The sequence below is a fragment of the Chlorocebus sabaeus genome, chromosome 20 (assembly GCF_047675955.1).
Source record: "Chlorocebus sabaeus isolate Y175 chromosome 20, mChlSab1.0.hap1, whole genome shotgun sequence".
NCBI classification, from domain to species: domain Eukaryota; kingdom Metazoa; phylum Chordata; class Mammalia; order Primates; family Cercopithecidae; genus Chlorocebus; species Chlorocebus sabaeus.
In genome coordinates this window covers 121,709,851-121,971,330 of record NC_132923.1, presented here as the reverse complement: position 1 = coordinate 121,971,330, position 261,480 = coordinate 121,709,851, and the positions used below count along the sequence as shown (strand labels likewise).

At 49.0% G+C, this 261,480-nt stretch overlaps 4 protein-coding genes and 1 long non-coding RNA gene across 14 annotated transcripts; 4 read left to right on the top strand and 1 right to left on the bottom strand.

The window, feature by feature from the left end:
* Positions 1-27,935: 27,935 nt before the first annotated feature.
* On the top strand, positions 27,936-187,486 carry FHAD1 (forkhead associated phosphopeptide binding domain 1). Of its 10 annotated transcripts, none has more exons than XR_005235734.2 (36): positions 27,936-28,069; positions 32,488-32,594; positions 53,309-53,515; positions 77,555-77,822; positions 85,688-85,797; positions 90,198-90,434; positions 96,359-96,482; positions 100,734-100,864; positions 106,422-106,511; positions 107,938-108,042; positions 113,969-114,076; positions 116,601-116,684; positions 117,807-117,959; positions 118,866-119,061; positions 128,746-128,816; positions 131,008-131,160; positions 134,360-134,467; positions 134,703-134,810; positions 138,656-138,763; positions 142,487-142,594; positions 147,734-147,907; positions 150,027-150,252; positions 152,155-152,239; positions 155,239-155,345; positions 156,866-157,025; positions 158,776-158,908; positions 163,903-164,032; positions 164,983-165,110; positions 169,054-169,149; positions 169,583-169,803; positions 170,372-170,537; positions 172,154-172,208; positions 176,753-176,833; positions 179,949-180,002; positions 184,487-184,639; positions 187,297-187,486. XR_005235734.2 is itself a non-coding variant. In XM_037985009.2 (35 exons), exons 2-34 carry the CDS (start codon positions 32,502-32,504, stop codon positions 184,601-184,603), a joined length of 4,440 nt encoding a protein of 1,479 aa, XP_037840937.2. In that variant the 5' UTR covers positions 27,936-28,069; positions 32,488-32,501; the 3' UTR covers positions 184,604-184,639; positions 187,297-187,486. The 10 variants fall into 10 exon arrangements, 4 of the variants coding, with proteins under 4 accessions (XP_037840937.2, XP_037840938.2, XP_007978636.3 ...); XR_005235735.2 differs by having other exon boundaries at positions 187,292-187,486; XR_012089780.1 differs by lacking the exon at positions 90,198-90,434.
* Positions 187,487-190,774: 3,288 nt separating this feature from the next.
* On the bottom strand, positions 190,775-197,134 carry LOC140709294 (uncharacterized). Its single transcript, XR_012089777.1, has 4 exons — positions 196,937-197,134; positions 195,151-195,297; positions 192,955-193,143; positions 190,775-191,443 (listed from the first exon to the last, which is right to left on the bottom strand). It is a non-coding gene; the product is annotated as an uncharacterized lncRNA (long non-coding RNA).
* Positions 197,135-197,238: 104 nt separating this feature from the next.
* On the top strand, positions 197,239-216,884 carry EFHD2 (EF-hand domain family member D2). The gene is made up of 4 exons (XM_073007822.1): positions 197,239-197,631; positions 212,491-212,638; positions 213,743-213,877; positions 215,181-216,884. Exons 1-4 carry the CDS (start codon positions 197,324-197,326, stop codon positions 215,310-215,312), a joined length of 723 nt encoding a protein of 240 aa, XP_072863923.1. The 5' UTR covers positions 197,239-197,323; the 3' UTR covers positions 215,313-216,884.
* Positions 216,885-223,407: 6,523 nt separating this feature from the next.
* Positions 223,408-238,824, top strand: LOC103225977 (uncharacterized). The gene is made up of 10 exons (XM_073008029.1): positions 223,408-223,447; positions 225,258-225,349; positions 225,451-225,548; positions 227,409-227,534; positions 228,376-228,512; positions 229,550-229,695; positions 230,540-230,867; positions 234,004-234,224; positions 236,089-236,406; positions 238,693-238,824. Exons 1-10 carry the CDS (start codon positions 223,408-223,410, stop codon positions 238,822-238,824), a joined length of 1,638 nt encoding a protein of 545 aa, XP_072864130.1.
* A 9,316-nt stretch (positions 238,825-248,140) lies between these two features.
* Positions 248,141-256,193, top strand: LOC103247266 (chymotrypsin-C). The gene is made up of 8 exons (XM_073008028.1): positions 248,141-248,180; positions 249,982-250,073; positions 250,175-250,272; positions 252,099-252,224; positions 253,065-253,201; positions 254,234-254,379; positions 255,230-255,415; positions 256,179-256,193. The coding sequence occupies exons 1-8, from the start codon at positions 248,141-248,143 to the stop codon at positions 256,191-256,193; spliced, it is 840 nt and encodes a 279-aa protein (XP_072864129.1).
* The last annotated feature ends 5,287 nt before the right edge of the window (positions 256,194-261,480 follow it).

Sequence of the window (261,480 nt, the reverse complement as noted above, 5' to 3'; positions counted from 1 at the left end):
ACACCCCCATACAGCTCAGTGTAAAGAGCTTTTCCAGACTTTGAATGAAGACTTGCACTTCTCAAGTTCAGAGGTTGGCCCTGTCAACCCATGTGTCCATAATAAAGTTCTGGTTGTTTGAACAGCAGCTTTCTACCTGTCTAGGCATCCTTCCTATCTCCCTCTCCTGAGAACTGGCCCAGGAGGGAGCTCAGTGCAGCTTGTCCTCTGCCCACAGAACTGACAGGCTATGTAAGTGTTGGGGGTGGGTGAGCATGTCCCCCTGGAGGAGGAAAGTGAGTCTGTGCAGCCCAGAAAAACAGTGCAATGAATAAGAAATGCCCAGGGGATCGCACACTGTTGAAGATGGGACATAGGAGGGGAATGGAGACCTCTGGGTCAGGGTCTTGACCGTGGAGTGAGTGTCTGGGAAAACAGACCCAAGTCCAAAGGAAGCCTTCCTGCTATTGGTGGGCATGGAGCCAGCCTGCTGAGGAGTCTGTGTGTCAAACCTGGTTGGAAGAGTAATTCCCAGGCCCAGATGTTTTCCTAACAAGCTCCGGTGGACAGGGAAGGGATGACAGGCACCAAGTCACCTTCTTATGTCAAGATTGGCAGCAGTGAGTAAAGTTTGACACTTTCACTTTCCTTATGCAATGCATTATTAAAAGGTGAGATGTTGGGATTGGCTTTGTGGCATGGGACACCCAGAGGCCTGGTCCATTCCCCGGCTCAGTCCTGAGCCGACCCGTGGCTCTTTGCGTCTCATGTCTCTGGGCTGGGCTTGCTTTCCTGTTACTTTCTGTGCTTCTTCCCAACCAGAGGATAAATGGGAGGAAAATAGAAGAGAAGAGTAAGGACCCAGATGAGTTGAAAAATGACTTTCTGGAAGAGCTCTCAATCTGGCTTCTGGTAGACACTTTTTGGGGTGTCTCCCGAGTCTAGACCCTCCATGGGGGAGAAGGAGTTGTGAGGCTTGGGTGGGCTGATTGGGGGTTCCTAAAGGTATCAGACCCTAATCCCTGGAACCAGTGAATATTACCTTGTAAGGTAAAGTTTTTGCAGGTGTGATTAAATTAATTACAGGATTGAAGATGATGGGATTGTCCTGGGTTTGCCAGGTGGGCCCTTAATGCCAACCACAAATGTCCTCACAAGCAAAAGAGGGGGAGAGTATATACACAGAAGAGGGGAGGCAATGTGATCCCAAAGGCAGAGATGGGAGTGATGAATCTACAAGTCCAGGAAGGCCAGCAGACACCAGAATCAGGAAGAAGCAAGATGCATTCTCCCCTAGAGCCCCTGAAGGATGCAGCCCCCTGCTGACACCTTGATTTCAGGCCAGTTAATATGATTTTGGGCTTCTGGCCTCCAGAACTGTGAGAGAACAAGTCTCTGTTGTTATTGGACACCAAGTTTGTAATAATTTATTAGAGAGTTCATAGGAAACCAAGACAGAGCTCAATCTTCAACTCACTAGAGATCAGCCTCCCTTTGGCCTCAACACTTCATGACTCTTCCCACAGAGAGGAGCGCAATGGAAATAGCATTTAGGACTCCTGCTTGTATGTGTGGAAATGATCAAGCAGAAAATTATTCATATTATTCAGAGGATTATAATGGACTGTGGTATACACAATATAAAGCATAGACTCACCTCTTTCTAAAATGAAGGCAGAAAGAATGTTAGCTAGAAACCTTAACCACAGGTTTGGAGTCCTAAATAGTGCCTCGAGGCAAGGAAGTTCTGTGCAGTATTGAGTTAAAACCACCTGTCAAAACAGGAGGGCACCTTCAGTCAAAATTCCCCAAAGCACATTTGTCCTGTTTGTTTATTGATTCAGAGCTATCATTATCATCCTCAAGACTCTCTCTTTCTCCTTGGACTAGAAAAGAAAAGAAGAAAGGAAAAAAAGGAAGAAGGATAGAAGGAAGATAAATAGAAGGGGGAAGGAAGGAAGGGAGGGAAGGAAAGCAGGGAGGGAAGGAGGGAGGGAAAGAGGGAGGGAGAGTGGAAGGAAGGAAGGGAGCGGGGGAGGGAAAGGGAAGGGATGGGAAAGGGAAGGGAAAAGGAAGGGAAAGAGAAGGGAAGGAAGGAGAGGAAAAAAAAGAGAAGCTAAGAACCAGAAGACTCTAGTTCTTTTCTTTCCTTCCAATCATTTTTTTGTCCCTAAATTAAATATAAGAGCACAAAGATGGGGGAAATGCAAGCCACATGGCCCCAGGGCTATGAAACAGCAGCAAGAAGAAATCTGAATGAATTCTAGTTTTTTAAAGTCCCACTCACCACTCCCACCCTACTCAAGAGGACAGATCTCAGCACCTTGCTGGGATCATGTGACCTCCATACTCTCAGGTCACAGCTGATTGGATCTGAGGTATGTATCCACCCAGGGAGAACCAATCAGAAACTGAGTTTGGCTAGGCAAGTCTTTCCCAGGAGCCCAGCTTGGGATCGAGAGGTCAGTTCTGAGTGACGTGGTCTCAGAGGTTAGATGACTGTCTGGGGGCTGGCAGGGTGGGTCACAGACAAGTGAAGCAGGAGAAGTCACTCTGCAGAGAGAGAATGGAGCTAACTGTTCAAATACACAGCCATGAAAAATGAGCCTCAGAGACTGCTGCCTCCTGGTGACTTTCTGGTCCTTGGTCCTTGGGAAGCCCAACTGTACTGAGATGGTGTCCCCCAGTCAATTTCCTTCTTTAGCTTTGATCTTTTTTTTTTTTTTTTTTTGAGACGGCGTTTCACTCTTTTTTTTTTTTTTTTTTTTGAGACGGAGTCTCGCTCTGTGGCCCAGGCTGGAGTGCAGTGGCCGGATCTCAGCTCACCGCAAGCTCCGCCTCCCGGGTTCACACCATTCTCCTGCCTCAGCCTCCCGAGTAGCTGGGACTACAGGCGCCCGCCACCTCGCCCGGCTAGTTTTTTGTATTTTTTTTAGTGGAGACAGGGTTTCACCATGTTAGCCAGGATAGTCTCGATCTCCTGACCTCGTGATCCGCCTGTCTCGGCCTCCCAAAGTGCTGAGATTACAGGCTTGAGCCACCGCGCCCGGCCCCGAGACGGCGTTTCACTCTTGTTGCCCAGGCTGGAGTGCAATGGTGCAATATTGGCTCACTGCAACCTCTGCCTCCTGGGTTCAAGTGATTCTCCTGCCTCAGCCTCCCAAGTAGCTGGGATTACAGGCATGTGTTACCACACCCAGCTAATTTTGTATTCTTAGTAGAGACGGCATCTCACCATGTTGGTCAGGCTGGTCTCAAACTCCTGACCTCAAGTGATCCACCCGACTTGGCCTCCCAAAGTGCTGGGATTACAGGCGTGAGCCACTGCGCCCGGCCAGCTTTGATCTTGAATTTAACTGAAATCCTTGAGGACAGAACTGCCTTTCCATTGTCCACAGTGCTGGGCCCACAGTTGGTACTCCAGCTAACTTCGATTTTGATTTTTCCTTTCCTCTGACTGGTTGCAGTTCTGGTGAAGGGGAGCCACAGGCAGGTGATTAAGGCACAAGACTGGAGCATGACTGTGACTGCAGTGTAGACCACTGCCTGGGGAGTGCAGCTGAACCAGCTGGACCCATCCATTTCCACAAATGCTTACTGAGCGCCTGTTAGATGCCAGGTACTGCTCTAGGCTCCAGGATACAGCAGTGAAGCTAAAGCCTACTCTTCATGGGAAAGATTCACGCTTGGGCACTGCTTCCCAAAGCACATCCTGTGGCCTTGGGTGACAGTCACCTTTGGGTGATCATTTTGGACTGACTAGTTGAACTGGGTGCAATACATTTGAAAGCTGCAGGGTAGCCACATATACAGAGAAAGCCAGTCCTGCAGGAAGAGATGGAGGAAGCAGAAGGGCACGGAGGAAACAGCCCTCCACAGAAAGACAGATTTGCTGCTTTGCAGTTCCTGGTTGGGGAGCCTGGCCACACACTGTGACATTTGGGTATACACAATGCAGCAGTCTGCTTTCAATAATACCTATCTTTCTTAAGCAAGTTGGAGTGGGCTCCTGTCATCCGAAGCCACATGTCCTGAAACGACTCACTTCTGCATGGACAAGCATGAGATGGCAAAGCCGAAATCAATCCACAAACATCCTGAGATACTGAAAATGGGATGTGGCTGTATCGCTGGAAATGTGTGGATCAACTGAACCATAGGCTCTAAAAGGCAGTACACGAAAAGCCCTTCTGAGGATTAATGGACTTATTTCTTGTTCTAAAGGCCCTGACAAGGACCATTTAGCTCCTAGGACAAACCGTGCGGCATATTCCCGTGTGGAGTTACAAAAGGACAGCCGCTGTTATGTCTGCAAGCACGGAGGGTGGGAGAAAGGCTTCCCATCTGAGCCTCGATCTCTTCACCAGCAAAATGGAAGTTCCTCATTTTGTGATGAGTACCTGAGACCAACACAGGTAAAGTGCCGCCGCTGCACCTGGCACAGAGAAAGCGAGGGGGCCGGGCATGGCGGCTCATGCCTTTAATCCCAGCAGTTTGGAAGGCCAAGGTGGGCGGATCACTTGAGGTCAGGAGTACAAGACCAGCCTGGCCAACATGGCGAAACCCCGTGTCTACTAAAAATGCAAAATTTAGCCAGGTGTGGCGGCATGTGCCTGTAATCCCAGCTACTCGGGAGGCTGAGGCACGAGAATCACTTGAATCAGGGAGGCGGAGGTTACAGTGAGCCGAGATTGCGTCACTCCAGTCCAGCCTAGAAGGCAGAGTGAAACTGTGTCTCAAAAAAAGGGAGGGAGGGAAGGAAGGAGGGAGGGAAGGAGGGAAGGGAGGGAGGGAGGGAAGGAGGGAAGGGAGGGAGGGAGGGAAGGAGGGAAGGGAGGGAGGGAGGGTGGGAGGGAAGGAGGGAAGGGAGGGAGGGAGGGTGGGAGGGAAGGAGGGAAGGGAGGGAGAGAGGGAAGGAGGGAAGGGAGGGAAGGGAGGGAGGGAAGGAGGGAAGGGAGGGAGGGAAGGAGGAAGGGAAGGAAGGGAAGGAGGGAAGGGAGGGAGGGAAGGAGGGAAGGGAGGGAGGGAAGGAGGAAGGGAAGGAAGGGAAGGAGGGAAGGGAGGGAGGGAGGGAAGGAGGGAAGGGAGGGAGGGAGGGAAGGAGGGAAGGGAGGGAGGGAGGGAAGGAGGGAAGGGAGGGAGGGAGGGAGGGAAGGAGGGAAGGGAGGGAGGGAGGGAAGGAGGAAAGGAAGGAAGGGAAGGAGGGGAGGGAGGGAAGGAGGGAGGGAGGGAAGGAGGGAGGGAGGGAGGGAAGGAGGGAGGGAGGGAGGGAGGAAGGGAGGGAGGGAGGGATGGAGGGAGGGAGGGAGGGAGGAAGGGAGGGAGGGAGGGATGGAGGGAAGGTAGGAAGGGAGGGAAGGAGGGAAGGGAGGGAAGGAAGGGAGGGAGGAAGGGCAGTGCAGCTGTGACAAAGCCACAGTCGGAGAGAAAACTGACCTGAGATCTAAGTGCTTCTCCCGGCATAAGCCTCACACTCACTTCTACAAGTGTGTTCAGAGAAAATTCACCAAACGCCAGAAGTCTGTGCGGCATCTTCACAGAAAGCCGGCTTCGGGGAAACAGCAGCCGGGCCGCGTAACGAAGGCCAACTGAGGCAGCCCCCGGGGTCAGCCCGGCCCAGGGCTTGGGTCCCCCGTCATGGACAGCGGTCAAGTCAGTCCATTTGGTTTGGTTTTCAGTCTGACGCCATGTTGTCAGCACATTCAGAAGGGAGCAGCTCGTCTTAGACAATGAATCTCAGGAGGCCACAGCTGTCAGGACTTCTGATTTCCTGGCGATTCCTCAAGTGCGTTCCGCTGGATTTTAACGCGTGGGTGTGGAAAAGGTCCCTAATCAGATCCATCTGGAAATCCCTGAGTTAAACAAAGTCTATACATTCAACACATTTTTGCTGTGCACCTACCAGCCAGCAGGAGAAAGCTGTGTGCTTGTCTCTTTGCAGCAATGCAGCTGGCCCCGGAAATGATGTACAAGAATGGCTGAAGCTGAGATGGAAAGTGACAGCACCTATTATGTACCAGGTGCTCTGCATAACGCTGCAAGAAAAAAAAAATGGACCAAGTTCTTGCTGACACAGAGGTGACATTCTGGATGGAGCCAGAACAGAGGATGAAAAATATGTATACAGTATAATGTCAGAAAATGAGAAGAAAAATAAAGCAAGGTGAAGAACAGGAGGTGAGAGGGGCTCACCTTCAGGGTGATCAGGAAGAGCCTCTGGGGGGTAACACTGGAGAAAAGTAGGCAGTAAGCCCCATGGGCGTCTGGGTGCAGCGAATTCTGGAAAACCTCTGATATACTCATGCGCATTATAAATCTGAAAGGAGGTACTGCAGGACGTAACAGCTGCCCAACCAATGTAACACAGGCCCTTTTTCCCCACAAACCTTTTTCCATGGCCAGCATTCCCAGAACACACAACAGGGAATGATGATTGAGCCAGACACAGTCCTTCTACAGCAGAAAGAAATGGGTCCAGGGAAGACAAGATACTTGTCCAGAGTCCGCAGTGGCTCACGCCTGTAATCCCAGCACTTTGGGAGGCCGAGGCGGGTGGATCACAAGGTCAGGAGATAGAGACCATCCTGGCAAACATGGTGAAACCCTGTCTCTATTAAAAATACAAAAAATTAGCCGGGCGTGGTGGCAGGCGCCTGTAGTCCCAGCTACTCAGGAGGCTGAGGCAGGACAATGGCGTGAACCCTGGAGGCGGAGCTTGCAGTGAGCTGAGATCGCACCACTGCACTCTAACCTGGGCGACAGAGCAAGACTCCATCTCAAAAAAAAAAGTATCTGTTAGCCTTCTCACTGTGTGGCGTTCAGATCACAGATAACCAGCTAAGGCAAGCCACTAAGATCACCCCATCACCTGACAATTTGCAGGAGGTGGTCAAGACCATAGATCCAGGATAAGCCAGACACAGGTGCCTGGGGCCTCCCAGCTCTCAGACCCACTGCAGATCTTCCTGGGTCCACCGCCCCCGCCCCAATCATTGGGAAGTACCTATGAAAGGAGGCTTGCACCCCTCGTGACAGTCCCCACCATGAAGAGGAGTGGATGCTTCCCCGAGCTTTTGCCATCTGTGTGGATGACAGTTTGCCCTCTGGGGTGGTTTTCGAGTCACCTCCAGCTCATTGAGAAGTACCTTCACAGCAGGCTAACGGGAGAAAGCTGTGTCCCTGTCTCTTGGTAGCAATGCATCTAGGAAATGATGTCTGGGAATGCCTGAAGCTGAGATGTGACAGTGAGCTGCAACACATCAATCTCAGATTCTCCAATAATGGATGGAGAAGTCAGATACTAGTTGTCTTCAGATACTGTGGAGAGGCTGGCCAGGAGAGGGAGGAAAAGACCCCGAGAGACAGACGAAAAAACAATATGTGGATGCAACCGTAGAGAAAAGCCACTGCAGAGAACACACATCCCTACACAAGAGGCCTTGAAAACAAAGGTTTCCTCAGGGCCAACCAGGCTGCCTGCTACGTGTGTTTCCTCCACACCAGTGCCCCAGGGGACACGCAGCCCCTGGAACTCTGCACATTCCAGGAAGGCAATCAGATGGAACACACATCCATACAAACCAACCAACCCCCAGATGCAACATGTGCAATGAAACATTCTCCGCTCCCAGGAAGGCTGTTAAACAGTTGCACCAACACCAGAACTCTCTGTTTCACCTTAGGTCAGGGACTCTCCACCAGGACTGATTTTGCTTCTGGGCAGCATTTGGCAATGTGGCAGTGGTCGGGGAGAGGCTACTGGCATCTAGTAGGCCAGGGATCCTGCTAACCCTCCTACAACGCCTGGGACAGTCCCCACAGCAGAGAATTATCCTGCCCCAAATGTCACTAGTGTGGAGGTTGAGAAGCCCTCTCCTAGATGCTCTTGGACACGGGGACTGCAATCATACAGCCTGGCCACTCAGTGTGGACCTCGTCAAAAAAAAGCAAGAAACAGTCATCCTTGCATTGCTTATCATTTTTCTTTTAAAAACCTGTCAAGACTGTTTTTCTGCCCTTCCCCCATCCCAGAACTATAAATCTAATTCTCCATGTTATGGTATACATGCATTTCTCTTCCTTTCTCCTTTTCTCCATCCATTCTCAGCCCAACATCTGTTCATTAAAAACCTGATACGTAGCAACTGTAATATAAAGGGTGTGGGAAAGATAATGGTATCATACTTACGAACTCAAATAGACTCTGAGAAATTTTGGACTATTGAAAAAGCATACTTAAAACCAATGAAAGGTACGTAACAAAATAAAACAACTGGAATACAGTTTCAGAAGCAAAAATTATAGCGTGACTTTTTCTGGGTTATAAATCTTATCAGAAAAACAGTATCAGCTACTACAGCATGATTCTGAGAGATAAGCTAGGCTTAGTACTTTGTTTTCTGGAGTTTTTTTCTTTTTCTTTTCTTTTCTTCTTTTTTTGTTTTTGTTTGTGTTTTTGAGATGGAGAGTCTTGCTCTGTCGCCCAGGCTGGAGGGCAGTGATGCAATCTCAGCTCACCGCAACCTCCACCTCCCGGGCTTGAGCGATTCTCATGCTTCAGCCTCCTGAGTAGTTGGGATTACAGGCTCCTGCTTCTACACCTGGCTACTTTTTCTATTTTTAGTAGAGATGGAGTTTCGCCATGTTGGCCAGGGTGGTCTTGAACTCCTAGCCTCAAGTGATCCGCCCGCCTCAGCCTCCCAAAGTGCTGGGATTATAGGCATAAGTCATCACACCCGTGGGCTTAATACTTTGTAAAATTTAGGAGTTGTGCAGGAACTTTAAGAAGAAGAAAATATTCTTAGTATTTATTCTCAAGATGTCTTATTTCAGAATGTATCCTTGTGATTCTATCTAGTCGAGAAAAATCATTGGCATCTATTTTAACAAAGCATAAAAGAGAGATAAAGAGTGGAATAACATGATAGCAAGACTTTTATTTTACTTTTTAGAGAAAGTATGACAAGTCAAGTATGTGTGTTCATAACAGAAATTGTATAAATACTCGACATAAGCCAGTGAATACGTGCCCCACCTCACGTTATTGCTGCAGCTTTCACAATTAAACCAAAAGAGAGAGAGAAAGCTGCATTTTTGGTTTCTGACAAATTAGTTACCTTTTAAAAATCAGATTCAGGCTGGGCGTGGTGGCTCATGCCTGTAATCCCAGCACTTTGGGAGGCTGAGTCAGGTAGATCACGAGGTCAGGAGTTCCAGACCAGCCTGGCCAGCATGGTGAAACCCCGTCTCTACTAAAAATACAAAAATTACCCAGGTGTGGTGGCCCGTGCCTGTAATCCCAGCTACTCAGGAGGCTGAGGCAGGAGAATGACATGAACCCGGGAGACAGAGCTTGCAGTGAGCCAAGACAGCACCACTGCACTCCAGCCTGGGTGACAGAGTGAGAGACTCCGTCTCAAAAGAAAAAAAAAAAAAATCAGATTCAAAGTACTAATTCACCAATTGACTTTTTGAACAGGAAGGGGCATGCCATCCTAGAAGTTACAAACGGTACATTCATTTAGCACCAACTGGGTTTTTTGTTTTCGTTTTTGTTTTTGTTTTAATCAGCACAAATGCAGTAGAGAAAAGGAAATAGGAATACACATTTTATAGAAGTTGGGGCATATGAGGGCAATAATTTTATTGACTTTAATAGGTAATCCTAAGTTTATTTAAAACATCCATTGAATCAATGAAAATGGCAAGGAGGAGTTGGGCGTGGTGGCTCACGCCTGTAATCCCAGAACTTTGGAAGGCTGAGGTGAGCAGATCACTTGAGGTCAGGAGTTTGAGACCAGTCTGGCCAACATGATGAAACCCCATCTCTACTAAAAATACAAAAATGAGCTGGGTGTGGTGGTGTGTGCCTGTAATCCCAACTACTTGGGAGGCTGAGGCAGGAGAATTACTTGAACCCAGGAGTTGGAGGTTTCAGTGAACCGAGACTGTGCCACTGCACTCCAGCCTTGGTGGCAGAGTGAGACCGGGTCTCAAAAAAAAAAAAAAAAAAAAAATTGGCAAGGAGAAATCAGGATAAACATTCTAGCTGCTATTTGGAATAAACCTTGATTTTGATGTTTATTTTTCCAGTTAAAAAAGTTTTAATGCCTAAAATTTTTCCAATGGCTGAAAGTAGTAAAAATCATCCACTAATCTTTCCTTAGGCCAGTAATAGAAAGGTCTCACGGGGCAAAGTAGGAACCAGGAATAAGACCAGAGCGGGAGGGGGAGGAGAAGAACACCACTGACTAAGTCCTAAGCGTACGTTGAAGGCAGACTATCCCATGCTCCTACTTCCTGTGTGGTCAGTTTCATAGATGTGTACATTATCATACACCCCTCCATTGAATAAACACTGAATTAAATGGAATATGATTTTATCTCTGTGTATTACTTCAACTCTGGGTTTCTGAACCTTGGCACTGTTGGCATTTTGGGCTGGGTAACATTGACATTGGGCAAGTCATGGGGAGGTGGAAGGCTGCTCTGTTCCTTATAGGAAGTTTACAGCATCCCTAGCCTCTACCACTAGATGCCAGAAGCACTGCCCAGGTGTGGCAATCGAAAATGTCCCGAAGCATTGTCAAAAGTCTTCTGGGGGCCTGGGTCAGGGGGCAAAATACCCAGGGTTAAAAACTGTACAAACTGTAGCTTTAGGTCTACTGGCTGCGGGGGGTCGGGGGAAGAATGTAGTATGGAGAAGTAGGAAAAAAGACTGTCATCTGAGTAGCAACTTCCATGTTTGAAAAACGAAATGTTGATTATTGCATTGGGCCACAAGACCGGGAGAATCAAGTGAGTTAAATTATATGCTACAAAAGGCTACCAAAAGTAGAATTTTAAGGAGAGATGGTTCTAGAGTTCATCTCGCTCAGCTTCCTTGGACAGGAAAGAAAAACCGAGTAAAAAGATGTTTGCCTAAAGACCACACTAATGCTTCACAAACACAGATGATTATAACGAAATATTGAGTTTTTTCCACCTAGAAAAGCAAACAACACAGGAGCCAACCCAAATGTACCCCCCGAGGTGGCACCATGTGAGCATCAAACCAAATGGTGACTTCAGTGGATGGAAACACAACCACATAATTCCAAATCAAACATTCCTGACGATACTTTTAAAAACTCATTGGTCACTTTGGAAAGTTGCTTGTTACTATGAATATTGATACATACAAGGAAAGAATCCATCATTTATTCTGCCTTTCCTGAACAAACTGTATTTTATGGTAAACATAACATTGGCCTGGCGTAGTGGCTCATGCCTGTAATCTCAGCACTTTGAGAGGCCTAGGCTGGAGGATGCTTGAGCTAAGGAGTTTGAAATCAGTCTGAGCAACATAGAGAAACCCCATCTCTACAACAAGTTTAAAAGTTAGCTGAGGGTGGTGGTGTGTCCCTGTGGTCCCAGCTACTTGGGAGGCTGAGACGGAGGGATCGCTTGAGCTCAGGAGGTTGAGGCTGCCGTGAGCCACGATAGCACCACTGCACTCCAGCCTGGGCAACAGAGTGAGACCTTGTCTCAAAAATAATAATAGTTGATGAAGAAAATTCATTAATGATTGATGAAGAAGAATCTAGCAATAATTAACAAAGGAATATCAGAAAGATCACTATTCTGCAACCTCAAAGGAAAGAATGGAGCTAGGGAATGATCCTCAAAGAATGATAAAACTATCAGGTAAAAAGTTGATGAGGCTGGGCACAGTGGCTCACACCAGTAATCCAACACTTTGGGAGGACGAGGCAGGAGGATCACTTGAGGTCAGGGGTTCGAGACCAGCCTTGCCAACAAATGATCCTTAAAGCGTGCTAAAACTATTAGGTAAAAAGTTGATGAGACTGGGCGCAGTGGCTCACACTGGTAATCCCAACACTTTGGGAGGCTGAGGCAGGAGGATCACTTGAGGTCAGGGGTTCAAGACCAGCCTTGCCAACATTGTGAACCCCATCTCTAGTAAAAATACAAAAAGGAGCCGGGCATAGTGGCACTTGCCTGTAGTCCCAGTTACTCGGGAGACTGAGGCAGGAGAACTGCCTGAACCTGGGAGGTGGAGGTTGCAGTGAGCCGAGATCTTGCTACTGCACTCCAGCCTGGGTGACAAAGGGAGATTCAATTCAAAAAAAAAAAAAAAAAAAAAAAAAAAACCAAAAAAAGTTGATAAGCCCAAGGATCCATTGATGAATGAATGGACAAACAAAATATGGTCTACACATACGATGAAACATCATTCAGCCTTAAAACAGATGGAAATTCTGGCACATGCTACAACATGATGAACCTTGAGGACACTATGCAGAGTGAAATGAGCTAGTCACAAACACACATACTGTGTGATGCCACTTATATGAAGTATCTCGAATAGCCAAACTCATAGAAACAGAAAGTACAATATTTCTCAGGGCCTGGGAGGAAGGGGAATTACAGAACTAGTGTTGGTGGGTACAGAGTTTCAGTTTTGCAAGACGGAAAAGTTCTGGAGGTTGGTTGCACAATGATGTAAACGTACTTAACACTACTGGACTGTACGCTAAAAATGGTTCACATGGTAAATTGTACGTTATGTGTATTTTACCGCAATTAAAAATAAAAACTGGCTGGACCTGGTGGCTCATGCCTGTAATCCCAGCAATTTGGGAGGCCAAGGCAGGAGGATCACTTGAGGTCAGGAGTTTGAGACCAGCCTGGCCAACACGGTGAAACCCTGTCTCTACTAAAAGTTAAGAAGTTAGCCAGGCGTGGTGGTGTGCACCTGTAGTCCCAGCTACTTGGGAGGCTGAGGTGTGAGGATCGCTTGAACCCAGGAGGTGGAGGTTGCAGTGAGGCGAGATCTTGCCACTGCACTCCAGCCTGGACATTGGAGCAAAACTCTGTCTCAAAAAAAAATTAAAAATAAAAATTAAAAGTCACTGGAGAAAAATTTGATGGGAACTTTATGATGGACAGATCATCCTATCAGCACTGATCCTACTGAGCCATCTTGGCATCATTAAAAATGGGCCAACCAAGATGTTATACGTTCACGATGTGTCAGAGGAGGAACACACAGCCTGCCTGTGGGGTGTTCTTGACAACAGCAAGACCGAATCTCATCGGGCCTCAAGATTTAACTCTTAGTTTGCAGGAAACATGGGGAAGAGAGGAATAAGCTAACTGAAACTATGAAGAAGCAATCAGTCAAATCTAGGGTATGAATATTCTATAGGACAAAACACCCAGTTTCTCCAACAGATCCGTGGTATTAAGACGGTAGGGGATGCTGTCATGGAATAAAAATATTTCAAAGACATAACAACCAAACACAATGTGTGGATGGTGTCTAGATCCCGATGTCAACAAATTATCAATATAACGACATCTCTTAGGGAATCAAGAAAATGTGAGCATGGATGGATGTTCGATGATATTCAGGAACTGTCCTAGTATTGTTAGTGTGATCATGTCATGGGGGAAAATAATATCTTAAAGCGGGGGAAGCTCCTTTTAGTTAGGAAGTATTTATGTATGAAATGACACAGTGCATTTTAAGTTGATCCAAAAGGAAGTTAATCAAAAAGGAAGAAAAAAGCGATAAAACAAGATTGGATAAGTATTGAAGCTGGATTATGGGTACATGGGGTTAACTATACTCTTTTCCCTACTTTTGTGCTGTATGTTTCAAAAAAACTCCATTATAAACTCCAATTTTTTTCCATAGAGAAGGAATTAGTTTATATTAAAAACTATAACTCTCTTCTATAAGACATTTCTAATGCAGACATGAAGATTAATTTGATTTCTAGCTACTTCTAGCCCCCAAACTACTAGCATTTTTTTTAGTTTCAACTTTTATTTTAGACACAGTGGGCACGTGTGCAGATTTGTACATGGGAACATTGCATGACGTCGAGGTTTGGCGTATGGCTCCTGCCACACACTGTTAGTGAGTATACTACCTGCTGAGTACTTTTTTCTTTTTTCTTTCTTTGAGATGGCGTGTCGCTCTATCACCCAGGCTGGAGTACAGTGGCATGATCTCGGTTCACTGCAACCTCTGCCTACTGGGTTCAAGCAATTCTCCTGCCTCAGCCTCCCGAGTAGCTGGGACTACAGGTGCATGCCACCCAGCTACTTTTTTTTATATTTTTAGTGGAGACGGGGTTTCACTGTGTTAGCCAGGATGGTCTCGATCTCCTGACCTCGTGATCTGCCCACCTCAGCCTCCCAAAGTGCTGGGATTACAGGTATGAGCCACCATCCGGCCCTGATGGGTAGTTTTTTAACCCACTTGCTCCCGCAATCTCTAGGAGTCCACAGGGTCTATTGTCCCTGTATATTTATGTCTATGTGTGCTTAATGCTTAGCTCCCACTTCTAAGTGAGAACATGCAGTATTTAGTTTTATGTTCCTGAGTTAATTTGCTTAGGATTATGGCCTCCAGCTCCATCCATGTTGCTGCAGAGGACACAATCTCATTCTTTTTTGTGGCTGCATAGTATTCCATAATGTATATATACCACATTTTCCTTATCCAATCTACCGACCACTGATGGGCACCTGGGCTGATTCCATGTCTTTGCTATAGTGAACAGCACAGTAATGAACTCACAAATGCATGTGTCTTTTTGGTAGAATGATTTATTTTCTTTTGAGTATATACCCAGTAATGAGATTGCTGGAAGACACCCAATTTTTTTAAGTAAGTAGTCCCAAAGGAACATACACACACCATAGGCAGAGCTAGCTATAACCAAAGTATAAGCAAATGAGGAAGCCAGGAACTCCTGAGGATAAACACCTCCATCGGTGTGGAGAGTTAACAGGTGCAGGAAATGAGAAGTCAGACCTCGGGCCTTTGCAAGCTGAGCTAGCAAAATCTACAACGCCCATATTAAGCCAGAACCTTGAAAGGTGCTCTACATCCTAAGAAAGGGAGGGCTTTAAGGGTATTTTTCTGGACTGCCAGAAAAGGGATCCCATGGGCTCTGCAGGGGTTCTGGAGGGGAAAATTAACAATGGCCACCATAATAATGACGATTGTTAACCCTGAGGATTTGTAACCACATGGGTCTAGGAATTAGTTTAACACTCTGTGCATTCAAGGGGGAAACTCCAAGCTGAGGAAGCAAATGTAAGGGATCACAGGTTGATAGCAGCCCTGGCATCCAAACGAAACAAACACAAATCCTTCCTGGAGGAACTCAGCCAGGAATCAGACCCCTCAGGACTCCCGCAGATCAATTTCAATCAAAACTGAGATCACATTCAAATAATTAACCATCCGAGAAACAAGTCAGTATGAGCAAGAGTGAGCAGAAAGAACAAATAGTAGATGGAGACACTTCCTCCTGCCCAAGGACATCAGGTGTTGGAACTCCCAGATACTGATTCTACTTTGTATTAAACAGTTTTTAAAAGAAGGATTTAAAAATGAGCAAGGAATGAGATGATCAAAAATGGCCAGGCTCATCATCTGTAATTATGAGAGAAATGCAAATCAAAACCACAGCGAGATACCATCTCACAACAGTCAGTATGGCTATTATTAAGAAGTCAAAAAAAACAAAACAAAAACCAAAAACAAAAAAACTAGAAGCTAGCAAGGCTGTTGAGAAAAGGGAATGCTTACACACGGTTGATGGGAATGTAAGTTAGTTCCACCACTGTGGAAAGCAGTTTGGAGATTTCTCAAAGAACTTAAAACAGAGCTACCATTCAACCCAGCAATCCCATTGCCAGGTATATACCCGAAAAGAAAAAGATCATTTTACCAAAAAGACATATACGCTCCTATGTTCATCGCAGCGCTATTCATAATAGCAAAGACATGGAATCAACTTAGGTGCCCATCAATGGTGGATTGGATAAGGGAAATGTGGCACATACACACTATGGAATACTACGTAACCATAAGAAAGAAGGAGATCATGTCCTTTACAGCAACATGGTTGCAACTGGAGGCCATTATCCTAAGCAAATTAACAAAGGAATGAAAAATCAAATACCACATGTTCTCACTTAGAAGTGGGAGCTAAACACTGAGCCCATATGAGCATAAACATGGGAACAGTCAACACTGCAGACTACTTGAGGGGGGAGGATGTGGGGGGATGGGTTGAAAAAGTAACTATTTGATACTATGCTCACTATCTGGGTGCAATGTGCCCATGTAAAAACCTATACATTTACCCTCTGTATCTAAGTTGATTTTTTTTTTTTTGGGACAGAATCTCACTCTGTTGCCCAGGCTAGCATGCAGTGGTGAAATCTCAGCTCCCTGGAACCTCTGCCTCCCGGGTTCAAGCGATTCTCATGCCTCGGCCTCCAGAGTAGCTGGGATTACAGGCACCCGCCACCATGCCCGACTAATTTCTGTATTTTTAGTAGAGACATTTTCACCATGTTGGCCAGGCTGGTCTTGAACTCCTGACCTCAAGTGATCCACCCGCCTCGGCCTCCCAAAGTGCTGGGATTACAGGTATGAGCCACTGTGCTCAGCTAAAAGTTGAATTTTTTTTTTTTTTTTTTTTTTGAGACGGAGTCTCGCTCTGTCACCCAGGCTGGAGTGCAGTGGCCCGCTCTCTGCTCACTGCAAGCTCCGCCTCCCGGGTTCACGCAATTCTCCTGCCTCAGCCTCCCAAGCAGCTGGGACTACAGGCGCCCGCCACCTCGCCCGGCTTATTTTTTTGTATTTTTAGTAGAGACGGGGTTTCACCATGTTAGCCAGGATGGTCTCGATCTCCTGACCTCGTGATCCGCCCGTCTCGGCCTCCCAAAGTGCTGGGATTACAGGCTTGAGCCACCGCGCCCGGCCGAATTTTTTTTTTAATGGCCAGGCATTTGATCTCAGAACTTTGTGGGAACCCAGGGAGAACTACTTGACCCCTGTACTCTTGGCACTTCCATTCTGGTAGGATAAACAGATCCACATAATCAAAATTCGTCAGGGGTAAACACTCAAGCAGTTATACAACAGGGAAGGAATAGGAATAAGTGTGGCGGACAAGGAGGACACAGGCTGTACCTGGAGGTGGCAACCTCTCCACACGCCTCACAGATTGTTGCTCTGTGTGCAAGAACAGAGCCCAAGTATTGCCTGATGTTCCAATTTCCCCAGAAAAGACATAAATCCAAACTGTAAAGTAAGTCAATGTGATTTGTACGTGTTAGCCACTCTACAGGAGACACCTGAAGCTTCTGCCACCCAATATCGATTCACCTTTCTTCTAAAATATTACTGTGTTATGTATGATTCCCCTTTGGGGACCACCCCCTTTCCTATTCTCAGCCCAGTCTCAGTCTCTTCCTGGTTGAGTTGACTCCATCTCTGGCCGCAGGGATGGGCATGTGACTCAAGCTTGACCAATCAGAGCACAGCAGTCCCCTGGACCACACTAATTGGCTTAGAAATGGGCCTGTGATTCAATCAGAGAAAATGAGAAGCCATGAGGCCTTTGGGAGCATCTTAGGAAAAAAATTCTCTCTCATCCCCTTGGGATTCAAAGCTGAGAAGATGTAAGGGCTGGAGCTGTGCCAGTCTTTCTCTGACCATTCTACAGAGATTCTGTCTGAGGCTGGATCCACATGGTCAAAAGTCATGGCTGAGGAGCCAGAGAGAGACTGAGGCCTGATGCTATCACTTGGGCCCTGCAGACTTTTTATTTATGGTAACCAGATAATTTGCTTTCATGCTGAAGCTAGTTTGAACCGGACTGTGATATGATTTGGCAATGTCCCCAACCAAATCTTATCTTGAATTGTAGTTCCCATAATCCACACATGTCATGGAAGGGACCCAGTGGGAGGTAACTGAATCATGAGGGTGGTTACCCTTATGCTGTTCTCTTGGTAGTGAGTGAGTTCTTGGAGATGTGATGGTTTTATAAGGGGCTTTCCCCTTTTGCTTGGCACTGCTCCTTGCTGCTGCCATGTTAAGAGGGACGCGTTTGCTTCCCCTTCCACTATGATCATAAGTTTCCTGAGGCCTCCCTTGCCCTGCAGAACTGTGAGTCAATTAAACCTCTGTCCTTCATAAATTACCCAGTCTCGGGCAGTTCTTTATAGCAGTATAAGAATGGACTAATACAGGCTCTTTGTCACTCCACAGAAAGAGGCTCTGTCCTCCATCAACTAGTTAAAAGTATTTTAACACACTGTGAAAGTCAAAGAAACATGAAGGCTGACTGTGGCCTTCAGTTTGCAGTCTCAGCACCTGGCCCTGCCTCCCTCTGTCCCATGGCTGAGTAGCCTCCCTCATTCCTCATTCCCCATCTTCCAGCTCTTGTTCCCACTGCTCCTTCCTCCTGCAATGCCTTTCTCTTCCTTCTCTCCCTCCCGAAATCCTACCCATCCTTCAAGACTCAGGTCAAGTGATTCCTTTTTCTTAAAGCCCTTCCTGACCCCACAAGCTCCAACCCCTGTGGAAGCAAGTCCCTCCCTCTCCAACCCCAGCCCCTCAGCTCCTGGTGAGCACTCAGCCCTTTGACTGAGCATCCTAGTGACCCAGGAACATTATGTCCCCCTTGTTTCTTGACAATGATTCAAATTCAGAGCCAGATTAGAAGGGACAATCTTTGAGACTTAAGTTTCAAAAAACAATCAGTTCTTAGGAGAGGTCACAAAACATGGTGAAAGCTGAGGATGTGGGTAAAGCATCAGAAAGAAACAAACAGTTGTTCTGGAGAAAAGAGAGTCTATGTTGAGTGCAGTAAGGAAGGAGGAAAAACTGGACATATTCAGACCAAATGAAATGATTCACAGGAAACCTGAGAAGAAATGTCCAGAGTGAGGGGGCTGATCAGCTCAGAAAGGAAGACAAGCAGCGAGTGATGGGGATAACCTGAAACAACAGCCAAAATGCCTAAGATAGGAGCACTGTTGGCCAGGCGCGGTGGCTCACGCTTGTAATCCCAGCACTTTGGGAGGCCAAGGTGGGTGGATCACGAGGTCAGGAGTTCAAGATCAGCCTGACCAACATAGTGAAACCCCGTCTCTACTGAAAATACAAAAATTAGCCCAGTGTGGTGCTGGGCATCTGTAGTCCCAGCTACTCGGGAGGCTGAGGCAGGAGAATCGCTTGAACCCGGGAAGCGGAGGTTGCAGTGAGCTGAGATCGCACCACTGCACTCCAGCCTGGATGACAAAGTGAGACTCTGTCTCAAAAAAAAAAAAAATAGGAGCACTGTTGAAATGAGAAGAGAACGCAGATGGCAGTGAGATGCTACAAAACCTCCAGAAACCCAGAGAGGTGACAAGGGCTGAGGTCATCTCAAACTAGACCAACAGGAAGGCCTGCTGTTGATTGGGAGCAGCTTTCTGAAAAGGTAGGGATCATGTTGACTTGTTGTTGATGGAAACTCAGGGCCACCAAGGCCTTCTGGAATTTGCTACTCAATAAACAGGGGAGGGCACAGGAGGCCAGGCAGTAGCTAGATGTGCCAAAAGAGCCACCATACATCAAAGGACAAAGTGAGCAGAGGTGTCAGCTTATAAGCCACCCGAGGGCAGAGACTGTCTCTCTTCTCACTTCCTGAACCCTGCCAAGCACCATAGAGCCTTGTACACAGCCCCGGTGCCTCCTTCCCCAGGCCCAACTGTTTCTTTATAGGATAAACCAACTACCCCAGACCACCTCCAATCACAGAGGCTCTTAACCTTTGTTGGGGAGAAGTCTGGTTAAGGCTCTGGGCCCTCTTTCCAGAAAAATACACATAGCCTCAGACATATCAAAGCTTCCTCCCAATTTCAGTGGTTCACACCTTCCCTGAGGCCACCAGTAGGTCTCCTTGGACAATAGTCCTAAATTCATCCATTCATTTATTTTATCTTAAGAGACAGGGGTCTCACTAAGTCACCCAGGCAGGAGTGCAGTGGCGTGATCATAGCTCACTGCAGCCTTGAACCCCTGGGCTGACGCAATCCTCCTGCCTCAGCCTCCAGAGTAGCTGAGACTACAAGTGCGTGCCACCACATCCAGCTAACTTTTTTATTTTTTGTAAATGCATGGTCTCTCTATGTTGCCTATGCTGGTTTCAAACTCCTGGGCTGACATGATCCTCTCACCTCAGCCTCCCAAAGTGCTGGGATTACAGGCATGAGCCACCATGCTCAGCCCCTAAACTCATTCATTTATTTTTTAAAAATCCTTATTGAATGTTGGCTGCATGTCAGGTACTGCTCTGAGCACCAGGGATGCTTGGGTGAACAAGAAAAGAATGGCCAGATGCAGTGGCTCACGCCTGTAATCCCAGCACTTTGGGAGGCCAAGGCAGGTGGATCACCTGAGGTCCGGAGTTCAAGAGCAGCCTGGCCAACATGGTGAAACCCCGTCCCTACTAAAAATACAAAAAATTAGCCAGATGTGGTGGTGCGTGCCTGTGGTCCCAGCTACTTGGGAGGCTGAGGCAGGGGAATCGCTTGAACCTGGGAGGCAGAGGTCACAGTGAGCCGAGATCGTGCCACTGCACTTCAGCCTGAGTGACAAAGCGAGACTCTGTCTCAAAAGAAAAGCAAAAAGAAAAGCAAAGAACCTTTACCACACGGAGTGTAGCTTCCAGGTTATATCCCAGCCATCCAACAATCAGAAAGTCTGGAGGTGCAGCCCAGGAACTTAGTGATTCTGCCAAGGGGCCAGGTTTAGGACCTCCTGTTCCAAGGAACTCCTGGTCAAACTCCTTCTGTAAGAAGAGAGGGGAGAATAATATTTGAAGGCATGTGCTCTGACTCAAGTATTCATGCACTGCTGGGGGGTGTAGATTGGTACCAGCACTTTGGAAAAATGTTTGGCAGAATCTTTTAAAGCTGAACATCTGCTGAATCTGCAACTCAGCAACTCCACTCTTGGGTCTATATCTAATAGACATGTGCGCTTATGCATACCAATGGACATACACAGTGGTGCCCAATTATCCCTTGTGTTCATACCTCTGTGGAATCCTCTCCCTCGAGTTGGGTCAGGACCTGTAACTTATTTTAAGCTGTAGAATACAACAAAGGTGATGGGATGTAATTTCTGTGGTTATGTTACATAAGATTATAACTTCCATCTCTCTGTTGAGAGTCTATTGAGGGTCCAGAGTCACAGAGTCTGTCTACTGACTCTTACTTACTTTGATGAAGCAAGCCACCTTCCAGAGAGGCCCACATGGCAAGAAACTGAGGGTGAGCTCAGCTAATACCCAGCAAGGAGCTGAGGCTCTCCTTCTGATACCCTCAAAAAACTGAATCTTACCAATAACAATGTCAGCTTGAAAGTGGATCCAGCCAGGTGCAGTAGCTCACCCCTATAATCTCAGCATTTTGGGAGGCTGAGGTAGGAGGATCACTTGAGCCTGGGAAATCAAGGCTGCAGTGAGTTATGATCACACCACGGCACTCCAGCCTGGACAACAGGAGAGACCTTGTCTCAAAAAAAAAAAGAAAAAGAAAAAATGAAAGCAGATGGGGCTGGGCGTGGTGGCTCACACCCGAAATCTCGGCACTTTGTGAGGCCAAGGGGGGGGTGTGGATCACAAGGTCAGGAGTTCGAGACCAGCCTGGCCAATATGGTGAAGCCCCATCTCTACTAAAAATACAAAACTTAGCCAGGCATGGTGGCCTCGTCTGTAGTCCCACCTACTTGGGAGGTTGAGGCAGAAGAATCACTTAAACCTGGGAGGCAGAAGTTGCAGTGAGCCAGGATTGTGCCACTGCACTCCAGCCAGAGTGACAGAGTGAGACTCTGTCTCAAAAGAAAAAGAAAAGAAAAGAAAAGAAAAGAAAAGAAAAGCAGATGCCGATTTATCCCGGTTGAGCCTCAGATGAGAACCCAGCCCTGGCCAACTCCCTGATTGCAGCCTGTGAGACCCTGAAGCACAGGACCCTGCTGAGCCCTGCCCAATTCCTGACCCATAGAAACTGTGAGATGATAAATGTGGGTTGTTTTGAGCTGCTAAGTTTGTGGTAGTTTGTTAAGCAGCAGTTGATAACCAATACAATGGAATACAACAGAGCAATGAGAATGAATGAACCACAGCTACTTGAAAAGACATGCTTGAATCTCCCAAATATAATGTTGAGCAAAAGAAACCAGAGAGAAGATGGAATTTGTAGGATCTCATTCACATAAAGTTCAAGAACAAACAGAACTGGCCAGGTGCAGTGGCTCATGCCTATAATCCCAGCACTGTGGGAGGTGAGGCAGGTGGATAACCTGAGGTCAGAAGTTCAACCTCCTGACCAACATGGCGAAACCCCACTTCTACTAAATATACAAAAATGAGCTGGGTGTGGTAGCAGGTGCCTGTAATCCCAGCTACTTGGGAGGCGGAGGCAGGAGAATTACTTGAACCCAGGAGGCAGAGGTTGCAGTGAGCCAAGATCATGCCATGGCACTCTAATCTGGGTGACAAGAGCAAACTTCTGTCTAAAAACAAAAACAAAAACCCAGAACTAATCTATGACATTGGAAGATTGGAAGTCAGGATAGCAGCTACCCCAGGGGGTGGGTAATGACTGGAAGGGGTCACAGGGAGATTTCTAGGGGTGCTGGTGATGTTTTGCTTCTTGATCTGGATTCTGGGTAGGTGGGTGAGTACACTTAGTAAAAATTCAAATAGTGTCTCAGCCCATTTGTAATGCTATAAAGTGCAATTATGACCTGAGACAAAATGTATATTTTCAATATGTATATTATCTTCGATAAAAAGTTTACAAAAAGGCTGGGCACGGTGGCTCATGCCTCTAATCCCAGCACTTTGGGAGGCTGAGGTGGGTGGATCACTCGGTCAGGAGATTGAGACCAGCCTGGCCAACATGGTGAAACCCCATCTCTACTAAAAACACAAAAGTAGCCAGGTGTGGTGGCGTGTGCCTGTAGTCCCAGCTACTCAGGAGGCTGAGGCAGGAGAATCACTTGAACCTGGGAGGTGGAGGTTGCAGTGAGCCGAGATCGTGCCCCTGCACTCCAGCCTGAGGACACAGTGAGAGTGAGACTCCATCTAAACCAAAAAAAAGATAGGGAAAAGAAAGTTTACAAAAAGTACAGCACTTTGCACTTTGTAGTCTGGCAGCCAGAGTTTGAATTCCAGAACCACTGTGTGCAAGATTCGTAACTGGTTAAGTTACTTGACTTTTCTGTGCCTCAATTTCTCCTTCTGTATAATGAGTTGGGCTAAGAATTAAATAAAACTGTGCATGACATGGTGGTTGGTACCTTGTTAGCCTTAATAAATATGAGCTGAATTTGTTAACCACATTCATAAAGGTTCACTGTCACTCACAAAAATACAGTGGAGGTTTGCCCACATGCCTGGAAGTAGAATTTATGGAGTTGTTCAGCAGGTGCCACCCCATAGAGACTACTGGGCTCCCAAGAATCACCTCTAGTTGTGACTAGAGGAAGGAGCACATCCTATCTCTTATATCCATACCCACATCTAAAAAGGTCTCAGAGCAGCCAGCCAGATAATATGAGACTAGTCATCCAGAGATCGGGTTTGTTCTGGAGTGGGACTGAGTCTTGATGCAAATCAAAGTTTCTCCAGAGTGTTTGTGACCTGGGTTGAGATTAGGGCTCTCTTCCCACAACATCAGAGAAAAAGAAAACAGGCAATAATTGCAAACACTCATAGAGCCATTCAGTTGTACCAGCCACTAATCCACTGTTTCATACATCTTAATCCATTTAATCCTTTCAGTCAGTGCTGTTGTTATACCCATTTTACAGGTGAGGGAAGTGAGGCACAAACAAAATACAACAAAAACCAGGCCCAGGACAGGTGGGGCCAGCACACTTTGCAGTTTTTGAACAGATGGTACAGACAGACCCCCCACAGCAAAGCGCAAGGACCCAAAGGGAACTGACTTTGAACACCGATTTGCAAGATAACTAAATGTTCCAAACCAGCATGAAAGAGTCAATATGAGATGAAGCTGCATGTTTTCTCATTTTCTGCCAGGGGGAAACGGCAAAGATGGCTGCAGAAAGTCTCAGTTACCAGTTATTCTCTCCATGGTTTGAAATTATTTTTATGAGTCTGTGTGTGTAGGTTTGTATATAAAAATCTGTACTTTCTAAGCTTATATGGTCAGGTTACTAATGGGCCTTGGAGTCTCTAGTGGGCCCTCTGCTCTCTGTCATCCGTCACCCTGTTCAACAGCTTGGCTATTTCCTGCACTCTGTACTCTCTCGTTCTTGCTCTTTCTCTGGCTCTCTTTCATGCCATAGAGGCTGAGGAAGCCTCCGCACCTCTCCTGGCAAGGGCTGGGGCCTGAAGCCAGCATTCAATTCATGTTGGAATGCAAGGGCAGCAGGAGAAACATCACACAGGTCTCTGAGTATGGAGCACAGGGCTGGGCTCTCCCCAGGCAAGAACAGCCCAGGGAAGGTGGCTGGGAAGGAATGAGATTTTCTAGGGGCAGAAGTTCTGCAGGAAGGAAGCCCAGCACCCAGTGTCAGCAGGTAATGTAGGTGGCAGGCCTGAGCTGCCTCCTCTTGGCTTATGCCCCCTTCCCTCCCTGCCCTGGGCACTGCCTGAACCTTTGGACAGACAAGAGTGCAGGCTGCTCAGAAGTGAGAGAAAGCAGGTGTGAGTAAGTGACATCTTGTGATTGTGACAGGTGTCACCTGTAGTTCTCCAGGGGAAATACCTTCCTCGTCACATTCATCTAGATTCAAATCCTGCCAGATTTTCTAGCTGTGTGACCTTGGGCACATTTCTCCCTGTCTCTGAGCCTTATTTCCTACAATATGGGCTTGGTAGTCACTGAGAGTTCAATAAAAGGTTAACTGAAGGCACTGCCAAGAAGCACAAATAATCTAGAAACATCAATTTCTTTTTTTCAGGGACCATCTTTTTAATGTCGCATCACTGTTTAATTGCAAGGTACAACTCTCTTACTCAGTCCAGGAAATTATATCATAAAACCATTACTGGGTATTTGATTTTCTGTTTTTAAGATGAAAATGGATGATACGGAATTGAGTTTCAAGGATTTTGCACACCTTTGAGATAAGAGTGGCATCCTGAGGGAGAGAGGATCCAGTTGAGATTTGGCAACTTCAGCTCCACTGATTCTGAGTGTCAGCTTTGCTCTCAGTTTAGGAATTTTTGTTTTTCATTGAGATATCAGCTAACAGCAACAGATGATCTCTCAAAGCCTGGTGAGGGGCATGGGCTGTTCCAGTTCATGGCCAGCCTGGGTTTCACTAGGGTCTGTCTGATAGTGAGCAAGTTTGTGTCCTAGGTTCATGTTAATGACAAGAGTTTGACTAAAGACAAGCACGGAGGGGTAGTGGTTAAGGGTGGAGGTGGTGTTCAGGCCTGGGTAAGGGACTAGAGAAGCTGACATCCTGGGGTGAGGACAGGTCAGCCCAGCAGTCCTCAGAGGACAGGAGGCCAGGCTTCAGAAGGGTGGCAGGGGCTTCCCCCTGCGTATATATTCATTCACACATTGTTCTAGGGACTGGTGGCACAGCAGCGAACAAAACAGGAAAAAAAAAAAATCCCTGCCTTCATGGAGTTTAGATTCTACCAGGGGTCAGGGAGGGAGACACGATAAATCACATAAATAAATAAAAGAAATAGTATGTGAACTGATGATAAGTGATGTCTTAGTCCATTTGTGTTGCTATCAAGTAATATCTGAGGCTGGGTAATTTATCCGGAAAAGAGGTTTATTTGGCTCACAGTTCTGCAGATTGTACAAGAAGCATGGCGCCAGCATCTGCCTCTGGTGAGGGTCTCAGGCTGCTTCCACTCCTGGCAGAAAGTAGAGCCTGCATGTGCAGAGATCACATGACGAGAGAGGAAGTGACCATGAGCAAGGGGGAGGTGCCAGGCTCTTTCTAACAGTCAGGTCTTTAGGGAACTGATAGAGTGAGAACTCATGCACCCTACAAGAACAGCACTAAGCCATCCATGAGGGATTCACCCCCATAACCCAAGCACCTCCCACCAGGCCCCACCTCCAACAGTGAGGAGCAAATTTCAACATGAGATTTGGAGGGGTCAAATATTCCAACTATAGCAAATGGCAAAAAGAAGGGAAAAGGGAGAGAGTGTTGAGGTTTTTATTTTGTTTGGATGTGCTTTTGTTGTCCTTATTTTCATTTGCTTTTGTTGTTCTTGTTGTTTTTATTTGCTTTGTTATTAGATTTCGTGGTGGTTGTTTTATTTTTTCAAAAAAACAATTTTAGAAAAGATGGTATGTGAGTAAAAAGCTAAAGTAAAGAAAGCAAACGAGACTTCCGGGGGGAAGTGCATTCTAGGCAGAGGAACGGGCAAAACCAAAGGCTCTGAGGCAGAAACGTGTGGGGAGCTGGGCCTGACCCTCTCTGTTCCTGTGAAGCTATCACTCGGGTCCCAGCCCTTGTGGTCACTCCTAGCATTTTATGCCTAGACTCTTTCTGGTTGTAGGAAACTGATCCAGGCAGAACCTTCCAGACTGAGGGCCTGGAAGAGATTTGTAGGGACAGGCTCCAGGAGAGGTCTCTGCAGTTCAACTGTGTAAATCAGGGTTTTGTCAAGCTTGTTGCAAATGCACATTCCTGGATTATGTCCCAGGCCTGCTAAATCAGAATCTCTGGGGTCTGTGCCCAGAAGTCCACATTTCTAAAAGCCTCCAGGCACGTTTGAGCATCTTCACCATATATTCCACCCCAAGTCGATGTCCATGATTTCTCTCATATCCTCTTCCTTTTGACTAGGTGTATTAGTCTGTTCTCACACTGCTATAAAGTAATTCCCTGAGAGTGAATAATTTACAAAGGAAAGAGGTTTAATTGACTCACAGTTCTGCACTGCTAGGGAGGCCTCAGGAAACTTACAGTTATGGCGGAAGGCCAAGGGGAAGCAAGGAAGCTAGCATGTTGCAACACGGTGTAGCAGGAAAGAGAGAAAGAGAGAGAAAAAACGGGGAAGTGCCACACTTTTAAACCATCAGATCTCGTGAGAACTCACTCGCTATCATGAGAAAAGCAAGCAGGAAGTCTGCCCCCATGATTCAATCACTTCCCACCAGGCCCCTCTTTCAACACGTGGGGATTTTAATTCGAGACGAGATCTGGATAGGGACACAGAGCCAAACCGAATCACCAGGGTAGAGTGTGCCATAGTTCATCTCTCTTAGAAAAATGTTTAGAGTTTTTCTTGAGGTACCTGGTCAGCCATTTCCTGCCACTGAAAGGAATCACTCTCTAGGTAAAGTCAGCAAGGCTGTTCTGCCCCCAAGCAGAAGTGGGAGGTGGTGGGAGATAGGATTTGCACATCTCAACACACTCCATCCCCCGAGTCCTATGCCGACTGACAAGGGGCTTCTTAAGGACAGTAACTATTCCACGTGTATTCTGGGACCAGTGTGTGACACTCATAGACCTCAGAAGATGTTTGCAGAGATAGAGAAAGGGCAAAAGAATGAATAAATGTCACTCTTAACAGGGAGAAGCAGGAGCAGCAGGATTGTGAGTTTGGAAATTCTTTTCCCCAGCACATGGAAGAAATCCTTGTTCTTTCAAAATTGTTCACTCCACCCCATCCCTTTCCCAATCCCCACCCCACTCCCAGAGGTCCCCTCTTCTTACTCTTTCTATTTTCTGGTCTGTAAAGGAAAGGACTAGAGATGTGGGTAGGGCAGGGGCATACTAACCTCCAAGGGTCTCATGAGTTCAGCTCCATCAATCTCCTACCTCTCCCTATCGCCCCCCACCCTCCCTCAACGCATCCAGCTTAGAGCGAGGGGTAATGGAAAGGATTCTTGAATCAAATCTCCTTCGTGCTCCTTCCTCTCTGTAAAACCTTGGGCCACTTATGTGACCTATGAGCCTCCGCTTTCCCATCTGTGAAATGGGACAGGCTCGTGGGGCCTGGAGCACTCCGCAGGCGGTAACCCGGTGGGCGTTCCCTGCGCAGGCCACGCCCCCACCTGTTAGGCCGGGCCCCGCGGCGCCCGGCGGCGTTGCCATAGCAACGCGCGTACACAGGCCGGGCGGGCGCGCGGTGCGCCGGGTGTCGACTGGAGACTCCGCGGGAGCGCGGCCCGGAGGCCTCGCCCGGGAGCGGGCCCGACGCCTCCCGAGCTGGCAGCGCTCTGGGCGGAGGTCGGTGCGTGGGCTTCCTCCTCCCGCCAGGTAAGTGCGGTGCGGGAAGGGGCGGCGGGCCGAGACCGGGGACCGGAAGGGGCGGCCCCGCGAGGACTAGCGCTGGGAGGAGGAGGGGTGGCTCCCCGTCGCCATCCTCCCGGATCCAGGCTCCGGTCCCCAGGAGCACCCCAGTAGGTGCCCCAACACCAACCCCTCCTTTCCAGGTGCAGCCCCAACCCCGCCCGCGGAGAAAGCCCCCAGGGGCTTTAGACCCCTCCTTGGCACCAGCCATGCCACTCTGGGAAGTCCTGGCGGGTACAGCTGGGATTAGGAGGGGCATCCCCGCTGCCCCTGACTTACGAATGACACCCACCCAGCGGTCAGAGAGACTCCCCCCTTGCCTAACCTCTCCCTTCCCAAATACAACACTGAGGAATTTCTAGGGCTCCCAGGCCACTTAAGATCTGGTAACCCCTCAATAGAAATTTTGCTTCTCTATCTCACTTTTGACCCCTAAGCAGGGAGTGCAGATGAATGAAGCTCTTTTGCTCTTTTCCATGGTCGGTGCCCTGTGTCATAGAACTAATTTACAGAGTTTAACGCATCTAGTCACTTTCTACAGTGTTTTCAGGTAGTAAAGTGACTGCACAGGGCAAGATCAAAGTGTGGAAATATGGCCAAACCCATTCAGTTAAAGAAATAGACTTTTTTTTTTTTTTTTCAAAATGTCATCTAGGATAAATACTGAAGGGGAAAATGAAAGGTAGTTACTGTCAGAGGTTCTTAGGCTACCCTGACTTACTTTTAAGCATTATTTTGTATTTTCATTCATTCATGATTTACTGAGTACCAACCACTATGTGTCAGGCCTGGCAGCTCTGGGGGCCAGAGTTGGAGTAATGAACAGAACTGTGAGGAACCGCAAAGGGTCTCAGATTTTTACACTACCTGCAAGCTAAGTTAGCCTGCCACTGCTTAATGATGCTAGAAGACCAGAGACTCCAGCACCAGAGACAAAGGATGTTATTACTCACAGCACAGCAGGCATTGTGAGCTTCATGTTTGCATTGGTTCCCCTTGCCCTGCAAGTTCCCCGGGGTGATACAGGACAGCCCAGGTGGATGCTGTACACACTGCGAGTGTGTGTCCCAGCTAAGGAACCCCAAGCTCAGGAAACTCCAGTCTTTTAAAAGAGACTGCTAGCCAGTGCCCAACCTTTGCCCTGGAAGGAGATGACATTTTTTTTTTTTTAATTGAGACGGAGTCTTGCTCTGTCGCCCAAGCTAGAGTGCAGTGGTACAGTCTCAGCTTACTGCAACCTCTGCTGCCTGGGTTCAAGTGATTCTCCTGCCACAGACTTCCAAGTAGCTGGGACTACAAGTGCATGCCACCATGCCTGGCTAATTTTTTTGCGTTTTTAGTAGAGACAGGGTTTCACCATGTTGGCCAGGCTGGTCTCAAACTCCTGACCTCAGGTGATCCGTCCGCCTGGGCCTCCCAAAGTGCCGTGATTACAGTTGTGAACCACCGTGCCTGGCCGGAGATGACATTTTTATCATAAAAAAGTCTGCACTCTGCCCTGGATGGGGACACTATCCCTATCCCTCAGGATATTTGCCCTGCAGATGTCCTTGGAAAGATTGTCGGGAACAAAATCTGTCAGTGTCTTTGCTCTGAAGATGGGTACAAACACAGGAAACCCATGGGTAATTGAGTTTAAAACAACACAGTTTAGGCTCTCTTGGGACATATCTCAGTGAAAGGGAAACAGTAAACATGTAGCTAAGAATAAGAAAATGATAGAGAATGATAAGCTCAAGGAAGGAGCCACAGCGTGACACGTGCTAGCTAGACAACGAAGTGACTAATGATGCCTTTAGCTGGGGTGGTCAGGTAGCTACCACAAGGCACCAACTGTGGAAACATCTGGGGGAAAAGCTAAAAAAAAAAAAAATCCAGTCATTCAGATTTGGGGTTTTACTCTGGAGGCATTTCCTGTGGCTTTCCCACAAAAGAGACATTTCTCGAAAGTTGACTTTAGATTAGTTTTACTTTAGTTTTGAATGTGGTGCTTGATAATGTAGTCCTCTATGATTGAAGATTAATAACTCAGGCAATTTGAGGGCAACAGGGCAGGATTCTTTTGGAAAAAGAAATGTCTTTTTATCCCTATTAAAGATAGCAGACTTAAAAATAAAATTCTCATTATATGAAAGTATTAATATTTCTGAGGATTTCTCATAGGCTTCAGAATTTACAAACTCTCTGGTTTGTTTTATTTCTCTTACTCCCAAGGGTCTTTTCTTTTTTGCAGAGGATAGAATTCTGGTGTTAAGGGCTATCTGTTATTTCATGTCCCAAGTGTCAACAAAACAGTGACAACCTCAGTGTCCCAAGTGACACCTCTCCCTCCCCCTACTCAGTCACTCTCTCTGCTCCCCCATTCCATCCCCTCCCCACCCAGCAGCGATGGAGGTGTGAAAAGTTGAGCTGCCTGAGGATTATATAGTGGTGACATGCAATGGCTGTCTCCCTGCCCGAATGCTAGGGGACCTTAACCTCTCTGCATCTCAGTCTCCTTGTCTGTAAAGTAGGGACAATAATGACACCTACCTTGCAGGATTTCTCTGAGGATGAAAAGAGTATATTCAAGGAAAAGTGCCTGGCACTTATTAAGGACTCCATAAATGATGACAGAGATGAAGATGAAAAGCAGAGCCAGCCCTGAGAGTCCGTACCACCACAACTAGTTGAGTTTTGTTTTTATCCATAGTCCAATAATTTGGCATTTCACTAACTTTTCATTGAAAGGAAAAGAGAGAGACTGTTGTTCTTTGACAAGGCATTGAGGTGGAGGATATCACCCTGCATCTTTTTTTTTTCTTTCCACCCTGCATCTTTAGACATAATCTCAAATCAGATTCAAGGATCGAGATGAATTACTGTCAACATTTTAGAACTTTCTGAAGTCACTGAAGTGTTTGTATTAAAAGATGTGTATAGAACTTATTTCAAAACGCACCACAATATAAAATGGATGGACACACGGGTAGATGGAAAGATATGTGATAAAGCACATATGGCAAAATGCCGACGGTAGAATCTAGTGGTGGGTACATAGGAGCTCACTATCTGCTTTTTTCAGCCTCTCTGTATGGTTGACACTTTTATAGTAAAATGCTGGGGGGAATACTGTGCAGGGTCCTGATTACATGGCTGAGCTATAATCTTGATATTTTGCCTTTAGAAGTAATCTTTTTTCCCCTAAGTAAATAATGAAGAAATGCAGCGATTTAAAAAGGAAAACATCATCTAATGCCTGCCTCTCCGATGATAACTCTTTAAGAAACTCTAAAAGCAGACATGGTGGCGTGCCTGTATTCCTAGCTACTCTGGAGGCTGAGGCAGGAGGATCATTTGAGCCCGAGAGTTCAAGGCTGCAGTGAGCTGTGATTGTGCCACTGCACTCAGCCTGGCCAAAGAGCAGGACTTCATCTCTAAATATGAATGAACGAATCAAATAAGCTCTATAGAAGTTTAGCGTTCCTTGGACCAGAGTTTGAGGAGCCCAGGTTGACAACACTAATAAGAGTAGTACAAATGAGTGTTCAGTGTGTGCCAGGCACCATTCTAGATACTGCACGTGTATTAGCGCATTTAATCCTCACAAAACCCATTTTAGGATGGGTGTGGTGGCTCACGTCTGTAATCCCAACACTTTGGGAGGCCAAGGTGGGAAGATTGCTTGAGCTTAAGAGTTTGAGACTAGCCTGGGCAACATGGCAATACCCCGACTCTACAAAAAATTTGCCAGGTGTGGTGGTGCGCACCTGTAATCCCAGCTACTCGAGAGGCTGAGGCAGGAGGATTGCTTGAGCCCAGGAGATCGAGACTTTGGTTAGCCAAGATTGCTCACTGCCCCGCAGCCGGGATGACAAAGTGAGCCCCTGTCTCAGAAAAACAAAAACAAAAACAAACAAACAAAACCCCACCCATTTTACAGATGAGGAAACTGAGTCACAGAGAGAATAAGTAATTCACCCAAGGTCACAGAGCTAGTAAGGGTTGGATTAGGAACACAGAACCTGAATACTTGGTATGTCAGATCACTAACCTCATACTAAGCTTGATGGGAGGTAGAGAGCAATCATCAGTGGAACTCAGGTTTGTTGTCAGGTTGTCTTAGCTTTTGTTGGCTTGTGTCCTGAGTTACTTAAGAAATGCCCTCTGTTTGATTATTAGAACCAGGCTTTTCTATGCTAGATATCGTGGTTAGAAGAGATCGTCTTTAAAAGCTGCAGAATTGTCCTTGTCATCATTGTTGACTCATCTATCTAATCCCCCCTCTTCTGATTTCTCGCTTTGGACATGACTCTATGGTTATTTCATTCATTCTAAGTATGATGTTGTTGAATAATTAGAGGACTGCATTTTCTAACAAAATTCTTTCTGAAAACCTTATGTAGGGAAAACAGAGAGGATGAAAGCCTATCTAAAGAGCGCAGAAGGCTTTTTTGTCCTAAATAAAAGTACCACAATTGGAAGGCATGAAGATTCAGACCTTGTTTTACAGGTAAGAAGTCTTCCCACCTGTTCCCGTCCCCTCCCTGACCCCTTCCTTCCCCCTTCAACAGTCCTTAGTGTTATGTGGCCTCCAGTCTCTTGTCCACCACAACCTTGGGCAAGCAGCCATACCTTTCCTTGGTGTGCTACCAATAGCCAGTTGCCACGGGTACCCCATTTCGCTGGCATAAGGAGTGAAGCTGAGTGCTGTGCAGAGCGGGGTGTGTCCCATCCTTTGCTGAACACATCTGTCGCTGTCCCACCCGATGCAGAGCAGATGAGCCCCAAAGTAGGGCTTATCCCGAGAGGATTCTTGGCTTTGTACAGGAAAGAATTCAAGGGCAAGCCAGGAGTAGAAGGAAACAGACTTATCGAAGCAGCAGTGTTACAGCTGTGTGGCTGCTCCTACAGAGCCAGGCTACCCTGTGGACAGAGAGCAGCAGCTCAGGGCAGTTTTGCAGTCATATTTATACTCACTTTTAACTGCATGCAGATTAAGAGCTGGTTTATTCAGGGAAGGGATAATAACTTTGGGATCATTGGATGCCATGGAAAGGGGAGATAACGCTTGGGTGTTGCCATGGCAACAGTACATTGACATGGCACTTTGGTGGGCAGGTCTGATTGAAAGTTGCTTTCACCTTGGCCGTGTTTTAGTTAGTCCTCAATCTGGTCCAGTGTCTGAGCCCCACTTCTGGAGTCCAGTGCCACCTCCTACCTCACACCTGTGGTCATCTCCCCAGCAGCCTGATGTGTGTTTCAGAAGGTGGGCACAGAGCTGGTGCTTTGGCCTTTGCCTGCTCTGGGCTAGGCCTCTCTACCTTTCAAGACCCCGTGTGGGACTGCTGTAGGCCTCTCAGAGGCCAGGAAGGCCATGGAGCTCCAAGCCCCAGGCTTAGCCTGGGCATTCTTTCATTTCATTCTCTGAAATAGCTGTGGTTTGGTCCAAAGCCTCAGCTCACTGACAACCAAGGAAGTTGAAAGAAGGAGAATAATAAAAACAGTGGCTTTGAGCCTGTTTAAATATGGAAGGGGGTTAAAGTATTGAAGTGGAAAGAGATATGCCGTGGAATTTCTTTGTAACTGTGAGAAGCAGATGTCTTTCAGACCTCACTATTTTTTAACCCTTCATTTTGAAATTAGAGATTCACAAGAAGTTCCAAAAATAGTAGGTAGAGATCACACCTACCTTTCACCCAGTTTCCTCCAATGGTTACATACTATGTGTGACTATAACAATATCAAAACCAGGAAATTGACATAAATGCTCTGTGTGTGTGTGTGTGTATGTGTGTGTATGTGTGTTGGAGAGAGAGAGAGAAGGACAATGTGTGTAGTTTTGTAGCATTTTATAGATCACATGTGTATTAATAGATTTGTGTGTAGCAATCAAAAAATTGTCTTACCTCTTCTGCTTCCTTTTCCTTTCCATATAAATTTTAGAATAAATCTGTCTGTATCTATGAAATGTCCTGCTGAGCTTTTGATAGAAATAGTGTTTAAATCTATACATCGATGTGGGAAGAATTTATATATTTACTATGTGGTTTTTCAATCCATGAACATGGTATGTTTCTGCATTGATTTAGGTCTTCTTTGATTTCTTTCATGAATACTTTGTAGCTTTCAGCATACAAATCCTGTACATGTTTTGCTGGATTTATACTTAAGCACTTAATTTCTCCTCTTTTGTTTGTGATGTTAAATGGTATTATACTTTAAATTTCAGCGGCCACCTATTCATTGCCAGTGTATAGAAACATAATTGATTTTTGTATGCTTATGTGGTATCTTGCAACCTTAACTGAACTTTCTAGAAGTTTTTTTGTTGCCTGCTTAGGGTGTTACCATGTCATCTGCAAATTAAAACAGTTTTATTTTTACCTTTTTTATCTGTACACTTTTAATTTTATTTTCTTGAGATATTGCATTGGCTGGGACTTCCAGTACTCTGTTGCATAAGAGTGGTGAGAGCAGTATAAATCTTTATATTTGCCTTGTTCCTGATTTTAAGGGAAAAGTATTCAGTCTTTCATCATTAAATATTATATTAGCTGTAGGGTGTTTTTTAATAGGTGTTCTTTATCAAAGGGAGAGCATTCCCCCTGCATTTCTAGTTTTCTAAGAGTTATAAACGCAATCGATTTTAAAATAACTCAACATACCTTCCCTTGAGATTCTCATCTGTGACATGGTCTCTCTACAAGGACACAGAAAACCGTTCAGTGTACAAAGTGGAAAAATCAAATAAAAAGAACTGTAGTTTCTTCTGTATTGTAACAAGGGATAAATTTAAGGTAGTTTTACTTTCTGGGTGGCCGTGGTAGAGACAGTGATCCCTGTTTTGAACTGGACTATGATATTAGAAAACTGTAATAATTTTTAAAAGCACAGGCTTTGGAGGTAGACCTGGATTTGAATCTCTTACACTGTTTTCTGGCTGCGTGACTTCAAGCAAACTACTTAATCATGCTGAGCTCATTTTCTCCATCTATAAACCACTTATTTCACAGGGCTGTAGGGATTAAATGGGAAAATGCATATAAAGTACCTGGCATATGGTACGAAGTAGATGACACCACAATCATTATTATGGTCGCATAAAGTGGAGACAGAAAATTTTTGTTCACAGGGTTAAGGCGGGTATCCACTGATACTAACAAGCTATTTGGAAACGGGAACTAATGAGGACAATTATTATATATATAGACAGAAATTGAGTAGCATTGATTGTATAAAAATAATTGACTGCTTACTGCTCCTTGGCCTTAGTTTAAAAAGTAAGTCACCACCGTCAGCAACAGTTCCATTGATTTATGAAGGAATCAATTGCATATCCAGAAGCATGAGCTTGCACTGACTCCCGAGAGAACAGATGATACATGAGTTGCCAAATGCTTTGTGAATAGACTTTTAATGGGCTTTTATATCTTCTCTTAGACAAATCCTCTTCCCAAAGCTTAAATGATTTGGGAGAGGAGATTTGCTTTAAGAAGGGATGTGGGGGACACAGGTCTGTTTTGAAGAACTGAAACCTACAGGTGTGTCCATATTTTCCAGAAAATATTTTATAAGACAAGGTGAAAATTGCCCCTCTTCTGCCTTCACTGGGCCTTTCTGATTAACCCGAGAATCATGCTTGATTAGCTATAAGCCACCCTGAGTAATAATTCAACAGTCAATTTATCATTTGTCTTATTTGTGCTGTTAGAAGCCATTCCACTAAATAAAGTTCAGGAATCTTAAAAAAAAAAACATCAGCTGTGAAATTACCCAGCATTTACACCTAACAAAGAGAGAAGATTGTTTTATTTACTTGGATAAATCCTAAAGAATAGGGAGCTATGCTTCTAAAGATTTATTAATGTATTCATTTGCAAAGCTGACTTTTTTTTTGCTTATTGATATTATAATCTGACATCGTTCACGTATCCTGATAATGGAAGGTAATTATGTACCTATTGTTTTTTAAAAAGTTGGGAGAAAGTAAACTGTAAAGAAGTAAATAAAAATCACTTGTAATCATATGACTCAGGGACAATCAATATTGGTATTTGTAGAGTTTTGCCCTCCAGACATTTTTTTTCTGTATCATGAAAGGAGTTTGGTTTCCTAATGGCAATAGGAAGCCTGTTTTAGCCAGCCTGGTTTTTGCCGTTATCATCACTCATTCATTCCACAGACGTTTGCCTGGAGCCCCAGCACAGAGGTAAGCCTGGGGACACTCACATGGTCCTGCAATCAGGAAGCTGCTAGGAGAGACACACAGGTCAGAGGATCTGCAGAGCCTGGATGGTTTCAAGCTTATGTCAGGGCTCTAAAGGAAAGGAATATGGAGCATGAGAAGGACTTAACTAGACAAAGGGAGAGGGAACAGTGTGTGCAAAGGCCCTGGGGTGGTAGAGCATATGGCGAGCCTGATGAACTGAAAGAAAACCAGTGTGTGGAGGTCAGAGTGGGAAGGGGGAGAGCTAAAGGCAGGCAAGACTCCTTCCTGCCACCGTAAGAATGTTGGTCTTTATCTGAAAAACAATGGGAAGATGCCACTGACGGCTGTTCATCAAGTGGAAGACCTGCCTATTGAAATGGGCTCCCTGGCTGCCTTGTGCAGAAATCAGGAGCTCCTTTCAGAATCTACCCCCACCCCTGCCTGCAATGGACAGGGCTGGAATACCTCGGCCACCAGCCTCGCTCATTTCAGAGCTAAACCTTCTGGTTATAATCTGTATAATTTGATGTGGTTTTTGAACTGTAATGTTTATAGTTGGATGTGGCTGTTACTTGAACACTGATAAGAAAGGGACTTAATTCTTCCAGAATGCAGCAATGTCACAAGCCAATGGTTGCTGGGTTTTTCATGTGCATGAGTGTGATTGTTAAACATGAATCCCAAGGCTTTCTGACGCAGTGGGGTTAGGCGAGGTCGGGAATCTGTCCATTTCTCTGCTCTGCAGGTTCTGGTGAGGGTCCCCACGGAGATGCTTCCAGGACCGAACCTTGAGGGCCCTGCCTTAATGCTCCCCTCCGTCTCACTTCTCCATCTCCAGGGACTCCAGCTTCTCCTCTTCTGATGCCAGGGGAGCTCCTGTTCACTCTTTTTGTTTGTTTGTGTGTGTGTGTGTGTGTGTGCGCGCGCGCGTGTGTGTGTACTATTTCAATATACTTTGTTTTGAGGAAAAGAGAAGCAAAGGTTAAAGAATAGAAAGCTGGCTAGGCACGGTGGCTCAGGCCTGTAATTCCAGCACTTCGGGAGGCTGAGGCGGGCAGATCACTTGAGGTCAGGAGTTCGAGACCAGCCTGGCCATCATGGTGAAACCCCACCTCTACTAAAAATACAAAAATTAGCCGGGTATGGTGGTGTGTGCCTGTAATCCCAGCTACTTGGGAGTCTGAGGCAGGAGAATTGCTTGAACCTGGGAGATTGCAGTGAGCTGAGATTGTGCCACTGCACTTCAGCCTGGGCGACAGAGCGAGACTGTGTCTCAAAAAAAAAAAAAAAAAGAAGAAGAAGAGTGGAGAGCTGATCTTCTCCTTAGTTCCTCGCCCTGCCCTGCCCTGCCCTGCCCTGCACCGAGGACATTTCAGGATTCCCTTTACAATTGACTTGCAGGGCAGCCTGAGTCAATGCAGTGCCGTGGCTAGGAGGATGAAGATCATGGAGAAAAGTAAAGGACAGAAACTGCAGGGGGATGCAGGTGAAATGCTTGTGCCTGCTCCTCTGCCGTTTGTGGATAGCATCTTGCTAATTGAATCCTTTCTCTCTAGGGGAAATGTTCTCTATGGCACGTCAGCCCCTTCTCATATGGGATCAGAGGGTCGGGGCACAGGAGTGATCTAACAAACACAACAGAACCATCCAACCCAACGAGTCATATCCCTTTGCACCTGCCATTTCTGGGCTGCCTGTAAGAACTATAAGAGCCTGCATCAAAGTCTTTTTTATTATTATTAAACAATGCTGCACTGAATACCTTTTACCCATCATTTCACGGACACGTGAGCCCATGTGCCATGTCAAAGGGCATGTATGGCTGCAGCTCTGATGGCATCGCCCCACTGCCCTCCAGTGAAGGCTCACAGGGTCAGTTCCCCACCAGCAGTGGGGGCACCCCCTCCTCTCCCCAGTGGAGCATGTGACCTACCTGATAAATTTCTGCTTATCTAAGAGGCAAAACATGGTATCCGTGGCATTTTAATTCACATTTCCCATGTGAATTAAAAGGTGACAGGTGGACATGGACCTGGATAAAGATGCTCACCCCTCCCCGGTCCTGTGATGAAATCCACCAAAAGAAGCAGGCCTGGGGGATGTCCAGCTGCCCACCGTCTCATCAGGATGCGCCCATTCACTGTCCCGCCTCAGCTGTGCTCACACACTCAGCCCTGGCTCCCCACCAGGCGTTCTGTGCTCTGTGATGTGCCTCATCTGATCTCGCCAGTCCACAGGGAACTTTTCTCTCCCCTGACATCACTGGTCAGTTCCCAACACAGCAATGCATGGGCCTGTTTCCCTTCAGCACATGGAGGCCTTGCAAGAGGAAGAAGTTCCAAGAAAAGGACTAGATCATCATCTCTCTTTTTATTAAATACACATAACGTAAAATGTACATCTTCGCCATTTTAAGTGTACAGTTCGGTGGCATTAATTGCATTCACATTTTTTTTTGGTGGGGCGGTGGGTGGGGAGACAGAGTCTCGCTCGTTCCGTCACCCAGGTTGGAGTGCTGTGGCACAGTCTTGGCTCACTGTGGCCTCTGTCTCCCAGATTTAAGTGATTCTCATGCCTCAGCCTCCTGAGTAGCTGGGATTACAGGCACGCGCCACCACGCCTGGCTAATTTGTGTATTTCTAGTACAGACGGGGTTTTGCCACATTGGCCAGGCTGGTCTCGAACTCCCTACCTCAGGTGATCCACCTGCCTCAGTCTCCCAAAGTGCTGGGATTACAGGTGCAGGCCACCGCACCCGGCCTCACATTGTTGCTCTGCCACCACCATCCATCCGCAGGAGCTCTCTTCATCTTGCAAAACTGAAACTCTGTTCCTACTGAGGAAGCATTCTCCTTCCCTCCCAGCCCCCCAGGCCCTGGCAGCCACCATCTCTCTGACAGAAAGTGCTGTCTGTCTCTGAATCTGCCTGTTGCAGGTTACTCGTAGACGTTGAATCATATGGTGCGTGTCTTTTGCGACTGGCTTATTTCACTTGGCATAATGTTCTTAAGGTTCCTCTGTCGCAGCATGTGTCACAGTTCCTTTTTAAGGCTGCCTAGTGGCTGCTGCACGTCTGGACTGTATTTTGTTGATCCATTCATCTGTCAATGGACCCTTGGGTTGCCTCCAGCTTTTGGCTGATGTGAATAATGCTGCTATAAACATGACTGTAGAGATCTCTCTCTCTCTCTCTCTCTCTCTCTCTCTCTCTCTCTCTCTCTCTCTCTTTTTAATGGAGTCAGAGTCTCACTCTGTTGCCCAGGATGGAGTGCAGTGGCACAATCTCAGCTCAGTGCCAACCTTTGCCACCCGGGTTCAAGTGATTGTCCTACCTCAGCCTCCTGAGCAGCCGGGACTACAGGCATGCACCACCATGCCCAGCTAATTTTTTTGTATTTTTAGTAGAGACAGGGTTTCACCATGCTGGCCAGGCTATTCTCGAACTCCTGACCTCAGGTGATCCGCCCTCCTCAGCCTCCCAAAGTGCTAGGATTATAGGTGTGAGCCATCACCAGGTATCTCTTCAAGCCCCTGGTTTCAATTCTTTCAGGGCCGTACCCAGAAGAGAAGCAGAACCGCCGGATCAGATGACAGTTCTATTTTTAATGTTTTGAGGAACTGCCATACTGCTTTCCACAGTGGCTGCGCAATTTTGCTTTCCCAGCAACACTGCATAAGGGCTCCCGTCTCTCCACATCCTCGCCAGCACTTGGTATTTTCTGGGGTTTGTTGTTTTTACGGTAGCCATCCTAATGAGTGTGAGGTAGAAGATCATAATCTTTTGAGACACATTGCTGTCTCAGCTCAAGGTTCTTTTGACTAGCACAGATAATACAAACAGCCACACCCCCATGTATAGGCTACTTATGAGGCATCTCGTGTGGTTTTACATGTGTTGTATGTATGTGCTGTGTATGTGTTACAGAGCTGCATCCTCAAACAGCCCTGTCAGGCAAGAACTACTACTATCATTATTACCCTCATGTAAAGATGTGGAAATGGGGCTCCGAAGGGTGAAATAACTTGCCCCAAATCACACATCTAGTCGGGGACGGTGAGGCTGAGTTTCAGACCTGGGGCTGTCTAATGCAATGCTTCTAGACAAAGAGGCTTCATTGTTTGGTTGTAAATGTGGCTTTAGGGAACATCTAAAAATCTAAATATCTGAAATTCCTTGTGAGTCAATTAAGATAATCAGTAGTGGGAAATTCCACAGTTTGAACTCCTAGGTGAAAATTATAAGCGGAACAGCGAAAATCACTTTTCTTGCGATCCTCATTGATGCAACAAACTGAGGTGGCGCCCTCTAGTGTGGGATTGGGGTAAAGAGGAAAGGTCGACCCAGGCTGCAGGTGGTTGGTTTCCTGGGAAGATGTGCGCTGGGGCCTGCATAGAGGACCCTGTCTCGGTGTTGGGGACAGCTCCTCAGAGCTGACCAAGCGGGAACTGCCTCTTACAAGAGAAAGCCTGGTTTTGCCAGGTATGGCAGGCGAGAAAGGGCCCCCCTCTCCCTGCCAGGTATAAGAAACAGTGCACGCAAAGATCTGGAGGTGTCGCGTGAAGCACTTGGCGTGGCATGATGAGGGCTGGATGGCCCTGCCACTCACATGCAAAAAGGCCACCTAAGCTAGGCTAAGTGTTTCATGTTTAACTTGCTGTGAAAGTGGAACCCCCTCCTCAAAAGGCTTTGAGCCGGAGAGAAATTAATTGTTCTTTTGAAGGGAACACTGACAAGCGTAGGGAGAATGGGTGGAGAAAGAACAGCAGAGCGGCTCCAGAACAGGGTGGTCAAGAGCATGAACTCAGTGCTAGGCCTCCTGGCTCTGCCCTCTGAGTTGCAGGGTTCCAGGCAAGTCACCCAGCCATTCTCTGCTGCAACTTCTGTGTGTGTATGGCGGGGAACTGCATTACAAGACTGAATTACCATGAAGTGCTCAGGACAGTGTCTGGCAGGTGGTCCATACTGCAGTACCTTTTGGTTATTGTATTCATTTTTATGTTTATAACAATGAATATTTATGATCTCACAGTTCCGGAGGTCAGAAGTCTGCGTGGACTCAGCTGGTTCCTCTGCCCCAGGTCACTCAAGGCCGAAATCAAAGTGTTGGCTGCCTGGGCTCTTGGTTGGAGGCTCCAGGGGATTGTCTGCTTCTAGCCCCACTCACTTTGTTGGAAGAATTTAGCTCGATGCTGCTATGTAACCAAGGCCTCCGTGTCCTCACTGGCCGTCGGTTGGAGGCCAGCCTCAGCTTCAGAGGCCTCCCAATTCCACATGGCTCATGGCCTCTTTATCTTCAAAACCAGCAACAATGGGCCCAGTGTTTCTCATGCTTCAGATTTCTCTGACCTCCCCATCTGACTCATCTCTCCAACTCCAGCCAGAGAAAGTTCTTTGTTTTTAAGGGCTCACGTGGTTGGATTAGCCCCCTCTGAATAATCCAGGTTAACCTCTCTGTTTCAAGATTAGTCATCGCTATCATATCTGCACCATCCCTCTGCCACGTAAGGTAGCAGCACACTCACAGGTTCCAGGGATCAGGACATGGACACCTTTGAGGGACCATTCTGCCAACCACAGTTATTACCATCTCTTGCCTGGACTCTGGCCATGGAGAGGGAAGTGATACTGTGGGATGTTGAGAGCTTCTCGGAGGAATCAGTAGGGTCACTGCCAGGGACAGTGGAGAAAGATGGTGGATGAGCTAAGAGGATGATGCTATCATTCGCATTACTGTGGGTTTACTTTGTGCCAGGCACTGTTCTTTGCACTTTTGTGTGTATTAACTCGTTTAATCCTTTCAGCAACCCTGCAAGGTAGGGATATCCCTTTCCCCATTTTACAGATGAGGCAGTTGTAGCACAGACAGACTAAGGAACCTGCCCAAGGTCGCGTATGAAGGGCACAGAGGGCTGGGATTGGTGGTCAGGCTGTCTGGGACCGTGCAGGGACAAGGAGCTTCAGGAAAAGAGGACTTCCGGAACGGGGTTGTGAACCCAAGAATGACTAATCACTGCTCTGTCATGAGTGCCTAGCAAGTGGGCATGCACTGCTGTCTCAGCTCAAGGTTCTTTCGAGCCCTCGGTGCACTGCGGGGAAATGTCACAGACTCCATTACTCAGGGCTCTCAGAACTCTCCCCTCCCTCTCTCAGGGTTGCACTGATTCTGAGGAGCTCTCAGAGATACCCGCTTGAACCAGCATCTTCTCGGGGACTTGCCCATTCCTCAGGACTCCCAGAGAAGCTGGGCAAGGCTCCTACTGACAGGAGGGAAGCCGACAAACTTCCTCTTTCCCTCCGCTCCCAGACTCACAGTCTTACCAGAGCCCTGGCCATTTCCTCACATCTTTCTTCCTTTGAAAACCCCAGCTTGTTCTGTTTCTGCATTACATCCCTTTCCTGAGGCAGTGACAGGGGTCACAGTGGGGGCACGGGATGGCCAAGGGCCAAAAGGTAGAAAGAAATATGATTCGATACACACATGTGCTTGTCGTCCCAGACACTGGGGTGGCTGAGGCAGGAAGATCACTAGAGTCCAGGGGTTCAAGGCTGCATTATGCTTTGATGGTGCCTGGAAATAACTACTGCACTCCAGCCTGGGCAACATAGCAGGTCCCTGTGTTTTTAGCACACACGCACATACACACCAGTTAATTTCAAAAATGTTATCCTACCACACTGAAAATTTTGCCAAATAGTATCTTTTGTCAGTCCTTTGAGGTAGAGCTTAACACACTCATTTTTGCAGCATAGGAAGCAGCCTCAGAGAGGCAAAGAAACTTGTCCCAGGTTGCACAGCAGAAACACAGCAGAGGTGGGACTTGAACTCAGGGCTTTCTAAGTGCAGAGCCCATCCTTCTATGCATAATAACAAGCATTTTAACACCTGCTACTGAGCTAAAATATTCTTCTAAGTGTTTTTTATATACACTGTTTCATTTAATCTTCACCATAAACCCATAAGGGCCATTCTGTTATTATCCCTGTTTACAGATGAGGAAACTGAGGTCCTAAGGGAATAGATCACTTGCCCAAAGTCACCCCATTAGGAAGTAGGAGAGCTGGAAATGAGGTCTCACTATGTTTCCAGACTGGCCTCTTAACGCCTGGGCTCAAGTAATCCTCCTACCTCAGCCTCACAAAGTGCTGGGATTACAGGTGTAAGCCACCCTGCCCAGCCACAATATGTATTTTGTGATTGCTTTATTTCACTAGCATATGTTCTCGTGGTTCATCCATGTTGTGGCATTTTCTTTTAAAAGCTAAATAACATCCATTGTTTGGACGGACCACATTTTGTTTATCCTTTTATCTGTCCATGGACACCTGGGTTGCTTTCACCTTTTGGCTACTGTGAATAATGCTGCCAGGAACATGACTGTACAAAGGTCTCTTTGAGACCCTACTTTCAATTCTTTTGAATATATACCCGGAAGTGGCATTGCCAGATCATATGGTAGTTCTATTATTAAATTTTTGAGGAACCACAATATTGTTTCCACAGTGACTGCACTATTTTACATTCCCAGCCACAGTGCACGAGGGTTTAATAGCTCCAAACCCTCGCCAACATTTATTTTCTGTGTTTTTATAGTAGCCATCCCAATGGGTGCAAAGTGGTATCTCCTGGTGGTTTTGGTTTGCATTTCTTAATGATTTGTGATCTTGAGCATTCTTTTCATATGCTTGTTGGCCATTTGTGTATCTTCTTTGGAGAAAGTCCGTTTGCACATTTTTAATAGGGTTATTTTGGTTTTGTTACTGTTGAGTTGTGGGGTTCTTTATATATCATGGATATTAACCCCTTTTCAGAGATATGATTTGTAAATATTTTCTTCCATTCTGTAGGTTGCCTTTTCACTGTGTTGACTGTATCCTTTGATACACAGAAGTTTTCATGTTAATGTCGTCCAGTTTATCTATGTTTACTTTTGTTGCCTGTGTTCTTGGTGTCATTGCCAAGAAATAATTGTCAAATCTATTGTCCTGAAGCTTTTCTTCTATGTTTTCTTTTAAGGGTTTTATAGTGTTAGCTCTTATATTTAGATCGTTGATCCATTTTGAACTAATTTTTGTTTATGGTGTAAGTTAAGGATCCAGCTTTATTCTTTTTTTTTTTTTTTCTAAGACAGAGTCTTGCTCTGTCGTCCAGGCTGGAGTCCAGTGGCGCTCTCTCCGCTCACTGCAAGCTCCGCCTCCCGGGTTCACACCATTCTCTTGCCTCAGCTCCGGAGTAGCTGGGACTACAGGCACTCGCCACCACGCCCGGCTAATTTTTTGTATTTTTAGTAGAGACGGGGTTTCACTGTGTTAGCCAGGATGGTCTCGATCTCCTGACCTTGTGATCTGCCCGCCTCGGCCTCCCAAAGTGCTGGGATTACAGGCGTGAGCCACTGTGCCCGGCCTAGTTTCATTCTTTTACTAGTACATGTGGATATCCAATTTTCCCAGCATCATTTGTTCAAAAGACTGTCCTTTCCACCACTGAATGGTATTGACACCCTTGTCGAAAATCATTTGACCATATACGCAAAGGTTTATTTGGGGACTTTCTAATCTGTTTCCCTGTGTGTGTGTCTGGCATAAATACTAGGCCCACACTGTTTGGATTACTCTCTCTTTTTAATAACTTTTGAAACCAGGAAGTATGACACTTCCAACTGTTGTTCTTTTTCAAGATTGTTTTGGCTCTTCAAGGTTCCTTCGAGAATCCATATAAAGTTTAGAATAAAATTCTCTATTTCTGGGAAAAAAAGAGCACCATTGGGATTTTGATAAAGATTGCATTCAATCTGTAGGTTACTTGGGTAGTATGGATGTTCTAAACAATATTAGGTCTTCCAATTCATGAACAGGGGTTGTCTTTCCATTTATTTGTGTCTTCTTTAATTTCTTTCAGCAACATTGTGTAGTCGCCAATGAACAAGTCTGTTGCCTCCTTGGTTAAGTTTATTTCTAGCATTTTATTCTTTTTGATGCTATTGTAAATGGAATTTTCTTATGTTACTTTTTGGCTTGTTCATTATTGAAGGGGTGGCCTGCCCCTCCACACCTGTGGGCATTTCTCGTTAGGGGGAACGAGAGACTTGAGAAAAGAAATGAGACACAGAGACAAAGTATAGAGAAAGAAAAAGTGGGCCCAGGGGACCGGTGCTCAGCATACAGAGGACCTGGGCCGGCACGGGTCTCTGAGTTCCCTCAGTATTTATTGATCATTATCTTTACCATCTCGGAAAAGGGGAAGTGGCAGGATAATAGGATCATAGTAGGGAGAAGGTCAGCAGTAAGACATATGAGTAAAGATCTCTGTGACATGAATACGTTTAAGGAAAAGTGCTGTGCCTTGATATGCATATGCAAACATCTCCATAAACCTTTTTAGTGCATAAAGAGCAGCATTGCTAGCAAGTCCCACTTTCAGCCCTAAGGAGGTTTTCTCCCATCTCAATAAATAGAGCATACAATCGGGTTTTACACAGAGATGTTCCATTGCCCAGGGACGGGCAGGAGACAGATGCTTTTCTCTATCTCAACTTCCAAGAGGCCTTCTTTCCTTTTATACTAGTCCTCCTCAGCACAGACCCTTCACGGGTGTCAGGCTGGGGGACGATCAGGTCTTTCCCTTCCCACGAGGCCATATTTCAGACTATCTCATGAGGAGAAACCTTGGACAGTACCTAGCTTTCCTAGGCAGAGGTCCCTGCGACCTTTGACCTTTGACAGTGTATATGTCCCTGGGTACTTGAGATTAAGAGAATGGTGATGACTTTTCACAAGCATGCTGCCTTCAGGCACTTGTTTAACAAAGCACACCCTGCACAGCCCCAAATCCATTAAACCTTGAGTCACCACAGCACATGTCTCTTGCAAGGACAGGGTTGGGGGTAGGGTCACAGATTAACAGCATCTCAAATACAGAACAAAATGGGGTCTCTTATGTCTACTTCTTTCTATATAGACACAATAACAGTCTGATCTCTTTCTTTTCCCCACATATTATTAGTGTATAGAAATACCAGTGATTTTTGTGTGCTGATTTTGTATCCTGCAACTTCACTGAATTCACTTATGAATTATTTATTATGAAATATTCATAAATAATTATGAATATTTATGAATTCAGTGTTGTATTTATATGTGTGTGTGTTTGTGTGTGTGTAATTTTAGGTCTTTCTACATATAAAAATCACGTTGTCCAACAATAGAGGTAATTTTACTTCTGGAATGTATTGAATGCCTTTCACTTCTTTTTCTTTTCTAACTGCTCTGGCTAGGATGTCCAGTACTATTTCAAATAGAAGTGGTGAGGGTGGGCATCTTTATCTTGTTCCTGGTCTTAAGAGGAAAAGTCTTAGTCTTTCACCATGGAGAATTATGTTAGCTGTGGGCTTTTCATATATGGCCTTTATTATGTTGATGTAGTTTTCTTCTATTCCTAGTTTTTTTTTTTTTTTTTTAGTTTTTTTGTCATGGAAAGAGTGTTAAATTTTGCCAAGTGCTTTTTCTCCATCAGTCAAGATAGTCATCTGGTTTTTCCTTTTCATTCTGTTAATGTGTTATATTACACAGATTGATTTTCATGTTGAACCATCCCTGCATTCCAGGAATAAATCCCACTTGGTCATGGTGTATAATCCTTTTAATAAGCTGTTGAATTCTGTTTGCTAATAGTTTGTTGAAGATTTTTGCATCAGTATTCATTAGGGATATTGGTCTATAGTTTTCTTCTAATGTCTTTGGTTTTAGTGACAGGATAATGCTGGTCTCTCACTTCGCCTTTTGAGTCTCAGCTTCTCCAGCTGTAATATGGAGATGATAGTAGAACTCCCTGCAAAGGGCTGTTTTGCAGATTAAATGAGGGAATGAATACAAAGTGCTTTGGTAAGGCCCAGTTCACAGGAAATTCTCAAAATATGTTACCTGCTAATAATAATAAAAACAGAACAGCAGTTAATCTCATAATGAGACAGCTCAGCAGAATGGAGCTTATACATTCAGCCTATGTTAGCAGCAGAGCTTTCTACCAACATCGGTTTTTTTGTAGTTATCTAAATACAGGAGGGAGTGATATTATCAGGCAGTCCTCAGAAACTCTCCCTTGGCCTAACATGAGGCAGAGGCTTGTCCCATTTTGTGGTATCATCCAAAACTTCCTGCTGGCTTTGATTTCTTAATCACAGCTTGACAGCTTTTGAGGAGCTGAAAGTAATGGGATTTGGGAAGAGAACAACAAAATGCAACATATAGAATTTATCTCTTTGATGAGTTATTGAGAGTTCATAGGCTGGGTGCAGTGGCTCACACCTGTAATCCCAGCACTTTTGGAGGCTGAGGCGGGCGGATCACCTGAGGTCTGGAGTTTGAGACCAGCCTGGCTAACATAGTGAAACCCTGTCTCTACTAAAAATACAAAATTAGCTGGGTGTGGTGGCACGCCCCTGTATTCCCAGCTACTCAGGAGGCTGAGGCAGGAGAATCGCTTGAACCTGGGAAGCAGAGGTTGCAGTGAGGCAGGATCGTGCCACTGCACTCTAGCCTGGGTGACAGAGCAAGACTCCATCTCCAAAAAAAGAAAGAGAGAGAGAGAGAGAGTTCTTAGAACACAAAGAAATGTGGTCAATAGGAATGGAGATGAAGATGATGTGGGTAGTATTTCCCAAAGAGCTAATATGTTTTCACGTTTATTTAATAAACTTTATTGTTTTGTTTGTTTGTTTTGAGACCGGGTCTCGCTCTGTTGCCCAGGCTGGAGTGTGGTGCTGCCATCGAGACTCACTGCAGCCTCCACTTCCTATGCTAAAGCAATCCTCCCACCTCAGCCTCCCAAGTAGTTAAGACCACAGGTGTGCACCACCACAGCTGGCTATTTTTTTTTATTTTTGTAGAGATAGGGTCTCCCTATGTTGCCCAGGCTGATCTTGAACTCCTGGGTTCAAGCCTCCTGTCTCGGCCCCGCAAAGTGCTGGCATTTCAGGCATGAGCCAACATGCCTGGCCTAGACTTTTTCTTTTTTTTTTTTTTAGCAGTTACAGGTTCATAGAAAGTTGAGCAGATAGTACAGATAGTTCCCATACATAACAACCCCTCCCCCACCACACTTACACATACACACACAATTTCCCCTATGATTAACATCTTCCTTACCATGATACATTTGTTGCAATTGATGAATCAATATTCATATGTTATTAACTCAAGCCCAGAGTTTACATTAGGATTCATTATTCACATTACAACATTCTATGGGTTTTGACATAGGCATAATGTCAGGTATTCACCAATACAGAATCATACAGAATAGTTGCACTGCCCTCAAGTTCCCCTGTACCCTACCTGCTCAACGCAGCCCCCCACCTTCCCATGAACCCTGGCGACCACAAATCTTTCTATAGTTTTATCTCTTTAAAAGTTTCATGTAGTTGAAATCATACAATATGTAGCCCTTTTAGATTAGCTTTGTTCACTGAGCAATATGCATTTAAAGTTCCTCTATCTTTTTGTGGCTTGAGAGCTCATTTCTTTTTATCATTGACTAATGTTTCATTGTATGTATGTACCAGTTTGTTTATCCATTTACCTTCTGAAGAACATTTTGGTTGCTTCCAGTTTTTGGCAATTATGAATAAAGATGCTATAAACATGTATCCAAAATAATGAGTCTTAAAACCCGACAATAAGAAAACAGCCCAAATTAAAGATGGACAAAAGATCTGAACAGCTACTTTGCCAAAGAAGATATACAGATGGCAAATAAGCATATGAAAAGATTTTAAACATCATATTTCACTTGGTAATTACAAATAAAAGAATATAGCTCCCCGTTTATTTTTTTCTTTAGCCTCTTGATGCAATGGATTGCATTAATTGATTTTCAAACGCCAAATCAGTTCTCAGATACCTGGAATAAATCCCACTTGGTTGTGGTGTATAATTATTTTTATACAGTATTGGATTATATTCGCTAATATTTTGTTGAAGACTTTGCGTCTATGTATATGAGAGATACTGGCTTGTAGTTTTTCTTCCTTGTAATGTCTTTATCTCGATTGGGTATTCGGGTGATATTGACCTCCCGAAATAAGTTAGGAAGTATTCCCCCTGCTTCTATTTTCTAGAAGAGATTGTAGGGAGCTGGTATCATTTCTTCCTTAAATGTTTGATAGAATTCACCAGGGCCTCATGCTTTCTGTTTTAGAAGGTTATTAACTATTGATTCAAATTCTTTAATAGATAGGGGCCCAGATCATCTATTCCTCTTTGTATAAGTTTGGGTAGGTTGTGTCTTTCAAGAAATTGGTTCATTTCATCTAAGTTATCAAATTTGTGGACAGAGAGCTATTTATAATATTCCTTTATATATCATTATGAATATATAAAACAATTAATATATAAATTATAAATATAAATTTTATATAATATATATTTGTAAAATAGATATTTTATATATTATAAATATATAAAATATAAAAATATAAATATATAACATATATTAATAAAATAAATATTTTATATATTATAAATATATAAATATTGATATGATATAAAATATGTTGTATAAATATTTATATAACATGTTTTATAGCATATAAATATGAACATAAAATATGTTTTCATAAATATTCTATTATATATATCCATGGGATCAGCTGCGATGGCCTCTCTTTCATGTCTGATATCCATAATTTGTGTCTTCTCTCTTTTTTTTCTTGGTTACCTACTAGAGGTTTGTCAGTTCTATTGATCTTTCCAAAGAACCAATTTTTGTTTTCTTTGATTCTCTCTATTGTCTTCAATTTCATTCATTTCTGATCTAATTTTTCTTTCAGTTCTTCTGTCTGTGTTAGGCTTTTATTGCTCTTCTTCCTCTAGTCTCCTAAGGTAGAAACATTGATTATTGATTTCAGATCTTTCTTCTTTTCTTATGTATGCGTTCAAGGCTATACATTTCCCTGTAAGCACTACTTTCACTGCTTCCCACAAATTTTAAGTTGTATTTTCATTTTCATTTAGTTAAGATAATTTTTAATTTCTCCTGAGAGTTCTTCCTTCACTGTGTGTTATTTAGAAGTATGTTGTTTGATCTCCAAATGTTTTGGGATTTTCCACCTATCTTTCTGTTACTGATTTCAAGTTCACTTCCACTGTGGTCTGAGAGCATACTCTACATGATTTCTATTCTTTTAAATTCCTTGAGGTGTGTTTTATGGCTCAGAATGTGGTATACTTAGTGAGTGTTCCATGTCAGCCCAAGAAGAACGTGCACCTTGTTGTTGTTGGGTTAAGTGTTCCGTAAATACCAATGAGATCTTGTCAATTGATGGTGTTGTTCAGTTTAACTATGTCTTTACTAATTTTCTGCCTGCTGGCTCTGCTAATTACTGACAGAGGATTGTGGAAGTTTCAGCTATCATACTGGGCTTATCTATTTTTCTTTGCAATTCTATCCATTTTTGCCTTGTGTATTTTGGCACTCTGTTGTTAGGTGCATACACATCAAGAATTGTTATGTCTTTTTGGAGAATTGCCCCTTTACCATTATTTATGGTTCTCTTGTTTTTTTTGTTTGTTTGTTTGTTTGTGTTTGTTTTTGTTTTTGAGGTTTGCTCATGTCACCCAGGCTGGAGTGTAACAGCTTTGTCTTGGCTCACTGCAACCTCCACCTACTGGTTCAAGCGATTCTCCTTCCGCAGCCTCCTAAGTAGCTGGGATTACAAGTATGTGCCACCACGCCCCGCTAATTTTTGTATTTTTAGTAGAGATGGGGTTTCACCATGTTGGCCAGGCTGGTCTCACACTCCTGACCTCAGGGGATCTGCCCGTCTGGGCCTCCCAAAGTGCTGGGATTACAGGCATGAGCCACCGCACCTGGCCTAATGCTTCTCTTTATCCCCAGTTTTTCTTGTTCTGAAATCTGCCTTGGCCGCAGTTAGTATGGCTACTTCAGCTTTCTTTTGTGTTTTCATATTTTGGGTGGTAAAGTGTTTGGCAAAAATCTGGAAAGTGGGTAACAGCACAGACATTTGAATCAGGCAAACCTGAGTACAAGCCAGGTGACTTGTCAATCTGGGTGACTTTGGGTAAATTCATTCTGTGCCTCAGTTTTCGTATCTACCAAATGGGAAACTATCTCTAGATTGTTGTGAAGATGAAATAGGACAATGTAATAAAACACTAAGCAATTTCCTGGCTTGTAATGTGTAAGTAATATGTTTTATTGTTACTCTAGTATACATATTAATATATTCTATTATTAATATAAGCTCTTGATTGTTATATGATGGAACTTTAGATGTCTAAGTGCAAGTACTTTTATATAAACACTGGACAGGGCACCCTGAGAAGATAAACTTAGAAAGTAATTGCGAAGTCTCAAGTGGCATGGATGTCTGGTTGACAGTGCCCTTAAAAGATGAAGACTTTGGCAAGGCATGGTGGCTCACACCTGTAATCCCAGCACTTTGCGAGGCCAAGGAGTGCGGATCACGAGGTCAGGAGTTTGAGACCAGCCTAGCCAATATGGTGAAACCCCGTCTCTACTACAAGTACAAAAATTAGCTGGGTGTGGTGGCACACGCCTGTAGTCCCAGCTACTTGGGAGGCTGAGGCGGAAGAATTCCTTGAACCCAGGAGGCGGAGGTTGCAGTGAGCTGAGATCGTGCCACTGCACTCCAGCCTGGGTGACAAAGTGAGACTCTGTCTCAAAAAAAAAAAAAAAGAAAGAAAGACGAAGACTTCAGTGTGCCCTGCAACTCACAGCCGGATCATTTCCCTTCATCCCTCCAGGGTCCTGGGGCCAGGGGAACATGCAGTCACCTGCTTTGTGCTGAGCTTTGCTCAGCCCCTTATGAAAGTAAAATTACAGAGGAGCTTCTGTCCCCTGCCGTCAGTTTGCTACACTAGCTGGGGCCCCTTTCCTTTGGGGAAACATGGTCTCACCAAGCCCCCCCCTTTTTTTTTGAGGTGGAGTCTTGCTCTGTCGCCCAGGCTGGAGTGCAGTGGTGTGATCTCGGCTCACTGCAAGCTCTGGTTCCTGGGTTCACGCCATTCTCCTGCCTCAGCCTCCCAAGTAGCTGGAACTACAGGCGCCCGCCACCAAGCCTGGCTAATTTTTTGTATTTTTTAGTAGAGACGGGATTTCACCATGTTGGCCAGGCTAGTCTCAAACTCCTGACCTCAAGTGATCCACTCACCTCGGCCTCCCAAAGTGCTGGGATTACAGGCGTGAGCCACCGCGCCCGACCCGAAGCCCCCTTTTGAAAAGCAGGTCATCTGTGGTTAGGCAAATCCTGAGTAGCTTTTAAGAAGCAATGGAAATAACTAATCACATGGGAAATGTTTATTGTACGTCAAGGTTTTTAAAAAAGGTAATTAAAAAACTATGTATGTAGGTGTGATTAATTTTGTTTTTTAAAAAATTAAAAGAACGTAAGTATAGAAAAAAACGTGGAAGGATGTGAACCTCAATGTTAACCATGACTGCTGCTGGTTGGGGTGGGAGTATAAGTAACGGTAATGGCTTCTTTAGTGCTTTTCTTTATTTCTTGTTTGGGCCATTTCTGCCTCCTGTCCTGGTACTGAGTGCCACCATAAGTACCCACGTGGAGTTAGGGAAATAAAAAATGGCCAATTCCTTGACCATTTCACTTTTAGTAAAATTTTAAAAATAATAATAAAAACAAACAAAAAGAAAAGAAAATGGTCAATTCCCTGGTCCCATGTTTGCCCAATAAGACTCTCCCAAGATCCCTTTGCCTTTGTGTTGCCTGATTTCCCCACCCAACAACTTAGGTACCTGTCCCCAGGTCTAGTGTCAGAGCACATATCCCAGCTCCTTCATGCACTAGCTGTGTGGCCTTGTGCAAGTCGCTTAACCTCTCTGATCCTCAGCATCCTCCTTTTAAAATGAGGATTGTCATGATGATCTGGCGGCAGCAACACAGGTAAAGCACTCAGCTCGAAACATTAGGGGTCGTGCCATTTTTGTTTTCACTTCTACGACTGTCCTTCTCCGTTGCAGTCTCCTGACATCGACAACCACCATGCACTCATCGAATATAACGAGGCGGAGTGCAGCTTTGTTCTCCAGGACTTCAATTCCCGCAACGGCACGTTTGTCAACGAGTGCCACATTCAGAACGTGGCTGTGAAGCTCATCCCTGGAGACATCCTGAGATTTGGGTCTGCAGGGCTGACCTATGAACTGGTCGTTGAAAACCCACCTCCGGTGAGTCTGGGCCACTGGGGGATAGAGGGGCCGTGTCACCTTCGTGCAGCCCGGCACTCAGATGCAGCCGCAGGGTGGCGCTCATCCGCAGCGGTGCCACTGTGATCCCAGGCTGCACACAGGCGGTAGCGACAGAGTCGACCCTGTGGAGTTCTGAGTCATTCTGGCGGGTCCCAGGAAGGAGAGAATCTTAGCACCCTCTTCTGGGCATTTCTTGGAGTTGCATCTTGGCTCACATAGAACCAGAGTTTTCCAAAAATGTGCAACTTCCTGAGAGGAGGCAGAAAGCAAGGTGCGTTTTTGAAAATGCAGAGATGGATTTCATTTTTAGGCAGATCAGCGCTCTGCTCCTTCCTAGCTCTGTGACCTGGGCCAGACTTCTTCATATGCCCAGGTCTCTGCCTTCGTAATGGCACATGGGATCGAGAGAATGTCTGTAGAGCCTGAAACTCAGTGTCCAAGTAGACGCTCAACCCGTGAGCACCTGAAAAGCCAAGTCTGTGAAGTCCGAGCCAGTGTTACCCTAAACATGTCTGATTATAAGAATTTGAGGGCCAGATGCGGTGGCTCACGCCTGTAATCCCAGCACTTTGGGAGGCCGAGGCAGGCGGATCACGAGGTCAGGAGATCGAGACCATCCTGGTGAACACGGTGAAACCCCGTCTCTACTAAAAATACAAAAAAATTAGCCGGGCGTGGTGGCGGCGCCTGTAGTCCCAGCTTCTCGGGAGGCTGAGGCAGGAGAATGGCGTGAACCCGGAAGGCGACAGAGCTTACAGTGAGCGGAGATTGCGTCACTGCACTCCAGTCTGGGAGACAGAGTGAGACTCCGTCTCAAAAAAAAAAAGGAATTTGAGGGGGACTGTTCAGTAAAATTACAGGTTCCCGGGGCCCCTCCATGGGAAATTCTAATTTTGTGACTTGCCAGTGGGGGAGGAGGAGGACGCACAATATCTGTATTTCTTTTTTTTCATACAGAGATATTTATTGAAGTATTATTTGTAGTGGCATAACATTTTAAACCTAAATGCCCATCAAAAGGGGCATTGTTTAATAAAATATAAGGGATTCATTCTTATGTGGATAACTATGCTGCTTTTTTTTTTTAAATGCAGCTTTATTGAGGTATAGTTGACATACAATAAAACTGTGCATGTCCAAAGCACATCATTTGCTAGGTTTGGGCACGTGGATATACCTGTGAAGCCATCACCACAACCAAGGCAGTGAGTGCGCTCCTCACACTACAGGGTTCCTCATGAACTTAGCATTTGTTTGATTCTTTGTTTTCAACAGCTTTATAGAAGTATAATTTATGCAGCATAAACCCCACCCATTTTAAGCATACAGTTCAACACATTTTAGTGTATTTACAGAGGGGTGCAGCCATCACCACAAGCCACTTTCAGAACATTGCCATCACCACGTCCTAGAAAGAAACCTGTGAGATACTTGACGTTTTGTGTTGGTTTGTGCAATTTTAAAAAATTTATTATTATACTTTAAGTTCTAGGGTACATGTACACAACGTGCAGGTTTGTTACATATGGATACATGTGCCATGTTGGTTTGCTGCACCCGTTAACTCATCATTTACATTAGGTATATCTCCTAATGCTGTCCTTACCCCTACCCCTACCCCACAACAGGCCCTGGTGTCCAAGTCCACCCTGTGTCCAAGTGTTCTCATTGTTCAATTTCCACCGATGAGTGAGAACATGTGGTGTGTGGTTTTCTGTCCTTGTGATAGTTTGCTCAGAATGATGGTTTCCAGCTTCATTCATGTCCCTACAAAGGACATGAACTCATCCTTTTTTATGGCTGCATAGTATTTCATGGTGTATATGTGCCACATTTTCTTAATCCAGTCTATCATTGATGGACATTTGGCTTGGTTCCAAGTCTTTGCTATTGTGAATAGTGCCACAATAAACATACATGTGCATGTGTCTTTATAGTGGCATGATTTATAATCCTTTGGGTATATACCCAGTAATGGGATGGCTGGGTCAAATGGTATTTCTAGTTCTAGATCCTTGAGGAATCACCACACTGTCTTCCACAATGGTCGAACTAGTTTACAGTCCCGCCAACAGTGTAAAAGCATTCCTATTTCTCCACATCCTCTCCAGCACCTGTTGTCTCCTGACTTTTTAATGATCACCATTCTAACTGGTGTGAGATGGTATCTCATTGTGGTTTTGATTTGCATTTCTCTGATGGCCAGTGATGATGAGCATTTTTTCATGTGTCTGTTGGTTGCATAAATGTCTTCTTTTGAGAAGTGTCTGTTCATATCCTTTGCCCACTTTTTGATGGGGTTGTTTGATTTTTTCTTGTAAATTTGTTTAAGTTCTTTGTAGATTCTGGATATTAGCCCTTTGTCAGATGGGTAGATGGTAAAAATTTTCTCCCATTCTGTAGGTTGCCTATTCACTCTGATGGTAGTTTCTTTTGCTGTGCAGAAGCTCTTTAGTTTAATTAGATCTCATTTGTCAATTTTGGCGTTTGTTGCCATTGCTTTTGGTGTTTCAGTCATGAAGACCTTGGCCATGCCTATGGCCTGAATGGTATTGTCTAGGTTTTCTTCTAGGGTTTTTATGGTTTTAGGTCTAACATTTAAGTCTTTCATCCATCTTGAATTACTTTTTGTATAAGGTGTAAGGAAGGGATCCAGTTTCAGCTTTCTACATATGGCTAGCCAGTTTTCCCAGCACCATTTATTAAACAGGGAATCCTTTCCCCATTTCTTGTCTTTATCAGGCTTGTCAAAGATCAGATGGTTGTAGATGTGTGGTATTATTTCCGGGGGCTCTATTTTGTTCCATTGGTCTATATCTCTGTTTTGGTACCAGTACCATGCTGTTTTTGTTACTGTAGCCTTGTAGTGTAGTTTGAAGTCAGGTAGTGTGATGCCTCCAGCTTTGTTCTTTTGGCTTACGATTGTCTTGGCAATGCGGGCTCTTTTTTGATATCATGTGAACTTTAGTTTTTTCCAATTCTGTGAAGAAAGTCATTGGTAGCCTGATGGGGATGGCATTGAATCTATAAATTACCTTGGGCAGTACGGACATTTTCACAATATTGATTCTTCCTATCCATGAACATGGAATGTTCTTCCATTTGTTTGTGTCCTCTTTTATTTTGTTGAGCAGTGGTTTGTAGTTCTCCTTGAAGAGGTCCTTCACATCCCTTGTAAGTTGGATTCTTGGGTATTTTATTCTCTCTGAAGCAATTGTGAATGGGAGTTCACTCATGATTTGGCTCTCTGTTTGTCTGTTATTGGTGTATAGGAATGCTTGTGATTTTTGCACATTGATTTTGTATCCTGAGACTTTGCTGAAGTTGTTTATCAGCTTAAGGAGATTTTGGGCTAAGACGATGGGGTTTTCTAAATATACAATCATATCATCTGCAAACAGGGACAATTTGACTTCCTCTTTTCGTAACTGAATACCCTTTATTTCTTTCTCTTGCCTGATTGCCCTGGCCCGAACTTCCAACACTATGTTGAATAGGAGTGGTGAGAGAGGGCATCCCTGTCTTGTGCCAGTTTTCAAAGGGAATGCTTCCAGTTTTTGCCCATTCAGTATGATATTGGCTGTGGGTTTGTCATAAATAGCTCTTATTATTTTGAGATACATCCCATCAATACCTAGTTTATTGAGAGTTTTTAGCATGAAGGGCTGTTGAATTTTTTTGAAGGCCTTTTCTGCATCTATTGAGATCATCATGTGGTTTTTGTCTTTGGTTCTGTTTATATGATGGATTATGTTTATTGATTTGCATATGTTGAACCAGCCTTGCATCCCAGGGATGAAGCCAACTTGATCGTGGTGGATAAGCTTTTTGATGTGCTGCTGGATTCAGTTTGCCAGTATTTTATTGAGGATTTTTGCATCGATGTTCACCAGGGATATTGGTCTAAAATTCTCTTTTTTTGTTGTGTCTCTGCCAGGCTTTGGTATCAGCATGATGTTGGCCTCATAAAATGAATTAGGGAGGATTCCTTCCTTTTCTATTGATTGGAATAGTTTCAGAAGGAATGGTACCAGCTCCTCTTTGTGCCTCTGGTAGAATTCGGCTATGAATCCGTCTGGTCCTGGACTTTTTTTGATTGGTAGGCTATTAATTATTGCCTCAATTTCAGAGCCTGTTATTGGTCTATTCAGGGATTCAACTTCTTCCTGGTTTAGTCTTGGGAGGGTGTATGTGTCCAGGAATTTATCAGTTTCTTCTCGATTTTCTAGTTTATTTGCGTAGAGGTGTTTATAGTATTCTCTGATGTCAGTTTGTATTTCTGTGGGATCAGTGGTGATATCCCTTTTGTCATATTTTATTGCATCTATTTGATTCTTCTCTCTTTTCTTCTTTATTAGTCTTGCTAGCGGTCTATTAATTTTGTTGATCTTTTCAAAAAAAAACCAGCTCCTGGACTCATTGATTTTTGAAGGGTTTTTTGTGTCTCTGTCTCCTTCAATTCTGCTCTGATATTAGTTATTTCTTGCCTTTTGCTAGCTTTTGAATGTGTTTGCTCTTGCTTCTCTAGTTCTTTTAATTGTGATGTTAGGGTGTCAATTTTAGATCTTTCCTGCTTTCTCTTGTGGGCATTTAGTGCTATAAATTTCCCTCTACACACTGCTTTAAGTGTGTCCCAGAGATTCTGGTATGTTGGGTCTTTGTTCTCATTGGTTTCAAAGAACATCTTTATTTCTGCCGTCATTTTATTATGTACCCAGTAGTCATTCAGGAGCAGGTTGTTCAGTTTCCATGTAGCTGAGCGGTTTTGAGTGAGTTTCTTAATCCTGAGTTCTAGTTTGATTGCGCTGTGGTCTGAGAGACAGTTTGTTATAATTTCTGTTCTTTTACATTTGCTAAGGAGTGCTTTACTTCCAACTATGTGGTTAATAAGTGTGATGTGGTGCTGAGAAGAATGTATATTCTGTTGATTTGGGGTGGAGAGTTCTATAGATGTCTATTAGGTCTGCTTGGTCCAGAGCTGGGTTCAATTCCTGGATATCCTTATAAACTTTCTGTCTTGTTGATCTGTCTAATGTTGACAGTGGGGTGTTAAAGTCTCTATTATTGTGTGGGAGTCTAAGTCTCTTCATAGGTCTCTCAGGACTTTCTTTATGAATCTGGGTACTCCTGTATTGGGTGCATATATATTTAGGATAGTTAACTCTTCTTGTTGAATTAATCCCTTTACCATTACGTAATGGCCTTCTTTGTCTCTTTTGATCTTTGTTGGTTTAAAGTCTGTTTCATCAGAGACTAGGATTGCAACCCTTGCTTTTTTTTGTTTTCCATTTGCTTAGTAGATCTTCCTCCATCCCTTTATTTTGAGCCCGTGTGTGTCTCTGCATGTGAAATGGGTCTCCTGAATACAGCACGCTGATGGGTCTTGACTCTTTATTCAATTTGCCAGTCTGTGTCTTTTAATTGGGGCATTTAGCCCATTTACATTTAAGGTTAATATTGTTATGAGTGAATTTGATCCTGTCATTATGATGTTAGCTTGTTATTTTGCTCGTTAGTTGATGCAGTTTCTTCATAGCATTGATGGTCTTTACAATTTGGCATGTTTTTGCAGTGGCTGGTACTGGTTGTTCCTTTCCATGTTTAGTGCTTCCTTCAGGAGCTCTTGTAAGGCAGGCCTGGTGGTGACAAAATCTCTCAGCATTTGTTCATCTGTAAAGGATTTTATTTCTCCTTCATTTATGAAGTTTAGTTTGGCTGGATATGACATTCTGGGTTGAAAATTCTTTTCTTAAAGAATGTTGAATATTGGCCTCCACTCTATTCTAGCTTGTAGAGTTTCTGCGGAGAGATCTGCTGTTAGTCTGATGGCCTTGCCTTTGTGGGTAACCCGACCTTTCTCTCTGGTTGCCCTTAACATTTTTTTCCTTCATTTCAACTTTGGTGAATCTGACAATTATGTGTCTTGGAGTTGCTCTTCTCGAGGAGTATCTTTGTGGCGTTCTCTGTATTTCCTGAATGTGAATGTTGGCCTGCCTCGCTAGGCTGGGGAAGTTCTACTGGATAATATCCTGAAGAGTGTTTTCCAACTTGGTTTCATTCTCCCCTTCACTTTCAGGTACACCAATCAGATGTAGATTTGTTCTTTTCACATAGTCCCATATTTCTTGGAGGCTTTGTTTGTTTCTTTTTATTCTTTTTTCTCTAAACTTCTCTTCTCACTTCATTTCATTCATTTGATCTTCAATCACTGATTCCCTTTCTTCCACTTGATCAAATTGGCTACTGAAGCTTGTGCATGCGTCACGTAGTTCTTGTGCCATGGTTTTCAGCTCCATCAGGTAATTTAAGGACTTCTCTGCACTGTTTATGTTTATTCTAGTTAGTCATTCGTCTAATCTTTTTTCAAGGTTTTTAGCTTCTTTGCAATGGTTTCGAACATCCTCCTTTAGCTCGGAGAAGTTTGTTATTACCGATGATCCTCTGATGGTCTGAAGCCTTCTTCTCTCAACTTGTCAAAGTCATTCTCCATCCAGCTTTGTTCCATTGCTGGCGAGGAGCTGTGTTCCTTTGAAGGAGAAGAGGTGCTCTGATTTTTAGAATTTTCAGCTTTTCTGCTGTGGTTTTTCCCTATCTTTGTGGTTTTATCTACCTTTGGTCTTTGATGATGGTGACATACAGATGGGTTATTGGTGTGGATGTCGTTTCTGTGTGTTAGTTTTCCTTCTAACAGTTGGGACCCTCAGCTGCAGATCTGTTGGAGTTTGCTGGAGGTCCACTCCAGACCCTGTTTGCCTGGGTATCACCAGCGGAGGCTGCAGAACAGCAAATATTGCATAACAGCAAATGTTGCTGCCTGATCCTTCCTCTGGAAGCTTTGTCTCAGAGGGACACCCAGCTGTATGAAGTATCAGTCGGCCCTTACTGGGAGGTGTCTCCCAGTTAGGCTACTCGGGGGTCAGGGACCCACTTGAGGAGGCAGTCTGTCTATTTTCAGATCTCAAACTCCATGCTGGGAGAAGCACTACTCTCTTCAAAGCTGTCAGACAGGGACGTTTTATGTCTGCAAAAGTTTCTGCTGTCTTTTGTTCAGCTATGCCCTGCCCCCAGAGGTAGAGTCTACAGAGGCAGGCAGGCCTCCTTGAGCTGTGGTGGGCTCCATCCAGTTTGAGCTTCCCAGCCACTTTGTTTACCTACCCAAGCCTCAGCAATGGCAGACGCCCCTCCCCCAGCCTTGCTGCCACCTTGCAGTTCGATCTCAGACTGCTGTGCTAGCAGTGAGCGAGGCTCCATGGGCGTGGGACCCTCTGAGCCAGGCACGGGATATAATCTCCTGGTGTGCCATTTGCTAAGGCTGTTGGAAAAGCATAGTATTAGGGTGGAAGTGTCCCAATTTTCCAGGTACTGTCTGTCACGGCTTCCCTTTGCTAGGAAAGGGAATTCCCTGACCCCTTGCACTTCCCGGGTGAGGCGTTGCCCCGCCCTGCTCCGTGGGCTGCACCCACTGTCTGACAAGCCCCAGTAAGATGAACCCAGTACCTCAGTTGGAAATGCAGAAATCACCCGTCTTCTGCATCGCTCACGCTGGGAGCTGCAGACTGGAGCTGTTCCTATTTGGCCATCTTGGAACCTCCCCACAATTTTCAAAGGCATGCTAATTCAGTGCAACTTTTTATATTTGAAATTGTGGTAAAATACACATAACATGAAATTCACCATATTCACCGTTTCTAAGGTACAGTTCAGTGTTGAGTGCATTGACATTGTGGTACTCCTGCCACACCCTCAATCCACAGAACTCTTTTCATTTTGCAAAACTGAAACTCTGTCCCTATGAAACAACAGCACCCTGTCTCCCTGTTGCCCCCTCATCCCAGTCTCTAACGACCATCATTCTACTTCCTGTCTCTGTGCATCTGACTATTCTGGGTACCTTGTATAAGTGAAATAATACAATATTTGTCCTTTCATGTCTGGCTTGGTTTCACTTAGCACCAAGTCCTCAAGGTTCATCCACATTGTAGCATGCATCATACTGTCCTTCCTTTTGAAAGCTGAAGAACGCTCCCTTGTATGACAGACCACATTTTGCTTGTCCGTTCTTCCATGGGTAGACACGTGGGCTCCTTCCACCGTTTGCCTATTGCAAATGATGCAGCTGTGAGCCTAAGTGTACAAATGTGGGGAGGGGTATTTTGTTTTAATCATATAAGTGTATCACCCAGTGGTAAAGATGTCCAACCCTGACTATTGAAGGAGCAAGAGAATGTATTATAAAAGATTCTGTTTTGGCTAGGCGCAGCGGCTCCCACCTGTAATCCCAGCACTTTGGGAGGCGGAGCTGGGCAGATTGCCTGAGCTCAGGAGTTTGTGACCAGCCTGGGCACCACGGTGAAATCCCGTCTCTGCTAAAATACAAAAAAAAAATTAGCCGGGCATGGCGGCATGCGCCTGTATAGTCCCAGCTACTCTGGAGGCTGAGGCAGGAGAATTGCTTAAACCTGGGAGGTAGAGGTTGCTCTGAGCTGAGATCACGCCACTGCACTCCAGCCTGGGTGACAGAGCGAGACTCCGCCTCAAAAAAAAAAAATTCTGTTTTTTATAATAGTTTCTATTTTGTTAATGAATGAGATCGGTAGAGTTATTATAATGGAATGATGAGGAGGAGCAGGAGGGACACTGTGCTAAGGCAGTTACCTGCTTTCCCTAATTTAATGCAACAGCCTATGGATTGGGCTCTCTCATGATCCCCATTTTATAAAGGAACCTGAAACTCAGAGAGGTTAAGTAATTTGCCCAGGATCACACAGCTAGTTGCTGTGAATTAAACTGTTACCACTTGCAGGTACAATTGGGAGAAAACCATTGAGTCAGCTGCTAGCTACAGCAGTGTCATCAACTGGTTTTCAAAGACAACAAAGCACACTTTTACAGTCACTTGGCTGTACATGAATTTTTTAAATTCTTATTTCTACATGCAGTTGCCTCTTGCTTTATTAGCTAAGGGACTGTTGGCAGCCGGACAGATGCCCCCTGGCCCATGCCCACGGCACCTCACAGCAGCCTGAGCCTTCCAGGGGACAGCCCGAGCCTCTGTCCCTGCCAGGTTTTCCTCAGAAGAACCCTCCCACCTCCACCCCTATCCTCACAAAACTGCTCTCAGCTCCCTTTCAGAGCATTCTTAGATCGAGAGACATTCATGCAGGCTTCCTCTGAGCTCTTAGTGACAAAGGGTCCTTTGCAGGCCTGAGTGACGGCAGCCATGTGGACTGAGTTACTCCTTCGGATGGCTTCCCTTTCCATTTGCCCGATGACCTCGACCTGTGAGCTATAAAAAAGAAAAAAGGAGATAGTGAAGAGCATCTGTCATCAAATCTCATCTCATTTTGGGGTCCAGTTTTTCTAAGAAGTGTGTAGCTGTCTTGATTCCAGCATGCTCTTGTCTCTTATTGATTCTCTGAGTCCCTGGAGTGGGCGCTATGTCTTCCCCGCGGTAGAGTTTTCAAGGACTGTTTCCTTTGGAAGAGGATTGTCCTAATATTGTAAGGCTTAGCTGTTCTTTTCCCAAGAAAGAGTTCCCAAACAGAAAAATTTATTTCTGGCTTTGTGGTGACCATAACCAATAGAGAGGGATGTGACAGCCATTTCAATAGGGAATGGGAGGTGGAGGCAGAAGTTAGAGACCCAAATGTGTTTGTAGACATCACAGTGGCTAGCGTGGGTGCCCTGAAGTTCGGGTGAGTCTGCCCCGCACAGTTCTGCCCTGCTCTTGACCAGCTGTGGGATCATGCACAAGTTGCTTCACCTCTCAGAGCCTCAGTTCCGATTTCTGTAAAATTGGAATCCTAATAGTTCCTCCTATGTGAGGTTACTGTAGTATTAAACAGGTCGTTGTTTGTAAATTGCTTAGCCCAACATCTGGTGCCTGTGATAGCAGGAAGATAAGAGGAGCACGCTAGCAACCACCTGCCTCCACTGTGAGCCTTCCCATGGACAGAAAACCTCCCAAGACCTCCCAACTACCAGGTGGATGCCTTTGCAAATAACTTACCCATGGGTGACATACAAGGTAGAAAAACAAAGAAACTCTTGGTTGACAAAGTACATTGGCACCCACGATATGCTCAAGAGTACACATTATATATCATAGCTCTTTTGCCAAAGTATAGCCTAGGGGCCAGGCAGGGTAGCTCATGCCTGTAATCCCAGCACTTTGGGAGGCCAAGGCAGAAGTATCACTTGAGGCCAGGAGTTCGAGACCAGCCTGGCCAACATAGTGAAACCCCATGTCTACCAAAAACACAAAAAATTAGCCAGGTGTGGTGGCGCATACCTATAGTCCCAGCTACTTAGGAGGTTGAGGGACAAGAATTGCTTGAACCTGGGAGGCAGAGGTTGCAATGAGCGAAGATCATGCCACTGCCCTCCAGTCTGGGCAACAGAGTGAAACTCTGTCTCAAAAAATATATATATAGCCTAGGGCCACCACGTTGCACAGCTCCAGTCACCATTCACAGTAGAGTCCATGAAGATGGCACCCCCTGGAGTTGTGTGAGGTATAACCTACAGGGCCATTGGTGATGCCCTGAAGCAACTGTTGAGTTAGTAACACGGAGTCTCTGCCTAAGTGTCAGGCGTGTGACATCCAAGTCACAAAGTCAGATGTGCTTGCCACATTGTGCCTGCCATTATGATGTTTGCTTGTTGGTTTCTCAGGCGTGTGACATCCAAGTCACAAAGTCAGATGTGCTTGCCACGTTGTGCCTGCCATTATGATGTTTTCTGTTGGTTTCTTTAGTGCTTTATAATTTCCAAAAAAAGGAGCTGTGAGTGAAGGTTGTCCTATGAACAGTGGTGCCGTTCTTATAAAGCAGCTTGGTAAGGAAACCTACATTGGCCTGTTCTGCCCTGTTCCCATTTGCAGCCAGAGCTTCCCACGTGACTTCTGGATGCAGTCCTTTGTCCCTCTTGCAACCTCATGACATCCTGGCCAACCTAAAGATTGCCCATATGCCTGGCTACTCACTGCCTGAAAGGGGAAGCACTTTGGGAGTGCAGTGAAGAACACAAAGGCTTTGCAGTACGATAGACTGAAGTTCAAACTCCAATGGCAATATAGCCTTTCTGAGCCTCAGTTTCCAACTTTTGCCAGTCAGGAACACATTAACCACAGGCTCCCTTTCCCCCTTCAGAATTTGCATACTGGTCTTTGGGACCATCCCATCATTGTATAAACTGAAGCCCAAAGAGGTTCTGCAGTGTTTCCAAGATTGCATAATCTGTTATGGCCAGAACCAGGATTAAGTCTCCTGAGGCCTGGTCTGGGAGTCCTTCCCAACAGCTCAGAGGACCTCGGTAACCTGAGAGCTCAGGCAAGTTCCTCACTGCAATCCTGCCAGCCTGCCACTTCACATGCTCATGGGGGACAATATATCATGTAGGTAGAAATGAAAGCCACCGATGATAGAAGAAAATGCAGTTTCAGATAGGGCCTTCCTCATTCACCTCCACCATCTTTTCACTAGGGATGTTGCTGAAGTTCCTGGACAAACTCCATTCCCCCCTTTCAGTTTCTTTTTTGATGGTGATGATAATGTCTGGTGGCTAATGTTTAATGAGCATTTTATATATACCAGGAAGTGTTCTAAGTACTTAATATATATGATCTCATTCAGTTCTCACAAAGTAAGAAGTATCTGTTGTCATCTCCATTTTACAGGTGAGGCACAAAAAGTGACACATTTTTCGGGGTTACAGATGGTAGGAGGCAGAGGAGGTAGCTGAACCAATTCTGCTTAATTCTAAATCCCATGTGGGCAGACTACATCCCATGGGCCAAATTGAGACCATCTCCTGTTTTTATAAATAAAGTTTTATTGTAACACCTCCATGCCCATTCATTTTGGTGTTGCCAGTGTTTGCTTTTCTGTTCCAATGGCAGAGTTGAGTAGACAGAGATCATATGGCACACAAAGCCAAAAATATTTACTGTCTGGCTCTCTAAGCAAAAGTTTACCAACCTCTGCTCATAACACTATGCTATACTGCCTCTTTCATTTACCCAGTGTCTGAAAGAAAGGCTAAAAAGGAAGATAAGACATTCTGGGGATAGGAGAAAGAACGAATGCCCCCACTCTCTGCTAGGAACTGCGCTGGTTAATAGTTTACTTAGTTAACTGAGGAACAGGAAAAAGGGAAAATAGGCTTTAAACAGTCTTCATTACTACTTTTTTTTTTTTTTTTTTGAGACAGAGTCTTACTCTGTTGCTTAGGCTGGAATGCAGTAGCACAGTCTCGGTTCACAGCAACCTCTGCCTCCAGGGTTCAAACAATTCTTGTGCCTCAGCCTCTCAAGTAGCTGGGATTACAGGCACCCACTACGATGCCTGGTTAATTTTTGTATTTTTAGTAGAGAAGGAGTTTCTCTATGTTGGCCAGTCTGGTCTTGAACTCCTGACCTCAGGTGATCTGCCCACCTCGGCTTCCCAAAGTACTGGGATTACTGGCCTTCATTACCTCTTTAAAACAGAACTTGGAGATATGTGGTTCTAAATATACACATACATGTATATGCATTTCCATATATAGTAATAATATATTGACACATCTGATAAATATGCTTAACATTAATATATAATATACACAACAGATGAATGTTTATAACTTTTACATATTTCTTCAACTAGAAGTTATCTTTTAAAACTTCGGAATGTTTTCCCTGGTATAACTTTTGAAACAGAAATTTGAGGTTTATAGTCCAGAAGCTGCTGTAGCTAGAGAACTGTTTATTTGTTCCAAATTTCTCCACCTAATGTTTCACTACCTGTGGTTGGTTCCTTGGTCTTGAACCACTTCTTCTCTGGGGCCACTGCTTTACTCTTACAAGTTTAAAGGTAAATTTGGTGCATGATTATAGCCTGGTGGGTTTTACTCAAACAAGTCAGAACCCGCATTAACACCTTTCATTCTGAGTACACAGTGATATTTGTGCTCGAGTGTCAGTAAGCATATTGTCCAGAAAATTGTACTGTTTGCAAGTGTCAGAAACCCAACTCAGACTAGCCTAAGCAAAAGAAGAAGTAGTTGAAGTTATTTTGCTTGTAACTGAAAAGGCCAGAAGCCCCAGCTTCAGGCCTGGCTAGATCCAGATGCTCAAGGGATGCTCAGGAATCTGTCTCTTGGGGTTACCTTTCTTGGCTTTGGAGCCCCCCTCCCTCTGTCTCTATAACGGGGAGTTTCTTCCTTCTGTCTTTTTCCTTCTTTCTTGCCTGTTAAACTCTCCGATCCTTAAAACTAAAAAAAAAAAAAAAAAAAAAGGAATCTGTCTGTTTCATCTTTGTGAGCTTCACAGTCTCAAGCAGATTGGTGCCCCACCTGTAATGACGTGGCCGCTGGCAACCCCAGCACCTTCCAAACTCAGCAGCTCTAGGAAAAGAGCAAGCTTCTTCATTGGCTTGGCTTGGATCACATGACTACCCCAAACCAATCACTGAGGCGAGAGACATGGACTGCTCTGACTGGTCAGGCCTGGGACATACTCCCTCCCCTGGAGTGCAGGGGATGAGCCCCGCCAGAATTAATAGACTGAGAATTGTGTGAGGGAGGGGTGTCTCCCCTACACCCATGCAGGAGATGAATGCAATGTAGGGAGGAAAAAAAAAAAAAGCCCATGGCAGGAAAGCATTCCTCCTGCCTAAGCTGAGCCTCCTTAATGAGATTCCAGGCTAGGAGCTTGGGGAAAGAAAATGATGAATAATCCATTCTCTATCAGGAAAGTTCCAGGCCGGTCTCCAAGGAAGTAGGGTGGCTTGTTTTTCTCCTCTGTGTGTGATGGGAAGGACACAGAGTTGGGGGTTTAGTCATTAATCCCAGGGAAGGTGGCAGTTCCCATCTTCATGGGACCTTTAAGTACTCCCCGTTCTTGAGAAGGTTGTGGCTTTGCCTGTAACAGGCCAAGTAACTGCGGATTGAACAAAGAACCAGAGAGCATGGCACACTTCAGAAGAAACGTCTCGCTAGCCAAGCTTTGTCATCTCCCAGCCCGATCCTGTAGTATTTTCCTCTACACCATGCTGTTACAGCTCCTTGGAGGGACCTGCTGATGTGATGAAAAATCCTGAGACTAGGTTTTTTATATCAAAGGACATTTTCCAAAGCCCGTGAAGTGGAGGGCACGGGGCAGCAGACAGCCTCGGGCACAATGTCCTCGGCAAAAACACAGACAGGATCCTAAAGTTTGCTTCGTCCTCAGATGTCTACAGAGTGTGCAGACAGCATAGGGGACTGCAGGGAAGAGCGCAGGCGGAAGCCTTAGCATCCTGGTGAAACAGAACACGGACCAGCCCAAAGCCCCAGGGATCAACCGTGGCTGCTTCCTGCAGGTCACACTCTTCCCAAACCGCAGCCACATCGCCGCTTTTCCTAAGTTAGTTGATCATGCATTGGTTCATTCAGTCACTCAATCTGGCAAGACTGAGCTTCAGCAGGTCGAGTCTAGGGGTAGAAAAGGCAGTTTGCAAAAATCTAAGTTTTTTCTCCTTAGATTCTCTTTTCCATTTTATGGACTGACCAGGAAATGAATTCGAACTTGAAGGAAAAGGAAAACTTTAAGCTAGAAGGTCTACAAAAGTGGGAAGTAAGATGGGCCAGAATGCACTGAGGTGTCCCCTAACCCACCTGGCCAAAATCCAGATGAATGGCCTTTTTGAATAGCTCAAAGGGACCTACTTCTTTAAGCTTTAAAATGTGTAAGTAGTATGTAACTTGGCTGTTCTGTGTTCTAACATGTATAATCCCGATTTCTGGAATGGAAAATCCTGGACATAATTGATCCTTTTCTTGGGGACTTAGAATTATTGCCCCATTTTGAATCCTGGCACCACCCCCCCCAGGGGCTGTTGAGATGGAGAGGGCTGTCTTCCCAGGCCCCACATAGCACCCTCTGCTGCCTTGGGGCTCTTATGTCTGCGTTTTAGGGTCTGGCAGTCAATTCCTGCTCTCTGCTGGGATCAGTGCACCTCCTTCCCTGCTTCCTTCTTGCCCCTTCCTGTCCTTGTAATTGTATAGTTATTAGCGTAAAATTGAGTAAGGTCAGCGGAAGTAGAGGCTGAAAGTAGACCTAGAGGACACCCTGTATGAATAAGAGACATTAGTAGTTCCATGTGGATTTTGTACTTTTTTTTTCTGGTAACTCAAAGGTCTCTTAAAAGCGTTTTTGTGTGTGTGTTTGCTTGTTTTTGTTTTGTTTTGTTTTTAATTTAAATAACCTGGCCAGGCATGGTGGCTCACACTTGTAATTCCAGCACTTTCGGAGGCCAAGGTCGGTGGATCACTTGAGGCCAGGAGTTCGACACCAGACTGACCAACATGGCAAAACCCCGTCTCTACTAAAAATACAAAAAAATTAGCCAGTCGTGGTGGCGCATGCGTGTAATCCCAGCTCCTCGGGAGGCTGAGTCATAAGAATCGCTTGAACTCGGGAGACGGAGGTTGCAGTGAGCTAAAATCGCGCCACTGCACTCCAGCCTGGGTGGCAGAGCAAGACACTGTTCAAAAATAAATAAATAAATAAACAACCTTTTTATTTTGGAATAATGTTAGATTCACAGAAGAGCTGTGACGATCGTACAGAGAGTTCCTGTCTGCCGCCTCCCAGTTTCCCGCATGGTTAACATCTGACATGACCATAGTACCCTTTTCAAAACCAAAAAAAGAAAAATCAACATCAGCACATTATTATTAATATCAGCTAAACTTCAGGATCCGTGATGCATTCCAGGGCACCATGTTCTTTTGATGATCATATCTCCTGGTCTGTGACAATTTCTCAGTCTTTCCTTGATTTCCATGGCCTTGACCATCCTGAGAATACTGGCCAGGTATCCCAGAGAATGTGCCCCGGTTTGGATTCATCTGATGTTTTCCTCTGGTTAGAGTGGGGTCCCAGCTTTCGGAAAGCTTGCCATGAAGGTAAAGTGTCCCTATCGTCTCATCATTTCAGGGGCACTGATAGCTACCTGGCTTCCCTGTGATGTTCATTTCACAGGGTTGAAGGGATGTTGGCCAGGTTTCTCCACAGTCAACTTACTGCTTCCTTGTCCACAAATCTGTTATTTGGTAGCAAGTCACTAAGCGTAGCCCACCCTCAAAGGAGAGGGGAAGCCGAGTGCAGTGGCTCACACCTGTAATCCCAGCATTTTGGGAGGACGAGGTGGGCAGATCACAAGGTCAAGAGATGGAGACCATCCTGACCAACATGGTGAAACCCCGTCTCTACTAAAAATACAAAAATTAGCTGGGTGTGGTGGCACACACCCGTAGTCCCAGCTACTCAGGACGCTGAGGCAGGAGAATTGCTTGAACCTGGGAGGTGGAGGTTGCAGATCACGGAACTGCACTCCAGCCTGGTGACAGAGCCAGATTCCATCTCAAAAAAAAAGGAGGGGAGGAAGCAGGCATTGATTAAGACTCAGCTTGGCTGGGCGTGGTGGCTCATGCCTGTAATCCTGGCACTTTGGGAGGCCAAGGCGGGCGGATCCCAAGGTCAGGAGATCGAGACCATCCTGGCTAACATGGTGAAACCTCGCCTCTACTAAAAATACAAAAAATTAGCCGGGCGTGGTGGAGGGCGCCTGTAGTCCTAGCTACTCGGGAGGCTGAGGCAGGAGAATGGTGTGAACCTGGGAGGCGAAGCTTGCAGTGAGTGGAGATCGCGCCACTGCACTCCAGCGAGACTCTGTCTCAAAAAAAAAAAAAAAAAAAACAAAGACTCAGCTCCACCTCCTGAATGGGGATTACCTATGTGTGTTACATTCTTCTATAAGGAAGTGTCTCTTGTCTGCCATTGAATTATTTACTCATGCATGTATTTGTATCAGTATGGACTGCTGTGTATTTATTTGATTCTCTGTGCTATAATCCACCATGATGTTACTGATTTTGCAGCTCATATTGTTCTAGCCTTGGCCACTGGATCTCTTTTGCGTTGGTTGCCCAGCCCTCTAACAGGGCCTGCACTTTCTGTTTTTGAGCACTTACTCACTTTCTGCTGTTAAAGATGCCCTGGGCTCATAGTGCATTTTCCCTGCCCCAGCCCCAGAATCAGCTGAAGGTTTTTTTAACTTTGGCTCTGTTCACCAGTTGTTCAATTCAGTTCGGTCAGCAGGCACCTACAGTGTGTGCTGGGCCCTTCACTGGGCACTGGGCCCAGCCAGTGCTATGCTGGTGAGTGTCTGAAAAAGTAAAGTATGCAGGTATAGTATAAAGCTTACTGACACAAAGAACGTGTAGTATATTCTTTATAAATAATAACAAAATATGCAAGACTCTTTATTGCAAATTTATCATAAATTCCATAGAGCCATTGATTCTCACAGAGGGCTTTATTGATGTTTGCCAAAGTCTTGTATCCCTTGCCAACTTATGGTAGCAATTGATGAATGAGTAAGTTTCCAGCTGGAATACTGGTGGATATATTAGTTTACCTTCATGAGTAAGATGAAAGTGAAATAAGAAAGATTTGTGTTGGAACCTCGCATGTTCATTAATGACATGAGCATCTTCTTCGCTATCAGATAATAGTTTCTGAATACCAGAAGAAAGTACTGGATAATAGTTTTTGAATATCAGAAGAAAATTTCCTCCGTATTTTTTGTGCTACTCATAGTGTGATGGCTACAGATACAGAACACTTTTAAATCTCATCTGTATTATTAATATTTTATCCAACACTTTCCTAAGAATAGACAAGCAACAAAACAAAAAAAAATCAATCCCTGATTTATAGCATTTCCTGATTTCTGTGACATAAACACTCCCATTAATGCAGAATATGCAAGCCCCAAAATTGGGGCTTAGCCAGGGAGGGTTCTTGGCTTTGCCTAGGAAAGAATTCAAGGGCAAAACAGCGGTGTTAGACAGCACCTTTTATGGAAGCAGCAGTGCACAGCAGCAGGAGGGGACTGCTTCTTGCTCAGCAGGGCTATCCCATGGGCAGTGCACCCAGAGTAGCAGCTCAAAGACAATGCTGCAGTCATACTCCTACCCACATTTCATTACACAGAAACTAAGGGTTGATTTATGCAGAAATTTCCAGGAAAAGGGTATTACCTTTCAGGTAGTTGGGTCATTGCCATGAAAAGGGGTGGTACCTTTTGGGTGTTGCCGTGGCAATGCTAAACTGACATGGCACACTGGTGGGCGTGTCTTATGGAAAGCTGCTTCCACTGCAGCCCTGTTTTAGCTGGTCCTCAATTTGGTCTGGTGTCCGAGCCAAACCTCCAGAGTTGAGTCCACCTCCTATCTCACCATCCTGGCCAATTTCAAGCTTCACTGACACAGAGCCACAGAGAGCTGTGTAGCAGCACATCACTCTACAACACTGCCAATGCACAGACGCAGTAAGAAGAATAACCGTAAGAGCACAGATGATGATAAAATATAGTAAAATAATTAGGAGGCTAAGTTTTAAGTATTTATTACTGTTGTTTCTCGTGTCATTTAATTGTAAGTATATATAATTTATTTTTTAATGGTTGTGTTTATCAGCCAGCTCACAGAATTCTGAACATTTACTCATCGGCTCTCATGAGCCAGCACCAACACGCCCCAGCTCTCCTCTAGCATAGCAGTGAGCCAGCCACAGCCCTGCCTGGGTGGAGGCTGCGGTTCTCTGAATGGCATCCAGGGCGTTGCACATACCCTGTGAGTCAAACTTGCACGAGGGAGCTGACAGCGTTCCTGGAAAATCCTGTCCACACACAGCCCATGCACCATCTTGGGGATTTTCACACCATCTATTTCTCATTTTCATTTTTTAACTCAGAAAATCTATTCTTCATTAGCCGATCATCTAAGATCCTTTTGCAAGTGTAAATCATGACTTCAAATGACCTGGAAGCTCCAGGGGCACAGAGTTTGGAGTCGAACATCATCACCACTTCCAGGCTTCGGGACCTTCGTCAAGTCTCTGAACCTCACTGAGCCTCTGCTCTTTAATCCACAAGATGTGGGTAAAAATGCCTCCCCAACCCCAGAGTTATTCTCAGGATTAGATGAGGCCACATATATGAAGGGCACAGTACAGCGTAGCACCTGGAGACTTCTCTCCTTGGTGGTTCAAAGCCAAGTGATAAGAATTGCAGACAGGAAAGAACATGACAGACGTTCCAAGGGCAAGGTCTACTTCCCCGCCTTGTCCACAGCGTCCAGGGCTTTCTGGAAGAATGCTTGGGTCCTGTGGGACTCTGGACAAACTCTCTTGGTGTTTTAGGGCGTCCTTCTCACCCTGAAGCCTTGGCAGGGTCAGAAGCAGATGTTAGTGTGATAACACAAGAAACAAGGAGATCATCCAGAAACAATGGATTTGGAGTTCTCAAGTACGTTATTGGCTGGGTGTTTGTTCAAGCTGATAGGAATTCAGCCATGGGTGTGGTCCAGGTGGTTTGCAACCTGCTATTTTAGACAGCGTGGGAGAGATCAGGAAGAGCACACGCTGCCTCAAAAATAAACAGAAAAAACCACCATGCCATATACCATATGGTCAGAGGGAAAGAAAGAAGAGGAAAGAAAGAAAGAGAATGAAAGAAAGAAGGCACTAGCAAGTATGTTTAAACTAATATTTCTAAACCAGACTTGTTGATCACTGACCTTGACCCCAAGCTTCATGTACATTCCAATGCAAGCTCGGCCAGGAGCCAGTTTTTCAGGAGTCTTTTTGTTTGGTTTGTTTATCCCCTCACTGTTTCCTTGTAGTTACCAGCAGCAATTTCTGAGAAAACCTTGACCTTGCTTATAATAGAGTAGGCCTGTTAAGTAGAGAAGACCGACATTAACCTTCCAACTAAAGCCACCTTAAATCAACATGCTTTCAAAAAACAAATAAACAAGGCCGGGTGCGGTGGCTCATGCCTGCAATCCCAGCACTTTGGGAGGCCAATGTGGGTGGATCATCTGAGGTCAGGAGTTGAAGACCAGCCTGGCCAACATGGTGAAAGCCTGTATCTACTAAAAATACAAAAAAATTAGCCGGGCGTGGTGGCGCACGCCTATAATGCCAGCTACTTGGGAGGCTGAGGCAGGAGAATCGCTGGAACCCAGGAGGCAGAGGTTGCAGTGAGCCAAGATCACACCACTGCACTCCAGCCTGGGTGACAAGAGCGAAACTCCATCTCAATAAACAAACAAACAAACAAACAAACTTTTTTTTTTTTTACCTGAAAGAGCTGATTGCAGTCTTTGCTACATTTACACATCATGCACTGGCCCCTTTAGTGACCGTCTCATTAGCACCGTGGGGGCTTCAAGTGACAAAACCAGCTCAAACTAGCCGCACAGTACGGAGCAGTTAGTGCAGAGTGCAACACAAGCCAGGGCTCAAAACCTGCTTCTCTAGTTGTTCATTATGCACAGTAGCCAAGAGGTGGATGCAGCCCAAGTGTCCATGGACAGATGAATGGATAAATAAAATGTGATGTCATGCAGTGGAATATTATTCAGCCATGAAAAGAAAGGACATTCTGCACATGCTACAACATGGATGAATCCTTAGGACATTGTGCTAAGTGAGATGAACCAGTCACAAAAGGACAAATGTTGTATGAGTCCACTTATATGAGGGACAGAGAGTATTTAAATTCGTAGAGATAGAAGGGGAATGGTGGGTACCAGGGGCTCTGAAGAGAGGGGAAGGGAGAGTTATTTAATGAGGATGTATTTTCACTTTTGCAAGATGAAAAAGTTCTGGAAATCTGTTTCACAGCAGTTAGACTATGCTTAAAAGTACTGAACTGTACACCTAAAATGGTTAAGATGGAGAATTTTGTTATGTATTTTTTTACAGTTAAACAAAAACAGACCAGGTGTTGGGGCTCATGCCTGTAATCCCAGCACTTTGGGAGGCTGAGGCAGGAGGATCACTTCAGCCCAGGAGTTTGTGACTAGCCTGAAAAACATGGTGAAACGCCGTGTCTACAAAAAATACAAAATTTAGCTGGGCCTCGTGGCCTGCGTCTGTAGTCCAAGATACTTGAGAGGCTGAGGCAGGAGGATCACCTGAGCCCGGAAGGTTAGGCTGTAGTGAGCTGTGATTGTGCCACTGCACTCCAGCCTGAATGACAGAGTGAGACCCTATTTCAAAAAAAAATGGAGAAAAGAAAACCAGCTTCCCTCTCTCCATGTCTGGGCTGCATCTCTTGGTGCTGTCTACATTCTCAAGTCCCCAGGTCTCTGTGGCTAGAAATTCTGGCGTCAAGCCTCGTCTCCTTGGCTCTGATTGGATCGCATGCCTCACCCCTGGCCAATCACTATGGCCAGTGAATGTGATTTGTTGTTTAGCCCCACCCACAACAATGGGCCAAGAGAGGGAGGGAGATTTACCCACAATCTCCAAAAGATGCTGAGTGGGTTTTGGCCTGGCCACTGCAGAATCGTTGCCCTTGAGGCAGGAGACACGCTTACTTCCATTAGCACCTGTGCAGCTAGTTGGCATGAGGCACCCTTACCTTAGAACCCCACCCAGCGAATGTCCTAGCTTGAAGGTGGATTCCTCCACCACAACCAATAATGTCTACATTTGTGTTCCAGAAGGCTGGAGTAAAACGCATTGCAGTTTGCCCGCTCTCACCTTCAGCCCATTCATTCAATGAGTACTTATTAAACCCATAGGAAAAGGTCATGGGAATGAGTGAGGCAAGACAGCCCTGAGGATGGGGAGGGACATGATGGATGGAGAAGTCAGCCCAGGGCCAGGGCACAGTGACTCAGCTTCTGAAACCAAAGAACAGAAGAGAGGGTAGGTGGAGAGGCTGAGATGTTGACAGTGGAGAGAAATGGGAAACTACACGTGAGGTAACAGAGTTCTGGAACTCTGCCCAGACCCATTCCTGAAAACAGATTTTAAGTGGGCCAGTGTCATTATGAATGCCTGGCCAGGTGTCCCAAGATGTATTAGTCCGTTCTCACACTGTTATAAGGACATACCAGAGACTGTAATTTATAAAGGAAAGAGGTTTAATTGACTCACAGTTCCCCAGGGCTGGGGAGGCCTCAGGAAACTTACAATCATGGCAGAAGGGGACGCAAACATGTCCTTCCTCACATGGCAGCAGCAAGGAGAAGTGCAGAGCAAGGGGGTGGGGAAAGCCCATTATAAAACCATCAGATCTCACAAGAAGTCACTCACTATCATGAAGGCAGCATGGAGGAAACTTTCCTCATGATTCCATTACCTCCCACCAGGTCCCTCCCAGTCCCTCCTAAGGGGATTCTGGGAACTGCAGTTCAAGATGAGATTTGGGTGGAGCACAACCAAACCATACATCACCAGGTGATCGGAGTTTGGTGCCAGATTTCCCAAAACACTCCTCACTGACTCCAAGAAAGAGCCTTGCGGGGAATGCGTAGGATCCCTGAGCAGCTGTAGACAGACTGCAGCTTGGAGATTAGGATCCTGAGTGAGTGGAGAGCCCTCCTCTTGAATAAAACTCAGCTGAAGTTCTAGGAAGTGCTGTCTGCTGGAGCGCTGATTTTGGAAGCATTCTGTCCTTTTCCTCGTGTGTGTTTGAGCTCATCTTCTCTCTGGGGTACAGAAGGAGAACCCTGAGCCCTGGGAAAATAGGGATGAGTTCCTGCCTAGGAAGCAAACCTTTGAATTTAGCTTTTACCTGGAAAGCGTTATTTCTGCCAAGAGAATTGGGAGACAGAGGGGAGGGGAGGGGAGAGGGGAGGAAAGGGGAGGGAGGAGGAGAGGAGAGGAGAGAGACAGGCCATCAGATCTTGATCCCATTTCTCTGTCCACCACCGCCTGTGCTGGGTAAATCCCTTAACCTCTGCAAGCCTCACTTCTAACATAAGAGTAAGGAGAACCCTCACACAAAGGGTCATGGTGAGGAATCAGTAAGCTCAGTGCAATAAGTGATAGTGTTCATCATTGCCACCATTCAACCCCTAGGCACCAGGGAGAAACCACCACTAAAGCATTAGTCCACGGCAAAAGCCAGGTGTCAGTACCACTCCACATTTGCTCATCCATGGTTAGATGGATTTTGACATGTTCTCTGCTGAAAGTAGCTGTAACATCTTCCCTGGGGCCTCTGCCAGAATCAGGTGTGCTGGTGTGGAAAAGCAAAGGCTAATCAGACAGCCAGCATCCCTGCAATCCCACAGTTCTGAACTTTGAGGGATAGAGGGACCCACAGTGTGGACAGAAAGAGAAAAGGCTGTGGAGTCCCAGGGAGCTGGGCTGGAATCTCAGTGATTGGCTTGTTCTGTTATTTTGCCCAACATTTGAGGACTTACTAAGTATGTGCCAAGCATTTATTTTAGGGACTGAGAATATAGTGGTAAGAAAAGTAGATGAAAAGTCCCTAATCCCTTAGAGGGGACATTCTCCTGGCTCAGCAGCTCAATACCACATCTATGGTGTTGGGAGTCCCTTGGTCTTGCCCGGCCTGTGTCCTCCGAGTGTTGACATCGCAGAGTGTTGAGTTTATTAAATGAGTTAATGCAGGTGAGTCTTTCGGCAGAGCACCTGGGTAAAGGACGCACCCACTCAGTGGTGGTGTGATCGTGTGCCATGTGGCCCAGGCAAGGACCCCCATCCCAAACTTGAGGAGAGTCCAGGAAGGCTTCCTGGGGGAAGTGACTCATTGTGTGTTTGTTTATTTTTGAGACAGAGTCTCATTCCATTGCCCACCATGGAGTGCAGTGGTGCTATCACAGCTCACTGCAGTCTCTATTTCCCGGGCTCAGGTGATCCTCCCACTTCAGCCTCTCAAGTAGCTGGGACTACAGGCGTAAGCCACAAGGCCCAGCTAAGTTTAGTATTTTTTGCTGAAGCAGGGTTTTGCCATGTTGCCCAGGCTGATCTTGAACTCCTGAACTCAAGCACTAGCCTCCCACTTTGGCCTCCCAAAGTGTTGGGATTACAGTTGTGTGCCACCATGCGTGACCGGAAGTGACTCATAAACCAAGACCTTGGGCAGCAATGCTGTGGCTGGGACAAAGAAATGGAGACCATCCCTGCCGGTCATAACCTCCCCTGACCCTTGTGTGCCCCTGCAGGTCTCCTACCCATGGATGAGGGGCCCAGCACCATGGCCAGGGCCACAGCCACCTCGTGCCACACAGCAGCCGAACCAGGCCCCCCCGCCGCCACATATCCCCTTCCACCAAGGCATCCAGCCGGCACCGGTGCAAAGGAGCTGGTCCCAGGGCTTCCCCAGACCCACTGTGGTCCTGCCGGCCTCCCACCAGCGGCCTGTGAGCACCAGCAAGGAGATGTTCTCATTCATGGTGGATGACGCCCGCAAGCCCCCCGTCATCAAGCAAGGTATGCGTCAGGGCTGCCCTCGGTGGCTTGGGGGTGGTTCACAGCCATGTGGATGGGTCTGGGTTTTGGTTTACTTTCTGATTCTAAAAGTAGAACATGTTCCATTGTAAAAAATAAAAATAAATTCAGGATAAGCAGAAAGTAAGAAAACAGTTAAAAATCAGCCATAATCCTTATCCCCAGGGTCTCCCTGTTGACTCTCTGCTGCGTATCCCTCCAGCCTCTGTGCTGTGTCTGTATACACACACCAGGGCACCTGCAGTGGGTGTGGCCTCTGTGCGTGTGTACATGTGAGTGTGTCACAGGATCTGCGTCAACACACTGACTCAGATGTGCAAAAATATTAGTCATTACAATCCCCTTTGCCCCCAACAGCCCTAGGAGGTTTTAAAATATTTTACCACCATTTTACAGGTCAGAGGAGACTGACGCTTATCAAGGAAAATGACTTCTCCTGAGGAGATATATTCAGTCCCATCTAGTCTAACATTTTTCAGTCCCATTTAAGGCTGGGGAGCTCGGTGACAGCCCACTCACAGCCCGGTCACTCTGGGACACACACAACCTCCAGGGTGCCCTTCTTTCCCCACTACCCCCTTGAAAGCCTCATGGCACTTGGGGAGGAAATTTCCCACCTGTCACTGTCCTCTTGGCCTCAGCAGCCTCACCGGCGGAAGAGCTGGTCAGTTTAGTCCCCAGGCATGGTTCCCGGAGTTCCTCCCTAGCCTCTGGCATCAAGGTCCCACTCTCTGTCCTCTTTGTCCCAGCCCCAGGCCCTTCTGAGTCCCCAGGTATCTCCCAGTGGCTTCCATATCTTTCCCCCGTCTTGCTCAAGACCATTCATGTAGTCACCTTCCTCAGTCACTAAAATAATAATTATTATTGTGACACATGCAAGCTGAAGAGAAAAGGCAATGTGTGTCCACGGTTTACGTCATCATCATCATCAAATGCACCGCCACATACCTGCCACCCACATCGAAAAATGAGTCAGCCATTTTCCCCCAACGTTTTTTTTTTTTTTTTTTGGAGACGGAGTCTCGCTCTGTCGCCCAGGCTGGAGTGCAGTGGCGCGATCTCGGCTCACTGCAAGCTCCGCCCCCCGGGTTCACGCCATTCTCCTGCCTCAGCCTCCCGAGTAGCTGGGACTACAGGCGCCGCCACCTCGCCCGGCTAGTTTTTTGTATTTTTTTAGTAGAGACGGGGTTTCACCGTGTTAGTTAGCCAGGATGGTCTCGATCTCCTGACCTCGTGATCCGCCCGTCTCGGCCTCCCAAAGTGCTGGGATTACAGGCTTGCGCCACCGCGCCCGGCCTCCCCCAACGTTTTAATACGACCTTTTTTTTTTTTTTTTTTTTTTTTTTGAGATGGAGTCTCGCTCTGTTGCCCAGGCTGGAGTGCAGTGGCCTGATCTCGGCTCACTGCAAGCTCCACCTCCCGGGTTCACGCCATTCTCCTGCCTCAGCCTCCCAAGTGGCTGGGACTACAGCACCATGCTTGGCTAATTTTTTTTTTTTTTGTATTTTTTTGTATTTTTAGTAGAGACGGGGTTTCACTGTGTTAGCCAGGATGGTCTCAATTTCCCGACCTTGTGATCCGCGTGCCTTGGCCTCCCAAAGTGCTGGGATTACACACGTGAGCCACCACGCCTGGCCGTAATATGAACATTTTTTAAACATACAGCAAAGTAAAGAGAAGTTTACAGTGACCCCCCTCCCCACCTAAATCTCCCATTAACATTTTACTGTACTCTTTTTTTTTTTTTTTTTTTTAAAGACAGAGTCTTGCTGTGTCACCCAGGCTGGAGTGCAGTGTCGCGATCTCCACCTCCTGGGTTCAAGTGATTCTCCTGCCTCAGCCTCCCAAGTAGCTGGAATTACAGGTGCCCACCACCATGCTTGGCTAATTTTTATTTTTATTTTTATTTTTATTTTTTAAATAGAGATGGGGTTTCACCGTGTTAGCCAGGATGGTCTCGATCTCCCAACCTTGTGATCCACCCGCCTCGGCCTCCCAAAGTGCTGGGATTACAGACGTGAGCCACTGCACCCGACCTTAATACGAACATTTTTTAAACATAGAGCAAAGTAAAAAGAATTTTACAGTGACCTCCCTCTCCACCTATATCTACCATTAACATTTTACTATACTCTTTTTTTTTTTTTTTTTTTTTTTTTGAGACAGAGTCTTGCTCTGTCTCCCAGGCTGGAGTGCAATGGCATGATCTCCGCCTCCTGGGTTCAAGTGATTTTCCTGCCTGAGCCTCCCTAGTAGCTGGGATTACAGGCACGAACCACCATGCCCAGCCAATTTTTGTATTTTTAATAGAGAGGAGGTTTTGCCACATGTTGGCCAGGCTGGTCTCAACTCCTGACCTTAAGTGATCCACCCACCTCGGTCTCCCAAAGTGCTGGGATTACAGGCGTGAGTCAACCACGCCTGGCCCATTTTGCTATACTTTTATTATATATCTATCTGTCTATCAGTCATTCTGTTAATTCATTAATCGATCTTAATTTTGGATGCATTTAAAAATAAGTTTCCTACAGCTGTAGACTTCGCCCTAAACATTTAGCATGTGTACCATTAACTAGAGTTCAACAGTTTTTGTCTTTTTGTGTAAAATTAACATACAGTGTGTATTAGTTACCAATTTATAACCAATTACCTTAACACATAGCGCCCTAAAACAAACCAAAACCCTATGCATTATCTTATACAGTTTCTGTGGGTCAGGCATTTGGGAGTAGCTTCACAGGATGGTGTGGTTCAGGGACTCTCAGGAGGTTGCATGAAGCTTTTGCAAGAGCTGCGGTCCTCTGAAGGCCTGCCTGGGGCTGGAGGACACATCTCCTGGGTAGTTCACTCACATCCGTGTGGGAAGAGGCCTCCGTTCCTCACTAGCTGACAGCAGGAAGCCTCAGTTCTTCACCACTGCCACCTTTCCTAGGCTGCTTGAGTCTCCTCATGAAATGGCTGCCAGCTTCCCTCAAAAGAGTGGTCCTAGAGAGAAAAGCAGCAGCCACGTGTGTCTTAAGATCCAGCCTTAGGAGTCAAACTCCATCATTTCTCCAGTAGCCTTGGTTACTTGGATAAGCTCTGTTATGGCTGAATTGTGTTCTCTCAGAATTCATATGTTGAAGCCCTAATCCCCAGTACCATAGAACCTGTGTTTAAAGAGTACCTTTCTTTCTTCCTTTCTTCTTGTCTTTTCTTTTTTCTTTCTTTTTGAAACTGAGTCTCACTCAGTCACCCAGGCTGGAGTACGGTGGCATGATCTCGACTCACTGAAACCTCTGCCTCCCAGGTTCAAGTGATTCTCCTGCCTCAGCCTCCTGAGTAGCTGGGATTACAGGCACCCACCACCACACATAGCTAATTTTTGTGTTTTTAGTAGAGATGGGGTTTCACCGTGTTGGCCAGGCTGGTCTCGAACTCCTGACCTCAAGTGATCCATCCACCTTTAAAGAGGTAATTAAGTTAAAATGAGGTCGTTAGGGTGGGCCCTAATCCAATCTGACTGCTGTCCTTGTGAGAGGAGGCGATTAGGACACCAGCGACACCAGAGGAAAGACCATGTGAGGACATAATGAGAAGGTGGCCATCTGCAAGCCAAGGAGAGAGGCCTCGGGAGAAACCACCCAGCCAACACCTGGATCTTGCAACCTCTAAAACTTGAGAAAATAAATTTCGGCCAGGTGCAGTGGCTCACCCTTGTAATCCCAGCAGTTTGGGAGGCCGAGTAAGGAGAATCCCTTGAGGCTAGGAGTTCAAGGCCAGCTGGGAAAACATAGCAAGAGCCTAACTCTATTTTTAAAAGAAAGAATTAAAAGTTTAATAAGCCGGGCGCGGTGGCTCACGCCTGTAATCCCAGCACTTTGGGAGGCCGAGGCGGGCGGATCACAAGGTCAGGAGATCGAGACCACGGTGAAACCCCGTCTCTACTAAAAATACAAAAAATTAGCCGGGCGCGGGGCGCGGCGGCAGGTGCCTGTAGTCCCAGCTACTCAGGAGGCTGAGGCAGGAGAATGGCACCAACCCGGGAGGCGGAGCTTACAGTGAGCCGAGATCGCGCCACTGCACTCCAGCCTGGGCGACAGGAGCGAGACTCTGTCTCAAAAAAAAAAAAAAAAAAAAAAAGTTTAATAAAGGAAAGTTAATTCCTGTTATCGAGCCCCTTAGCCTGTGGTATTGTGTCATGGCAACCTGAGCATATTAATACAAGCTTCATCCAGCATTGGAGATGACTGTATAGGGGCATGAATACAGGGACAAGAATCACCAGAGCCATCTTGGAGACCGGCTGCCACTCAATGAAATGCACAGATCTTGAGTGAACACTTACTACGTTTTGACAATTGTATACACCTGTGTAACCGAAACCCCTGACAAGAACATCACCATCACCCCAGGAAGCTCCCTCAGGTCCCTTCCAAGTCACTTCCCAACCCCTTCCCCCAGAGGTAACCACTCTTCCAATTCTTTTTCCACCATGGATTAGAGATTCCTGTTCGAGATTCTCAAATACATGGAATCACGTAGTGTATGTTTTCCCGTGAGGCTTTTTTCACTCTGCATATTTCTGAGATTCATCCATTTTGCTGTATGTCTTACAAGTTGTTCCTTGTGGCCGGGCACGGTGGCTCACACCTGTAATCCCAGCACTTTGGGAGGCCAAGGAGGGCAGATCACGAGGTCAGGAGTTTGAGACCAGCCTGACCAACATGGTGAAACCCCATCTCTACTAAAAATACAAAAATTAGCTGGGCGTGGTGGTGGACACCTGTAATCCCAGCTACTCGGGAGGCTGAGGCAGGAGAATCGCTTGAACTCAGGAGGCAGAGGTTGCAGTGAGCTAAGATTGTGCCACTGCCCTCCAGCCTGGGCGACAGAGCGAGACTCTATCTCAAAAAAAAAAAAAAGTTCCTTGTTATCATTGAGTCACATTCCATGAACGTATCACAGATTTCTCTTTATCCATTCTTCATTGGTGGACACAGGTGCTGTTTCTTTCTTTTTACACTCAGTTGTTGATGAGTAGATTTCTCCACCTGTTTCTCCAGTGCTATGTTGAACTTGGGAAGTGAATGAGCCATGAGCGGTCCTAAGGCTTTGAGGCCCTCATCTACCTGGGTTTCTCCTCTACAGCCTCCCACTGGGGTGTCATCTGGGTTGGCAAGACATCGTGATGTCCGGTCCCAAACTTCTACCGCATTCCCCTGATGTGGAGAGGGCCTTTCGTCTTCCTGTAGAGAGGAGATCCCTTGTGTCAGACCCGGGCCCCTCTACTCCACGCTTAGGAGAACACTGCCAACGCCAGGACTCCAGGTTGGCTTTTCATGGAAAGCACCCATTTTTGAGGAATCTGAGGAAGCTCTTTCCTCTCTTAACAAAGCTGGACTCTTCAAACAAAATTGTTTTGCTTTTAGACCATTGCCTTGCTTTAGATTTGAAAAATTCTGTTTGGAAACACAAAGCCAAGGACGTATTTGTTCTCGGTCAGGGTTTCTCAGTCTTGGCACTGCTGACATTTGGGGCCAGATAATTGTTTGTCATAGGGCGTTGTTTTGAGGCAAAGCCTTGCTCTGTAACCCAGGCTGGAGTGCAGTGGTACAATCTTGGCTCGCTGCAACCTCTACCTCCAGATTCAAGCGATTCTCCTGCCTCAGCCTCCCGAGTAGCTAGGATTCAGGCGCCCACCACCACGCCTGGCTAATTTTTGTATTTTTAGTGGAAATGGAGTTTCGCCATGTTGGCCAGGCTGGTCTCGAACTCCTGTCCTCAAGTGATCTGCCTGCCTCAGCCTCCCATTGTGCTGTGATTACAGGCGTGAGCCACCAGGCCTGGTCCAGCCTGTGCATTGTTGAGTGTTTAGCAGCATCCCTGGCTTCTACCCACTTGATGCTCTCAGCAGATCTCCCCCACTCAAGCTGTGATGCTCAAAATTGTCCCCAGATGTTACCAGATGTTACCAGATATCACCTGAGGGGCAGAATCGCCCTGGTCAAGGCCCCCTGTCTTGGTGGTGCTCACCCTTCTCCTCCAACAGGCAGTAAGGCCGCAGCTCCAAGGCCGAATCTTAATGGAAAAGCTCATACAGGTGAGGGAGGAAGAATTAGAATGGAGAATGGAAAGGCATGGGGTGATATTTAAAGATACCATCCTGATTTGTATGTACTGTAAGTAATGGAATAATAATAATGGGATTGTTTGACCCTAACACTGGTATCCTACTTTTTGAAATGTAACACTATATCATGAAGGTCAATACATTTACAGCATAATGGTTATGAATACAGGCTCTGGATCAGACAAACCTGGGTTCAGATCTTGACTCTTTATCACTCACCAGCTGTGGGACCTTCAGCAAGTACTTGGCATCCCTGTGCTTCAGTTCCCTCACTTACAAAATATGATATGAATGCCATATCGCTAGTTGTTATGCTGTATTTTTATTGTTGTATTGTTATTTTTTATTGGGTTTTTAAGAAGTATTTTTGGCCAGGCATAGTGGCTCCCATCTGTAATCCCAGCACTTTGGGAGGCTGAGACAGGAGGATCACTTAAGCTTAGAGGTTTGAGACCAGCCTGGATAACATAGCAAGTTCCTGTCTCTACAAAAAAATTAAAAATTAGCCAAGCACAGTAGCATGCATGCCCCTGTAGTCCCGACTACTTGGGAGCCTGAGGTGGGAAGATCAATTGAGCCCAGGAGGTCAAGGCTGCAGTGACCCGTGATCGTGCTACTGTACTCTAGACTGGGTGACAGAGCAAGACCCTGTCTGTTTGTCTGTCTCTCTCTCTCTCTCTCTATATATATATACACACACACACACACACACACACACACACACACGTATTTTCAATCCACAGTTGGTTGACTCCACAAATGTGGAACCCGCACATACGGAGGGCCAGCTGTATCTACTTCTTGTTATAAGTCCCAGTATCACAGAACCAGATATAAATAAGGCTTTGAGGGCCATACAGTCTGTGTTGCAACTACTCAACTCTGTATTTGTGGCACAAAAGCAGCCATAGATGGTACATACGTGAGTAACTGTGGCCACATTCCAATAAAACTGTGCTTTCAGTCATAGGCAGTGGCTGGATTCAGCCCCAGGGCTGTAGCTGGCCAATCCCTGCTCTACCTAATGCTTCATTTACTCCTCACAGTAGCCCTTTATGATACAGACTATTCATGCCCCTCAATGATACGTGTGGAAACTAAGGCTAAAAGGTATTAAATGACCTGCCCAGGAGATTAAATGATCTGCCCAAGATCATCCGCTGTTCTGTGGCATAGGAAAAAGGTCTGGAAAAAGACACATCATGTTAGGTAACAGCACAGTTAGCACAGGAAGAAGGAAGGAGGTGGCCCTATCTCTCTCTGGTACTTCCGTGATGCTTTCACTGCTTTTCAGTGAACACACACACCACTTTGTGATTTTTTTTTTTTTTTTTTGAGACAGTCTTGCTCTGTCGCCCAGGCTGGCGTGCAGTGGCACGATCTCGACTCACTGCAAGCTCCACCTCCTGGGTTCACGCCATTCTCCTGCCTCAGCCTCCTGAGTAGCTGGGACTATAGGTGCCCACCACCACGCCTGGCTAATTTTTTCTATTTTTAGTAGTCACTGTATTAGCCAGGATGGTCTCGATCTCCTGACCACGTGATCCGCCCGCCTTGGCCTCCCAAAGTGCCGGGATTACAGGTGTGAGCCACCATGCCTGGCCTGTAATTTTTAAATTACATAAAATGTCTATGTCTGGGGGGAAACAAACAGGAAGGCTAATGTGAACATCTTCTTCAGGCCTCAGGGAAACTCATGATGTCTTTTGTGCTCTCTGCTGATCTCATGCCTTAGTGTGGACCAATGCCATGAAACTGTCGGAAAAACCACTGGCCGAGGGGATTCCTGGGGCAGTTCCCCCCGCGGAGATTTATGTGGAGGAGGACTTGGCCCAGCAGGACAAGGTGAGGGAAGGGTCTGGGGAAGGGTGGAGCTACAGCAGCAGTCACACTGCAGAGGGACTCGCTGATGCCTGTTCTTCTCTGTGGCCCAGAAGTGCCCTTATCCTGCTTCCAAGAAACCACCTCTTATTCCCTAAGACATTCAACCAGATGTTTTATTCTAATTATGACCTCCGCAACCACTGTTTATTAAGCATCTACTGTGAGCTGGACTGCATCCCATGCACTTAACATTCATTCGCTCGTTTAATCTTTGCTGTCTTCAAAATAGGTTTTTGATCACCCTCACTTAACAAGGAGGAAACTGGAGCTCAGAGAGGTTAAGTAACTTACCCAAGGTTACACAGTACAAGGGGCAGAATTGGAATTCACACCCAGGTCTGGTTAACTTCCCTAGTAGGAGGAAGTGAGAGCTGAGGTCAGAGATGACTGAGCAAATGAGAAAGACTTGTTAAAGAACCAGAGAGGTTTAGAGAGTGAGAGAGGAAAAAAGGTCAGAACAGATGAATGTAAGCATACCTGGGAAGGATGGATCCAGGCTGATTTCGCCTCACTTAGCCACAACCTGAAAATTATATTATAATCGACTACTTTTGCACCAACCTAATACTAAAAGCGGTAGTCCAACAATGCCATGCTTCCCCTGAAGATCAGGGCCTGAGCCTGCAGCAATTCTCAGAGTCTGTAAGGAGCAGAACCACCTGGAGCTCTTGTCACACATGGGAGTGACATTTCCAGGAATCTGCAGCAAGGGTGAGTAAGGTGGGAAGTCAGGTTTGGATGCTCTGTCAGTTACCCATTGATGTAAACAAGTGAGCCCAAAACTCAGTGGCTTGAAACTGCAATTTTTTTCCCACAATTCTATGGGTCGCCTTAGAAGGTTCTCCTGCTGGTGTCTTCTGCCTCACTCATGCAACTGCAGTCAGCCAGTGGCGTGGCAGGGACTGATGGTCTCAGAAGGCCTCATTCCCGTGTCTGGGACCTCAGTTGGGACACCTGGAATTAGTTTTTTTGTTTGTCTGTTATTGTTTTTTTTTAGTTTCTTCCCACAGACAGATTTTTTTTTTGAAGTTTTTATAGAGTTTTTATTAGTTTTCTTTTTAAAATTTTTCCTTAAGTTATCGGGGTACAGGTGGTATTTGGTTACGTGAGTAAACTAGTACAGCCACTGTGGAAAACAGCATGGAGATGCCTTAAAGAACTAAAAGCAGAACCACCATTTGACCTGGAAATCCCACTACTAGGTATCTACTCAGAGGAAAAGCAGTCATTATTTGAAAAAGATACTTGCACACACATGCTTATGGCAGCACAATTCACAATTGCAAAATCACGGAACCAATCCAAATGCCTATCCATCAACAAGTGGGTAAAGAGACTGTGGTATATATATTCAATGGAATACTACGCAGCCATCAAAAGGAATGAATTAACAGCATTTGCAGTGACCTGGATGAGATTGGAAACTATTATTCTAAGTGAAGTAACTCAGGAATGGAAAACCAAACATCGTATGTTCTCACTGATATGTGGGCACTAAGCTATGAGGACACAAAGGCAGAAGGATGATACAGTGGACTTTGGGGATTTGGGGGGAAGAGTGGGAGGAGGGTGGGGGATCAAAGTCTACAAATATGATGCAGCGTATACCGCTCGGGTGATAGGTGCACCAAAATCTCACCGTTAAAAATCACCACTAAAGGAACTGTGAGCCCTCTCTGCGTGTGGCTTTTCATCCTGGGCTGCTTCATAGCAGTACAGTGGTCTCTGGGTTTCCAGAGGTCCAGGACAGAAGCTGTACAGCCTCTTAAGAAATTGCTCGGAGACCACCCAACATCACGTCTATCACTCTCTCCTGGTCAAAACAGATCATAGGGCCAGCCTAGATTTAGGGGCTGGGGAAATAGACTCCACTGCTTGATGGCAGAAGCTGCAAAGTTATTTGTAGCCATTTTTAATCCACCACAGTTGTTAAGCTGGAAATAGGATGCAACCACATTTCTAAATTTTTACTATTTATGAAGTGTTTATGCCCTGACTTGTCAGAACTCCTTCAAGTGCAAGTGACAACAAACAAATTGGTTTAAGAAAAAATAGGCTGGGCTCAATGGCTCACGCCTGTAATCCCAGCACTTTGGGAGGCCAAGCAGGAGGATCACCTGAGCCCAGGAGTTCAAACCCAGCCTAGGGAACATAGTAAGACTCCATCTCTGAAAAAAAAAAAAAAAAAAAAAAAAAAAAAAAAAAAAAATTGCCACACACAGTGGAACTTGCCTGTAGTCCCAGCTACTAGGGAGGCTGAGGTGGGAGAATCACTTGAGCCCAGGGGATCAAGGCTGCAATGAGCTGTGATTGCGCCACTGTGCTCCAGTTTGGGTGACAGAGCAAGACCCTGTCTCAAAAAAAAAAAAAAAAAAGAAAAAGAAAAATAGAAACTAAAAGCATTTTTTATTGTCTTATTTTATTGGAAAATATAAAAGCACAACCAGCTTCAGGCATGACTGGATCTAGGAGCTTAAATGATCAGGGTGCTCCCTGCTATCAGTTTCTCCACTGCTTTCCTCATAGTTCTGCTTTCTGCAGCAGGCTGGCTTCTTATGTTGAAAAACATGACTGTAAACACACTGAAGTCTCTAAAGGTTATGATCTCAAAGGAAGCAAGAGCTTCTTCCTCTTTTAGGTAATACATGAAATCTCTGAGAAAATGCCAGCTGACCAACCTGGGTCACATGCACAATGGCAGGCGGGACAGGAAGGATCAGGGCACATAACTGACCCTCCTGCCAAGACCACGTGGAAGGGTCAGGGGTGCTGACTCAAGGAAGTCACAGGGTCCTCACTAGAAAGGCAGGAACCGTAGCTGTACACCATAAGCTGCAGGCTTCTCTGTACTTCAGCACCCAGCACAAGCATGGTACACAGTAGATGCTCAATACATGTTTGTTGTGTGGATATTGAACAAACACCTGGCTGGAAATGGAGCCCTTGGGTAACTCATATTGGATGAGGCAAGGGGCTGCCCCAGAGCATGGACTCTGTTTGAGGCTGTCCTTTGAAATGTTGCCACAAGCACTCACAGGGACCCAAGGACAGACCCTGAGCAGCAGTCGGGCTCCATCATGACCAAAACCCGGTGGTTCCCCAGGTTAGCAAGCTAGAAGGTCGAGCTCCCCAGGCAATGCGCTGGCCTAGAAACTGCCCACCCGCCTCCTTCCAACCAGTGGAAAATTGCATGGAGAGCAGAGTTTCCTCTCAAAGTAACTGATCAGGAACTCCGTCGCTGCCTGTGAATCACGTCGGGGAATTTTTGTTGTCAGTCTTCCTGATATTTTATTGATGAGTTCTGGCGAGAAGTTTGGGGGACTTTTTCCCGCTTTTTCAGGAAACCTAACCAATTCTTCGGCTACAGTGTTTTTTTCTTTTGGAGAGCTGGGGGACTGGGTTAATGAGACCTGTGGGTACAGCCTGCCAAGCCCAGAGTTTTTTCCAGCCTGAAGTTTACAAGAGCCTACATACATAAATCACCATTCCTCTCTCATTTATTTTTCATGACTCAGTTACCTGGACTACATTTTTATGTGAATAACCAAAAGAGCCAGGGAATAACAGAAGAGAGGAAAGGGGAAAAGCTATTTCAGAATGTATTAAGTTTGTAAAGTTAAATAGCCCCATTATAGTCAGAATATGGTTGAATAGAGTCATTTCCTTAATTACCTTTCCTTGGTTCCCAGATGTTAGACTGAGGCCTGGTAAGTTAATTCCTAAAAATATTATAAATAAACTTTTTGGCAACAAAAATTCCCAAGAGGGATGGTGGTTCTTAATATGAAAGTATAATTTTAGGGGAAAGGAAAGTTTCTGTCCCTCTAAGGTATCCACATGCATTGTAGGAGTCTGTGTGCAAGCAGTCGTTTTCACCACACTATCGTCTCTCTGAGTTTCCAAGTGGCAGAGAGAGCCCCAAAGTCTGCCTTTCCCCTGCCTGCCTGCCCCTACTTTCCCAAAAGAATTACACTATAATTTTCCTACCTTTTTTTTGAGTCAGAGTTTCACTCTTATTGCCCAGGCTAGAGTGCAATGGCATGGTCTTGGCCCACTGCAACCTCTGCCCCCTGGGTTCAAGCGATTCTCCTGTCTCAGCCTCCCAAGTAGCTGGGATTACAGGCACTCACCACCACACCTAGCTAATTTTTTTATTTTCAGTAGAGATAGGGTTTCACCATGTTGGCCAGGCTGGTCTTGAACTCCTGACCTCAGGCCATCCACCTGCCTTGGCCTCCCGAAGTGCTGGGATTACAGGCGCGAGCCACCGCACCTGGCCTCTACCTTTTTTTCTTTTTAAATGGGCTCAGCCTCACACCTAGGCCCACACCTAGTAAGCTTGCCATCTGATCTCTACCCAGGATGAAATCATTCTGCTGCTGGGAAAAGAGGTCAGCCGTCTCTCAGATTATGAAATTGAATCCAAATACAAAGACGTCATAATAGCAAACCTGCAGACGGAAGTGGCTGAGCTGAGTCAGAAGCTGTCGGAGACCACCACCTCCAGGCAGAATGAGAGGGAGATCTCACAGAAGTGTCAGGTTCTGGATGAAGACATCGATGCCAAACAGAAAGAGATCCAGAGCTTGAAGAGCCAGGTAGGCAGAGCCTGAGAGGTACAGCACAGCTCTCAGACCAAGGCCTGGGAGCCTTCAAGAGCCCCAACCAAGGTGAGACACCCGGAGTTAGGGAACAGGTGGTCAGTGGAGCATGGTGGTTAAGAACACAAATCCACAAGGCTGAGAGACTCGGCAGTTTCCTAGCATGGTAAGAACAAGATCAGCCTTTGTTCAGCACTGGCCACGAGCAAGAACTAGTACAAAGCACTTTGGAGTAACTTATTTAAACCTCACAGTCCTCTGACACATCCATTCTACAGATGAAGGGTCTAAGGCAGGCCCAGGCCGGGCACGGTGGCTCACACCTGTAATCTGGCACTTTGGGAGGCTGAGGCAGGCGGATCACTTGAGGTCAGGAGTTGGAGACCAGCCTGGCCAATATGGTGAAACCCTGTCTCTATTAAAAATACAAAAATTTGCCAGGCGTGGTAATGCATGCCTGTAATCCCAACTACTCGGGAGGCCGAGGCTGAACCTGGGAAGCAGAGGTTAGTGAACCGAGATTGCACCACTGCACTCCAGCCTGGGTGACAGAGTGAGACCCTGTGTCAAAAAGAAAGAAAGAAAAAAGTCTAAGACAGGCCCAGAGACACCCAGGAACTGCTTACAGCTTGCACAGCACGTGAGAGGTGGCGGTGCAATTTGAACTCAGGTCCACCTTCTCGCAGACCCCATGTTCTCACCCCGATTTCCTATTTCCCCACGATGCTGTCACTTCAGTGACTGCATCTCACCCAAATCCAGCCCCAGCCAGAGAGCGCTATGGGCAGTTAGCTAAGTGGGGAGAAGGAACCACCCAGTGTTCCAAACACAGAGGCCTTTACCAAACTCTGAGGAAGTTAGTTGCTGGTTCCCTTACAGGGAATTTCATCAAACAAAAATTCTTCACCTGGAATTTCCGAATTTATCAGTCATGTACGTTTCTCTTGAAACTTGATTCAAATTCCTTTTTTTTTACTTTAAAATTGTTTGGTGATGGCCGGGCGCAGTGGCTCACGCCTGTAATCCCAGCACTCGGGAGGCTGAGGCAGGAGAATCGCTTGATCCTGAGTGGTGGAGGTTGTAGTGAGCTGAGATTGTGCCACCGCACTTTAGCCTGGGCAACAGAGCAAGACTCTGTCTCAAAAAAAAAAAAAAAAAAGAAAGAAAGAAAGAATTACTCTGACTAATTAATACTACTCCCCCCACTTTGATCTTGGCTCATAATTGAAAGATGATAATTTTATAACAAAGCATCTCTGAGCTAAAGGATGCAGTTGGTCTGAATCCAAATCAAGTTTCATCTGCTCACATTTTAGTCTCTTAAATATTCTACTGCCAACAGAACATTCAAGCAGACGTATAAGCCACATGGCAGGTTGATTTATTGTTCTGATTACTTTATTCTCCCGGGTCTCCTGAAAGTGTGTGCATAACGATTTGCTCTCAAAGCCCTTCGATCCGATCCGATACCCTAAGACGATGCGTACCGCCATGCAGTCTGCGCTGCCTGTGCTAATTAGAAGCTGAATTAGTATCTTGAAGCAATCAGTCTTCCTAGCACTATTAACTTTCTTATGACCCAGTGCCCATTTTATTACACAGTATAACAGGCACTAAACACCTGGGGATTTATGCCAATTATGGACAATATGGATATTTATTTTGGTCATGAAATTGATGAAGATGTTTGAAGACTACTTGGAGTTTTCCCACAGTCTGATATCCTAAAGCTCTGATACTTAGATTGAAACATTTCCTGTCTGTCAGACAGCACTGGAGTCTGGGGGATGTGTTTTCCCATCCCTTCTGGAAGTTTCTTTCTGTGTTGTGCCTCTGGTATGCAAACAAAAGCATTAAGCTGAGAAGAGCTGTAACTTTTAAAACAAAAAATCCAAGTGCCTTTTTATGGGAGCATTGCATGGCCCCACAGAAAACAGGAAGAAGTGAAATAATTTTTTTCACTCCAAGTTTCCAAAGTGCAGACCTGCACATGTATGGCCTTGGAGAGGGTTGGGGCTTTGCAGCCCATGTCCCTCCATCATCTAGTGAGCACCCCTTCTCCAGTGTCTCAGATGCCCCAGGGAAAATGTGAGTGGTGCACGAAATGGGCCGTGTAAATTGTGAAACCTTGATCCTTCTGTTAATTCTACCACCGAGTCATAACCACAAGATTTTCAGGGACAGACACTAAAACAGACTATAAGCGCCACCTGGTGGCCAGGTGCAGGGCACACCGTATCTGCATTGTGGGTGTCCCCCCACTCCCACCCTGTCATATGTTATGATATGCCTGAAACACGATGTGATGATTAACAGGAATTCTTGCACTCCTCTTAATAACAATCACACTGGTGTTTAAGTGAGCCTAGGCAAGGCTTACAAATGCACACAGAAATATTATCAATCTAACTTCCTGGAGACAGGCAAGAGAAGTAGAAGCTAAAACATATCGTGGAATAATCAGAGCTAGTATCTATGTGTGCGCCAGGCATGGTCTGAGTACTCTTACATGTACTAACTTATTAGAATACTTTTAACAACCCTGAAATTACGACCGTCACCGCACTTACAGAATAAAAAAGTGGGACAGAATTGGTGTTCTCCCTACCTTTACGCAGAGACCAATTTTGCAGACAGCAGTCTGCCTCCTGCGTCCCTACCATGCTCCACGGCCTCAGGCTCTTAATGCTGGTTCCTAGAGCCACATGATAAGTGGCAAGCACTGGAAGCAGGCAACTAAAGCCTGGATTTGGATCATAACTCTACCACTGACTGATCTGTGCAATCCCAAGCAAGCAACCTCACCCCTGAGTCTTGATTTCCTCACTTGCAAAATGGGAGCTGATATGGCTTGGCTGCGTCCCCACCAAATCTCAGCTTGAATTGTATCCCAGAAATTCCATGTGTTGTGGGAAGGACCCAGGGGGAGGTAATTGAATCATGGGGGCCAGTATTTCCTGTGCTGTTCTCGTTATAGTGAATAAGTCTCAGGAGATCTGATGGGTTTATCGGGGGTTTCCACTTTTGCTTCTTCCTCATTTTCTCTTGCTGCCACCATGTAAGAAGTGTCTTTCACTTCCCACCATGATTCTGAGGCCTCCCCGACCATGTGGAACTGTAAGTCCAATTAAACCTCTTTTTCTTCCCAGTATCGGGTATGGCTTTATCAGCAGTGTGAAAACAGACTAATACACTAAATTGGTACCAATACAGTGGGGCATTGCTGAAAAGATACCTGAAAATGTGGAAGCAACTTTGGAACTGGCTAACAGAGGTTGGAACAGTTTGGAGGGCTCAGAAGAAAACAGGAAAATGTGGGAAAGTTTGGAACTTTCTAAAGACTTGCTGAATGGCTTTGACAAAAAGCCTGATAGCAATATGGACAATCAGGCCCAGGCTGAGGTAGGCTCAGATGGAGATGAGGAACTTGTTGGGAACTGGAGCAAAGGTGACTCTTGTTATGTTTTAGCAAAGAGGCTGGCGGCATTTTACCCCTGCCCTAAAGATTTGTGGAACTTTGAACTTGAGAGAGATAATTTAGTGTATCTGGCCGAAGAAATTTCTAAGCAGCAAAGCATTCAAAAGGTGACTTGGGTGCTGTTAAAAGAATTCCATTTTAAAAGGGACACAGCATAAAAGTTCAGAAAATTTGCAGCCTGATGATGGAGTAGAAAAGAAAAACCCATTTTCTGGGGAGAAATTCAAGCCAGCTGCAAAAATTTGCTTAAGTACCAAGGAGACTAATATTAATCCCCAAGGCCATGGGGGAAATGTCTCCAGGGCATGTCAGAGACCTTCACAGCAGCCCCTCCCATTACAGGCCCAGAGGCCCAGGAGGAAAAAGTGGTTTTGTGGGCCAGGCCCAGGGTCCCCATGCTGTGTGCAGCCTAGGGACGTGGTGCCCTGTATCCTACGCCCTCCAGCCATGGCTAAAAGGGGCCAACATAGAGCCCAGGCTGGCGCTTCAGTGGGTGGAAGCCCCAAGCCTTGGCAGCTTCCACATAGTGTTGAGCCTGCAAGTGCACAGAAGTCAAGAATTGAAGTTTGGGAACCTCCACCTGAATTTCAGAAGATGTATGGAAACGCCTGGATGCCCATGCAGAAGTTTGCTGTGGGGTCGGGGCCCTCATGGAGAACCTTTGCTAGGGCAGTGCAGAAGGGAAATGTGGGGTCAGAGCCCCTACACAGAGTCCCTACTGGGGCATTGCCTAGTGGAGCTGTGAGAAGAGGGCCCCCATCCTCCAGACCCCAGAATGGTAGATCCACCAATGGCTTGAATTATGCTCCTGGAAAAGCCACAGACACTCAATGCCAGCCCGTGAAAGCATCTGGGAGAGAGGCCATACCCTGCAAAGCAACAGGGGCAGAGCTGCCCAAGACCGTGGAAACCTACCTCTTGCATCAGCGTAATCTGGATGTGAGACCTGGAGTCAAAAGATCATTTTGGAGCTTTAAAGTGTGACTGTGCTGCTGGATTTCAGACTTACATGGGCCCTGTAACCCCTTTGTTTTGGCCAATTTCTCCTATTTGGAATGGCTGTATTTACCCAATACATGTACCCCCATTGTACCTAGGCAGTAACTAGCTTACTTTTGATTTTACAGGCTCATAGGCAGGAAGGACTTGCCTTGTCTCAGATGAGACTTTGGACTGTGGACTTTTGAGTTAATGCTGAAATGAATTAAGACTTTGGGAGACTATTGGGAAGGCATGGTTGGTTTTGAAATGTGAGGACATGAGATTTGGAGGGGCCGGGGCAGAATGATATGGTTTAACTGTGTCCCCACCAAATCTCAACTTGAATTATATCTCCCAGAGTTCCCACGTATTGTGGGAGGGACACAGCGGGAGGTAATTAAATCATAGGGGCTGGTCTTTCCCATGCTATTCTCGTTATAGTGAATAAGTCTCACAAGCTCTGATGGGTTTATCAGGGGTTTCCACTTTTGCTTTTTCCTCATTTTCCCTTGCCGCCGCCGTGATTCTGAGGCCTCCCCAGCCAGTGGAACTGTAATTCCAATTAAACCTCTTTTTCTTTTTCTTTTTCTTTTTTTTTTTTTTAGACAGAATATCGCTCTGTCACAAGGCTGGAGTCCAGTGGTGTGATCTCGGCTCACTGCAAGCTCTGTCTCCCGGGTTCATGCCATTCTCCTGCCTCAGCCTCCCGAGTAGCTGGGACTACAGACGCCCACCATCACACCTGGCTAATTTTTTGTGTTTTTAGTAGAGACAGGGTTTCACCGTGTTAGCCAGGATGGTCTCGATCTCCTGACTTCATGATCCGCCTGCCTCAGCCTCCCAAAGTCCTGGGATTACAGGCATGAGCCACTGTGCCCGGCCTAAACCTCTTTTTCTTCCCAGACTCGGTTATGTCTTTATCACAGCATGAAAACAGACTAATACAGGAGCATTCCCTAGAGCCTCCTGCAGAGAGACCATGAGGCCCTGTTGAAGGAGTAGTGTCTGTGAGTGGGCTTTGTAAGCTCTAGAGTGTTCTATGAGATAAAACCTGTTGTTATCATTTGAGGGAATTAATTTTATAACGTGCTTCCCTCTCTTGAACTTTGCTCTGTATCCAGTCAGTACTAGGTGAGCTGGAACTAACAGGTGGTCTGTTTGTGGCTGAGAGTCCAAAGGTCATTGGAAGGCACATTAAGGAACCAGGTACCCCCAGTGGCAGCCGGGCCTGGGCCCCTTTATGGGCACAAAGATAAGGTTCATATTTTGATGACATAAGAAGTGGTCCTTGAAGGAACAGGCCCTCCCCTGTCCCTCCCACTAGTTAAAACTAAAAAGCTTAGCTTCCCCAACACCCCAGCCAAAAATCAATCTGAATCTTTCTGTCAAGCTTGTAAGAAGTACCTGTGTGTCTCCCAGGCGTGGGCCAGCCCCTCTCTGACTGTGCCGCCTCCTCCCACAGATCAGTGCCCTGCAGAAAGGGTACAGCCAGGTGCTGTGCCAGACCCTGTCGGAGCGGAACTCAGAAATCACATCCCTGAAGAACGAGGGTGAGAACTTAAAGAGGGACAACGCTATCGCATCAGGTGAGCCCTTTTTGGAGCTGGGCCTGGGAGCTGCCACTCCCGCACCCCATGTTCTTGGCCACAGCAGACATCGCCAATCAACCATATACTTTTTGTTACTGAACTTGGCTGCAGCCTCAAAGTTCTTCCCAGCATCCCTTTAGGCAGCTCCTGTCCATGAACCTGAGTTCGTCCTCAGAGGTTTATGTGCCATCTCTTAGCTAAAGGGCCTGCTGAACATGGACCTCACCAGGGAGCACACAGGACAAGCTGTGGCTCAGGCAGTCCCGTGAGCCAGTTTGCTATGAATGCGAACTAGAATGTGGCTAGAATGGGGTTGCCTGTTTAAGGCACCCAGCCTCTTACCCAATCTCACACTGGTGCTCTTGGGCCACAGCGAAAGCATTTTGCTAATTGAGAGGTAGCTGATACTCCAGAACTTGGGTGGGAATGGGGCAGCCAACTCATGGCCCCCCCTTGCCAGGCACAGTTGTTTCTTAGCCTGGACTCATTCCTTCATTCATTCATTCAACACATTTATGAAGCGCCTACTAGATGCCAGGCACTGCTCTAGGCACTGGGGAGAGAGAGCCCTGAGCAAACGGTCAAGATCCCCTGCTCACGGGGCTCACACGTGGGAGAGGATGACAGACAGTAAGAAGTAAACAGATAAATGAACAAGCCCATACCAGAGAGAGATCAGTCCTCCAGAAGAAATAAAGCTGGGCACCGTGGTGGGGAAGTCCTTCATGGGGTGAAGTGAAGGAGAATAGCTTAGTGCAAGCTTGTCCAGCCCGCAGCCTGCGGGCCACATATGGCCAAGGACAGCTTTGAATGAGGCCCAACACAAATTCATCAACTTTCCTAAAACATTATGAGATTTTATTTTTTGGCGATTTTTGTTTGTTTGTTTTTTGTTTTTGTTTTTGTTTTAGCTCATCAGCTATTGTTAGTATGAGTGTATTTTATGCGTGGCCCAAGACCATTCTTCTTCCAGTGTGGCTCAGGGAAGCCAAAAGATTGGACACCCCTGGCTTAGTGCCTGGGCAGGGATATCTCTGAGGAGGTGGGAGGGGCTGTTGGGAGGCCCCTGGGATCCGTATGCCAGTCAGAGACCGTGGATGTAAAGGCCCTGAGGCAGCACCAAGGTGCGGTATGGGAGCAGCGGCCAGCGAGTGTGGCGGGGGTCAGGGAACAAGGGGCTGTGGGACCCGGTGGGGTCGGTGGGGAGGCAGGGCCACATTACAGGGGAGGGGTTCAGCTTTTCTTCTAAGTGTGATGGGACACATTAGGGTTTTTAAGGCAGAGAATGACATGTCTAGAGACCTGCAGATAATGGGGCCTTGGACAGAGAAAGGGGGAAGAGAGAAAAGCAGGTGGTGGGGAGAGAATGAGTCCGGGTTGGGGATATTGCTCCTAAAGTCCCCCCTGCACAGCAGGAAACATGCCCGTGGCTGTGAAAGCTGAGCCTGGCATTGAACCAGCACCATCACTGTCTCTGCACAACCCAGGCCACCTGGCCGTGCCTTTCTCTCTGACTCATTCTGCAGTCCCCCTCCCCACTCCAGCTTCTACCTCTGCTCTTCCCTAACTTGGAATGTTCTTGGATACTTGTGAGCGCTATGGGCAGGGCTGCTCTGGGTACCAGGCATACAAGGGGGATCTCGCTGGGCCCTGCCCTCCTCCCCGGGGTCTGCCCATCACACCCCATCCACGCTGCAAGCTTGTCTCAGACACCACTTCTCTAATCAAGGAGTAGACCTGGGCTCAGGTATGACCTGGGATAGGCTACACTCTCACAACTCTAAGTGTGGTCCCTGGACCAGCAGCATCAGCATTGCCTGGATCCTTGTGAGAAACTGGGAATTTCAGGCCCCGCTCCTGAGCTTCCGATCAGAGGCTTCACTTTCACAAGCCCCCAGCTGCTGCATGTGCCCACTCAAGCTCAAGAAGCACTGGGCCGCATTACGCTGCAGTGGCAAACAGTCCCCCAAGTCTCAGTGCTCACAATAGACAGGTTCATCTCCTGCTTCCTCCCTGGGCCCATCATGGGTCAGTAGGGACTTTGGTCATTGTGGCCACTCAGTGACCCAGGCTCACAGAAACCGTGACAACACATCACAAACCCCATCTTCCATGGCAAGAGAGGCAGATGGAGGAACAAGGTCCGGATTTCCTCACCTGCCTGAAACAACTCAAATAAACAAATGAAAAACAAACAGAAAAAATGTCTGAAATAATGGTTTCCATATATTGGCCCCAAGAAGCACATGACAGTGATCTGGGAGGGAGTAGAAACAAACAAGATGAAACCTACCATTGCCCCCAGCTGGCTTGCACTCGAGAGAGTTCCTGGACCCCTTCCAGCAGGGAGGGTAAGCCAGACACAGCCCAGCGGTCAGCCCGACTTGAGTAGATGGAGGTGGAGAAGCCAGCCTAGCTTTAGTTTGCTGGGCGGCGTGCCAGGCGGGAGGGGGCTGCACAGAGAGCACCCCAGAGATCTCAGAGGGTCCCCCTCAAGTCTTCAGCAGAGTCAGGGAAGTGATCAGCACGTGCATGTGGGCAGGGAAGGAACCACCCGGGAGGAGCAGAGGGAACCATCTCAAAGCACACGCAGGCCTGAGTGTAGCTCACTTTCCCACCATCCAGAATGGGGCAACCTTGCACTGCAGAGGGCATCTGGTAGAGAATTGAGCCAAATTCACTCTAGAGAAAAGGTCATTCTGGTCCCGCCTCACAAAGCATGCAGGCAAGCCCCAGAGAGAACAGTCTGTTTCCAAGGAACTTAACTATGTCCCCGGACAAAGCTCATTTTTACAATGAAATTCTCAATCATTTTGTTCTTTATTACACATCCTTGATTGTGCAAGAAAGATTGATTCTTGATTGATACGTCCAACAAAACTAGGATGAGTGTTTTTCTAAGAAAAGGACCGTATGAGATAATCCAATACCACTGCGTTATGCACCCTTCTCTCTTTTTCTCCATGTGATAATACAATAGTATATTGGCTCTCTGCTGTCACATAACAAGTTATCCCAAAAAAAGCAACAGATATGTTTATCTTACCCAGTTTCTGTGGTTCAGGAACTTGGGAGTGACTTAGTCTGGCTCAGGGTCTCTCACGAGGTTGCAGGAGCGACTGCTGCCATGTCATCGAAAGCCCGACTAGGGCTTGAGGATCCCCCTCTGGAATGACTCGCTCACATGGCTGTTGGCTGGAGGCCTCGGTTCCTCACCATGTGTGCCCTTCCCTCAGGCTGCTTGAGTGTCCTCCCAACATGGCGGTTGGCTTTCCCCAGACTGAGTGACCCAAAGGAGAGCAAAGAAGAAACCACAACATCTTTGATGATTCACCCTGGGAAGTCACATTCACCACTTCCACAGAGCCATATGAGTTACACACATCAGCCCTGTTCAGGTGGGAGGGGGCCACATTAGGCCAGGTATTCTAACAGGCAGGAATCATTGGGGCCCTCTTGCAAGCTGGCTACCACATAGAGTCATGGGTGGCAAGGAATAAACACTATGTGTTAGCCACTCTTCTATGTTCTTTATACAACAACTCTGTAGATACAATGAGAGGTTAAATAACTTGTTCAGACCACTAAGCTAGGCTGGGCATTGTGGCTCACATCTGTGATCCTAGCACTTTGGGAGACTAAGGCTGGCGGATTGCTTCAGCCTGGGAGTTTGAGACCAGCCTGGGCAACATGGGCCAAAGTCCATGTTTACAAAAAATACAAAAATTAGCCAGGCAAAGTGGCACGTACCTGTAGTCCCAGCTACTTGGGAGGCCAAGGCAGGAGGATCGCCTGAGTCCAGGAGGTAGAGGCTGCAGTGAACCATGATCATGCCACTGCGCTCCAGCCTAGGTGACAGAGTGAGACCCTGTCTCAAGAAAAAAGACAACTGAGCTAGTAAGTGCCAGAGACGGTTTCCAAACTCAGGTGAGTGTGTGAGTGTGGATCAACACGTCCCTTGCTGCCACAGGCCCATCATGGCCCCTCCTGGTCCCTCTCTCTGCTGAGCCTTTGTTCCCAGGCAGGGCCGATGCCCACAGCACCCTGACAGATGTTTCCTCTCCTTCTCACAGAGACCTTGAACAAATGATGTGCAGTGGGTATTGATCTCAACCCCATTCAAGCTCCTGGGAACCTTGGAGACACCTCCCTTCTCGGTGCCAGGCTTGTCACAAACTGGTTGACAGCAGCAGCGATGACAGTCATCCTCACTGCCTCTTTGACCTCTGTGAGTCTTCTTTTTTACAGGGATGGTGTCATCTTTGCAAAAAGACATGTTAGCAAAGGATGAGCAAGTTCAACAACTAAAGGAAAAAGTCAATCAACTAAAAAGTCAGAACAAAGACAAGGACCACCAGCTGGAAGCCCTTGGCTCTAGAGTGAGTAAGGGTGACTGTGTCACCTTCTTGTAGCCACCGGGTGAAAAGCAACTAAAGTGAAGTCACGTGATTTGCGCGTTTCATTCCCCCTGGGCTCTTGTTTTCAATTTCATTCCTTCCTCTCACACCATTGTGCTGGGGGCGGGGTGGGGGTGGGGGACAATGTCCACCTAGAAAAGCTAGAACAGCTAGCCAGTTCTTTGCAGCTTTTCAAGGAGTGGCATGCATGTGCCCTAGAATAAGCAAGATATAGTTTCAACTCCGGGAAACATTTTCTAATGCCTGTTATAAATGAGTTTGGTTAATTCCAGCAGTAAATGCACCTCTCAGCATGGATATTTCCGTGGCAAGGCTTAATATTAAGAATAGAATCACTGCATGCAAAAGAGGACACGGTGGGCTGCACCTCATCCCAGTCACCACTGGTTTGCACAGGCACCTTCGAAGCAGAATGTTTGCAGATCCAAGTGCAGTTAGACAGACTTTCATTTCTTCCCTTAGACTTTATAGTGTGCGTAAGAATATTCTCTTTGTAGTGAACCTGGTAGGCAAGTCAAGGGCTGTTTAAAAGTAATTTTGAGGCCAGGCATGGTGGCTCATGCCTGTAATCCCAGCACTTTTGGGAGGCCGAGGTGGGTGGATCACACGAGATCAGGAGTTTGAGGTCAGCCTGACCAACATGGTGAAAATCCGTCTCTGCTAAAAGTAACAAAAATTAGCCGGGCGCCTGTAATCCCACCTACTTGGGAGGCTGAGGCAGGAGAATCACTTGAACCAGGGAGGCAGAAGTTGCGGTGAGCTGAGATCACGCCGTTGCACTCCAGCCTGGGCAACAAGAGTGAAACTCCATCTCTAATAATAATAATAATAATATTGACTATTTTCAAAATTTACCTCAACGCTCTGACTTTAGAATCCTGAACCTATAGGATTTCTCAGTATTTGTGAGATGTGTCTGTTTCGGTGAGTCAAGGTAAAACCTAACAGCTTTCATCTCAGGTATGCCTGATGAGTTCGCCAAGTCTGCACGGGCACCCAGGTGGAGTGGATCTGGGGGTCCAAGGACGAAGCAGCAGAAGTGACCTGTGGCGCCGACTGCAGTGCCTCAACTGGAGCTGGGGAAAGGCAGGACAGGAGCCCCGGGGGCACACAGACAGGGTCCAAGCCCAGAGTGGGCTTTTGTTGTAACTGATGTGGCCTCCCCTTTGTCATCAGCGAAACGGAAATAACAAAATCAGTTTTGAGAAGTGAGAGGCCGGTTTTCATTGTGCGCTTCTGCCTCTGCGCCTGGTTAGCCCGCCTCGACAAGCCCTCTGCATCCGTCTCCCGAGCAGGGTCACCGCCTGGATTACCTGTGTTGTCGCTGTTTCAGGTGTGGAGTGTGTGTGTGTGGGGGGGTGTGGGTGTGTGTAGGTGAAAGTGTGAGTGAGGGTGTGTGTGGGTGTATGTGGGTGTGGAGGTGTGGTGTGGGTGTGTGTGTATGGGCCTGTGGGGGTGTGGTGTGTGGGGGTGTATGGGTGTGTGTGGGTGTGGGTGTGTGTAGGTGTGTATGGGTGTGTGGGTGTGGTGTGCAGGTGTATGGGTGTGGGGGTGTGGATGTGTCTAGGTGAGTGGGTGAGGGTGCGTGTGGGGTGCATGGGGGTGTGGATGTGTGGGTGTGGTGTGTGGGTGTGGTGTGGGAGTACATGTGGGGTACGTGGGGTGTGTAGATGTGTGGATGTGTGGATGTGTGGCTGTGGGTGTGTGGGTGTGGTGTGGGGGGTGTGTGGGGCGTGTGGATGTGTGGGTGTGTGGGTGTGGTGGGGTGAGTGTGGGGTGTGTGGGTGTGTGCATGTGTGGGTGTGGAGTGTGGGTGTGGTGTGGGGGTGCATGTGGGGTGTGTGGGTGTGGATGTGTGGATGTGTGGGTGTGGTGTGGGGGTGTGATGTGGGGGTGCATGTGGGGTGTGTGGATGTGTGGGTGTGTGGGTGCATGGGGTGTGTGGATATGTGGGTATGTGGGTGTGGTGGGGTGAGTGTGGGGTGCATGGGGTGTGTGGGTGTGTGGATGTGTGGGTGTGGAGTGTGGGTGTGGTGTGGGGGTGCATGTGGGGTATGTGGGTGTGGATGTGTGGATGTGTGGGTGTGGTGTGTGGGTGTGGTGTGGGGGTGCGTGTGGGGTGTGTGGGGTATGTGGATGTGTGGGTTTGTGGGTACATGGGGTGTGTGGATGTGTGGGTGTGTGGGTGTGGTGGGGTGAATGTGGGGTGCGTGTGGTGTGTGGGTGTGTGAATGTGTGGGTGTGGAGTGTGGGTGTGGTGTGGGGGTGCATGTGGGATGTGGGTGTGGATATGTGGATGTGTGGGTGTGGTGTGGGGGTGCATGTGGAGTGTGTGGAGTATGTCAATGTGTGGGTGTGTGGGTGCATGGGGTGTGTGGATGTGTGGGTGTGTGGGTGCGTGGGAGTGTGGTGTGTGGGTGCATGGGGTGAGTGGATGTGTGGGTGTGTGGGTACGTGGAGTGTGTGGGTGTGTGGGGTGTGTGGGTGTGTGGGTGTGGTGTGGGTGTGTGGGTGTGGTGTGGGGGGTGTGTGGGGGGGGTGGGGGTGCGTGTGGGGTGTGTGAATGTGTGGGTGTGGTGTGTGGATGTGTGGGTGTGGTAAGGGGGTATGTGTGGGTGTGGGGGTATGTGTAGGGTGCATGGGGTGTGTGGATGTGTGGGGTGTGGTTTGGGGGTGTGTGTGGGGTGCATGGGGTGTGTGGATGTGTGGTGTGTGGGTGTGGTGGGGTGCGAGTGGGGTGCGCGGGGTGTGTGGATGTGTGTGGATGTGGTGTGGGTGTGGTGTGGGGGTGTGTGTGGGGTGCGTGGGGTGTGTGGGTGTGTGGGTGGTGGGGTGGTGTGGGGGTGCGTGTGGGGTATGTGGGGTGTGTGGATGTGTGGGTGGTGTGGGGGTGTGTGGATATGTGGGTGTGTGGGTGTGTTGTGGGGGTGCATGTGGGGTGTGTGGATGTGTGGGGGTACGTGTGGGGTGTGTGGATGTGTGGGGTGTGGGTGTGGTGTGGGTATGTGTGGGTTCGTGGGGTGTGTGGATGTGTGATGTGGTGTGGGTGTGGTGTGGGGTGTGTGTGAGGTGCGTGGGGTGTGTGGATGTGTGGGGTGTGGGTGTGGTGGGGGGTGTGTGGGGTGCATGAGGTGTGTGGATGTGTGGGTGTGGTGTGGGGTGTGTGGGGTGTGTGGGGTGTGGGTGTGTGGGTGTGGTGTGGATGTGGTGTGGGGTGTGTGGGGTGCGTGGGGTGTGGGTGTGTGGGTGTGTTGTGGGGTGTGTGTGAGGTGCGTGGGGTGTGTGGATGTGTGGGGTGGGGGTGTGTGTGGGGTGCGTGGAGTGTGTGGTGTGGGGTGTGTGTAGGGTGTGTGGGGTGTGTGGGTGCATGGGTGTGGTGTGTATGTGGTGTGGGATGTTTGTGGGGTGCGTGGGGTGTGTGGATGTGTGGAGTGTAGGTGTGGTGGGGGTGTGTGTGGGGTGCGTGGGGTGTGTGGATGTGTGGGTGTGGGTGTGGTGGGGGTGTGTGTGGGGTGCGTGGGGTGTGTGGATGTGTGGGTGTGGTGTGGGGTGTGTGTGGGGTGCGTGGGGTGTGTGGGTGCGTGGGTATGGTGTGGATGTGGTGTGGGATGTTTGTGGGGTGCCTGGGGTGTGTGGATGTGTGGGGTGTGGGTATGGTGGGGGTGTGGGGTGTGTGTGGGGTGTGTGGATGTGTGGGGTATATGTGGGGTGTGTGGATGTGTGGGGTGTGGGTGTGGTGGAGGTGTATGTGGGGTGCGTGAGGTGTGTGGATGTGTGGGTATGGTGTGGGTGTGGTGGGGGTGTGTGTGGGGTGCGTGGGGTGTGTGGATGTGTGGGTGTGGTGTGGGTGTGGTGGGGGTGTGTGTGGGGTGCGTGGGGTGTGTGGGTGCGGGGGTGTGTGGATGTGTGGGGTGTGGGTATGGTGGGGGTGTGGGGTGTGTGGATGTGTGGGGTGTGGGTGTGGTGGAGGTGTGTGTGGGGTGCGTGGGGTGTGTGGATGTGTGTGGTGTGGGTGTGGTGGAGGTGTGTGTGAGGTGCGTGGGGTGTGTGGGTGTGTGTCGGGATGTAGAGGTGACGTTAGGTAGGAAGAATATGGAGAAACAGCACCTCCGGGGCTCTTCTACCCACAAAGTGCATTTGGGTTACTTGCGTCCCCATTTCCCTTCCCCGTGGACCTTGGAACAGGTCTGCCTTCTTCTCCAGGCTGCACCTGGCACTTATCAGCACGTCAGCTCCTTGTGACCAAGGGTATTGCTCATGTGAACATCCGAAATGACTGTCTTTATTCTTCAAATTACATGTGCTGTGTTAATTTTAGAATAAAATGTAGATAAAACTGGAAAGCAAAGTTAAAGAGAGAAGAGAAATGCCACCCCAAGAAATCTGTCAGTACTTGAGTACATATTCCTCCTGTTTTGTTTCTAAAATTACCTGGAAGAAAACACCTCTGTAACAGATATATAACAACAAATTTACACTATACACATTTTTTAAACTTTAAACAATCACTGTTTCCCCACATGGATAAGAGCTTTTCTCATGGGTCTCTAAAGCTCCATCATAATTCTCTTGTCTGCGCACAGTGGAATCAAACAGCCCCTGTGTTATCGGACATGGGTGTTTCCTTTTTTGTTTGTTTGTTTTTGTTTTTGTTTTTGAGATGAAGTCTCGCTCTGTCTCACTCTGCCAGGCTGGAGTGCGGTGGCACAACCTCGGCTCACTACAAGCTCCGCCTCCCGGGTTCACACCATTCTCCTGCCTCAGCCTCCCGAGTAGCTGGGACTACAGGCGCCCGCCACCACGCCCGGCTAAGTTTTTGTATTTTTAGTAGAGATGGGGTTTCACCGTGTTAGCCAGGATGGTCTCCATCTCCTGACCTCATGATCCACCCGCCTCAGCCTCCCAAAGTGCTGGGATGACAGGCGTGAGCCACTGCGCCCGGCCGGGTATTTCCTTTTTGTTCACTATGGCTAACAATACTCTCAAAAACATCCCTGAACCCACAGACGTGCTGATTTGCCCGACCATTGTCCTTATACATTCCTAAAGCAGAATTTCTGGGTCAAAAAGGAGGCCCGTTGTTTATGTTCTTAATGCCTGTTGCCAAATTGCCCCCCGGAACGGCTGCTCCATTTCCACCGCCGCTCCCAGCGCAGTGGTGTCTTGGAGGCGTAAATTGCATAGGGCACTAAGAGCCTCCAAGCTCGCTAGTGGCCCTCCGAGGACATCAGCGTTCATTCCTCAGCACAGACTCTCCAAAGCTGGACTTTCCTTATGGTTCAGATTGCTGGCTTTTGAAGATGACAGTAGTGGCTTATTCCTCTGATTCCCTGAGTGGAGAACCAGGAACGGCTGCGGGATCCTGTGTGCCTGTCAGACACCATAGGATGCCTTTGACTGGATGGAAACAGCAGGAAATGCTCTCAGGGGCTCACACGGGGCCTTGGAGCCCCTCCTTACCCCTACAACCCTACCTGGCCAACCTCAGTCTCTTTCTCTGTCGCCCTTTTCTCCACAGTGCTCGGTGCTAAAGGAAGAGTTGAAACAGGAAGATGCTCACAGGGAGCTCAGGGAAGCCCAGGAGAAAGAGTTAGAACTCTGCAAAACTGTGAGTTGAGCTTCCTCTTTCGTAGCTACCACCAGAAAAACCAGAGTTTGACTTTCAGGTTCTTGGTGGGATCCTGGGCCATCACTAAGCACGAAGCTCTGGGGCCCTGTGCTTGCTTAACAGTCTCATCGCTCTTTGATCTGCTGCTTCTGCAAGAAAGAGATGGGTGAAGGGGCCCCAGGATTCCCTGGGCAGTTGGCTCTAGCTCCCTCAAGGGTTTCCCCTGGGGTCAGGTTGGGGTTGAGACCCGGGACAGGGACAGGAGGCTGGCCAGCTGGCCACCACATGGTCCCCTGCCCCACCCCGACCTGTGACTCCCAAACGTGTGTTCCACTGTCCTAAGTTTTATCCTAGCCACAGGCACCATTGTTGACACTTGCTGAAGTATTTTTATTTAAACACCACCATTTAACACCCACTTGTAAAAACAAAACAAGGCGGGGAGTGGTGGCTCACACCTGTAATCCTAGCACTTTGGGAGGCCAAGGTGGGTGGATTGCCTGAGCTCAGAGGTTCTAGACAGCCTGGGGAACACGGTGAAACCCCATCTCTACTAAAATACAAAAAAAAAAAAATTAGCTGGGCATGACGGCGTGTGCCTGTAATCCCAGTTGCTTGCTTGGGAGGCTGAGACAGGAGAATTGATGGAACCCGGGAGGCAGAGATTGCAGTGAGCCAAGATCGCACCACTGTACTCCAGCCTGGGCGACAGAGCGAGACTGTCACACACACACACACTATTTGCCTCATATAGAAGGTAACACCAGAGCAAGACTGTCTTACACACACACACACACACACTATTTGCCTCATATAGAAGGTAACGCCATAAAAGTAAATACAATGAAAATAGGACCATTAAAAGTCGAAGGAGATATATTCCTCACACCCTCCAAATCCACCCCGCACATCACCAGGTGTGCGTTTTCCACTTGTTGGGGAGCTCAGCTTCTCCCAACTCGCTCTTCCCCATGCTGGCGCCATTCCTCCAGGCCAGGAACATTTTACACTCTGCCTCAAACAAAAAAGAAACATTTCATTGTTCCGTTCTTCTAGACCTTGCCTGTTGAGTCTTCCAAACAGCTGGTCCTTTAGGTTGAACTAAAAAATATACCCCAAGAGCAGGGTTTCTAGTGAGTTGGTGGATGTCCTGTAGTCCTTAATCCAGGAGCTGTACTGATTTCCAAAAGAAACTAATTTGCTTTATCCAGAACTTTTAATGTATCCGTTGAAAAATAAAGTCTATTTTGCTGAGAGATGTAAAACCTTCCTCTGGAAGAAGGAGTTAAACAAACTGATACCAGACAAGGTTTCCACCTTAATGGATGGGGTGCCAGGGGTGGCGAGGGCTCAGACCTCTCGGCCGAGAAGGCAGCTCCTGCCCCCATCAGGGAGGTTCACTCCTCTGTTGTTGAAACTTTTTCAGCAAATCCAAGACATGGAGAAAGAAATGAAGAAGCTCAGGGCGGAGCTGAGGAAGAGTTGTACTGAACAAAGCGTGATCTCTAGGACTCTGAGAGAAAAGAGCAAGGTACGTAGTGGACGACAGGCCCAGAGAGCAGTGTGGGCAGTAGCTCCCCACTCTAAGTGGCCTATGCTGGTATTAACCCTTCTTACAGCTGAGAAAACTGAGGCTCACACAGGGAAAGGGACCAAGTTCACTCCATAATGCAGCTGTAGCAGGACTTGAACCCAGGTTGGTCTGACTCTAAGGCCCCTGTGAGTGACCCCACTACTCCTCACTGCCTTCTAAAACTGTTTCTTGCTTTTTGGTAATGAGACCCACCTCCAGCCTCCCAATCCCGGTTTAGAGTTTAGTGGTGCTTAATTATTTTAATGTCCCTTCCCATCCTGGGGAAAAAATTGTATTGCGTACTCCCTACGTGTGCTATCCATCACAGTAGCCACTAACTGTGCATGGCTATTTAAATTTAAATTAAAGCCGGCATGGTAGCTTACACCTGTAATCCCAGCACTTTGGGAGACCAAGACAGATGGATCACCTGAAAATATCCTTAAGAGTCCTGAGCAGTGTGGACAGAATGTATTTCTTTCCATTTGAATCATCTACTTTATTTGATTAGAAGATGGTTGTCATTGAGAATTTGTTTTAAATAAATAAAGATAGAGATTCACTATGTTGCCCAGGCTGGTCCTCCGGGCCTCAAGCAGTCTTCCTGCCTCGGCCTCCAAAAGTGCTGAGATTACAGGCTGAGACACCATGCCCAGCCACAACTGAGAATATTTTAAGAACAAATCTAAAAGGCAGAGGAATTCTCTGTGAAGGGAGGTTCACAGGGATGATCTGAGAAATAAAAGCAAATAATCTAGTTTTTCTCCAGTTTTATTTAATATGAATGTGAGTATAGTCACCAGAGGTCAAATCATTAAAACCTCACAAACTGAAATGTATACTACACTAGAATCACATCTTATGGATAGTACTGAAGCCTGCAAAAGTTGGCCAGACATAACTAGAATTGGCAGAAATAATTAACACAAAATTAAAATCAACAGGTAAAACTACACAGAGTAAAATTTATTTATCGATTAAAACTTAAGAGAAAAATCAAATATTCTTGTTCAGGTGCAGTAGCTCACGCCTGTAATCCCAGCACTTTGGAGGCCGAGGCAGGAGGGTTGCTTTAGGCCAGGAGTTCAGGACCAGCCTGGCCAACATAGTGAGACCTTGTCTCTACAAAAAATTAAAATAATCACTTAAAAAAAATCAAATATTCTTGAAAAAGTTAGATTTGCAAAATATAATCTGGGGAAAATGGACATGGTAGAAATGAGAACTACAAAATAAAACCCACAGTAACAGACCTGTGATTGGTAAATATTTGATAGGGTCCAGAAAAACTTATAGATGAATCAAATCATAATTGTATAATTTACCTACAAAAGAACTGATCCAGATAAAAATAATTTCAGGAGACTAAAGTAAAAATGGAAACATTTAGGAATCTGTTAAACAATTGGTTTAATGAACTTTGCTCTAGAAAATAATGAAAATGAAATGAAAATGAATTTGCTATGGTATATTTTTCTTTTAAATAGTTGTAGTCATGAACATGGAGTCAAAATGCTCTCTGGGCTATCAGTTTTTCTCTAAGCAAGGCTTTGGCTGCATTCCACAAGTCTTAGTATATAGTATTTTCATTATTATTCAGATCAAAATATTTTCCAAATCCCCATTGTGATTTCTTCTTTCACCCACTGGTTACTATGAAGCTTATTTCCTAATTTCTAAATATATGAGGGTTTTCTGCTTACCTTTTTTTGTTACTGATTTTTAGCTTAATTCCACTGTGGTCGGAGAACATCTTCCGTGTAACTTCAATCTTCTGATATTAATTGAGACTTGTTTTATGACCTGCGTGTGGCCGACTGCAGTTCCACATGTACACTTGAAAAGAATATGCATCCTGCAGTCATTGGGTTTAGTATTCTATATATGGACATTAAATGAAGCTTACCAATAATGCTCAAAACTTAAATATTCTTGTTGATTTTTTTTTTTTTGTCTGTGTGTTTTGTCAGCCACTGAGAGAGGCACGTTGTTTAAAGATCCTATCATGATCATGGATTTGTCTTTCTTTTTTTAATATTGTCAATCTTTGCTTTATATATTTTGAGGCTGTGTTAGTAGATGCATATATATTTACCATTTCATTACTTCCTATCGAATCAAATATTTGGCCATCACAAGGTGTTCCTCTTCATTGCTAGAGATATTTTTCCCTTAAAGTCTTTGTCATAAGGTAACTCCATCGGCTAACCTAGCTTTCTTTTGATTCGAGTTTTCACAGACTGTCTTTTTCACACTTTTTATGTCAATCTTTATTTTACAATGTGTATCTCATGTGAATAGCACATAAGTTTTGTACAGTTGCGCCATCTTTGTCTTTCAGTCCAAATATATTTAGTATAATTGCTGGTATATTGGGATTTAAATTTATCTTCTTGCTCAGGGCCAGGTGTACTACTTATGGTATGTTCTTTTTTTCCCCATTCTTCCCTTCTTTTGAGTTAACAGTTTTTTATCATTCCCTTTTTCCCTGTATTAGCTTGGAAATTTTCTCTCTTTTACTCGTCTTTTAGTAATCATAAGACAATCGCATGCATTCATGACTTACCAAAATCTAATATTTAGTGAGTTTTTAACTCTTTTACTGTCTTAGTGATTATTCTAAATTTTACAATATGCATTTTCAACTTACCAAAATTCAATATTCATCAATAATTATATCCTTCTTCTTGTTAACACAATGACTTAGACATTGACACTTTAACTTCACTTACCCCATCCAGACTTATATGCCATTGTTTTCATTTTCTAAACTTCTCTCTATATTTGAAACTCCAAAAGACATTATTAGTATTTTTCTATAGTCAACATCCATATCTGCACATTACTATTATGTGTTTTCTACATTTCTGATCATCCTGCTAGATCATTTTTCTTCAGCCTGAAGAACATTCTTTAGTGTTTTCCTTCAGCATGGCTCTGCTGGTGTCATATTCTCTCAGGAGTGTGTGTGTGCATGTGTGTGTGCATGCATGTGTGTGTATACATGTGCATGTGTCTGAAAATTTCTATGTTTATCTTTCATTCGTGAAACATATTTTGACTAGGTATTGAATTCTGCACTGGCAATTGTTTTCTTTCAGCATGTTATAGATGACAGTAATTCTATCATTCCATTGTCTTTTGGTGCCGATTATTTCTATTTAGAAGTAAGCTATAACCTAGCTGGGTGCAGTGGCTCGTGCCTGTAATCCCAGCACTTTGGGAGGCCAAGGCGGGCAGATCACGAGGTCAGGAGTTCGAGATCATGCTGGCCAACATGGTGAAACCCATCTCTACTAAAAATACGAAAATTAGCCGGGCGTGGTGGTGCATGCCTGTAATCTCAGCTACTCGGGAGTCTGAGGCAGGAGAATCACTTGAACCCGAGAGGCAGAGGTTGTAGTGAGCTGAAATAGTGCCACTGCACTCCATCCTGGGCAACAGAGTGAGACTCCGTCTCAAAAAAACGACAGAAAAAAAAAAGAGAGAAGTAAGCTATAACCTAACTATTGCATCATTATATAGTCTTTTTATATTCTGGATTTTTTAAATGTTTCTTTTCCTTTGACTTACAGCAGTTTTATTAGGATGTATCTAGGTGTGAATTCGTTTTTATTTATCTTATTGGGGTACATGTGGGCTTGAATCTTCGGCTTGCTGTTTTTAATTAGTTTTGGAGCTTGGGCTGTAGACGACCTCGGCAGTGAGGAGCTACTGAGGCTCTTGAACAGGGAACTAATATGATTAAATTTGTGATTAATAATAATGGTGAAAATGATAGCCACATGGACTTGGCATTATGCCGAACATTTCATCTCTTTTCATCCTCACAACAACTCGGACCTAGAAATTATTATGCCCAATTTATTTTATTTTTTAAAATATATTGGAGCTTTTCAAGATTCCTGTTTTACAGATGAGGAAGTCAAAGCACAGAGTCAAGTCACTACCCAAAGGCACACAGTCAGTAAGTGGCAAAGCCAAGACTGGGGGAAGCCAGGCCTGTCTGACTCCAGTTACAGTGGCACAGCCACTAGCCACGTGTGGCCATTTAGGTGAAATTAAATATAACACAAAATTCAGTTCCTCAGTCACATGAGCCCCACTTCAAGTGCTCAGTAGCCAGATGTGACCAGTGGCCACCCTATTTGACAGCACAGAGTTAGCACATTTCATCATTGCAGAAAGTTCTGCCAGACGGTGCTGCCCCACCGCTTGGCAGCCTTCTCACAGGACCATAAAGGATGTTCTGGAAGGAAATAAATTAGAGGCAAGGAGGCCAGGTATCACGGCCAAAGGTGCTCAGGGCCTAGCCTGAGACCATGTGTATTAGTCCATTTTCACACTGCTGATAAAGACACACCCGAAACTGGGAAGAAAAAGAGGTTTAATTGGATTTACAGTTCCACATGGCTGGGGAGGCCTCCGAATCATGGCAGAAAGGCACTTCTTACATGGCAGTGGCAAGGGAAAAAGGAGGAAGAAACAAAAGTGGAAACCCCTGATAAACCCATCAATTTCGGGAGACGTATTCACCATCACGAGAATAGCACGGCAAAGTCCGGCCCCCATGATTCAGTTACCTCCCCCTGGGTCCCTCCCACAACACTTGGGAATTCTGGGAGATACAATTGAAGTTGAGATTTGGGTTGAGACACCATCAAACCATATCACCATGCACAGGGGAGGAGCTCAATAAATAAACCTCTGACAGCCGATGCCAAGGGTCTGCTGTGTGGCAGTGATATGAGGAACAGGACTGCCAGAGCTGGGGAGGGGGCAGGGAGGCCATACATTGAGAGGAGGAGCCAGAACAGAGCCCAGGACAGCCTCTGCTTTTGCAGCATTTGAAAAACGTCCTCTGAAACAGAAGTCGGGGTATGTTTACACCTGAGAGGATGTAGGTGAGGAAACTGAGGCCCAGAGAGCTTAGCCGGCCTTCCCGGGAAACAGCTCACTGGGGACTGGCTGCCCCTTGCCACTCAGAAGAAAGCTTTACAGGTTGCTCTGGGTGTTTTACATGAAATGTATGTGACTCCTCTCTAGCCCCCTAATAAACCACTTGTGAGGTTGTTTCAGAACAAAATCCTCTCATCTAGGAGAGTTTGTCTCATTTCCTAGGAGTGCCTGAGCCCTGGCTCAGCAGATGCCCAAAAGGTTCATTCATGGTTTAGGTATGAACTGAGCAGCTGCAGGGTCCGTAATGGACAGCAGAGGGCAGCACCGAGCACACCCAAACTCACCTCGCGTTACCCATTACCCAAGCAAGCGGGAGGCGGAAATGGGCCGCCTTTTGCCGGCTACGATTCTTTACTAGCCATCCAGTGTGCTAGAAGTGGTAACAATAAACAGGATAATAAACCCAGCAGTAACATTTACCAAGTACCCACGATGGGCAGTGGTTCCTTATGGTGTTAGGATGACGCTGAATGGTGGCTACTATCATCCACCTGTTCTACGTTACAACATAAGGGCTTATAGAGCCCTTACAAGGCGCTGTCACTATTCCAAGCTTTTTAAAATCCCCACAATAACTGCCAAGAGGGAACTAGCATCACCCCGTTTGACAGATAAGGACGCTGAATCACGGAGCAGTGAAATGACTTTGCTGAGATCATACAGCTTGTTAGGGACCGAGCTGGGATTAGAGCCTGGGGTAGGACAAACATTGAGCCCAGGGTGCAGAGCCCGGCCCTTTCCCCCAACAGACAGTGTCCCCCGAGCCTGCCTCCACCCCATGCACGCCTGTGACCCCTGCCATGTGGGCTCCAGCTGTGCCGACCCCTCTGGGACCCCCCACGGCCATTAGACGTCCTAGAGGAATTTCCCCAGAGTGCATTATGATCACATTAGCAGCAAGCACTCGCTTTCATCGTCATTTCAGGTTGAAGAGAAGCTTCAGGAGGATTCCAGAAGGAAATTGCTTCAGCTGCAAGAAATGGGGAACAGAGAGAGCCTCATTAAAATCAATTTGGAGAGGGCAGTAGGTCAGGTAGGCATGTTCCAGAGCCCCCTCATTGGCCCACGCTCCCCAGTGATTGCACCCAAGCAGCCAGTGGGGGTGAGAGAGGAGGACGCCCAAGGTAGAAGGACAGACGTGCATTATTAATTCTCCCATTTATCTCATGAGCAGAGGCTGTCTGCAGCTCCCCACCCCCGTGGACATCGCTAAACAGGTTTCTGCTGCTGGGAGGCCTCCCACTGGAATAGTTTACAAGGACCTGAGACTCGGACCAGGCAGCCAATCCCGGCTCCATGCCTGCCCCCAGTTAACCGAGCCCCTTGCCCCCAGTGGTGTCTCTAGCATTTTCTCCCTAATGTTTTTAGTCCTGACATTTACCACAATCTTTCTTCCCCTCGGGCCCCAGCAGACATTGCAGTCAGTGTCTATAAGGAAATGCCACTTTTCTTAATAAGGTAAAACCCCAGAGTGTCCAAAGTGCATGCTGGATGGAGAAACTCCCGGCTGCGGGTGAGCCGCTCCGACCTGATCTGGAGGTGACGTTATCTCTGATGCTGGGGCCTGAAATTGCCGGTGGCCCTTCCTGGCACATGTGACACAGTCATGAGGGCCAGAATGTGCAGACGAGAGTTTACCGAGGACTAAGGGAAGGCAAACAGGAAACCAAGATGGGAGGGCATGTGACCCTCAGGAATGCGGCCCCCCAGGGACCGCCCACCCTAGATTGCTCCACAGGGGTCCCTCTCCTGGAAACCATGGCTCCAGGGGATCCACAGAATGGTTTGTGTGCGCACGTGTGTGTGTGTGTGTGTGTGTGTGTGTATTTTTATTACTGGTAAGGAGGGCTCCTCATGTGTCCCACTGGGTTCTCAGGAGGGTCGGTGAACTACCAAGAAAGGTTAAAAGCCAGGATCCCTCCAAACCACCCAGCTCAGTTCCCAAAGCCCTTGTATTTTCTACCATCTAAGCCTTACCAGGCAGTGTGACCAGGCCTTTGTCCCTGCACCCTAAAATTCAAATATTCACCACTGTCACCCCCAGCACCATTTCTCCTGTGGGGGTGCCAGCCCCTTATCAAGGGCAGAGAACCTGCCCGTCTGGGCCTCTCCCTGTGCACATTGGCTACCCTCAACCTTGCCCCCAACACAAACCTGATTTGAGGGCCTGACCTGTGCTTTTTGCCCAAGGGCCAAGATTCTTGTTCCAGCTCTGGGCAGAGGTCATCTGGGAGGAGCCCTGGAGGTCCTGAGACTGGTCCAGATCTAGACTCAAGAGAAAGCACAAGCCCTGTCTCTGCCTCCCAGCATCTTCCCGCTCCTGTATCTCCAAGGCCGTGCTCCTGTCCAACAGTCTGCCCTTCCCCAGCCAAGTGACCCCAGGCCCAAGGCCATGTCTAAGATGACCTCTCCCTCCCAATGGTCCTGGACAGCCATTCCTATGGGGAGCCCCTGATGGCAATGGGGGGCCATCATTCACAGGGCCTCCTCTACACAATCAATTCTTTGGGTGAGCTGGGACCCTCCCCTTGGCCATGAAACCAGAGGATGGCTTTGAGAACCTCATGTCACCTGGTCTTCTCCTGGCAGGGTCACTGCAGAGATGTCCCTAAGACATTTCCCATTAGAACTTCCCCTATTCAGTAAATACCTGTGTCTTGGGCCCCCTTGACTTTTTGGTTGACACAGTAGCCCTTTTGGTCCCTTCAAGGCTCTGCTTTGGAACCTTTAATAACCACATTTTGCCAGGGAACTGGAGACTCACGCCAGGGGCTGCCATGTTGGTAAATTCCCAGAGAAAGTCGGGCTCCTTTTTACCTCTAACTTCTGATGGAATCGGGATACCTTGGACTTGTGATTCTGTAAGCCCGGACTTAATGTTAACTGCTATTTCATCAGCCTTAACCCGAAAACACTAGCACCCAGGAGGGGCTCAGTGAAAGCCGCTAGAAGTAGAGGCCCTTGGCTTTAGCTGATGTTTCTGTGTACAGGCATCCAACAAAGGTGAGCTGGGTGTTTGAGTGTCTCCTCTACACCAGGCACTGTAGTGGGCTCCAGGGATACCGAGATGAACACAATGGGGACAGTCTTCAGGACGCTTATGGGCTCAGGCACGAAATGGAGAAAGGGAGAACATTCTCCTCTCGCCAAGCTTCCTTACTGACTACACAATTTACTTGGACTGACAGCCTCAATATTTATTTCACAGTCTGGTGCCACCATAGCAATTATGGAACAGCGCTCCCGGCCCCAGACTTCCCATTGGATAATTGGCAGCAAGAGGCTCTTCTGAGGGCTTGAGATATGTGTGTGCACTGACCACAGGCATCGTTCGGGTTAGGCAGGCGTGCCTAAAAAGTAATTAAAGCCTGCTGTTCTCCTTTCTTCTGTGGGTACCGCCACTCCCCGTGAGCAGTGAACATTCTGATAACGCGGAATGGTCATTCAGGCATGCAAACCCTGCTAAGTGGTGTTTCCCGCACCCTGCCATGGCTACGCTGCCCCCGCTTGCCAGCCCCCACTGCCCCCCTGACACTGTTGCCCCCTTTCTGCTGCAGCTGGAGCACTTCAGAAGTCAAGTCATCAAGGCCACCTATGGACGGGCAAAGCCGTTCCCAGACAAGCCCGTCACCGACCAACAGGTTAGTCTGCCGTCCCTGCCACGTGGCTCCTTCACTTTCCTCTTCTTCTTCTTCGGGGATCTGGATTCCAGACCCTGGGAGCATATGTTTCTGTTTTTGTTGGTGGCATATTTTTCACACTGTTGCTACACCATAAAGATTTGTTTTGATTTTATGGGATTTCCTGGCTTTTAAAGTAAAAGCCAGTTAAAACTCCCTTGAAATGTGTCTGTGAAAATCAAATTAAACCATTGGGGCTTACTTCTGGTCTCCAGACTGCATGTTTAGCCTCCATTAGCACTGGGAGGAAGGGAGCCGCCTCCCCACAGCCAAGGCGTTCTGGCGCGTTCCTTCAGAGGAGAAAAGTTGACAGTGGCAGTGAGGGCGGACGTCTGGCTGTAATGATTACCTTGCTGTTCTTCCACTACACTTTCTAGCCCCCTGTGTCAAAGTACAGATGGGAAAATGTGCCGTGGGCTGCTTTTAGTGGGCGTGGAAGAACCTGACCTGCTGCTTATGAGCCCATAATATCAGGCTCAGTGTTCTGACTCCCTATACAACACAGAAGAATCTGGAACAAACTCAGGGCCACAAGACAGGCCTTTGGATCTTAAAAATAATCTTTGATCAGCCGGGTGTGGTGGCTCACGCCTGTAATCCCAGCACATTGGGAGGCCAAGGCGGGCGGATCTCCTCAGGTTGGGAGTTCGAAACCAGCCTGACCAACGTGGTAAAACCCCCATCTCTATTAAAAATACAAAGTTAGCTGGGTGTGGTGGCGCATGGCTGTAATCCCAGCTACTTCAGAGGCCGAGGCAGGAGAATCGCTTGAACCTGGGAGGCAGAGGTTGCGGTGAGCCAAGATCAAACCATTGCACTCCAGCCTGGGCAACAAGAGTGAAACTCCATCCCCCCCCAAAAAAAAAAAGAAAAAGAGAACCGTCTGTGATTCCGGGATTCATTCCCTGGTGATAGGACCGACGTCCCCCTTGACAGCCATTGCCGAGACATATCAGGGCCTCCGTCCTCCCGTGCTGAGACAGGGACTTACGTTGCATCTCTCCCCTCTCCCATTCCCCGTCCCCCAGAGCCCCCCGTCCCTGTATGTTGCATCTTTTTTTTTCTTTTTCTTTTTCTCACCAGTTAATAGAGAAAATTGCCCAGGTCACTGAGGACAACATCAATTTTCAGCAGAAAAAGTGGACCCTACAGAAAGAAACCCAGCTGAGCAACTCCAAGCAGGAGGAGACCACCGAGAACATCGAGAAGCTGAGGACGTCGCTGGACAGCTGCCAGGTGGCCCCTCCTTACGCTGTCCACAAATGGTCGCTTTGTCTAATGTTTGTGCTGCTTACTTGGGAAATTGCCCAGCTTTTTTGGAGCAAGTTAGGCAGAAATGCTTGGCTTTTCTGTCCACTTTTTCCTCTTGTTGGAGAAGAAAAAACAAAGGGCCTCAAAAAATGCCTCCCAGGAGAACTTGGCGTGTCCAAAAAAGATGCTTGAGCATCTTCAAATACTGACTTTGAGCGGCCTGCATCCCCAACCAAAAAGACTTTTTTTTAAGTAGCCCCCATGTTATTTCCAGAGAAACCAAAGAAACATTCCTGCTTTTTATTTGCATTTCTTTTTTTTGGCTCAGACACAAAAGGCGGTTACCACACCATTGCCTTTGACTCTGGAGGAGCAGGGACCAGAGGACTTGGCCACAGCCCTGCGGCCCCCACCCTGGGGCATGGCTTATCCGAGCAGGCGGTGGCTTCTGCTTTCTCTGGAAATCAGCAGCTCCTGTTCGGGGAGTTCGTGCAAATGCTGGCTTGTCAGCACCCTTTCAAATCAGGAAACCACGCTTTCCGACCAGCTTGTGTGTTGATCTTGGCAGGAATTCTGATGAATGGAAAAAAGAAGTAGCCACATTTGCTTCTCATTGCAGCCAAACTGTTGATGGCACTTTGGCTTTGGGGTTTCATATACCTAACAGTAGGTTCACTTTGACCATCAAAAGTCCAAATTAGAGTATTTAAAAAAAAAAAAAAAAACAGTCAAAACATAAAAATTTTTAAAAAGAAAAAACTGAGCCCTCCCAAGGCGGCCAATATGTGGCGCTGCCTGCTTCATTGCAGAGTCAATGTTCCTCGAAGGTTCGTGTCAGGGCCTATTTCTGGCCACAGGGCCTGAGCTCCTCATGATCTCACCTCTTTGCAGGCTTGCATGAAAATGTCCTGTTGCACCAGTGACCTGAAGAAGGAGGTCGACCTTCTTCAGCACCTCCAGGTTAGCCCACCTGTCTCAGGGCTCCAGAAGGTGGTGCTGGACGTCCTGAGGCATGCCCTGTCCTGGCTGGAGGAGGTGGAGCAGCTCCTCCGGGACCTTGGGATCCTGCCCTCCAGCGCTGACAAAGGTTACTGGGTCTTTTTTTCTCGCATGGTCGCATGACTCTAAAATGTCGTGTTGAATCTCAGCATGATGGGACATCTGTTGAGGAAGTCTTCCTGGGTATCTGGCCAAGTCTGCTCCTTTCTCCAGAACCCCCTGCTTCTCTGCTTGAGGCGTAATTTTCCATTAAAAAAAAAAAAAATGCACAAGTGAGACATGATAACTGAAGACAAATGAAACGAAACAGAGGCAAAAGGAAATTTAAATCAAAATTATGCAAAGTCTCATTACGCTGTTTAACTTCCAAGGCATTTTCCCGTGGAAATAGCCACGTGATTCTAGGCACTGACCCTGTCTATGCCTCAGTTTCCGTATCTGTAAAATGAGGCTAATAGGGAGTACCCACCCTTTAGGGCTGTTGTGATCATTAAAATGCATGAATACATGGAAAGTACTTGGAACAGTACCTGGCATACAACAGGCATTACTGAATGTTTATTGACTTTTAATTTTACAAAAAAATAGTGTCACATTACCCCCAATTTTCTTTGGTTTGTTCCTAATGGTACATCATCCATGTCAGTAGACACAGACCTACATCATCGCTGTGACTGACGGCGGTTACTGATTCCATTGTGTGGGATGTGCCATTGTTTTAGACAATCCCCTATCATGGGCACTTAGGTGATTTCCAGTTTTTCACACTCATAAATCATGCTGAGATGAACACTGTTGCACATATACCTGCTTATATTATCTTTATTTTCCTAGAAGTGGAAAGGCATGAACCACTTTCTTTCAACAAAGGTTGATTGCATGCTTGCTTACTAGACGCCACATGCTGTGCAGGGCAGACATAACGGGGTCAGGAACAGGTAGAATCAGGTCGTGCGTATGTGGTTCACTGTAAAATTCTTCCAATATGACCATACATTTGAAATTTTTTATAATAAAATACTGGGCCCTCAAAGAGCTTATGATCTCAGGGGGAAGGATGAGGTGGGCATTAATGGGAAAATCACTCAAACATGAAAGCTGAGTGGTGACCGCTGCTATGCAGTGCAGGGTTCAATCTGGTCAGGGAGAGCAGGGCATCTGCAGGATGCATAGGAGTTGTTTGCCAAAGAAGGGAGAGAGAGCATTCTGAGCACAGGAGCAGTGTGGTGGCAGGGGGAGCATGGAGAGCACAAGGGGCTAACAGAAATGGGCACGAGGCCGGGCAGGCTGGCCAGGGAGCTTCCCAGGGCCATGATGTGGGTTCTTGCAGGGCCCTGGTAAGAAGCTTTATTCTAAGGGCAGAGAGAAGCCTGTGAAAGGGCTTAAGTAAGAAGCTGGACAAGCTTGCATTCTGAGACAATCATCTTGGTGGCAGGCGGACAACGTCCTGGAGGGTGGGCAGCGTGGTGCCCCAGGAGCCACTTGGGAGGCTGCCATAAGAGATGACAAGGCCGTCCTAGGGCAGGGTGGGGATGGAGAAAGAGAAGATTCAGATTCAGGAGCGAGTAAGAGGTAAATCAGCAGGCCTCAGTGGTAGGACTGGAGATGGTTGGAAGGAAGGTGATAGAGGAGAGTCAACAGGACCTCTTGGTTTCTGGTGTGTGTAAAAGACGGATGTGATTTCTTCACTAAAACTCAGAGCAAGGAATGCAAGATGAGGCCCTGGTTTGAGAGGGAAGAGGAGTGTAAGGTGCCTGTGAGACATCTGAGATGAGATGCCCAAGAGACAGCTGTTTACCCGGGTGTCTTGTCGGGATAGATAATAATGATGTATCCCCAGCACCCAGAGAGCACGTGCTACACAGCAGGGGCCTAATACATATCTGTGGGATGGAGGAATGGATGGGAAGGAAGTATAGATGGATGGATGGACGGATGGATGGAAGAAAGGATGGATGGAAGGGTGGGTGGGTAGGTGGATGGATGGATGGATGGATGGATGGATGGATGGATGGAAGAAAGGATGGATGGAAGGATGGGTGGGGGGGTGGGGGGGTGGATGGATGGATGGATGGATGGTTGGATGGATGAAAGGATGGATGGAAGTGTGGGTGGGTGGGTGAATGGATGGATGGGAGGAAGGGTGGGTGGATAGAAGGATAGGTGGGTCTGTGGGTGGATGAATGGATGGGTAGAAGACAGGAAGGCAGGAAGGAAGGCAGGAGGGAAAGCAGGAAGGGAGGCAAGCAGGCAGGAAGCAAAGCAGGAAGGAAGATTAAGGCTACAGATGTAAATGGTATCACTTAGGAAGATTATTTATTTTCAATCTTGAAGAACAGCCGGAGAACTTTGCTCCATGTTTTGCCTGATTTCATGGAAGCTCATGACTGACATGAAATTAATGAGAGAGAAGGGAAAGAGCCCAGGGCTGCACCTTAAGGAACTCCAACATTTTGAAGCTTGTTGCTTCTCCTTGCCAAATCACCCTCCGGAGAGCCTACATCAGTTTTATATTCTTTCCACAATGAATAAGAATAGAGGAGTGATTTTCAACCCTGGCACTTCAACATCCCCCGCAGGATGCTTCCAAAGTATCCAGAAGGTGGGGTAACGTTCTTAAAAAGCAAAAGCAAAACCAACATTAATTTTTACGTAGGAACCTTCCCCTCATCATATAGCAGAGAGTGTTACTGTTCTTGCAATCAAGGCAGAGTCGTGAGCTTACTTGAAATGAGGTAAAACATGGAGCAGAGTTCTCGTTGTTCTTCAAGACCGGAACTAAAACAAAGACCCTGATTTCCATCCTGGTAATCACAGAGCCAAGCTACGTGTGCACTGTCCCCTTCCCACTCCCAAGACCATTTTAGTCATCTAGACTGAGTCCATAAATCTAGGCATATATTACTGTTAAGAAATGTGGGTTGCTGTCAGTTGTAGTGGCTCATGCCTGTGATCCCAGCAACATAGGAGGCTGAGGCAGGAGGATCATTTAAAGCTAGAAGTTCAAGACCAACCTGGGCAACGTCGTGAAACCCCTCATCTCCAAAAAAATAAAAATAATAATAAATTAGCCAGGCATGGTGGCACAGGCCTGTAGTCCCAGCTACTCATGAGGCTGAGCCAGGAGGATCCCTTGAGGCTAAGATTTCGAGGCTGCAGTGAGCTATGATTATGCCACTGCACTGCAGCCTGTGTGACACAGTGAGAACCTGTCTATAAATAAATAAATAAATAAATAAATAAATAAATGCAGATTGTAAAGTTCAGCTTTCAGGCCAGTAATTCCAGAAAAGCTAAGGAAGACTGATTTTAGGCAGCATTCCTCAGACCAGCCATTTCATTCTGATTTCATAGAGTCGTGAGATTTGAAGGACATTAAGCAGGTCTCTGCAGAATCCCTCCCTGGTTAACACGCACCCTGGGTCAACAAGAAGGGGATAAAGAAAACAGTATTTCCCAACTACTGGTCCCCTTTCTTGATGACCTTACCCCCACCCCCACCCCCAACTAACCTCTTGGAATGATGTTCCACGGAACACTCGTTGGGGAAACGGTGGTTTGCTGGCTACATATTCTGTGATTACAACTAAAAGAATGGAGAATAACAGAAAGGTTAGTAAGCAGGGCATATCTTTTGTCCACTCAGCAGAAGAGGAAGTGGATGGTAAAAGGCATTTTCTCTTCCAGTACAAGCAATATTACGTCAAGCGCCCAAAAGACTGAAAGAACAGGGTGAGCTAGAGTATGCCCCATATTCTCTACTCTTGTACCTAATTCCTAGCCCAGAGTTAGTCCAGGAGGAGGATCGGGAAGAGGAAGATGAGGAGGAAGGATGGGGAGGGGGAGGGAAGAGGAGGAAGGAGGAAGGTGATGATGACGGTGATGACGGTGATTATGGTGACAATGACAGTCATCCATCACTGAGGACTTGTATTCTAGATACGGTTCTCAGCATTTTTTATACATGATCTCATTTCATCCTCACAATAACTCTATGAGTTAATAATTTGCCCATTATCTTCATTTTAGAAAAGAGGTAACTGGCTCAAAGCTGGTTTTCTGATTACTCCACCAGGATAAGGTGATTCGAGGCACTTCACATTACAGAGTCTGACAGGGAGTCCCCAGTCTATTCGTCGCCATCCCGTACACTCCCAGGAGCCGCCTGCGTGTCTGGCTCCTAAGAGAAGGGTAGAAAGCACGGGTTGTTAACTCCTCCTGGGGGCTTAGCACTGTGTTAGGTGTTTCACACGTATTGTGTACTTTTATCCTCCCACCTACCCAGGGAGGCAGGTATGATTACCATCTTTATTTTATTTATCTTTTTTTTTTTTTTTTTTGAGTGAAAGTCTTGCTCTGTTGCCCAGACTGGAGTGCAGTGGCATGATTTCAGCTCATTGCAACCTCCACCTCCCAGGCTCAAGTGATCCTCCCACTTCAGCCTCCCAAGTAGCTGGAACTACAGGCATGTGCTACCATGCCACCTAATTTTTGTGTTTTTTTGTAGAGATGAAGTTTCGCCATGTTGCCCAGGCTGGTCTCAAATTCATGGGCTCAAGCAACCCACTCAACTCCCAAAGTGCTGGGATTATAAGGCGTGAGCCACAGCGCCCAGCCTGCATTTTAAAAGTAAAGAAACTGAGACACAGTAATGTTAAAAAGTTGCCTGGGGTCACACAGCTAGTACATTAGGGCTGGGACTCAAACGGAGGTCTTCGTGACCCTAACCCTTGTGTCTTCCCTATGATCCCTGCCCCTTCACCCCCACCCCCTACACACATACACACTTCCTCTGAAGATGCACCAAGGTACCAGGCACGTGCCCAGTCCCTCGAGAATGGGTGCTGTCATCGGCTCGGGCAGCGACAGAGCTGAGAGTTGTCTTTCCCTAAGGTAAACTGCATCTGATTCCTACCCTGAGCCATAACCATAGAAAGCCCCATCTGAATCACAGTAATATTCCAAGCTGGGACACTGGGGACCTACTGCCAAGGCCTGAATTTCAGCTGTGCACCTACTAGCTATGTGGGCAGTTACGTGATGTGGCTGTGTCTCCATTTACTTGCTCATGAAATGGCCATCCAGTCTCTTAGGGGCATATGAGGACTGAGTGATGGGGGTACACGCATGGCAGCTCTGGTCACAGGCAGCTCATACTCGGTGGGGGCTGCTGTCATCGTCAGCCTCCAATACTTGTTGACTTAATCTGACCTAAACATGGGTAGCCACCAGCCAGGCAGGCATGTGGGCCGCATAGCCTGGTTTACTTGCACCCAGGTGACATCCTTTGGAGCCTCTGCCCTGTCTCCATTTAGCAGCAAATGGGGTTTCCTTAGCTGTGAGCCCTCAATTGGGTTGAAGCCAACAGCCCTTTCTAGAGGCCTCCTCCTTAGAGTCGTGACAGTGGCTCTGGTGTCCCGACTGCCAGGTGACCAAGCTGCAACCCAGTCCACACCCCTCCAACCTCAAACTGCCTGCTCTTGACCACTGGGCTACCTGCCTCTTAGAACATCCTCCTAAGAGATAAAACACACGTCACAAACTAGGACGTAAGTCCTGAAACGAGTCCCCCAGAGGAATCCAGGTGGGCTAAACGTCAGGGAAACAACTTGCAGTGTTTGTGTGAGATGTCATATGTAACCCACAAGGTGAGGCCTGGTGGGGTCCAGTGTGTTCGTAAGGGTGGAGGATTTGCTTTGTGGTTCAGCTGGGAGGATAAGAATGTTTAAGTGGCACCTTGAAAGTCAGCTGAATACTCCTCCTGCCTGGTTTCTCAGGGTTCCTCTGATAAGGGAAGGAAAGGACTTTTTACATTTTTCTCTGCAAGCTCCATCGTTTGTGTCTATTTCTGCAAGACTTTGTTACAAACAAAGGACTTTTCTTGCATGCATGGCAAACCACTGAGATATCCAAGATACACTGTGTCTTTAAATGAAAAGAAAGCAAGTTGCAATACAATATGCTTAGTGTGCTTTTATTTTTTTTAGATGTCAGTATCTGAGCAAAAGAACAACCTTGAGAAAAAGACATCAAACTGTTAGGAGTATTATCGCAGCAGGGTGGGATTGCATTGGACCTTGACTTCCATTCAGTTGTTCAACAACTGTTCGTTGAGGGTCCCTGTGTGCCAGCCACCATGCAGAACATGAAGACACAGCAGCAAACACTTCCCACATTATGAATTTCTGCAACATTTGGATTTTTATGAGCAACATATATAACTTTTGTAAACAGAAGTATAAGAAAGACTTGTTGCTTTCCCCAAAGAGCAAAATCCCATTATGATTAGTTAGTCATCTCATCTAGAAATAGAAACGTGATCAAATACTGGCCTCCCCTTCAGCATCCTCAACTCCCTCACCCCTTAGTCCTCCTCAGATCCCAACTATGATTTCATCCTTCTCCTTTGGTTGCTGGGTCACACATTGCAGCCAAGCAAAATCCCAGACTTATCCCAACAGAGCCTCCACAGATGTCTGTATTCACCAGGTCCAATGGGCCAAGCCAATGTCAGCCCAGCCATCTCACCTCCTCCGCCATCTTGGTATCCTTGCAATGCAGCTCCCCAATGCACCAACCCAAACCCTGTACTCTCAAGCCTCCAAACCCTTTGAAAAGAGAGTGACAGACCTAGGTCTGAATTCTGATTTACCACTTACCAGCTCTGTAGCTTAACCTTGGGGAGCTTCTGTTGTTTCACCTATAAATATGAACACACTTCCTTGCCAGGTTGTTTATCATGATTAGAAAGATGTATCAGACTCTTGGCATAGCACTGGCATACAGGAGGTGTGCTATTATTATAATATTGCTGTTCTCACATTTCTGTGCTGGAAATCCTCCAAATGGTGCATTGCCCCATGCACAAGCATGTTCTCCTCGCTTCCTTTCTCTCTCTGTGTCCATCTTTTATTCCTTCCCTCCATCATCCCCACGAGGTCTTCCTCCTAGATGCAGCACATACCCTTCCCTGTCTCCCCTTTCCTCTCCTTCCCAGGGACCTTGTGCACAAAATTCTTCTTTCTTTGGCGTCTGCGGCCTTTCTTTTCCTCTTAGTTCCTTCCCTTTGCCATCGAAGGGGCACTTCAAGATGGCTCTACCATCCTGAAAAAATCATTCTTCTCTGGAATCCATCGCTTCTTTTGCTCCTTTTCAATTGCCCTTACTCCTGTCTTCACCTGTGATCTTTAAGAAGCATGTTGCACCCTCGGTCTTCACTGCCAACTTCTTGGCCTTTCTGCCAAGTAACTGACGTGGGCCCCCTGCAGCACTGACTGGGCCACCACCCTCTCGGGGACTGTGTCTCTGACCTGCCCAACACTCTTCGTTCTCTTTTTTGAAGATGCTGGGAAGATGGTGCAGGGAGTCCAGCCGAGGCAGCAGGTGGGGTCCCTGGCCAGGGGCCATGGCCACCAGGAAGAAGGGGGCCTCTTTCTTCATTCACATGAGAACCCTGGATGGGCTGGGCTGGGCCGGCCTTGCCAGTCAGCATGTCCAGCTCTCCGCTGACCATCCCTCCCTCAAGTCCCGCCCGTGCCTCCAATTCAGCATGTCTGAAACAGCCTGGGGGCTCCTCTCCCCCTGCCACAGCCCACCCCAACCCCACCCTGTCTCTCTCCTGTCTGATGGCGAGGCCACCATTCTACCGCTTTGAAATGCTTTCCCTTTCTTCCTCTCATCCTCGCTTCTCCCACCCTCGGTTAGAGGATCAGCACTGAATTCCTAGGCATCTCTTGGGCCCTTAGCAGAGCTCCCTGCCTCTCACTCGGAGGAGGGGAGCTTATCACCGGCAACATCCAGGATCGTCTGGTGACATTTTTGGTTGTCACAACTGGGGTGGGGTGAGTGGGGGTGCCCGTGGCATCCAGTGGGTAGAGACCAGGGATGCTACTAACCATCCCACAATGCCTAAGACAGCCCGCACGGCAAAGACTCAACAATGTCAGCAGTGCAATACCAGCAATATGGCCGGACCTATCAGCAGTGCTGCAGCAAAGAAGCCCTGCCAGCTCCAGCCTCTCGAATGCAGCCCAGTTATTTTTCTGCAAACACACACACACACACACACACAACACTCTTCATCAGGCCACTTCACTGTTCTGCCGGCTGCTAGAATAGTGACTCAGACCCTGAGTCACACCAATTAGTCTTGGCTCAGCCACTGGCCTGCTGTGTGGCGTCGGGCAGGCCCGCGTCTCAGAACGCCACTGCCTCATCTATAAGATGGGGACCCACTGGGCACCTTTCAGTCATGTTTAAATCAAGTTTCCTCTCTCAAGGTGATGGTTGCAGGCCTGTCACAGCTTGACCTCACCCTTCCACGCCTCCTCCACCATCTGCTCCTCCCTCTGCCATCATCTACTCCAGCCCAAGTAAGCTCAGCACTTCCCCGGAGGAGCACTGCCTTTTCCCAGCCCACCCCCACCACCCCCACATCCCTGTACGAAGCTATGGCTTCCTGTGACTATTGTAACAAATGACCACAAGAGAGTGGCTTAAAACAACACAGTATTCTCTTAGCGTTCAGGATTAATTCGGTTTCACCGGGTTAAAGTTCCTTCCGGAGGCTCTAGGGCGGCATCCGTTTCCTGGCCGCCTTCAGCCTCTAGAGCTTCATTCCTTGCATTCCTTGGCTCGTGGCCCTGCCTCCATCTTCAAAGCCGTGGCATCTTCCGGTCTCTCTCCTTCCATCACATCACCTTCCCCCTGTCTGTGGTCAAACCTCCCTCTGTCACCTTCTTATAAGAAGCCATGTGATGACGTTGGGTCCACCCAGATAATGCAGGATAACACCGCATCTCGAAATCCTGAACTTAAATCATATTTGCCAAGCTCCTTTTGCCCCGTACGGTCACACCCACAGGTTCCAGGGATTCGGACCTGGAATCATAGGGCGTCGTCATTCAGCCCCACACACCCCTGTTCTGAAGCACCCTCCCCCGGCTCACTGAATTCTGCCCACCCAACAGCACCCACACCCAGTGCTTCTTCAACCACGTGACCTTACTCGCTCACTCCAGGAATGATCTCTCCCTCCTCTGAGACCCTCACCCTCCCCTCTCCTTCGGCAGTCACTTACAGCCGCCTGAGGTCATTGCGTGTTTCCAGCAGGCATTTACACCTTGTCTGTCGGACTGAACTGCAAGCCCCTGGAGGTCTTGGCTTTCCACCATCCCCCACACTCAGCACCATGCTTTACACAGAGTAGACAGTTCATAGGTGTTCTGTTGATGGTTTATTTTCTACCTCCAAAAAGAAAGTTGGATGTGAGCTCAACCAAGGCTTATCAACTACTTTTTTTATTTTTATTTTTATTTTTTTGAGACTGAGTCTCTGTCTGTTGCCCGAGCTGGAATTTAGTGGCACAATCTGGGCTCACTGCAACCTCTGCCTTTGAGGTTCAAGTGATTCTCATGCCTCAGCCTCCCAAGGAGCTGGAGTTACAAACATGTGCCACCACACCCAGCTAGTTTTTGTATTTTTAGTGGAGATGGGGTTTTATCATGTTGGCCAGCCAGGCTAGTCTCGAGCTCCTGACCTCAGGTGATCTGCCCATCTCAGCCTCCCAAAGTGCTGGGGTTACAGGCGTGAGCCACCATGTCCAGCCTAAGCCACCGTGCCCAGCTGCTTATCAACTACTTTAAAACCACAGGTTGGATGACAGCTCATGTTGTTTGGATGGGATGGCAACGTTGCCTTCATCCACCTGTCTGCAAGCTTTGGAGTTGAATTGAATTGGTACTTACATTCTTCCTGCTTCTCTTTTTTTAAGGGTTCTCTTTGTATCTGATTTATCTTCTGGAACATTATAAAAAACTTATGAGCCAGACCCAGGAACTTCAGGTAATTCTTTTAATTTCTTTTTTTCCAAAGTTCATTTCAGCCCCTGGTTGGCATTTATACAGCACTGTGCATTTGAAACCTGTTTTTTCTTTATCAGCTAGTCAGTCCACACCCTCCAACAGGTGAAATGATTTCTCTGTTTGCACACACAGAGGTACAGAAAAGGTTGGCTAAGATCTCCCAGGAGGGTAAGGACAAGGACAGGGTGCTGCCATCTGTCTGGCCTCCTGGGCCAACCACACTGTTTGTTTTCCTCTGTCAAAGGCCCAGAAGACTTAATGCCATCAGATTTTTTTTTTTTTTCCGAGTCTCGCTCTGTTGCCCAGACTGGAGTACAGTGGTGCAATCTCGGCTCACTGCAGCCTCTGCCTCCTGGATTCAATTGATTCTTCTGCCTTAGCCTTCCAAGTAGCTGGGATTACAGGCGCCTGCTACCATGCCTTGCTAATTTTTGTATTTTTAGTAGAGATGGGGTTTCATTATGTTGGCCAGGCTGCTCTTGAACTCCTGACCTCAAATGATCCACCCACCTCAGCTTCCCAAAGTGCTGGGATTACAGGTGTGAGCCACTGTGCCTGGCCTTAATGCCATCAGATTTTGAAAACTGTGTTTGTTAAATCCAGTGGACAAAATACAGCTATCTATAGTACAGGCAGCAGAATTACTAAAAGAAAAGAAATATTCTAGAGGCAAATGAGCTTTAGGGGTTATATCATTCTCATAACTATAGCCATAAGAGTGTTATATAATAACCACAAAACTTCAGCGGCATTCAGCAGTTGCTATTTACTGCTCACGTGTCTGGGGTCAGTGGCAAGGTGGCTCTGCTGACCTTGGATGGGCCTGCCCACTTGTCTGGGTGTTAGCTGGCCTTTGGTTGATCTAGACTGGCCTCAGCTGGAGCGACTCAGCTCCATGTGTCCCTCATCCCCCAGCAAGCAAATCTAGGCTGTTCTCAGGGAGACTGCAGAGGTAGAAGAGAAAGTGGCCCAATCACATAGTGTTTTTCAACCTTCTGCTTGTGTTATGTCTGCTAAGATCCCATTGGCCAGAGCAAGTCACATGGCTGAGTTCAGTGTCTGGAGGCAAAATATGGGCGGGCACTGCAAGTTACATAGCCCTAGACATGGATAGAGTGGGGTGAAGAAGGGACCACCGTGCCAATCAGCCACAGAGGCTTGAGTCCAGGGACTGGCAACTTTCTCTGTAAAGGGCTAGATGGTAAATATTTTATGCTTTGCAGACCATATTCATACCCCTTCCACTCTACTACGGTAAAATGAAAGTAGCCATAGACAATATGTAGGCAATGGGCATGATAAGTATGCCACGGTTCCAATAAAACTTTATTTATGGCGGGCACGGTGGCTCATGCCTGTAATCCCCAGCACTTTGGGAGTCCAAGGTGGTTGGATCACCTGAGGTCAGGAGTTCAAGACCAGCCTGGCCAACATGGTGAAACCCCCATCTCTACTCAAAATACCAAACTTAGCCAGGTGTGGTGGTGGGCACCTGTAATCCCAGCCACTCGGGAGGCTGAGGCAGGAGAATCACTTGAAGCCAGGAGGTGAAGTTTGCAGGGAGCCAAGATCGTGTCCCTGCACTCCAGCCTGGGCAACAGAGCAAGACACCAGCTCAGGAAAAAATAAAAAATTTTTAAAAAGCCACCTTATTTACAAAAGTATGCAGTGGACCCGATTTGGCCTGTGGGCTGTAGTTTGTCAACCCCTGGTCTAGTCTCTTCTCCTCATTTTTCAGATAAGGACAATTTCAGTGTCACACAGCTAATGGGCGAAGAATCAAGACAGATGTTCAAGCCTCCTGGCTCCTAAGTGACTGCTTTTTTTTCCTCACACCCGCCTACCACTTACTAGACACCTACTCTGTGCTCAGCACTGCTAAAAGCTTTCCATCATTATCTCACTTAATCCTCACAACTCTAAAAGGTCAATACTGTTATTAACTTCATTTTCTAAATGAGGAAGTGTCTAGAAACAATTAGAGCTGGGATTCTTTCTAGATCCAGAGTCTGAATTCTTAACCACTGCATGCTGTGGTGGTCTGTGATTTTAAGAAACTTTTGGGTAAACCTTTGTCCCGCGAAAGATAAACAATTGGTAAACAGATGTGGAAAGACTCTTCAGTTAGGCCTGTCCTCCATCAGCATCGGTTTACTTTTCTCTCGTTTCAGATCAAGTTCAACAGTTCTCAGGAAACTCAGCAGTCTTTACTGCAAGAAAAGCTGCGGGAGCATCTAGCAGAGAAGAAGCAGCTGAACAAGGAGAGGCTAGAGCAAGAGGAGAAGCTGAAAGCCAAAATCAGGCAACTGACGGAAGAGAAGGTGGTAAGGTGGTCCTTGTCATTTGCTTTACTACTGAAAATAGATGAAATGGTCTTTTATATGGGAAATTGAGGGCATATGTACTTAGACAAATCTCAGCTACTCTGTTTGGTGCCGTGAAACTAAATTAATTAAACAGGGTGAATAAGTGGGGAGGATTTAACATGAAGTTTGAATTCTAAAACTCACAGCAAAATTAGCTTGAAAAGGCAGCGTGATTGAAATTTCAGGAAACGGTGCCTTGTTTGTGTACACATTGCAGTCAGCTTTATAAAATCTGAGTCATCGCTGCAGGTCCTGGTTTGTAGCTGACAGACTGTTTCTAAATGTGCACAAGATCAACTTCAGATGACAAATTTCAGTCTTTTGCTTTCTCTTTATACATATCAGGGAAAACAAATGGCCAAAATTGCTACTGACTTTTCTAGAAACCAGGCCAGTTAGAAGACAGCAGCATCTCTAAAACTCGAAGGTGCCTGTGAATTTTCTGGGGATCTGGTTAAGATGCAGATTCTGTCTCAGCAGGCCTGAGACGCTAGATTTCCAACAAGCTCCCAGATGGTGCTGACGCTACCAGTCTGCAGATTCACATTTTCTCAGGGCGAAGTCTTAGAGGAAGATGTTCCCAAAGTTTCCTGATCAGAACCACCCAGATGTTTTGCTAAAAATACAGATCTTGGTCCCCACGCCAGACCCGTTAAATCAGAACATCTGGAGAGGGCCAGGAAACTGTATTATTTAATGAGCTGATTCTCATCACTGTCCTAGAGTTGGCCCTTTTTTTTGTTAAGATGGGGTCTTGCTCTGTTGCCCAGGCTGGAGTGCAATGGTGTGATCACAGCTCACTGCAACCTCAAACTTCCAGGCTGCAGTAGTCCTCCCACCTCAGCCTCCCAAGTAGCTGGGACCATAAGCATATGGCACTACACCCAGATTTTTTTTTTTTGGTAGAGATGGGATCTTGCTATGTTGCCCAGTCTGGTCTTGAGCTCCTGGACTCAAGTGATCCTCACACCTCAGCCTCTCAAGTAGCTTGGGCCACAGGCACACACCACCACACCCAGCTAATATTTTTATTTTTTGTAGAAATGGGGTCTCTCTATGTTGCCCAGTCTGGTCTCAAACTCCTGGCATCAAGTGATCCTCCCACCTCAGCCTCCGAAAGTTCTGGGATTACAGGCATGAGCTGCCGTACCCAAGGGTTGGCCCTTTCTGATGTTCAGGGACCCCTCCCATGAATTTTACCGTCTTTATGACTTTTGTCATTTAGGAGATTAAAGATTACTAATGCCTTGCACCTCTCCTCACCGACTCTCCACATTGTGATCTAAGTGGGGTGAGGGTGTGGCCCCTGCTCTGGGATTTCTAAGCACTCCCGGGTGGTGGCAAAGTGCAGCCACAGTCGCTAGCCACTGTCGTGGGTGGGTGTGGAGCAGCATGTGCGTGCTGACCCTGCTCACAGCCCCCGCAAGACAGCAGCCTCAGATCCACCGGACCCCAGCTCTTCCCAGATATCTCCTTTCTTCCCGAGAAGAGGACTGGACCTGCCGCCTTCTCCATCTTTCCCCAGCTCCTCTGCCACACACACTTGCCCTCCAGACCTCTCCCTCTTTCATCTCCATCCTCACATGTGTATCCAGTTACCCCAAGACATCGGTCTCCTCCTCCTCCCCCTTCTCTTTGCCTCTTTCTCTGCTTTTCTGCATTTGCGAAATAAAAGATTAAAAAGAAAGAGCCATCTGACCAAATCATGTGCAATCCACATAAAGGTAATATTAATGATAGCTATAAATCAAGACGGGCACATTTTGAAGGGCATTTAGATATGGAAAAAGCCAGCACTGTTCCACAGAGAAGAAAATAAAACCAGAAAGTACCTAGAAATCTTCAACATGTTCACAGAACTCTCCACTGACTTCCTTTTCTCTTCTCTGATTACCTTCTCCTTTTAACATCGGCATTCCAAATGCCTTATTTTCTCTTTTTAATTTTGGATGGACTTTTTCCCTTGCCAGGGCCTGGTATTTCAGCCCCACCGTGTTAAACACTGCGTTGGGCGCCTGCCTAGTCTTCCTAGACACCCATGGCGACACTGGCCTGGCAGAGTGTTCTAAGAGCTGGCATCAGCCCCTCTTTTAAACCTGCAAACCTCGATGCACCCCACCGTCCTTGCAGAGGGAGGCGACATCAGGTCCCTGCCAGACAGACTGTGACACTCGAAGGTCGCCCTTCCTCTGACAGTCAGATTGATGGACTTGACCCTGGGGACTCCTTGGAAAGTTACCTCTTGGACATCAGTGCCAGGTGTCCTGACTTTATGTGAGCCTTCCTTAGCCCTTCTGACTCCCATCACCTGCCCTTTCCGAAAAAACATGTGTCCAGGCTTGTTAAGTAGCCTCCCTCTCATGAATCTTGACTTGTTTGAGGACTTTGTTTCAAAGGGGGAAAAAAAATGTCTGGGTTCCTTTATCAATCTAGCGTTCTTTTCTTATTACCAGTTGTTGACAACAATCACTTGATTTGTGCACACACCAATGCGTTAGATCAGGGATTGGCCAAATTGTCCCATAAAGGGCCAGATAGTAAATATTTTCAGTTTTGCAGGTCATATACTCTCTGCCCTTCTGCAAAAGCAGCCATAGACAATACACAGCAAGCACAGAGTGTTCCAATAAAACGTTATTCACAAAAACAGACCAGATTTGGTCTGTAAACCATTGTTTGCTAACCTCTGGTTTAGAACACAGGCTTCAGAATCAAATGGGTCAGAGTTAGAATCCCTGCTCATGTGATTTACTAGTAAACTGGGTGGGTTCCTTCATGTAAGCCTGTTTCCTCCTCTGCAAGCTGGGAAGCATGGTTATCACTGTGCCAGCCATTTCGTGCTCGTCATCCCATCCACCCCTCACATCAACCCAACACAGGAAGACTATTACTGCCTCCATTGTACAGGCAGGGCAACTGAGGCTCTGGTAGCTTTACTTCCCCAGTGTCTTACAGCTGGAAAGGATCAACCTGGGGCTCTACCCTGGGTCTCCTGATGCCAGAGCACATGCTCCGAGCTCCTAGACTCTGCTGCCCACAGCCTTCCCAGGGGAGTGTGGTGAGGAGTGAAGAGGTAGCTAGCCCATGCAGTGCCTGGCAGTGTCCAAATTCCTGCCATGGTAACCATGTCTATTAAACAACAGTCATTGGTTTCCAGGCTTTGGAGGAGCGCATTACGCAAGAGAGAAACAGAGCAAAAGAGACTTTGGAGGAAGAACGGAAGAGAATGCAAGAGCTGGAGGGCCTCCTGGCCCAGCAGAAGAAGGTATGTGGCTCAGGGAGACAGAGTCAGCTCGAGCCCATGTCACGGCCCTGCAGCTAAGAAGGGTGGATCTGGGGCTCTGGGCTGGGCCCGCCGGCTCTGAGTTCCAGGGCTGTGCTACCCACAGCCCTGCCAGGGAGGTGCAGTCAGGAGGGAAGAGGTAACCTATGCAGTGCCTGGCAGAGTCCAAATTCCTGCCCCGGTAACCATGTCTATTAAACAATGATCCTTGACTCAGGCTTTGGCAGAAAGCATTACCCAGGAGAAGAACAGAGTGAAGGAAGCATTAGAGGAAGAGCAGGCAAGAGTCCAAGAGCTGGAGAAACGCTTGGCCCACCAGAAGGAGGTACGCTCGGGGAGATAGAGTCGGCTGAGGCCCAGTCGGCTTCAGGGCCATGTGGAATTAAGTTCAGAGCCGTCGATGATGGGGGTGAGAGCGTGGTGGAGCCTTCCTCATGGAGTTTGCGTTCGGGAGGACTCAGCTACTTCGGGAAGCGTGGGAGACTCAAGGGAACCCCAGAGTTGTAGCCTTGACAACCGGCTGGGAAAAAACTGTAAACAGTGTAAAACACAGTCAGAGAGAGCACTTGGGAGACAGGTAGGAATGGTGACATGGGCATCTTCTGTGTTCCAAAGCACAGAAACGGTAGAATGACAGAGTCATGGCACCTCAGGGCTGCATGGACCCTCCACCAGCATCCAGCCTTGAGCACCACTGCTGAGGAGTGTTCTCCACCCCAGGGCAGTCCATCCCAGCATGGATGCCTCAGGCCAACAGAAAGTTTTCCCTTTAGGTTGAGTTGGGTCAAACTCTTATGCCCCAGAAGAGTATCAATCCTCCGCCCTCCCCTGCGCTCCCACAAGGTACGTCCACTTCCTCTTCCACACGGCGACTCAGATGTGTGAAAACAGAGGCACCCGCGCCCTGCATCTGCTCCTCCCCAGGCCCAAGCACCCTTGTTTCTCAGGTCCCTCACAGGACTGGAACCTGGTGCTGGCCCCCTCCTGTGGCCTGTGCTGCTCTCCAGAAGTCACGGACTGGGAAGCTCAGCGACTAAACAGGGTCTGTGGAGGTTACATTTGGCCCCAGAATATTTTACTTTGAATTCATAAAATCTATTTAAAAGTTCAGATTTCCATCCACTCCCAAAAAGTCAGAAAATCTAGCCCTTGTTTCTACTTAGCAAAAATGGACTAGAAGCCTTACTGGGTAGCAGCAGTTTGCTACAGTTTTCACCACTCCCTATTGCATTAAACACAGCCCACGTCATTTTTGGTATCTGTCTGGGCTTCACAGGCATTTGAGTTTGTCACCCATCACCGATTTTCTTCCTAAAGGGAGGTGGCCAGAACCACTGTTCTCCAGAGGTGGCCAGAACCACTGTTCTCCAGAGGTGGCCAGAACCTCTGTTCTCCAGCCACGGTAGCCTAGGGGAGGACTCTTCCCTCCCTCATTGAAGATGTTCTACTTCTGTTAATATGTCCGAACTAGCTTTTGGGAAAGCTCTGCCACATTTGTGGATTCATGATTAGCTTGTGGTCACCCTCAGATCCCTGATCCTTTTTCATGTCAGCTTTCATGAATTCCTCAGTCCTGACACAGCACAGGGGAGTGTGGGCTTTGCAGCCAGATGAGACATGAGTTCGAATCCGAGCTGGGCTACTTCCTGGCTGCAGCAGACCTATCACTACCTCCCTTCTCGAAGGGGCAGCTGTGGGCTCAGATCGAGTGTATAATGGAGGGCCTGGCCCGGCTGCAGCAGACCTATCACTACCTCCCTTCTCGAAGGGGCAGCTGTGGGCTCAGATCTAGTGTATAATGGAGGGCCTGGCCTGTGGAATTATTGCCAAGTAAATGGCAGCTGTTGCTACTGTCTCTGCTGCCACTTGTGCCCCTTCTTCTGTTTGGGTATTTGTTTTTCATCAGCACCGACTCCTTGAGTAAAATCCTTGCCCATCCATCGCTGCAGTCTCTGGCACAGCTGTGTCCTGCAGCCTCTCCCAGAGCATCACTGAGGTTTGCCCCCAAGTGATGCCTCCAGGGGTGGGGATGAGGAGCAGGGTCTCCAAGGAGTCACTTGAGTCAAATGCCCCAAGATGGGCCAGGCACGGTGGCTCAAGCCTGTATTCCCAGCACTTTGGGAGGCCAAGACGGGCGGATCACGAGGTCAGGAGATCGAGACCATCCTGGCTAACACAGTGAAACCCCGTCTCTACTAAAAAATACAAAAAACTAGCTGGGTGAGGTGGCGGGCGCCTGTAGTCCCAGCTACGCGGGAGGCTGAGGCAGGAGAATGGCATAAACCCGGGAGGCGGAGCTTGCAGTGAGCCGAGATCTGGCCACTGCACTCCAGCCTGGGCGACAGAGCGAGACTCCGTCTCAAAAAAAAAAAAAAAAAAATGCCCCAAGATGTCAACAGCAAAGGCCCGGGGAAGATCCTTGAATTTAGAGACTTTGAGGCCACGGGGCTCAGGAGAAAAATTCAAGCTTCATTGCAGAGAGGATCTGTGGTTGGGTCACCCTGGGTCTGTTAAAATGTCAGCCTACTTCTGGCAGAACTTCTCTGTGGCTTCCTATCGGGGAAAATTGAAAGAGCAGCCCCAGCCACAGGCTCCATTCAACTGCCAGTGGCTATTTGATTTTCTTTTTTTTCTGTCTCCCAGTCTGCAGGGCAGCGGCATGATCTCGGCTCAGTGCAACCTCTGCCTCCCGGGTTCAAGTGATTCTCATGCCTCAGCCTCCCAAGTAGCTGGGATTACAGGTGCACACCACCACGCCTGGCTAATTTTTTGTATTTCTAGTAGAGACGGGTTTTCACCGTGTTGGCCAGGCTGGTCTTGAACTCCTAGCCTCAAGCGATCTGCCTGCCTTGGCCTCCCAAAGTGCTGGGATTACAAGCGTGAGCCACCGCGCCCGGCCTGATTTTCTTTTCATTAGTCTTCTGCCACATTATCAGGGTTTTTAAGGTCAACAGAATCACTAGGTCATAATCTGGATCTTGAGGTCATGTTCAAAGTTAATCCCCGTTATCTGTTGTGAACTTGGAAGCACGGCAACTGGGCATGTAGGGCCTGTGTGTGAGCCAGGCAAGGCCTCTCTTCCCAGTAGTACCTGTCCCGGCTACAGAGGAGGTGCCCAGAGGAAGGCCTGGCGAGTGTAGACGCAGAGTCAGACACAGCAGAGCCAACCCTAAGTCCCTAGGAAGTGCCTCAAAGTCTCTTTCACAGTTCACAGGAAAATGTCCTACCTCAAAACCCACTTCAAAGGATCCAAATAAACATGAAATTCTTATGATGTCACTTTTCTTCTGCTTTAAGGCTGGTGTTGGGACAGCAGAGTGTTGGAGTTCTGTCAACTACTTTTCACTGCGAAGTATACAATATCTCAGCCATATTCTGGATTAACCACTTTTTGCGGGCTCATCTGGGGCCCTCACCGCTGGTTATAATGGCAGCCATCTTCCAAGTTCTAAATACCTGACAGTTAACCTGGTGTTTGAAAGACAAGCCATTGGAAAATAGAGGTAGCCCTTCTCGTGGTGACTGGAAACAGGCTGGCAACATATTTCCTTTGGTGATTTACATTAAGCTGTTTAGTTGAATAGCTTACCAGCGAGTAACTTCCCAGACAAAACTCCTTGGTTAGGGCACTAAATACTGGCCACACTTTCGTCCCTGCATCCTACCAGAACATTACTTGTCCCTTCTAGAAATTGGCTCATTAATCCAACATACTGCCCTTCTCTTGAAACCGAATTCTGTTGAAGAGATTTATTTCAATAATGGAAATTCCATTATTAACGAGACTCTTCTTTTGATCAGAGAGGTTGCCTGGTCCCGTGACAGGAAGCTGCCCCCACTGCTCCCGGGTTCCCTGTCCAGAGCTCTTTATTCAGGCTCCGTGCTTTCCTCTGCGCAGGCTTCAGATCCTGGCCTCACCTCTAACAAAGGGTGTGGCTCTGGGCCCTCTCGGACTTCCTGCTGCTTGGTTTCCTCATCTGTAAAATGGGCACTCTCAGCACTTCTCTGACAAAGTTGCTGTGAGACTGAAGGGCTGACCAGGGGCCCTGGTGTATCTAATAGCCGCCCCAACACTTTGGCTGTTATTGTTACTATGATTATTATGATCATTACTAGCAATTTCCCCCCTAAATGTGCAGGCCACCAAGCGCACTGGTCATTGATTTGCAGGTTTTGGAGAGCAGCATAGCCCATGAAAAAAGAAAAGCAAAGGAAGCCTTGGAGTCAGAAAAGAGAAAAGTTCAGGACCTGGAGAACCACTTAACCCAACAGAAGGAGGTATGAGCAGCAGCAGAAAAGAACCTTCTGGAAGGAGCTACTGGGAGATCCCTGGGAGAGTCTGGTGGGAAATCGGGCAGATAACACAGTCACGCCTCCCTTTGAAGTGGCCAAGATCTGCCATTTACTGGCCATGTGACCTCTGGCAGATCACCACCTCTCCATCCCTCAGTTTCCTCATCTGTGAAATGGGAATGCTAACAGTCCCTGCCTCATCAGATTAGATGCTCTCAGGTGTAAAGTACATAGGACTGCACCCTGCATCCTAGCGGGCCCTCGGGAGGTTTTTTTTGCTCTCTGGTTCAGCTACCTAGGAAAGAGGGATCCTCCCCAGGAGAGAACCCTGGGTTTCAGCCTGGGTCAGGGGCTTAGTGAGCGTCGTCCTCACAGTAGAGAGGCATGTGTGCCACACCCAGCATGGCCACGGGAGAAAGCACTGCTCCTGGCCTGGTCTGCTGGTGTCGTGGACTCCGGAGCAGGCCTTCCCTGGACTGGCTGAGGAGTAAAGGACACAGAGCACAAAAAGAGATGGCACAAGTGGGTGCATAGTAAGCACACGTGGTTGTCACATCAGATAAGCCGCAGGAATCAGTGCCTTCTGGAATGGACAAACAGATGGGCACCCCAGGACAGAATGACACCAGGGAGGAAAGGAGGGGTCAGAGCTGGAGACATCCATATCCACCCACCCCAATGCCACCAACCTAGGGACCTGGCCCACCAGATACACCTGCCCTGAGCAGCATGAGAGGCAGACCCTCAGGTCAGCCTGGATGCCCGGGTCACACCCTGGAAGTAAGAGCCAGGGGGCCAGGAGGAGGTCACTCAGGGACCCACATGGCATCTCCAGGAGCTGGGCTTTGGGGACGGAGGTGGCACAGGCACACACCTCCTGGCCCCCACAGAACTTCCAGAAACAGAGCTGATGGCTCAGTGAATGGTTTGATTTGGTTTCATTCATCTGCCCATAAATATTCATTTATTCACCTGCTGATCTCGGTTTCATTCATCCACCCACCATGTGCCAGGCCCGGTTCTGGGTGCCACGGACATCGCAGTGAGCAAGACAGACCAAGGCCAGGCTGCCCAGAGCTTCCATCCTAGGGCAGGGAAACAGACAGCCTGCGGAAGCAGGGGCGGCTCCAGGGCCACAAAGCCAAAGCCGAGAAGCAGGCTGGAGGGTGCCCGAGGGCAGGACCGCTCAGGAAGTGACATTCCAGTGAGAACTGGAAGGGAAAAGGAGCCTGGGGGCAGAGAGGACCACTGGATAAAGTGGCACAGGTGTGAAGGTCAGGACCTGAGCTTGCCAGGAGGTCGGGGAGCGTTCGGGGGGGTGGGAGGGAGACTGGGTGAGGAATGTAACCAAAGCTGGCCCAAGATGGGAGGCACCAGGGCGCAGGGGAAGGAAATAGGTGGGAGAGGCGGGGAAGGAACTGCAGAGCTTGGTGGGCTAAAGGGTTCATTCTGGGCTCAAATCTCAGCTCTGCCCTAACAGGCTGTGTGACCCTGGGCATGCCCCTTGCCCTCTCCGTGCCCTCATCTGCCCTGTGGGTGTGGTGGCAGAACCGCCCTAGAGGTGTAATATGAGGAGTCAGTATATTCATGGCTTGGGATGCACCTGCCCTGTGAGGTCAGAGTCCAGGTGGGGTGGGCAGTTGAGTGGGCACAGCAGGGTGGGGGCTGCACAGCCTGAAGCGAAGCCCTTGGCAGCGGGACAATGCCAAGCCCATGAGGGAAGTGAGGTCAGAGTCCAGGTAGGCAGAGAGAGCACAGACACGCTAAGAGGTGGGACCCAAACTGTGGTCACGGCTACCCCCAGAGCCTCCCTTATACATACGGGCCAGGGATGGGGTCCCGAAGCTCAGGCTACAGCCAGGCAGTGTCTTGGGCTCTGTGCCAGCCTGGGTATGAACATATAAACTCATCTTGCCAGGTGCGGTGGCTCACGCCTGTAATCCCAGTACTTTGGGAGGCCGAGACAGACAGATCACTTGAGGTTGGGAGTTCAAGACCAGCCCGGCCAACATGGTGAAACCCCGTCTCTACTAAAAATACAAAAATTAGCCAGGCCTGGTGGTGCACGCCTGTAGTCCCAGCTGCTCAGGAGGCTGAGGCAGGAGAATCACTTGAACCTGGGAGGTGGAGGTTGAAGAGAGCCGAGATCATGCCACTGTATTCCAGCCTGGGTGTCAGAGTGAGAATCCGTCTCAAAAAAAATGTAAATTTAAATTTAAAAATTAAAAAAAAGAAAAAGAAAAAGAAAAGTCTCCTGCCTCCAAGTGGGCAGGGTTTGAATCAGGGCCCAGAGGCCGAGCGGTTAAGGCGAGGGCCCTGGCATCTAAGCCTGCACCACCGCTTCCTGGTGATGACACCTTGGAACACTGCTTGTCTTTATACTGCCTCCTTAAAGGAGCCTGCGTTTCCTTTCTTGTGAAATGGGGATAATCAGATAGATGCTCTCTGGGGTTTGCAGATTGGATGCACTAATACATTCTGTACACTATTTTCATTTGCAACGCACCAAGCAGTGCGTAATAAGAGAAGGGGAAGAGCCCTCACCACAGGGCATGCGGAAGGGTGTGGGTGGCCTTGTAGGACAGTCAGGACTTAGACCTGCAGGGCAAGGATTGAACCATCTTAAGTGAAGGCTTGCCAGTGAGAAAAAGCCAGGTCTGCACTGGGAGATGTGGTTGGGTGGGGGGGCCTGGGAGTTGGATATGCAGAGCCGGGTGGGGTGAGTGGGTGCCACACACATGATGTTAACACCGGCAACATTGGGAACATCGTCTTTCCTTCAGGACCACACGCATCTTGAGTCTCATACTGTCCCTTGAATTAGGATATTCCCATCTCCTATCACTGCATGCCCTGTAACAATTTTCATTCATTTTTCTTTTTGCCATAATACCTGTGCATTAAAGAAAATTTAGAAGATATGGACCTGTGAAAAGAACAAAATAAAAGTTGCCATAATCCCAATTCCCCCCAAATAACAGTCACTTACATTTCAGTACATACTCCTCTGGTCTTTTGTTGTACATATACACGTATATTTAAAATCCTTTTCTTGTGAACTGTATGTTGGTGGGGGCGGGGGTGGTATATAATTGCAAGAGTTGCAAGAGCTGCAGATAGAGTTTTTCAAGCCCTCCCTAGCTGTTTACCTCCCAGGGCATGTACAGTGAGTCTGGGCCTCCGATTCCCTCCCCGTCACCAGGTATATGGCGTTCTCAGCTACAAACTGACCTAGACAGGAATTTTGGAAACCCATGCCTTTGTAGACTGGAAGTGGCTGCCTCGGTCCTCCTTTGGAGCCATTGACATGGGTCTACAGAGACAGAAGGCACCTCCCCAGCACTGTCTCTCCTGCCCCACCTCCCAAAGAGCCAGGTACTTCCAACAAAGGCCAGCATCGGTGCCAGCACATGCCAGTTTATTCATTGACTCAGCGCCAAATACCAGGACCCAACCACTCACCAGCATGTCACTTCCTGAACACCTGCCCTGAAATCTTGAATGATGACTCACTCACTCCTTTACACACATGACTAAGATATGGCTCCCGGGTTCTCACCTCTGTCCCCAGTGGGTGCTTTGTTCCTTGAGATCTTTCTCTCCAACCCTGACTTGGTGGCTTCCACAGTGACTTCGTCCTGGTTTCCCTTTTCGGTGTCATTTCCCTTTGAGGGCACAGGCCCTCAAACCACTTTCATTGACTTCCAGGTCTCAGAGAGCAGCATTGCCTACGAGAAACGCAAAGCAAAGGAGGCCATGGAGAAGGAAAAGAAAAAGGTGCAAGACCTGGAGAATCGCTTAACCAAGCAGAAAGAGGTATGAGCTGCAGGGAGGGAGAGACAAGAGGGGCCCAGCATGGTGAAGGGCAGTGCGCTAGAGCCAGGCTCTGGGTTCAGATCCTACCTCTCCCCATGCCTGGCTGTGGAACTTCAGGCAATAACCCTAACATCTCTGTGCCTTAGTTTCCCCACTTATGAAATACACCGAATACATACAGATCAATCTCCTTGAGTTGTTGTGAGACATGACTGCTGTTATACCCACAGAACACATGGAGAGGCACTCAGCATTCCACATATATGTGTCAGCTGCCCATGTTAGCATGGCAAACTCATGACTGGGAAGTGGAGGGACAGGGTCCAAAGCCCAGACTGTCTGACTCCCCAACCCTAAATCTTCACCCCTCCCTCTCTACTGCACTTCAGCTTTGGGCTCAGCTGCCTAGCTTAAGAGAGGAGATGTTGGCCGGGCGCAGGGGCTCACACATGTAATCCCAGCATTTTGGGAGGCCGAAGCAGGCAGATCACCTGAGGTCAAGAGTTCGAGACCAGCCTGGCCAACATGGTAAAACCCCATCTTTACTAAAAATGCAAAAATTAGCTGGGTGTGGTAGCACGCACCTGTAATCCCAGCTACTGAGGAGGCTGAGGCAGGAGAATTGCTCGAACCCGGGAGGTGGAGGTTGCAGTGAGCTGAGATTACGCCATTGCACTCCAGCCTGGGTGACAGAGCAAGACTCCTTCTCAGAAAAAAAAAAAAAAAAAAAAAGGGAGGAGATGTAAGGGTATGGACACCTGGGTTTCTGATCAGGCCGATATCAGTTTTCCCAGCAGAGCTTGTTGTCATAGTTATCATCACCTTCATAATCAAAATGCATTTACCGTTATCACTGAGAATTGTAAACATAGTAGGAATAGAAGTGGATTTCGCACTGACCCTGTCTTGGGTACCTCATAAGCAGTAGGGCGTAATTCGCTTCTCCTGGGTCCCAGCAGTACAAAACACATACACACACAATTACCAATATGTCAAAGTCAAAGCCCAGTTGGCAAACATGCAACCTGGCAATGATGGGTTAAATTTAAATGTAGGTGACTATGACTTCAAAGGATTTTCGGGACCAGCTAGGACTAAAAAGGTCTCTATTCACGTCAACTTTGGATCATTTTCTTCAAAGAAAGATTTGCAAACATTAGCATGCATTTGAATCTCTGGGAAATTTATTTTTAAGTGCCTGTTTCTTGGACCCCACCCCAAGAAGTTCTGACCCCCTGGGTGGAGGACAGACTCAGGAAGCTGCATGTTTCATAAGCAGCTCAAGTGGCGCTGATGCACTTTAAACAAGGCTGCTCTAGGGAGGCTAGTCAGGAAGGTACATCTGGATTGCACGTTAGCCCTGGACACCAGTCTTCAAGGAGGGACCTGGAGTAACTGGCATGTGCCCAGAGAAGGCAGACGAGAGTTGGGTGAAGGGATGCGGGACTTGTCAGTCCAGGGCCGTCATGGTCATAGAGGACCCCTGCAGGGAGGCACATGCTGCAGGCTGTGGGAGAGCCCGAGAAAGGCAGCCTCTTCCCAAGCAGCCGTGTCCCCCAAACGATGTACCATGGATCCTCCATGAAATACGCTATGGGTAGGCAAAAAGGCGAGGTTAAAGTTTTAAAAGTAGGTAAGTCGGGACGTAAAAGGGATCCGGAATGAGACTAATGAAGGAAAAAAAAAAAAAGTGTATTATGAAATCAATGAATGAGTCACAATTTTTACTCTAGCAGTTACAGTGCAGGGGAAAGCCCAGCTGGTTGTACAATTTGCTAGACAAAAATGGACCAACTGCTCGTGGAAATATGACCATTCTTGGTACTAGACCAGAGAGAATCTCTCCTAAGGGTCATTACGTAGAGGATTCTGCAACAAGCAACCTTCTCAACAATATCCTTAGAACAGTAACATCAGAAGGTAGGGTCTTGGCCAGGCACAGTGGCTCATGCCTGTAATCCCAGTACTTTGGGAGGCCAAAGTGGGTGGGTGACCTGAGATCAGGAGTTCAAGCCCAGCCTGACCAACATGGTGAAACCCCGTCTCTACTGAAAATACAAAAATTAGCCAGGCATGGTGGCACATGCCCGTAATCCTAGCTACTGAGGCTGAGGCAGGAGAATCACTTGAACCCAGGAGGTTGCAATGAGCCAAGATCATGCCATTGCACTCCAGCCTGGGCAATAGAGTGAGACTCCTTCTCAAAAAAAAAAGAAAAAAAAAAAAGTGAGGTCTTATGGCAGCCCTCAAAGTAGACAGGTGACATTACCCTAGACAAGCAAGAACAGAACCCAGCCCAGGGATTCACCATTTACCAGGAAAATCCAAAGAAATACAAGTAGAGTCAGGCAGAGAGTTGTGTGTTTGCACATTATTTTATTTGTACACTCGGAGGAGCAATCAAAGATTGATCTCATCTATATAGGCAAAATGGAAAAGGGAGAGAGGAGAAAAGAAAGGAATTTCCAATGCATGGGACCAGTGGGCTTTGTTCTCCTCTGCTTGGGACAAGCTGCTGAGCAGCCGGCAGGGAGCAAAGATGGCAGGCCGCGTGATCTACTGATAAGCAGGGCAGCTTCACAGCTCTTCAAAGAAACAATTTCAGTTTGTTGTGGATTATTTGGGACACCTGGGGTGTGTCGCTGAGCTGTACGTGGCAAGCTGCTCCGTGGGATGCCTGCCAGTGTCTCCAGTGAGCACCTCCGTAGGCCAGGTCCGCATGAGGTCCTCCGTGGAATATCCCAACAGTAACAGCAAGGTTAAGACCCTGAAAAAGAATCAGACGGAGTTAAGCGGAGGTACGCAGAGGATGCAGCAACTCCCAGGAGAGGCTTGCAGGAATAACATGATGAAAATGGTATAGGGATTTAATATTTTCAAAAAAAAGTGTTTTCTTTCCTGATTATAAAAAAACAACAAGAAGAAGACACCTGTCATTCTAGAAAACTTGAAAAAAAAAAAACAGAAAATCACTCCAAAGAAAATAATAACTAACAGAGTCCACTGAGCACAGTTGCCACTGTCGACATTTTGATGTGATTCCTTCCAGACCGCCTTTGTGTTGAACCTCAGCATCGACATCGATAAATACCGATTTATGACCAAGTTAGTGATTTACACTGTGACACTGTGCACAGTGCTTTGGATGCTATTTTTGATATTTAACATACGATGTGTCAACCTTAAATAATGAGATTCTCTAAGCATAGAGTTTATTCGAGCTCAGAGCTTGAGGACGGCAACCCAGAAAACAGACTTCAAAAGAATGAGTCAGCATTCCAAAGCAGGGAGGTGAAAATTTCACTTTGATAGGCAGTTAACAGGATCGCAACGTCTTCCACACAAGGTCAGCACATGCGGTTATAGCCCTTTGGTTGGTCACAGCTTGCTACATTCCTGGGAAAATTGCTTTAATGTTCCAGGATGAGGGGTGATCATCTGAAGGAGTCTTATCTCTGGCGCTGCCAGGGCTTTCCCACTCATTTACAGAAAAGAACAGAAGTTGCAGGTGCGTGCTACGTGACCCAGGCCCCACAGCCACATTCCTCTTGAGTCTCAAAATAATGTAAGGTTTCAACCGCTTTAAGTTTGAATGATTTTGGCCATTCACAGTGACTCACGCCTGTAATCCCAGGACTTTGGGAGGTCAAGGTGGGAAGATCACCTGAGGTCAGGAGTTCAAGACCAGCCTGGCCAACATGGCAAAACCCCATCTCTGCTAAAAATACAAAAATTAGCCTGGTGTGGTGGTGGATACCTGTAATCCTGGCTATTTGGGATGTTGAGGCAGAAGAATCACTTGAACCCGGGTGGCAGAGGTTGCAGTGAGCCAAGATCCCCACTGCACTCTAGCCTGGGCAACAGAGCGAGACTCCGTCTCAGAGAGAAAAAAAAAAAAAAAGTTTGAATGATTTCATTTTGCATAGAATGTCTCAGTGTCATTAAACAATCTTCCGTGACCTGGATTTACACTGTGCTGGATGGATCCCGATTTCTTTTCTTCTCCCCTGGGTTGGTTTCTCACTCTTCACTAGTGCAGCAGATGCCCAGCTAACCCACCCTGTGCATCAGTCTTTACGTCCTTAAGAAAAATTCCCTAAAGTGGAATTGCTGAGTCACAGGACCTGCACATTTTCAGGCTCATAATACGCATTCCTGAATGAGTGTCTAGAAAAGTCACAGCAGTTTGCACCTCCACCAACAGAGTTTAAGAATGCCTAGTACTTTGAATATATTTTAAATTGGATTAACTGTGTTCATAAGATGCCCAGCACAGTGCCACTCAAGAAGCCCACACTTCACATTATTGCAGGAGGGACTCAAAGAGAATAGAATGCTGACTATGAAAGATCAAAATAATCTTTTGTGCGGTGGTGGGTGCAGTGGCTCACGCCTGTAATCCCAGCACTTTGGGAGGCTGAGGCAGGTGGATCACGAGGTCAAGAGATCGAGACCAGCCTGGCCAATATGGTGAAACCCCGTCTCTACTGAAAATACAAAAATTAGCTGGGTGTGGTGGCATGCACCTGTAGTCCCAGCTACTTGGGAAGCTGAAGCAGGTGAATTGCTTGAACCCGGGAGGCGGAGGTTGCAGTGACCTGAGATAGCACCATTGCACTCCAGCCCAGGTGACAATGTGAGACTCCATCTCAAAAAAAAAAAAAAAAAAAAAAAGAATGGGTTCCAGGATAAGGGATAAGAGATGCCCAGGACAGGGCCGCCGGAGCCCTGGAGGAAAGGGGGGTATCCTGGAAGCAGGTGTTGCAGTGAAGGAGAGAAGGGACTCAGCACATTCATCTTGGAGAACAGATTTAGAGACAGACATGACAGCCCTCCTCAAATATTTAAAGGGCTGTCTCATAAAAGAGAAATAAAACGTTCTCAACGAGCTTCAGGTGACAGAACTGAGCTCAGAGACCAGAAATCACAAGGAGACAGATCTCCGCTGAATGTGAAGACGAGTTCTATAATGATTGGAACCTTCCAGAGAAGGCATAGACTTTGTACTTTAAAAGAATCGACAGAATAATTAGAGAATAGACTTTGCCCCCTCCCTGAAGGTTGGGGAGAATGGGACTGGGTAAATACGTATTCCTGAATGTCTGTTATTTTGCTATTTGTTTTTTTTTTTTGGTCTAGGAATTAGAATTAAAAGAGCAAAAAGAGGATGTTTTAAGTAATAAATTAAGTGACGCATTAGCCATGGTTGAAGAGACTCAGAAAACAAAGGCAACTGAAAGTCTAAAAGCAGAGAGCCTCGCCTTGAAATTAAATGAAACATTAGCTGAACTGGAAACTACCAAGACAAAAATGGTAAGTCGGTGCCTTCCAGGAACGGGAGAATTTTTCTCTCAATAGAAGATTACAGTGCGTGAGAATGTGTGGCTTAGACCAGGGCTTCTTGGCCTCAGCACTGCTGATGTTCTGGGTCAAGTAGCTCTTTCCTGTGAGGGGCTGTCCTGAGCATCTTAGGATATTTAGCACCACCCCTGTTCTCTACCCACCGGATGCCAGGAGCCCTCTCCCCACAGTCGTGATCACCAAAAATGTCTTCAGACATTGCCAAGTGTCCCTTAATGGCCCCCTAATGAGAAGCGTTGGTTTAGAATGAAAGGTACACAGAGCTAGGATGCCCCGTCTGCAGGGTATTCTGAGATGTTGTAATGCAGGTTCCTCACAGGAGCAGAATGCCTGGAGAGCCTCAGGACCGAGTGATGAGTGATGACTCCATAGGCTTTAAGACAACGCATTAAAGCGTAGGCTCGGTATTCGAGGCCCTCCAAAATCAGGGCTCCATGTGCATTCACTCTGTCATCCACACGCTCAACCGACAGGTTTCTGAGCAAGGAAGTCATGAAGGTGAATCTTCCAGAAGAGAACGAAGTAAATTTCACGAGGGTGTGGCGTTGGAGAGAACAGCTCTGGGTGTGGCATGTGGTGGACCAGAATCTTAAGGACCTGAGCTTGGCGGGAGCTGGGGGAGGTGTGGGAGGGAGGGAGTCGCAGGAGAGAGTTACGATGGCAGGACTTGATAACTGCTGACAGGACGTGAGCGCCAAGGAGAGCACAGTGCCAAAGGAGACTGCACGTTCAGGCCAGGGCGCTTGGGGACCTGATGGCGTAAGGACGACATAGGGATAGGAGTATGGAGGTCTGGGGTCGTGGTGGGGGTGTTCTCTTGGAGCAACCCTCTTTTGGAGAAGAGGAGACAAGAGGAGGAAGGCGAGGATAGGGCATCAAAGTTCAAAAGCCCCCCAGCTTTGGGTACACAATAGTTTTGGGAGAGAAAGCAAGACAAGAGCCTAATCTGGAAGGCAGCCTCCTAGGCAGGGTCCTTGGAAGAGCAGGCATGTGTGAGTGTGTCGGGCAAAGAATGTACCTGTCATGGGGAGATCAGAGGCCGAGGCCCAGCACATCACCTGGGAATAGGGAGCAGGACAGGGTGAGTTTGGAGTAGCAGGCGGGCATCGAGGAGGAGGTGCTGGGATGCAAATGCCAAGGGGAGCCTCAGGAGGGAGTGTTTGGATGTGGGAAAGCAGCAGATTTGCCATTTGGGGGTCATTAATTTTTTGTTTTAAAAAATGCAAATTCTGGCTGGGCACAGTGGCTCGCACCTATAATTTCAGCACTTTTGGGGTCAAGGTGGGTAGATCATCTGAAGTCAGGAGTTTGAGACCAGCCTGGACAAATGGTGAAACCTTGTCTCCACTAAAAAAAATATGAAAATTAGCTGAGTGTGGTGGTACATGCCTGTAGTCCCAGCTACTTGGGAGGCTGAGGCAGGAGAATACCCTGAACCCAGGAGGCAGAGGATGCAGTGAGCCAAGATCATGCTACTGCACTCTAACCTGGGTAACAGAGCAAGACTCTGTCTCGAAAGAGAGAGAAAGAGAAAGAAGAAAGAGAGAGATAAAAGAAAGAAAAAGAAGGAAGGAAGGAGAGAGAGAGAGAAAGGAAAGAAAGGAGAAAGAAAGAAAGACAAATTCATTTGCTTTTTCTTATGAAATTGTTCATTCATTAATTCCACAAATATCTATCAAACATCAAATGCTGTGGGCATAGCAGTAAGTAAAAACAGACACATTTCTGCTGTTACGAATTTTACATTCTAGAGGGCATGAGAAACAAAGAAACGATTAAAGGCTTCAGGGACAATGAAACAGACGCTGGAATAGGAAGTGTCTGGGGTTGCTCCTGATAGGTGGTCAGGGAGGGCCTCTCGGAGGAGGTGACGCTGGAGCTGAGCCCTGAGAGTCAAGAAGGAGTTGGCCATGCAAGGAGCTGTGGAAGAAGTGTACAGGGCAGAAGGAACAGCATGTGCTAAGGCCCTGGGGTGGGACCCAGTTTAGCACCTGTGTGTGCCCAGGGTGTATATTATGGTGGCTCTCCTACCCAGCTCCCAAGACCACACTGAGTGACGCTCTGTTCCCAGATCTTGATGGAAGAGCGGCTAATCCTGCAGCAGAAGACGGTAAGGGCCGTCCAGGATGAGCAGGAATCACAGAGACACGGATTTGAAGAAGAGATCATGGAATATAAGGAGCAAATCAAACAGCACTCCCAGACCATTGTGAGCCTCGAAGAGAAGCTCCAGAAAGTCAGTCAGCACCATAAAAAAATAGAAGGCGAGATTGCAACCTTGAAGGACAACGACCCGGGTAAGTCCGAAGGGGGACCAAGGAAATCTTAGTGTTCGGGGTAGGTTCTGATTGTCCGCTGGGTCCCAGCAGGCTGATGGTTAAGAAAAAGGCCGTGCCTTATTCAAAAGCTCATTCATTCTCTGAGGCCCCCTTTTGTTCTTGTTACACAACGATGTCAGAAGCCCTCCGAGGCCCAGGTTCAGCAGAAGTCATGGCAATGAGTTGGGACATCCTTTGTGCCGACCCAGTGAGCCGGCGAGACACACAGGCTACCAGGGCTGTCAGAGCTGTCAGGGCAGCACGAAGTGGAATCATCTTTTCCACATGAAAACATCTCGTGTGGGGGCCTTTCAAAGGCTTCTCTCTGCCATTGGCCTTTTGCATCTTCACTAATGCACTCATTACCAGCCAGGAGTTGTCCCTTAAAAAACAAACCCAAAAGAAGCTGAAAAAAGAACTCAGACTTGTGAGCACTTATTTGCCCCAAACGGCCAAGGTAAGGTATTACTGTAAAGTTGTTAAGCTCTTGGAGAAAGTTCTGGAAGTAGAGGACTGAGGCCAGGGTATCCCAGCCTCAGCCCTGTTGACATTTGGGGCAGGATCATTTTTTCATGGATGGGACTGAACTGGGCACTATTGGGTGTTAGCAGCCTCCCTGTCCTCCACCCACCAGCTGCCAGTGGCACCCCTACCCCAGCTGTGACAACCAAAAATGTCTCCAGACATTGCCCAATGTCCCCTAGAGGCAAACTCTCTCCTGGTTAGGAAACACGGCTCTAGTTCCCAGCAAGTCGGCAAGCCATCAGGACTTCCCTCATTCATTCACTCATTCAGCTGTCTCGGTGGAGCTTCTGTTATGTTCCGATCTCATGTAGGCACTCAGGATCCAGTGATGGACAAGCCAGTTTTTGTCCCCGTGGTAACAAAATTATTGCCCTGACAGGTGATCCAGGATGAATAGGGCACCATGACAAGGATGAAGAGTGGGGTTCAGTTTCCCAACCCAGAGTCCAGGTCAGAGGAAGCGTGTTTGAGATTGAGCTGGGGGCTGGGTTCAGTGGCTCATGCCTGTAATCCCAGCACTTTGAGAAGCCAAGGCTGGCAGATCATGAGGCCAAGAGATTGAGACTATCCTGGCCAACATGGTGAAACCCTGTCTAAACTACAAATACAAAAATTAGCCAGGCACGGTGGCGTGTGCCTGTAGTCCAGCTACTCGGGCTTCTGAGACAGGAGAATCACTTGAACCCGGGAGGCAGAGGTTGCAGTGAGCTGAGATTGCACCACTGCACTCAGCCTAGCAGCAAAGCGAGACTGTCTCAAAAACAAAAACAGAGATTGAGCTGGGACCTGAAGGGTGACGTCCAGGTCAGAGGGAGGTGTTTGGGATTGAGCTGGGACCTAAAGGGTGACTGCATCTTTGTCACCCCCGTACTTAGACCAGTGTGCACTCCACAAATGTTTGTTGAAGGAATAAACGAGTGAACACGTGAGTGAGTAGTGAGACAGGACGCCAGAGGCGGTGCACTGAGGTGTAAATGGGAGGTGAGGAGAGGAAGGTGCTAAACACAGATTCTTCTTCCAAGAGAGACAGGCAGGTGGTGGGACCAGGGACTGAGGCTGCACCGCTCACCAGCTTAGCCAAGTGGGTCGCCGGCAGCTTCCATCACTCCGGTGCCCCTTTCCCTGTCTATAAGTGGACTTGATGGCCCCTGCCTTCTAGAGAAGCTGGGACAATCGCAAGGCCACGCACTTTGGGAGAGCCCCCAGCCTGTGACATGGCACACATGTGGGTCTCACAAGGTGGAGAGGGCTGCAGGTGGAGGCAGGGTTTGTAAGTTGTGAAAGGCACAGGTGTGCTTGTAAGCAAAGGGGAAGGACAGCCTCCTCTCACAACGATCACATGTCTCTCTGATACAGCCCAAAAGGAGGAAAGGCCGCAAGACCCTCTGGTGGCTCCCACGACGGACAGCAGTGCCAAAGACATGGCGTACGAACACCTGATGTGAGTACCCGCGGGTGCGTGAGCGCCAGGCACTCTCACCGGCACCACCTGGGTGGGGGCAAACAGGCAACCAGCCCCTACCTGGGCCACACTGTCAGAAGCCATACAAGGAGCTGGGCCTGCTGCCTTCCCAGTGCTGCTTCCACTTCCCCATTCCTTCAGCAAGGCAGGGCAGTGTCGTGGAAAGATTTAGGTGGATCTACATTCAGATCCCTCAGCCTGTTTTCTGCTGTTTATAACAGAATACCCAAAACTGGGTGATTTATAAAGAAAAGAGATTCATTTCTTACAGTTTTGGAGCCTGAGAAGTCCCAGGTTGAGGGGCTGCATCTGGTGAGGGCCTTCTTGCTGTTGGGGACTCTCTGCAGAGTCTGGGAGTGGTGCAGGGTATCACATGTCCAGGGGCTGAGTGTGCTAACTCAGGTCTCCCTGCCTCTTTTTATAAATCCACAGTCTCACTGCCATGATAATCCATTAATCCACTAACCCAGTAGCCCACAAATCCATTAACCCATAATTGTACTTTCGTGACCAATCACTTTATAAAGGCCCCACCTCTCAATACTGCCACCTTGGGGGTTAAGTTTCAACTTGAGATTTGGAGGAGACGAACATTCAAAACATAGCAGATTCCAACTTGACACTTTCCAGCTGTGTGACCCTGGGCAAGTCACGCCACCTCACTGAACCTTAGCTTCCACGTCTGTGAAGTAAGGCTGTACATGCCTAGTGCTTGGGAAATCTAGCTAATACTGCTATTAGCTATTTTTCCCGAGGATCAGCTAGAGGCAAGCCCATTCACAGGTGTTATTAAGCAGACAGAGATTTCAAACAGTGGAGACCACTTGGTGGGGCGGGGCCCTGCAAAGGTGAGAAGTTAAGGAGTTGGCTAAATGACCTCAAATAAATGATTTCAACCCTCCTGACTGAGAGCCAGTGAGTCTATGCAGAAGTCTATCCTCGAAGAACTGACAGTTTTCAGAGAAACAAACGTATGAATGGGAAACATCCAGAAACCAGCACATAAAGGAGGAGGTGCCGATGGGACGCAGCGTAGGGATTCAGACGCTCCCCCAAGAGGACAACCACCTGCCTGATCCTTGCACCAAATCCTAGTGACTGAAGTCTAATGTCACAGGGATTTTACCCCAAAAAGACAAGGATACCCAGCCTCCGCACTGTGAAAAGTTCCTGACTCCTCCTCCTGTTTCAACTCTAGAAACAGTGGTGCCTGTGACTTGGAGAAGAGTCAGCACCACCCGGCCCTGCTCTGGTCCACTTCCTTGGCGTGTGAACATGCTTGAGTTCTGAGGTTTTATCCTCGAGTTGGAAGATTTGTGGTTGCAGCCAAGGACACGCTCACGTGGACACACATGCATGCACACACAGAATATACTATATATATGTAGTTATGTTCATTCTAATGATCACCACTCTTTTTGTTTGTTTGTTTGACATGCAACCTGTCAGTGTTTTACTTTAATTCATAATAAACGCAGTACCTTCTAAAGTCTGTATAAGGCTGGGTGCAGTGGTTCATGCCTGTAATCCCAGCATTTTGGAAGGCCGAGGTGGGTGGATCACCTGAAGTCAGGAGTTTGAGACCAGCCTGGCCAACATGGTGAAACCCCATCTCTACTAAAAATACAAAAATGAGCCAGGCATGATGGCAGACACCTGTAGTCTCAGCTACTTGGGAGACTGAGGCAGGAGAATCACTTGAACCCAGGAGATGAAGGTTGCAGTGAGCTGAGATCACACCACTGTGCTCCAGCCTGGGCAACAGAGCAAGACTCCGTCTCAAAAAAATAAAAATAAATAAAAAATAAAGTCTTTATAAGAAGAGCCTGGATTTCAAAAGCCTGTGAACTCAAATGAAGTGGCATTAATACCTGCCCAAAGACTAAGGCTCCCAACCCCCTTCCAAAAGGGCAAGACCGACTCCCTGCAACACACACAAGACCCGTCTCCGCCAGGCTGCGGTTTCTCAACTTGCTGAGGCATGCACCCTGTGTTCTTCCTGTCACATCCCCACCCAAGGCGCCTCCCCTGCTGTTCCTGCTGGGCACCCTTCACCCCTCCACTGGGCACAGCCACCCTCCCATCAGCCATCCTGACTCTCAGGGTGCCAAAGGTGTGCTGCCCTCCAGGGGTGTGGGAGGGGGAGCTGTCCCGTCACCATCACTGTCCCCCTGTTGCCTGGGCGCCAAGGCCACACTTCCACCAGCTCCCCCAAGAACACCATTCATTCACATCTGGCCCCGCCTCTCTCCACCAGGAATTCCAAGAGGCTGCTGAGAGAACAGAGCCACATTGTCTTCCTCTCTTTTTTCTTCCCTGTCCCCAAAGGATCCCTGAACCTCCCCCAAATAGTCTTCCCCTCTCCCTTCACCATCAGAAGTCCACAGGCACATCAAGTCATGATGCTGGGTAGTGGGTATCAGTCTCATGCAAGGCATGTTCGAGCCTCAGACTCAACTCAGCCAGATCTTGTGTTCTGTCTCAGTGGATTTTCTTTTTTCTTAGAGACGGGGTCTTGCTCTGCCACCCAGGCTGGAGTGCAGCCTTCAACTCCTATGCTCAAGCAACCTTCCCACCTCTGCCTCCCGAGTAGCTGGGACAACAGCCACACACCACTATGCCTGGCTAATTTTTTTTTTAATTTGTTTTTTGTAGAGATGGGGTTCTGATTTCTGTTGCCCGGGCTGGTCTCGAACTCCTGGGCTCCAGTGATCCTCCAGCCTTGGCCTCCCAAAGTGCTGGGATTACAGGCATGTACCCGGTGCCTGGCCTCCATCTATTTTCTTAAACGAAGGTGCAACAAAAAAGTCATTTTTGTTTTAGAGTTTTTGAAGACTGTCCTCATCCTTTGCTGGGACTGGCATCGCATGGACCATGATTGAGAATCTGTTTGCATTTGTACTTGGCCCCTTCCTGACACTCAGGAGACAATGTGGAGTTTGAGTTGAACTGACTTCACCTGTTTTTGTGAATTTCAGAGATGACTTGTTGGCTGCTCAGAAGGAAATCCTGTCTCAGCAGGAGGTCATCATGAAGTTAAGGAAAGACCTTACAGAAGCCCACAGCAGAATGTCGGATTTGAGAGGTTTGAACAATTTCCGGTGTCTCTTGACCTCCTGACCCACTTGAGAAAGGAAGCAGATGAGGCTTAAGTGTTGGCCGGGCGCAGTGGCTCACGCCTGTAATCCCAGCCCTTTGGGAGGCCAAGGCAGTTGGATCACAAGGTCAGGAGTTCAAGACCAGCCTGGCCAAGATGGTGAAAACCCATCTCTACTAAAAATACAAAAATTAGCCAGGTGTGGTGGTGGGCGCCTGTGATCCCAGCCACTCAGGAGGCTGAGGCAGAGGATTGCTTGAATCCGGGAGGCGGAGTTTGCAGTGAGCCCAGATCACGCCACTGCACTCCAGCCTGAGCGACAGAAGTAAGACTCTGTCCCAAAAAAAAAAAAAAGAGTTGGAAACCTTGGCATAAACAATCCTGCTTCCCTGTGTTGTCCCAGCATCTGTAACTCAGGGTCAGCAAAATTTGTATCCTGGATATGTCCCTGATTCCCACCCCCCACTGAGTCCCTGACTCAATGCCAAGGGGCACAGGGCATATTCTCCACAGGACTTTGGACCTCTGCACTGAAATGCAACTTTCTTCTTCAGGGAGAATTTTCCTTTAGCACAGATTTGCTTCCAGAAGCAAAGGCTTGGAGGGCAATCCTGGGGTCTCCCTGCGGCAGGCCAGTTTGCACAAGCCCAGCACTCACTAGCTTTGGGACCTAGGGCAAGGGGGCTCTCCAGGCCTTCTCTTCCTCAGATGCCAGGTAGGGACAACACGCCTTCTTCCTAGGGTTAACATGGACATCAGTGGCCCCTAGAGTAGGGGCAAAATAACTGAGTTCTGTGCTGTTCCGGACAGACACAAACAATGCTGCCTTCATATTCCTGCTTTGTTCCTCCTTATCTCTGTGCTTTTACTTCTGCCTCCCTCCTTCTTGCATCTGATAGCAGCCTCTCTTTCCCATGTCTACTCTCCCTGAGCTGAAGGGCATGGATAGACAGGCAGGAGCTGGGAGATGGAACTAAGCCTGGGGAAGTGGAGGATGGGAAAAGAATGCTCCTATTTGTCTCCATCCCAAACCCTACAGGGTATTCGCTCCCTGTAGCTGTTCCTGTTAATACCCCAAGACATTTATGGCTGAGTATTTTTTGTAATAAGGTATGAGAATGTGTGGGGTAGAGGCTACAATGCCCAGTTCTCTGGAGATGTTGGGCCTACTTCTATAGCTGCTCACTCTTAGTTGCATGACCTCAGGTAAGTCCCTTACCTCCTTGAGCCTCAGTTTCTGCATCTGTGAAGTGAGGATGCTAATAATAGCTACTTTATGCCTGTAGTCCCAGCACTTTGGGAGACCGAGGCAGGTGAATCACCTGAGGTCAGGAGTTTGAGACCAGCCAGGCCAACATGGTGAAACCCTGTCTCTACTAAAAACACAAAAAAGTAGCCAGGCGTGGTGGTGCACGCCTGAAATTCCACCTACTCAGGAGGCTGAGGCAGGAGAATCACTTCAACCCGGGAGGCAGAGACCCCCTTACCGGCCCTCCTGTCACTCCCAGGGGAGCTAAACGAGAAGCAGAAGATGGAACTGGAACAGAACGTGGCACTGGTCCAGCAGCAAAGCAAGGAGCTGAGTGTGCTCAAGGAGAAGATGGCCCAGATGAGCAGTCTGGTGGAAAAGAAAGACCGGGAGCTGAAGGCCCTCAAGGAGGCACTCAGGTTGGGTGGGCGGGGGAGGGGGTTAGTTCACCTGGCGCGGGGAGCTCCTGAGTCTTGCACAGAGAGAGTGCTCAGTGCATGCTGCTTGAGGAGTTGAGTCAATGAATGATATGTGTTTCATGGTTTTGCTTATTCTGTGCTTCTCAAACTTCCTTGTCCAATATTCCAGATGACGGGTCTCTGCTTAAATGCCACTTCCTCCAGGAAGCCCTCCCTCACTCACCCTCACCAAACATAGCCAAGGGATCCTGCCATGCTTGGTCTCCCTCAGCCCCTGCACTCTGTCTGACCTACCACTTAGCACACAGCAAGGCTACCTGTGCCTGTTTTTTTGTTGTTGTTGTTTGTTTTTTTGAGACGGAGTCTCACTCACTCTGTTGCCCAGGCTGGAGTGCAGTGGAGAAATCTTGTCTCACTGCAACCTCTGCCTCCCAGGTTCAAGCCATTCTTGTGCCTCAGCCTCTGGGAGGCAAAAGAGGTAGTAGCTGGGACTACAGGCATGAGCCACCACACCTGGCTAATTTTTTGTATTGTTGGTAGAGATGGAGTTTCACCATGTTGGCCAGGCTGGTCTTGAACTCCTGACCTCAAGCGATCCACCCACCTCGGCCTCCCAAAGTGCTGGGATTACAGGCGTGAGCCACCGCACCCGGCCCCATTGCCTGTTTGTTGTCTGCCCTTCCCACAAGGACAGGGTCTGTGTAGACCTTGCCCACTATTGATTTCCCAGCCCAGCACATAAGGGAACTTAATATTTATTTAACAAATGAATAAACTGGAGGTGTCAGCTTAAAATACATACAAAATATTGTCATCGTCCCCTGGGTTCATCTTTAAAAACACCAGTGAGTTGCATTTTTACCCGCAGCTTATCCGTATTTTAGAATGAGTCATGTTTTCATAAAAAAAGATTTTGACTGAAATTGATGTTTTGTGGATATCTGGTAGCTTTGTGTGCCTCGTGGCCAAAGCAGATTCACGTAGTGGCTAAAGAAGCAGACTCCACACCTGGCTGCCTGGTTTCAAAGCCAGACCCTAGACCGGGCCCGGTGGCTCACGCCTGTAATCCCAGCACTTTTGGAGGCTAAGGGGGGCGAATCACCTGAGGTCAGGAGTTTGAGACTAGCCTGGCCAACATATAGTGAAACCCTGTCTCTACTAAAAATACAAAATTAGTCAGGCGTGGTGGTGCATGCCTGTCCCAGCTATTTGGAAGGCTGAGGCAGAAGAATTACTTGAACCTGGGAAGCGGAGGTTGCAGTGAGTGGAGATCGCACCATTGCACTCCAGCCTGGGTGGGAGAACAGGAACAAAACTCCATCTAAAAAAAAGTAGCCAGACCATCCATTTACAAGCAAGGTGACTACAGGCAAATTGCTGTGTGTCTGTTTACTTGTCTGTAAAATGGGACAAGCAGAGGACCTAACTTGTGGGTTTGTTATGAGAGATAGAAGGGTTAGACACATATAAAGTGTTAGAAACAGCAGACATGCAGTGAATGTCCCTGTAAAACCACAGCAGGTGTCCTCAGTCCCAGTATAGGAACCAAGGGCAGGTGCTCCCTGCCCTGGTCACTCTCCCGTAAGTTCCCTGAAACTGAATTCTGTAGAAATCTGGGAGCAGGAAACTGAAGTCTCAAAAGAATTCTGTTTCCTGTAAAAATAGAGCTCCATTTCCTGGTCTTCCAATGACTGCAAAAGTCATTTGTGGTTCCTGGAACCTTGTGCTATCCTCCTCTTCTCTACCCTAGGGCTTCCCAGGAGAAACACAGACTCCAGCTGAACACAGAGAAGGAACAGAAGTCCCGGAAGAAGACCCAGACGTGTGACACCTCTGTGCAGATAGAACCCGTCCACACCGAGGCCTTCTCCAGCAGCCAAGAGGTGAGTGCCAGCAACTCCTGGGCACCCGAAAGGATGTGCTAAGACATGGCCCAGTGGTGGCTTTCTTTCCTTTTGAAGATATTTTCACTCTAAGTTCCGAAAGTATGACTTGCTTGTGTGAAACGTATAAAGTAAGTCGCAGAATCCTGCCTGTTCAGTCGCAGTCACCAGAGGTCACAGCTGTCCACAGTGTGATGTGCATGCCATGAGATCTTTCCCTCCTAGAGGCCTCCACGTTCTGACACGGTCAAGAAAGTGTAGTGGCTGAAGATCAGGCGTAGATTCACTGCACCTGCGTTTGAATCCCAGCTCCTCCACTTAGAAACTCTGTTGTGACCTTGGGGAGGTCACTGTGCACCAGTTCCCTGTTCTGACAGTAATGACCATCCCCACCTTATGGATTGGCTGAGAAATACATTTTATGTATATACACACCTGAACAAACGCACACAAACCCATACATATATTTATTCATTCATTCATTTATTCCGGGGCAAGGTCTCACTCTGTCACCCAGGCTAGAGTGTAGTGGTGCCATCACAACTTCACTGCAGCCTCAACTTCTCAAGGTTCAAATGATCCTCCTGCCTCAGCCTCCCTAGTAGCTGGGACTACAGACGCATGCCACCACACCTGACGAATTTTTGTACTTTTAGTACAGATGAGGTTTCACCATGTTACCCAGGCTGGTCTTGAATTCCCAGACTCAAGAGATCCACCTGCCTCAGGTTCCCAAAGTCCTGGGATTACAAGTGTGAACCACCACGCCTGGCCCATATAGATATTTGTTTAGTAGATAATTTTTTTACTAATGGTGTCAAACCACGTACATTCTGCAACATGGGTTTAGTTTTACATACCACTATTTAATGGGCATCTTTGCAAGTATATGAAGATCTGCCTCACCCTTTTAAATGGTTGTGTAGAATCCCATTGTTTCTTCTTTCCAACCAGTCCCCTCTTGATGGACACTTCCATTGCTTCTCCTCTTGTGCAATGCTGTAGTTAATGTACTTGTTCTTCCTGAATTGTGCTTGTTGGGGCCAAACTGCCCTCCCAAAGAGCCACGTAGGGAGTGCTCCGTGGCTGTGTCTTGGTAGCTGTTCTATGCATCTGCCCAGAAGCATCTGATGGGAGTGTGTCTTTGAGTGAGAACAGCCTTCCTTGGGCCGTCCTAGAAGCAGGCACTCACACTCTGTCCCTACGGCTGGGGCTGTGATACTCCCCACGGTCCGCAGCATGCAATCGTGAGACTCAGTGGTTCCTCAAGGCCCTGGTTTCCTGGAGCCTGGGGCTCTTCTTCCCCTGGGGCATTTTGAGCCTAGAGAGCATGACGTTCCAGTAATGGGCTTTGGATTTTCACTGGGAAGCCAGGCCAAATGTGTCAGCTTGCTTTCCGGCTTTCTCAAAGATGCCTTCCCTCTGCCAGACAGCGTTGAGCCAGGGCCGCAAACAGCTTGAACGAAAGGGCTCGAGGTCCAGCCAGCTGTCCTTGGCATCGATTGCTGTCCAGAGCACTTTAACAGAAGTGTCTCCTGGTTGCTCAGGGTGACCAGGAAGGCGGGGGCTGCAGCAGGTCCACGTGGCCGTAAGCTCCATGGGGCAGGGGGTGTGTGGCACTCCTGTTGGAATCCCAGGCTCTTAGAGCAGAACCTGACCCATATTCATTCACTTATTCAACAACTATTGAGCACCTGCGGGGTGCCAGGCCCTATGCCAGGGATAGGAGAAGATGCACCGGCTCCCGCCCACACCAAACGCCCTTGGACTCTGTGCACATCTGTTGGACTGGATTGTTGAACTGGGATGCCCTTGATTTTTAGTTTATATTATATGGAGGGATTAGTGGAGGAGGATGGGGGAGGGAGACTGCAAGATAAAAGGGAAAATGTATTTGTTCCTTCTTGGAATGGTTTTCCACCCTCGGGCTCCTTCCTGCTTTCTAAGCCAGAGCGGGTCAGAGGGCTTAAGAGTTGTATGAGAAAGAATTTCATCCTCTCCAAATAAATAAATTCCCAGAAGAGCCACAAGGAGGGGTCATGTGACGTTCCTGGTACCCCTTCAGGCTAGCACAGGCTGTGAGGCAGCCTCAGTGCGTGGCTACCCCTACACCCCCAAAATTCAGTGTCTCCTGCCCCCTGCTATACACAGAGAGACAGAGAGAGAGGGAGAACATTCCAGGTTGTTGATTCTCAGGTCAAACACACATCCTCAAGAGGTGACCGAGGCCAGTGTAGAGCCAACCCCGCAAGGGAACCAGCCATGCATCCTGTGAGCAGGGTGGAGCCAGGGTCCGAGGACAAGCGAGGCCCTACTAAGCGCAGCCAGGGTGGCCTGCCTCTCTCTCCCAGCTGCTGAGCCCTGGTCCCAGCTGGAAAGCCAGGGCAAGCTCCGTACAGCTCCTGTTTCTGACAGGCTGCATATTTACTGAGTACCTACTGTGCTCAGACACAGTGCTGGGCCCTGGAAATAGCACAGTCTTCAAAGGAGATAAAGACTGCTCTCACAGAGCCTGTCATCTGGGAGGAGAGACAGAAATAAACAAGCCAAGACCGAGTAAAATGTCCAGTGGGAAGAAGCGCTCTGAGAAACTGTACAGCAGGATTCGGAACAGATTGACCTGGGGGAGGGGGGTGGTCAGCTGATCAGGGAGGCCTGTGCTGGAGGAGACCTGGAGCAGAGCCAGAAGGAAGGGAGGGAACGAGAGGTAGGGACATGGGGGTGGGGGTAGGGGACCGTCCCAGGAGGGCCTCAGACAGCACTGTTGAGCCCCTTGTAGGAGGCCACGGGCCCTGTTCCCCTGGTGGCAGTGTGGCTAGCGCAGGGCCAGGGATGTATCATACAGGCCTCTGATAAGCATTTGAACCATCAAAGGAGGAAGAACAAAGAGATGTCTCCTTTGCTCTCCTCTGCGTTCTTTCCCTGGGAGCACTTATCACTCTCCGAAATTAGAGTATTTGTGCGCCTGTCTGTCTGTTATCTGTCTGCCCCATAGAAACGCACCCACAGCAGCAAGGGCTGGTCTGCCTGCTCCCTGATCTCGCCCCAGTGCCTAGAACAGTGTCTGGCATGCAGCCACTGCTACCATTCAATAGATAGATGGATAGGCAACTTTTAAAATAATTTTGGTTCACTTCATACTACATATATATTATCTTCTATATCTATAGCTATCTATATATGTATATGTATATGCATGAAGTGAACCAAAACTGTTACTTTAAAAAGTATTATAAAAGAGCCAGATTGTCAATTTTTTCTCTTTCTTGCCAGTTTGACTGCAGCCTTCCCTGGCAACTCTATCTACAACTGAAAACTGTTCCCAACACCCCACCCTGTTTACCCACTTAATTTTCTCTTTACCATTTATAACTTCTACCAGATCCTTTCACCTTGTTGTCTGTCTGCCCACACGAGGATGCAGAATCTCTGACAACAGGGATGTTGCTGGGTTTAGCCACTGTTGAATCCCCAGAGCCTAGAACAAGGCTTGGCACAATAAATCGATGTGAGATGAATGAATGACTTGCTTACCCTGGAGAAGCGTTGGTTAGCTCAGAGTTTATGAATGGACTTCGGGAGGTCTTGACCCTTTGGAAGTTGTATGCAAATATTTGTGTCACTGCGAATTTTTTGGGAGGAAAAAACCCTGCATGCTTCCAAATCTTAAAAGGGTACGTGACCCTTAAAAGACGAAAAAGACGGCTGGGTGCGGTGGCTCACACCTGTAATCCCAGCACTTTGGGAGGCCAAGGGAGGCGGATCACAAGGTCAGGAGTTTGAGACCAGCCTGGCCAACGTGGTGAAACCTTGTCTCTACTAAAAATACACAAAAAAATTAGCTGAGCGTGGTGGCATGCACCTGTAATCCCAGCTACTCAGGGGGCTGAGGCAGGAGAATCGCTTGAACCTGGGAGGCAGAGGTTGTAGTGAGCTGAGATTGTGCCATTGCACTCCAGCCTAGGCGACTGAGCAACACACACACACACCGTCAAGAAAAAAAAAAAAAGGTGAAAAAGATCTTTGTCTGTGCTCTTAGCAAACCCAACTCTAGGCTGGTTACAGTGGCTCATGCCTGTAATCCCAGCACCTTGGAAGGCTGAAGCAGGAGGATTGCTTGAGCTCAAGAGTTTGAGACCAGCATGGGCAACAAAGTGACATCCTGTCTCTACAAAAAAATACAGAAAAATTAGTTGGGCGTGGTGGCACACATCTGTGGTTCCAGCTACAGAACTGGAAGGATCACTTGAGCCCAGAAGTAGAGGCTACAGTGAGCCATGATCATGCCATTGCATTCCAGCCTGGGCAACAGAGCAAGACCCTATCTCCAAAAACCAAAACAAACAACATCAAAAACACACACACAAAAAAAACCCTGCAACTCTAACCTGAGCTGTTTAGGATGGTCCCTCTGGGTCTAGCGGCTACCATATTGGACGGTGCCGGTACAGGTATGAAACATTCCCTGCACCACGGAAAGTTCTCTGGGACAGTGCTGTTGCAGAGGCTCCAAAGTCTCAGAGGAAAGTTTTCCTTTCTCCAGCCCAACCAAGAGCCAGTCTATCAAATCCCCCTAGCAAATATTAAATAATCATCCTTATCACCAGTTAAAAGAAAGCATCTTGCGTTCTCATCTGAAAATGCCCCTCCAGGAGTAGAATTTGCTGTGATTGTTCAGAAACAAGACCAGCATGACAGCAAATGGAAATCCAGGCATAGAACAGTATGAGAAGAAAAAATAAAACGTGGAGAGGGAACATGGAGGGGCTCTTTTATTTATAGTGATGCTAAATAGGAAAGTTGGAGGTCTTCCTATGTGTGACCCAATATTTGAGATGGAAAATGTGAATTCTTCCTCTGCTGAAGCCCAAATGCTTTTTCCAAAGGTGCTAAGAGACTGGGTTCCGCTATACATGAATTGTTCACGTTTCTGTGAATGTAAGAGAAATCTTCCAATCCCTAATCAACTGCTGCCCACCCCATTCTGCCCACAGGAGCAATCCTTCAGCGATCTAGGGGTCAAGTGCAAAGGGTCCCGGCACGAGGAGGTCATTCAGCGTCAGAAAAAGGCCTTATCTGAACTTCGAGCGCGAATTAAAGAACTAGAGAAGGCGCACGCACCAGGTAAATCTCCTCCTTCCTAGTCAGAGCAGCAGACCCCAGGCTCACTCTGGGGACTGACCAGTTTTCCAAGACTACCATGTTTTATCCGCATCATCCCATAACTCAGAGGACACTGTAATACACAAAAAGCTGGGCAGGGCATGATCTCAGAGTCAAGTGCAGGCCTTGATATTAAATAAGATTTCATGCACAACTCACTATTGTACTTTTTCTTTTTTTTTCGAGACAGAGTCTCGCTGTGTCACTCAGCCTGGAGTGCAATGGCGCAATCTTGGCTCACTGCAACCTCCACCTCCCAGGTTCTAGTGATTCTCCTGCCTCAGCCTCCCTAGTAGCTAGGACTACAGGGACTAGCCACCACACCCAGCCAATTTGTGTATTTTTAGTAGAGACAAGGTTTCACCATATTGGCCAGGCTGGTCTTGAACTCCTGACCTCGTGATCCACCTGCCTCAGCCTCCCAAAGTGCTGAGGTTATAGGCGTGAGCTACCACTCCTGGCCTAGTTTTTCTCTTGTTTCATGGTGGCTGGGTGAGAACTTTGTCATGGATGAATACTGTCTAAGGATCTATGTTGGAGAACCACTTAGAGTACCCCCTTTAGAGGGGATAGAGCTCTCCTAAGACTTGGGGCTCACTGCAGGCTAGGGCACTGGTCTAGGACCTGGAAGCCTGGGTTCAAGTTCCATCCTGGTTCCGTGGCTGAAGGACCTTAGAAAGTCCACCATCAATGACCTCAGCACTGATACCTGTGTGGCTGCAGCCTCCTATGAGCCAGGTGACCTTGGCCAGGTCATTTAATCTCTCTAGGGCTGTGTCTTCATCTGCCACGGGAGGTCGTAAGGATTAAAACAGGCCTGTGTAACTGTCCCATAAATAGTTGCTATGGTTATTACATGAAATAACTTCTTCCTGAGCCTTTCTTTTGAGTCTACTTTATTTGTTTTATAGATCATGAAGACCACCAGAATGAATCCTTTCTAGATTTAAAGAACCTCAGAATGAAAAGCAATATCCAGAAAATACTATTGGATGCAAAACCAGATTTGCCAACTCTCTCAAGAATAGAGATCCTAGCGGTAACCAACGACAATTCTCTCTGCTGTGACTGGCATGTGGAGAGGAGGGGCCTGAGGGCAGACACTAGCTGGGTTCCCTGGCACAGCCATACATATCAGTGGTTCAGGGCCAGGTCCTTCCTCATGGGCTGCTGTCTATGCTCACTAGCTGGTGCCCCAACCATACCCATTGTCCAGGCTTTGCACAGAAAGGTAGCCTTGTGCTTGTGCACAGCATGGTTCAGCATGGCATTGACATTGGGCCACATTGTCAATGGGCCAGCATGGCTGGCCCCCTTTGCAGATCATGTGTGATTTTATTTATTTATTTATTTATTTATTTATTTATTTATTTATTTATTTTGAGATGGAGTCTCACTCTGTCGCCCAGGCTGAAGGGCAGTGGCGCTATCTCGGCTCACTGCAAGCTCCACCTCCCAGGTTCACGCCATTCTCCTGCCTCAGCCTCCTGAGTAACTGGGACTACAGGTACCCGCCACCACAGCCGGCTAATTTTTTGTATGTTTAGTAGAGACGGGGTTTCATCCTGTTAGCCAGGATGGTCTCGATCTCTTGACCTCGTGATCCGCCCGCCTCGGCCTCCCAAAGTGCTGGGATGACAGGCGTGAGCCACTACGCCCGGCCGATCATGCGTGATATTCTGCAGAACATGTGCAGCAGGCTAATAGATCATGTTATGCCATAAGTTTGCCTAAAGTTTGCTTTTCACTGCCACCAGAAAAACACAACACGTAAAAGGCAGGAGAAGGGAGCCGTGATTCAGAGCACACAGGTTCTAGAGTCAGAGGGACCTGTGTCCAGATCCAAGGTCTGCAAGCTGTGTGACCTTGGGCAAGGCTCTTGACCTTTCTGGGACTCCATTTCCCAGCTGTGAAATGATGACAAAAATACTGAAGGAGATAATTCTGGAAAGTGCTTAGCCTAGTGCCTGGCTCAGAGGAAAAAATAAATGATAGATGTTATTATTAAATGTTATTTAAATAGGCCAGGTGTGGTGGCTCACGCCTGTCATCTCACCACTTTGTGAGGACAAGAGAAGAGGATTGCTTGAGGTCAGGAGCTTGAGACCAGCCTGGGAAACATAGCGAGACCCCATCTCTACAAAAAAAATTAAAAATACGTCAGTCAGGCATGGCGCCAGGTGCCTACAGTCCTGGCCACTCAGGAGGCTGAGATGGGAAGATCGCTTGAGCCCAGGAGTTCGAGGCTACAGTGAGCTATGATCGTGCCGCTGCTCTCCAGTGGGGACAACAGGATTTCCAGAAGTGATTTGATTGTGCAGTTGAACGTGCCTTTTTACCCTAAATGGATGTTTGGGCATTTGATGGACACGTGACAGGTCAGCATCTGTCACAGGACCCGCTGAGGGCACGTGTGCTGCTGCAGCTGGATCCACACCACACAGGCTTCTAGAAGAAACAACGAGGCTATCCTGTATTCTCTCGGCAGTTTTTCTGGACATTTACGAGAGTCCAGGAAGAGGGTCTTTGGAAATGAGCTGGTTTTCTTGAGAAAATCAAACCCTACTTCCTTGAGGGTGGGAGTGCAGGGACAGCCTCCAGGTTGGGATCAGTTTGATCCCCAGCCTGACCCATTCCCAAGACAGGCCTCCCCCTCGGCTATGCTCCAGTCCCACCACAGACTGACCCGCTCCCAAGATGGGCCTTCCCCTCCGCAGGACCCCAGTCCCACCACGGACACCACACAGCAAGAAACCTCTCCACTCTCTCAGAAGACCTCAATCTTCCAACACAACACTGGCAGCAATTCAAATTAAGAGAAAGGGGCCAAGCGCAGTGGCTCATGCCTAATCCCAACACTTTGGGAGGCCAAGGCGGGCAGATCACTTTGAGCTCAGGAGTTCAAGACCAGCCTGCGCATCATGGCGAGACCCTGTCTCTACAAAAAATTAGCCAGGCATTGGTGACTCATGCCTGTAGTTCCAGCTACTCAGGAGGCTGAGGTTAGAGAATGACTTGAGCCCAGTAAGTAGAGGCTGCAGTGAGCCAAGATCACACCACTGCACTCTGGCCTGGGTGACAGAGTGAGACCCTGTCTCAAAAAAGGAAAAGAAGAAAGAAGAGAAGGAGCAGGAAGAAGAATAGCTGGCATTTACTGAGTGCTTCCTGTGTACCAGGCATTGAGCAAAGCCCTTCACATGTGTTATCTCATTTAATCCACACAGCAGCCCGCGTCAGTTACCATTGCTGTCCCCATTTTACAGATAAGAAAAATTAAGACTTCAGGCCAGGCACGGTGGCTCACACCTGTAATCCCAACACTTTGGGAGGCCGAGGCAGGCAGATCACTTGAGGCCAGAAGTTCGAGACCAGCCTGGCCAATATGGCAAAACCCCGTCTCTGCTAAAAATACAAAACTTAGCCAGGCATGGTGGTACACATCCGTGCTGAGGCACGAGAATCACTTGAACCTGGGAGGCGGAGGTTGCAGTGAACCAACATCGCACCACTGCACTCCAGCCTGGGCAACAGAGTGAAACTCCATCAAAAAAAAAAAGAAGAAAGAAAAACAAAAATTAAGGCTTCAGAAGGTCAAGCACCTCACCCAAGGACACAAAAATAATGAATGACAGAGCCAGGACTGTGTCCCTGGAGGTCTGCCTCTTGTAGCCTGCTGGTCTGCAGAGAAGGAGGTGGGAATGGTGTGATCGAACCTGCAGCCCGGACTCTTCCTTAGGCCGCCCTCCCTCCGGACTCCTGCAACCTGCAGGAGAAGAGAGGGGATTCTGAAGGGGAGTGCAGAGGACGCGGCTCAGGGAGCTGGAGACACCAAGCTGCGTTTTAGGTTCTTTTTGTAGCAAGTCTGCCCAATTTATTGTCGTCTTTAAATACCTGCTTTATTCTCATCTCATAGATAGATAAATATGTCCACTCTTAATATAGACAAATATGTCACACCTATCACAGTCACCTTTAGGCTTTTATATTTTTGTGAATGGGTGTTGTTTTTGTTTTTGTTTTTTTTTAATCTCCCAGGTTTACAATGTAGAGCCAGTAAATGCTGCGAGCTGACATGATCTTGGTGTCCGTGGTAAGCACTGACAATCCAGTTTAGTTGTGAGGGGATGTATGAGGGTTGTCCACGGCCTCCAGACTCCCCACTTGGCCTGGTGGCTTTTCTATGCCTTTGGCTGGGGCTTTCAGCAAGCAGCCGGCTGAGCAGGGTCTTAGCAGGTGCACAGCTGTCTCCTCTCTGGAAAGGGTCTAAAGTGATGCTCACCCACCATCTGCATCATCTCTGGAAAGCATCAGAAGTGAGGGTCCAGTTTCCACTGCATGAAAATGACACTCCTTTAATAAAAGGATGGAGGGTATTTTCTGTTTAACCTGCATTCATTCATTCAACAAACACGCCCACTCTGCCAGGCGCCATGCTGGGCACAAGGAGGGGGAGAGTGAGCAAACAGCAACCCAGTCCCTGCTTCTATGGCACTCGTCTGGACCAGGGTTTCCAGGCCTCAGCACTGTTGATATTTTAGGACCCCACAGTCTGGTGCGGTTTGTGGGGGGACGTGTGGATGTCTAGTAGCATCTTTGCTCTCTACCCCCTAGATGCTGGCAGCACTCCCCGCCTGCAGTTGTGACAATCAAAAATGTGTCCAAACACTGCCAAATGGCCCAGGGGAGGGGACAAAACCACCCCAATTGAGAACCACTGTTGTAGAGGGAAGACAGGCGGTGATCAAAGAACAAGACAAGTGATGTATAATTACAGAGACTTCAAAGACAGAGTCGCTTTCTGAAGGGTAGGAATACAATTATAAGAAAGCAGTTGACAAAGGAATCAGACGGAATGATCAGGACCGGACTGAAAATCAACTCTGTTGAGTTAATCTCCGGCAATCACACAGTGCTTTAGCTTCCGGTCATAGAAGGTCACAATGGAATGTCAAGAGAGCGCTTTCATTTCTTTCTGATTTCAGCCTCAGAATGGCCTTTGCAACGCAAGGTTCAGCTCAGCCATGGAGAAGTCAGGGAAGATGGATGTGGCTGAGGCTTTAGAGCTCAGTGAAAAGCTGGTACGTACCTCCAGCATCCAACGCACTGCTATCCAAAGCCTGGGTCCCCTGCAGTCAGTGTTAACCACGGGATAGTTTAAATGTCAACCTCACGTACCTGTTTAGTTGTTCTAATAACTCTGCAAGACCTACCTACTATCCCAGCATGGGTCAGGAATCGCATAGCCAAATTCCTTGAAAAACTGGGTAGTTAGAATGAAGTGTTTGTATCTGTTGTCATTTTTCACCCCCGGTTCTCAAAAAAGGCATAGCGTAAATGGATGTGGGAGAAATGAAAGTCACGCTGAAAGCCCCAGTTGCACTCCTTTCAAAGCGTGTGTGTGTTCTCTGCAATTGCAGAAAGTGAATGAAACAGAATTAGACATTGGCCTCCTTAAAGCGGCCACCAGCGGCCTCCGGTAATGCCTCTTATACACGAACGTTTTCCTTGTAGTACCTGGATATGAGCAAAACCCTTGGAAGTCTGATGAACATCAAGGACATGTCCGGCCACGTGTCCATGAAATACCTCTCCCGCCAGGAGAGGGACAAGGTCAACCAGCTTCGACAAAGGGACCTCGACCTGGTATTTGATAAGATCACCCAGCTCAAGAACCAACTGGAGAGGAAAGAGGAGCTGTTGAGAGGATACGAAAAGGACGTCGAACAGCTCAGGTACCTCGGCACCCCCACATCCCCACATAAAGGCCCGTGCCTCCCTTCTCCTGGCTAAACTCAGGCTAGCAGCAGACACCTAGGCCTGGGACAGGACAGAGACCCGAGTGTGGAATCCCTAAAACATCAGAAAGGTAACAAGGGGGGCACTGACTAGGCCTGGTAGAGGGAATTCTGTCCCTGAGATGGTGGCTGCAGAAGTGCATGGTTTCTCCATTCTGTGGACTATTTTCTGTGCAAGCTGCACCTCTCACAGCCCTCGACTTACGGTTTCCCACTTGTGTGGCGTTGACAGCTCTGTCATATTTTCAGGAGTCACAGTTCCCCGCTCCCCGGGAAGTCGGGAGGGGCCGGTAGCACCTCCTTTATCCCCTCCTGCTACACACTCGGCTGACGAGCGGCTCGTTCCGCTCTCCGTGTCCCAAATCTTCGACATCCTCTCCTGCTTGCGTGACACTCATGAGTGAGCCCCACCTGGATGTATTTTGAGAGACTTCCAGCTCTGGCACATTGATGGTGATTGGGAAAGATAAGGGAAAAAGAGACGCCATCTCTCCTGTGCACCTAGGCGGAGCAAAGTGTCCGTTGAGATGTACCAGTCGCAGGTGGCAAAGCTGGAGGATGATATTTACAAAGAGGCCGAAGAAAAGGCCCTGCTGAAGGAGGCCCTGGAACGCATGGAGCACCAGCTGTGCCAGGAGAAGAGGATCAACAGGGCCATCCGGCAGCAGAAGGTGAGGCGCTGCTGCCAGGGCAGAACCTCCCTGGCTGCCCTGCAGCTCCCATTAGCAATGGCCAAGGGAAGTCCCTGGAGGATCCAGGTAGTGCAGAACACATGGATGGATGGAAAGGGAGGCAACTGGATAGCTTTTGCATCAGACAGACCTAGGTTTAGACCAGAGCTCTACCACTTACTATGTGACCTTAGATAGGTTTCTTAACCTCTCTGAGACTAATGGTGCTCATCTGTATTTTTCTAATGGTGGCTGTTATTCATATTTATATTAATCTGCCAGGTGCTAGGGATATATAAGCTCTCAGAGAGTGGAGATTTGGATTCACTATTCTGAGTGTCTGGCACGCAGTAGACACCCAGTAAATATTTGGTGAATGGATGGGTGGAAGGACAGACAGGTTGATTGATAGACAGATGGATGAATAGATGGACTGAGGAGTATACAGGTGGATGGGCAGATGGATGTCGTCGAAGAACATATCCCTTAGTGTGGAACAGACAGAGAGCTGACTTCAGGTGGATTCCATCACCGAAGGGTGCCAGGGCTGTGCAGTCCAGGGAGGGCACTCAGCCTGCCTAGCGCTTGCAGGGAGGGCCTGCCAAAGCCCCGATACTGCCAGTGACTGCAAAGGAGAGCTGGAGCTTGCCCACCAAAGAGATGAAAGGGTGGGCATTCCCGGCTGAAGGAGCCACGGAGGAAAGGCGTGAGGATGAGATTTGCTTCCTGGCGCAGAGTTGGAAATAGCACTGGGTTGAGAAACCAAGATTCCAGTCTCGGGCTGGTGACCCAGGGAAAATGGGTCCCCTCCCACCACACACACACACACACACACACACCCCCTGGTATCTCATCTGTAACACAGTACAGGAGTCAGCCGGTCCTGGGCTCAAATCCCTGCACTTATTAACTGTGCGACCTTGGGCAGGTCTCTTCCCCTCTCTGAGCCTTGCTTTCCTCATTAGTAAATGGGAGCTTCCAGCCCCTGCCTCGCAGGCAGATGGTGAGGATGAAACAATGCAGGCAGCCCTCGCTATCTGCTGTCCACTCTCGCTGTCATCAGACCTCGGGAGCCAAGTGCTTTCGGACGGTGAGGGTGCTTGTCCCATCTCTGAAGCACCTGCCCAGGGCCTGGCACCAGCCGGTGGACACTGCCTTCCCCATGCTGCCCATGACCCGTGCTGCCCATGACCCGTGCACCTGATCTCCTGGGTGAGTCCTGCCTCAGACCCAGTAGGGTCTACACACTGGAAAGTTTCCCCAAACCAAGTCACGCATGAGCAGCACCCAGGCGGCTTCTGAAGCTCCCTGAAAGCTGGCAGAGGAGCTTTCCTGTCTGCTTTGCAGTTTACATACTCATCATCCACTCCTGCAGTCCACAAGGCACTGGAACAGCAACTTCTAAATAGAACCGGACTCTCCCTTTCCTTCACTCTTGCCTAAGGTGGAGCAGATCCCAAGGCTGGGGTTAGGCAAGTAAGGGAAAGAGCCACAGCCACCGTCTCTTCATGACCGTCTCCAGGCCAGGGACTGGGCTCATCTGAGCTTTGCAGCCATGATAGGGCTTCTAATAGCCTCTAATAGCCATGCCTGGTACGATGATCCCTATTTTACAGATGAGGAAACTGCGCCTCAGAGAGTTAAGAGACGCCCAAGTGCACACAGTGGCTGGTAAGGAGGGCTGGGACCTGACCCCAGATCCCTCTGACCCCGATTCTCCTGCTCTCTGTGGGGTTGGCCCTGAGTCCCCTCCTTGTAACTGTCAGCTTTTATGTGTGCATGCATGCTTGTGTGTGTGTGTGTACATGTGTGCCATGTGCATGAGGGTTTGCCTATGTGTGACACTGTGTGTGTGTGTGTGTGTGTGTGTGTGTGTGTGTGTGTGTGTGTTGCCTGCCTGAGCTCAGAGAGGGCCAAACCCCCAGGGAAGGGTGCCCCCTCCACCAACCAGGTGACCTCCTTGCAGAGGCCTGGCCTTCATTCCACAAACCTTGCAGACCACAGGTTCCCTGGCTTGTAGCCCCAAAAATGAAGTCAACGTCCTGCTCTGGACACGGCCTTTCCAGCACTCACCACTCTGAATTAAACATCACAGGCCCCCCTCTGCATATGTCATGGGGCCGCCTCAGGCAGAGGACGGTTTCCTTTCACGCTGTGCCATGCCAGGGAGATCTGGGCAGCAACAGAGGCCTGAGATGTCCTTTGATGTGCCCACTGGAGAGCTCGCTCCTTCCCGAGGCAGCGTCCCCCAGGGCTTGGCAGGCCAGGCCCACAGCAGAGACACCAAACCACAGAATGGGACGGCAGAGGGCCCTAAAAAGCCCATTGTCATGCACTGGCTGAAAATGAAAGAAAACCTGCAGATTTACATAATCAGTCCACATGCATTATTCATGGCCTCCCTAGCACACACAATGCGCGCTGGCCAGCCGTCCACGGAGCGGGGGAGGAAGGTCCGAAGCGGCCAAGCCAAACCTGTGTCAGGTCCCCAGCTGGAGCCGGGAACTTTCAAATTTGTGGAATTCACAACGTAGGGAAAGATTTGATAAGAAGTAGAGCCACGGTCACAGCAAGGCTGATGGTGTCATTTATGGAGCACTTGCTGTCAGGCGCACCCCACAGGGCACGGCCCATCTTTACCTCATGTCAGCCTGCAAGGAGGGCTGCTGGGCATCTGCCCACTGAGGGGAAACTGAGGAGGTCAGAGGGCGGTGTCACCCGCCGGCTACTCCGCTACAGAAACGGGACCTCAGCGACCTCCGATCCCGACCCTCCCAGCCCATCCACTCATCCACCTCATTCCTTTCCAGGGTGCACCCCGCCTACTCCGTCACTATTTCTCTCGGGGTTCATCCCCAGACTCAGTTTGCATTTAAGGTTTGTGACTAACATGTTATCAGAAACTCCTGTTTGTCAAGGGAAGAAAAAAGGGGGAAAAAAATCTCTTTTTTTCTTGCTGTTCAAGAGTTTGACAACATCACAGAAAACAGTTTTTTTTTCAGTGTTGCAAGATTCAAAAGGGAACCTGTATACATCTGTCTGGGCAGCAGCTGCTTCCTAGGAGTATATTTTTATTAAATCGAAGTTAAAGGAAAGTAGAATTCCTTTAAGTTTCACACCTAATATTTTCACAAGGAGTCAATTTTTTTCCAAGTCTCCTGTATAAAATCTCGGCGCCCCTTCATAAAGATGGAACAGTTGAGTCTCTGGGAAACGAAATTAGTCACCTTGAGTTTCAGAACTACCCGCCCCTGACACACAAACAACCACTGTAGTTTTAACACCTGAACATCTCTTCACTGAGCAGAACTTCCCAGCGTCAAAAGTCATCCTTCCAGCCGGGCAGGGCAGCTCACGTCTGTGATACCAGAACTTTGGGAGGCTGAGGCAGGAGGATCACTTGAGACCAGCCTGGGCAACATAGCAAGACACCACCTCTAAAAATAAAAATAAACAAATTAGCCAGGTGTGGCACCACACACCCGTAGTCTCAGCTACTTGGGAGGCTGAGGCAGGAGGATCACTTGAGCCTAGTAGTTTGGGGCTGTAGTAAGCTATGCTCACGCCAGTGCCCTCCAGCCTGGGCAACAGAGCAAGACCTCGTCTCTTTTAAAACAGAAAAAAGGGCTGGGCGCGGTGGCTCAAGCCTGTAATCCCAGCACTTTGGGAGGCCGAGACAGGCGGATCACGAGGTCAGGAGATCGAGACCATCCTGGCGAACACGGTGAAACCCCGTCTCTACTAAAAAATACAAAAAAACTAGCCGGGCGAGGTGGCGGGCACCTGTAGTCCCAGCTACTCAGGAGGCTGAAGCAGGAGAATGGCGTAAACCCGGGAGGCGGAGCTTGCAGTGAGCTGAGATCCGGCCACTGCACTCCAGCCTGGGTGACAGAGCCAGACTCCATCTCAAAAAAAAAAAAAAAAAAAAAAAAAAAACAGAAAAAAGGCATAGTTCTATACTAATACCTCTGACAAATCAGACCTGACATAAAATGCTGGGAAATTCACAGAGAATGAACAGTGCTGGTCATTCACAGAGAACCTCATGGTCATCGGCCTCCTAACTCTGGGATGCCCTGGGTCCACAGCTCCCCTGCAGTGACAGTGTGACAGTGACAATGGCCCAGGCTGTGCCCCATCTAGTTCACTTCCCACATTGCTAAATAAGGCGGCAGAGTTTCTCTGAGATGAGAGGCAGACTTTGGAGTCGAACAGATAGGGCAGAGGGTTCAAGCCCACCGCTGTCCCTGAATGAGCCTCAGTGGGTAACTTTACCTCTGTCTCAGGTTTCTCAACAGCGGCAATAACAGGAACAACAGGACCTGCTTCGTGGGGTGGTTAAATGGTGTGATGCCAGCAGAGCCTGTCACAGAGCAAGCTCGGTTACTCGGTTACTGTGGGGGAGAGAAAAGGCCACTCAGGGGCGGGGGCAATGCCTGCATCGCTTTCAATGAGCTTCCTGCCCGCTGGCAAGTCCTGCAGACCCCGAGACTTTTTCCTGGGTCCTCCTAGAGCCAGCCGTGCCTTTGTAAAGCTGTCTTTTCTATTTAGTGAATACAACTAGGGCCACAGCCAAGAAACAGCCGATATTTTCGTGAATGGGTTAAGACTGGGATTTTCAATAGGAACATTTTAAACGCACAGAAGTTGCCCTTGGAGAAGGATGCAAGCCCGTTCTTCGGCCTTTATTAGGACTTGAATGTGAGAACCGCTGAAATATACTAGCTGCTGCTGGCTGGGGAGCAGCCCAGCTCCCCTTCCGGGCTCCAGCCAATGAAATCCTCCCCAAGGGGCTTGGCTACAGCTTTGCGGAGTGGTCTCAGCTGGGCTGGAGCCCCTAACCTTCCCTCTGCATTATGAGCTCAAGTCCCTCATCTTTAAGATGAAAATAAAAATGTGCTTAACCCACAGGAGTCAATCCCGTGAAGGAACGCATATAAAAACCCTTAGCTAACAGGACCTCTCAATCATGCTCTTTTCTCTCTTTCTTTTTCTTCTTTTCTTTCTTTTTGTTTTTTTGTTTTTGTTTTTTCTTTTTGTTTGTTTGCTTGCTTGAGACAGAGTCTCGCTCTGTTGCCCAGGCTGGAGTGCAGTGGCACAATCTTGGCTCACTGCAACCTCTGCCTCCCAGGCTCAAATGATCCTCCCACCTCAGTCTCCCCAGTAGCTGGGACTACAAGGCACTCGCCACCAGGCCCGGCTAATTTTTGTATTTTTTCAGTAGAGGGTCATTTTTGTATTTTTTAGTAGAGAGTTTTACTGTGTCACCCAGGCTGGTCTGGAGCTCCTGGGCTCAAGTGATCTGCCCACCTTGGCTTCCCAAAGTGCTGGGATTATAGGCATGAGCCACCACACTCGGCCATCGTATCAGTACTGTTTTCTACATCATCGTATGAGTACTATTTTATGTAACTATTTCCCAAGATTTTCATTGGCCCAGGTATTTTCAAGATCCTGGTTTCCTCAGCACCACTATATGTGTTTTTGATCAAAAAGTAGAAATTGGTAGATGTGTGGGATGAGAATAGAATGGGGGCTTGGGGGTGGTAACCTCGGGCCCTCACCAGGATGGAGAAGTAAAATGTGGCTAGAGTGGTGCAGTGTGTGAATAGAAGATGGCTCAAGAAAAAGATACCAGGCCGGGTGCAGTGGCTCATGCCTGTAATCCTAACACTTTGGGAGGCCAAGGCAGAAGGATAACTAGAGGCCAGGAGTTTGAGACCAGCCTGGGCAACGTAGCATGACCCCCATCTCTACAAAAAATAAAAAATTAGCTGGGCGTGGTGACTCACCGGTAATCCCAGCACTTTGGGAGGCTGATATAGGAGGATGGCTTGAGCCCAGGAGATGGTGACCAGCCTGGGCAATATGGCAAAACCCCATCTCTACTAAAAATTTTAAAAATTAGCTGGGTGTGGTGGTGCATGCCTGTAGTCCCAGCTACTTGGGAGGCTGAGGTGGGAGGATCGCTTGAGCCTGGGAGGTCGAGGCTACAGTGAGCCGTGGTCATGCCACTGCCCTCCAGCCTGTGTGACAGAGTGAGACCCTGTCTCAAATAAAAAAGAAAAAGACTCCCCTGCAGTGATCGCCTATCTTCTGCCCACCTGAGTGAGTCCCAGCATCTCCTGGAAACCTCAGATGCCTGTCCTAGACTGGAACAGGTAAGGACACACTAAGGTTAGCACTCTCTTGCTAACCTGATACTTTTCACTCAGGAAAGTGTAGAGGAGCACGAACCGAGAAACGCAAAAGAACCGACACCTTGCAACTGTGCCTTCAAAGAGAAAGAGAAGCAGGTATGGGAGGTGTTCTGATGTTGCAGACACACAGCAGTGACAGTCTCAACAGGGGGTAAGAGCTCGTGGCGTGCAAATCCCTGCACACGCTGCCCAAGGAGCACCGCACACCTCCCTCTCTACCTTCCGTCCCCAGCCCCTGCCCCACCTCCCTCTCTTCCCAGCCCCTGCCCCACCTCCTTCCCTCCCTTCCCTCCCCAGCCCCTGCCCCACCTCCCTCCCTCCCTTCCCTTCCCTCCCCAGCCCCCGCCCCAACTCCCTCCCTCCCTTTCCTCCCCAGCCCCTGCCCCACCTCCCTCTCTTCCCAGCCCCTGCCCCACCTCCTTCCCTCCCTTCCCTCCCCAGCCCCTGCCCCACCTCCCTCCCACCCTTCCCTTCCCTCCCCAGCCCCTGCCCCATTTGAACCGATGACCTAAGAGACAAGCAAGCATCAAGCCCAGTCCGTTAAGGTGAGAGAAGGCAGAAGGGATATTCCAGCGCAGCTTTAGCTCATGGAGCAGCCATCCTAGGCCACTAAGTGACTTGGGGACTTGGAGACAAGGTCCTAAGAGAAGAAGGGAGGAGTGAAATGAGGGGGGTGAAAGAAGGTGGGAGTGGTTACAAAACGGAGTGGGAATGAGGATGAAAGTGCCTCGAATAAGTACTTCCATCCCTGCTGAGGGGGAGCCCTGTTCGACTCCCACCTTCCTGGCAGCCAATGAGAAATGGGAAATCAACTTGGTCACAGTTCACAGTGTCCATGAGATACGATGGATGGACGCTCACAAGTGCTCTTAGAACAAAGACCTTGCTGGACTTTCCCCCTGGAGGGGATGGTGTGTGATGTAAAGAGCAGCATCTTTAAGAACAGCCTTCGTGGGGTGACGTGGGCTGAGCCATGGCTGAGAACAGCCCTTGAGACAGATGGATGTCATCACATCCCACTGAATCCAGTCAAGTTCAGTAAAAGCAGATCTAGCAGATCTAGCAGATCTGTACGGGGCGGGGCTCTGCTCTCCAGTGCTCAGGTGTCCACTGAGCGGACTTTGTGTGGGTAAAGAATCCTGCTGACACACCTGTAATCCCAGAATGTTGACAGTCCAAGGCAGGCGGATGACTTGAGCCCAGGAGTTCGAGATCAGCCTGGGCAACACTGGGAAACCCTGGCTCTACAAAAGCACAAAAAATTAGGCATGGTGGCGTACACCTGTAGTCCCAGCTACTCGGGAGGCTGAGGTGGGATAATCTCTTGAGCCCAGATTTTAAGACTGCGATGAGCCACTTGAGCGTGCCGCTGAACCCTAGCCTGGGCAACAGAGCAAGAACCTGTCTCAAAAACAAAACAAAACAAACCTGCTGGAAAAGAAGAAATTAGGAGGGAAGAGAGGTTTAAAACCATTGCTTGGCAATATCTGAAATGATGACTCTCTGCTGAATTTGTTCCTCTCACTAACTTTGTGATAAATATTGAGTGGCTGCAGGCTCCAGGCCTTCTAGAGGTCAACTGTCAGCTAAATACAGGCCACGAGTCTTCACAGACTGTTGCTGTGGGAGAACAGTGGAGACTTATGCGCACCTATGCTCCTATCCTAAAAGACAGCCTGACTCTCTGTCCCCGTGGGTCTGGGAAATGCCAAATGGGGTTGCCAGATTTAAAGGAAAAAAATAAAACAAGATACCCAGTTACATTTGAATTTCAGATAAATAACAAATAATGATTTAGTGTTAAGTATGTTCCAAATATTGCATGGGACATACTTAAAGTGTTTGTTTTCATTCTGAAATTCACATGTAACTGGGTATCCTGTATTTTATCTGGCAACCCACAGCTGTCCACTGAGCTCCAGCTAGATGCCAAGCAGGGCGGCCCTGAGGCAGATGTCACAAAATGGCAGCCCAAGGCTATGCCTCTTTTGGCCCATGGAATTTTTTTTGTTTTGTTTTGGGGGTTTGTTAAAGTATCATTTCAAAATAAGGCACTTTTGGCCAGGCATAGTGGCTCACGCCTCTAATCCCAGCACTTCGGGGAGGACAAGGCGGGCCGATCACTTGAGGTCAGGAGTTCCAGACCAGCCTGGCCAACGTGGTGAAACCTCATCTCTACTAAAAATACAAAAATTAGCCGGGTGTGGTGGTGGGCACCTGTAATCCCAGCTACTCAGGTGGCTGAGGCTGGAGAATCGCTTGAACCTGGGAAGCAAAGGTTGCAGTGAGCCGAGATCTCGCCACTGCACTCCAGCCTGGGCAACAGAGCAAGACTCTGTCTCAAAAAAAAAAAAACAAAAAACAAAAAAATAGCACTTTAACAGAATACTCCAGATTTCTGACTTCTTTGGGAAACTTGGATCCGCTGGTGACACTAGGTCCACAGTCCCACATGCCACCAGCTTCCAGCCCCTTAGAAAGGACCCTGGCCCCTGGGTTTGCTGCCATGTCCATCTCGCCACCTTCTTTGACTTCCTGGCCCCTATGGGCATGAGGTTGGTGACCCCTGGGGAAAGTCAGGGATCTCTGAGGGGGCCCAGCTCCCTCCCTCCCTGAGGGGTCCCTAGTATCTGGGGCTGCTCTTTCTTCAGGGAACTGTCCCTGAGGTGCCACATCTTGGGGACCCTAGGATCAGCAACTGTAAATCAGACCCCAGGGAAATAGCAAGCTTCAGATTCCGGGTGACGATGGCATTCAAACAGGCCCGACTGAAGGGATTTCAACCATCATGGGTCCCACCATCCCTGAGCCATTGAGATGCCAAGGTGCGAACCACTGGGCATCTGCAGCCCCTTCCACCTGCTCTGGAGGTGCTGCCTCCAGTTAAAACAGACGTGTCCTCCGAGAAGAGCAGTATTCTTCACAGGCCCTGGGTTGAGCAGCCTCCACCTCTGCTGAAATGTAGAACAGAGACCCCCAAGAGACTTAGCAAGATGGGGCACCGCGGCTCCCAAAAGCTGTGCCCCCTTCTTGTTGAGAAAATGGATTTTTCTCAAATTTCATGTGCTACTCATCTGGAATGCTGTCCCCGGAAAGGCCCAGCATTCCAAATGGGTAGCATCTAAGAGTGGAGAAAAATCCATTTTTCTTTGATGCAAAAGGCAAAGAGGAATCTAAGCTAAATTCTGTTCCTATTATTTCTGTATTGAAGAGACGAGTATTTGTAAAGATGGTGAAGAACAAGATGCAGAACTCAAATTCCCAGGTGAGCAGAAAGAGCGTCCTCTAGAATTCTGTGTTTTGTTTTGTTTTGTTTTGTTTTGTTTTGTTTTGTTTGAGACGGAGTCTCACTCTGTTGTCCAGGCTGGAGTGCAGTGGCTAGATCTCAGCTCACTGCAACCTCTGCCTCCCAGGATCAAACAATTCTCCTGCCTCAGCCTCCCAAGTAGCTTGGACTACAGGTGCGTGCCACCACACCTGGCTAATATTTTTTATATTTTTAGTAGAGACAGGGTTTCACCGTGTTAGCCAGGATAGTCTCGATCTTCTGACCTCGTGATCCGCCTGCCTCAGCCTCCTGAAGTGCTGGGATTACAGGAGTGAGCCACCGCACCCGGCTGAATACTCTTTTTTAATCAAGTCTATAAAATCTTAAACACGTTGAATCATTGCCATTCACAAATCAGCCCTGGAACTGGAACTGATCCAATCCACACTCCTGCTTTGCAGAAAGTAGAGGCAAGCTCTCAGGAAGCTTGAAAGCAAAATACATTTTGGTTGAATAAGAAAGACGTATTTAACAAGTTTGATAAAAGGCCACAGTTATTCTGAGACAACAAAATTATCATTGGAAAAACTGAAGATATTCTATGCAAGGGATATTTTTGGAAAATAGAAGCCTCTTCTTAACTGACACCATTGTCCTAAGGCTACTAGAAGGTGGCTGCTGCTCTGGTTAGGAGGGCAGATCATGAGGTCAGGAGATTGAGACCATCCTGGTTAATAAGGTGAAAGCCCGTCTCTACTAAAAATACAAACAATTAGCTGGGCGTGGAAGCGGCACCTATAGTCCCAGCTACTCTGGCGCGAACCTTGCAGTGGAGGCAGAGCTTGCAGTGAGCTGAGGTTACACCACTGCACTCCAGCCTGGGGGACAGAGTAACACTCCGTCTCAAAACAAAATAAAGAAAGAAAGAATTCTCAGGGGGCAAGGGCTGATAACTTTGTGTCCGGTGTTTGGAGGACAAAGGCCTCTGGACGAAACTGAGCATATTTCACAGGGACCCCTTCACCCCCCGTCCAAGCTCCAGGAGAGGCCTCCTTGAGGACCAGATGTTTGTTTGTTTGTTTGTTTGTTTTGAGACAGAGTCTTGCTCTGTTGCCCAGGCTAGAGTGCAGTGGCGCCATCTCGGCTCACTGCAAGCTCCGCCTCCCGGGTTCATGCCATTCTCCTGCCTCATCCTTCCAAGTAGCTGGGACTACAGGTGCCGGCCACTGGGCCCATTTCACCGTGGTCTGGATCTCCTGACCTCGTGATCCGCCGGCCTCGGCCTCTGAAAGTGCTGGGATTACAGGCGTGAGCCACCGTGCCCGGCCGAGGACCGGATATTTAAACCCATTCCTGAGGCTGTGTGGGAGTGGACAGGGGGATTCCTAGAGCTGAGGCTTGCAGTTTCCTGAAGCAGCCACCCCAGGATGGCCTGAGGTCATTCACACCTGGGTGTCGCTATTTAAATGACTGACTTCTACCCCTGCCTTTTCATTCTAAGGGTGAGGCACGTGGTTCCAAATATCTCAAACGGAATCTGTGCATTTCACATTCCCCATTCCCAGGGCAGCCGTCCTGGCTGCCTTCTGCTACCCCATCCCTTGTCACTTCATGAAGAGAACCAAAGCCCCTTCCCTGGTGCTTCCCATCCCATGCTCCTGGCAGCCCTGGGGCTGGGGACCGGGGACCTGGGACTCTTTAAAAAACTCCCCAGCTCCAACTCTGACAGCCAACTCCACACCGGCTCAGGACACTGGCATTTGGAAACCATCCACAGTAGGCAATTTGATTGAAAATCAAATGAAAAGGAATATAAAGTAAGGGTTGTTTAAGGGGGAAGGCTTTTGAGTTTGCTATCTGTTTTCTTTTTCCCTGGGCATTCAGACAAATATTTACTTTGTGGGCTGGTATGGGACTGACTGACCCTTTCTTGCCCTGAAACGATCTTGAATGCAGAGTCTCAGAACACGTTTGAGGCTCCCATCAGCCACTGCCATGGGCCTTAGGAGGTGATTTTTAAATCCATCTTAAGGTGGAAAGAGCTTAAACGATAGTCCTAACAGACCCTTCCATTGAAATCCTCCCGGAATCTCCTCTCTGCCCTCTGAGGAAGGCAGGATGGATATTGATCCCTATTTGGCAGATGAGGAAACTGAGGATCACATAGCGAGTGGCACAGCTGAAACACGACTGGCCACCCAGCCCTCTTGCCCCAGGTGTATGTGCAGCCTGAAGGCTGGTGGCAAAGCTTTGCAGGAGACAGGGTCGGCAAGGGAAATCCTGTTGACAAGAAACTTGCAAGGCGCAGTAGTGTCTACAGTGTGTCCAGAATTGTTTGAGAGAGAGATCTTGGGTTGCAGTTAACGAAAACCTACTCAGAAAGGGGGCAGAGCGGGGGGCTTTTATAAAGATACAGAAATGAATGCCTCATAAAAGCTATGGGAGAGAACTAGGATAGCCCAGGCATCGTCTCTCTCATGCATGCACACACTCGGGCACACACACGTCTCTGTCATTTCTCTGCCCCCTCCATACCTCTGCTGATTTCTTCTCTCTCCAGTCGTGTGACAGGAAGGGACAACCTTACAGTCCCTCAGTTCAAAGGGCCAGCCCAGCGAGTGAGTGGCATCTCACAGCCCATTACCCCGACTCCTAGGAGTGGGCATCGGAAAAAGCCCGGCTGTGCCAAGTGTCCAACAAATACAGCCTGGGAGTGGGGTCATGCACGTGGCCGCCAGCACGCCCCCTCCTTGGAGCTGGGAAGTGCTCAAGAGGTTAAACAAACCCCCTTAAATAGACTTCATTTCCTCCTCCTAAGCCAAGCTTGTCCACCCTGCGGCACAGGACAGCTTTGAATGCAGCCCAACACTAATCTGTAAACTGTCTTAAAACATTAGGGGATAATTTTTTTTTTTTTTTTTTTTTTTTTTTTTGCTTTAGCTCATCAGCTATTGTTAGTGTTAGTGTATTTTACCTGTGGCCCAACACAATCCTCCTTCCACTGTGGCCCAGGGAAGCCAAAAGATTGGACACCCGATTCTAAGCCATCAGAGACTTTAGACACATTCAATTCAGTAACAGCTTTTCAGGAGAAACACCATCACAATGAATGTGCTTACCATAATAAGCTCCTGGTTTCAAACTAAAAAACATGTAAATGGACCAGGCTTGGTGGCTCACGCCTGTAATCCCAGCACTTTGGGAGGCCAAGGAGGGCAGATCACTTGAGCCCAGGAATTCGAGACCAGCCTGAGCAACATGGCAAAACCTCGTCTCTACAAAAAATAAAATAAAATAATTAGTTGGGTATAGTAGTGCACACCCATAGTCCCAGCTTACTCGGGAGGCTGAGGTTGGAGGATCACCTGAGCTTGAGGAGGTTGAGGCTGCAGTGAGCCAGGATTGCTCCACAGCACTCCAGCCTGGGCAACAGAGTGAGACCCCGTATCAAGAAAAAAGAAAAGAAAAAGAAAATAGAGAAAGGGAAAGCAATATCTTTATACCTGGAAGGGTGCACCCCAAAACCTTACTAAGGCTAAGGCTCATCTTTGAGTAATGTGATGATAATAGATTGTTTTATCTCTTTTTTGCTCATATCTATGTGTGTATGTGTATGTGTGTATGTATATATATGTGTGTGTGTATATATATATATATATATATTTTTTTTACAACAAACATTTTATTTTGTGTACAAAAAATAACAAAACCAGCCAGGTGTGGTGGCTCATGCCTGTAATCCTAGCAGTTTGGGAGGCTGAGGCAGGCAGATCACTTGAGGTCAGGAATTTGAGACCAGCCTGACGAACATGGTGAAATCCCGTGTCTACTAAAAATACAAAAATTAGCCGGGCATGGTGGCATGTGACTCTAGTCCCAGCTGCTTGGGAAACTGAGGCAGGAGAATCACTTGAATCCGGGAGGTGGAGGTTGCAGTGAGCAGAGATCATGCCACTGCACTCAAGCCTGGGCCACAGAACAAGACTCTATCTCAAAATAATAATAATAATAATAAGTAAATAAATAAGTACAATACAATAAAATACATGGAAAGTGTCTAGTCCTCCTCATGTTAAAAATAATTAAATAAAGCCAGGCATAGTGGCTCAAGCCTGTAATCCCAGCACTTTGGGAGGCTGAGGTGGGCGGATCACGAGGTCAGGAGATCGAGACCATCCTGGCTAACACAGTGAAACCCCGTCTCTACTAAAAAAAAAAAAAAAAAATTAGCCAGGCGTGGTGGCAGCGCCTGTAGTCCCAGCTACTCGGGAGGCTGAGGCAGGAGAATGGCGTGAACCCAGGAGGCGGAGCTTGCAGTGAGCTGAGATAACGCCACTGCACTCCAGCCTGGGCGACAGAGCGAGACTCCATCTCAAAAAATAAATAAATAAATAAAATAAAAAATAACAAAACCACTTGAGTGGAACAATTGGAGTCTTGCTGCAATGGAGTTTGTGTGTTTTTTCTCTTGCTTGTTAAAGGTTGGAACCAGAAAAGCCTCCCTAAAGATGGACCAAGAAAGAGAGATGCTGAGAGAAGAGACCTCCAGCAAGTCCAGCCAGAGCCTTTTGCATTCTAAGCCCAGCGGAAAGTACTAGAGGAACCTCGTCCCACCAGGCCTCGTGTGATCCTGTGTGAGTTCATGTGACTCTTCTGTGTCATCTGTGTCAAAATACTGAGTTGCTTTTGTAGGACTTTAAAGGTTGTTACCCTAGTGTTTCGCTTTCTAGACTGGTATTTTGAACAGTGTTATATTTTGGAGTGTGTGGGGAGAAGCGTTCTTTTTAAAAAATACCTATGAATGTACAGAAACTCAGGTATATGAAGAATAGAAGTGTGTGACCCAGATGTCCAGGACTGGTAGATATAATTATGTGGTTCCACGTTGGGTCATGATGTTCCCAAATATCAAACCTCCTAAGAGTTCCAACAGACTCACACTGGAGAGAACCTAAGACTTGTACTGGAGCCTCAGGGCAAAATTGTAGCCTTGGAACTCTCAGGGCCTCGGGATAGTGAATTCAAATCTCAGTTATGGTCTGGCAGGATGGCTCAGGTCTGTAATCTCAGCATTTTGGGAGGCCGAGGCAGGCAGATTACAAAGTCAGAAGCTTCAGACCAGCCTGGCAAACATAGTGAATCCCTGTCTCTACTAAAAATACAAGAATTAGCTGGGTGTGGTGGCACAGGCCTGTAGTCCCAGCTACTCGGGAGGCTGAGGCGGGAGAATCACTTGAACCCGGGAGGCGGAAGTTGCAGTGAGCCGAGACCACGCCATTGCACTCCAGCCTGGGTAACAGAGTGAGACTCTATCTAAAAAAAAAAAAAAATTGGCCAGACCTGTAATCCCAGCTACTGGGGAGGCTGAGACAGGAGAATCACTTCAACCTGGGAGCTGGTGGTTGCAGTCAGCCAAGATCACACAACTGTACTCTAACCTGAGTGACAGAGCAAGACTCCATCTCAAAAAAAAAAAAAAAAAAAAAAAAAAAATCTCAGTTTATTACAATACATTTAGAACACAAATCAGTTTTATTGCTTCTGTAGTCATGACTAACATCTATATAGCACTCTACAGTTTTCAAAACACATCTCATTGAATCCTCCCCCAGCCCCTGGGAGGTAAATAGTATTACATTCCCCATTTGACAGATGAGGAAGCCGAGGCCCTGAGAACTTACATGCCTGCCTAAAATCACACAGTCAACTCAAGATTTGGGTCTTGAACCCAGGTTTCTAATTCCGTCTCATACTGTCCATTCTGATACACCAGATGGCCTAGTTGTTACAGTCCCAGGCCACAAGGACAGACCAAGTTCCTAGTCACCAAAGAGCACACACTGCCTAGGTACGCACACTCCTGTTCCACCGTGTTTGGAGAGACCCCCATTTTCCTTGCTGCACTCTCTGCTCCTTCCAAGTTCTGCCTTCTCTCCATTCATCCATCCCCTCACTGCCATTCTTGTGTGGCCACACAGCCAAAAAAAAAAAAAAAAAAAAAAAAAAATGGAAGAGTCAGAAGTCATGAATACTTTTTTTTTTTTTTTTTTGAGACAGAATTTCGCTCTTGTCGCCCAGGCTGGAGTGCAATGGCACCGCAACCTCCGCCTCCCAAGTTCAAGTGATTCTCCAGCCTCAGCCTCCTGAGCAGCTGGGATTACAGGCATCCACCACCACATCCAGTTCATTTTTTGTATTTTTAGTAGAGATGGGGTTTCACCATGTTGGCCAGGCTGGTCTTGAACTCCTGACCTCAGGTGATCCACTCACCTCAGCCTCCCAAAGTGATGGGATTACAGGCGTGAGCTACTGCACCCAGACTACTTTTTTTATTTTTAAAAAGGCACAATAAAAATGTTTTTTAATATTTTAAAACCAAATGTATTCTTTAAACCCGTTAAACCTGGGGGAAGTAGGACAAACTCTTTGTGTGATATTCCATAGGAGGCATGTCTTACACATGGTTAGGATCTAAAGCCAGTGAGAGGCCGGGCGTGGTGGCTCACACCCATAATCCTAACACTTTGAGAGGCTCAAGTGGGAGGATTGCTTGAGCCTAGGAGTTCCAGATCAGCCTGGACAACATAGGGAGACCCTGTCTCTACAAGAAACTTAAAAATTAGCTGGTGTGGTAGTGTGTGCCAGTAGTCACAGCTATTTGGGAGGCTGTGCTGGGAGGATCACTTCAACCCAGTGATCCCACTGCATTCCAGCCTGGGCAACAGAGCAAGACCTTGTCTCAAAAATAAATAAATAAAGTCAGTAAGAAATGGGAGTGTAACTTGACTTTATAAATATTCTAGAAAAATCTCAGAAATGTTCAAAAACCTAATACATTAAAGAACCTGGTATTAGACTGTATCATATCTCCAAATATAGAGCTGAGAGTCTTGATGCAGTTCCAGGGCTAGAGCAGCCATTTCCCCACTTGTGTTCAGGGAAACAAAGCCAGTCTTCAGAAAAAAGGAGGCTGGAATAGATATGCAACAAGGAGAGACAAAAAACCCCACAGAACCCCAAGAGGCAGTGCAGCAGATACTGCAGCTACTCAGCAGATACTAAGTCTACCTAGTCATTGCTCAGCCATCACTTTCCTCTACCATATAGGCTCAAAGCTAATTGCCATGATTTTCCCGCCTCCCTTGCAGCTAGGGCAGGCCATGTTGGACCAATCTGGCTCATGACATATAAGGAAAAGCCCCTGTGGAGGGCTTCCCTTCCAGCTTCTCTAGGAGAAGGCATTCACCCTTGGTACCTTTGTCTTGTCTCCTTTCTCATTCCTGGAGGTCAGACCAGAAGCTGGAGCAGCCACCTTGGGGATCAGCAGACACCAGCAGCAGGGCAAAGGATAGTGGAGTGGAGGGAAGAGAAGGCCCAGGTGGGCACCCAGTGGCATCGCTCAGCTCTGAACCATGAATGAACTGCCTACCTCTGTACTTCCTGTTGTATAAGACAAATAAATCCCTATCTATTTAAGCCATTGTAGTCAGATCTATATATTTGTGCTGTGGAACAAACCACCCAAAACTGAGTGACTTAAAATGACAAATATTTATTATTTCTTTTGATCCCATGGATCAAGTTGCACACTTGTCCTGTCTGGACTGTCTTGACTGGGGCTGGATGGTTTAGAATGGCCTCTTTCATACACCTGGCCTTGGCAGGCAAGTTGAGTTAGGGCAGTAGTTCTCAGCAAGGAGCAATTTTGCCCCCCCAAGAGAACTTTGGCCATGTTTGGACATAATTTTAGTTGTCACAACAAAGGAAGGGTAGGTGCCCATGTAGTTGTAGAGGCCAAAGGTGCTGCTAAACATTCTACAATGGATAAAAGAACTCCCCACAACAAAGAATTATTTGATCTAAAATGTCAATAGCACTGAGGTTGAGAAACCTGGTCTAGAGAGGCCTTCCACTGCCACACTTTGTCTGTGCTCAGCAGGCCCACTCATTCTTCAGTTGACTGGACTAGGCTCATTCACATGTGGTGGCCACAGGTTCCCAAGAGCAGCAGGTGAGAACAAGCCCCAGTACACAAGCACTTTTCAAGTCTCTACTTGCCTTGTGTTTGTTAATATCCTATCAGATAAAGCCAGAGTCGGTGCGGGAGGAGCTCCAAATTTTTACAATCTACTCACATTGAGTTTTCTGCTATTTGAAGCTGAATACATTCTCAGCTGACCCAGGAGAAAGTTATCTTGATTCCCAATGACTTTCTGATTCCCAGTTCCCTTCCTTGTGAAGGCCAGTTCCAATGCCTGCCCTTGAGTTCCACTAGGACCCTTTGTATCACTCAAGATCCCTTGGTTGTAAACAACAGATACCTCCTGTGGCTAACTTAAACAGAAAGAGAGTTTACTGGGAGGAAATGAGGAAAGTCAGAGAATCAGTGGCTAAGCAAAGCTGAAGAGTCAGGCTTGGATGTCAGGAGCTGGTTTTTCTTCCCTATAGATGCCCCCCTTTTGCTTTAGCTGGTTTGAGTTTCTGTTCATTGCAACCAAATGGGCATTTACTATGACACTCTGCTACACGGCCCCCACCCACTACTGATTCTGAGAAGCTACCAGCTGTCTTTCCCCTGGGGGTTGCACCACGGTACAATGACGTACCTGTATACCCAAACCTCCCAGTCTTCTTCTGATCTTTCAAGAAGCTAAGACAAACAACTTCCTTCCGCCCTTGCCAGTGGGAGCCCATGTGGATCCTTGGATTCGTGACTTTGCAGATAAGGTGCCCTTCTCTTGAAACTTGGCAGTGTCACCATCGCCTGCTGTTGTAGAAACCAAAGTCATGAAATGTCTGGAGGGAAAAAATAGCTTCCAAATCTGCATTCCAAAGCGTGCTCCTGGTAAGTGGAGTGGTATCCAATTTTTTAGGGACTTAGGAATGAAAGCAATCCACTAAGGATGTGAGGAAACTTAAACCTGATAATACTAATGCATGCCTCTTTTCCATCCTGAGGCCTCCTAAAGCAGGACGGAGGGCACCAGTGAGGCTATTTCAGTTCATCAGCTTGGCCTCATTTCCATCAGGTGTGCTGCTTACGTCCGTCTGCTCAGTGTCCCAGGTTATTTTGGGCCAATTCATGACCTTATGTGCCTGCTTTTGTTTTTAAACATTTTTCTTTGCCCATCTGTTGCCCAGGAATCCGTTGCAATGCCTCCGTCCAGTTGGGGGAAGCATTAGCAGGTCCTTGTTTTGAGTTTCCTATCATCTTTAGCACACTGTTTTCCTTTCTAAGACCCAAAAATATTGGAGGCAGAAACTTTATCTTCTGGCTAACTGTGGTCTTATCATCAGACAGTATGGTGTTACAGTTAAACAACCAGCCTCCATCCATTCAGCCAGTAGACACTGGGGGCCTACTATGGGCCAGGCACTGATGCTACCATGTTAGTTAGACCTCATGGCCTTGACCTTTACTCCTTTTCAAATTCTGATCCACTGCTTTGACTGAAGAGGAAGTGGAATCATTAATTTACTGGGTATGTTGCATGGGAGCACTTACTTTTGACGTCCACACATCGTGTTGGGTATGTATGGGATTACTGCTGGGTGTTCTTTAAAGAGAGAAGCATGCAGCATGACCCTCTTCCTGGGAGTTTCTTTGTACCGTTCATCAGTTGAAATATAATAGCTAATAATAGTAACTACTTTGTATAGAGTCCTTCCTAGCCATCAGACACTATGCAAAGCGTGATCCAGACAATATCCCACTTCATCCCCACCATGTCATCACTCTTGTTATACCTGTGAAAATGATGAGCCCAGAGTAGGTAAGTAACTTGCCCAAGGTCACAGAGCAAGTGTTGAAGCTCAGACTCCATACCCACAACTGCTTAATATAGCACTTTCCTCAGGGAAGTCCAGGAACCAGCTGGTTGTCTACTAATGAATGAAGACAGGATGACAGACTTTTTCTGTAAAGGGCCAAATAGTAAATCTTTTCTTCTCTAAAGGGCTTTATTGACCATAGGTGTCTCATTACCACCACTCAACTCTACCAGTGCAGTATGATACATAAATGAATGACCATGGCCATGTTTCAATAAAACTTTATTTATAAAAATAGGAAGTGGGCCACATTTGCCAACCCCTGTGTTAAACTGTCACCCAGAGTAGATTATTAGGATCTGCACAGCTGTTGCCTGCCACATGACAACCTAGAAGCAAGATTATTGTCATCTTCATCATTGAGACCTTTTTGAGCTTTTACTATGTGCCATGCACTGAAGTAAACACTTCCCATAAATTTTCTTATTGAATCCTCTGAAGCACTCCAGGAAGAGATAGGAGTGCTTGAGAGGATCCCATTTTATAGACAATGAAACTGAGGCCAGAAAGGTAATTTGGCCAAGGTCACTCCACTGGGATTTCCAAACCCACCTCCTAACAATTACACCACTTTGAATATGGGGAAAAAGAATACCATTCAATGTGCTTTTTCCTGTTCTCTCGATCAACACCAAAAGCAATCAACACAGACAGAAGATGCTGTGACCACATGTGGAGGGAGACCTCTCCACCACCAAGCAAGCAATGAGCTCTGCAGCAGACACCAGCTGGGTGTCCGCCAATTCAATTCCATTGCTATCTACGTGGAGACAGCATCAGATCCCACAGGCTGGGGGCTCAGTCCCCAAGACTTGCCCACTTCAGACACCAGTCACAAGTCCGGGACTCTGGAACTTCTGACCGACCGGCTTCAAGTTGGGGTTCCCATGACCCCTCTGTGGATTTGATTAATTTGCTAGAGCAGCTCACAGAAGTCAGAGTAACACATTTACTGATTGGTTGTTTATAAAAGATATTATAAAGGATACAGGCCAGGCAGGGTAGCTCACGCCTGTAATCCCAGCACTTTGGGAGACTGAGGTGGGTGGGTCACCTGAGGTCAGGAGTTCAAGACCAGCCTGGCCAACATGGTGAAACCCTGTCTCTACTAAAAATACAAAAATTACCTGGGCGTGGTGGCTAATACATGGGTGCCTGTAATCCCAGCTACTCAGGAGGATGAGGCAGGAGAATCGCTTGAACCTGGGAGGCGGAGGTTGCAGTGGGCCGAGATCACGTGCCATTGCACTGCAGCCTGGGCGACAAGAGCGAGACTCCATCTCAAAAAAAAAAACCAAAAACTAAAGGATGCAGATGAAGGAACGCATAGGGCAAGGTATGGGGCAAGGGGCGGAGCTTCCGCACTCTCCCTGGCACATCACCCTCCAGGAACCTCCACCTGCTCTGCTGTCTGGAAGCTCCTGAACCCCCTCCTCTCAGGCCTGTTATGGAAACCTCATTGGATAAGTATGATTGAAGCATGGACAACTGTGTCAAAATGGGATTTGACAAAAAGAATTCTAAACCCAGCAAGGCCTGTCTGTTCAAATTCTTCTCAGCCTCTCTGTGCAGCAGTCCCTCCTCCAGGGTATCCGGCAGGATCCTCTCTGCAATGAGATTAGACCCAGAATCAGATTAGAGTCCTGCTGTGGGCAGGTGAAAGGAGGGTAGAAGAATGTCAGAGAGTGAGATCGTGTTTACTGTAACAAGGGCCATGGGAGTTATAAGCCAGGAACTATGGACAAAAAAACAAAATATGGGCTTGGTGCAGTGGTTCATGCCTGTAACCCCAGTACTGAGGGAGGCCGAGGCAGGAGGATTGCCTAAGCCCAGGAGTGTGAGACCAGCGTGGCCATCACAGTGAGACCCAGTCTCTACAAAAAAAATTTGAGAAATTAGCCAGGTGGTGCATGCCTGTAGTTACAGCTACTCGGGAAGCTGAGGTGGGAGGATCGCTTGAAACTGGGAGTTTGAGGCTACAGTGAGCCATGTTCTTACCTCTGCACTCCAGCCTGGGTGACAGAGACCCTGTCCCCAAAACAACAATAACAAAAACTGTATATATAAAATATCACAACCACACTGCCTTTTGTCGTCAGAGAGCTGCATCTGCACACTAGGGAGCATTGTCATTGGGTCTAAAAGACCTGCTTCTCCTGGACTGAGTCTCAGAAGACAACGCCTTCATGGTATGTTCCCTTCCTCTAGGCAGGCTGCTTTCATAGGCCCCCCTGAGAATCACCTGCTTTCTTTAGTTACTACCTTAGGTCAACCAGGTGTGGTGCCTCACACCTGTAATCCCTACACTTTGGGAGGCCGAGGCGGGCAGATTGCTTGAGCCTAGGAGTTTCAAATCAGCCTGGGCAACATGGCGAAACCCCGTCTCTACAAAAAAATACAAAAATTAACTGGGTGTGGTGGTGCACACCTGTAGTCCCAGCTACTACTAAGGAGGCTGAGGTGGATCGTTTAAGCCTGGGAGGTTGAGACTGCAGGGAGCAGTGAGTGTGCCACTGCACTCCAGCCTGGGTGACAGAGAGAGACCCTGTCTCAAAAAACAAAACAAACAAACAAAAATACCTTAAGTCAGGTGTCCCTGGGCTAGGCACCATGCTATTTCTTCTGACTGGTTTTGCCTCTCTCTGCACTGGTCCATTATGTGTTGGTTTTACAATGTCCCTGTCCATTTCCCAGGCTCTGGGGTGTCCTCGCGGTGGCCACATGCAGTGTTTACCTGTACCTTCCATCTATCCCCTCTGCCTGTCTGCTAAGCAAAGAGCTACTTAAATGACCTCTGGGCCACAGTGATGGCTGAGGACCAGCAGGTCACCCAGCCCCAACCCCTATCTGATGTCACTGATGCTGTCCTCAGGGAAGACAGGAGACAGACACTTGAGAGGCTGGTTTTTGAAGAGTTCCTGTTAACTTTTGTGTTAAGTCATGTGGGTGCACCAAGCTGTCACTTTAGCAGCTTCTCTTTCTTGGCAGTGACCTTGAGACCTAAAACTGGGCCACCGGATGCTCTGGAGGGGACACAGAAAACACCCAATCTGTCCCCAGCCCTCAGGCGGAGCAGGCCTTCATGCATTCATTCAACAACTATTTCTACAGCACTCACCTCGGGCCAGGCACCCTGATGTGGGTGCTGAGGATCCAGAATTGAAGCAGACAGACAGGTCCCTTCCCCCAGGAGGTTGTGTTGGGAGTAACAGATATTTTCTGAACACTTCGCTATGGAAAATAATCGCTGGGTCCCAACCAGAGCGGGGTTCAGCTGGAAGAGTGGTAGCCCCTCTCCATCAGTCGCCTAGTATGGGGTCCAATAAATATCACACTTCAGAATGATGATTCCAGCTCTCACCTCCCTGTCCCCCAGCTTGCCTACAACCAGGAGAATTCCAGGACCAGTACCCAGTGCCCAGCACATTGAATAAGTATGTATGGATTGCCTGGCTGTTGCTGTACACCGTTTTCACAGAGTAGCTGTTGCAAGTATAAAAATCGAAACCAGCTGCCCATATTATTACTATCTTTGGAAGGGGCCCAGGAGAGCACTGTGGAAGCAGCATTGCTGGATTTTAAGGTATCTCCCTCACATGCACACAAACACAAAAACACTTTTGGGGAGTTTAAAACATAGTTAAGGCTAGGGCCTATCAGGGTGTTAAACTTGCACATGGAATTGCCTGTCGCTTAGAAGCAGAAAACACACCCCGTTGGACACCTGCAGCTCACTCGAAGGATCGATCGTCTTGGTTTTCAAGTAGATTCATAGTGTCTAAGGTAACCACAAAAAGAGAGCTGGAGGGCTGGGCATGATGGCTCACGCCTGTGATCCCAGCACTTTGGGAGGCCAAGGCGGGTGGATCACAAAGTCAGGAGTTTGAGACCATCCTGGCTGACACGGTGAAACCCCATCTCAACTAAAATTACAAAAAAATTAGCTGGGCGTGGTGCCGGGTGCCGGTAGCCCCAGCTACTTAGGAGGCTGAGGCAGGAGAATGGCGTGAACCCAGGAGGTAGAGGTTGCAGTGAGCCGAGATCACGCCACTGCACTCCAGTCTGGGTGACAGAGCGAGACTCCATCTCAAAAAAAAAAAAAAAAAAAGAGAGAGAGAGCTGGATAGATAAGTTAGTTTCCAATAACCTGCAAATGGGTCTACCTGCAGCTGTTGACCTATCGTCATTGGCTTTTTGTCCTGCCCTTTCCCCCCTCAGTGGTCCCATAAATGCCTGACATCAGCGCCTCTCCCCATGACACCTTTTGCATAGCTTCCAAATCTTGCAAGAGATGAGAGAGCCTCTGAGGTCAACCTGGCTGTGACCCCGTGCTGCTCTCACTCCAATTGCCCCAAATGAATATTGCTGCTGCCCCTGAACTTTGATCTCTGTGCATCTTTCTCCATCCATCAAGGGTTTCCTGATGACTGCGGAGTGTTTGTAATGATTAATTCGTAAGCTGGTATTTGTGAAGTGCTAAGGGAGCCCTGCATTTTGTGAGCCAACTTCATCTCTGCCATCTCCCAAATCCCTTCCTGTTTTCCCAGCATCTCAGGCTGGAGGGACCACACAGTTCTCTCAGGCTCTAGAATGTCCCCAGTGCCATCTCCCCATCACTCAAGAGCTCTTCCCAACTTTCTCCCCTTCTTGTTTCTCCCCCCACCCCTTTTTCAAAGTGCTGTTGTTTTTCTTACTATCACTTCACCCCTCCCCAAAAGACAGTTATACAAGGAGATGTGGGAGGAAGAGAAGAAACATAAGTAATGATGACTAAGTCAGCCTGGCTCCCTTGCCACTGGAATATTGTCAGAATTGGCCGGCTCGCCCTTGCCTCTGTAAAAAGCCTTTGCCAAGGGTGTGATTTTTCCTGAAGATCATTCTTTCCACATGACCAAATGCTGTAGTGTGTCATCAGTCCAGATCGTTTCTTTCTGCCAGAATCTATGCTTGGGGCACAAAATTCAGGGTCACTCAAAAGTGATTTCCCCTAATCAAGACGCAAGTGATATTTCCTGGAAGTTTCACCGCCCATCAGGGCTCATCAGTTTTCTCTGCTTTTCGTTCCATCACTGCTTCTTTGATTCCTGAAAAAAAGTGCTTTTCTTGAAACCCAATGACCAATGACCAATGAAGAAAAAAACCTCGAGTAAAAGACAGCCCCTAGCGTCCATCTCTGGCCCAGGCCCAAGGCCTCTGAAATGGGGCCACAGTACTGGGCAGCTTGAGGTCTCACCCTGTGGTCACAGGCTCAGAGCTCTGCAAACTCCAAAAACCTGTGAGAAAAATCAACCCAAGAGGTGTTAAAACGACTCACCCATCCGGGCAGCATTTCCTGAGCTCTGCCTGAGTTTAACAGTTGCAAGGCTCCGGCGTTCAGCAGCCCTCCTGCAAGATGCTATCGGTAACGAGCAGGAATTCCTCCAACCTGTGTGTCATGGAAAGCAACCCTCGCTCCCGTGAGCTGTGTCCACACAAAGCCACATGGGTAACTGACCAGAGAGCTTACTACACACAGGCAGTCCACATAATTCAAACCCAAACCCCAGTTTCTTCACATATATATGTAAGTTGTTTTGCAAGAAGGCAAAACCCTCACATTATCTCCTCACTGTGAAGTCTGCGCCCACGTCAAGCAGATGCAAACAATTTCATAAAACGGCAACCCAGTTTTATGCAGAACCATTGGAAATCATACATTGGAGTAAATTGAGGCTCACCAGAGTCTTGAAATTATCTGCTTTGTGAGGAAGACTAAGAATTCAACAAACTTAAGCATCTACAAACATCATCTGCAGACATCATCTTAAACATTTGAATCTGCATCCTGTCCTAGTCCTTTACATTCCTTAAATAACTATCTTGCTTCTGTTGGGTCCTTCAGGGCTGCATATGGGAGATATGGAAGCCTGTCTTTTGCAAATAGCTGGACCAAACTGCCCAAAACTAAGAGAAACTTAATTCTGAGATTAAAAAAAAAAATCATTTAAGCTAAGCTTCTTTATTGGACTCAAAAACAATTTCTATAAACAAGTAAATGAGAACTTCACATTTTCTGAACCTTGAAGGTTTTTTCCTCAATTTCATTCTTTTAAAAATACCTTTTAAATTAATTCAGCAATGTTCTTAAACAGAGCAAATTGACAAATATCAACTGAGTGTCTGTTCTGTGCAAATCACTGTAACAGCTTGCTGGCTTTACATTCTCGAGGGCTCCCTGCCTCCAGAGCACACTGGTTTGGGGGCCCTGCATGCATCTTTTCTCTACACCTTGGCTGGTTGGAGCAGTTTCAGTAGAGGGGTCCTGATTGACCTAACATTTCAGAGAACATGCACAGAGCATAGTCCTTCTAAATCAGGGATTCTCAAATTTCAGTGAGCAGAACTCCACTGGGTGCTTGTTTACATGTAGATTCCTGGATCCCACCCCAGAGATCAGTTTTGTCTGTCCAAATTGGAGCCCGGGAATCTGTATTATCAACCTAGGCCCCAGTGGTTCTGATGCTGAAGGTCCAGAGTTGTGCAGTTGTGAGGTGACAGCCCAGACCACAGAGATACTTATTATCTGAACTCTTTCCCTAGCCCTGTCCAGGAGCCTTTGGAGAGGACATCTCTCCTCTGGTGACCCCATCAAAATGGCGACATCATGATCTCCCTGTTAGTTTCCCTAAAGTACAGTCACAGGCGACAACACTGGCCCAGCGGCTATTCTGCCAAGTCATCTGTGTGATGGTGCGGGGCCTGGGGAGAGAGGACCACCAGCCCCTTCTCCTGTCCTGTCCCTCACCCCCTGTCTCCAGGGGCCCTTTTAGGGGTGAAGCCCAGCCCCATCTCCCTCGCAGCTGCTAGTCTGTCCTCTTCCAAGAGGCCAGCGGCGCCCGCCACGGTTCACCCTAAACAGGGGTTTGTGCTCCTCAGGTCCGCCTCGGAACCCCTGCAACCCTCATTGAGAATGCCAGTGTTTAACGGCGAGTCGTCTCCATAGCAACCGACAGGGTGTCACAGATACAGGATTATGACTTCACGGCGTGGGGATTCCGGAGAAGGGGGTGGGGCGGCACCCCTCCTCGCTCCCCTGCCCCCCAGCAAGCCCCGCTCCTCACCCAAGCCGCGGGGGAGGAGCCCTCTTCCTTCCCGCCCGGTCCCGGCCCCCAGCCGGACCCCTCCCGCTCAGCTGCTACAGCTGGCACCAAGAGGGCAATGGCTTTCCGTCGCGCTCCCCAGCCTCGCGGGGGGCAGACGACGGCGGGCGGGGCGCGCAGAGTACACTCGACCCGCTGCTGCCAGGAGCGATCACGCGCACGCCGCGCGGGTCCGGGCCCGGGGGCGGGGGCGGGGGCGGGGGCGGGGCGCGCGGTCCCCGCCAGGGCCCAAGTCCCACCTTCGGGGGCGGTGCCTGGCCCGGGGAGTGTCAGGAAGAGGAAGAGCGCGGCCGGCGGCGCTGCGCTGCGAGCAGGGGCCCGGTCAAGGCGAGTGCCGTGCGGGCCACCATGGCCACGGACGAGCTGGCCACCAAGCTGAGCCGGCGGCTGCAGATGGAGGGCGAGGGCGGCGGCGAGACCCCGGAGCAACCCGGGCTGAACGGGGCGGCGGCGGCGGCGGCGGGGGCGCCCGACGAGGCGGCCGAGGCGCTGGGCAGCGCGGACTGCGAGCTGAGCGCCAAGCTGCTGCGGCGCGCCGACCTCAACCAGGGCATCGGCGAGCCCCAGTCGCCCAGCCGCCGCGTCTTCAACCCCTACACTGAGTTCAAGGAGTTCTCCAGGAAGCAGATCAAGGACATGGAGAAGATGTTCAAGCAGTGAGTGCCCGCGCGACCCGGCCCCCCGCCCGCCCCACTACCCGGTATCGGTCCCCGAACCCCCTGATCCCCGGATCCCGCGCCGACCCGGGACCCCAGCAGTCAGCCAAGCTTCCCCGAACCCAGACACACCGGGGTTGGGGACCCCGCGGCCCCTTCCAGATCAAGACCCGGCATCCCACCACGCACGTTAGTCTGGGGAACCCCCGGGCCCTGGCACGCGGCGGTGACTCATATTTGTGCTGCCTCCGGTACACCATAGACGCGCCCACAGAGTTGGGGACCCCGAACCTCCTTCCAGATAATCGCCAGGCCCCGCGAGCCCCACCCCCAGTACCACACGTGTGGGTCCCGGGCCCCCCACCCTGTTAGTGGCGCTTCTCCACCACCCCACAAGGCACACACCGAGGCTGAGGACCCAGCGGCCTTCCTTCCCCCATCCCAGCTGCTCGCGTTCCCCACCCCCACCCCAACACACGCTGGCCAAAGACACCCACCCCAGTGACCCTGGACACCACATGCCAACCACATTCCTTTCCTTAAGGTCTTTTCATTTCCTCTCCTGATCTCAGGTCTCCCTCAAGGTGGGTTCTGGGCAGGGATTCCCCCAACTTCCTCTCCAGTTATTTAGCATCTACCAGCAAACTGGGGGCAAAGACTTGCCCTTTCCATCTCCACCCACTCATTAAAAAGGACCCCAATCCTTCGCTCACAAGTGGTCTCCCTAGGAAGGGACCCCTCGGCCCCTGTTCCCCCTCTGCAGGCGTGTAAACCTCACTCCAGTCATCCCTGTGGGCCAAGTCCCCTCTGGGCTTGGAAGGCCTCCCTCCTCCTCCTGCCCGCCCCACCCCCCTGCGCCCAGCAGCTTGCAGTCACTGCCCACCTGCTTCTGTCACAAGTCCCCCATCTCTCCTCCCCACTCCATATATCCCCTTCCCTCCCCACAGGAACCCCCAATGTCCCACACCCACCCTAGTCAAAAGGGGCCCCTTCGTATGTGACTTGCCCTGTTACCCCCATACCTACCTTTTATTCCATCAGATTCCACGTGCTGTGCCCTTACCAGGGTAGATGGGCACCCCGAGGCCTGTGGACTCATCCCCCCGTCCCCCCACAAAAACAGTCTTAATGTCTCTGTGGAGGGGCTAGAGAGAGAGGGCCCAGCTCCCTTCGGCCCATCCCTGGGTCCCACTCTGTTGGGTCTAAGATGCACAGCCACTCTCTCCCAACCATGTGTGTGCCCAGGGGGTGGGGAAGGTGCCAGTGCCCCTCCCTTTGGTACCTTTCCCCACCTCCTGTTCCCTGTCCCCCTGCCTCTGGCTCCTGGAGAGGGAACAGCCTCTGTTCCACGATCTGGGTGCTGGTCGGAAGTGGTTCTGGAAGGGGATAGAATTGGCTTGAGGCTGAGTCTTGGGGGTGAGCCAGGAGGTCTAGCCCACCCGGCACAGGCAGCCCAAGGCCGAGGAAGCAATGCAGCAAGGCCGGCTCCCCCTTGGCTGGGCAGGAGGTGGAGGCAGACCTCACCATATGCAGCTGTCAGTGCCCAGACATCAAGCCGGAAGCCCAGGAAGGGGCGTTTTGCAACCGCACAGTTTGAGAAAGGCTCTCCCCTGCTCAGGACAGCTTGCAGCAGCTTCTGCATTTGGCCCCAAGGCAGGGGGAAGGATTTCTGGTTCCCAGTTGGGGGTGACTGAGGAGTCCCATACTTTCCCAAGGTCCTTCTGGGGGAACATCAAGTCCTTGACCCCCAGCCCCTCTGAACCTCTGAGAAAATCCCAGGGCGCCACCTCCTCGACTCCAGGATATTTGGTTGGAGTTCTTCTAAAGTTTCTTCCCAGCCGAAGACTGGCGAGATTGGGAGAGCAGGATTTCCAGGCTTCCTGGAAGAGTAGCTTGAACACTCCCGGGGCGGGCAGATGCAGGGGTGGGTATGGATCCGTGTCTGTCACTGCCCCCATCGGGGAGTGCAGAGCTGATTCAGACACCACAGAGATCCCTGTGCTGATAGTGCTGAGGCACTCACCAGGTCCTTGAAACAGCCCCGTGACACAGAGCTCTTCGGCACCTTTGTGCAGATAAGGAGTCTTAAATAACTTGCCAAGACCACACAGCTAGAAAATGATAGAGCCTGGATTCAAACCCAGGTCTGTGACTCCAAATCCTGGGTTCTTCTCCTTCTGGGTTTCCCATCACAGACATCTGCTTTCATGTTGGAAAACCTCCAACACCTGCTTCTATGTTCCTGGCGGATTGTCCACTCATGTCCCCACCTCTAGCCACAGTCTCTCCTTTCCCCCAGAGCCTGCCTTCTCCTGGGCTTCCATAGCTTCCCTGCCCACTGGCCACCAAAACAAAGGTGGAGCTGTTGTGGGAGAACCCAGACACTTCAGATGAGCGGAACTTGGGAGGCTGCAGTATGGTTGGAAGTGGCATGCGGCTGAGGGAACAGTCTGCAAGCTTCATCTGCACAGCAAACTCACTTTTTTTACATAGGCTGTTTCTAGTTTGATGAGAGGTACTCTGAGGGAGACTGAGGGCACTTGGGCCCCTCCAAGCTACCTCTTGGCGCCAGCACTGCTTGCCAGGTTTTTGGGAGGGCTGATGGGGCAGGCAGGGGCCAGGAAGCTGAACCTCTAGGGAAGCAAGTGCCGCCCGTCAGGGCCCGGGTGAGGGTGGAAAGCTGCAGATTGTGTATTCAAGGAAACAAGGCTTCACTGTGCCAACCCAGCCCAACCCCGCCGCCAACAGACAGACTCTCGTGGAAGACAAAACCCCTGTTCTGCTTCCGCTGTCCGAGTGGGGCTGCAGCCTCCTGGGTCCAAGCAGGGTCCCCGGATCATAGCCAGGGCTCTGGGGAGAGCAGAGGGCAGGGAGGAGGGGCGCCTGCCCTCCTGGGAAGCTAGTCACCAGAGCAGAAGGCAGGAGACCATGAGGTCAGCAGGAGAATGGGAGCTGGCCTTTCCTTGGGAGCCAGGAGCAAGGAAGCTGGGCCTCCGTCCTAGTCTGCATGTCCTCCCTGGGCCTCAGTCTTACCTGTAAAAGGGACAGGCTATCCCTGATGACCCCCAAAGGTCCTTCAGCCCTGACCTGCGTATGTCTGAGGGGTCCTGAGCGCTTCTGGATGTGGGAACTGCCTTCCAGGGCCTTCTGGTCCACCCATCTATGTTGATTCAGCAGGTGCTTCCCAAGGCTGGAGATCGATGGGGAAGAGAGGGGACAGGGGGAAGGTAGACTCTCAGCCATCACTGGTGTCACACCTAGAGTCATTCAGCTTCCCCCTGAGAGAGACCTGGAGGGTTGACTCCAGCCCCTCCCCCCGTTTTACAGAAGAGGGAACCAAGACCCAGAAAGGTGTGGCGGTGACTTGCTCGTGGTTACAGAGAGGTTTTCAGTGAGGCTGAAACCTTGTATGGTGAGGAGAGTGGTCCCGGTGTCTCAGGGTGGGGCTCAGAGGACATGAGACATTTAGAGTTCTGGCCCAGTGCCAGGCACGAGGAGGCCCTGTGCCTCCCTGGCCCCGGCAGCCAGGACTCCGTGGCCTCAGGCTATGTCCAGCACCTCTGATCTCCCAGCTGCTGCCTCCCTCTCTTTGCTCCTCCAGGGCTGGCTCTGGAACCCTCCTGTCAGACAGGCAAATAGAATGGCCCTGGAGAGCCTCGGGGGTGCTGACAACAGCCTAGGGGGTGCTCTGGAGGGTTTTGTAAGTCGAGACCTGCTGGAAAGGTATGCAGCCGTGTAATTCTGAACCTGCTGTGGAATCTGAGGACGATGCCCTAGATCCCTGTCTCCTGCCTAGCCCAGCCTTGCAGGCCCTGTCCCCACCCTCGTCCCCAGCCACTTCATCTCAGGATACCTTGCATCAGAGAGGTAGGCTTTCCTTCCTTCTGGCCAACTCTTCCCTGCACAAGCTCTGGAAGCATCCCACCCTCCTCTCCACCTTCTTCTCCACCCTCCACCTCCAGGGACACACCTCTCCCAGGAGCCCTTCCTGGACATAGTCGGCAGGGCCTCTGGAGTCTGCAGCCCTGGGTTTGAATCCAGCTGTGGGCCCTGGAGCCCTTCTGAGCTTCTGTTCCTCACCCAGGAACAGGGAGGACAGGGGCCCACCTCACAGGATTGGGTACAGCGCTTAACCCAGTGCTTGGCACAGAGCAAGTCGTTACTAAATGACTGTCACTGCCATCCCCAGCTCAGCATACACCCTCTCCTGGGCCCCTTCACAGGGCCCTGGCATTGGTCATTGCGGCTGGCTCAGAGCCAGCTCCACAACACCCACTGGCTACCTCCACTTAACCACCAGTGGAGCTTCCGGCCTGCCAGGTTGTTGACAACCCTTTGCTTTGGGCCCTAGTGACAGGACCCAAGGTTAGAGCCCTCCTTCTCTCCTGCTGAACAGCCACTCTGATTGACAGCTACATATGGCTTTGATAAATAACAAAAAGAGAGAAATGAATTCATTATCACCTAGTTACAGGAAAGGCAGGTGGCACAAAAAAGGGGAGAGCAAACAACAGCTCTGGAGGGTGCACAACAGGGATTCCCGTCTGCCACCACCCAGCTGGGTTGCTCCAGGCAGACAACTCAGCTTCTCTGAGCCTCGGTTTCCCCGGGGGCTTAAGAACCTACCTGGTAAAGTTCTGAGGATTAGGTATAAAAAAGCTCTGGGTCTTTGTTAAGAGCCTATCATGGTGTCTGGGCTGTTTGCATGATAGATGATGTTTTTGAAAAATGCAAGGTTCACGCATGTGATCATTCTTCCAACAGATATGTTATTGTTTTTGTGCTACAAGATCCAGAGAATTAAATGAATCAAGTTCCTGCCCTCAGGAGGCTTACAGTCTTATATAGAACAAACGTGTAGAGATTTAGGGGTAGAGAGGATGCACCCACAGGGCTATCAATGGAAGGTTTCCTTCTTTATTTCTGCCATGAGGACCAAAAGCTCTCACACATCACACCATGCTGATGTTCTCTTTGCAGCCAGCCCCTGCCTCTGTGCCCCCTCCTTTTTAAACAGAGCCACTAGTTCTAGCCATTCCTGGAGGAGCCTATGTATATTATTTAGAGAACGGAATTGAATTCTCACACCAGCACAATGAGATTGATACTGTCTTTGTTTTCCTTTTTTTTTTTTTTGAGATGGAGTCTCACTCTGCCACCAAGGCTGAAGTACCATGGCGTGATCTTGGCTCACTGCAGCCTCTGCCTCCTGGGTTCAAGTGATTCTCCTGCTTCAGCCTCTAAGCAACTGGGACTACAGGCACACACCACCACACCTGGCTAGTTTTTGTATTTTTGAGTAGAGATGGGTTTCACCGTGTTGGTCAGGCTGGTCTCGAACTCCTGACCTCAAGTGATCTGCCTGCCTCAGCCTCCCAAAGTGCTGGGATTACAGATGTGAGCTACCACTCCCAGCCTGGTACTATCATTTCTATCCCCATTTGACAGATGAGGAGACTGAGGCTCAAGGCAATTGTTACTTGTCTAAGATTGTATGAACTGACAGTGACAGGATTAGAACCGGATCCTCCTGCAAGGAGCCGCTGGAGGCCAAGTGAAGCTGTGTTTGTGGCTGGGGCTTGGGGGAGCCTCCCAGAGCCTTAGAGAGGTGGAGAGGTGGGGTCCTTCACCTGCAGCTTAGGGTCAGTGGGTGGGGAGAATGCCCTGCACCCCTGGGGAGGGAGGATTTCCCGGCCTCGGCCCTTACTCCGTTCCTCCCACTTCCCCTCTGCATCAGTGTCTGAGTCACCTCTCCTTCCCCCACACCCCCAACCCAGGACTTTTGGTTCCTCTTTGGTCCACCCTTCCTGCCTTCTCTTCTTCGGCCTCCTTGCTGTCCTCCACGGCCCCTGGGTCCAAGGCCTGGGTGGCTTGGACTGGCTTCCACTGCGAGAGTCTAGGCTCTAGGACAGCAGGCCTTGCTGCCTCAGGGGATGTCGGAGGTCCTTTCTACAAGGCCAGCCCCGCCAGCAGAGGCAGTTACTTAGCAGCCTCTGCAGGGAAGGTCCGCACACCCTGGAGCAGCTGAGTTCCCCTGACTGCTGGGCAGCCTTCTCCTTGGCTGACTTCCGCTTTTCAAGGACAGCAGAGAAGCAGGGGTCAGTGCCAGAAAGGTGTGGCCAGACGGGAGCTGGGCCACCTGGGGAGTCCTGAGCCATCAGATGCTTCAAACCAGGCGCTTTACCTCCCATTCGGTCCTTTCTTATCCTGCAACATTGTCCTCCCCCATTTCACAGTTAAGGAGACTAGGCTTTCAGAAGGGTTACGTGACTTGTCCAAAGTCACACAGCTAGTGAGGGGCAGAAGCAGAATTTGAACCTGGGCCTCCCTGGCTCCCAAGTCCTCTGAACCCTTACAGTTGCCCAAACACCAGCATCAACACTGCCCTGGAGTATGTTAGAAATGCAGACGTGCAGGTTCCACCCCAGATGTACCAGACTGTAATCTGTGTTTTGTTTTGAGACAGGGTCTTGCTCTGTCACCCAGATGGAATGCAGTGATATGATCATAGCTCACTGCAGCCTCAACTTCATGGGCTTAAGTGATCCTCCCACCTCAGCCTCCTGAGTAGCTGGCACTCTAGGCACATGCCACCACATCTGTCTAATTTTTTTTATTTTTGCAGAGTTGGGGGTCTCATTATGTTGCTCAGACTGGTCTCAAACTCCTGGCTCCAAACCACCCTCCCACCTCATCCTCATCCAAAGTGCAGGGATTACAGGCATGAGCCACCACGCCCAGCCCATAATCTGCACTATAACCAGCTTCACCAGGTGTGCCCACTGACGTTTAAGAAGCGCTAAGCCGCGGCTCAGGCCCCCGCACAGCCGTCTCCCCACTGCTTCCTGAGGTTGACTTAAGGTTATCCTTAGGCAGGTGACTTTGTCTGTCTGAGCTGTAAGAGGATAAGATGAATGGAGTAAAGATTAAGTTACATTATAAACACTGGGTTATATTAATATTAGGCATTCAATAAATATTCTTTATAATCACTATCATAACAATAATGATTACGAAGAGCAAGAAGTGAAAGGGGGCGGTTGGCAGGGAGTGCCACAGGTGCAGTGAGATGTTGTTGAACTCCAGGTTAGGATGCCCTTGAGCCCTGACAGCGCCCCCAGCAAATTTCGTGGTGTCTCCCTCTTTATCCTCCATGGGGGAGCCCCGAGTGCCACACTTGTGTGCTCTCTATCTATCTATCTCTCCGTCTCTCTCTCTCTCTCTTTCTCCCTACGCCATACCCCGCTTAGCTGACCCAGGGCAACAGATCAAGTGTGAGATTCCCAGATAAGACTAGAGGAAGTGGTGAGTGCTGGGCTTTCCCCGTATGAGTCAGGCGGTCTGGGGGTGGGGACGTGCAGGAACTGGGGAAGCCAGGGGGGCCTGAGGGCTCCTGAGCCCATACCCAACACCCATCCCGTCCAGTTGTCTGTCTTCCTGGGACCCGCATGCCCAGAGGGGCCATCAGCAAAGCCTGGGATGGGAGTCAGGAGAGACAGAGTTGGGCTCCCCTGTGCTCCCACCTTCCCAAGTGCAGTGGCTGCGATGACTCTGCTTCCTTCTGCTATCAGAATGTGCAGCACAGCTCGGGGGGGACCTACATGAGGAGCAACTTTCTTTCTTTCTTTTTTTTTTTTTGAGACAGAGTCTTGCTCTGTCACCCAAGCTAGAGTACAGTGGCATAATCTTGGCTCCCTCCAGCCTCCACTTCCCAGGTTCAAGCGATTCTCCTGCCTCAGCCTCCCTAGTAGTTGGGATTACAGGCCTGCACTACCACACCCAGCTAATTCTTGTATTCTTAGTAGAGACAGGGTTTCACCATGTTGGTCAGGCTGATCTCGAACTCCTGGCCTCAAGTGATCCGCCCACCTCAGCCCCCAAAGTGCTGAGATTACAGGCATGAGCCACTGCACCTGGTCGAGGAGCAACTTTCTAATAGTTCCGTAGCCAAGATGGGCCCCCTTAGACAAGCAATGAGCTTCCTGCCCTCAGAGGTATTCAAGGCACTACACAAAGAACTACATCAGGAATCTGATTTTCAGGAAGGACTGAAGAAGATGGCCTCCAATATCCCTTCCAACCCTGAAGTTCCCTGCTGTGTACCCATCGGCATCAGGGCATAGCATAGTCGTTAAGAGTGCACGTGTTTGATCAGGCCTGGTTCAGAGCCCATCAACACCCTTGTCACCTATGACCTGGGCCAAGTGGCTTCCCCTCTGAGCCTCATCTCCTTGTGGGTTAAATAGGAATGTTCATGCCGCTTCATGGACTTCTTGTGAGAATCTGATGCGAAACACCTGGCATCGCGCCTGGCACATAGCAAGCGCCCAGCAGAGCAGCCAGGAATGATGATCAGTTATGACGTGTGGTTATGACGTGTGGCTCGCCTGTGCGCAAGGCTGGGGACGTCTGCACTATGCATGGTTGACGCCTCCACTGCCTACCCCTGTGACCCCCTAGTTATCAGAACTGGGAGAGAGGCAGGGGCAGGGAAGCAACCAGCTGGGGACCATGCTCACCCCAAAGGGGAAGGGTTGTCCGGGGAGGGGGGGTAACCCGTTGCTCCGCTTTCAAGAGGGGGATGGGTGGGGATTTCGTTCCCAGCATCCAGGGCGCAGCTAGCTGCTGAGCCCTTCCTGGCAAGAACAATTCAGGGGGAGGCAGATAGGAATGCAGGCACAGTGCCAGGCCCCACAGCCTCCCTCCGGTGCTGGAGAAAAGTGCTGAGTTCCCAGGCTGGGTGCTTTCTGCCAGTCCTGCCGAATGGCATTGGCCTTCCCAAACAGGCACCTCGCTGGGCTCTCAGTCCAGCCTCTGCTGGCCCTTCAAGCTTGAGAATGTGGGACCCTCCATGGGACCAGGAAAAAGAGAGGGGGCCAGGGAGGAGAAGAGCTTCCAGCTGTTGGAATCCTGCAGTCTGCTGGCTGTGTGACCCTGGGCCAGTCACTGCCCACTCTGGGCCCCAGTTTCCCTATGTAATGGAAAACGGGTAGACCAGGCTGTCTGGGTGGATCTTGTGGGCCGACCTCTCATTTTCTGGATGCTCTAAGCCACCTGCAACCTCAGTTCCAGCTCAGGGAGAAGGGCTGGTGGGTGAGAGGCCCCCTAGCCTGGGAGATGCCTGTTTCCAGCCATCGTGGAACCTCGTTCTCTCCTGTGCTGCCAGTTGTCCCCCACCCCCCGCACACACACACCGGCACCGTGAGAGTAGCCCCTTCATCACTTCCCTCCAACCCCAAGGGAAGTTTCCTCGCTCCCTGAATCTCCTTTCTCCCTGTTCAAGGGCTCTGTCCAGCGGCCGTCTGTCTTCCCACCTCCCAGAGATGCTGGGGCTTTGCGTCAGGCCTAGTAGGGGAGAAGTGAGGCCTTCAGAGGAGGGCTCATGCTGGAGGGATCCCCTGGGTCGTCATATCCACCCCTGCCTCCAGGCCAAGCCACCACAAGCCCTGCCTCCCAGCCCTGTACCTCCAATCAGGACTGGAGCCTGTGGCAGAGGCCAGTGTGTTTTTTAACATTATTTCTAATATCATCACCCTTTTTATATTGTATGTGTGAAGTATATGATGTGTATATGTGACACACACAAACTTCTCAGTGTAACAACTACTATTATGATGATGATAAAATTAACAGGTTTTAAGGACGCACTATGAGCCAGGCATTTTATATCTGTAATCTCGTTTTCATTTTCTCTTTTTTGTTTGTTTTTTTTAAGACAAGGTCTCACTCTGTTGCCCAGGCTAAAGAGCAGTGGCTCGATCAGGGCTCACTGCAGCCTCAACCTCCAGGGCTAAAGTGATCCTCCCACCACAGCCTACCTAGTAGCTGAGACCAGAGGCATACACTACCATGCCCAGCTATTTATTTATTTATTTATTTATTTATTTATTTATTTATTTGAGACAGTGTCTCACTTTGTTGCGCGGGCTGGAGTGCAGTGGCACAATCTCAGCTCACTGCAACCTCTACCTCCTGGGTTCAAGTGATTCTCGTGCCTCAGCCTCCCGAGTAGCTGGAATTACAGGTGCACGCCACCATGCCTGGCTAATTTTTATATTTTCAGTAGAGACAGGGTTTTACCATGTTGGTCAAGCTGGCTTTGAACTCCTGACCTCGTGATCTGCCTGCCTCAGCCTCCCAAAGTGCTGGGATTACAGGTGTGAGCCACCGCGCCCAGCCCTTTATTTTTTTATAGGGATGTGGTCTCCCTATCCTGCCCAAGCTGGTCTCTAACTCCTGGGCTGTAGTGATCCTCCCACCTCAGCCTCCCAAAGTGCTGGCATTATAGGCGTGAGCCACCACGTCCAGCCTCATTTACTCTTTAATGATCTTAAAGGTGGATGTTAGGAATAATAATAACTGGTTTTTAGTATCATAGTAGGCGTGTATGAAGTGCTTCCTGTGGACCAGGCTCTGTGCTAAGAGTCTGTTTGTATCGTCTCTTTTAATCCTTGCCTCCATCCTGAGATGAGTTCTTTGATCTCCATGATGTAGATGAGGAAACTGAGGTCTGTGGGGTTAGATGACTTGACCAGGGTTATTCTGCCAGCAGGTGGCAGAGCTGGGGTTTGGACCCAGGTCAGTCTCAGCGGAGTTGATGTAACCACAAACCCTCAAGGCCATCTTCAATCAGGTCGACCCTGGAACCTGGCTGATCCCCTGCACTAGACCACATCAGAGCCCAGGGCACTGGGCAGATGGCCATTCTCCAGGAGTCTTTTGGGAACGGCCTCCTCCACGGCTACTTCTGGGGGCTTCATCTCCCACCCCAGCACCTGGCCTCTCGCAGCCCCAGTCACCTCCTCTTGGTGATGGACTCTTTGGCACCAGAGCCAGCCCCTATATTGCCCCCTGGGGGCCCGAGCCTGCCCTGGATGGAGCCCAGCCCCAGTAATTGATTGGCCCTTGATTGATAGAGGCGGCCGTTCAAATTGTGGTTTGAGGTGCGGCCCAGCCAGGCCTGGGAGCTGCCAAAGACAGAGGGATCCACAGCCCACATTTCCATCCAAGTTTGGACACTTTATCTGCACTTCCTCTGAAACTGAGCTGCCCCTGGCTGCAGAAGAAACCCATGCACTTGAGCAATAAATAAAACTGGGGCTCAGGAGAGGCACGTGGGACCCAGGGGCTGGGACATGAACCCCTGACCTGCTGATTAGGGGGCTGGTGGTCCCACCAATAACAGCCCTCCTGACCTAATCTGGACCTGAAGGATTGCTGAGCACAGGGGTTGTAAAGAGAAAGTGCTGCCCCGTCAGGAGGTTAGTGGAGGTGATTCAATCTTGTTTTAGTGACGGCGACTGCCATTTATGCAGCTAGCTCTGTGCTCTGGGACCTGTGCTGAGTGCTTGACAGGGATGGGCTCAGTCATTCCTCACAGTGGCCCATGAGAGAGGCCCCCTTGCAGCAGGGTTCTCAGCCTCAGCACCACTGGCACTTGGGGCCAGGTCATTCCTTTTTTTTTTTTTTAAGGCAGAGTCTCACTTTGTCACCCAGGCTGGAGTGCAGTGGCACAAGCTCAGCTCACTGCAACCTCCGCTCCTGTGTTTAAGTGATTCTCCTGCCTCAGTCTCCCAAGTAGCAGGGATTACAGGTGCCTGCCACCATGCCCAGCTAATTTGTGTATTTGTAATAGAGACGGGGTTTCACCATGTTGGCCCGGATGGTCTTGATCTCCTGACCTCATGATCTGCCCGCCTCAGCCTCCCAAAGTGCTGGGATCACAGGCGTGAGCCACCACGCCCGGCCGGCCAGGTCATTCTTTGTGGTGGGGCCACCCTGTGCGCTATGGAGCTTCCCTGGCCTCCACCCACCAGATGCCACCGGCACCCCCCGCCCCAGGTATGACAACCAAAAACATCTGTAGACATTGCCAGATGTCCCCTGGGGGGCACATGCACCCCAGCTTAAGAGATGCTGCATTTTGTGGCTGAGGAGCCCAGAGCCCGACTGTCATCGCTGACCTTCCTGGGAGCCCAAGGTCAGAAGGTGTCAGGGGCTTTGCTTTCGTGGGGGGCACTGAGGAGGGGAGTCCTCGTGACTTGGCTCAGGAAAGACTGAGTCCCTCACTAGGTGCCCCTGCACAGCGCCATGGTCATGTGGCACCTGCCCAGCCCTCCACCGGGCAGCAAACAAAGTCCAGAGATGACAGGAAGGGCCTCCACTGTGCCCCCCAGAGCCCCTTCAGCTCCAGGTAGAGGCTGGACTGCAGCAGCTCTGGCCTGCCTGACCCTCTGAGTCCCACACCTTCTACTGCCACAGAGGTGGCCACTGCTCACAGGGGCCGCTGGCCCATCCGCCTTCACCCCAGCCCTCACCCGTCAGTGGGGCAGAAGGCCCCAGGACCCTGTGTTCCCTCCAGGGCTCCCAAGACCCATCTTTTCTGTGCTGTGTCACTTCCAACCACTGACTCACTGGCTGGTGAACTATTTGTACCCCTCGCACAAATGCTCCCCTCGTGCTCCAGGCAGCGTCTGTGTTCTGCAGCGGCCCCAGGACACACAGGGGAGGGGCTGGGTACAGAGCAAATGTGCAAGTTTATGAGTCCAGCGGACCTAGTCTGGAAGCCCAGCTCCCTCCTTACTGCTGTGTGACTGTGGGTGGGTCACTTAACCTCTCTGAGCCTGGTTGTAAACTAAGGTTATTAGGAGGATTAAGTAAAGTAAGCAGTTCCCTGCATAAAGACAGATTTCAGTACCTGGTTGCTATCAGGTGTTTAAAGTACACCTAACTAGAGAAGGCGAAGGGAGCTGGGAAGAAGGTGCACACATGAGACATCTTCATGCAAAAGCTCAAGCGCCCAGGACATTGGGTTCTGGGACACAGGCCCCTGTGTTACGCTGCTGTCACCAGCACTGTCACCCAGCCAACTCAAGGCCTTAGAGACTGCATAACGCTTCTTTAGGTGTAGAAAAAAACATTTTGACTGGGCAAAGTGACGCACGCCTGTCATCCCAGCAGTCTAGGAGGCTGAGTGGGAGGATTGCTTGAGCCCAGGAGTTCGAGACGAGCCTGAACAACATACTGACACCACATCTCTACAAAAAAATTACACAAATTGGCCAGGCATGGTAGCATGCACCTACAGTCCCAGCTACTGGAAGGCTGAGGTGGGAGGACCACTTGAGACCAGGAGGTAGAGGCTGCAGTAAGCTGTGATCGTGCCTGGGCAACAGTGACACCCGTCCTAAAGAAAAGAAAGAAAAAGAAAAGCCCATTTTACCAACACAGGGATCACTCTCCCCAGCCCCCATCTTGTCTTCCTCCCATGCTGTTCCCAGAGACCAGTAGGGCAGGTGTTTGGTTGGTAAGAGAGCCCAGCTGGGCAAACAGTGCCTCGCCCTCTTTCACCAGGCTGTGTGCTCCAGGAACCAGTGGTGCCTTCCCAGCCAGGGAACAGGCAGAGAGGCCACCTAGGCTCTTACTACACAGAAGCCGGTCAAGAGGGACTTGCCTCCAACCCCATCCCTGTCTCTGCCAGGTTGTGACGGTAGAAAAAAGAGAACCTGAGTGTGCAGGGCGGAGGGGAGGCATCTGTATCGCCCGATGCTTGTTCCCAGCTTCCCCACCGCCCCGCCAGTCTCCACCACTCCCTGCAGGCACTGCGCCACACTTCCCTGAACACACCCAGGCCGCCTCCTGCCACCTGCCCCCCTCCTGCTCTGTGCCCTCCACAAAGGCAGAGACCCTGCCTTAGATACCCCTTCATTTATTCACGTCCTATTTCTTCATTACACATTTTTGAGCACCTACTGTATGCTTTTTAACCTCCTTCCCAGTACCTAGGGTAAGCTGGTGGGGGGGGCATGAAATAGACCCCCCAGTACAGAGGGTGCTGAGTAAGAAGAGTCATTTATCACATGGAAAGAGGGCACCTTCCACACCCACGCCACATCCCCCATTCCGGTGCTTCTCAACAGGGAATGCTTTTTCCCCCCTGGGGACATTTGACAATGTCTGGGAGACATTTTCCGCTGTCACAACTCAGGAGGGATGCTACTAGAAACCTCCCACAATGCACAGGACAGCCCCTACGGCAAGGATTTATTCTGTCCAGATTGTTTAAGGTCTGAGGTTGAGAAACCATGCCCTTGCCTGCAACGTTCTACCATCTAGGGTGGGGGTGAGATGTCCCCCAAGTGCCCATGGAGATTTCAGTAAGCCCGCTGGTCATGGAGGTGCTGAGTGCTCAGCTCAGAGCCTGATTCACCCTGCCATGGTATTGAGAATTCCTTCTCGGCTGGGCACGGTGGCTTACTCCTGTCATCCCAGTACTTTGGGAGGCCAAGGTGGGTGGATCACTTGAAGTCAGGAGTTCAAGACCAGCCTGGCCAGCATGGTGAAACCCTGAATCTGCTAAAAATACAAAAGTTAGCTGTGTGGTGATGCACACCTGTAGTCCCAGCTACTCGAGAGGCTGAGGCAGGAGAATTGCTTGAACTCGCGAGTTGCAGGTTGCAATGAGCCGAGATTGAGCCACCGCTCTCCAGCCTGGAAAACAGAGCAAGACTCTATCTCAAAAAAAAAAGAGAGAATTCCTTCTCACTGTCTGGGCCATCACAGTCAGCACACGGAGGCTGTCATTTCAGCTTCCTCGTGCCTCAGGCTTGTCCAGAAGTTAGTGCTATTCTACGTGCAGGAGGCTGCCAGGCCCTGTGGTGAGTTCCCTGTCATCAGAGGTAACCAAGCAGGAGCTGAGCCACATATGGGTCCTCTGCCTGGACTGAGGTCCCTTCCGGCAGTGATGGGATGATATGTTTGGTGGGAGATGCCCTCTGGTCCCCCAGTCTCCTTGCGCTCAAGCCTGCAGCCTCTCTGACTGAGCCAGTGCTAAGATGTCCTCTCTTTTTGCACCTCTAGGTATGATGCTGGGCGGGACGGCTTCATCGACCTGATGGAGCTAAAGCTCATGATGGAGAAACTTGGGGCCCCTCAGACCCACCTGGGCCTGAAAAACATGATCAAGGAGGTGGATGAGGACTTTGACAGCAAGCTGAGCTTCCGGGAGGTAAGCCCGACCAGGGGCTTCACCTGAGGACCTGGTGGCGCGGGAGAGACCAACCCCTACCCTCTGTCAGTGAATGAACAGCATCGCTATTGAACAGCAGCTCTGAGCAGCTGCTACTCACTCGGCCGAGTGAGGCTTCAGAGGGCCTGTCAGAGCGGGCACCAGAGAGGGTTGTGGGTCCCTTCAGGGAGGAAGAGGAGAGAGGGACATCCCCTCCTTCACATAGGGAGCTTATATTGAGCGATTTCTGTATACTTGACCCTGTGCAGGCTCTGGGGTAGAGAAAGGCCCTGTGCTGGAAGGTTCCTTCCTGGAAGTGTAGAGGGGAGACACCACAGAGGGAAATCAGGGCTGTGATGCCGAGGAAGAGGGCCACAGCACTGGGCGACTTCATGCCCAGGATCTCACTCCGAGACAGGAGCTGGGGCAAGCCTGTTTCGCAGGGAAGGAAATGGAGGCCCCAAGCCAGACAGCAATGATACCGGACCCCAGGCAGCACAGGGTTAGGTGTGAGGACTTGAGGCCCAAGTGGGGCCCAGGAGGTCTGGCAGAAGCATGAAGGACGCAGGGAAGGAGAGAAGTGGCAGGGGCACGTGGGGCAGTGTGAGTGGCTAGGAGGGAGGTGTGGTCAGTGCAGGGTAACAGCTTAGAAGTTAGAGAGCAGGGTTCGAATCCCTCCGACACTTTTAGGCACTGAAACTTTGGGCGTGTGTTTTACTGTCTGGGAGGCTCCCTCATTCTGTCATGACACCTTCAGGACTCAATACATGGAACACAGAGTAGGTTCCCGGGGGAACAGTGGGAGACAGAGGTAAGAGGTAGGTTGAGGCCGTGTCGTCGGGAGCTGGCGTGGGCAGGGCAGGGCTGCAGTAGCCCAGCATCCTGGGTGGGTACATGAGTCACCTTCCATCAGATGGTGATGTACAGATGGGCAAAGGCCCAGTGAGGGGGAGCACAGTAGCACCAAGGGGCAAGACCCAGCTCACTGCCCCCCAGTCCTTCTCTGCAGGGGAGGCCTGAGGCTGGGGCCTGGGTATGGCCAGGGACTCCGGCTCCCCTCCCTCCCTCCCTTCCTGACACCATGCGCCTCTCTCCCCACCGCAGTTCCTCCTGATCTTCCGCAAGGCAGCGGCCGGGGAGCTTCAGGAGGACAGCGGGCTGTGCGTGCTGGCCCGCCTCTCCGAGATCGACGTCTCCAGTGAGGGCGTCAAGGGGGCCAAGAGCTTCTTTGAGGCCAAGGTGAGGAGCCCGGGGGGTGCCCTGACCCACACTCCAGGACAAGGGGACCCTGGGTCAGCGCGAAGTTAATACGTCCCCTTCCTGTCCCTGCTGAGGCTGCAGAGATGGGAGCTACTCCCTGCCAGGCTGGGCCAGGCCCACACGCTCTGTCTTCTGTGCCCTCCTACTCCTGGCTGAGATCCTTGGCAGCCACCAGAGGATAGGTGAGGGACATGTACTCTTCAAAATGGGACAGGGACTACCTTGAGGTGCCCTGGTCCTGGCACACCGAGCCGCTAACCCAGAGGACTGGGCCTTAGGAGGGAAGGGCCCAGGAGAACACAGCACTGGTTCTCCAGGGTCCCCGGCAGACACCTGTCCTACCAGCTCCAGCCTGGGAGGAAGCCTGGGGGCTCAGAGACCACCTGTATGCACAATACCCTCCCCTTTCAGCAAGTTCTCAGATGGAAGGGACACCTGTGGTTTGGTGGCTCCTGGGTCCTGCCCACCCAGGGCCCCAGCTCTCCCGCCTTGTTTCTCTCTTTCCTTGCTAAGCCAAGAACGTTGCTTCCAGAAACTGCCTCCCACCTCCCTCTGGGCTTCCGAGCATTGGTGGAACTTTTCAGGGTTCATCAGTGGCACTGGGTGGGCCACTGGGCTCCCCGGACAGGAAGCAGAGGATCAGGATGGCAGCGGCTTAAGTGACGCCCTTCGAGCAGCCTTGCTCTGCAGCAGCCACAGAATATACGTTCCCTCTTTCAATCCTCTCGACAACTCCATAAGATCAGAGTTATTGGGTGCCAGGTTCTAGTGAGGAAACTGAGGCTGAGGAAGGTGAATGAAGCGCCTGACCCGGGGCCAGAGCTGGTGCGGTCAAGCTGTTTGTGTTGCTGGGTAGGACTCGGCAGAAGCCTGAGCCAGAAGGGACCCCAGGAAAAGCAGCCATAAGGCTGGGCATAGTGGCTCACGCCTGTAATCCCAGCACTTTGGAAGGCTGAGGTGGGTGGATCACCTGAGGTCAGGAGTTCAAGACCAGCCACATGGCCAACATGGTGAAACCCCATCTCTACTAAAAATACAAAAATTAGCCGGGCATGGTGGAGTTCGCCCATAAACCCAGCTACTCGAGAGGCTGAGGCAGGAGAATCACTTGAACCTGGAAGGCAGAGGTTGCAGTGAACCGAGATTGCGCCCTTGCACTCCAGCCTGGGCAACAGAGCGAGACTCTGTCTCAAAAAAATTAAAAAAGGAAAAGCAGCTGTAGCACGGAGACCCCCCCAACATACACCATCCAGCCCTGACCCCTCCCCCCATACCCCCACAGGTCCAGGCCATCAACGTGTCCAGCCGCTTCGAGGAGGAGATCAAGGCGGAGCAGGAGGAACGGAAGAAGCAGGCGGAGGAGATGAAGCAGCGGAAAGCGGCCTTCAAGGAGCTGCAGTCCACGTTTAAGTAGCGGGGGCTGCACCGACCGCCCTGCTCCGGCCCCAGCGCGGTGGGCGAGGGTGGCGCATGGGAGGCTGAGCCTGAATCCTTGCCTCTGTCTGATGGGACCACTACTAAAAACCTAAAAATGTCTGTGAATGGAGCAAGTTCAGGGGTCTCACGGAGATGGCCCGGCCCCTCCCCACTCCCTCTGTTCTTTGCGAGGCCGCAACACCGGCTCCCTGCCTGGCCCGGCCCTCCCTAGCAATCCCTGGGCTGTCTTGCACCCCTGACTGCCCCGCTACCTGCTCCAGCACTGCCCCTGGCCCAGTTCCTGGCCCTAGGTCCCTCCCGGCCCCATGTGCCTGCCCTCCACCATCCCCGTCCCCCAGACCTGGGAACCCCTGCCCTCCTCCAGCAGGTGGCACCGCCCCCGGGGCCCCCTGCCAGCCCCTTCCCAGACTGGGAGATAGCAGAAGAGAGAGAATCAAAGCTGCCCCCACAGAGTGGGACCCAAGGGGCTTGTTGGAGGCATGAGGGGACCCCTCCCCAGGGGCTCTTCCTCCGCCTCTGCCTCTTCCATCTACTGAAATGGGAGAGGGTGTGGGGAGCTTCTATTCTGGTGAAGGGACCTAGGCCCCCCGCCCCCCATGCTGACTTGGAGACCCCCAGATCTCTGGGGCCAGCCAGGCAGGGTGTGGGGGCAGCTGTGCCAATCTACCTCACACGCCCACCCCCTGCCGGGCTTGCCGTGGGATCCTGGGCAGGGAAGGCTCTGGGGGTCGGAGACACCGCTCCTTAGCACCCACGCAGAACAGCCTGAGGGTCCCAGGGGGCTCTGGAGAGAGTGGGGTGGGAGGAAGACTTGGCGCCTTCCTAGGGAAGGAAACGAGCGCTTCATCTTGATTCTCTGAGAAGCGTCTGAGAAGTGCTTTAAGTGTGTTTGCATGCGCCAGGCAGTGGGCAGCGGGGCCCTGTCCAGCCCTCTCCTGCCATCCTTCCCCAAGTGATGTCCACCGCCTTGTCACCAGCGACCTGCCTGTCATGCCCACCCCCTGAGGAAGCATGGGGACCCGGACAGGCCGTGGTCAGACCCACGCCACCGGCCCGGTTCGGCCACAGCTTCCCACGTGCTTGCTGACATACGTGTGCCTGTGTGTGGTGTCTGTTGCTGTGTCGTGAAACTGTGACCATCACTCAGTCCAAACAAGTCAGTGGCCCTCGAGGCCACAGTTATGCAACTTTCAGTGTGTGTCATAACGGCGTCACTGCTTTTTAAACTCGATAACTCTTTATTTTAGTAAAATGTCCCAGGAGTCCTCGAACCTACGCGGACTTGCAGAGGTTTTATTTTTTGGCCTTAGAATCTGCGGAAATTAGGAGGCACCGAGCCCAGCGCAGCAGCCTTGGCCCCGGATTGCGTTTGCCTTAGCGGATATGTTTATACAGATGAATATAAAATGCTTTTTTTCCTTTGGGCTTTTTGCTTTTTTTTTCCCCCCTTCTCACCTTCCCTTCCCCTCCGTCCCACCCCCCGCAAAAAAAAAGCTACTTCATTCCGTGGTATGATTATTTTTTTTAACTAAAAGAAGATAAAATTCTATATTCTTATGTGTGTATGGTTCTTGATGCTGAGTGGGCAGGGAAATGACAAGGTCACTGGGTGTGGGGACAGTGGTGTCAGAGCCTGGGAGGAGAGGGGACCCGCCCCCGTGGAGGAGGTTGGTGTTGGATGCGCAGACGCTGTCACCAGGCACCAGTCTAGGCGCTTTGTGTCTATTAACTCATTTGAATCTTTGCAACCAGCCCATGCAAGGGGTGATATTTTTATTCTTCTTTTGCAGATAAGAACAGGGAGGCGGCTGGGCACAGTGACTCACACCTGTAATCCCAGCTCTTTGGCAGGCCAAGGCAGGTGGATCACCTGAGGTCAGGAGTTCGAGACCAGCCTGGCCAACATGGTGGAACCCCATCTCCACCAAAAATACAAAAATTAGCCAGGCGTGGTGGCACATGCCTGTAATCCCAGCTACTCAGGAGGCTGAGGCTGGAGAATTGCTTGAACCCGGGAGGCAGAGGTTGCAGTCAGCCAAGATCGCACCATTGCACTCCAGCCTGGGTGACAAACAAATTTATCTCAAAAACAAAACAAAACAAAACAAAACAGGGAGGCCTGGAAAGTCTCTCAGAGACATACAGGCGAGTGGGGCGGCAAGAGGCAGGGCCCAGGCTGTGGAGGTCACGGCTCGCAAACCTGCCAGGTGAGCAGAGAGGAGGGGCTGCCCCTCTCCACAAGGCCACATGGTGGCCAGCAGTGGCATTAAGGCCCTGGGAATTATGGCTTGTGCACCCCAGAGACCCCCAAGCGCCCCTGCCAGGGAGACACCCAAAGTCTTCCACAGGCTGGAAAAACCCAGGGGTGATGGGGCGGACACCAGCAGCTCTCTGTGTGTGGCTTTAGACACATCAGGTCCCCACTGGGTCTCAGTCTCCCCATCTGTTCCATGCGAGGGTGGGCAAGGGTCTGGGGTCTTCCCAGGAGGGTGTGGGAGCTGGAGTTTGGATTAGGCTGGGCATCGTTGCCCCCAGGTGGCCAGGGGTGGTACTACAGCAGCCGGGATGCCTGGGGAAGGCAGTGTCCTCCCCACGTGCTAGCCAGGGTCTGAGACTGTACACCACCACCAACTTGGGACTTTCAGTTCCACACTGCCTTTCAAAACGCCTTCCCCAAGGGAGGAACATCTGTATCCCTGACATCCTGCTGGAAAGGGCTTCAGGAACAAGGGACAGGGACGCTGAAAGAATGCACGGTGGCTCACCTGTAATCCCAGCACTTTGGGAGGCTGAGGTGGAAGGATCACTTGAAGCCAGGAATTCAAGACCAGTCTGGGCAACATAGTGAGACCTGATCTCTACAAAATATAATAACAAATCATACTGAAAAGGAAGCACCTTACAGTTATGGCCATGGGCCTCGAGTCTTTGGACCGTGAGAGACCAGGGCCAGCTGTCCCATGCCAGGGCCCTCCACCAAGGGTCTCAGCCTGTCGGGAGCCCCCAGCCTTGGCCTGCACAAGACCCCAACTCCCAGCCCTGGCAGAGAAAGGAGGTTGAGGTGGGAAGGGACCTGGAGTGATCCCAGCACCAAGAGAGAGGACTCCTTAAACCCCCCAAGGGCTGGGTACAGCGTCTCATGCCTGTAATCCCAGCACTTTTGGAGGCTGAGGTAGAAGGATCACTTGAGTCCAGTAGTTCAAGACTAGCCTGGGCAACATAGCGAGACCTCATCTCTAGAAAAAAATTTAAAACAACTAGCTGGGCAGCTACGCAGGAGGCTCAGGAGGAGGATCACTTAAGCCCAGAAGTTCAAGGCTGCAGTGAGCTATGATCGCGCCACTGCACTCCAGCCTGAGAGACAGAGTAAGACCCTGTCACTTAAAAAAAAAAAACAAAAAAAAACCTCCCAGGTTCCCTCCTCTCATTAACCTTCCCTGCATTGAGTCCCAGCTCCAAATCCCCATGGAACCCCCAGCCTCTCTCTCTGAACTGTTAACCCCTCGATGAACGCCAACCCCTCACTGGCCCCACGTCTCTCTCTAACCCCCAGTGCTTCCATCTGGTTTGGAGGAGAAGCGCTGCCAGCCCCTCAGCTGGCCCCTTAGTGGGCCTCACCCGAGATGTAACAGCTGCCGCCTGAGAGTCCTGTCCCAGCGGCCACAAAATCCCAGCCCCGTCAGTGACACCTGCCTCTTTTCTCAGGCTCTTACCCGCCCCACCCCCACCTTGGCATTGCTCCTTCTGAGGCCCTAGGGCACCACCTGACCACGTCCCCCAGCCCTTTCCAGCTGCCTCTGCCAAGTCGGCCCTGGTTATTTTTCCAGCACAGTCTGGCCCCAAGTGGCTCAAGGATTTTGAAGTCCTGGGTCCTGGGAGACCCCACTCCAGGCCCTGAAAATCCCAGGGTTCAGCAGTGGGATGGGGGTGGATCCTGGCATTCTCTCAGCCTCGAGGCCTCAGATTCATTCTGGACATGGATTCCGTACAGAAGGAATCCTTTCCCCGCCTGCCCCCATCAGACCCCCACCAGAACCAGTCTCTTCTCACCCAGAACACCATCCACGCCCTTGGCCCATCTCTCCATGGGAGACTGTCTCCAAGGACCACTCACCCTGTCCAGCAGGAAGCTCCCCACAGCTGAACGGGTCTTATTATCTCTATGTTCTCAATCCTGTCATGGGGCCTGCACACAGTAGTTGCTCAGTGAATGTGGGAGGAATGAATGAGTGAATGAATGATGTTTTCTGGGTATTCGGTATGTCAGTGACTCACAGCCGCACCAAACAGTCACTTCTTTAAATATGTGAATTAGGCCAGGCATGGTGGCTCACACCTATAATCCCAGCACTTTGGGAGACCAAGGGGGATGGATCACTTGAGGTCAGGAGTTCGAGACCAGCCTGGTCAACATGGTGAAACCCCTGGTTGGTGCCACCTTACATAAAAGGCCGCTCCCTGTAGATATCTCAAAACAAGCAAGTTTCCTTATAGCTGAGCAGCCAGCAACCTCCCTCCAAAAAAGGTCAGTTTCTCTGTGAACCTTCAGAAAGCTAACAGTAACTCTCTTCACCTGCCACCTCATCATCAATCCATTTGGCCATTTCCATGTTTGTGTACATGTTTGAATGCGTGGCCCATGGCTCTGCTTGGCTCTACACATAAGCGAATGCTTTATATGTATTATGTCATTGGCGTGTGCATATTTGTGGACGTGGAGGAGAGTGTGTGTGCATGTGTTTGCGTGTGTGTATGTGCGTGTGTGTGCATGTGTGTGTGCGTGTGTGCGCGTGTGTGCATGTGTTTGCGTGTGTGTGCATTGTGTGTGCGCATGTGTGTGCATGTGTGTGTGGCGTGTGTGTGTGTGTGCATGTGTGTATGTCGCCTGTCCATGTATACTTGTGAATCCATGGGCATGTATACACGGTTGAGATGCGTGCTAAGAAGTTGCTGTATCTCTGAGTATAAATTGATGAGATCCTATGAGGAGAAGCCCAGTTAATTCATCTTCCCAGGTTGCTCAAGGGACATGAGAGAAACTGAGGCTTAAAGAGGTTGCTCAGGGTCTGGGTCATCCATTCTGTCACTGACTGAGATAGAAACCAGGTGTCTTGCCTCCCGCCTTCACACCCTGCTGATTTCCAAGACCTGTCACCTAGCTCAAGCCATCTCTCTGCTTATGTTCCCAGTCTCCAGGCTAGAATGACCCTTTGCAAGGCTTGGCAACCAAAAGCCCTGGGTCTGAAGCAGACTGGGCAGTAAGTAGCCACTGATAAACCTGTATCGTACACGACCAACCTCCAAAATGAAACAGAAAATTCCCCACAGCCTGAAATCCCCAGACACCCCAGGACTGAGGTCACCGCAGTGAACAGAGCCCCCAGTGCACATTCCCACTCCCTGTCTCTGTATCTTTCTTAAAACATTCCACCTATTGATTTTTATATTACCAAAGTAACATAGGTTTGTTTTAAAAAAGAATTTAAGCTGCGTAAAAATGTGTAAGTTAGAGGCCAGGCACGGTGGCTCATGCCTGTAATCCCAGCACTTTGGGAGGCCGAGGTGAGTGGATCACTTGAGGTCAGGAGTTCCAGACCAGCCTGGCCAACATAATGAAATCCTGTCTCTACAAAAGGAACAAAGATTAGCCAGGTCAGTGGCACTGGTCCCAGCTACTCAGGAGACTGAGGCAGGAGAATTGCTTGAACCTGGGAGGCAGAGGTTGCAGTGAGCCAAGATCGCACCACTGCACTCCAGTCTGGGCGACAGAGAGAGACTCTCAAAAGGAAAGAAAAGAAAAGAAAAGAAAACAGCCTGGCCAACATGGGGAAATCCAGTCTCTACTAAAAATACAAAAATTAGCCGGGCATGGTGGTGGCATCTATAATCCCAGCTACTCGGGAGGGGTGAAGATTGCAGTGAGCTGAGATCGCGCCACTGCACTCCAGCCTGGGCCACAGAGCGAGACTCTCAAAAAAAAAAAAAAAAGTGTAAAGTGTAAGTTAGAATCCTCCTTCACCCCCAGATCACCGTTACGAATCGTGGGGTGCCTAGTGCTCTGAACTTTTCTCTCAGGAAATAATTCCTAAGGTGGCCAGTAGGCCCAGCTCAGAAAATGACCTTCAAGGGGAGCTCGGTACGAGTAGAGGGGAAAAGGAAGACAGAATCTAACCAACCAGGCTGAGGCCAGGCCTTGGGGAGAATGGATCAAACCACATGTTCCAAGGGATGGCCAACCCCGAACGCCGGAGGCTGTGATGGAACTTCTGTCACTCAGTGCTTTGGGCCCTCAGAACTGCCACTGACCTTGACAATCAAGTCACAGAATCGTAGGACTGAAAGAAGCCTGAAAGGCCATCTGGTCCTATCTGCCCATTTTAGAGATGGGGAAACTGAGGACCGACAACTAAGCTGACTCCAGGAAGGAATCTGGCCATCTAAGCACCTTCCAGAGCCTGCTGAGCCTCTGCCTCCAACCACAGCCCTGGAGGCAGGTGCAGGAGCGCACCAAGCCCAGGCAATTAGAAAGATGAGACAGAAAGAGAGCCAGGAAGCGATCTAATGGCACAAGAAAGGCAGAGAAGGAGCAGTGTGTCTCCACAGCTTGAAGCCCCAGGCTGGTGTTAGAAGCTCCACCTTCAAAGTCTGGCTCTGCTGCCACCCAGCCATGTGACCCTAGATGGTCACTTACCCGCTGGGTCTCAGCTTCCTCACTTTTATTTTATTTTTTTAGAGACAAGGTCTTGTTCTGTCACCCGCTCTGGAATGCAGTGTGGCACGATCATGGCTCACTGCAGCCTCAAACTCCTGGGCTCAAGCGATCCTTCTGCCTTGGCCTCAGGAGTAGCTGGGAGTAAAGGCATGTGCCACTGTGCCTGCTCCTTTCTCATCTCATCTCAGAGCAGATAATCGTGTCTATTTCATGCTGTTGGAAGAATTAAGTGAAATAATGCAAGAAGAATTGAGCTTAATGCCTAAACACACAGTAGGTGCCCAATAAATAACTAAAAAGAGGCCTGTAATCACACCTGTAATCCTAGCACTTTGGGAGGCTGAGGTAGGCAGATTGCCTAAGCTCAGGAGTTCGAGACCACCCTAGGCACCACGGTGAAACCCTGTCTCTACTAAAATTAAAAAAAAAAAATGGTGGCACACATCTGTAGTCCCAGCTACTTGGGAGGCTGAGACAGAAGAATCGCTTGAATTTGCAAGGTGGAGGTTATAGTGAGCCAAGACTCCAGTCTGAGTGACAGAGCAAGACCCCGTTCTGAAAATAAATAAATAAATAAAATACAGGCCGGGCACAGTGGCTCAAGCCTGTAATCCCAGCACTTTGGGAGGCCGAGATGGGTGGATCACGAGGTCAGGAGATCGAGACCATCCTGGCTAACCCGGTGGAACCCCGTCTCTACTAAAAAATACAAAAAATTAGCTGGGTGTGGTGATGGATACCTGTAGTCCCAGCTACTCTGGAGGCTGAGGTAGAAGAATGGCATGAACCCGCGAGGCGGAGCTTGCAGTGAGCTGAGATCCGGCCACTGCACTCCAGCCTGGGCGACAGAGCGAGACTCCGACTCAAAAAAAAAAAAAAAAAAAAATTAGCCCTGCGTGGTGGCAGGTGCCTGTAGTCCCAGCTGCACTGGGGCTAAGGCATGAGAATTGCTTGAGCCCGGGAAATGGAGGTTGTAGTGAGCTGAGACTGCGCCACTGCACTTCAGCCTGGGTGACAGAGCAAGACTCCATCTCCAAATAAATAAATACATTAATTAATTAATTAATTATAAGGTAGGGAGAGAGAATGAACACACACATCAAGCAGAGTGGCGGGGGGATGCCAAAAAGCACTGCAACTCACAATTTTCTGTTTCAGGATATTTGGAAAATCCATACTTCTAAAAAAGCCCCATCTCCCACCCGAATTAAACAGTAACCACCCAAGGTCGGGGAAAGGGTCTTATCAGAGCAGGTTTCTCTCCAAGGGGCGGTTTGGCCTTGACCAGGTGACTCACCTGCTCTTGCTTATAAGTGTGCCCAGCCCATCCTGAGGGTCAGCCAGTCCTGAGCATCCAACCATGTTGGGCATCACTGTCCTCACTGCACTCTTGGCCTGTGGTAAGCGGTGGGTTGGGGCTGTAGCCTGCAGGCTGTGAGCTCAGGCTGGCCTCCAGGGCAAGGACAGGATGGGGGTGGGGGTCTCTACTCTCCAGGTAAGACACTTTGTGGGTTCAGATGCTACCAACCAGCTGTGTTTCAGGCAAGCCACAGCCTGCCTAGCAACTCTGTTTCCACATCTGCAGAACAGGGAAGATGATCTGACATGTCCCCAGTTAGAAACGAGGTGTGGAAAGCTGCACATTAGCGTCAGGGACACGAGATGCCTCATCCTGGGTTCACCCCAGGGACCATCGGGACCTGCCTTTCCCAGCACCCTCTCTCCCTTGGGGATTCTCCATTCCATCATTTTGGTGGCATTTTCCCAGATTAGGAGCCCAGGGACTTGGCTTAAATGCCACTTCTTCTCTGCAGGACCTGGAAAAGTCATTTCACCTCTCTAAATCTCACTGGCTTTTTTTGCAAAGGAGAGCACTTAATGAAGAGTCCTTCCAGCTAACAACTACAACAACAGTAATAATAGCAGCTCCTGTTTTCTGTGTGTTTACTATGTGCCAGGTGCTGTGCTGGGACCCTTACATGTAGGAGCCAATTTGATCCTTAAGTGGTAGTGTCTATTGCCAGGCACGGTGGATCACGCCTGTAATCCCAGCACTTTGTGAGGCTGAGGTGGGTGGATCACTTGAGATCAGGAGTTCGAGATCAGCCAGGCCAACATAGTGAAATCCGTCTCTACTAAAAATACAAAAAATACAAAAATTAGCCAGGCATGGTGGTGGGCACCTGTAATCCCAGTTACTCAGGAGGCTGAGACAGGAGAACTGCTTGAACCCAGGAGGAGGAGGTTGCAGTGAGCCGACATCGTGCCATCAAACTCCAGCCTGGGCAACAAGAGTGAAATTCCATCTCAAAAATAAAAACAAACAACAACAACAACAACAAAAAAAAACAAGGAGGAAAAGAAAAAGAGGTAGGGTTTATTAATAGCCCCATTTTACAAATGAGGACATGGAGGTTCAGTGCAACTTAGTATCTTGCCTGACATCACATGGCAAGTTAGTGGAAGAGGCAGAATTTGAGTCCAAGTCTGTCTCGCGGAACAGCACGTGTTCTTGACCGCTCCACACATCTTCCCAGCTGTAACAGTGGACTTCATGCTCTCTCACACACACACCATGATGCAGGGGCCTAAAAAGGGACAGAAGAACACGGGTATACCAGGCACTCGCACACATGCCAGCCACATTTTCTTGTTTGTTTGTTTGTTTTTGAGATGGAGTTTTGCTCTTGTCACCCAGGCTGGAGTGCAATGGCACGATCTCAGCTCACTGCAACCTCCGTCTCCCAGGCTCAAGCGATTCTCCTGCCTCAGCCTCCTGAGTGGCTGGGTTACAGGCATGTGCCACCACACCTGGCTAATTTTTGTATTTTTAGTAGGGACAGGGTTTTGCCATGTTGGCTAGGCTGGTCTCAAACTCCTGACCTCAAGGGATCCATCCCCCTTGGTCTCCCAAAGTGCTGGGATTACAGGTGTGAACCACCGTGCCCAGCCAAATGCTTTCTTTTCTATGTGTTGTCTAATTCAGTTCTCAGGACAAACTCACCGGGTTAGTGTGATTCTTCACATTTCACAGAAAGGGAAAACGAGGCCTAGAGAACTGGGTGACTTCCCCGTGTCACACAGTAAAGTATCAACCCTGTGTCTGCTCAGCCCCAAATATGTGCTCCTTCCACCTGCCCACCCAACCACCCCTTTCCCCGTGGGCAGCCAGCCCCACTCACCGGCTCTCCTGGCCTCCTGTCTCCGCAGCCTCCAGCTGCGGGGTGCCCAGCTTCCCGCCCAGCCTATCCGCCCGTGTGGTGGGAGGAGAGACTGCCCAGCCCCACAGCTGGCCCTGGCAGGTAAGCCTGTGTGGGGCTGGGAGGTAGAGATAGAGAGGCTGGTGGGGTGAGGGTCCCAGGGACCCACGGGTTGACACACAGTGATCCCCATCCTCCTGCAGATCTCCCTCCAGTACCTCGAGAACAACAGGTGGTGGCACACGTGCGGCGGGACCTTGATCGCCAGCAACTTTGTCCTCACCGCCGCCCACTGCATCAGGTGTGCGGGGATGATACCCTGAGACCTGGCCATCACCCGGGGGCGGGAGGCTGATACTCTGCTTTTACTGAGCAGCTTCTTCACACTCCAGGCGCTGGGCTACAGAAGCTACTCACACCCAGTAGCTCATTTATTCAGTCAAGTATTTATCGTGCATCTATTATGTGCCAGGAACCAGCAGTGAAGACGAAGTCTGTACTCTTGGGAAGCTTACATTCTTGTGGCAGGCAGAGCGGCAGACAGTTAAACAAGATATTACATCTCGGGTGATTTTAAAAAATAATAATAAGAAGAAGGTATTGGCCAGGTGCGGTGGCTCAAGCCTGTAATCACAGCACTCTGGGAGGCCGAGGCTGGTGGCAGGAGTTCAAGACCAGCCTGGCCAAGATAGTAAAACCTCGTCTCTACTTAAAATACAAAAATTAGCCAGGTGTGGTGGCAGGCACCTGTAATCCCAGCTATTTGGGAGGCTGAGGTAGGAGAATCACTTGATCCCAGGAGGTGGAGGTTGCAGTGAGCCGAGATGGCGCCCATGTATCCAGCCTGGGCAACAGAGCAAGACTCCATCTCAAAAAAATAACAAATAAAAATAAGGTCAGAAGAGGAAAACCAGAATGAGGGGTTCTATTTTTAAAGGAATGGTGAGGCGAAGAGCTCAAAGGGGGGATATTTGGCAAATATTTGAGACATTTCAGAGAGCTAAAAGGGGGTTATCTGGGCAAAGGCCTGAAGGAAGTGAGGGAGGAAATCATGGATCTAGGGGAGGGGTGTTCCAGGTGGAGGGAACAGCCACGCAGAGGCTTGGAGAAGAGACCTGTCGGTATGGTTGAGAAGTAACGAGGAAGCCGGTGTGGCAGGGGCAGTGTGTGCTAGAGCAGAGTGGGAGGAGGGGAGCTAGACAGGAAATAAGTGCAGGTCGCTGTCAGGACTTTGGCTTGGACCCTGAGTAAGAGGGAGCTCTTGGAAGGGTTTCTGAGCAAAGGAGAGTTGTGGGCTGACATATTTCTATATATTCCATAAAATATTTTTAATATAGTTTATAAAAAATATATATTGCCATATATTTCATTTTCTATATTTCATATATAATTTTTTTTTTTTTTTTGGTAGAGACAGAGTCTCATTTAGTGGCGCCATCATGGCTCACTGTAGCCTGGACCTCCTGAGCTCAAGCGATCCTCCCACCTCAGCCTCCCGAGTAGTTTATAGATCCCTCCTGGGTCCATAAGCACACGCCACCAGGCATTCCCAGCTAATTTTTCATCTTGTTTTTGTTTGTTTGTTTGCTTGTTTTTTAACTTAGAAGCCCAAACCTCACCACAAGTTTTCTGTTTTTGTAGAGATGGGGATTTGCCATGTGGCCCAGGCTGGTCTCAAACTCCTGGCCTCAAGCAATCCTCAAGTCTCAGCTTCCCAAAGTGCTGGGATTACAGGCGTGAGCCATTGCACCTGGCCTGAGATATTTTTAAACCCACACTGCTGGGTTCGGAATAGACAGGAGTAGGCCAGCGTACAAGTGAGGGGCAGTTAGGTGGATGCCGCAATTGTGCAGGCAAGAGTGGTGGAGGCTTGGATGAGTTTATTCTCACAGCCACCCTGGGAGTATGTTCCAGTATTGCCTCCCCCTTACAGATGAGGGAACTGAGGCAGGAGGCTACACAGCCAGGAGCAGCAAGCTCACAACATGAACCCAAGTCCCTTGACCCCAAGTCCTAAGCCCTTCCCCGTCATCCTGGGAAAGGACAATGGGGACATTCTCTTCCCCTCAAATGGGTCCCACTAAAGCCCCAAGCTCCCTCTCTATTCCACTGGCTGGCAGGACCAGGGGCCACCCTGACCTGGTCCCCTTCCTCTGCCCAGCAGCAACCAGATCTACCGTGTGGCCCTGGGAAAGCACAACCTGGAGGTGGAAGATGAGGAAGGATCCCTGTTTGTGGGTGTGGACACCATCTATGTCCACAAGAATTGGAGCTATGACCTGGCAATGTGAGTGACAAACTGCCCATCCCACAGCCGCTGGGGGCAGTGTGGAAGGAGGGGTCCCCAAGACAGAGCCGCAGAGCCTGTCGCATCCCACACCGGACACCCCACCCTCACCCTGGCCAGCCAGCGAATGACTCTCTTACACAAAATGGCAAAATGCTAACTGGAGACAAATACCCCTCGGATCCCCCTCATTCGCCAAGACTCCCAGGAAGGTCCACAGGAAGGCCCCCCACAGTGTCTCTCCAGAGGCTGGGCCAGGGCTCACCTTTATTGAGTGCCTACTGTATGCCCACATGGCAATAGACACTTTATATGTCATCTGTTATGCAATCCTCACAACAGCCCTGGACAAAAAACCGAGGTTCAGAGAGGTTAAGAAATGTGTCCCAGGTCACACAGCCCACGTTGTGGCAGAACCAGGAATCAAACCAGGTGTGTCTGAGGCGGCCAGCTTTTATGCCTGTAACTTGAAAATATTAAAACTGGCATCTGCAAGTGCCATCTTTGGCATTAGAGTTCGCAACTTGCTATAGCCTCTGTTTCAATGGGCACAAAGCCAGCAGTGGTTTCGAACACTTCTACCCCCACCTCCCTCTGTTAACCCTTTCCCAACGTGATGACATGCAAAAAGAAGCCGTCAACAGGGCGGGTGATCATGTTAGATGGTGAATCGTTCATCCCGACATCCCCGAAGATCAAGCAGCAGCTGGCAGTCAGGAAGTTTGTGCAGGACCCCTGAGCACCCTGGGCCTGACTCCCAACTCACAGCCCGAGCCCCTTAACCTGGACTTGTGGGGCCAGGGTGCTCCTGCCCACTCACCCTCTCCACTTTGGATTCCAGCAACGACATTGCCCTCATCAAGCTTGCAGAGCACGTGGAGCTGAGTGACACCATCCAGGTGGCCTGCCTGCCAGAGAAGGACTCCCTGCTCCCCAACGACTACCCCTGCTATGTCACTGGCTGGGGCCGCCTCTGGAGTGAGTATCGTCCCTGGTAAATCCCGAGAGCCTTCCTGAAGGAAGCAGCATACTACCACTTTCCCTTTCTGCCTTCACATTTTCATGTCTTTGTAAACTTTGTAGCAATAACAGCTCATATTTATTAAGCACATACCATGTGACACACACTAACAAGGGTCTCTGAGGGATGTGGTGAGGTTTAGAGGAATTAGAATGTGTCAAGTGCTCAGAACAGCACTTGGCTCACACTGTCGTGTAGATAAAGGAAAATAAACCATTTAGGGTTGGGGGGTGACATCTACGGTATACCATGTGCCCACATAGATCCCAGCTGAATTAAAAGGTAAATGCAAATCATGAAACTGTGGGATACTTAGAAGAAAGTGCAGATCACTATTTAGAAAAGCCTGGGAGAGAGGCCAGGTGTGGCAGCTCACGCCTGTAATGCCGCATTTTAGGAAGCCAAGGAAGAACAATCGCTTGAGGCCAGGAGTTCAAGATCAGCCTGGGCAACATAGTGAGACCCTGCCTCTACAAAAAACCAATTTTTTAAAATAGCAGTGTATGGTGGTGTGTACCTGTAGTCCCAAACTACTCAGGAGGCTGAGGCAAGAGGATCACTTGAGCCCAGGGGTTTGAGGCTGCAGTGAGCTGTGATCTTACCACTGCAGCCTGAGCAACAGAGTGAGACCTTGTATCAAAAAAAAAAAAAAAAAAAGGAAAGAAAAAAAGAAAATCTTGAAGAAAGTCTTTTTAATGTGTGACAGCAAAGACACATTGACAACTAAACCCCCATTTTATCCAATTTAATTTCAATCCAATTTAAAGACAACTTAACGTTGTAGCTTCCTTCTGCCAGCAGCCTGCTCCTGGCCCTCTGGGACCTGGGCTTGCCTCGTGATGAAGGGCAGGTGTGTGGTCTGCACAGCGTCTCAACTGGCGCTCCCCTGGGTCCCATCCCAGGCCTCTGCTCCCTGAAGACCTGGGGAGGGGCGGGGCTGAGCTGGGCTGGGCTGCCCGGCTGCCTCCCTGGTCACTGCTCATTCTCTCCCCAGCCAACGGCCCCATTGCTAATGAGCTGCAGCAGGGCCTGCAGCGCGTAGTGGATCACGACACGTGCTCCAGCTCTGACTGGTGGGGCACCACGGTGCAGAAAACCATGGTGTGTGCTGGGGGCGACGGCGTCATCTCAGCCTGCAGTGTGAGTGGCTAGGTTCTGCACCTTGTCCCTACTCCAAGTGGCCAAGTGGACATGGGCAAAGGGGGGTGCAATGGACTAAACCGTTCCCCGGGGAGGAGACTGAGCGAGCCCTGGCTGGGCCCAGCAGGCTCAGGGTAAGTCCATCACCCCTCCAGCACTGTGGTGAGAGCATGAACATTGAGCATGAGTATCTGAGTTCAAGCCCCGGTCCCACCATTTATGAGCTGCGGAACCTTGGGAAGGCCGTTGAACCTCTGACCTCAGTTTTTCCATCTATAAAATGGAGTCACAGTAATCACTTCACAGGGTTAGGATTAAATGAGTTTAAAGGATGCAGAAGAGGCTTCACTGAAGTCTCTACACATGTTCCTCCATGCCATTTGCTCCACGAGTCCAGGGAGACCAGAACCATAAAACATCTAAGATAATCAGGGAATGTCCTGTTTTCACACACACAACCCTTTCCCCATTCTCGCCCTCCTTCCTCACCTTCCCAGGCCTCTGGCACAGCTGCCAGCATCCTCACTGCTCTGAGTAGCTCACAGAGTCTTAGACAAGGAGACCTGAACAGCTAGGGAAACTGAGGCACGGAGAGGAGTAACATCATCCCAAGATCACACAGCAAACCAAGAGCTAGTCCGACACCCCGGGGCCTCCTAGAACAAGGCCAAGGCAGCCCCAAACCACACTTCCTCTGCCTCCCTCACCATAGGCAGGCTGAGGCCAAAGCTGTCTACTAACTAAGGCTGAGAAACCAACCCTCCTCCCCCACCCCAACCCAGCCCTACTTCCCAAGCCTGCCTCTCGGGGGCCTGGTGGCTGATGCCCTCCCAGTCTGGTGCAGGGGGACTCCGGTGGTCCACTGAACTGCCAGCTGGAGAACGGTTGCTGGGTGGTGTTTGGCATCGTCAGCTTTGGCTCCTCGCAGGGCTGCAACACCCGCAAGAAGCCGGTAGTCTGCACCCGGGTGTCCGCCTACATCGACTGGATCAACGAGGTGGGTGCCGCCTCCACAGCTGTCCCTGCACCTGTCAGCCCCTCGCCCTCACTCGCCCACCCCCTCACTCATTCATGCATTTATTCATTCATTCATTTATTCACTTATTCATTCACTCATTCCTGCCCTTATTCATTCACTCATTCCTGCCCTTATTCACTCATTCATGCATTTAGTCACTCACTCATGCATTTAGTCACTCACTCATTCATGCATTTATTCACTCATTCATTCATGCATTTATTCACTCATTCATGCATTTATTCACTCATTAATGCATTTTTCACTCATTCACACATTTATTCATTTATTCACTTATTCATTCATTCTTGCATTTATTCACTCATTCATGCCTTTAGTCACTCATGCTTGCATTTATTCACTCATTCATGCATTTAGTCACTCATTCATTCATGCATTTAGTCACTCTCTCATTTGCTCGTTCAGTGATTCATTCATGCCCTTATTCACACATTCACTCTCTCATTCAAGAAATAGTGGTTGAGTGCTTCCAGTAGCAGGCCTTGAGTTGGGTCCCAATAAGGAAAACAGTCATCGACTCCTCCATCCATCCATCCACTGCCTTCATCAAGCACTTATGTCCCCATCCAGGCCCCACACCAGTCTCCCCAAAACCTGACCCTCTGAGGCTGTGGCCCAGCCGAGGAGAGGGATGGTGTGGATGGCCATTATCATCTTAACAGTAGGGGAACAGAGGGTCACCCTGGGCTGGGGGCTTCCCCACTGGGGACAGGGTGTGTTCCAAGACCCCTTTGCACAATGGCCTGAAATGCTGAGGGGCTCAGACCCTTTGGACAGGGATAAGGATGGCATGTGAAGGCTGCTGGCCATGCCCCCATGGACCCACCCTCCAGACAAAGCCTTGTGCTGCCCCGGAAGGTGGCACAGCCCTGAGTCCCTCACACTGTTCTCTGCTCCTCCAGAAAATGCAGCTGTGACCTGTTGCTGGGAGCGGCGACAGGGAGTCCCTGCAAGAGCAATAAACTTCCTTCTCCCGGGGCCGCTTGGATCCTTGATTTGCGCGGCCTCTAACTGTTGCTTCCCAGCTCTCTGGTGCTGCCCCTTTCCACACTATGCAGCCAAAGAGAGACCCCACCCAGTCAGTTTCCCCCACTCTGCATTAGACAGGTGGGGAAACGGAGGCCCAGAGAGAGGACCAAGGAAGGAGCCTCCTGGGGCATGAATGGCAGGCAGGGGGCTGGGGGCGGAGAGCCCAGGGAGTCTTGTGTGAAGCTGGAGGGGATGGGAGTTAAGGACATCAGACACCTTCCCCACTCCATCTCACAAGCTGTGAACAGGTGAGACGCTGATGAAATCACTCGCTTCTCTGATCCTACCTCCACCGAGGGGCCTGGCAGGTCCTCATGGTCCCCAGCTGCAGGTGGAAGGCAGGGTCTCCCCAAGAGCAGCCTCCCCCAGGCCAGAGAGAACAAGCCACAGGAGGATGGCCAAAGCTCAGGGACAGTCACTCCTGGGGAAGGGGCTCCCTAGCCAGGACCCCCCCAACCCACCCCGCAGCACAGACCCCGCGTCTGCTGTTGGCAGGGGCTCTCTGCTTTGAGACGTGTTTAGTGAGCCGGCCCCTGTGTCCAGCCCTGTGCCGGGCATGATGAGGGTAAAGGAAGAGGAGGAGACCCCAGCATCACCCTCAGGAGACACACGTTTGAAGGCAATGGTTTCCACACAGAATCACAGTGGTCAGAGCTGGATATGCTTTCATTGCATTAGACAGGTGGGGAAACTGAGGCCCAGAGAGAGGAAGGAGTTGGGACAGCTGGCAATGCCTGATCCAGCAGAAGAGAGTTCTCCCGAGGCTGACAAGAGGCCAAGAGGAGCCCGAGATGAAACAGACCCAGTGTCCAGGGAGGGACATGGCAGGGGGATCAGACCCTGATGATGGGGGTGGCCAGAGATGAGAGGGACCCAGTGTCCAGGGAGGGACATGCCAGGGGGATCAGACCCTGGTGATAGGGGCCTCTGGCCTGGCGTGCTCCTGAGAATGTCCTGTTCTGTGGAGGTGCCCCCAGCTCAGCCCCTGGACCCTTGCTGGAGAGCCCTCAGCTGCAGCTGCTCAGACTGGCCCAAGAGTTCTCCTTTTTCTCCACCAGACTTTGTCCCCTGGGAGTGGGGACCATGGTGTGACTCCCACACCCCAGTGATGCCAAGGCAAGTCTCAGGAAAGACTTGACTTACTCGACAAGCAGTGGGGGCTACAGGGAGCCCACCACCACCCAGACCTGGGAATCTAGGATGGGGGGACCCCAGCTGTGCAGGAGACAGACCAGTAAATAGATCATTAAATTCCCTAGTATACATTTGAAAACAGAAATATGGACCGGAAGCAGAGAAACGGGACACTTAAACTAGTGTCAGCTGGCGGGAGAAATCCAGGATGGCTTCCTGGAGGTGATGATGCGCAAGCTTGGTCTTAAAATTTGACTAGAAGGTACCCAAGTACAGAAGGCAGTCCTGTTTGCTTAATCCAAACTTCATTCCCAGTTATCCTCTTCTTTTTGAGATGAAGTCTCACTCTGATGCCCAGGCTGGAGTGCAGTGGCACGTTCTTGGCTCACTGCAACCTCCACCTCCTGGGTTCAAGCAATTCTCCTGCCTCAGCCTCCCAAGTAGCTGGGATTACAGGCACACACCACCACACCCAGCTAATTCTTTTGGTTTTTTTTAGTAGATATGGGCTTCACCATGTTGTCCAGGCTGGTCTCAAACTTCTGACCTCAGGTGATCCACCTGCCTTAGCCTCCCAAAGTGCTGGGATTACAGGTGTGAGCCACCATGCCTGACCCTTTATTTTTTTTATAGAGATGTGGTCTGCCTATCTTGCCCAAGCTGGTCTCAAACTCCTGGGCTCAAGTGATCCTCCCAACTCAGCCTCCCAAAATGCTGGCATTATAGGCGTGAGCCATGGCGTCCAGCCTCATTTACTCTTTAATAATCTTAAAGGTGGATGTTAGGAATAATAATAACTGGTTTTTAGTATCATAGTAGGCGTGTATGAAGTGCTTCCTGTGGACCAGGCTCTGTGCTAAGAGTCTGTTTGTATCATCTCTTTTAATCCTTGCCTCCATCCTGAGATGAGTTCTTTGATCTCCATGATGTAGATGAGGAAACTGAGGTCTATGAGGTTAGATGACTTAACCAGGGTTATTCTGCCAGCAGGTGGCAGAGCTGGGGTTTGGACCCAGGTCAGTCTCAGCACAGTTGATGTAACCACAAACCCTCAAGGCCATCTTCAATCAGGTTGACCCTGGAACCTGGCTGATCACCTGCACTAGACCACATCAGAGCCCAGGGCACCAGGCAGATGACCATTCTCCAGAAGTCTCTTGGGAACGGCCTCCTCCACGGCTACCTCTGGGGGCTTCACCTCCCACCCCAGCACCTGGCCTCTCGCAGCCCCAGTCACCTCCTTGGTGATGGACTCTTTGGCACCACAGCCAGCCCCTATATTGTCCCCCTGGGGGCCCGAGCTTGCCCTGGATGGAGCCCAGCCTCAGTAATTGATTGGCCCTTGATTGATAGAGGCGGCCATTCAAATCGTGGTTTGAGCTGTGGCCCAGCCAGGCCTGGGAGCTGCCAAAGACAGAGGGATCCACAGCCCACATTTCCATCCAAGTTTGGACACTTTATCTGCACTTCCTCTGAAACTGAGCTGCCCCTGGCTGCAGAAGAAACCAATGCACTTGAACAAAAGGTAAACCTGGGGCTGAGAGAGAGACACGTGGGACCCAGGGGCTGGGACGTGAACCCCTGACCTGCTGGTTAGGGGGCTGGTGGCCCCACGAATAACAGCCCTTCTGACCTAATACGGACCTGGAGGATTGCTGAGCACTGGGGTTGTAAAGAGAAAGTGCTGCCCCGTCAGGAGTTTAGTGGAGGTGATTCAATCTTGTTTTAGTGGCGGCGACTGCCATTTATGCAGCTAGCTCTGTGCTCTCGGAGGTGTGCTGAGTGCTTTGACAGGGATGGGTTCAATCATTCCTCACAGTGGTCCATGACAGAGTCCCCCGTACAGCAGGGTTCTCAGCCTCAGCACCACTGGCACTTGGAGCCAGGTTTTTTTTGTTGTTTTGTTTTGTTTTGAGACGGAGTCTCGCTTTGTCGCCCAGGCTGGAGTGCAGTGGCACGATTTCAGCTCACTGCAACCTCCTCCTCCTGTGTTTAAGCCATTCTCCTGCCTCAGCCTCCCAAGTAGCAGGGATTGCAGGTGCTTGCCACCATGCCCAGCTAATTTGTGTATTTGTAATAGAGACGGGGTTTCACCATGTTGGCCCGGATGGTCTTGATCTCCTGACCTCATGATCTGCCCGCCTCAGCCTCCCAAAGTGCTGAGATTACAGGCGTGAGCCACCGCGCCCGGCCGGCCAGGTCATTCTTTGTGGTGGGGCCACCCTGTGCGCTATGGAGCTTCCCTGGCCTCCACCCACCAGATGCCACCGGCACCCCCCGCCCCAGGTATGACAACCAAAAACATCTGTAGACATTGCCAGATGTCCCCTGGGGGGCACATGCACCCCAGCTTAAGAGATGCTGCGTTTTGTGGCTAAGGAGCCCAGGCAATTTCTCTCCAGAGCCCGATTGTCATCGCTGACCTTCCTGGGAGCCCAAGGTCAGAAAGCGGCAGGGGCTTTCCTTTCGTGGGGGGCACTGAGGAGGGGAGTCCTCGTGGCTTGGCTCAGGAAAGACTGAGTCCCTCACCGGGTGCCCCTGCACAGTGCTGCGGTCATGTGGCACCTACCCAGCCCTCCACCAGGCAGCAAACAAAGTCCAGAGATGACAGGAAGGGCCTCCGCTGTGCCCCTCCAGCTCCAGATAGAGGCTGGACTGCAGAAGCTTTGGCCTGCCTGACCCTCTGAGTCCCACACCTTCTACTGCCACAGAGGTGGCCATTGCCCACAGGGGCCACTGGCCCATCCACCTCCACCCCAGCCCTCACCCATCAGTGGGACAGAAGGTCCCAGGACCCTGTGTTCCCTCCAGGAATCCCAAGACCCATCTTTTCTGTGCTGCGTCACTTCCAACTGAGAGGTGACAATGTGCTAACAGCCCTCACTGTCAGCGCCTCCTCAGCCTCGGCGTCCACTCTGGCGGCACTTGAGGAGCCCTTCAGCCCGCCACAGCACCGTGGGAGCCCCTCACTGGGCTGGCTGAGGCCGGAGTCGCCTCCCTCTGCTTGCGGGCAGTGTGGAGGGAGAGGCGCGGGCGGGAACCGAGCCTGGCTGCGTGTGGCGCTCGCGGGCCGGTGCGAGTTGCAGCAGGCGCAGGCGCGGGCGCGGGCTCCGCGGCCCCGCACACGGAGCGGCCCGCCAGCCGGCACCGCCGGCCCAGGGCAGTGAGGGGCTTGGCACCCGGGCCAGCAGCTGCGGAGGTTGCGCCAGATCCCCCAGCAGTGCCAGTCAGCCGGCGCTGCACTGAAATTCTCGCCGGGTGTAGCTGCCTCCCCGCGAGGCAGGGCTCGGGACCTGCAGCCCGTCAAGTCTGAGCTCCCCCAGCTGCAGTGGGCTCCCGCGCGGCCTGAGCCTCCCCAACGGGTGCCGCCCCCTGCTCCAAGCCGCCCGGTTCCATTGACAGCGGAAGGGCTGACGAATGCAAGCGCAGCTCAGGACTGGTGGGCAGCTCTGCCTGCAGCCCCAATGCAGGACCCACTGAGTGAAGCCAGCTGGACTCCTGAACAGGATGTGAACTTGGAGAACTTTTATATCTAGCGGGAGGATTGTATGTGCACCAATCAGCACTCTGTATCCTAGCTAAGCTAGTGGAGACTTGGAGGACTAGCACTCTGTGACTCTGTGTCTGACTCAAGGATTGTAAAAGCACCAATCAGCACTCTGTGTCTAGCTCAGGGTTTGTAAATACACCAATCAGCACTCTGTGTCTAGCTCAGGGTTTGTGAATACACCAATTGGTACTCTGTATCTAGCTAACCTAGTGCAGGCTTGGAGGACTAGCACTCTGTGACTCTGTCTAGCTCAAGGATTGTAAACGCACCAATCAGAACTCTGTCAAAATGGACCAATCAGCTCTCTGTAAAATGGACCAATCAGCTCTCTGTAAAATAGACCAATCAGCAAGATGTGGGTGGGGTCAGATAAGGGAATAAAAGCAGGCTGCCTGAGCTACCAGTAACAACCGACATCAAATCTACTCTTTAACCGTGGAAGAGTTATTTTTTTACTCTGCAATAAATGTTGATGATTCTGGTTGAATGCTGTGTTTTTGAGCCGTTAAACTTATTGTGGAGGTCTGCAGCTTTACTTCTGACGCCAAGATCATGAACACACCAGGAAGAATGAACAACTCCAGACACCGTGCATTTCAGACACAGTGCGTTTAAGAACTGTAACAGTCATCCCGCAGCTCTGCAGTTTCACTCTTGAAGACAACAACCCAAACCTACCGAAAGGAAGAACCTCCACACACATAATGAACATCTGAAAGAACACACTCCGGCCACGCCGTGTTTAAGAACTGTAACACCACAAGGGTCCACGATTTCATTGTTGGAGTTTGAGACCAAGAGCACGCCAATTCTAGGGACACAACCACTAAGAGTCACTGGCTTGTGAAGTACTTCTATCCCTCGCAGAAATGCTCCCCTCACACTCCAGGCATCGTCTGTGTTCTGCAGTGGCGCCCAGGACGTGGGGGAGGGACTGGGCACAGCAAATGGTGCAAGTTTATGAACCCAGGAGACCTAGTCTGGAGACCCAGCTCCTTACTGCTGTGTGATTGTGGGTGGGTCACTTAACTTCTCTGAGCCTTGGTTTTAAAATGAGGTTTTTAAAAGTATTAGTAAGCAGTTTGCAGCATAAAAACACATTTCAGTACGTCGTTGCTATTTAAGGTGTTCAAAACACACTTACCTAGAGAAGGTGAAGGGAGCTGGGGAGCCTGGAAAAGGTGCACAAATGAGACGTTCACTCAGAAGCTCAAGTGTCCAGGACATAGAGTTCTGGGACACGGGCCCCTGTGTTTTGCTGCTGTCACCAGCACTGTCACCCAGCCAGTTCAAGGCCTTAAGGGCTGCAGAAGGTGGCTTTAGGTGCAGAAAAACCCATTGTGGCTGGGTACAGAGGTGCACGCCTGTAATCCCAGCACTCTAGGAGGCTGGTGTGGGAGGATTGCTTGAGCCCAGGTGTTCGAAAGCAGCCTGAACAACATGCACCACATCTCTACAAAAAATTACAAAAGTTGGCCGGGCATGGTGGCATGTACCTGCAGTCCCAGCTAATTGGAAGGCTGAGGTGGGAGGATCGCTTGAGACCACCTTAGGAGGTAGAGGCTGCAGTAAGCTGTGATCGCGCCTGGGCAACAGTGACACCCGTCCCAAAGAAAAGAAAAGCCCATTTTACCAACACAGGGATCACTCTCCCCAGCCCCCATCTTGTCTTCTTCCCACGCTGTTCCCAGAGACCAGTAGGGCAGGTGTTTGGTTGATAAGAGAGCCCAGCTGGGCAAACAGCGCCTCGCTCTCTTTCGCCAGGCTGTGTGCTCCAGGAACCAGTGGTGCCTTCCCAGCCAGGGAACAGGCAGAGAGGCCACCTAGGCTCTTACTACACAGAAGCCGGTCAAGAGGGACTTGCCTCCAACCCCATCCTTGTCTCTGCCAGGTTGTGGTGGTAGAAAAAAGAGAACCTGAGTGTGCAGGGCGGAGGGGAGGCATCTGTATCGCCCGATGCTTGTTCCCGCCTTTCCTATCGCCCAGCCAGTGTCCGCCACTCCCTGCAGCACTGCGCCACACTTCCCTGAACACACCCAGGCCGCCTCCTGCCACTTGGCCGTGCCTCCTGCACCCCTCGGAGGTTGCAGTGAGCCAAGAATGCGCCGTTGCACTGCAGCCTGGGCGACAGAGTGAGATTCCGTCTCAAAAAAAAAAAAAAAGAAGAAAAGAAAAAGCAGCTGTAGGACGGAGACCCCCCAACAAACACCATCCAGCCCTGAGCCTTCACCCCCATCCCCCACAGGTCCAGGCCATCAACGTCTCCAGCCGCTTCCAGGAGGAGATCAAGGCGGAGCAGGAGGAACGGAAGAAGCAGACGGAGGAGATGAAGCAGCGGAAAGCGGCCTTCAAGGAGCTGCAGTCCACGTTTAAGTAGCGGGGGCTGCACCGACCGCCCTGCTCTGGCCCCAGCGCGGTGGGCGAGGGTGGCGCATGGGAGGCCGAGCCTGAATCGTTGCCTCTGTCTGACGGGACCACTACTAAAAACCTAAAAATGTCTGTGAATGGAGCAAGTTCAGGGGTCTCACGGAGGTGGACCGGCCCCTCCCCGCTCCCTTCTGCTCTTTGCGAGGCCGCGACACCGGCTCCCTGACTGGCCCGGCCCTCCCTGGCAATCCCTGGGCTGTCTTGCACCCCTGACTGCCCCGCTACCTGCTCCAGCACTGCCCCTGGCCCAGCTCCTGGCCCTAGGTCCCTCCTGGACCCATGTGCCTGCCCTCTACCATCCCCGTCCCCCAGACCTGGGAACCCCTGCCCTCCTCCAGCAGGCCGCACCGCCCCCGGGGCCCCCTGCCAGCCCCTTCCCAGACTGGGAGATAGCAGAAGAGAGAGAATCAGGGCTGCCCCTACAGAGTGGGACCCAAGGGGCTTGTTGGAGGCATGAGGGGACCCCTCCACAGGGGCTCTTCCTCTGCCTCTGCCTCTTCCATCTACTGAAATGGGAGAGGGTGTGGGGAGCTTCTGTTCTGGTGAAGGGACCTAGGCCCCCAGCACCCCATGCTGACTTGGAGACCCCCAGATCTCTGGGGCCAGCCAGGCAGGGTGTGGGGGCAGCTGTGCCAATCTACCTCACACGCCCACCCCCTGCCGGGCATGCCGTGGGATTCTGGGCAGGGAAGGCTCTGGGGGTTGGAGACACCGCTCCTTAGCACCCACGCAGAACAGCCTGAGGGTCCCAGGGGGCTCTGGAGAGAGAGGGGTGGGAGGAAGACTTGGCGCCTTCCTAGGGAAGGAAACGAGCGCTTCATCTTGATTCTCTGAGAAGCGTCTGAGAAGTGCTTTAAGTGTGTTTGCATGCGCCAGGCGGTGGGCAGCGGGGCCCTGTCCAGCCCTTTCCTGCCATCCTTCCCCAAGTGATGTCCACCGCCTTGTCACCAGCGACCTGCCTGTCATGCCCGGCCCAGTTCGGCCACAGCTTCCCACGTGCTTGCTGACATACGTATGCCTGTGTGTGGTGTCTGTTGCTGGGTCGTGAAACTGTGACCATCACTCAGTCCAAACAAGTCAGTGGCCCTCTAGGCCACAGTTATGCAACTTTCAGTGTGTGTCATAACGGCGTCCCTGCTTTTTAAACCCAATAACTCTTTATTTTAGTAAAATGTCCCAGGAGTCCTCGAAGCTACGCGGAAATGCAGAGGTTTTATTTTTTGGCCTTAGAATCTGCGGAAATTAGGAGGCACTGAGCCCAGCGCAGCAGTCTCAGCCCCGGATTGCGTTTGCCTTAGTGGATATGTTTATACAGATGAATATAAAATGTTTTTTTCTTTGGGCTTTTTGCTTTTTTTTTCCCGCCCTTCTCACCTTCCCTTCCCCGCCCCTGCAAAAAAAAGGGGGGGCTACTTGTTCATTCTATGGTACAATTATTTTTTTTAACTAAAAGAAGATAAAATTCTATATTCTTATGTGTGTATGGTTCTTGATGGTGAGTGGGCAGGGAAATGACAAGGTCACTGGGTGTGGGGACAGTGGTGTCAGAGCCTGGGAGGAGAGGGGACCCGCCCCCGTGGAGGAGGTTGGTGTTGGATGCGCAGACGCTGTCACCAGGCACCAGTCTAGGCGCTTTGTGTCTATTAACTCATTTGAATCCTTGCAACCAGCTCATGCAAGGGGTGATATTTTTACTCCTCTTCTGTAGATAAGAACAGGGAGGCGGCTGGGCGCTGTGGCTCACGCCTGTAATCCCAGCTCTTTGGGAGGCCAAGGCGGGTGGATCACCTGAGGTCAGGAGTTCAAGACCAGCCTGGCCAACATGGTGGAACTCCATCTCCACCAAAAATACAAAAATTAGCCGGGCATGGTGGCACATGGCTGTGGAGATCAGGGCTCGCAAACCTGCCAGGTGAGCAGAGAGGAGGGGCTGCCCCTCTCCACAAGGCCACATGGTGGCCAGCAGTGGCATTAAGGCCCTGGGAATTATGGCTTGTGCACCCCAGAGACCCCCAAGCACCCCTGCCAGGGAGACACCCAAAGTCTTCCACAGGCTGGAAAAACCCAGGGGTGATGGGGTGGACACCAGCAGCTCTCTGTGTGAGGCTTTAGACACATCAGGTCCCCACTGGGTCTCAGTCTCCCCATCTATTCCATGCGAGTATGGGCAAGGGTCTGGGGTCTTCCCAGGAGGGTGTGGGAGCTGGAGTTCGGATTAGGCTGGGCATTGTTGCCCCCAGGTGGCCAGGGGTGGTACTACAGCAGCCGGGATGCCTGGGAAAGGCAGTGTCCTCCCCACGTGCTAGCCAGGGTGTGAGACTGTACACCACCACCAACTTGGGACTTTCAGTTCCACACTGCCTTTCAAAACGCCTTCCCCAAGGGAGGAACATCTGTATCCCTGACATCCTGCTGGAAAGGGCTTCAGGAACAAGGGACAGGGACGCTGAAAGAATGCACGGTGGCTCACACTTGTAATCCCAGCACTTTGGGAGGTCGAGGTGGAAGGATCACTTGAAGCCAGGAATTCCAGACCAGTCTGGGCAACACAGTGAGACCTGATCTCTACAAAATATGATAACAAATCATACTGAAAAGGAAGCACCTAACGGTTATGGCCATGGGCCTCGAGTCTTTGGACCGTGAGAGACCAGGGCCAGCTGTCCCATGCCAGGGACCTCCACCAAGGGTCTCCACCTGTCAGGAGCTCCCAGCCTTGGCCTGCACAAGACCCCAACTCCCAGCCCTGGCAGTGAAAGGAAGTTGAGGCGGAAAGGGACCTGGAGTGATCCCAGCACCAAGAGAGAGGACTCCTTAAACCCCCCCAGGGCTGGGTACAGTGTCTCATGCCCGTAATCCCAGCACTTTTGGAGGCTGAGGTAGAAGGATCACTTGAGTCCAGTAATTCAAGACTAGCCTGGGCAACATAGCGAGACCTCATCTCTAGAAAAAAAATTTAAAACAACTAGCTGGGCAGCTACGCAGGAGGCTCAGGAGGAGGATCACTTAAGCCCAGAAGTTCAAGGCTGCAGTGAGCTATGATCGCGCCACTGCACTCCAGCCTGAGAGACAGAGCAAGACCCTATCACTTTAAAAAAAAAAAAAAAAAAAAACCTCCCAGGTTCCCTCCTCTCATTAAGCTTCCCTGCATTGAGCCCCAGCTCCAAATCCCCATGGAACCCCCAGCCTCTCTCTCGGAACTGTTAACCCCTCGATGAACGCCAACCCCTCACTGGCCCCACGTCTCTCTCTAACCCCCAGTGCTTCCATCTGGTTTGGAGGAGAAGCGCTGCCAGCCCCTCAGCTGGCCCCTTAGTGGGCCTCACCCAAGATGTAACAGCTGCCGCCCGAGAGTCCTGTCCCAGCGGCCACAAAATCCCAGCCCCGTCAGTGACACCTGCCTCTTTTCTCAGGCTCTTACCCGCCCCACCCCCACCTTGGCATTGCTCCTTCTGAGGCCCTAGGGCACCACCTGACCACGTCCCCCAGCCCTTTCCAGCTGCCTCTGCCAAGTCGGCCCTGGTTATTTTTCCAGCACAGTCTGGCCCCAAGTGGCTCAAGGACTTTGAAGTCCTGGGTCCTGGGAGACCCCACTCCAGGCCCTGAAAATCCCAGGGTTCAGCAGTGGGACGGGGGTGGATCCTGGCATTCTCTCAGCCTCGAGGCCTCAGATTCATTCTGGACATGGATTCCGTACAGAAGGAATCCTTTCCCCGCCTGCCCCCATCAGACCCCCACCAGAACCAGTCTCTTCTCACCCAGAACTCCACGCCCTGGCCCATCTCTCCAAGGGAGACTATCTCCAAAGACCACTCACCCTGTCCAGCAGGAAGCTCCCCACGGCTGAACGGGTCTTATTATCTCTATGTACCCAATCCTATCATGGGGCCTGCACACAGTAGTTGCTCAGTGAATGTGGGAAGAATGAATGAGTGAATGAATGATGTTTTCTGGGTATACGGTATGTCAGTGACTCACAGCCCCAGCAAACAAAACAGTCACTTCTTTAAATATGTGAATTATTCCAGGCATGGTGGCTCACGCCTATAATCCCAGCACATTGGGAGACCAAGGGGGATGGATCACTTGAGGTCAGGAGTTGGAGACCAGCCTGGTCAACATGGTGAAATCCTATCTCTACTAAAAATATAAAAAGTAGCCAGGCGTGGTGGCTCGTGCCTGTACCCCCAGCTACTCAGGAGGCTGAGGCACAAGAATTGCTTGAACTCAGGAAGCAGAGGTTGCAGTGAGCTGAGATTGTGCCATTGCACTCCAGCCTAGGCGACAGAGTAAGACTCTGCCTCAATAAATAAATAAATATGCAAGTTAATCCAACTTCAAGCCCTGACCCCTCCCGTCACAGAAAATCCGCCCTCCCAGGGCTTCCGTCTGCAGATGTCCATAGGCCCCCTGGGGTACTTCTTCAGTCTCGGTGATCAAGGCCAGAAAATCAGGTCAGCCAACCCAGCGTCACCACCGTAACTTAGGCAGTTTGAGCCACTGTGATCATGGTGTCGCCTGACTGGCTGCTCCCTGAACCAGGCCTGGGATCAGGAGGGGCTGGCACCAGCCACGCATGTGCCCAGAGGCAGCTTCTACACCTGTCCACCTTTTTCAGGAAGAGCAAGTTTCTCCTGACTGCCCTGGGACACAGCTGAAGGCACCTCCAGGGCCCAGAGAAGGTGCTCAGGGGGATCCATAGACCATTCCCCAAACTCTCAGCCCTTGGGTCATCTAGAACCTCACACAAGGAGGGGCCACAGGGCCTGGAGCCCATAATAGCTTTAGGGGCCCACAAAAATATTTTGATTTCTTTAAAATCAGTAGGAAAAAAATGAAAAGGATCCAAACTGGATTTCATTTTATAGCTATACAATAAAACATAATTTTTATTATTTTTTGAAGGAAACATAATTTTTCATTTTGTTATGTTTTATTTTTTGGAGCTGGGGATCTCCCTATGTCAGCTAGGCTAGAATGCAGTAGCACGATCATAGCTTACTGCAGCCTCAAATTCCTGGCCTCCAGCAGTCCTCCTGCCTCAGCCTCTAGAGTAGCTGGGACTACAGGCCTGTGCCACCACATCCAGCTAATTTTTAAAATTCTTTTAGAGACAAGGGTCTCACCATGTTGCCCAGGCTGGTCTTGAACTCTTGGCCTCAAGAGATTCTCTCACCTCAGCCTCCTGAGTAGCTGGGATTACAGGCACGAGCCAGCATGCCCAGCCAGTTTTTAATATTTTTTTAATCGAGAAAGGGACCCATGAAGGCAAAAGTACTGAGTGACCAAGTCGAGTCTCAAACTTTCTCATAAGAACCAGATAACAATAATAATAGTAACAGCAAACATTTAGACAGTCCTTACCATGTGCCAGGCACTTCTTCCAACAGCCCTAGGAGGGAGGTACCATTTTCTTTCTTTCTTTCTTTCTTTTTTTTTGAGACAGAGTCTCGCTCTGTCGCCCAGGCTAGAGTGCAGTGGTGTGACCTCGGCTCACCGCAACCTCCGCCTCCCAGGTTCAGGCAATTCTCCTGCCTCAGCCTCTCGAGTAGCTGGGATTACAGGCACCCACCATCACGCCCGGCTGATTTCTGTATTTTTGTACAGACAGGGTTTCACCATGTTGGCCAGGCTGGTCTTGAACTCCTGACCTCAAGTGATCTGCCTGCCTCAGCCTCCCAAAGTGCTGGGATTACAGGCGTCAGCCACCACGCCCAGCTGGAGGTACTGTTTTCACTCTCACTTTACAAACGAGGAAGCACAGAGAGGTTGAGTCACAAGTATAAGGCCAGAGAGCTATGAAGCAATAGTGCTGAGTTTGGTTCAACCCTAAGCAAAGCACTTACGATCCCGTCTTCAGCATCTGAAACAGATTAAGGGCAGCCTCAGTTCTTTCCAGGGACAATTGTTTGGTGCCGCCTTACATAAAAGACCCCTCCCTGTAGATGTCTCAAAACAAGCAAGTTTCCCTATAGCTGAGCAGTCAGCAACCTCCCTCCAAAAAAGGTCAGTTCCTCTGTGAACCTTCAGAAAGCTAACAGTAACTCTCTTCACCTGGCACCTCATCATCAATCCATTTGGCCATTTCCATGTTTGTGTACATGTTTGAATGCGTGGCCCATGGCTGTACTTGGCTCTACACATAACCGAATGTTTTATATGTATTATGTCATTGGCATGTGCATATTTGTGGACATGGAGGAACGTGTATGTGCATGTGTGTGCGCGCACGTGTGTGTGCATATGTGTGTGTGCATGTGTGTGCATGTGTTTGCATGCATGTGTGTGCATGTGTGTGCGCATATGTGTGTGTGCATGTGTGTGTCACCTGTCTGTGTATACTTGTGAATCCATGGGCATGTATACATGGCTGAGATGCATGCTAAGAAGTTGCTGTATCTCTGAGTATAAATTAATGAGCTCCTATGAGGAGAAGCCCAGTTAATTCATTTTCTCAGATTAATCAAGGGACATGAGAGAAACTGAGGCTCAAAGAGGTTGCTCAGGGTCTGGGTCATCCATTCTGAAACTGACTGAGATGGAAACCAGGTGTCTTGCCTCCCGCCTTCACACCCTGCTGATTTCCAAGACCTGTCACCTAGCTCAAGCCATGTCTCTGCTTATGTTCCCAGTCTCCACGCTAGAATGACCCTTTGCAAGGCTTGGCAACCAAAAGCCCTGGGTCTGAAGCAGCCTGGGCAGTAAATAGCCACTGATAAACCTGTATCATGCACGACCAACCTCCAAAATGAAACAGAAAATTCCCTACAGCCTGAAATCCCCAGACACCCCAGGACTGAGGTCACTGCAGTGAACAGAGCCCCCAGTGCACATTCCCACTCCTTGTCTGTGTATCTTTCTTAAAACATTAAACCTATTGATTTTTATATTACCAAAGTAACATATGTTTGTTTTAAAAAAGAATTTAAGCTGCGTAAAAATGTGTAAGTTAGAGGCCAGGCACGGTGGCTCATGCCTGTAATCCCAGCACTTTGGGAGGCCGAGGTGAGTGGATCACTTGAGGTCAGGAGTTCCAGACCAGCCTGGCCAACATAATGAAATCCTGTCTCTACAAAAGGAACAAAAATTAGCAAGGTTAGTGGCACTGGTCCCAGCTACTCAGGAGACTGAGGCAGGAGAATTGTTTAAACCTGGGAGGCAGAGGTTGCAGTGAGCCAAGATCGCACCACTGCATTCCAGTCTGGGCGACAGAGGGAGACTCCATCTCCAAAAAAAAAAGAAAAGAAACAGTCTGGCCAACATGGTAAAATCTGGTCTCTACTAAAAATACAAAAATTAGCCAGGCATGGTGGTGGCATCTATAATCCCAGTTGCTCGGGAGGCTGAGGAAGGAGAATTGCTTGAACCCAGGGGTGGAGGTTGCAGTGAGCTGAGATCGCGCCACTGCACTCCAGCCTGGGCCACAGAGCGAGACTCTCAAAAAAAAAAAAAAAAAAAAAGAAAAGAAAAAAAGTGTAAAGTGTAAGTTAGAATCCTCCTTCACCCCCAGATCACCGTTATGAATGGTGGGGTGCCTAGTGCTCTGAAATTTTCTCTCAGGAAATAATTCCTAAGGTGGCCAGTAGGCCCAGCTCAGAAAATGACCTTCAAGGGGAGCTCGGTATGAGTAGAGGGGAAAAGGAACACAGAATCTAACCAACCAGGCTGAGGCCAGGCCTTGGGGCAAATGGATCAAACCACATGTTCCAAGGGATGGCCAACCCCGAACGCCGGAGGCTGTGATGGAACTTCTGTCACTCAGTGTTTTGGGCTCTCAGAACTGCCACTGACCTTGACAATCAAGTCACAGAATCGTAGGACTGAAAGAAGACTGAAAGGCCATCTGGTCCTATCTGCCCATTTTAGAGATGGGGAAACTGAGGACCTACAACTAAGCTGACTCCAGGAAGGAATCTGGCCAACTAAGCACCTTCCAGAGCCTGCTGAGCCTCTGCCTCCAACCACAGCCCTGGAGGCAGGTGCAGGAGCGCACCAAGCCCAGGCAATTGGAAAGATGAGACAGAAAGAGAGCCAGGAAGCGATCTAATGGCACTAGAAAGGCAGAGAAGGAGCAGTGTGTCTCCACAGCTTGAAGCCCCAGGCTGGTGTTAGAAGCTCCACCTTCAAAGTCTGGCTCTGCTGCCACCCAGCCACGTGACCCTAGATGGTCACTTACCCACTGGGTCTCAGCTTCCTCACTTTTATTTTATTTTTTTAGAGACAAGGTCTTGTTCTGTCACCCGCTCTGGAATGCAGTGTGGCACGATCATGGCTCACTGTAGCCTCGAACTCCTGGGCTCAAGCGATCCTTCTGCCTTAGCCTCAGGAGTAGCTGGGAGTAAAGGCAGCGCCACTGTGCCTGCTCCTTTCTCATCTCATCTCAGAGCAGATAATCGTGTCTATTCATGTTGTTGGAAGAATTAAGTGAGATAATGCAAGAAGAATTGAGCGCAATGCCTAAACACACAGTAGGTGCCCAATAAATAACTAAAAAAGGTAGCGGCCTATAATCACACCTGTAATCCTAGCACTTTGGGAGGCTGAGGTAGGCAGATTGCCTAAGCTCAGGAGTTCGAGACCACTCTAGGCACCATGGTGAAACCCTGTCTCTACTAAAAAAAAAAACAAAGGTGGCACACATCTGTAGTCCCAACTACTTGGGAGGCTGAGACAGAAGAATCACTTGAACTCGCAAGGCGGAGGTTGTAGTGAGCCGAGATTCCAGCCTGGGTGACAGAGCAAGACCCCGTTCTAAAAATAAATGAATAAATAAAATACAAAAAAATTAGCCCTGCGTGGTGGCAGGTGCCTGTAGTCCCAGCTACACGGGGACTAAAGCACAAGAATCGCTTGAGCCCGGGAGGTGGAGGTTATAGTGAGCTGAGACTGCACCACTGCACTTCAGCCTGGGTGACAGAGCAAGACTCCGTCTCCAAATAAATAAATAAATAAATAAATAAATAAATAAATAGTATAAGGTAGGGAGAGAGAACAAACACACACGTCAAGCAGAGTTGGGGGGGGGATGCCAAAAAGCACTGCAACTCAGAATTTTCTGTTTCAGGATATTTGGAAAATCCACACTTCTAAAAAAGCTCCATCTCCCGCCCAAATTAAACAGTAACCACCCAAGGTCGGGGAAAGGGCCTTATCAGAGCAGGTTTCCCTCCAAGGGGCGGTTTGGCCTTGACCAGGTGACTCACCTGCTCTTGCCTATAAGTGTGCCCAGCCTATCCTGAGGGTCAGCCAGTCCTGAGCATCCAACCATGTTGGGCATCACTGTCCTCACTGCGCTCTTGGCCTGTGGTAAGCGGTGGGGTGGGGCTGTAGCCTGCAGGCTGTGAGCTCGGGCTGGCCTCCAGGGCAAGGACAGGATGGGGGTGGGGGGCCTCTGCTCCCCAGGTAAGACACTTTGGGGTCTCCTGTGGGTTCGGATGTTACCAACCAGCTGTGTGTCAGGCAAGCCACAGCCTGCCTAGCAACTCTGTTTCCACATCTGCAGAACAGGGAAGATGATCTGACGTGTCCCCAGTTAGAAACGAGGTGTGGAAAGCTGCGCACAAGGGGCAGGGACACGAGATGCCTCATCCTGGGTTCACCCCAGGGACCATCGGAACCTGCCTTTCCTGGCACCCTCTCTCCCTTGGGGATTCTCCATTCCATCATTTTGGTGGCATTTTCCCAGATTAGGAGCCCAGGGACTTGGCTTAAATGCCACTTCTTCTCTGCAGGACCTGGAAAAGTCATTTCACCTCTCTAAATCTCACTGGCTTTTTTCGCAAAGGAGAGCACTTAATGAAGAGTCCTTCCAGCTAACAACAACAACAACAGTAATAATAGCAGCTCCTGTTTTCTGTGTGTTTACTATGTGCCAGGGGCTGTGCTGGGACCCTTACATGTAGGAGCCAATTTGATCCTCAAAACAACCTTAAGAGGTAGTGTCTATTGCCAGGTACGGTGGCTCACGCCTGTAATCCCAGCACTTTGGGAGGCCGAGGTGGGTGGATCACTTGAGATCAGAAGTTCGAGATCAGCGTGGCCAACATAGTGAAACCCCACCTCTACTACAAATACAAAAAATACAAAAATTAGCCAGGCGTGGTGGCGGGCGCCTGTAATCCCAGCTACTCAGGAGGCTGAGGCAGGAGAATCACTTGAACCCAGGAGGAGGAGGTTGCAGTAAGCCGACATCGTGCCATCAAACTCCAGCCTGGGCAACAAGAGCAAAACTCCATCTCAAAAAAGAAAAGAAAAGAAAAGAAAAAGAAAAAGAGGTAGGGTCTATTAATAGCCCCATTTTACAGATGAGGACATCGAGGTTCAGTGCGACTTAGTATCTTGCCTGACATCACATGGCAGGTTAGTGGAAGAGGCAGAATTTAAGTCCACGTCTGTCTCGCTGAACAGTACGTGTTCTTGACCATTCCACACAGCTTCCCAGCTATAGCAGTGGACTTTGTGTTCTCTCACACACACACCATGATACAGGGGCCTAAAAAGGGACAGAGGAACACAGGTGTACCAGGCACTCGCACATATGCCAGCCACATTTTTTTTTTTTTTTTTTGAGATGGAGTTTTGCTCTTGTCACCCAGGCTGGAGTGCGCTGCACGATCTCAGCACGCTGCAACCTCTGTCTCCCGGGCTCAAGCGATTCTCCTGCCTCAGCCTCCTGAGTGGCTGGGGTTACAGGCATGTGCCACCACACCTGGCTAATTTTTGTATTTTTAGTAGAGACAGGGTTTCACCATGTTAGCCACACTGGTCTCAAACTCCTGACCTCAAGGGATCCGCCTGCCTCGGCCTCCCAAAGTGCTGGGATTACAGGTGTGAACCACCGCGCCCAGCCAAACGCTTTCTTTTCTATGTGTTGTCTAATTCAGTTCTCAGGATAAACTCACCGGGTTAGTGGGATTCTTCACATTTCACAGAAAGGGAAAACAAGGCCTAGAGACCTGGGTGGTTTTCCCCCATCACATAGTAAAATATCAACCCCATGTCTGCCCAGCCCCAAATCTGTGCGCCTTCCACCTGCCCACCCTCCCACTTGTTTCCCCGTGGGCGGCCAGCCCCACTCACCGGCTCTCCTGGCCTCCTGTCTCCCCAGCCTCCAGCTGCGGGGTGCCCAGCTTCCCGCCCAGCCTATCCGCCCGTGTGGTGGGAGGAGAGACTGCCCAGCCCCACAGCTGGCCCTGGCAGGTAAGCCTGTGTGGGGCTGGGAGGTAGAGATAGAGAGGCTGGTGGGGTGAGGGTCCCAGGGACCCGCGGGTTGACACACAGCCCTCCCCACCCTCCTGCAGATCTCCCTCCAGTACCTCAAGAACAACACGTGGTGGCACACCTGCGGCGGGACCTTGATCGCCAGCAACTTCGTCCTCACTGCTGCCCACTGCATCAGGTGTGCAGGGATGGTACCCTGAGACCTGGCCATCACCCGGGGGCGGGAGCCTGATACTCTGCTTTTACTGAGCAGCTTCTCCACACTCCAGGCGCTGGGCTCCAGAAGCTACTCATACCCAGTAGCTCATTTATTCAGTCAAGTATTTATCGTGCATCTATTATGTGCCAGGAACCAGCAGTGAAGACGAAGTCTGTGCTCTCGGGAAGCTTATATTCTTGTGGCAGGCAGAGCGGCAGACAGTTAAACAAGATATTACATCTCGGGTGATTTTAAAAAATAATAAGAAGAAGAAGGTATTGGCCAGGTGCAGTGGCTCACACCTGTAATCATAGCACTCTGGGAGGCCGAGGTAGGTGGCAGGAGTTCAAGACCAGACTGGCCAAGATAGTAAAATCCCATCTCTACTTAAAATACAAAAATTAGCCATGTGTGGTGGCAGGTACCTGTAATCCCAGCTACTTGGGAGGCTGAGGGAGGAGAATTGCTTGATCCCAGGAGGTGGAGGTTGCAGTGAGCCGAGATGGCGCCCACGTATCCAGCCTGGGCAACAGAGCAAGACTCCATCTCAAAAAAAAATAAAAACTAAAAATAAGGTCAGAAAAGGAAAACCAGAATGAGGGGTTCTATTTTTAAAGGAATGGCCAGGGGAAGAGCTGAAAGGGGGATATTTGGCAAATATTTGAGACATTTCAGAGAGCTAAAAGGGGTTATCTGGGCAAAGGCCAGGAGGAAGTGAGGGAGGAAATCATGGGTCTAGGGGAGGGGTGTTCCAGGTGGAGGGAACAGCCACGCAGAGGCTTGGAGAAGAGACCTGTCGGTATGGTTGAGAAGTAACGAGGAAGCCGGTGTGGCAGGGGCAGCGTGAGCTAGAGCAGAGTGGGAGGAGGGGAGCTAGACAGGAAATAAGTGCAGGTCGCTGTCAGGACCTTGGCTTGGACCCTGAGTAAGAGGGAGCTCTTGGAAGGGTTTCTGAGCAAAGGAGAGTTGTGACATATTTTTATATATTCCATAAAATATTTTTAATATAGTTTATTAAAAATATATATTGCCATATATTTCATATATAATTTTTTTTTTTTGGTAGAGACAGAGTCTCATTTAGTGGCACCATCATGGCTCACTGTAGCCTGGACCTCCTGAGCTCAAGCAATCCTCCCACCTCAGCCTCCTGAATATATAAGACCCCTCCTGGGTCTATAAGCACACACCACCACGCATTCCCAGCTAATTTTTCTTCTTGGTTTTGTTGTTTGTTTTTTAACTTAGAAGCCCAAACCTCACCACAAGTTTTCAATTTTTTGTAGAGATGGGGATTTGCCATGTGGCCCAGGCTGGTCTCAAACTCCTGGCCTCAAGCAATCCTCAGGTCTCAGCTTCCCAAAGTGCTGGGATTACAGGCGTGAGCCATTGCATCTGGCCTGAGATATTTTTAAACCCACACTGCTGGGTTCGGAATAGACAGGAGTAGGCCAGCGTACAAGTGAGGGGCAGTTAGGTGGATGCTGCAACTGTGCAGGCAAGAGCGGTGGAAGCTTGGATGAGTTTATTCTCACAGCTGCCCTGGGAGTATGTTCCAGTATTGCCTCCCCCTTACAGATGAGGGAACTGAGGCACGAGGCTAACAGCCAGGAGCAGCAAGCTCACAACATGAACCCAAGTCCCTTGACCCCAAGTCCTAGGCCCTTCCCCGTCACCCTGGGAAAGGACAATGGGGACATTCTCTTCCCCTCAAATGAGTCCCACTAAAGCCCCAAGCTCCCTCTCTATCCCTCTGGCTGGCAGGACCAGGGGCCACCCTGACCTGGTCCCCTTCCTCTGCCCAGCAACAACCGGATCTACCGTGTGGCCCTGGGAAAGCACAACCTGGAGGTGGAAGATGAGGAAGGATCCCTGATTGTGGATGTGGACACCATCTATGTCCACGAGAAATGGATCTCCTTACTAGTACTGTGAGTGACAAACTGCCCATCCCACAGCCGCTGGGGGCAGTGTGGAAGGAGGGGTCCCCAAGACAGAGCCGCAGAGCCTGTCGCATCCCACACCTGACACCCCATCCTCACCCTGGACAGCCAACGAATGACTGTCTTACGCAAAATGGCAAAATGCTAACTGGAGACAAATACCCCTCGTATCCCCCTCATTGGCCAAGACTCCCAGGAAGGTGCACAAGGAAGGTCCCCCACAGTGTCTCTCCAGAGGCTGGGCCAGGGCTTACCTTTATTGAGTGCCTACTGTATGCCCACATTGCAATAGACACTTTCTGTGCCATCTGTTATGTAATCCTCACAACAGCCCTGGACAAAGAACTGAGGCTCAGAGAGGTTAAGAAATGTGTCTCAGGTCACACAGCCCACTTTGTGGCAGAACTAGGAATCAAACCAGGTCTGCCTGGGGCGGCCAGCTTTTATGCCTGAAACATGAAAATATTAAAACCGGCATCTGCAAGTGCCATCTTTTGGCATTAGAGTTCTCAATTTGCTATAGCCTCTGTTTCAATGGGCACACAGCCAGCAGTGGTTTCGAACACTTCCACCCCCATCTCCCTCTGTTAACCCTTTCCCAAGGTGATGACATGTGAGACGCCATCAACAGGGCGGGTGATCGTGTTAGATGGTGAATCGTTCCTCCCGACATCCCCGAAGGTCAAGAAGCAGCTGGCAGTCAGGAAGTTTGTGCAGGACCCCTGAGCACCCTGGGCCTGACTCCCAACTCACAGCCCGAGCCCCTTAACCTGGACTTGTGGGGCCAGGGTCCTCCTGCCCACTCACCCTCTCCACTTTGGATTCTAGCAACGACATTGCCCTCATCAAGCTTGCAGAGCACGTGGAGCTGAGTGACACCATCCAGGTGGCCTGCCTGCCAGAGAAGGACTCCCTGCTCCCCAACGACTACCCCTGCTATGTCACTGGCTGGGGCCGCCTCTGGAGTGAGTATCGTCCCTGGCAAATCCCGAGAGCCTTCCTGAAGGAAGCAGCATGCCACCACTTTCCCTTTCTGCCTTCACATTTTCATGTCTTTGTAAACTTTGTAGCAATAACAGCTCATATTTATTAAGCACATACCATGTGACAGACACTAACAAGGGTCTCTGAGGGATGTGGTGAGGTTTAGACGAATTAGAATGTGTCAAGTGCTCAGAACAGCACTTGGCTCACACTGTCGTGTAGATAAAGGAAAATAAACCATTTAGGGGTGGGGGGTGACATCTATGGTATACCATGTGCCCACATAGATCCCAGAGGAATTGAAAGGTAAATGCAAATCATGAAACTGTGGGATACTTTGAAGAAAATGCAGATCACTATTTAGAAAATCCTGGGGGAGAAGCCAGGTGTGGCGGCTCACGCCTGTAATCCCAACATTTTAGGAAGCTGAGGAGGAAAGACGACTTGAGGCCAGGAGTTCAAGACCAGCCTGGGCAACATAGTGAGACCTTGTCTCTACAAAAAAAAATGTTTTAAGTAGCAGTGTATGGTGGTGTGTACCTGTAGTCCCAAACTACTCAGGAGGCTGAGGCGAGAGGATCACTTGAGCCCAGGGATTTGAGGCTGCAGTGAGCTGTGATCTTTCCAGCCTGAGCAAGAGTGAAACCTTGTATCAAAAAATTAAAAAAAAAAAAAAAAAAGGAAAGAAAAAAAGAAAATCTTGGGGGTAAGAAAGGCTTTTTAATGTGTGACAGTAAAGACAGAGACCTGCAAGAAATGATTGACAACTAAACCCCCAGAATCTAATTTAAAGACAATTCAACTCACCGCTGCAGCTTCCTTCTGCCGGCAGCCTGCTCCTGGCCCTCTGGGCTTGCCTCTTGATGAAGGGCAGGTGTGTGGTCTGCACAGCGTCTCAGCCGGCGCTCCCCTGGGTCCCATCCCAGGCCTCTGCTCCCTGAAGGCCTGGGGAGGGACTGGACTGGGCTGGGCTGCCCGGCTGCCTCCCTGGTCACTGCTCACTCTCTCCCCAGCCAACGGCCCCATCGCTGATGAGCTGCAGCAGGGCCTGCAGCGCGTAGTGGATCACGCCACGTGCTCCAGGATTGACTGGTGGGGCTTCAGGGTGAGGAAAACCATGGTGTGTGCTGGGGGCGACGGCGTCATCTCAGCCTGCAATGTGAGTGACTAGGTTCTGCACCTTGTCCCTACTTCAAGTGGCCAAGAGGACGTGGGAGGAGAGGGGTGTGATGGACCAAACCTTTCCCCTGGGAGGAGACCGAGCGAGCCCTGGCTGGGCCCAGCAGGCTCAGGGTAAGCCCATCACCACCCCCCGCTCAGCACTGTGGTGAGAGCATGAGCATTGAGCATGAGTATCTGAGTTCAAGCCCCAGTCCCACCATTTATGAGCTGCGGAACCTTGGGAAGGCCGTTGAACCTCTGACCTCAGTTTTTCCATCTGTAAAATGGAGTTACAGTAACCATTTCACAGGGTTAGGATTAAATGAGTTTAAAGGATGCAGAAGAGGCTTCACTGAAGTCTCTACACATGCTCCTCCATGCCATTTGCTCCACCAGTCCAGGGAGACCAGAACCATAAAACATCTAAGATAATCAGGGAATGTCCTGTTTTCACACACACAACCCTTTCCCCATTCCCGCCCTCCTTCCCCACCTTCCCAGGCCTCTGGCACAGCTGCCAGCATCCTCACTGCTCTGAGTAGCTCACAGAGTCTTAGACAAGGAGACCTGAACAGCTAGGGAAACTGAGGCACGGAGCGGCGTAACATCATCCCAAGATCACACAGCAAACCAAGAGCTAGTCCGACACCCCAGGGCCTCCTAGAACAAGGCCAAGGCAGCCCCAAACCACACTTCCTCTGCCTCCCTCACCATGGGCAGGCTGAGGCCAAAACCGTCTACTAACTAAGGCTGAGAAACCAACCCACATCCCCCACCCCAACGCAGCCCTGCTTCCCAAGCCTGCCTCTCGGGGGCCTGGTGGCTGATGCCCTCCCGGTCTGGTGCAGGGGGACTCCGGTGGTCCACTGAACTGCCAGCTGGAGAACGGTTCCTGGGAGGTCTTTGGCATCGTCAGCTTTGGCTCCTCGCAGGGCTGCAACACCCGCAAGAAGCCGGTAGTCTACACCCGGGTGTCCGCCTACATCGACTGGATCAACGAGGTGGGTGCCACCTCCACAGCTGTCCCTGCACCTGTCAGCCCCTCCCCCTCACTCGCCCACCCCCTCACTCATTCATGCATTTATTCATTCATTTATTCACTCGTTCCTGCCCTTATTCACTCATTCATGCGTTTATTCACTCACTCATTCATGCATTTATTCACTCATTCAGCATTTATTCACTCATTCACACATTTATTCATTCATTTATTCACTGATTCATTCACTCATTCTTGCATTTAGTCACTCATTCATTCATGCATTTAGTCACTCTCTCATTTGCTCATTCAGTGATTTATTCATGCACTTATTCACACATTCACTCTCTCATTCAAGAAATAGTGGTTGAGTGCTTCCAGTAGCAGGCCTTGAGTTGGGTCCCAATAAGGAAAACAGTCATCGACTCCTCCATCCATCCATCCACTGCCTTCATCAAGCACTTATGTCCCCATCCAGGCCCCACACCAGTCTCCCCCAAAACCTGACCCTCTGAGGCTGTGGCCCAGCCGAGGAGAGGGATGGTGTAGATGGCCATTATCATCTTGAGAGTAGGGGAACAGAGGGTCACCCTGGGCTGGGGGCTTCCCCACTGGGGACAGGGTGTGTTCCAAGACCCCTTTGTACAATGGCCTGAAATGCTGAGGGGCTCAGACCCCTTAGACAGGGATAAGGCTGGCATGTGAAGGCTGGGGGCTGCCGGCCATGCCCCCATGGACCCATCCTCCGGACAAAGCCTTGTGCTGCCCCGGAAGGTGGCACAGCCCTGAGTCCCTCACACTGTTCTCTGCTCCTCCAGAAAATGCAGCTGTGACCTGTTGCTGGGAGCGGCGACAGGGAGTCCCTGCAAGAGCAATAAACTTCCTTCTCCCGGGGCCGCCTGGATCCTTGATTTGTGCAGCCGCTGACTGCTGCTTCCCAGCTCTCTGGTGCTGCCCCTTTCCACACTATGCAGCCAAAGAGAGACCCCACTCAGCCAGTTTCCCCTACTCTGCATTAGACAGGTGGGGAAACGGAGGCCCAGAGAGAGGGCCAAGGAAGGAGCCTCCTGGGGCATGAATGGCAGGCAGGGGGCTGGGGGCGGAGAGCCCAGGGAGTCTTGTGTGAAGCCGGAGGGGATGGGAGTTAAGGACACATCAGACACCTTCCCCACTCCATCTCACAAGCTGTGAACAGGTGAGACGCTGATGAAATCACTCGCTTCTCTGATCCTACCTCCACCGAGGGGCCTGGCAGGTCCTCATGGTCCCCAGCTGCAGGTGGAAGGCAGGGTCTCCCCAAGAGCAGCCTCCCCCAGGCCAGAGAGAACAAGCCACAGGAGGATGGCCAAAGCTCAGGGACAGCCACTCCTGGGGAAGGGGCTCCCTAGCCGGGACCCCCCCAACCCACCCCGCAGCACAGACCCCGCGGCTGCTGTTGGCAGGGGCTCTCTGCTTTGAGACGTGTTTAGTGAGCCGCCCCTGTGTCCAGCCCTGTGCCGGGCATGATGAGGGTAAAGGAAGAGGAGGAGACCCCAGCATCACCCTCAGGAGACACACATTTGAAGGCAATGGTTTCCACACACAATCACAGTGGTCAGAGCTGGATACGCTTTCATTGCATTAGACAAGTGGGGAAACTGAGGCCCAGAGAGAGGAAGGAGTTGGGACAGCTGGCAATGCCTGATCCAGCAGAAGAGAGTTCTCCCGAGGCTGACAAGAGGCCAAGAGGAGCCCGAGATGAAACAGACCCAGTGTCCAGGGAGGGACATGGCAGGGGGATCAGACCCTGATGATGGGGGTGGCCAGAGATGAGAGGGACCCAGTGTCCGGGGAGGGACATGCCAGGGGGATCAGACCCTGGTGATAGGGGCCTCTGGCCTGGCGTGCTCCTGGGAATGTCCTGTTCTGTGGAGGTGCCCCTAGCCCAGCCTCTGGACCCCTCGCTGGAGAACCCTCGGCTGCAGCTGCCTCAGACTGGCCCAAGAGTTCTCCCTTTTCTCCACCAGACTTTGTCCCCTGGGAGTGGGGACCATGGTGTGACTCCCACACCCCAGTGATGCCAAGGCAAGTCTCAGGAAAGACTTGACTTACTCGACAAGAAGTGGGGGCTACAGGGAGCCCAGCACCACCCAGACCCGGGAATCCAGGATGGGGGAACCCCAGCTGTGCAGGAGATGGACCAGTAAATAGATCATTAAATTCCCTGGTATACATTTGAAAACAGAAATACAGACCAGAAGCATAGAAATGGGACACTTAAACCAGTGTCAGCTGGCGGGAGGAATTCATGATGGCTTCCTGGAGGTGATGATGCCCAAGCTCGGTCTTAAAATTTGACCAGAAGGTACCCAAGTACAGAAGGTAGCCCTGTTTGCTTAATCCAGACTTCATTCCCGGCTATCCTCTTTTTTTTTTTTTTTCTTTTTTGAGACAGAGTCTTGCTCTGATGCCCAGGCTGGAGTACAGTGGCACCATCTCTGCTCACTGCAACCTCCACCTCCCAGGTTCAAGCGATTCTCCTGCCTAAGCCTCCCAAGTAGCTGGGATTACAGGCACACACCACCACGCCCAGCTAATTTTTTTTTATTTTTTTGTATTTTTAGAAGAGACAGGTTTCACCGTGTTAGCCAGGATGGTCTCGATCTCCTGACCTCGTGATCCACCTGCCTCGGCCTCCCAAAGTGCTGGGATTACAGGTGTGAGCCACCATGCCCGGCCCCAGCTAAATTTTTTGTAATTTTTTAGTAGAGATGAGGTTTCACCATGTTGTCCAGGCTGGTCTCAAACTCAGGTGATCTGCCCACCTTGGCCTCCCAAAGTACTGGGATTACAGGCGTGAGCCACCAGGCCCAGCCTCATTCCCAGCTGTCTTCTTTTGTGTGTCTTTATACTGGGGGTTATAAATGCTAAATGCTTGCTGTCCTCAGATCCCTTGTAGTTAGGGAGCTAATTACAAAGTTAATTAATATTGCAATGTTATTTAAGAAATGTTAAATAATATCTAACATTTATCAGGCACTTAGTATGCGCCAAGCACTATCCTATAGGTTTTACATTATCTCAATCCCCAAAAACAACCCTGTCAGGTAGGTTACTATTAACATCATGCCCATTTGACAGATGAGAAAACTGAGCCCAGAGAAGGTTAGTGACTTCCCAATGTTTAACTAGAAGGTGGTGGAGCCGGGATCCAGACTTTAGTGATCTAACGCCAGGGCCTGTGCTCCTGTCTACCATGTTCTGCTGCCCTGCAATGTAAAACATCCTCTGGAGAAAAAAAAAAAAAGAAAAATCTTTCCCCTTGCCCTTCTTCCTGCCTTGAATATGGATGTGACGCCTGGAGCTGAGGCAGCCATCTTGTGGCCAAGAGAATTACACAGATGTCAGCTTAGACCTCATCAAGCTATAGATCCAATGCCAGCCACCATTTTCCTCTGAATGTCTGGCTATGTGGAAAAAATACATCTGCACTTGTTTTAGCCACTGAAGGTTTTCAGTTACTTGCTAATCAATTCACTAGGGAACAGAAGGGGTCACTTTCTAGCCGAGGGAAGAGCATGAACAAAGCTATAGCGACTGGTTGAAAGAACTCCAGTGTTGCCAGAGCATAAAGTCAGGGGCAAGGGCAGAGTGACCAATTGTCCTGGTTTGCCTGGACTGAGTTTTCCGAGACACGGGTGTATCAATGCTAAAACCAGAACAGTCCCAGGCGAACCAAGATGGTTGGTCACCCTGGCAGGGAGGAGCAAGCGACAAGACTGGAAAGGAAGCAAACGCCCTTATGGAAGGCCTTGTGCAGCGGTAGGGGCTGCTGGGACTTCATGCTGAGGGCGGAGGGAGCTGTAGAGGGCTTTTAGATAGCGAAGTGGCCACTATGGTCCGACGTGTACACTAAAGTGTCCATCAGACAGCTGTGGGGAGTGTGATTTGGAGCAGGCAAGAGTGGAGGCAGAGAGGCCAGTAAGGAGGCTCCTGTAGCAGTCTAGGCCAGAAATAATACAGCCTGGATGGAGGTGGTAATGAAAAGGAGAAAAGGGAGGTTTCAGTAATTATTTAAGAGGCACAACTAGCGTAGAGCAGCAGGCCTCCAGCCCCACATCTACATAAACTTCCAGGAATCTGCTTAATTATCAAAACTATTATTTGTCAGGAGCCAGGCATGGTAGCATATACCTGTAGTCGCAGCTACTTGGAAGGCTGAGGCAGAAGGACTGCTTGAGCCCAGGAGTTCGAGACCAGCCTGGGCAACATCGCAAGACCCTGTCTCTACAAAAAAATACAAAAATTAGCCAGCCGTGGTGGCATGTACCTGTGGTGGCAGCTACTTGGGAGGCTGAGACAGGAGGATCACTTGAGCCCAGGAGGTCAGGGCTGCAGTGAGCCGTGATCGTGCCACTGCACCCCAGCCTGGTCAACAGAGTGAGACCCTGTCTCAGGAAACAAGAAACAACAACAACAAAAATGACTATTTGTTAGCTAATACATGGTGAAACACAACCCACAGTTCAGTTTGTTCAACACGACTGTAAAATTTGGCCAGGCGCGGTGGCTCACACCTGTAATCCTGGCACTTTGGGAGGCCGAGCTGGGGGTGGATCACCTGAGGTCAAGAGTTCAAGACCGCCCTGGCCAACGTGTCAAAACCCTATCTCTACTAAAAATACAAAAAATTAGCCAGGCGTGGTAGTTGGCACCTATAATCCCAGCTACTCGGGAGGCTAAGGCAGGAGAATCGCTTGGACCTGGGGGGTGGAAGTTGCAGTGAACTGAGATCGTGCCACTTCACTCCAGCCTGGGTAGGCAAAAGAGCGAAACTCTGTCTCCAAAAAAAAAAAAGAGTGTAAAATTCTCAGCTTTGAGGACAACATCCACTATTATGCCCAAGAATCAATGCCTATATATGGTAAACAGAATAATGCTCCCTGCAAAAGATGTGTATACCCCAATCCCCAGAACCTGTGAACATGTTACCTTACTTGGCAAAAGAGATTTTTCAGATACGATTAAATTAAGGATCTTGCCATGGAGTGACCACCTTGGATTATCTAGGTGGGCTCTGTGTAATCAATAAGGGTCCTTAGAAGAGGGAGACAAGAGGGTCAGGGTCAGAGAGAGATTTGAAGATGCTACGCTGCTGGCTCTAAAGATAGAGGAAGGGGCCACGAACCAAGGAACGCGGGTGGCCTCTGGAAGCTGGTAAAGGCCAGGAAATGGATTCTTCTCCAGACCTCCGAAGGAAACAGTCCTGACCATACCTGAACTTTAGCCCAGTGAGACAAACTGTGGACTTCTGACCTTCAGAACTACAAGATAATAAATGTGTGTGTTTTTAGTCACTAAGTTTGTGATGATTTGTTACAAGAGCAATAGGAACCAAATTCACCATCCTTCCTCCCGTGTTAGAAGGCAAAATCAAAGCGCACTGTGGTGGGTGTAGTGGGGAGGGAGAGGGAGGGGTCGGGAAGGACTCCCTGGGGTCTGGCTTGGGTAACAGTAGGGATTTGTGGACTTTGTCCAAGAAGTCACAAACTGGTGGCTGGAAGGGAGGGAAACTGGAAATATAGGCACTGACCCTCCCACCTCCACCTTCTGCCTGGGGGCTGGGAGGCCTGGAAGGGGCTACTGAGAGCCCCACAAGCCACTGATCCACTAGGGTGCCATTGGGTGCCTAATAGCTGCTGCGTGGCTGGCATGTATTGAGCACTCGGTAATTCGTGTTAGGCTCCACCCAAGGCTTCATATATATGATCTCATTTCATCCTCATGGCAACCCTGATTATTATCCCTCTTTACAGATGAGGAAACTGAGGCTCAGAGAGATTTCAAACTCAGCCCAGATGACACAGCTAGTAATGGGGCACCATGATTTAAACCCAGGTCGTCTAACCCCAGAGCCTGTGCAACTAACAACTTGTTGTTCTGCCATGAATCCTAAAGTCTAAGGATCCCCTTGCACGCTGACCCCCTGTAGTGACCAGGGAAGTGTAGGCTATGGGGGTGCCAAGAAGCCTCAATAAAACCAGCGATAAGCCCAGAGAGACAGAGGCTGGAGAGGAGAGTTATTGCTCCCAGATGCTCACGAAAGACTTTCAGTCACTGTATCAACTACCAGAGGCATGA

Bases quoted from the DNA above. Each gene is read 5' to 3' on its own strand.
- LOC103225977 (XM_073008029.1), top strand. From the start codon at position 223,408: ATGTTGGGCATCACTGTCCTCACTGCACTCTTGGCCTGTG. The intron at 225,549-227,408 runs GTGTGCGGGGAT...TCCTCTGCCCAG, and splicing joins ACCGCCGCCCACTGCATCAG to CAGCAACCAGATCTACCGTG. The intron at 236,407-238,692 runs GTGAACTTGGAG...CATCCCCCACAG, and splicing joins GCTGGACTCCTGAACAGGAT to GTCCAGGCCATCAACGTCTC.
- EFHD2 (XM_073007822.1), top strand. From the start codon at position 197,324: ATGGCCACGGACGAGCTGGCCACCAAGCTGAGCCGGCGGCTGCAGATG. The intron at 197,632-212,490 runs GTGAGTGCCCGC...TTGCACCTCTAG, and splicing joins ATGGAGAAGATGTTCAAGCA to GTATGATGCTGGGCGGGACG. The intron at 212,639-213,742 runs GTAAGCCCGACC...TCCCCACCGCAG, and splicing joins GCAAGCTGAGCTTCCGGGAG to TTCCTCCTGATCTTCCGCAA.
- LOC103247266 (XM_073008028.1), top strand. From the start codon at position 248,141: ATGTTGGGCATCACTGTCCTCACTGCGCTCTTGGCCTGTG. The intron at 250,074-250,174 runs GTAAGCCTGTGT...ACCCTCCTGCAG, and splicing joins CCCACAGCTGGCCCTGGCAG to ATCTCCCTCCAGTACCTCAA. The intron at 252,225-253,064 runs GTGAGTGACAAA...TTTGGATTCTAG, and splicing joins TGGATCTCCTTACTAGTACT to CAACGACATTGCCCTCATCA.
- FHAD1 (XM_007980445.3), top strand. From the start codon at position 32,502: ATGAAAGCCTATCTAAAGAGCGCAGAAGGCTTTTTTGTCCTAAATAAA. The intron at 100,865-106,421 runs GTGAGTAAGGGT...TTTTCTCCACAG, and splicing joins TGGAAGCCCTTGGCTCTAGA to TGCTCGGTGCTAAAGGAAGA. The intron at 164,033-164,982 runs GTAAATCTCCTC...TTTGTTTTATAG, and splicing joins AGAGAAGGCGCACGCACCAG to ATCATGAAGACCACCAGAAT.